This window comes from Vanellus vanellus (assembly GCF_965231255.1).
Source record: "Vanellus vanellus genome assembly, chromosome: 4".
In the NCBI taxonomy this organism is placed as follows: Eukaryota; Metazoa; Chordata; class Aves; order Charadriiformes; family Charadriidae; genus Vanellus; species Vanellus vanellus.
In genome coordinates, this window is record NC_138909.1 from 74485113 (window position 1) to 74773470 (window position 288358).

General features: G+C 40.6%; 6 protein-coding genes across 7 annotated transcripts; 3 read left to right on the plus strand and 3 right to left on the minus strand.

Annotated features, from left to right (window-relative positions):
- Positions 1–26109: 26109 nt before the first annotated feature.
- CRACD (capping protein inhibiting regulator of actin dynamics) lies at positions 26110–101157 on the plus strand (the record flags this gene model as incomplete). Its single annotated transcript, XM_082482829.1, has 10 exons — positions 26110–26132; positions 59893–60061; positions 75388–75523; positions 85200–85364; positions 88633–88701; positions 89985–90167; positions 91859–95051; positions 96359–96549; positions 97594–97762; positions 100997–101157. The coding sequence occupies exons 3-10, from the start codon at positions 75404–75406 to the stop codon at positions 101155–101157; spliced, it is 4251 nt and encodes a 1416-aa protein (XP_082338955.1). The 5' UTR covers positions 26110–26132; positions 59893–60061; positions 75388–75403.
- A 2926-nt stretch (positions 101158–104083) lies between these two features.
- AASDH (aminoadipate-semialdehyde dehydrogenase) lies at positions 104084–125313 on the minus strand. The gene is made up of 15 exons (XM_082482272.1): positions 124912–125313; positions 124188–124441; positions 122055–122175; positions 120328–120668; positions 119319–119511; positions 117163–117404; positions 114289–114395; positions 113665–113837; positions 112925–113117; positions 112296–112414; positions 110149–110986; positions 108880–109043; positions 108148–108273; positions 106669–106800; positions 104084–105577 (listed from the first exon to the last, which is right to left on the minus strand). The coding sequence occupies exons 2-15, from the start codon at positions 124415–124417 to the stop codon at positions 105170–105172; spliced, it is 3387 nt and encodes a 1128-aa protein (XP_082338398.1). The 5' UTR covers positions 124418–124441; positions 124912–125313; the 3' UTR covers positions 104084–105169.
- A 2870-nt stretch (positions 125314–128183) lies between these two features.
- On the minus strand, positions 128184–182049 carry PPAT (phosphoribosyl pyrophosphate amidotransferase; the record flags this gene model as incomplete). 2 transcript variants are annotated; one of them, XM_082482299.1, is made up of 11 exons in its annotated part: positions 128184–128477; positions 129937–130057; positions 132190–132411; positions 132722–132849; positions 134142–134293; positions 136661–136733; positions 138020–138165; positions 138277–138389; positions 144129–144335; positions 147752–147818; positions 181922–182049. In XM_082482299.1, 11 exons carry the CDS (start codon positions 182047–182049, stop codon positions 128302–128304), a joined length of 1533 nt encoding a protein of 510 aa, XP_082338425.1. In that variant the 3' UTR covers positions 128184–128301. The 2 variants fall into 2 exon arrangements, with proteins under 2 accessions (XP_082338425.1, XP_082338424.1); XM_082482298.1 differs by having other exon boundaries at positions 144129–144362.
- On the plus strand, positions 150075–174865 carry LOC309671222 (zinc finger and SCAN domain-containing protein 20-like; the record flags this gene model as incomplete). Its single annotated transcript, XM_082482427.1, has 10 exons — positions 150075–150462; positions 155976–156059; positions 159265–159702; positions 160742–160831; positions 166119–166205; positions 169348–169419; positions 170130–170531; positions 171947–172012; positions 173107–173297; positions 174740–174865. The coding sequence occupies 10 exons, from the start codon at positions 150075–150077 to the stop codon at positions 174863–174865; spliced, it is 1944 nt and encodes a 647-aa protein (XP_082338553.1).
- Positions 182050–182454: 405 nt separating the features above from the next.
- Positions 182455–191176, plus strand: LOC309671123 (multifunctional protein ADE2). Its single transcript, XM_082482300.1, has 9 exons — positions 182455–182545; positions 182827–183024; positions 185624–185802; positions 186514–186693; positions 186784–186897; positions 187787–187870; positions 187972–188152; positions 189099–189257; positions 189944–191176. The coding sequence occupies exons 1-9, from the start codon at positions 182527–182529 to the stop codon at positions 190108–190110; spliced, it is 1281 nt and encodes a 426-aa protein (XP_082338426.1). The 5' UTR covers positions 182455–182526; the 3' UTR covers positions 190111–191176.
- A 7346-nt stretch (positions 191177–198522) lies between these two features.
- Positions 198523–215098, minus strand: LONRF1 (LON peptidase N-terminal domain and ring finger 1; the record flags this gene model as incomplete). The annotated part of the gene is made up of 12 exons (XM_082482583.1): positions 198523–199801; positions 201283–201435; positions 201821–201983; positions 202063–202221; positions 203405–203526; positions 204118–204232; positions 205069–205159; positions 205245–205482; positions 205946–206092; positions 206701–206823; positions 209070–209188; positions 214447–215098. The coding sequence occupies 12 exons, from the start codon at positions 215096–215098 to the stop codon at positions 199643–199645; spliced, it is 2241 nt and encodes a 746-aa protein (XP_082338709.1). The 3' UTR covers positions 198523–199642.
- Between the last annotated feature and the right edge of the window lie 73260 nt (positions 215099–288358).

Genomic DNA, 288358 nt, shown 5'->3' on the forward strand with positions numbered 1-288358 from the left:
TTTGGAGTTAAAGCTTGAACTATTCTAATAAAATGGGAAAAATGGACAAATATAGCGACATAATGAAGTTAAACTGGAAACTATTACCCCCCTTCAGAAAACAATGACAATTCCCAGTGACAGTCAGGTTTTCCTCCCCAGCACCACGTTCCTTGCAGTTGACAGAAAAATCAGGTTAGAAGATTGTTTTACGGGCTAGCTGATTTAGCATTTCCAATCTCCGTTTTCCTTAAAAACAAAAAAGTCCTGGATTGCAAAGCCATGCCAGTTGCTTGACTGCAATGAATTTAGAAAGTAATGTTTACAACACGTAAGGGCTTAAGGTCAGTATCGAGCAATGCTCAGCGCATACCTAAACGCTCTTTAATGCATGTGACAGCTTTTAATTAATTTATCTTTTCAGTGTTTATTTTTAATTTTATTACCCCAGACGAACTAGTATCTAATCTCATAAAATGTACAAGGGTTGTTGATTTGAAGTGTAATCATCTTGTAAAAACGAGACACGTGTCCAATACTTGTTTCAGATTCCTCGCCACGTGCCAGAAATTTAACCTCAAGAAATGACTATGGGGCTGTCATTGAATCTCTTTTCCCCCACAGGAAAAAATTAAATTAATTAATTAAATTAATTAAACTATTCATGAATTAAACTTAATTAAATTTAATGTTAAAAAGTTTTATGTGGTACTGGAGCGCAGTGTTATACAGTTGATTTCCAGGTGCCCAGGGAAAGCACAGCCCCTTCCCACCTCGACAGATGTGCTGCTGAGAGGGCTGGGATGCCAGAAGTCCGTTTCTCTTGAGAGACGTGCTTCAATAAAGTACTTAAAAAGAAGACTGGGCAGTTTCTTCCCAAAACGCCAGAGAGGACTGCAGCAGAAATCTTCCTGTTTAGGTTAGATTTCAGATCTTTGATGCTGTTTTGTTAAAATTAATGTAAAAATGTACTTTCTTTGTGCATCAGCTTAAAACCAGTGTAAAATGTTCCCTGAACTCTGCTCGGTACGTAAAAACCACATAGAAACTGAGCCGGTAGTGATGTACATTCACTTAATTGGGGCATGCTTAATAAGAAAATCTGTTTAATTGGGCTATCTTCCAGAGAAACTATTTAAGCTGAGACTGAATGGAAATGACTGCTGCTTAAACGGAACATTATGAACAACAACAAAAAAAATAATTTAAATAGGGGGGCATTTGGCTAGGGACAGGGTGTAGCAATAATTAACTGGGCATTTAAATAGAGACAAAGTGTAGGGCTCTTTTTCTTAAATATAGAAATAGACAAATAAAGATTATGCCTTCCTGTCACCCTGTCCTTAAAATTCCTGGGCATATATAAAAAGCATCATTAACCAATCGTGGCCAGCAACTAAATGAATCCTAAACATTCTCCATTTCCCCTCTGCTGTCCTGGCCAGTGTTCGTTTGCTCACGAGGCTGCACCCGCAGATGGTTTTAGGCGAGCGACAATCATTGCAGCTCTCTAACCGCGATGCTTCGATCCTGGTTTCTACATCTTAAACTGCCTTAGAGCTGCCACCCAGTTCTGCTCCGGTGGAAGCTCCGCAATTCATTTCAGTAGGAAGAAATGTAAAATAATAAATAGGAGAGTGAACAAGTATCCCTTTAACTCTTGTGTTGGGCTTCTGTTCAGGTCTGATGCTTTTGATCCAAATCTGACACTTTCAATCTGTCTCCTGAGTTGCATTTTATAAATCCATCTATCTTGGTGACAGGTTACCTTCCAGCTTCTCGAGGCAGTTGTTCCAAACTCTGCTGTATTCCCTGTGTTGAACACTCAACCTCTTTAGTATATTATGATTTTCCCCAAAGCACTGATCTCACTGAGCAGCAAAACAGATCTGCATATCTTATGTGGGAACGTTAATCTGTGGGCCTCATCCTCGTATTAGGACGCAGCGTTTTGCCGCCTTCCTTATCCTTAACGTTCCACTTCGTTCTTATCACATGTGCTACCGAATTCCAGGAATTAGAGAAGGGGCTCTCTATATGTCAGCTGGCACAAGAGGTTTCTTTAGGCAGGCAAACAAAGCGTGATCTGTGCCGTAGCAGACTTGGGAAACGCAGCACAGAGGTTCTGTGAAAGAGAAGCTGGGCGGCACACAGCGATGTGTGTGTTGGTATTGCCCAGAACGTTGTCCGGCTCTGCTGCGCTGAAGAGTGCCGTCTGGATCCTGACTGAGAGAGTTGGGGTCAGGCTGAGAGAGTTGGGGCTGTTCAGCCTGGAGAAGAGAAGGCTCCGGGGAGACCTTATTGCGACCTTCCAGTACCTAAAGGGGGCCTACAGGAGAGCTGGGGAGGGACTTTTTACAAGGCCGTGTAGCGATAGGACGAGGGGAAATGGCTTCAAACTGGAAGAGGGGAGATTTAGATTAGATATCAGGAAGAAATTTTTTACTCTGAGGGTGGTGAGGCACTGGCACAGGTTGCCCAGAGAAGCTGTGGCTGCCCCATCCCTGGAGGTGTTCAAGGCCAGGCTGGATGGGGCTTTGAGCAACCTGGGCTAGTGAGAGGTGTCCCTGCCCACGGCAGGGGGAATTGGAACTCGATGATCTTCAAGGTCCCTTCCAACCTAACCCTTTCTATGATTCTATGATCTGTGATGCCCTCTGAGATCTGGCTAAAAGTAGTGAGGAGATTAAAGGCTAGATAGCTCTCCTTGAAGAAAATACTGGTTTGTTGTATGAAATTTTAGCATGATTTTTTAGCTTTAATATTTTCCTTCAAATAAAAAAAAAAACAGACTTCCGTGATTTATAGAACGGAAGTTAGAAAGGTTTGGGTGCTACTATGTGTCCATATAAATCTTACAGCCTGTTTCAGGTGACTATGACAGTGGCCAGGGAGAACCTGCAGCTGTTTGCTGCTGACCCACAGGAAGAAAAGAACATGAGGACCGGGTCCATGCACAACATGGAGAGAAGCAGGCTTGAGGTTTTTACACCCTATTGCTCTTCTGCTGTTCAATAGCCAGATTAGCTGCTTCTTGCAATTCCAGGAGCCTGAGGCTCTTGGAGGGAGTGGGAAGCAAGGAGGACAGGGACTGACACGTGTACCTGCTTCCAGGGCTGTGGCCTTTCCAAGTCCTCTCCTTTGGAGCTGGCTCCACTGGATAGCGCTTTGTGGCAAAGGCAGGATAGAAAAAGCTGTGCAGGATATTGTGTTTTCCTTGGGCTGCATAGAGAAGCCAGATTTTTACTTACAACTCCGTGTGATAAATTTACTTTTAACCCTTTAAATGTTACTGCTTAGACAGGATGTCTTTCTAAGTGTCTTGTAGTTCTAAAGGAAATAGTTGGGCTTGGTAAATTAAGAGCCTGGGAAGATGTTCTGGCCCATCACCCAGAAAAAAGGAAAATTCATTACTGTGAGGGTGGTGAGGCACTGGCACAGGCTGCCCAGAGAAGCTGTGGCTGCCCCATCCCTGGAGGTGTTCAAGGCCAGGCTGGATGGGGCTTTGAGCAACCTGGGCTAGTGGGAGGTGTCCCTGCCCATGGCAGGGGGACTGGAACTAAATGATCTTCAAGGTCCCTTCCAACCCAAACCATTCTATTATTCTATGAATACAATAATATAGAAAGTCTTGTAAGAAATGTAAGCTGCGGGTATAGTAACAACTCTACTCTCTTAAGGGATTTACATACAAAACAAATTTTACCCCCTCCCAAAAAAATAAGAAAAATGAAGACACGACACAATGGTTTAGCTTTGTCATAACAATTGACATCATTGTTTATTTGCTTTTGTCTTACCTGAATTTTCTGTTTCCAAGCCTTCTTTTCTAACCATAGGAAATGTTAAGAGCTGCTTCACTCTGGATGTGACAAACTCTATTGTATTCTTCTCCTGAGCAGTTCCTTCAAATGAACTGGAGAGAGAAAGCCCCCCCAAAAGAGAACAGGCCATATTCTTCTTAACTGACACACAGGGACCTCAATGACATTGAAGGGATGAACTCTACAAAGTGTGGAATCAAAACCTAGTTTGTGCCCATCAAAAATCTTTTATAAAGAAAACTGTTAGGTAAAGATTATTGCCTCCAGTACCAGTCAGCAGCATAAAATTAGGATCTGTTTTCTTTTGGATGATCTAGAATCTCTAAATATATCTGCTGGATTTTTATTTTTTAGGAGAGCATAGCTGTCAAAGAGTTGTATTTTCATTCTCCAAGCGAATGTGGGTGTGTGTGAATATGTAATGCAATTAATTACCCGCAGTGGATGACATTTCTTTTCTTTACGGTGCCGAAATAGAAGTCAATTATCACTCTAAAATAGCTTGACTTTCTAGCCTTCAAACAAATAGAGAAAAATATAGAATTTGCGCATGATGACTATATGCTGTGAAATTCTTTCCCCTGCATGCATTTGCTCTTTCATTTTATCGCAGCAAATAACCGAATGTTATAGGGAATGGTATACCAGTTTGATACAGAGCCCCGGGAGATGGGAAGAGTTTTGGTTTGCCCAAGCAGGTTCTGCAGGAGGAGCTAAGAATCATGTTGCTCAACCTATTTGGTAACAGAACAGAAAAACTGTCTGAATAAGTTACTTTGAGGCTCAAAATAAGTGTCAGAGCAAGATTAAGCCTTAAAAATTCTACAGTGCAGTAAGTAAGTACGTGCAGAATATGAATTATCTTAGTGTTAATGGTAAAAGTATAAAAGTGGAGTGGTCAACTACGGAAGGGTTGCTCTTGCTGCTCAGGCAGGTGTTTGGCTGCCACGTACAGAGAAATTTCAGCCTTTTGCCTTACCAAAGCATTGGCATCGTGAGCCACCACTTTGCCAGTCGCGGAGTATTTGCCAAGAAAACGGCACGTGTTTATTCAATATAGTTGGGATTACTAGCGGTTCCTTTGGGAGGCTACTCGAATTCCAACTTTTAGCGAAAGAATGTCTATACTCGTGTTTTCTATTTGGTTTGTTGGTTTGGGTTTTTTTTCAATTTTCATATGTTTTCAATACACAACTTGGATGGTACTATGTAGGAATAATTTGGGTTTCAATATATGTGGCATTTTGCCTTCTTTAATCTTTGCGTTGTAGTCCACTCCTGTGATGGGCAATTCTGCCATGCACTGCTTTCATGAACTTAAAAAACTGGTCACAAGTATTTTGCTTCCCAATGTTGGTTTTTGTTTTTGTTTTTGTTTTTTTTTTTTTCCCAGATTCTTACAGTTTTGTATGTTGGGGGGATAGGGGGAAGAGAGTTTTGTGGTTTGTTTTTTTTTTTCCCATGGCCAGTGGATACATATTCGTTCTTATTCAAGCTACCTATTATCTTAAATTAACTTTTCTCTTATGGCAATTCATTCTCTGATGTATTTCTAGAGAACCTCCCCGCCCTTCTCTTTTCTGCTTTAGTTTTACCAGACTACAGAATCTGGGGTTTCTGTGCTGTTGTCCCACTGTGTGGTGCAGAACAGACACATACACAAAGATTTTGGCTGACAGGGACTTATGCTGCTCCAGAACCCAAAGCAGCAGTTCTGTGCCTCAGCTGACAAGCCTTGCTGAAAGCATATGGCCATGCTAACGTTACTCCGCTTTTTTATAGGATGTGAGATGGTGTCTCCGTGCAGGAGACACCGAGGCAGCGTGAGGATGTGTGCTCCTGAAAATAATTAGACTGCTAATATGAGGCTTAGGTTTGCTTCCTTTCTTGCTACACCACCTTGTTAAATGCTTAGATACATCGTGGTTAGTAATCCTCCCCTGCAATTTAAGGATTAGTGGTGTGACCAGGTTGGAGTTTCATAACTGACTCTGGACTGCCGCTAACCTGGATGATGCTCTAAGTAGTGCTGAGAGCTGGGAGCACTCAGCGGTTAAAGCTCACGTATAGGCAAGCGGCACCAAAATTTGCAGATCAAATGCTATGTGTTCTCACTACTCACGACAATGTATATAAGCAGAGCATCTTTAGCTACCACAAGATCGCTCTGTTCTCTTCCAAAGCAGAGGCTTGTGCTGCTTGTGTGCTGCCGCCCACTCAGCGAGGAATCTGTTCCTCTGGCACTTGTTTTTTTTTTTTTTTCTTCTTTCTCTTTTAAAATACAGTGTCTGCCACTTGTGAAAGTGCCCCGTCAGTGGCTGTTTCAACACAGACTAACAAATGAATCTCTCAGCTAGGGGGCCCCTCTCAAGAGAGAGATGAAGTTTGATCTGAGGTTTTGCTTCATCCCCAATTTCTGGATCACGGTCTTTCATTCTTCTAATGAGCGAATCCCAGACTCTCAGGCCTCTCCAGCTTGGGGTGTTCAGCCTCTGCCTGTAATAGATGTAGCTGAATAGCTGAAAATTTCCTGGAGTTCATTCATTTGGGCAGTAGAAATACTCAAGATATTCAAACTTCACGCTATTTAGAATCCCAAGGTTAAATGAAAATGCATTATCACCATCAGAGCTATGGCTCAGCGACCACTGTTTGGGAACGCTGTTCTGCCTTCAAAAAGGAGATAGTAATTAGATGAAGATATGTACGTGAGTGCAGACATTTGCTAGGTTTTGGTATAGAACCAGTATAATGTATATAAAAAAAAAAAAAGACATCTAAAATGTATTATTCTTCTTACCCTTGACAGAAGGTGGTGTGCTAGTTTTCAAATGTAATGTGTCAACCAAATCAGTGGTTCGCCAAAAGGCAAAATTCCTGGCAGTCATTCGAAGATGCGGAGAGCTGGGTGTAAAGTTTCTTTTGATGTCTTTTGGGCAAGCGGTTAAGAATTTGTTCAGTGTTCTGAAAAGGCCTTTCCAGTTTGAAATCTTATTTTCCCAATTTTTTCAAATTGCCTGTTTTCTGGTTGCCGGCTACCAGGGTAGTTACAAGTCCTCTTTGAGAGTAACAGATCTTTCGCATTTCTTTTCCTAACATCAAACTATATGTAGGCGGTTGGAAAATATTGGGTGGTGGAATTATTGGGAAATATTTTTTTTCTTCCTTTCCCTTCCAAACTTAATGACAATACTGCAGCGAGGCAAGGCCTTAGCTGTAAGTTTTTACAGCCTAGAGAAGTAGATGTTAATTTTTTTTCTTAGAACTAACAAACTTTGTAGCATAAATGTAATCTAAAACGCAGCACCTAGATGAAAAATATTATTTCCTCTTTCATGCAGTGTAATGGAGACATTAATGGTAGCTGTTCTGGTTTTGTTTGTATGATGCTCTGGTAGAATGGCTGCTTGTTGACTCATAAAAGGAATTTGATTTCACTGGGAGGAAGTCCTCAATCTTTAGTGATAGTTCATATAGCAGAAGAAAATATAGATGCCTCTAGAAACGGTTCGTTGCCGAAATGTCTAGGCTTTCTTGTACAAAATAATTATTAATCTATTTATAGCTCTGAAGGCATCTAAGGTGACATTCTAGTACCCTTTTAATAATTAATGTTAAAGGGTCAAAGGATTGTCGGTCTAATTCTGTCTTGACAACAGATCCTGCAGACACCAGAGGGTGTCTGGAGTATTAAGAGAGGAGCAACGGCAGGCTGAAGTCTATACCCGTATGAAGTCCAGCAACTTCACTAGAAGGTAGCTCAGCACCTAGTGAAGGCCAATATCTAGCTTGTAATTATAACTAGGTTGCAATTAGGTTTGAACAGTTATTGGCAATATTTTTAGATATTATTTAGATATTTTAGATGTTCAGGTAATCTCACCTGAGGCAAATTTCCCCAAGTTTTCTGACCTCAAGGAAGTTTTGTGGAAGTGCCTAAGTTCCCATAATTCTTAGCTGAACATCGGGAAGTAGAAGACTTTTATCCCCGTGCTTTGCTTTTTGCGCTGCTGTGGCTGCTGTCCTGCCTCTGTCACGACACACACCCTGGTCCTCTCAGGTCCTCTATACCCTGCCATTACCCATCAGCATCTCAAACTAGCGGTGTCACACCACAGCCATGAACCTCTGGTCCAGCAGAAGAGCTCAGAGGGGTGTAAGGTTAGTCTCTGTTCTCACAGAGATCTTTCCAGGTGATCTCGTCAGCTTTTAAACAACCTCTTGCAGCAGTTGCCAAGGTCACAGCTTGGGATTTGGGGACAATTCTTGGCCGTGCCAGTGCCTTGTAGTGTCACGAAGTTTCCTTAGCCCTCTGCTAGGCTCCACGGAAGCTGGCAGCAGCTGGATGCTCCCTACATCTGGCCCAGCACACGAGCCGGCTCAGCACAAAGATGTTTCTGTGTCACATTTCCTGCAGTGTTATCTTGAAGGTGGCGGAATAAAAGCCCCATTCTTGTCCGAGCTGTGCAGGATCACTTCAGTAATGAAGACAGGAGGGTGATTTATTTTAGCTGCAGGAAGAACTGACTTTCTCATCAGAAGTAAGCTTTAGAAGAACCTACAAATACTATCCTAACCATTTACCGGGTATCTTTTCCACTTCGGTAATTCCCATTACAGGACACAGTAATTTGACAAGTATTTGACACACAATTTAGAAACGATGGCAAATGCACCAGCCGCTAAGGGCTCTCTTTATCTGATCTAGCGCAATCCAAATCCTTTCGGGGAGTGGCGCAACCCACACTGCGTGGCAGTGAGGAAGACAGACTGGAAGCTGCCGTGAAAGCAGATGGTTCAGTGGGCCGCGTCTGATTTGTAGGCACCCGGCTCATGTGAGCATGAAGTATTTATTGCACTCAGGAGCTATTGCTGTTTAAATACCCTTACGTAGGTATTGTCTTTAAGTGCCACAGTTCCTATTATGTTTCCAGTAATGAAGATGAATGTGTTAGTGCTAAATCCTTACACTGTGAGTACAATTGGGGATTTCTGCCTGGAGAGCCGTTTCCAGGCACCACTATCATGGTATTTAAAATTAATTCAAGACGAGGTGACAGAAGTAGCTTGCTGCTGGCCTAAATAAGGAACATTGATAATATCTCCTGCCTGCCAAGGTGAGCTTGTAACCTCTGGAGCTGAAGGCAGTGGAAACTCTTGGGAAATGTTTGGTATGAAAAATTTAATTACTTTTACATAGAACTGAAAAGAAGTCAAAGTTAAAGCACTTAGGAAAATAGTTGAGTGGTAAGTATTTTAGCAAAAGTAAATGTTTTGGAAAAGATTTGGCTCAGAAAGCAGAGAAGAGTTTATCTAATATGGGCAGATACAGAAATCTTCACCTCTAGTGTCCTCTCCCTTCCCCTTGGCCTTCCCTCCCCACCAGTCTCCAGGGGTTAGGTAAGACGGAATATAGATCTAAGTTCGAGTCTTTTCAAAAATGCATACAAAATAAAAACTTATCCTAACGTCGGCTCTTCTTAATTTCAAAATTCAGAGGGATCACTGCAGAACTTAGTTGATATACCCAAGCTATGTCTGAACATCGGGTGCAAGTCTCAGAGAGGTTTCTTTTCCTCCTGGAAGTCTGAGATATTCTGGTTGTTTCTGTCCTGACAGGTGTGCAGTTAATTTTGCATAAACTGTCATGACAAGAAAGTTTCACACAACTTTGCTTGGCCTGGTTGTCATTTTCCACCCAACCTATTCAGTCCTGAGGATTATTTTGAAATGTTTAAAACGTTTCAGAAGAAATTGACTTTTTACTTTTGGCGAATTAAATCAGAGAGGGGAGAAGGGAGTTTCTCCATTTTAAAAATGCTTTAAATGCTGCATGATTTAAGCTGAAAATTTGGAAAACTTGCGTGCTCTCGAGTCAGGATTTCAAATGTGGTAAGAGGCCTGATGTGGTGCTGTGGCTTTTTCTACTGCCTTCACAAAAAAACGTAGCAAGAGGCTCTCCAAATCTGGAGATCACAGCTTGTGCATGTTCAGTGAGGATTTACTAGATGGTGCTTGTGATATTTGTAAAAGAGAATGTCCACAGTTTTTTTCTCAAACCTCTCATGAGGTGTGAGTGGAGCTGCGCATGGACTACCCCGGAGCAGAGAGGTCTCAGCAGGGTTTTCTCCCAATGTTGCTTTATGCTCTAGCCTTCAAGTGTGCTTCCTACACTTCCTTCCAGACCCTTTTACCCCTTCTCTTTTTTCAGACTGCAGTCAATACGCAAAATATTTGTAATGGTGTTTCATTACCATGACCATAGTTGAAAAGTTATTCTCATGTTAACTGTTCAAGAATAATAATTTTTTTTTTTTTTTTTTTTTTTTTGTGAGAACAACACTGCAGGCAAGCAAATATGCAGAAGGAATGAATCTGGAAAAATGAATAATTCTCACCAGAGTGGAATCTGTGTAGTGAGCGGTACATGAGTGCCACACTGAATAATGAGGAAAAAGTGAACACTTTTGAAAAAAGCACTTTTGATGTTAGAGCCCTACCTTAGTCAGGTCACTAGAGTATTTATGGTGTGATGTAGCTCTGGACGGTGCTGTTCCTCCACAGAGGTTTTGGCTGCCTAGATGTAAGGTTCCTTTCTGTCCTTTTCAAAGATCAAACCCACCTCCTCACCTGCACATCCTTGTGTTCACTAAACTGTGTCCATGGGATGGGTCCTTTCTTTGCTTTACCTGCTAAAGAATAACAACGCTAGTCTCCAATTAACTAAGAGTTGTTTCATTTGCTTTGTAAGCATTATGGTAACTGGTTTTGGGGGGAAAGCAGGAAAGCGTTTTAAAAAATTGAATGTTCTTGCTTTCCTCTCTGGGCTCCATCCTACCCCATGGCTTGTTGCCCTCTCTGTGCTGGAGGTTTTCTACCTGTTTGGTCTTACTCCAGCAGAGGGGAGGCATCAAGTCTGCCAGGGTCAAGTGAGCAGCCGGTGATGGAGAAAAAAACAGACCCAGTGAAGGAAAGAAAAAAAGATTGAACAACTACCATTTGTCAAAATAGGTAATAATTGACCTACATTGTAACAACTTAGGTTTAGGAGTCACAACTATTTGCTCTTGTATCTCTAACCTTATTTCATTGCACTCTAAAAGGCATCTGTAATTTGTATTTTAACAAGATGATAGAATAATCAGAAGTGTCTATCAAGACTAGCCTTAGCAAAGAGAAGTAATTTCTTTGTAGTTTGCTGACATTTGAGACTTGTTCAGAGTTTCATGGATTTACAATTCTAAGTCCTACTTGCCTGTAGGATCCAAATAGCTGCTTCCGAATTAAAATTCTGTGTGAAACTACAGTAATTTGGCAAGAAGGGATCTATCACAGCCTGTTATTGTTGAATAGAGGTGATAACACCTCCTTTGCAGTTTCACACGTTCCCTTTGTTTTTGCGGTGAACTTTCCAAAATTAGGGGGCTAATTCTGACAAGGAGACGAAGCTTTTCTGGCACAAGGAACTCAAGCTAAAATAATCTGGCTGCAGCTAAATTCTTCGGGAAGATGCAGGTTACACTTGGAGAGTACTTGATTGCTTCCTTAACACATTTGATTGGTGTAATCCCTTGGGACAAATCTCCAGGGGCAAGGAAGATTTCTAATGCGCTTCTTCAGAGTCCTGTCTCCATTAGTAACTTCAGGCCACGAGGAAATATTCCATACAACCAGGAGGGCACAATTTTTAAATTAAAGATGCCTAAGGGAGCAACTTTTCATTCAGTTAAAAGGTAGAGCTCTGTACCTTGAGTATGTGAACATTGCGGATGCTTTCTCTTTTCTATCAATTTCAGAAAGCACTTGAGGGGTTTTTTTATTTTAGTTTTTTTAACCAACACAAGGCTAAAACCGAGCACTCATGCTATTAAGGCCTAAACATAGGCTTTCACATATTAGCTCCAAATCAGACTACTGCAATAGACTGGCTCAACCCAGCGCTGTCTGAACTCCGTGAGTACGTTAACACCGGTGTCTGCGCCTTTGCGTTTCTTCCTCTTCTCTTTTGATTCGAGTTATTAGTGAAAAATCTTAATGCCTTGTAACTTGTGTACTGACCCTGTGCATATCAGAGGGGATTGTTGGTTTTTTTTGGTCCCATTATAATTAGCGAACAAGGCTGATGGTCTGGCCATTGGATCCCAGCTCGCAGTGCTGCAGGGCAGATGTTGGGATTTGTCACCTGAGGATGTGGCTGTCCCCAGAATTCATCCCATTTCACCAGTTTTCTTCAAATCAGAAGTCTCAACGTGGTCCAGGTTCAACATATGTTTGTTGGGTTTCACCTTTATATTCTAAGACTAAATCCCCGTTTTCACAGCTATATTTAAGCCATGGGAGGCCGCTCTCTGTGAGGAAAGGAAATGTTTGACCTCTGTAGGAAGAAACTTCTCTCATAAAATTAGCAGTAAATCGTTCTTAGTGGAAGCCTGTGTAATATAATTGAGAAATCTCTTGTTTTCCTGATCAAAATGTAATTCAGTAAAGTATTATCCACATTTCTAGAAAAAAAAAATCTATTAATTCAATAGCATGAAGTAGAGCTCTATAGGAATGTATTAAGCTTCTGTACAAGTTATTCGAAGATCTGTTAAATTTAAGAGTCTGGCACCCTCTCCAATTGCTTATTTTCTAGAGGAGTACGTCTTAAACTGCAAGAACTCTGCAGGGAATATACTGGCACTTACCTGGAAGAGCTACATCCCAATATTTTTGATACAATAATATATCCAGTCAGTGTGATGTGATTTGTTGCTTTTGCTCAGTTCTTGGAAGACCAAATGTTGGCATATCGTTGCTTTACAGCGTGGAGTTAGCACTCCTCGCGAGTGTCCAGAAGGAAGGAAGGTTACAGACGAACTGTAAAATGAAGTGATATGTTAAGTGAAGTCCCAGATTTCTTAAGTACAGGGCGGATCCTGCTGCCACTACCTGTGTCACATCCATTTTGTGACAAAAGGACTTTCAGCTTTCTAGATCTGTCATTTTTATATCCACTAATCACAAATATTGACATCATTGACTGAACAGTAAGTCTCTATTAACATGGGGAAAAAAAATTGCCAGGGAAAAATGGTAAAAAATGAAGATTAGTACTGTCATGTTGGGTAGAGGGAAGTGTGATGATTTTGGTTAGACCAAGCAAGCAAAATCTACCTTTCCTGCTTGCAATTAGCACAAAGTCCATTGGCGCCATTTAAATCAAACCATTGAAGTGTTATTGTAATTTTACACAAGGTAACACAATTCAATGTGATGTAATTTGACTCCAAAGAAAGTTAATGCAGTAGATTAGGCTGGATGCAATTCTTTCTTTAATTTTAGACTGTAGCATTTGCCAATAAGAATATATAGAACTTCTTATGTAAACTAAGAATTTGACTTTTCTTTCCTGCTATGTCAAACAATATGATCTGGTTTAGTGTACAGTAAGCCATGGACAAATTCTTAGGCTTTTACTTCTAAGTGGAAAACAGCCAAACAGCCAAACTGACGGTTGGGGAAGGCCATATTTTTTTCATTTGTCAGAATATTTTTTCTTTACAATGTCTGTGTTGCTATTGAAACTTAGGAGTTCTCAGACTGTTTTTCTTTTTCAAACAAATGAACTTCTCTCTCTCTCTCAAGCTGTCTTTTTGATAACAGTTTGAGTATTTTCCAACATTCATTCTTTTCATTGTAGGGAACAATTTTTTAAGGGCAGGTGGATTTATCAAAGATTTGAGGTTTTATTTGTCTTAGGCTTACATGCTAAACTGGTTATTTAGGCTCATTGAACCTTAAACAAAGATGGAACAACCTGGAAACAATCACTCCATGCTTTGACATAGAATTTTTGGAAATTCTATTCTGAGATCCTGGCAGCAATATTCTGGTACCAACCTTTCTGGTAGTATTTTGGTACTTCTTGGAAACTGAAATAGAGAATATCAAAATCTTGTGAAAGCTTCTTAGACATTTTACTTAAAAACAGATGTTGAAAAGAACGTTCCCAATTTTAGCCAAATGATTCATCTGCTTGCAGTGGGGTGTCAGTGTTGGTACTTTATTTGCTCACCTGCTTTTGTTTCCATAGCAGACCCCCCACGTTTCCTGTTGTTGGTATATAAATGCAGCTTCTGTAGCTGCTGTTCAGATCTCCTTAGTTTTTGCTTCCCTGCTCATTTGTTTGAACAACTCTTTTAACTTTTTATTTCCTATAGAGTTCTCTCAAATCTGACTGCTTACATCAGCTCCATTTCTTAATTCCTTGTAGCATAGTGAGCACTCAGTCATTCCAGCGCCACCGAAAAATTATTTACCCTGGGGCAATATACTGAAATACTGAAGTGAAATAATGCAGGAACTTATTGCAACTTCTTTTTTTTTTTTTTTTTTTAAATTTTTTGATGTGACAACATACCAGTATCACAAATACCAAGCTGTTGAACGCCTGGTAAAAGGCTTCATAATCAGGTCCTTTTTGGTGCCCAGTATCACTTTCCTTTTGCTCTACTTACCTAGAGAAAAGATAGCACTGAATAATCCGTAGGTTGCTCTCAGAAAAAGGGGAAAACAAAAATACAGAAGAATACTAGATCAGTGCGCTGAAAGTCTTAAGAGAGATAGTTGGGATCTCTGGGTTTAAAAAGACATGACTAAAACCGAATCTATGCTTGGAATACTTCCTGGGCAGTGAAGAACCTTTTGCCCATCAATAACAGACTGTAGTGGGTTGATCTTGGCCAGCTTCGCACCCAGCCGCTCTCTGGCTCCCCCTCATCAGCAGGATGGTGGGGGGAAATAAGGTGAAAAGAGAGCTTGTGGGTCAAGATAAAGACAGGGAGATCCCTTACCAATTACTGTCACAGGAAGCACAGTCTCACCTTGGGCAAGATTAATTTAATTTATTGCCAATTAAAAATAGAGTTGGATGGTGAAAAAGAAAGACAAAAACTAAACCCCCTTCCTCCCACCCCCTTTTTCCCAGGCTCATCTAATACACAGACAGACATCCAATAAACATTTCAAAACTCTCAAGATTTTGGTTGGTTGGCGCAAATGTATTTGCTGCTTAATTACACAAGAAGCACCCTCGTGCAACAACTAAATGGGGGCCCAGTTCTTCAAAAAACACCCTGCTTTGTGTTGCACATCACACTGTGCGAGATGTGACCTGGCTGTGTAGGGGTGGAGCCTGTGACTGAGCTGATGTTGGGTTTTACTGAGGTCTCTCAGCTCTACCAGGAGAACCTGTTCCTCCAGAGAAGCTGGGGTCGTAGTTTGCTGTGTCGCTGGAAATGCCAGGTAGGGCTCAAGTGTCCGTGGAAATATCACAACAGTCTTTGTTCCCATCTCTTTTCATCTCCCTTCGGGGCACACTACCTGAATGGGTTTTCTTTCAAATTTCTGCCCGTTTTCCTGCTCTAGGCACTTTCTCACTGAGAGAAAGTGAGTGGATTTGAGTGTGCCTGCTACTTAGATTTGACATATTTACCTTCTATTATCTCATTGGGAGAGATGCCCTTTTAAGGTTGATGTGGAAAAGTATGAGAAATGTAGTGCTGACCAATAGGACTGTCACAACTTCTTGCTGATATAGCAGCAGTTGCAAAAGCACGTCAGATGCTTCTCAAACTCACAAAAAGACTTAATGCTTATCCAGAAGAACAGGCAAACCATATAACTAGAGCAGTCATAGCCTAAGAAATTCAAGAATAACATAGGAAGACTTCCTAATCCCTACTTCTCTTCATGTAGAGAGAGAAAACATGAAGGTTTCAAGGTGAGTGAAAATATCTGCCTGGGGTGAAAACTTATTCAATGTATCAAAATGCAAAAAGGCAAAGACCAACATGTACTGCTGTTGCTATGCTGTACTTTCACAGCTACGTTTCTTTCACTCTACATATATTTTCTGTCTGTCACACTGGAGGTGGTGATGGGTTGCACAACCAGCCATACCTGAAAAGAGGTACCTAAACTGCCTTAAAATGTCACTGATGTGATAGAATGTCTAATGTTCGCAGAAAACTTCATCCAGAGGATTTTTTCTGATAATTTGTGATTAGAAAAAGCATCTGGTAAGAATCTATTAAATGCTAGGATATAGATAATATTAACAAATTCCTATTAAAATAAAAAACAACCCACTTTACAATTACTTACTTGCTAAAAGGACTTTTACATCTATCATGTATTTCTTTTTGTAAGAATAGCTTCTACAAAAGATGCATTTTCTGGTTTGAAAAATAAACATAATAAAGATATTCATCTGTTGCTCCACTGTGTTGGGAGATAGAGCTATTTAAGTGAAGAGAAAACATGACAGTGAATAATAAGCAGCGCACATTCATCTTCACTAGGAACTGGAGTTGTAGCCCGCTACAATTATCAAAAGATGACTTTTTGAATAACTATATAACATTCAGCATACATTTCCTTGAGGTGACAAAAGACAGAAAGCCCTTGTAGTTTGGGAGAAGAAAAAAAAAAAAGCAAACCCTTTAATTTTTTTTTTATTCTGTTGTTTAATTGAACAAAACCACAAATCCAAATTGTCATTTTCCAAGTATGTTCCAAGACATTCCTCTTGCTTAGATGAAAGGGGGAGAAAACAGAATTTCTAACACAGCAGTTTTTTCTTTTAAGTCCTCATCTGATATTTAAATATATATTAATTAGTTTAAGCTATGTAGAGGGTCTTTTGCCCTATTAACAGTTTTACTTAATTCTGCTGGGTAATGCTGAGGACTTTGTATTTATTTTCAGGTTAAATCGCATTGTGAAAGGCAAGTAAATATTCTTTAAATTTTGAAGCTTTCTTTAATGTGTTGTAAAAACCTGAAGATTGTGTGTGTGTGCCTGAGTGGGTATATATATGTATTTTAATGCACATATATAGTTACCTTGGGTATTACTTATCACTGGTGGTAGAAGGCTCAGGAACTTTGCTGCTGATAAGGGGCAGTTCTACCTGTCAAATGAACACATATTAATGCGTTTGCTGGAAAGGTTATATATGGAAGTGTCATGGAATTGAAAGAAAAATTGTTCTGTGGTACTTGGTGTGGGTCGTTTCAAGAGGAGGGTAAACTAGAGAGTTGTGATATGCACAAATAAGAGCTGTAATACAATTAATGCTCTCAAGTCCTTTTGAGTGACTTTTCTTACTTTCTTTGAGCTTTTTGCTTTTATTATAGTTTTACAGAGCTATATTCATAAACACCCATGGGATCTCTGTCTGTCATTACATGTGGTGCTTTGTTAAATGAACTCAACAAATATTGAAAGTCCTGAGCAAGAAACAATATATCCTTGTACTTGATAGAAGACTGTCAAATCTTTGTACAGGAAACAGTTTCGTTCCCTCCTCCCATGCTGTCTCTTGAGGTTTGCACATCTCGTGTCTTATACCCACAGGATAATTAGAAGTAATTAGGGAAACTATTGTCCTTCACCACTCCATTTTCTTCTTTCTCTCTTTTTTTATGTGAGGAAGAAAATTTAGAAGGTTAAAAACTCTTCAGGGATGGAACTATTGATTATCACTAAGCAATATTAATCTTGTCTGGACAACGTAGCTTTTTACATATAGATTTCTTGCAGGGAAAAAATGCCAAGTCTCTGTGCAATCCCACTTCTTAATTTCCAGATAACAGAAGCGCAAGAGAGGGGGAAGGCACAAGCCCTTCTGTGCCATTTGCAACCACCTAAGCAATGATACATCAATATGAGAGAGGCAGATGTGCATCACAATGTGACAGCAAGCAAAAACACCTATCAGGATGAAGATACTGGGCTGCCAGTAACCATCGACCATGGTTTCAGGGTCAAATTGTCGCAGGCTGAAAAACTATCTGGAACAAGCTGGAAAAATGCAATGTTTAAGTTGCTTGCGTAGCGAGTTGGAAAACGAGTTCTTACGTGTACTGCAAAGGCAGCTTAGACCAGTTGTCGGCTAAAATCATTGCATGCAGCTGGCATGATGCTCGGCTGGGTTTCCTCCCCATATACCACTGCTAGCAGGATGAAGGCTGCCAGTGAAGTGCTCCCTCTGTCGCTTCTCTCTACAGAGAAGAATAAAAAAATTAACGTCAATCGCAGAGCTGCTGGCCCGAAAGAATCGTCCAGAGAAGCATTGGCTCATTCAATTCACATTACCAGAGACAACATCTCTTCAGCTCCGCCAGAGGAGCCAGCTAGACAAACCTCTTATTTTTTTTCTTTTTTTTTTTTTTTTGGGGGGGGGGAGGGGGGGGGATTTTTTCACAGAAATATTTGCTTTTGTTCATTTTCCTTCAATGGTGATGTCTGTGCCTTGAACAACCTCACTGGAAGGCCTTGCAAAGGCACCATCCTGTCGTTTAAATGCCCTTTCAAGAACTGCTGTCCTCATCATGCCGTTAAGAAACCTGCAATTATCAGGACAGTTTGGTGTAACACAATTTTTTGTACTAGGCACTGCAAAAGCCTCTGTCAAATGCCACAACCTTAAACTCATGGGACCTGGATATGGGTACATCGGGGCTATGATCGCTCCTTATTTCACGTAGCAGCAGCTTAACCCCTGTGCAAGAGATGTTTTCCTTGTCTTTGTGCTAGCAGCTGTCCTCTCTCCTGCCTTCCCCTGGCAGCCTTTGCCTCCTGCATCCTCCACGCTACCACCACGTGAATGGGCCGAGGAGCGAGTTGGGCTGGAGCAGTGGCAGCCATAGGCCTTGAAAGGTGCGGGAGCAGGGCTGAAAGGCAATGACAGAGCCCCAAAAAGCCGGATGGCTCCCACAGCTTTGCATGTTGGGGGTAGTTCCTGTCACCCTGAGAGGCAAGAGGAGCGGGGTGGTTAATTTAGCAGAGTTTCTTCCCCAGGACGTTGCTGCAAGCCACAGGTTGGGCCATGGCGGCCTGTGCTAACAGCTTTGCACCATTTACCAGCTTAGACACAATGACTATTTTTGTGCTCATAAAGGTAGCAAAATGTATTTCACTCCTGTCAAATGCTTCACTTCAGGCAAGTCTTGGATGAAACGAAGAGATAAGACAGGGATCCCCTTCTTAATTATTGAACTGTGCACTCGTGTGTCCTCGGAAGCTTCTGCTTTTTGCCACCGATGACTTGGGGTGGTTGAGATAAAAACACAAAGCCTGTCAAAAGGAATCTGCTACGGCATCAGGATGAATGCTCTCGTGTTTGCTGCCTGCTGGCGCTGGCACTGCTGACTAGAAGACTTTCTACCTATACAGCGTGTTGGTTTTATGCTTCCCTAGTTACCCAAGGATGAGGTCACTCAGTTCATTAATGATTTATGTTTATACAGTGCCTTTCTTCAAACAGCTTCCAAGGCAGCTGGCAAATTTATTTCTGCACCGGCAAGTACCTGAAACCGATTGTTAGTGATTCCAAGAAACTGCCTTTCCCCTCTATTCTTGGTTATACAGTAGGTTTAGGCATCATTACTCCACGCGGCTTGCACTGCCTGTGCACTTTGTGATATAACATTCCCCAGGAAGGAGTTTCTCAGCCTTTTTTTGTCCCTTTTTTCTTTTTCTTTCAAGTTCTTTTGACTTTTTTTTTCTACTTTTGCTTTTGTAGGGCAGGATCCTACTCCACAAGCAACTTTACAGCCTCATTTAAGTCAGCCCGTAGCACAGAATTCAATGTAGATCAAATAAAGGGAATGGAATCTGGTGACATAGTATTGCAAATAACAATTTTTCTAGCTGTGTTTGGAAATAGTGTGGGTATATACTCAGGAATGACACTTGTAGCCATAGAATAGTGTTAAAACATAGCATTTTAAATGGACAGAAAATAACTGGAGGAATTTTACCATCATAAAAGAATCTTGCAATGGTTGGTTGATGACCTGCCTTATCATTTAAGGTACTGCAAGGAAAGCAATAACATATTTTTTCCTGTACATTAGAGGTTATAATAGGCACAATAAACAGAGAACTAAAACTGTAGATCTTGGCAGAAAAGGTAATAGTTCCCATTTTTCTCTTTCAGAATGTATTAGAAGCATTTCTAATTGAAGATGTTTGTGGTCCTTGAGAAAGGACAAGTTATATTGTTTTAAAAGAAAAAAAAAACCTTACCTCTTCTGAAGGCAGTATTACATATAAACTGCGCGGAAGCGAAGCCTAAGCCCAGGGAGAGGCTGGGTTCTCACTTATTCCTTGCCACTTTACACTTAAATTCTGCCAGTGTAAGTATAACTAAACACTGCAATAAAGTGTACTTTGATTCACACTTGAGCAAGCTCCCCGTGGCTAGGGCAGGTTGAGGTTAGCCAAGTATGAGCAGCGGGGAGCTCTGCTGGGTTGCATGGTCTGTTAGCGAAGTTCTAGCACTCTACAACACAGGGAAAGTTACGGTTTTATTTTGATTTAGTTGCTGTTCGACATCAGTGAAGGTAAAACCACAACATGCTCTGGCTATGCTACAGCACCCTGGTGTGTTCAGGCGTTGCAAAAATACACCCATTTTCCTCCATCAAGCGCCCCTAAACCCAAGTGAGTTTTCCCTTCTCCGCACCCCAGCAGCAGTAATATCGTGCAGCCCAAAGAGTCTCCTTTACCCGTCTGTATGTCCACCGGTGTCTGTAGGTGCAGCTTTGCCGCTCGCCTGTGCAAATATAACTAACCTTCGCCGCCCCTGAGTGTGGCGGAGGGCAGCGAGGGAGCGCAGAGGTGAGCAGGGCACGCAGCTGCAGTCTGTGTGCGAGCAGGGGGACACTTGCCCTGCAACATCTACATTTTTCGTATTAAGACCTGGCAGGGTTTTCTGAGAAGGCCTTTCATTTGGGGAGTTCAAAGCTTCCTTCCCACCCAGTCCTTTGCACGCATCTGAATTTTATCTACACAACTTTGACTGGAGAGATGACTTTTTAATATGGTCAGCCTGACCCAGGAAAATTACAATGTCAACAGCGGTTGTTCTGCAAGTCCGTCAAGGTTAATCTGATGTTATTCTATTTACTCATGTCATTGTTTGGCTCGTGATAAATAGGGTTGTACTTTTTTAAAAAATATATGAAAGTTTTCCTATTTATGTTTCCCTCACATGGAAATTACCTTCCTGGCTTCTTCTCTTCCATTTTCACAGAATCACAGACTGGCTGAGGTTGGAAGGGAGCTGTGGAGGTTATCTGGTCCATCTGCCCTGCGCAAGCTGGGCCACCTCAAGCTGGTTGCCCAGGACTCTGTACAGTTGGGTTTTGAATATCTCCAAGGATGGAGACTCCACAACCTCCCTGGGCAACCTGTGCCAGTGCTCGGTCACCCTCACAGTGAAAATGTATTTCCTGATGTTCAGAGGGAACCTGCTGTGCTTGGTCTGTGCCCACTGCCTCTGGTCCTGTCACTTGGTGCCACTTAGAAGAGCCTGGCTCTCTCTTCTTTACATCCTTTACATCTTTCTAGGTTGTTACGTGCCCTTGCAGGTATTGTTCAGAAGTAGTGACTTGTGGAATACTGCTGATAGTCAGCTTAGATATTTTTCAGGATTTTTGGTCTCCTCACCCCCCCACCCCTTAATTTTCTTACTTGAGTATGCAGTTTGGAAGAGGATGCCTTGCAAGGCATGGCTGAAAATAACTGTGTAAGGAGATTTGGGAGAAGTCTCCACTCCAACATCTACCACTACTGAAAACTGGGAGCTGAATATTTTTACTGCTTGGTTTTGCCTCAGACACCTAGTAGTTGTACGAATTAAATGATATTTTGTGATATCCTAGAGTTCCAGGACACGATACATGTCAATGATAATATATTAAGTTATCAAAGCTTTTTGTATCCCAGATTTCCTGCACTCCTTTTTGAGATATTATTTACTAACCACGATTTTTACATTTTCTGTTATTTGTAGTGCTTTTAATTTCTAGTTCTGAATGTTTAGCTTCTCTCAAAAAAAGCGTATAAAGAATTTCATTTTGTCTGAGGGCTGAGAACACACTTTGCCCACCATGTTCGGGTATTATTTTCTGTATGTAGAGCAAGAACGTGATTTGTTCACCATATTTGGATGGATAGGAGAGGTGCACTTATTAGCATGGTGGTAGCTGCACTAGAAATTCTCTCTGCTACTTTTCTTAAATATTTTGTTAAAAACTACGTGACTTGCATAACCCTAGGAAAGGGCAGGACAGATCATATGTGCTACCATATTACTTTTTTCTTAATGAGTCCTGGTAATTGCAGTGAGGGAATTCATTCCCCTTGAACAGCCCAAACCTCTGACTTTGGGAAGGAAGCAGCGTTAGAGATACTTAACCTGCCATTCCATGGCACTCCGTGTGTGTGTGTGTATACACACATACAAATGTATATACATAGAAATATATACATACGCATGCATGTTTGGGGATTGAAGGACACCCTGCAGGACACCCGGCCCTGAAGGGACTAGGGAGTCAAACTCAAGTTTGGCACCATGATAAAATGCTGATATAACCTAATACTTATTTTCTTAGCTTTGAGCAGTTGTGGACACTATGTGATGCATTGTCAGAGAGGATAATCCAAAGTAATGAGGTTGAATGAAATTGTATAATGTGCAGCACAGAACCATCTCAGTCTCTGGTACAGAGAAATGAATGGATTAGTGGCCACCGAAGAAAAGCCTGAGGGTTCTTTTGGTTTTGTTTTTAATTTAAAACTAAACCTTCATATAAAAATGTATCATGAGTTGTTAGTAAACCAGTTTGTAGTATTGTATTGTATTGTAGTAGTAACTTGTTTCCCAAGCTTAACAATGCCAAAAGTGTTTTTCTGAGTTGTACTGCTTTTCATGGCTAATAATTCATTGCAAGCTTTTGTCAGGTACGTAGTCTGGGGGGAAAAATAAAAAAGTCTTTTTATTGATATTCTGTATATTTTTATATGTGTACCAAATACTTTAAATTATAGGTGTTATGAAATTAAGTTGGAGAATCACATTTTTTAAATGTGCGAGCACTGTTTCTAGTGCAGAATGGTTTACTGTGTTCTAAAGAAACCGTGCAATTCATAGAAGGATCATGTTCATGCTCATGATACGAAACGCTGAGTCACAGCTTTCAGTATTTTAACTGGAAGATATCTCTACACTCTGTTGCTTTTTCCAGGAGTTGTTGATATTGGCTTTCTCTGTCTGATGAGAAACACTTTTTTTTTCTCTTTGAATCAGAAGCTTTCTTTGCATATGAAAAAAAAGAAAGGATTCTGTGAGTAAGGTTGGTTCTATTTACCTGTGGGATACTGAACATATTTTCTTTTTGGAATGTCACTCAGCTATTCTGAGAAGTTGAAACATGCACTTAGAAAAACAGGTACTTAATAGACACAGGAAAAAGAAATAGCAGGGTCCTTTAGTGGACAAATATTTGACGGTTTGCCATGCTTAATTGCCTACTAATCTTGCGTTGCGTGGTGAAATAACAACCATGCAGACTATGTACAAGAGCAACTATTGTCTGAGAAGCTGAAAATAGACCAGTTGATCAATTTACCACTTGTAATTCGAGCATCGGGGTAGGTATTTTCAGGGACCTGATTTTATAATGGCCTTTTTCTGTTCTAAACGTTTGTACTATTATTATGTCTTGAGGTAAAGTGTATATTGTGAAAAGATAAAATGCAGAGTATGGAGCTCTCTGTCCTCCAACAAAATCTTGAGAAACTGAAGCAACTTTTTATTTCCTGATTTCTATTCTGGTCAGATTTTCATGGGCTCTGGGCTTGGCCTCATTGCTTCTGTCTCCTACTTATTACTGTGACATACAGTAATTTTTCTTAAACGTATGCAGAATATGCACCTGCTTAGCTTTCTATGCTGGAAATATATATTTCTAATACTGTGTTGAATTTTACGGCTGCAAGGACGATATAGAATAGCTTCCTGAAATAATCTTTCGAGGTCCAAATCATCCATTCTGGTCTGTCTGCAGGAATTCCCTTTCCATTGAAACGTTTCCCTACCCACCTGTTTCCACTTCTTTCCCTAAGAAAAGGAAAGTTATTACATAGAAAGAAGAACTCTTCTGTTTGCTTATTACTGCCAGGGCATCCCCTTGTATGCTTCTTGAGCCTAGTAGCAACACTGACTGTGCTTTAGGCTTCTTTTTCTTGCACCTTGAACAATGGAAGTCTGCATTACACCCAGGAGTTCAAAGTCCTTTACGTTCTGATTTTCAAGAACAACGGACTAATTCAGAGGTTGGTCCATCGCTCGCATGCTTCAAAACCTTAACCAGCAGGATGAAAATTGACTCGCCATAACGGCAGCCACCGGTAGATTAACTGCTCCCCTTGGGGTGCACGCACGGTGATGGACCTGAAGCCTCTGGGTTCCAGCAGGCTCTTTATTGCAGGTGCATTGAACTCCCGGCGCCCGCTGCACCACAGCCATTAGCATCAGCCAGTGCGGAGCAGGAAGGCCAGGGAAACATGAAATTAGCAGACGTGTCCCACTGAGAGATGTTTTCTGCTCTGCCAGTTAACAACATGAGGACTGCAGGGTAGGGACTGTCACAGAGACTGTGCTTGAAATGGCTTTTGGTTGCACGCGGGATGTACAGATAGGGACTAACAGAGAACTTGGCGCTGATAGTGGGTTACTGGGGGTGCTTTTTTGGTGAAAAAGTGAATACATTCCTGCCTGTTTTGCTAGAACAACATTGACCTGATATCCTGTTGCAGGCCACAAACTTTCGATGTTCGAACCATTGCATGTGCAATTTTCGGTACTCCATCTCGTGCCCATAAGGAGGAGGGCAGGGCTGAGCCTACGTGTGAAAATTAGATTTGAGGCTGATGTGCATGTATGAGATTTTTAACACCTGGAATTCCCAGTTACACACAAGTACCAGTAGTTCGAGACCTTCACAGTTTGTCATAGGCATTAGGAGTACCTTTCCTTTTTTTAAAAAAAAAAAAAAAAATGTGGCTTGACAAGCTCTGCATGTTTTCATATTGCTTTTCCATATTTCATTCACACTTTGAAGACATCCTGAATGTTTACTAGTGGTGCAGTGTCAACTGAGTGCTAATTTGTCGTTTCTCAGCTTAAACGGACTTTGCCTTCTTCCAAATGTGCTTGCTAGGGTCAGCGCTGACCTGGATTATCTGTCCTGGCAGCCTGAGAGCGCCCACCGACACTTAACTTCAGCAGTAGCTGAATATCGGGGCTAATAACCCCACATTTTAATGCCCACGAGCTGTTCTGTTTGATTGCCAATGGTCACACAATGCACGTACCCTTGTCTTGTCAGATGGAGCATGATTTTGCCAATACCCTAATTACATTGTTCTGACAAAATGCTCATTTCTAGCTGCCTGAGGATGTAAGGATTAATGAGTATAGCAAATACTATTTAATAACTGTTAGAGTGTGGGAATAGGTTAGTTGCTACAAAATCCCTGCCTGATATTCACATTTAGTTATATGCAAAACGAAACATAGGAATCCCTAGTAAGAGTAAAAAAATTTTGACGTACCTTTTGCATCATCATGTTTTTGTTCAAAATGGCAACATTAGTTTCAAAATTTTCAATGTAAAACTATAAACTAGTGAAACTAGAAGAAAAATTGGTTAAAAAAACTAATTTAATTGCTCTGTGCAATTTTAGAATTTTTAAATTTTTAAATTTTTCCTACTTTGCAGTCTATTGATATAGTTTGAATTTTCTGTATTAAGCAAGGTTTTTTATTAAAAAAAGGCATTTCATGCTTTTTGCCTGAAAAATAGTTAACTCATTTTTACATACTCTAGTTGAAAGAAAATCAAAGTTATGATAAGCTCTCATTTTAACTTTTTAGAAGTTGTTAGTTTTTCCTTTTGAGAAACTAGAGTCAAATACTGCACTTTTATTTCAGCCCAAACTACAGTAAAAACAGTGATATATTTTTCTTGAGATATAATTGATTTAGAACTGCAGGATGTGGCTCTTTGGAAGGAAAAATAAGAAAGTGTTGCTATTTCACTAGTTAGAAACTGGAAAGAAAGACTATTTTGTATGAAAGTCTCAGAGGGAAATCCGAAGCTAATGAAATTTCTCAGGTTGCAATTTCATTTTTTTTTCTTTCTTTTTTTTTTACAAGAGATGTGGCAGGCAGGAATTGCTTAGCCTGTAAGCACCCCTCAAAAGAGGAAAAACATAAAAGTGCTCTTAGGCTAGACTAGAAAAAGCGAACTAAAATTTTTTCTTTCCCCCTTATGCCTAGGCAGTCTGGGAGAATGCTAACCACTGGTCCCTAGCCGCGTATCTCAATTTCTGACCACTTATATTAAAGAAAAATCCCCATTTCAGAGAGAACAAGACTGTGTCAACGTAGAGAATACCACACAGCATCTTAAAAAAAAAAAAAAGGTAAGGAAATATTTTTCTGCTCATCCTTTAACGCTGTAAATTATGTCTTCATTTAACACTTCATTAAATTGAAGGCAGAAGTGAAAATGTAGATAATAATTGAATACTAAAGTACTTATTTTAACATGCATGTTCTAACTTACAAGCAGAAAAAAGAAGCTTTTTCATATTAAAGGAAGAATGTAATACATATGTTACTGTAGTTAAACTATTTTTTGTGTAGCTTTTGTGTATATTTTGGAAAAAAAAAACAAAACCAACAAGTACTGCACACAACAGCAAATATTTTCTTTCATTTCAACCACTGAAGTTATTCTTAGCATGCAAAGATTTATGTAGTCTCCGGTCTACCAAGCAACTCTCGTTTTGCAAAGACAGATATACAGCGTGTTTGTAGGATGCTGCCACTGGGAATTGGTGCTAAGTAATAGTGCACCATTTAGACTTTTATCAGAACAGATCCACACTGGTTTCTTTTCTGCCAGGTTTTGGATTGATTGTTTATTTGTAAAATATTTACAACTCTACTTCCTTAGATGCTTCAATTCTAAAAAGTACTGGAAGAAGCTGAAAACAGTTAAAACATACTGTACTGTGCATGATTCCTCTGAAAGTGGAATGACAGCAGCAGAGGATTTTTTCCATTCAGATTTTCTTTTTTTTTTTTTTCCCACTTTTTTGGGGGGACCTATGAAAAGCACTGGAGTTGCGAGTGATAGATAATAATGTGGTCCCGGGGCAAATGTGTTTATCAGTGACTTCATCTGTGAATGCCCTACTCTACGCTGCATTTCCATAAAACTGGGTTCAGTGTCCGTCTAATGTAGAAGTACTGTCTGCGCTTTTGCACAAAACAGTATGGTTCTGTTATTCAAAGTTATTTATGTGGTTTAGAGAATCCGTCCTGTCTAACCAATATCACCCTGTAAATCAACAAAGACTTAGTTAGCTAAAAGTCCTGCCTTACTGCTGAGTGTCTTGCCAAAATGTACACTTGACTGGTGTGTTACGTGGCAAGAGCATGGATGATAGGCAGAGATTGACAACTCTTCAGAAATGACCAGCTGGAATACCTTGGCTTGTTGTTAAGAAAAAAAGGTTCTGTTTTCTTGAGATGGTCACAGTCATGAGGACATTTTTTCTGCCATAAAAACCTACTACAGCTCAGCTGAAGGTACACAGATGTTTTTGAAATACCGATTTGTGAGATGTTGGTTGTTAATGTATTATGGGTAGGAATCTTCTTTTTTTTTTTTTTCAAACCAGTAAGATACAAAGTGTGCCACCACCAATGGAAAGTGCTCTGTGAATGCAGGATGCTCCCTATCTGCTCTCCCTAACCTTGTATTTCCATGATGCTGGTGTGTAAGGATTACAGATTCTGAGCTATCTCCTGTTTCCTTTTAATAGACTTCATTTTTTCATGCAGTATGGCAGTTTTCAAATAGCATATTTTTTACTTGGCCAAGTAAAATACAATACCCATTGGCTTAAAATACAAAGATCCATAGAGTTATCTATGAGAGTGGTCAGTTACAATACCATCTCCAGACTGGCTTATATTAATTCCATATATAAAGTATGCAAGACATATTTCTGTGTAGAATTTGTATATAATTTTTCTTCCAAGAGAATTAAAGCTATCTTTTTCCTATGCGTACCCGGTGTTCTTTCATAACCCACCCTCATACCCTGTTGTTAGGATATTCTGCTTTTCTTCTGCAGCAAATAAGACCAAAACTTTAATAGTAAATAATTTGTACTATGAGTAGAGACTTTGCTTTATGATAAGATTCTCCTTGTTGTAAATCATTTGTAAATGTCGTGTTAGTCAATCTTTGAACAAGTTCACTGAAGTGAATAAAATCACTTGTGTCTTTCTATTTTTTCTAATACATACAATTTTTTCCAGCTCATTCTACCATTTCACATTTTCTAGGTTAAAATGCTTACAGCTTCAGACTCATATTTATTGTTGACCCTATCCTGCTTCTCCGGAGGCTTCAGTCTTCCTTTAAGGCACGCTTTCTGTTTTCATTCTTCAAAAAAAAAAAAAAGTGGAAGAATAAGGACTTTGTTCTTTTATGTTCTATTAACGTTTCTGATCTCATTTGTATCATCCAAAAATGTTTTCTCCCTTTATTCCATTGATTTCTTGTTTTCCTTCTTTTGCCTCTCTTGTTCTTTATGTTTAACGAGTTCAGATTTATTTCTGACAATAAGCGATGACTATAGATACATGTGATCATGTTCTTTCAATCAGTTTTATGGAAGTACAAACTGCAAGGATTTTATGAAATGAGTCACTGTGCAATAACCAGCTATGCAAATAATCTATTTCCTTATTTTAATGAAGAAGAGGTCCTGCCAAGAAGACAGAGACCACGGTTTAGTCAACATTATGTTGTGGCATTTGTTCATGATTCATTTTCTAGATTTCTAGACTTTTTTTTTTTTTTAATGTTATACTTGCAATGAGTTTGAGTGATAATTAAAATAAGCCTCAATGTGAAAAGTCCCTTGATTTGTGAACCCCTTACATATTATTAATGAATTCATTGGAATTAATGAATGAATTGGTTGTCTTCTCAAATTTAATATCACCAACCACGAAGTCTTTCACTGTAAAAGGATTCTGATTTCATACTTTTCTGCAGCTCAGCCTTAGCTTGCTTTCTTGCAGAACAATGTCATGCCCTCATTCTAGCCCAGTGCTGAAGTGACCCCACGCACCAGAGAAAGCTGCTCATTTAATCTGCCGTTTGCTCAGCTGGTGCCTCTGGCCATGCAGGGCTGGGACCTGGGACAGTGGCCTCTAGAGCTCTGATGAGTGGTTCTGTGCCCACATCACGTGGGAAAATCAGCTAGAAAACTCATCTGTCCTTACTACAGCCATGTCTGCCCACTGCATGCCCCCCCCCAGTGTGTGTCCTACTTAGGAAGCACCAATTTCTTTGTCTCCTCCATGACTGAGGAAGAACAACCAAGAAAGAGGACCTGAGAGTTACAGCAATCTGAAATTATGTTCACAGTTCCATGGAAAATATGTTCTGCTATGCAATTAACTGATTAGTTCAGAGTTTCACACTGCCTACAGAACTTTGCAGCAGGAGCTGAAAACTCAGGTGGTTAAATCCATCTTGCCAATCATGCACCGTAAAAGTTCTACGGATTTTGATGATCTGAAAACTAAGATGTAAATATCAAATACTTCTTTCACATACCATTTGGGGAATCTACTGGTTGTCCGTATTTGTCTCTGTAGCCAACACATAGGGAATTGGAGGGTACCAACCTGCAAGTCTAGGTACTTAGTCCTCCTCTTTCTAAGACTTGTGAGATTCGTGCCTAATATTTACCAGGTTGGCAACCTGTAAGCTTTTGGGAATTGAGAGGGCTGGATTTCTCTATTATTACTGGCAGGGAAGTGAGAGGGCAGTAGGTAGAACTGTTGTAATGTGGAAGCTACACCCAACAATTTTGGGATCTCCAAGAGAGCCTGGAGAGAGTGAAGCAAATGGCACAAGCTCCTATAGAGACATTTCCTCTGAAAGGTAATACTGTCACGGTGAAGAACAGTGTTTCTTGATCGCCTTGCTTTGAAATAATGGTAAGACAACTCTAAATAAAACAACAAATGAACAAAACAAGTTGCTGAGTCACATTTTTCATGTTCCTTAAGCCTCTCAATATATAACTTCACTAGTTAACTTCCACATCCGCTCTGTTTTCCCAAGAAGGTACCCAGTATGTAAAAATTTGTCTTGATAATTTTGCAAGAATAGGGTTTTTTTTTTCTGCTTTTACTCCCCTCAGATAAGCTGGATGGTATAGCTATGTTGAAATCAGAGCAGTATTTATGTTCAGTCTCCAGATGCCTATATGGTTTTGAGTCTTTGTACTTTAGATACAGAGTAAGATATTTAGAAAAATGAATATACTACCTTCTAAGGCAGAGCTAACTTTTGTGAAATGATTTGATTGCAGCAGTACTGCTTGGTTCTAATTAAATATGTTTCTTATTTTAATTACCAAGTTAAAATTGGAATTGAGGTTTTCGTTCCTAGTTAGATTGAGTAGTTCCAAGCAAGATTTCCACGCTCACCAGAAGTATTTTGGAGCAACTTATATGTCAAAATGGGGCCCAAACTGGGAAGTTTGACTGGTTCTTGCATTTTTTCAATGTATTCAAAATTGATTATGTCAAGTAATTTATTTTTTTTTTTTACAAGGCCAGGAGACATTTGAAAAAATTTGCAAAATTTAGATCAGTTTCTGTTTGGATTTTAATTTTTGTGGTCCTGCTGATGACAGGAACTTATGCAATTAATCCAGGTTTAATTAATCTGTAGGTTACATTCTTTTGATTTCTTCTATACTGAATTCTGAGAGAATATCACTGAAGAGTACTGTGGGCAAAAGGCGATCTATGCTTCCTCTAGTACTTTTAGAATTGGGCCAAAGAAAGGATTCTCTGCAGTTATTTTTTGTATTGCTGCCCCTATGTTAGAGTTTTAAAGTTCAAATTTGGATCTTAAGAGTAGTCAGGGACTCAGGTTTGTAGGTTTGGGACAGGCAAAAACTGTCCCAAATCCTGATTTGACTTTGCTAAAGTGGTGTTAGTGATGCCCTGCCCTAAGCGTCTGGCAGTGGCAAATAATCTTAGAAGTTCTAATTCAGGAAAAGAGAATCACGTGTTCAGTTTTTATATGATTTAGCGCTTCCTTGAGCTGGAAGCTCATTATAGCCCTGGGCTTTAGTGGCTGACTAGGATGGAGAGAGGTAAAGCTCTTCGGGAAATTCTAGAAGGAAAAGACGCCCATGTAGATATCAGAGCTAATTATGGTACGGCATGTTAAATTCAGTACTGGCAATGGACTGACTATCTGCTCTGTATTCAAAGATTTAAAATTCCCCGTGGTCTTCCTCCCCTCCGTCTGAATGAATCTCTCAGCTGAAATGCAGCTCAGAGACTCACACAGCTTTTAAAAAGCTGCCTGTACATACTTCGCTATTTTTACTTTGTGGTTCACCGCACTCCCTGAACTTCTGGGAGATCTGCGATCTCCTGACAGGCAGTAGGCAGAGGTGTCTTCAAGACAAGGTCCTTCCTCAGCTCCATCATCTCTATCATTAAGTAGAAAGGGGAGCTGAACTCTCCTGTCAGGGTTGGGTACTGTTTTCCGCTGCAGGGTCCTGCTGAGGTTGCTAATTTTTGTTGATATACCTCAGGACAGAACAGTGCCTTATAATGCTGTTTCGTATCGTACTCTTTTTCCATATTGCTTATGTTGTTGTCTCAAAGTAAGACTTCTTCCCCAGAAAAGAATGGTTCTGGAGGTGAAGAAAAGTATGAAAAATATTTAACCCATAGGCAAGTTTCACTGAAAAACCTCTTTAAGGCCTTTGAGCTGTTATTTTAATCTGCCTATATGTTTTACAGAAGGACAAATGCTGTAATTTTTAATGGTTATCTTTTCAAATCTGGAAGATATCATATGCCATTATAATACTTTTACTGCCTGTGTGACATAGGAGTATCTTTCACTGAGCCCGTTAATGTAGTTGTTTATTCCTTGGAGAAACTTCAAATATGGAAAACATGCAACTAGAGAATGTAATTTGAAGAAAATTGTTTTCTGTAAAAAGGTTTCATTGTACTTCTGCAGCATTCAGGTAGCCAATACAGTGCTTTGTACTATAATACTGTTTATTTACTGTTTTATACAGCGTTCATGTATGGCACTATTTGTTTATTGTGTTAAATAGAAATACTGCAAATATTATTTAAAATATTCATTATATAAATATATAAGACTATTAGTCGTTTCCATGCCTAATCAGAGGAAGGAATACAGACAGTAAGATGGAAAACACGTTCTGCACAATGTGACTTTCTTATTACAGGGCTCTGTGGTTCCTTGGAGGTGTGACTTACTGGTGCTGCTGCACTTTGTTACGAAGCACAGCTATAATTTTCATATATTAATGATTTCATAATGTAATGACTCTTGTACCCACACAATACTGCTACTGCACAGATCCAAAGAAGCCTAAAATATAAGACATTTTACAGCAAGAACAGTAATTTAAAAACAAGGGAATCTTAAACTTTTGTTTGATTTCAAAATCTCAGTGGTTATATAAACGTGTTGTGCTGTACTTCTTGTTTCAGTAACATTTGAAAAAAAAAACCAAACAAAAAACCACCAACAAAAAAAAATCCCACCAAAAAACATGGCTGCAGCTGAAAGGGATACTAACCAAAATATTCACTCTGAGGTACTGGGTACTGATGATTCAGGTACTGTAAAAATAAGTTCATTTTTTGGTTGTAAATTAAAGAGACAGAACACATTTTCATTATATTTACAGAGGAAGCCTCTTCCTGCCTCAAAAAATTACTGTAAAGAAACTGCTTATGCCTGTGTCTGAAAATTGTAGAGTTAACCATGTTGCTCTTGCAGTTCCTTCCTACTACAGATGGGTCTCCCAGTGTTTTTCTTAGGTGGTCTGAAGTGTACTTGATCACTTGGGCTAGAAAGTTCCAGGTATTTGTATAGGGAGTCTAAGTTAGACATTTGTTACAGCAGGATTTGATTTAGTGGGTTTTCGCTTACTTCACTTTCTTTTTTTCTTTTTCCCGCTATTTCAAGCTGTAGCAATGTTCAGCTTAATTCTGGTATTCTGTGAAGGAAGAGTTTGAGAAACTGGCTCTAAGAAGCCATACTGTATTCGGTTGATTTTGTCTTTCCTCTTTTAAGTATAGGACTGTTCATTTCATTATATTCTTGTCAAGGTGAACATTCTTGCACCTCATATCTGCACCCAGTTGTTTAATACACTTTATTGATAAACTTCCTGATACTGAATCTAAACTTCCTCTGCCAACTTTTGGTCCTAGAAAACACTTATGGCCTCCTAAACAGCCCCTACTCCTTTCATTCTTCTACAGTCTCGCAGCAAAAATCAACAGTTTAGTACTAAGATACAAAAACATCTTTAAGGATGCAAAATATAATCATTTCTGTTCCCAAACTTGTGGGATTTCCTCTGCTAAGCTATAAAAAGAAAGTTGCCATAAGGAAATCTCCAGTGATGGAAAGGAATTATGGAAAACTAGATCATAAAGAGGAGAATTCTTTTAGGTTCCAGTTCAGGAAGTTGCTGGAGGATAAATTACGGGCACAAGTTAGAACACAGGAAGTTCTGTTCAAATACACGGAAACACTTCTTTACGGTTCAGGTGACAGAGCACTGGCACAGGCTGCCCAGGGAGGCGGTGGAGTCCCCTTCTCTGGAGAGTTTCAAGACCCGCCTGGATGCAGTCCTGAGTAATGTGCTCCGGGCAATCCTGCTTTGGCAGGGGAGTTGGGCTAGATGGTCTCTAGAGGTCCCTTCCAACTCTGAAAATTCTGTGATTCTGTGAAATTAAACTGAATTCCTCAGTTGGGGTTTTGGTGTCTCAGTTGCGTACATCATCGGTGAAAACAATACCATCTGTATATTTTACTTTTGCTGAAGTGTTACTAAATAGGCTGAAGACATCTTACTTTTTTTCCCCCTAGTCACGTTCCCAGCTGCCCTCATGGAAACTAGCGCCTTTCTAAGGAACCTGGCCCAGCAATTTTAGAATTAACAGACCAGATAGCACATTTTAAAAGACTGTCACATGAAAATGAAAGGCACTCATCATCACCTATAGCTTAGTAATTTGTAACTCCTATTAAGTACATAAGGGAAATTTATATAGCCTTTGTGATGTCTATATGAAGCTGTAAATGGACAAGCCTACAATTCAATCAGTTGAAGGAGAGTATGAATGAGGAGATATTGAACACTCTTATTGAAATCTTAGTTCTAAAAGGCATAAAACATTTCCTAAGAAGACTGAAATGCCTCTTACTCTGCAAAGAAATCAGACCTATGTTGAGCGTCAGTTACAGAAGCAGAAGACAGCAATGCTTTCTCTGGCTTTAAAGGGTTTGTAATCTATACTATCTAAGTAAAATCGAGGCGGGCAAGATCATCCAAGATCATTCCACCAATGGTGTTGGTCATATTAGTGCAACAGAACAGTCCCAGGCTATTGACCTTTTCTATGAGTGTTTGACTCTGCTGGTGGCAGCAGGGTATATAAATAGTAGAAAGATTTTTTGAGGGAAAGACTTTGTTGTTTGTATTAAAATAGATGTTTGAGCTAATTATGGGTTAGGTGTGGGGATTTTTAGATGTCTTTCCCTTTAGATGCAATTTCTCCTTAAGGTTTTAAGAAGCTTGGAAGGGCTGTGTAATGGCAGCTCTTAGGAGTTAAAATACTGCTGAAAGTTGCCCTGAGAAAAGTCGTCATACAAGCTCATGAACTGCCAATTTTCTGCTAATTTTGTGACCTTGACTTCAGAAATCCCCAAATCCACAAGGCAGTGATTTTAATCTTTATTTAGGATTCACATGTAGCTAATCTTGTTTAAATCCCCTCTGCCTCCTTCTTTTCCTCCTGTCGGCTCTTAATTCTCATCAGTTTGCCTTAAAGGCCCGGGGTGGATGAGTCAGTGATTCCAATCTGTAGCTGCTTAGATACCAATTCCCTTTTAGGGACAGCAATATCATGCTTTAGCTCAGTAGGCAGTCATGCTTTTTGAGCAATTTTGACATCCAGAACTTTCTTTTACTAGACACTGACTGCTGCACTCTTCTCTCCACTTTGGGAAAGCACGTTCTGTGAGGTCTTTCTAAAAACAAATAAAACAACCCCAGCTCTTGACTGCGCAGATATTACCTGTCCAGTGAATGTTCAGCCTGGTTTAACCTTGTGCTGACCCCTCACTTTCCTTTCTTCTCCACTCGTCAGTTGTTCATTCATCTTCGGTCACCTGGCTGTGTACCTCCTCGCCTTCCGCCTCCCACCAGTCCTCTCCTCCTCCACGCTCCCAGGGAGCTCCTAACACCAGCACCGCCAGACCTTGTGGCACTGAATTTTGCTTTTGTGTGACTTGACAGTTTGATGGGAAGCTAATACCGTCTCTCTCCCTTGCTAAATAAAGAGACTGTAGGCATCTGGAATAAGAAAGGCTGAGAAGCCAAAGTGCCTGGTGAGAAGGACATCTTCCGTGCTGCCACCACAGCAGCACCTGAGTGCTCCAGCAGGCACAAGATGCTTTTGAAGCACCATAAATGCCACGTTTGCTCCGTGCTCTGGAGCTGCAACCACACACTCAGATTAGGTGTCTCTCGCTTGGAGGGGATGAGGAGGGAGGGAATATTTTTCTCCCTCCTTCATTCACTCTTCATCTATAAAGCCAGGAGAAAGCTGAAAGGGTAAAACATGATGGTATTGTTCTGTGTTCATATTTTCTAATTGGCCAAATATTGAAAATGCTTCTGTCTCTTTAAAATGGTGTGGTATTTTGTGCTGTGACTACTACTGAATGTGAAGTTATTTGAGTGAGCAGAATAACTTCATGTGTGTTGAGGTGTGAGGTGACCTCATTATTCCTAAATCTGTTCCTGTTTTGTAGCACTTCTTATTCAGCTCTACTCTTTCAGCTGCTCGAGTGTTTTTATTTCTGCTGTGGTTGTGTAACAGAATTTTTTGGAAATGTCAAAATCACCGCAACATAAGTAGGTTGGTTGAGCCAACCTGGTAGAAATTTAGCTGCTCATAGATAAGACAATAATGGAGCAGGATCAAACGGGGTTTGTGGCTTAATAAGATAAGAAGCGACGCTTGCCAGGTTTTACTTTGGTGCAAGGATGGTGATTAATATGAGAGATGCTTCTTTCCAACAGAGATGTCTGGTAAAGACATTCAAAAATGCCCATTTTTGTCTTTGCTTGCATGAAATCAGGGCTTCAGAGAGGTGTTGTGTTGAAAACTCTGGTAAACTGTGTTCCCTCTTTGCCTTCAGAAGAGCAGGTGGTGGGGAGCGCTGGGAGGCACTCTGCAACCGGTGCTCGCTCCGGGGCAGAGGTGCATGTCCCTGGGGGAACTCTGCTCCCTTCGACCCTTTTTGGTTTTGCTGCCACTGAGGACCTTGCTGTCGGGATGGTGTATCTGGAAATGGGGCACCTGTCCGCTAGCAAGGAAACCGAAAAATTATTTCTCAAAGTTCGCTCAGTGGGAACCAGGCAGCCTTGCTGGTCAGTTTAAATAGAGTTGGTTTGAAGAAACAGATTAGAAGGGGATGACTGTATATACCATTGCAAATGCCATATATTGTTAAATTTCTTATGCTAACTGAAGAGTTTTTGTTGGAAAACCAGCATTTAAGGGACGAATGAGAGACGAGTCCAGCTCTGTTACTTGAGAGCTCTCTTTATAGCCTCAGAGTAGTTCCTGTGAGACGTGTTTTGTCTAAATAATATATCCCCTCTTTTGTATCATTAACCACCCTTCAGAAACTCCCTGGCTTCCAGCGAAGTGGGTTTTGCTTGATTCATTGTCTGTCACGCTCTTTTACTTGATTTCTCTTACTAGCTTCAATATTCTCCCCGACCACGTATAGCTTGGAACACTTGAGTGAGGTGGTACTCTGTGGGGTTTCTAACCAGCAGGTAAGTTTTCTGAGCAAGTGTGTTTCCTGAGGTAAAAATCTGGTGCCCGTGCCAAATCTGTGGTTGCATTAACCTCCAATATCTACAATTGCGTATGACAAGGTTTTAGCAATCTCACTGCCTCGAGTTCCCATCGTATCCAAAAGAGGTCAAGATGAAATATGAAGTCAGCTAAGCTGGCAAGAGGGGGCAAACATTTCAGTTTGGCACCAGTGGATGGCATCACTGCCAATGCAGTGATTTGAATTACTTAATTATTCTCCACAGAACAAAATGTAAGAAGAAAACAACCACGTGTGCCTAAATTTTTGTTGTATTTGACATGAATTGGAGTTGTTTGGGGAATAACTGGGACCTTTTAAATGTCTACACCTTTCGACTATTAAAACCTATTTTCATGTGACTCAGTTGAAGGAAACTTTGTTTTTCCCTTTAAACTTTGACTTCACAGAGTTATATTTTGCCACTTACCTTTTAATCCTCTTTCTTTTAATGTTTTGATGTGTAAGAAAAGCTTGTGTTTCAATTTTCATCCCTGCTTGAACAGAGGAGGGCTGTGGCGCTGGTGGCAGGCAGTTTGGGTGTCACTGAGATAACACTGACATTAGGAAGTTATAGGGAAAGTGGTTTCTACCTCTTCATCATAGGATTGTCCACCATTTGGCTTCATGCCTGTTGTCTGAGTGATGCTGCTCCTCAGCTGCCGTTAAAAAAAGTCTTTTGATAACCTTGTGTGATCATTAAACACTGCTAATCATCCCCAGCTAGCAGATTGCTTCATGGTCATTCATGCATCTCCAACCTTGACGCTAGATTAGATAATCTCTCTAAGAAGTACCTCTTGACACCTGTGCTTTTCAATATCGTAATGTTCATCTGTTGGTCTTCAAGTTGGATCTCAGTCATGGGGTTTGAAATGATAAAACTGCAAAGGACTTGAATAGCTGCAGAATGTGCTCAGGGGAGCGACCACAGCTGTGATCCACAAAGCGTTTGCTCAGGTAGCCGTGCAGCCTTTCTGATGGTCCTGAGCCCTATTGTAAGCTCTGAATTAATCCTGGCTTGCTGGCTATCAGGAGGGATCCTAGATCTAGTGCAGGGCGGCCAGAGGAAGGTTTGGGGGGGGGGGGTAAATAAATTTATTTGCTGCAGGGAATCTTGTTCTTGTCAGCTGCTGGAGTGGAGGAAGCAGCCCTTTTAGATGGGTCAAAAAGCCACATATTTTTTCAGAGCAGAGTAGTTTAATCTTTCTATTCTTCTTTTTTTTTTTTTTTAGCTCTTTTTAATTAACAAAGAAATTGGGTGAAAGCCATTCTCTTGGCTCCTGAGAATGTTTCATTAATGAAATAAAATGTATCCCTAAAGAAAGAAGTCGCTAAAGTCATTATTGCACATAAGTCTTGATATATCTGCCAAAAAAAAAAATCAGTGTGAGATATCTCAGAGGAGCGGAAGGCAGGAGCATATTACTCTCAAGTTTTTTATTTTATCTTTTCTCAGTCTCAGTTTGATCCCATTTGCCTGTGTTTTGGGGAAATGATTCTATGTGTGTGTATTTCCAGTGCTTAGCAAAATGTGGCTGCTAAGCAGCTTGGGATTCTTAAATGTTTCTCAAAATAAACTAATAATGTGTATTTAATTGAACTTATAGAGGAAGATTTAAGAAATTGGATATTATTGAATGCAGTACATGAAAAACAGTAATTAAAATTTTCCTCTGTTAAGGGCTTTACGTTACTGACTTTAAAAGTCTCTGTGACTGAGATGTAAGTGCTAAGGACCTCTGTTTAAACCAGAAGATAACCATAAACTTCTCCGGTTTCACATTCAGAAAGTAAAATCTTTCTCTAGATCCGGAATTTTATGAGAAGTGCTTTTTGGTTTAAACATGTTCAGGATATAAAGGCCTAAACGTAGCCACTTGTTGCTGATCTTTGGGTAAAACTTGTAAGACATGATTTTCAACAAATGCCGCGCAAGAACTGAAAAGACAGCATTAAAACATGTATTTCCTGTAGAGGATTTTACTGTAGTGTAAACTCCTCCATTCCCAGGAGTTTTGAAAGCTAGACCACCCATTTGGATGCCAGACTACAGATCTGGGAGCCTAGATTTACAGTATAAGGGTATATTTTCCCTTAAATCCTGGTTGCAAAGATCTATTCGTGGAAGACTGACACCTCTGCGAAAGGAGCTACTGGAGCCATGGGAATTTTTATCCAGAGCACAGAGAAGTACTGTAGTAGGCTTTGGCTCAGCCTGTGTTATCCGAGAACTGCATAATGAAGTCCTTTTTAGGTTTTATATTCAAAAGTTTATGGCTTTCTAAGAGGGATTTACATCATTGTTGCATCTTTTATGACAATAATATAGGCTGCTTAATGCTTGTCTCCGTTTCATGCTGCTATAGGATGCTTCGGAAAACACTAGTTACTGGCACAATTTTCCTTGGGAAACTCAGCCTGTGGGTTTCGTGGTAGTTATTGGCATGAAACTGATCTTGTAAAGTTAAAAACACGGATGATAATATAATGACCAGTTTTTTTTTCTGACTTTTTAAAAACCGCTGCTGTTATTCATAGCACCTGGCAAGAGTTGCCTAGTATTCCAGGTACGCCTTGTTGCCCTTGTGGAAAAGGTAAGCTCTTTTTGGCTTTATAGCTGGGGAAGACTTGAGCAAAAAGCAGTTATATAAACTAATGTACCAAATTAATATCGCATGAAAGATCAGTCGGGGAGGTCTTAGCTATCAAGCTGAAATCACCTTGGCTCTTGCTAGTTAAAACCTCCCTCAGCTTTTTCCACAGGGAGAGTGTTAAATAAAAACAGGGTGCTGAAATACGTGCTCGGCTTGATTTGTAAAGCTGTTCCTACAAGCTTCCTATCGTGTTACCATATGTCCTTCCCTTAAAGACGACAAAAAAAAAAGCCAAACAAACCCTTCTCTTTGGTGATTTCATGGCTTTTGTTTCTTCCTCAGAGAAGATCAAGTCTGGAGTTTCTCTGACTTCGTCTGAAATTGTAGGCATGATCAATTTGTTTAAGAAACCTTGTAAGTACTTGACTGATTCTGTAGATTCTGGAGCACATGATGTCCTGTCATTCGAAAGCTCACTGTTAAGTTTTTGTGGCTTAGTCTGGAGTACTTTCAGCGGGGAGCTGGCTGAGGGGCGAATGTGCTGCGCTTATTGTTTTGAAGCAGGAGCTGCTGCTAATGTGTGTGCTGCTTTTGTCCATTTTTATGGCAGTCGTAATACACAGCGTGTGTGTGAAGCGGAGTCGGTCCAAAGCAAAGAGGTTATTCTGGTTTATGCTCATTGCAGGTAACTCCCTGTGGCCTCACGGGGAGCTACCCACACCACTGTGGGAAACTGGACTCCTCCCAGGGTGTTTTGTGTCAGATGCTGTGCTTTACTGTGCCTTCTGAACTGGTCATTTCAATTGATGAAAGTTTAGAATTTATGGACGAAATTTTTGAAGTAAACGGAAAAGCATGTGCTCGCTTAGCATCATCTGGATTATTTTCCAAAGTTGTCAAAAAGTTTGCTACTTCTAAAGTTTACTACTGTGGTTCTAATTTCAATAGGTTTTCCTGTGTTAGTTGTCAAATATTGTCTTTCAGTTGCACTGATACTAATTTGCATTGTTTCATTTTTATTTCTTGCATTGGATTTGCAGTGATTATTTGACAAATTCAGAATCTATTTGAGTTAAGTGATGCAAATGGACTGAAGCAGTATTAAGTTTGTACCTCTGTGTCACTACCAAGCATGCTATCAAGCAGTGGTGCTGGATTAACGTGGTGTCCTTCTGTTCACCTCTCTGTTGGTGGGGTTTGGCTGTTTTGGGGAGGGGAGGGGGGAGGAGGGTTTGGACGAAGTGTTTATAATGAACAAGATTTGCTTTCAACATGAAACGATGTTTAACATCTTCACATGACAAAAGCTTTAGTTTGTTTTCAGGTTTCCTGATTATTTGTCTATTCCAGTTCAGAAGTAAATAGTATCTCTGTTCCCACTGGGTTGCATGGTGTTCCACATGAGCCTGCGCTGCTGAAAAGGTATTAAGAGGGCAACAGGCTCTCGCTTGATTCACTAAGTGCCCTTCAGAACGAGGCGTGAAGTCGCCCTGTCACTGATGGTCAGGTCAAATGCTCTACCAGGGACCGACAGGAGAGAGGAAGGAATGTGAAAAAAAGCCTTTACTTCTCAACAGGCTACCTAATCGGCTCTAATTATAGATTTAAAGGATGGAAGAAGTAAGGAGACTTACTTTGCATGCACTATTGATGGAATTCATGTAGGAAGAAGAGACACAAGTGTTTGAAATACCTGGCTAGCTTTCTGGTGTCATCTGTTAATAATTCACATGGCCCTTTCATTTGTGTTTTGTTGAGAAAAACAGAGTAGGCTTGAAATATAAAGAAGCTCTTAACTTCCTTTGTGAAGGAGTGGGAGTACAGCGTGTCCATTCAGTACAAAGAAAAGAATTTACTTGTGTGAAGTTTTCAGACTTTCTTAGTTTTCTTTTTGTAAGCAACTTCACCAGTGGCACTGTGGGAAGGAAACTCTGCTTCTCATGTGGCTTTTACACTTCTGTTAGTTATTATTAGTTAAGTCATAACTGAGCTGCAAATGTCAGATGCAGGCTTTCCCAGAATTTGGTGCCTGCTTTTGTAGAAAACCACTTGGTACGCAATCACCACCAAATAAAATGGTGCATCACTGCTTTGTCTTACACGGGGTTTTGTGGTCCATCACTGTACAGTACTACTGTAAAGAACTAAAAATCCCTGGCAGCCAGCTGGGGGGGACGAGTCTGATTCACTGTCATGTGAGTCTTCTCTGAAAGAGGGCGGCTTTCTAGGAAACCCGTGTCCACGGTCGCTGCTTCTTTTAATAGAAAAAGGATTGGCTAAATAGATTGGGTTTCTCAGAGGGTGCCTGTGTTTCACAGGTAGGTTTAAAAGTAGAAAGGTAGAGAATATCTACAGTTTGCCAACCTCCTAGCTGAGGTGAGTGACGATAATTTTTCATGCCTTGGTGGTCTTGGTTGTAGAACATGCTTCTGTGCTAGGGCTTTTTTTTTGCCTTTGTTGCCAGTCCCTTTTCTGTCTTAGTATGTGCGATGGTTTCTGAACTCTCGCCCACAGCACACTTTCTGTCACAAAATGGATAAAGAGAAAATTTTGAAAACATTATGCTATTAAAATCTTGTTGGCAATATCTTACTTGGGATATTTGTTTGTTTATGGTTCTTTAAGACGCGTACAATTTACATGAGAGATAAGTATGACTTACCTTACTTCTGCATAAGTATTAGCAGAACTCTAAAACACGCTAATGTGAACACAGGTGATGTACGCATCCATAAGTACTCTAGATGGGATAGCAATGTTTTTTATACGTGGAACATGAGTTTTTAATAGCTCGTGAGTGGAGACAGCCACTAATTGGCTAACCCAGTCATTTGCAGCAAAGGCATTCATTATCTTTGTTTTCTAAGATTTCTTCCTAGTTCTCTTTCAGAAAAGTTGGAATGCGTGGTCTGACGGCCTGTCCTCATGGGTCAGGACTGAATTTCAAATTACTCCTCTGCTCCTTGAGCAAACTGGCTGCTCTTGGAAATGTGACACTCAGTGAGATGGAATTCTTGTCTGCACCAGCCTTGCCATGCCTGCATTCATTTTTCCTAATTACAAAACAACTTACACTTAATGACTTGCAATTAATCAGTACCTTTTGCTTTGCTACGCATATAAAATAATACTTTCAGTAAAATGTTTCATGAACTAATTAGAGATGTCAACCCAGTGTAGTTGGGAGACTTCTGTCCTCCAGTTTACTGGTATCTTATTAAATAGTGAGATTAAAATCTTGTTTTCTCACTCCAAAGATGTAATCTCTCCACATTCTTCTTCTCCCATGGCAGACTACATTTAATTCTTATTCTGGAATGCTGTTTCCCTGAATGATGTGTCCTCCTTAGCCTGGTCCCATTTCACAATATAGCCTCCAGTGGGGATGACCAGCTGCTCCGTGGCTACCTTTGTCCCAGCTGACTACCCCAGTGCTGGAGGATAATAAGAGGCTGACTCTGCAGAGGATGCTCCTGAAGAACTGGTAGAAACAGACTTTACCAGTCTGGTGGCATGGTCCAGGAGGGCAGGGCAGAGAAGCACAGCTATTCACAGCAAGGTCAGGTCCTCAAAGCTTACGAGCTCTGGCACGGAGCCCTTTCCAGCAGAAGACGGCAGGGTCCTGCCAGGCTGCCTTGGTGGCTATGCCCTTGCCCATCAGAGCCTCGAGGGGCTTACAGCTTTTCCCCACTGTGGATCTTGAAACAAAACCCAACATGTTTTCAGTAAAAAAAAAAAACAACACTAAAAAAAAAAAAAAACCACAAAGCAAAATAAACCCTCTTCCCCCTTCAATTTGGGCTCATCCTGCTGGAGGCCAAGTAATGCTGGTGATGACTCTTCATAAATTACCCAGGACCGATTTCTCTGGAGATGCTCCCAGGGTTCCTGTCGCGCTGTGAGGAAGCACTGTGTTTCCACCACGGCTGCAAAGGGCGACCATGTCTTTGGGAGAATTTGTTTCACTGGCGGTTCTGAGGGCAGTTCTTGTGGCAGATACTATACGTAAACAAACATTTGATGTTTCTTCTTCTTGTCCTTCTCTGAGACGTAAGGTCTTGCATGACTTTTCACAGCCATCCTTTCTGCCCTCTTCCTCGGTTCTGGTTAAGTTTCAGATCCTTTGGTTGAGAGGCTTTCGGCCTCTTTTACAGTGATGTGCAGCACAGGCGGTGTCCATGCAGGAACGTGCTGCCTGAATTGCTGCCAGGCTGGAACGCTCACCAGCCGGCGAGGCTTGCTGCTCGGTATCGGTGGCACGGACGTGCACGTGGCCAAGGCACCTCCAAGAGGAACAGCTACAAGTAGATAACTGGCTTCAGCTTGTCTCCAGTGTCCCTTCCCACTTTGCTCTGAACGTTTTATTTAAATAAAACTGGGGGAAACACTTCCCTGTGGTTTTGGAAGAACTTTTTAAGAATACAACAATATTTTTGCTAGCAGCTCAGATCATTTTTGTTACGAAGTAGTGAAATGTCCTTGATCTCTTATTTTCTACTTTTTGGTTCAGTGGTTACCCAGATACTATCCACATTGCCTTGCCATTCCTGGATCTTTAGGATAAAATGTAGGTGATGCCCTTACAGGAGTCTGTCTACCAAAATCAAACACACTTATTTGAACACCTTTTAGTCACATGTTTGACTGTGGTTTCTGAACTAACGCCTTTGAAGTCAGTAGCAGCTGCCCTCCTATTAATGAATATGCATATAGAATGCCAGGTAGTTGTATGTATTCTTTCCAGGTTTTTTTTTTTTCCAGATTCATCAGTGATCTGCAATATGTAAGTACACGGTAAATATAATGTACAGAAATGTAAGTGTCTGTGCTCATCTTCATTTAGCATTTGTTGGAATACTAATAAACCAGTGAATTCTTAGGCAGCACAGCAGATGATTTGTCACTGGTTAATTTGCAGTTTATAGTTGAAATACTTAAACTCAAACCTGTTTGTGCGAGTCAGTCAGCCAGAGAGCAGATATACACAGTATTAACTGGGACTAAACAAAGCGTCTAGAATTGCATTTGCCCAGAATAGTGTTTTCTGCAAACAAACTGTGAGCAATCCGTATCCTGGCATATATGTCATGCCTCTACCATAGGGTTTTAAAAAGCTGATAAACGAAGCCAGACTGAAAAGCAGAAGATTTGGAAGGAGATTGTACTTCTTTTGAGGCACAATCATATCTCTGTCTCCTATTTTGTTCTGATGCGGTGCGGTTGGATATTTTATGGTTTGGCTCCAAATAATTTACAGCAGAAAAGAAGGAAAAGGAGGAACTGGTGTATCTCCTGCGACTGAGATGTACCATCTGATGAAAAAACCTGGGGAAAACGTTGCTCTGCATTGACATTACAATGTGTTCTTGCCCCACAGCTGGCAACTGTGCGCCAGAGTACACAGCTGCCATCCAGCGTGACCTGGACAGGCTGGAGAGCTGGGCAGAGAAGAACCTAATGAGGTTCAACAAAAGCAAGTGCAAGGTCCTGCACCTGGGGAGGAAGAATGCTAGGCACCAGTATAGGTTAGGGGCGGACCTGCTGGGAAGTAGCTCGGAGGAGAAGGATCTGGGGGTTGTGGTAGACAGTAAATTATCCATGGCCCAACAATGTGCCCTTGTTGCCAAAAAGGCCAATGGAATCCTGGGCTGCATAGGGAAGAGTGTGGCCAGTAGGTCGAGGGAGGTCATTCTCCCCCTCTACTTTGCACTGGTGAGGCCACAACTGGAATACTGTGTCCAGTTTTGGGCTCCCCAGTTCAAGAGGGACAGGGAACTGCTGGAGCGAGTCCAGCGAAGGGCAACTGAGATGATTAAGGGCTTGGAGCATCTGCCTTATGAGGAAAGGCTGAGAGAGCTGGGACTCTTTAGCCTGGAGAAGAGAAGGCTGAGGGGAGACCTTATTATGGCGTACAAGTATCTAAAGGGTGGGTTGAAGGAGGATGGAGCCAGGCTCTTTTCAGTGGTTCCAAGTGACAGGACGAGGGGCAATGGGCACAAGTTAGAACACAGGAAGTTCCGTTCAAATACACAGAAAAACTTCTTTACGGTTCAGGTGCCAGAGCACTGGCACAGGCTGCCCAGGGAGGCTGTGGAGTCCCCTTCTCTGGAGATTTTCAAGACCCGCCTGGATGCAGTCCTGAGTAATGTGCTCTGGGCAATCCTGCTCTGGCAGGGGAGTTGGGCTGGATGGTCTCTAGAGGTCCCTTCCAACTCTGAAAACTCTGTGATTCTGTGACTGGCATTATTCTTTCTTCCATATAATGTGCAAGACTCAGTCTTCAAAAGGGAAGAAGAGGGGATGAAGGGCTGGGAGAAGCCTGAGCTTGTAAATTGTGCAACGTTACTTTCATATAACTGACAGTGCTGTCATTTCGCATACCTAAATTAAATGGTTCTTTCTTCTGCCTGTCCTGGGTGGGTGTTACTGCACATATGGCTTTTGGGCTTTAGCTTTGCTGTTTAAAGAAGTATCACGATTAGCACAGTCATTTAGAGCATCAGGATTTTTCCAAAAATGCAGTAGAAAACTTGGTATGGGGACCTAGGGATCTGACAGAGGGCCAACACAGAGCACTGGAACTTGAGGGTGGCAGAGCACTGGCACAGGCTGCCCAGGGAGGTGATGGAGTCTCCATCTCTGGAGACATTCAAAACCCGCCTGGATGCGTTCCTGTGCAACCTGCTCTAAGGTGGCCCTGCTCTGGCAGGGGGGTTTTGGACTAGATGATCTCCAGAGGTCCCTTCCAACCTTATGATTCTATGATTCTATGACTGTTGTCTTCACATAGGACTTTTGGCTATAAATGCTAATTTTTCCCTTCTGTATGCCATGATTAAAAAGACTGCCCACAATGCAAAGCAACAACTACTGTTGTTTCCATACTCACACTTCACAAATCTTTCAGAAATGATCACATGAGGAAGGCTTCAAGAAGCACAACCTGGATTTGCTTTGAGATGCTTTGCAGTATCTCAGCTTCAAAATGCGTCAAGGAAAGAGAAGCGTGCATCTCTTGAGGCTAGTTGGTCACATAACGGAAACTGATCATTTTTATAAACTCTTCTTCTGGCTTGTTTATTATTTTTGTACTGTTACAATTCTTTCAACCTTGCATGTGCTGCTGTAACACTTGGCTGGTGTTTTACAGAGATGGAAAAATAGTTTCTGCTGCTTAACGCTTGTAGCCTAGAGAAATTAAGAATAGGGAGAAGGAAAGTAAAAAAAGTTAAAGCTAGATGAGTACTCACCTCTTTCTTCTGCCCCCACCCCTTTCCCATGTTTGCTCTCTGGCATTTCTTTTACAGTGATTGCTCTGGAGCCTTGAGTTTTGCAAGCAGACCAGAGGTATCGGGTGAAGGAGTGTTTCATGCAGGGTGGCAGGAGGCCTACGGTGCCAGAGGAACCATTAAGAAAGGGAGCAAAATGCAGTTTGGTCAGCATGGGCTTCCCCTGCATCTCATTATGAACTTCCTTTAACTGGACAGGCAGGGGACCAACTCCTGTACCAAGCTGTTCCCAGGGATCCAAAGTGTGCTTCAGCGCCTGGGAAACAAGTGCTCAGAGCTGCTGAAATGGACTCCCACATCCATCCATGCTTGACAGCTAGATCTTGGCATAGGTAGGATGAGGGGTAATGGCTTCAAACTGAAAGAGGGCAGATTTAGAATAGGTATTAGGAAGAAATTTTTCACTCTGAGGGTGGTGAGGCACTGGCACAGGTTGCCCAGAGAAGCTGTGGCTGCCCCATCCCTGGAGGTGTTCAAGGCCAGGCTGGATGGGGCTTTGGGCAACCTGGTCTGGTGGGACGTGTCCCTGCCCATGCTAACGGGATTGGAACTGGATGATCTTCAAGGTCCCTTCCAACCTAAACCATTCTATGATTAATCAGTACCGGCAGCAGAATTTCTGTTTCTCGCTCTGGTTGCTATACTGAAACAGCTGGAGGGTACCCCATCTGCCAGAGGGCTGCCCGTGCAAGTGACATTTTCTGGAACGATGCTGCATCAGGAGACGTTGCGCTTGACTGGTCCCCTGGGTTTTTATGGCTGCTGTAGCCCCTCAGAGTACAACAGACACAACCTGTGCTCCCACTGTCCTTCCAAGGCTTACAAACTGCATATTTGAATATTTTTCATTCTAAGGTCTGTGTTGACATCATATCCTAGAATCTACAATGCCTCAATGTCCCTTGGTGGTAGTTATCTTTAACCGTCCTCACCAGCACAGGAATTGTCCTGCTTTGCTTGGCCACCTGAGCCCCCCCATTCTGTTTCATTCTGCGACATTGTAAATAGTAAATAAATTCCCGTGCCGGCAGGCAATATTGGGGAGAAAGCGCCATCTCAGTGAAGTTTAATCATGTCCAACTTGTGTGGCTAAATTTGATGTATTTCACCAGTTTAGTGGTGGTAATGCTTTGCAATCCCAGCGCAGCGAGACTGTGCGTGATTAGTGTGATCAGTCACGTCCTGGCCTGGCAAATCCTCGCCTGGAACCCAACCAACATGAAAATAGGAAATAGTTTTTTCTCTTTTTCTCTTTTACAGATATGTTTTAAAAGGAAATGTCTGGTTGTCCTAGTTCAAGGATAGAGAGAGTTGTATGTTTGTGCAAAGGTCTTTTTATATTTGAATTACTTTAGATATTTTTAAAATGTTTAGGTTTGTAAATGCTTGAGTATCATCTTTTTATGGCTGCTTCTCTTCCGCTCTTTAAATTAATTTTCTTCTATCATCATAAAATAGATTGGATAGGGGAACATTTCACTTAGCATCACAGTAGTAGCTTAGATTTTTTTCCATTTTGATGGTACAGATCTTACAAAGAACCTTTTCTTGATATTTCTATTTGTAGCATTCATACAGATATCTTACTTGCCTGACATTTAAAATAACACTGCTTCTACTTATTAGTGTTTTATGTTAATAAATATACTCAGTGTCAGCCAAATAAATTCGATGACAAAATACACCTATTTCAGTATTGAAGTGAATAGTTAGTTTTGCAAAGATCAGAAGAAAAATATTCAGGAGGTTTTTCTTTCTTGGTTATTTACAGGGAAGTCTAAGCTGGACAATTCCATCAGATTTCTCTGAGGTTACCAGTCAATAAGTGTTTCTAGTGATGTCCTGTTTCTCTGTTTTAATTCTGGAAAACAAAAGCAAACCATGATCTTTTCATTTGCCTCCAAACAACAAGTGCTACATTGAAAATACACAAAGTGAATTGGGTTTGGTGTATGTTCTGACTTTTTCTTTCTTTCTTAATAAATAGCGACAGGGAAATATCTTCTTATTCTGTGTATTTTATTACGCTGATGACAAGATGAGGAATTGAGTCAATTTTAAGCTCCTTTTCCAAAGCAGATTTAGTGTTTAAGAAAGTTGCCAGAACTTCAACCTTAACACTTACAGTCTTCCTCCTGTAACAAAAATGTCTTACGCACATCTTGTGTCAATGTTTGGTGGTGAAGGCAACCCAGGCTGAGGGCTCCTGTGCAGATGTGGAAAAGCCACCGCGAATTCCCTGTCCTGTCCTTGACTCTGCTCTGTGAAAAAGTTGTTCGAAATTTGCCTCTGTGGCTCAGCCTGCTTACCACATCGGGACAGGTGATGAATAAGGAGCGACTAGTTATGGTCTGGAAAATGCTTTGAAGTTTGAAATACAATACTGGTATAATTCATGATTAATACTAATCATCAATTTTGTGGTTTTGTCTCCATGGTCTGTTTAACTGCTCAAAATCTCGCTACTGAAATTGCATTGGTTAAGTGCTAGCCCAGCTTGAGCTTTTCTCTTCATAGCATTCAGGTCAATACTGAGATACCAATTTCATCCTGAAGCCGATAGTAGTCTATGTTACAAAAACCAGCAATTTCAGAAAGAGGTGGAGATGGCCACCTATCCTTGGCACATCAGAAGATGCACTGCAGACTGGAAAATCAGTGCGTCAGCAGGGGACGTAAAAGTGGCGTATAGTACCTGCGGAGCACAGAGCTGAGGCTGTGATGCTGGAGATGTGGAGGAGCAGGAGGAGCTGTAATCTGTGCGTGAGTAGGGGGAAAACCTCATTGACTTGCAGTAAAGACCTACCCAGGTCTGGCTTATTTTATTATTATGAGGATCCTCGGCTGAGTCTCTTGCTTGTGCGCCCAGGAGGGGAATCTTGTCCCTGAACAAAAGAATAGAGAATGTCTCAGTGCAGAGTCTGCTGTTCCTGAGGAGGGGGATAATCTGGGCTTGTATTCAACGTACATAGTGAAAGCTGCTCAGAGGGCAGAGAAAACAGATGTTGGATTAATAAGCAAACTCTCAGACTCAGGTCAGCTGTCCCAAGTCTTAATCTGTCCATAATTAATGTCAATTTGTGCAAAGAGCATTTGTTTATCAGAAGGAGTAAGTGAGCCTGGAGGAGTGGTTGGCGGAGGGGAGCCATGAGGAGGTGAAGGTGTCCTCCTGCCCTGGCTCTGCAGAACTCCAGCAGAAGACATCGCTCCTTGCAGGAGAACGATGTTTCCAGGCTTTGGAGGAGAACACAGAGTGAGTTCTTCACCCCCTGTGCTGCTGACTGATGTTATTTCCCGTGATGTTTTGGTGATATGCCAGTCTGGGGAATGAGTGCCGTGATTCCTTCTGAGCACCTTGCCCAACAGAATAAGGTGGCTGAGGTTTGGCTTTCTTCAGGAAAAAAAAAAAACTTGAACAAAACAACCCCCTTCTCAACTCCCTGCTTCTTTTCATTGTGGTTTTCACCACGCGAGCATTCACTTCATTCATTGCTTTTTTACCAAAATTGGCCTGAGGATTTCCTAATGCCATGGTTCACAGAATCATAGAATAGTTTAGGTTGGAAGGGACCTTGAAGATCATGTAGTTCCAACCTCCCTGACATAGGCAGGGACACATGCAGCTCTTTTCATCAGGAATAGTTGATTTTCTTTACTTTGCTACCCAGATGTAAAGCATGACAACAAGATTTTAATTCTGTGAAATCAGAGTGTTTTCGTTCTTTTAGACACATTGATCTCCAGTTTAGATTTATTTGGCTTCCAGGTCACTCAAATACGTGGGTTTTTAACTCACTGAAAAATTTAGAGATGGTTCTGAGATTCCAATTCCCTGAATTTGGGGAGGGGAGATGGATTTACTGCCTCCTGTTCATCTTCGCCTTTATAAAATTTAATGAAGAAATTCTTAAAATAATGTTTCCACTGCAGAGGTTGGTAATTTGCTTGGAATAAGATCCCTTGGTCTTGGCTTTTCTGTATCACTTTATAACTCTCTGAACTTTGAAAGAGAACACACAGGCATAAAGTAATCACTTTTTTTCTTTCTTTTTTTTTTTTCCCCCTGGCTAGAGTTGCACATAGAACTATGCCTGAACTTTTTAAAATGTATTTTTGCTTCACAGAATACACATGATAACTTTCCTTGTGATCCATGGAGCTGCTCTAACTCAAATGGAATATTGGTTGTTTCAAAAAAAAAAAACCCAACCCAAACCAATAATCAGATATTCCTTATGACTGGGGACAAAATAAGTTCATAAAATGAAAATGTGACTCTCTTAATTTCATCTGACCTACTTAAAATATTTTTTCAGTTCATCTGAATTGCAAGGGTAAAATTCATATATATGTTTGTCACTGTAAAAGTATAATAAACTGAAACAGTGCAAAAATGAAAAAAATCACTCAAAGCCATTCTTTTACACTTCCCAGTCACAATGAATAAAAATAAAAATTTCTGCCATTTTTCTTCATTTATTGGTTATTGTTCTGAGTAGTGACACTGCTTTGAAAGTGGACCATAAATCGCTAGTTTCAGTGCTTGCAGCTGCTGTATGTCACAGTACATCTCTACTGGTTTCAGTTTGTGTTAGGCAGAAAAAACAGAAATACTGTATTTTGCAGCAAGACAAGAAATTTTTATCCAATAAGATTGCTCTTATGTGATATTCAGGAAAGAATTTGTTCTGCATCAAAATGCCTCAGCTATGTATTAGTTTGTTCTTTCCCTTATAAGAGAAGGAAAATGTTCCAATTCCCAATCCAAAATATCTTGGATGTATCTTCTTGCATTCAGCCTTGATTTATTAGTGCCTGGTGATTTATTAGCCCGTTGGCTCTCCCCTCCCCCTTGCTCAGGTAGTAACCCCGATCAGTTCCAGGAGCCCTTTCCATAGGATGATGTTTACCTTTTTTTTGTTGTTGCACCACCACGCTGGCTTATAATTATCCTGTGACCAGCTGGTGTGGCCACGTCTTTCTTCTCGCCCGTTTTTAGCTGATTAGGGCCAAGATATTAGAAGAACGTCTCAGCAATATGTCCTATAGGAATGAGTTTGTACATAATACTTCAACATCGCCTTGCATTTCTGTTATCCCAGTCCTCCAGCCATCCAGTCCTCCTGGCACGGCACTCGGACTCTCCTCTGAGTTCAGGATCCCTCTCAACTTTGTCTTATCGATAGATGTCAACAGCATGCTGTTAGCGCTTGTGCCTTATCAATGAAGAGCTCTGGTCTACGAGTTTCGCGCTCCCTTTTTGAAAATGAACATTTTCTACGCTATGCCAGTAGTTTCTGTGAGGATGAAAAGCTCCTTTTCTCACTGGTGGAAAAAGAATGGGAAGTGATATGATCCAAAATTCGACCGGTGCGATACAGGGCTTGTTCTAGGGGCGGGAGGGGCAGAAAAAGCAGTTTAGGTAACGCAATCCCCTGCAAGAATGATCTTAGTAACAGTGACTTGAGTGTAGGATCCTCGCTGTCAGCAGCTTGTGCCAGTCCTGAGGAGGTACAAATGACCACCAGCAGCTGGGGAGGGGCAGCGGGGAGGTGTTTGGCCGATTAGGGTTGTATTCCTTGGACTTTGGACCGCTCTGCAGCGGGGCGTAAGACAAGTCGCTTCGCCCTTGGGAGGTTTATCCTTCCATCTGCAGCTTGGCCAGTAGTTCAGGTTTTGAATGCTTTCAAGCAGGATTCGTCTCATATAAGAAACAAATCTGCTGAGGGAATCCCATGTTTTTCAGATTTTTTTCACAGAGAAGGAAATAAAGAGCCGGCACCTCTTTACTGCATTGACCTCGAATGTTTAATGCAGATCTGGAAACCTCAGATAAAACCCAGCATACCAAAAGGATCTTCCATGAATAACGTTAGTTAATAAGTCTTGCCCTGGTAAAATAAAACTTTCTCCCTTCTGTTACATAACGGATGAATGTTTTGTTGGTGAATCAGAAGCTATTGCCGTCTCTTCTTTTCTAAAAGTCTCACATGCATCACTGAGCCCAGAGCTATTATAAGCAGGTTTTATCTTATCCCATATGTTCTGCAATGCAGCCCGGCACCTCAATAACATCTATCGCATTTACTTAAACCTTTCGCAAGTGTCCTTCTGTGTATGAGCTCCGCTAGCTGCTGTCACGGTGCTCAGCACGTGTATCCCAAGTTATTTTAAACCCTCTGACTACTGACTGGGTAACCTGTGCCTGGGGCTTCCCTCTTGGAAGCTGGGAAAGAAGAAGGAGACTCCCTGGCCCCAGTAAGGTTTGCTGTTGAAGTTTGTACCGATGTCCTTGCACTGTTATCCCTGCTGGGAGTCCCCGCTATCCCCAGCCTATCCCACCCAGTCCCCAAGTGACCTGCCTGCTCTAGGGTTGGCTGTGTTTTTCAGAGAGCAGCATCTTCTCCATCCCAAAGGTGCTCCCCCAGGCTGGCAGTGGGATGGATTAGGGAGTCAGTGTGGAAACGAAGAGTTGGGTGAGGAGCATGAGTCTTTCTGACCTGTAGGACTGCCCATAGTGATACTTTATAAAAATAATGGGCACACAAATACAAAGACTGGCTGGGAAGGTGTTAATTTATAGATGGGGAAAACAGGAGCTCAAAAATGAAGGGAGGTGAGACTCTTGCCAGAGTAAATTAGAGTGAAGAAGTAGAAAGGAGCAGTATTTACCTGGCTTTAGTTATAGAATCATAGAATGGCTTAGGTTGGAAGGGACCTTGAAGATCATCAAGTTCCAATCCCCCCTGCTGTGGGCAGGGACACCTCCCACCAGCCCAGGTTGCTCACAGCCCCATCCAGCCTGGCCTTGAACACCTCCAGGCATGGGGCAGCCACAGCTTCTCTGGGCAACCTGTGCCAGTGCCTCACCACCCTCAGACTGAAAAATTTCTTCCTCATATCTAATCTAAATCTACCTTCTTCCAGTTTGAAGCCATTCCCCCTCATCCTGTCGCTACACGCCCTTGTAAAAAGTCCTTCCCCAGCTCTCCTGTAGGCCCTTTAGGTACTGGAAGGCCGCAATAAGATCTTCCCGGAGCCTTCTCTTCTCCAGGCTGAACAGCCCCAACTCTCTCAGCCTGACCCCAACTCTCTCAGCCTGCAGTTCTTCTGTTTAATGTAATCTAAACACTTTAAAACTGCTCTTTACTCCTCTTTTCCACTAATATCTCTTCCTTGCCGCTAAAGACCACTGTGCCAATCCTCATGCGGCAGAGGTTAAGTCCTTTTGCCTTTGAAGTGAGTAAAATAAGGTTTTACTTTCCCTGTTACTTCCTCGTTATGTCAAAAGAAGTGTTGAAATAGCTCTTTCCTTGCTCTGGATGATAAAGTATATTATATGGTGTTTGAACATTAATAGGCTGTATTATGCTGATTCATAGGCATTTCCAAACAGCTGACTCTCAGCTACATACGGTTCCATACATACGGGCTGTTGTTTATGGAAATGCTTTTACTTCTGCAGGTGGCGAGGGAAAATAGATATTTCTGGAAAGTCAGATTGGTTCTTGCTGTGTTATGGATACTTTAGGTAGTATTACTAGTTTATATCAGGTAATCCAAGAATACCTCATCACACCTCATCTTCTCTGTGGGACAAGGCTTGCAAGAAATAGTATCTCTTACGAGATCACTTGATACTCTTGGAGAAACGGGCAAGCATTGGCATGCTATTCTTCCTTCGCTTTGCCCAGCCGTTTCAGGAGGCTATTGTGGCTGCCCCAATTTGTCACCTTTGATCCCTCTCAGTCTTGTTTTCATTTAATGTTTCTCAGGTATTGATTTAGTCTCTGGTCATATTATCTTTTCTCTGTCAGCACAGGACTGTTGCACACTGTCCCCTTTACGAGTGTTATGTGCTATCGCTAAGTGTCTCACGCGGTTGAACTCATTGCTGGGAAGTTGCGTTATCAAATCTGAGGATCCATCTTTTTTTTGTCGATCTTTATTCCCCTTTTGTGTTATCTTAAATATTTCCTCAGTCTCTTTGGTGTTTGTATCTGCTTTGTATATCTGGACTGTGTCCGTCTATCAACCCCAGCTTTCTTTTAGCTTTCTATGGAACAGAAGGCGATGGATTGAGGGCAGGTCCTGGAGGCAGAAGGTGTCCAGAAACCAGATTTCCCTGTGAAATCTGATGAACTGCAATAGGTACGGGAGCTCATACTTCTTTTAAAACGTGGGAACATAGTTAAGCAGAGCAGAGCCTACCCTCCTCCTCCTCGCTCCCAAACAATTTGTTTCCCTTCCCTGGAGGAGTGGAGACACCTCTCTGGGGAGCGCTGCTCCCGGCTCTGAACGCAAATGTATCGGCAATAACGAGCAGCTCTGGGAACTCACAGAAATGGATGTACCAAGATGTGGAGTGGGTGGGAAAGCTGGAGGCAAGTGCCGATCCTGGTTTGCACAGGGAAACTCTGTGCCCTATGAGAACAGACCAGGCCGGGGGGGAGACAGGGTGTTTTTTTTGGTGGGAACCTGAAAAGCAAAGAAGTTTGTGCAGACGCACGGCCAACGCAGGGCTCAACAGGGCAGTGCTTATGGTAGTGGATACCCTGAGTTATTTTTAAAAAAGCGTGAATAAGCATACTGTTAGCTTAAAATCAAGGTGGGTTGGTTGTTTTTTTTTTAATACTGATACTGGCAATGTACATTGTAGCAGCCTTTTTCTGCTGTAGAGATGTGATTTGAGATGTCAGGCAACTTACCCTCTTAACAGTATTTTTCAGTTCCCTTTTTCGGCTCAGCTGCTGTATTGTGCCCACAGCCCAGTAACCCACCCGCTCTCTGCCTGCCAGGCCATTCTTCATGCTGAATGCATGTGGATTTCCATTCTCTAAATTCTTCATAGAAATTCCTATTCCGTTTAATAATTCATATCCTCATTAATCTAGCCTATCGCACCGTATTTTATAGCCATTAAATTCACTGCCTAGGAACACGTTACTTTGGAGACAGCTCCTGTACGTTATCTCGTACCACAGATAGGTATTACAGACAGGTGCTTCATTCCACGTAATGAACAAGTGTCTGTGAAATCTCCGCAAACCCCATTGCAAAACTGAGGTTTGAAACATCTTGACCATAATTACTTCAACTTCAAAAAGTCGCTATAAATCCTGCTTTTATTTGTTCTTCCCCTCAACGATCATCTTTCTGCCTACCAGCTGATGCACGTGCTTGGCCAGCTCTGCTCGGAAAGGTCTCTCCCCGCAGGTTTTCTCACCCATGCTATTGTGAGTGCCCCCAGCACCGCAACAAGGAAGAAAAGCTGCAAGGAACCAACACCGTGTTACGCATCTAGGTCTCCCTTCCATGATTGAGACTTTCTGCTTCTCATGTGAAGCTTGCTTTGCTTGAAAATTATTCTTCAGATGTTTCCAGTGACGTTGACATCTCCTCTGTCTCCTCTGCCTCACCCCTGCATTGTGCCTGTTGTGATACGTTGCTCACACTCTTTCCAATCGTTTAAACCTCTTCCCTCTGTAAGAGTGGTAGTTAAATCGTTATTTGACCGGTGCTTGCCTTGACGGCTCTGTGCAGTTTTTGAAAGGCATCACAGCCTAGGGATCCCGGTGGATTTGGGTGACATTTGAGCAGTTTAACTACAAGCTATCTTATAGGGATTTGTCAGCTGGTGCGTTGCTAAGGCTTTGCCAGCTGGAGTCCAAAGGCTGTGCCTGATTTACCAGCAATAAAACCCATCGCACCAGCCTTCATCTTTCTTGGAGAGCGCCTGAGAGTGAAAGAGAGAGCGCGAGAGGAGTAGCTGCACCTATCGCTCTCCCCTCTGTCATTAGGGGTGGAGGGACCACGTGCTGCCTTCATGATGCCGACGCTCACCGCTTTAACTGGCTCTGCATTCGGCAGGGCGTGTCTTTATGCAGCTGACAAATTATATGACAGGTTAAAGATTATTCTAATCTGCTCTACTACTCTTCTGGAATAAGCAGAGAAGGGAGCATTTACCATATGTGCCGTGCTATTCTAGCTAGCGTATCAAACCTTGTTTATCTGTCGCCTTCACACCTCATGTTTTTCTGTGATTCAAAACTGATTTACTGTTAACTGTTTACAGTGATTTGAACAAGAGAGGCATGTAAAACAGACAGGAAAAAGGTTTAATTGCTGATTTCCCCTGTTCTCCTGGGGTAGTGTGTCTAGGATTCCCATTTGAGTGATTAAGGAGAGACTCAAATGGCCCATGTGAGCAGACTTTTTTCCTGACTACCTCAGCAATTGCCCTTGACAAGAATCAACACCATTGGACGTCCCAACCTTCAGACTTTCCTATCCCATTTTTTTCTTTCTGCAGTATAGACTGGAGGGATGACTCATGTTTGAGCTCCGGCATTAGAGACTCAAAAGGGTTTTGAGCAGGGCATAGTCTGTTGCAGTGCCGGTGTTTGGATTCCTTTTAGTACTTGTTTTAGGAAGTCTGTTATAGGAAGCATTTAGGTGATATCATCCCACATCTTCCTCCGTAAGGTCTTGTGAAAAGTTTACATAAATAGGCTTTGCCTTAGCGGTCCGGCATTGCCTCCTTAGGAACCTGGAAGGGCTGACTGCTCCTTATCTCTGCGCGGGCAGGACGGGGAATAGCGTGTGCAGCCTGCGCAGGGAAGGGTGCTCATTGGCTTTGCAATGAGTCACGAAGACTGGTTTAAAGAATTCGCGCTTAGTAATGCGACAGCTGTGTGATGATGGGGTATGGAGCAGGGAAACAGCTAAGGGGCACGTTAAATCACATGGAGGAAAGCAGATCTTGGCTGGAGATAACCGTGTTGGCTTTCACCCATTTTTGATGCAATGAAAGCTGTGTTGACCTGTCTTACTGGTTCAACACCTAGATTCATAGTTGGTGATTCAGTACAGTAGATTTGGAGTTGATGAGGTAATTCACAGTTACATCTGAAGACCTCTGAAGGAGGAGGGGACAAAGGCAATGTGGATAAATGACACAGTGAGAACCTGTTCTAAAAACACTGTGGTTGAATTGTTTTGTGCAGAAATAGCATCACACAGCCTTCCCTTTCAAAGAAGGATAAGAAGGTGGGAACTTTGGAAAAACAGCTCTTTCACCCAGTCATTTGTCTGGTACTGATGCTTTCTCTCCTGCACGCTCTGCCATTTGATTTATGAGTTTGTGCAGGCAGTCTCTGAAGTGCGTGAAGGGTTGGGGCAGCTGTGGCCTAGAGCAATAATTTCTCTCTTTCTCTGCATGACTGCCTGCCTGTCTGTTAGGGGGTTCGTATAAGAACATATTTCTCTAAAGGCAGAATTGAGCAGCAAGTAATTGGTCTGGTTGGAGACGTGAGTTGGTCAGCTTGTGGAAAGCAGAGCTAGGGGACAGGGAGAGTAAAATTCTGTACCCCTTTTTCTTCTACGCTGGTAAAATTGGTGCTTCAGTGGTTGTTGTTTTCCTCATCTGCTCACTGTGGGTCGGTGATTCTGCATCGAAAAATTTTAACGTTGGGCCTGAATTTGAGGTTCGTAATTCAGCTTGTTGTCTTTACGTTCCCACTGGGACGCCTTGTCGTCTTAATGATGTCGCAGAAATGCTGTGTATCTTCATTGCCCAATGAGAAGACGGACACCTCTGTAAACTTCTTGGGGATCTGCAAAGGAAATGCAGAATTACTATTATCTATTGCGTCTTTGACTTTATAATTTCAATCTAGATTTCCTGCTTCATCCATAATCAGGTACAGATATAACCAGATTCACAAGGAGCAGCTTTCTTACTCTTTGTGTAAGTTTGATCCCATCCCTGGGTTCAGCGCATGCTCACTGGCACCATGCTGATTTGGAAACCACTCCTCACTGGAAGTAGCCAGGTTGCACTGTGTTTGGGCACATTTTCTCTCTCTAAATACCCTCTAGTTGTGCCTCCAGCAACTACAAAGGCGCTTTGCCATACACAGGTATAGCGGAGTGGAGCGTAACCCCTGATGCGGCATTGAAAAGTACTATTTCACTACAGAAGATTTTTCATGTTTTGTGGTCAAATCCTCCTACAGGGATCTTCTGTGTACTTTGCAACTAAACCGCTGCTTTCTGCAGAGCAGCAGCTCGTAGGGAAGAGTAGAGCGAGCTGAGGCAGTGTGTGTGCAGGCAGCCTGGGAGAAAAGCGCATATAGGAGTTTAAATAGCTTATGAAAATATTTGTCACCAGTGCAACATGATGCTTCTCAAACTGGATTATGATAGGAGGCTAAAAGTTTGCTGGTTTTCTCTTTGGTTTTTTTTGTGTTTTGTTTTTTTTTTTTTTTTTTTAAACTAGCTTTTTTTAAGTAGACTCAATGCAAAATTAAGTAAAGACAGAAAAGAAATTAAGCTCTTTGCTGGTTATGATGTTTTAGAAATTCTTTGGTGCATCCCAGCCCAGAGAAATTACCCTCTTGTTGGCAATGATTAACAAGAAACTCTTGGTACTTCTTTTTAATAGATGTGGGGAAAGCAGTTTGAAGATGCATTTATTTTCTTCAGTCTTTGGTGGAAAAAAAAAGTTATTTTTTATTTCTGGTTAACTTTTTCATTTCTTGTTCCTGCCTTCATGTCTGTTTTGTCTTTTTGCTGTGCTTTTTTTGGTGCAGCTTTTAAAATTTAAGTGTCCCAAGGAAGAAATGCTTGGTCAAATTCTGTACTGAGTTACTTAGAGAAAAAAAAAAAAAGACAGAAAAGTATATTGACTTTGTTGATATAAAGCTGGATGTTTATTGAAGTAACCCACCAGCAAAACAACAGAACTTTATCCTGTTCTCTTTGTTCATTTGCAAATTGACTTGTCTAGTTACAAGGCTATGTAAGTAAAAGAGAGCAGGTTATTTTTCAATTGCTTTTAATTCAAGGCAGAGGATCCAACACCTGCCAGAGTGGGGAGATCAAAGCAGTGCTTGTCTTTTGGTGAAAAGGTCAAATCAAAAGTGTGGCGTAAAGCCTAAAAACGAGCCTCAGATAACAAATAATAAATAAATTCTGGCTTTACAAAATTATCCCTTTTCTTCATCCGAATGTTCGGCTGCGCTGACACCTCCAAGCAGATCCTTAAGCCCAAGAGCAGATGTTTTAATGCTCTTACGTTTGCTTTCTCAACGTGACGCGTCAACAGCGAGTTGCAGCCCTGCATTTACATTGCAAGCGCCGGGCTGCTTCGGGCTGGTGACTTGCTCTTTGACCTCATTCTTCCTTTGAACCTGGTGCCGCGGTGCCTGCTCGCCAGCCCTGCCGAGGCACCGCGTCCCTCAGCCCCTCCGCCTCTTTCTCTTGTGACCTGCAGACAAGAAAAAAGCAGGCAAATTCCAGCCTTTCAAGAAGCTCTTCGGCAAGAGGAAGAAAAGAGAGCCTGCCTCAGACGGCGAGGAAGCCAAACTGAAGCCCAGCCACTCCTTCGGCAACGTCTGCAACGGCACCTTCTCCTCCGATGAAGAGCCCAACGGTGGTCTGAGGTAAGCTCGCTCGAAGGAGCCCCTTCCAGCGCGAGGCTTGTTCTCCCTGCTTTTAGTGGAATTAAATTTAAATTCTGCCTCTGCTGAGTGGAAGCAAGTCACGCGCTGCTTTTTAGGGAGCGGGGGCATCTCTGTCCCTCCTCTGAACATGACACCCGCTGCTGTAGACCCCAAGGTCTCGCTTCTTGCACGTGTCGCTTACTGGGTCTGTGCGCCGGTGTGCAAAAAAGAAATCCCAGGGTGAGTGGGAAATGGATTTGAATCTGGCTCTGTGATTTAACAGAACTCCATGGTGAACACCTGAGCAGAGGGACTAATGGCATCCCTGTTCTTAAAACTGGGGAAAGGGAAACCTGAACGGGCTGCTACAGATCCTTTGTTGCATACTTTTCCCTGCAAGGTGGTATCTCTGGGTCAGGACAGACACATCCTCTTTCAGTCTATCCCGTACAGGTTTTGCATTGTAATTTGGGTCAACAAACAGACTGCCTTTATTCTGATCTGATTTAAAGTAGAGTAGAAGAAGCGCGAGAGGGGAGAGGGGGACCTGGATATCAGATCGTATTCCAGTGACAAGGGAGGATGACAGAAGGACAGGGTGAGAATTTGCTGTAGAAATGATGGGAGAAAGAGGCTGCACAGAATTAACTAGTGAGCAATCCCTAAGTAACAGAAAAAAACCCAAACCAAAACAACAAAACCTCACCCCAACAACAACAAAAAACCAAGACAAGATGCACAAACTAATTAGGTCAGTAATACTTATTTCACTTTCCAACTGAAAGTCTCAGGTTAGTTGACTCCTTGTCAGAGCCTGCTTCTTGGGAGAAAAAGGAACTGTTTGCGCTGGGGAGTGTGAGTAGCTGAAAGTAACAAAAAAATCTGAGAGGACCAAAAAACCCACGCCAAATTCCTCTGCCTGTGGAAGAAATGTGTATCAGAAACATCACCCTGCACCATTTTTTCAATGGTGCAAAATCACAGCTGTGAAAATGTGAATTTTTTTTTTTTAATTCTTTTTTAAGCTTCTGCATTTTTTGTTCCTTTCTGTGAAATTCTGTAAGATCTAGGTTTCCCCTTTGCTTTCTGCAACACAGTCTTGTGCACCTCTTTGGCCTGCCCCAACTTTTCAGAAAATCAAGACTGAGCATAGCCACGCTGTAGGTGGAGACGTGACTGCCTGCTGTTGCATTGCATCGCCTGTGTACATGACGCCGAGCGACTGTAGGGAATTGCAGTACCTTTTGCCTCAAGAGCAAACTAATGAACTAAGCAAACTAGGCAAAACAAAGGGCATCATCTCGCTATCAGGGATTTCCCATTCAGCGTAACTGAAAAGTCAGTGCTGCGCCCAGAAACAAACAGTGATTTGGGAACATGTCCAGTTCCCCAACGGTGAAGTGAAGGTGTGGCAGACCCTTGTGAGACTGTTAAATGCTTGCATTTTTAATGTATTAATTTTTCTAATTAATTAAGGCATTAAATGTAAGTCTCTAGTGGAATAAATCAGGCTGCACAATTTAAATCACAGGGGATTAGCAAAGGTGAAGGTTCCCACGACTCATTTTAAGTGGAACGTTTCTTTCTGCGCTTGTGATTAGTGAGAGGTGCGTCCGGTTTAGCCTGCTGGAAATACTCGGTCAGAGCTCTGTTTTCCCTGTCAGGCTTCGTGGTGCAAACGTGGGTGGGATTTGATAATAATTTCCAGTTTGCAGGTAGCCTTTGCCACGTTAGTCACCCTACAACACGCATAAGGCGTTCAGTGTGGGGCATTAGATTGCTTTGGCGAGCTTAGTTTTGCCCCCCCCCCCTTTCTGCGTTCAGCAGTGTGGCTCCCGTCCGTTATATTTTTTTGCCTTTAGTATGACTTCAAGTGTTTATGAATTGAATGCAGAGATAGGCTAAGTAAAATAATTTGAACAGTTGTTTACAAGCCGTCTAACAGTAAATACATTACCATACCTTCCATTATTCCTATAGAAAGGGACCAGAGCAAATATAAATAACTGGTAGTATATTTATATAACCAAAATCCTGAGTTGTTTTATAAAACCATCTGCTTCAAACTCTTTAAGAATGTACAACGACTGTATACATACCAAAGCTTAATAAAAGTTCCAATTGTGCAACAAAAGTCCGGGGACGCTCCCATTCCCTTAACAGAGCTATATTTCTTCATCAACCTTTAAAGTACATTTATTTGCTGTCTGCAGATGTTTCATGTGGACTTTTTGTGTTGTTTTGAGGAGGGAGAACTTATTGCTTTGAAGATATTAAGGAAGAAAGCTGCTGCAGGGAGGTAGAGACAAGAAAATAAATGAGTGTAGGCTACACAAGGGATCTGTATGGCTTCCGAGACCTAAGCTAGTATTTCACCACGTGCTGTATTGGCTTACAAGGCTGCTCAGAGCTAGCTCCTGAATCTCTAATGGAGTCTGCGCCGACTGGGTGATGCAGATGTACCAGGTGCAATTTAGGCAATCTGCATACGGTGTAGATTGACTATCCGAGTTGGGAGCAGCCCGAGAGATCTGCCTGTCCATCCTTTCTTTACAGCTACTTTCTGGATTCACCAGATGCAAATACCTCGCTTGCTGTCCTGATGTATGCACACTTCAACCTATTTATTCATCCACGTTGTTTTGCAATTCCCAGCTGGGAGGTTTGCTTCTGCAATTTGTCTTGCCCTGCCTTGTGAAAGGCTGGAACTCCTTTCCCCACTTTTATATTGCCCTTCTTGAGTTTATAAAGTTAAAACTGTATTCATTAACTTTCTGTCTTAACTGTATGAGCTGGGAGATAGAAGTGCTTGTTACAAGACAAGTTAAATTGCATTTGTGGAGCCTCACTAAATTCTCCAGAAGCTTCTGTTCTGAGGCTACGGTTTGGCACTTTATAAGATTTTGGATTTGTCTTATTTGTCACAGTTGACGCTAAGCAAGCGTTGTGAGCACGTACCTGAAAGGGCACCTGTGCAGAGCCCTACAAAATTTTGTCATTCTGGGTTGATGTGCAGAGGCAGTGGGGAATAACATTTTTCTTATGAAGGGTACAGTAGGTGCCTTTACTGGGGTTGAATGCAATATTTCAAAGGACCTGGAATTAGACCTGTCAGGTCTTCGAGACTACTCAAGTGTGACAACACTCATCTTCTTCCAGTGAAAAGTCTCAGCAAAGTTTAGTCTCTTGAATGTGCCTGTCCATGAAATGAGACCCCTTTATTTGCAAATCCCCATCAAGTTCCGCATAATCCCTGTAAAACTGTTCTCAGGTCACCTACGTAAAGTCATCCTCATTACGAAGAAATCACCTAAAGATCTTAGTTCTCTCTGTATACTGAGGAAGACTGCTTGCGAAGAAGAAAACTGAGAGGTTTCCTGTCTCATCAACAACTTTGCCCAGTGTTTGCTGAACCTTCATCAACATGAATTGCCGTTGGATTCGACCATGAAGTCACCCAGCTCTTTGCCTAGTAGAGCCGTGCTAAACTGTACAGATAATGAATTCAGCTTCTTTTTCTGCATGTGGACACCACGTGCAGAAGCAGTGTGATTTCTCCAAATATCTTAGTTCTTTGAAAATGCCTCATTTTGGCAAGCAAAATTGGTATTTGCTATTCAAGCTCTACCCACGTTGCACTTGATCAGATAATTCAGAGAGATCATATAATTGCACTGTGTCACTTCCATGATTGTAGAAGGCAAAAGCATTCCCTCGCAAATATGAAGTTTGATTTCTGGCAAGTGTACCAGCGAAACTCCCAAATTACTTTCCTTGACAAGTGTCCTGACATTTGTCCAGGAAACTTCAATTCTAGAAATGTAAACTGGGAATATACAGAGCTGAAGGAAAATCTTTCATTCGTTTTTGTAGTATTTGCCCAGTGCCTGCACTCAGACAGGTTTTGCGCGGATTTAAGGCAAGCATTTTGCACAGTTCTCATCACTAGGCTATATAGATAAGCAAAATAGGCAATAAACTCTTTATGGACCAAAGCCGGGGCGAGGAGCATGATGTGTTCCCAAGGTGCGTCAGGAGTTTTATTGCTTGTGACGGGAAGTTCCCAGGGGGGAGGCCCCAGGGTGGCAAACCAGGACACAGTGCCAAAGATGCAGCGCAAGTCAGGACACGCATCTGGATGAAGCTGCAAGTTGTATGAGCGGCAGTCTCCTGGTGAGAACAGAAGTCTGCTGAATTTCTCCAGGCAGAGTCCACCTGCCAACGCCAAGAGTGAATCTTTCCGTTGGAAAAGAACCGAAGAAGGACTGAGGAGAGGGGAAAAAATGCATTTCATTGTCATCTTAAGAGGCCTTCATTTAGTAATTTGTCAAAGGTAATTTTTATCAGAGGCTGGGTGGGTTGGGCTGTTTCACTGGTGGTTTGCACCTGAGTCCAAATGCCACAGACAGTCTGAAGGTGGAAAGGAGACTGTGGTTTCATACCAGCCGTCAGCTTTTATAGTGCAAATTTGGATTCTCCCTGCCACAGAGAGGCCAAGAGCAATGGTGGAAAGAATGTCAGTGATGAATGGACAGGCCTTCCATGGGATGGGGCACCTGCACAGCATGTGTTTTGGTAGATACTTGGCCGCTAGTGGCCTTTCTCAATGTGTTTTTTAGAGCACAAATAATATGATCAAAATTTGATCAGTCAGTTGAGTTGTGGTATCAGCCATAAATTCCAGACAGCTGTTGTTGTTTATCTAAGAGGTCCCTGACCTGTAAGGTATACGTTTTAATTTTACATTCATTTTGAATTCTGTGCCTGAACGGCCACAAAGGGCACAAGCACACGTTTTCGGGCAGAAAAAGGATAGGAAGCATAGCTATCAACATGGCTGAATCACAATCTCTTTAACGAATTGAAATTTGAGAAAGAAGCCTATAGAAAGTGGAAACAAATAATGAATTGCAGAGGGATGTAAAGGATAAGGAGGAGGCATTTTATGAATTCTTTACTGATAGGAGGAAGACTAAGCAAAGAGTTAGTCCTCTGTAAGCCAGGAGGGAATGATGGCAACAAGTAATGCCAAGAAAGCCACAGTGTTTCAGTCCTTTTTTAACTTTCATCTTCATACAAAAAGGGGGGAAAAGAAGAGGAAAAAAAAAAAAAAAAGCAGCACTAGGTGTGTTTCCGACATTAAGTCTATTTTTAGCCTGTGTGAACTTTGTTACTGTGAATGCAATTTATATTGGGTTTATGCATACACAGATAACAGGAGCATCACAGCTTTGAGAACATGTACAACAAATAAAATGCAGCTGCTTCTGGAGGGCGCAGATTGGGACCTGTAGTTAGAGACAGGAGAGTTTTGTTCAGTGCTCAGCCACCCTTTCTGTGGTTGTTCCCAGCTAAGTATTTACCTCAGAAAACAAAATTATTCATCTGATTTTCTAAGCAGTGCACTCAGCTTGGGAATTTCTGCAGGTATTTGTGGTCTTCTACTCCTCCATCAACAGCATATTATTGAAGTCAGATCTAGGAGGTGATATGGTTTATTCACTATTACTCATTTCTTGTATCTCCATTTTAGTTTCTGAATATTTCATTTTAATTTTGCATTTCGTGTGAATGAGAACAACTCATCTGCGTCAAATATGGCCTTGGTTATGAACTGCTGATCAATGGCATTCTCTCTCGTCGTCATAGAGACTGGCCTGAAAAATGAATGTAATTATATTTTCCTCATCTCTCAAGTGACTCTTTTATTATTGCTCAGGTAATTACCTGACATGCACCTTGAAAGAATATGTGGTGATTGATTAAGTGAGGCAAAAAAAAATATATATATATCAGGAGAAACTGCTTGGTCTCTTTCTTTCTGGACTTCTCGTTGCCTCTTCAGCAACCCCATCCCCTGCTCTGATGGCATGTTCACCTCACAGCTCAGACTTCCACTTCATCTCAATGGACAATGCGCTTCTCCTGAAAAGTGTCTCCCATGTTACTTTGATGGGGGACAGTGAAAAGAGTAGGACAGATGTTATGCTCGTCTTTTCTTCATGTTCTTGTACTACCTGTAACATCAAATTTGGTGCATGTGACAGCAACAGGACATGAAGATTCACATTCCTGCTCCAGGCCACCTCAGATATTTCACTAAAGGCTTGATCCCAAGATGCGGTCTGTTCTCGGCATCTCATTTAGACAGACTCTTACAAAGCAGACACATCAAAGTAGTTGCTGGCACACAATCTGCCCCAAAATTTCCAAAAGCAGCTCATGATATTTTCAAATCTTCATGAAGTGAAGGCTTGCTTTTACCTCCAACTCAAACTTGCAGGCCTAATGTATAAGCTTTTAATGTCTGTGTATTGTTTTTTCTGCATGACTATTAAAGCTCATCTCATGAAAATGATTCACCACCGGTTCAGCTGTTCATTTTCTAAATTTGAGAGCAGGGAGGAGGGAAACCCAGCAACCTATAAATGATAACTTGCAAGAATCTGCTCTGTTAAAATAGGAAGAATAGGAAAACTTTATTTGTTGTATTGGTTTATTAGCCGCTAGTATACCTATACATTCGTAAATCTCTATAAATTGAGGTGTTTGCTAAACATGAAAACAAACAGACCTAGAATCACAGGCTTTTGGTTTTGGGTCCAAGGGAATGTCCTGATTCCTTCTTGGCCTTCTTGGACAATTTCAGCCACTAGTACAAGATAACTTCCCTATGTCACATCCAATTTTCATACACTGGGCAAATTTATTTTTTTGGTTTTTTGCTTATCAGCCTGATTTGTGCAATTGGCTTTTGCCAGTCTCCTAATTCCCCTTGTAATTGCCTCATTTTGAGTGCCTTCCTGACTCCAGGGGGAGTGCCTTGGTGCAGAGGTATGCACCTTCTCCTGGAGCCTTTGTCTTAGCATCACTCTAATTTCAGTAAGTATGTCTTCAAGCTCAAGCAGAACAAAGCAACATATGGACATTATAAGGCTTTTAGAAACAAAGTGTGCTTGTATTTTCCTTACTTGTGTCAGCCAACGTGAGTCCAAGTTTCTTATTTCTGGGTTACGAGGTGTATTGTGGGAACAAAGGGGTGTTCCAGGACAGAGAAGGCTGTGGCAAAGAGCAGCTTTTCTCTCTCCAGTTCTTCATTTGCATGGATCTTTTTGTAGGATTCATTGCAGGTGTTGGTGAAATTAGAGTTGTAATTAGAGTTGTTTCACCTTTTTTTTTTTTTTTTTCTGTTTCTAGCGCAGCTAAGCAGCACACGGTAGGAGCCACAACCATTGTATGAGTGGTTATTTCTGACATGTCCTGCATGGCATGTGGTCAGGGCGAAGGAGTGGGGAAAGACTTCCTGAAATGGTCCTGGGTGTCTTGACAGAACATAAGACTAACATCATGCTCAGCATTTTTGTTGATTTAACTCTTTCTTGACAACTCAACTCTTGCATTCCTCCCTCCTATCACCAACTTGTTTAAGTCTTTGTGCTCCAGAAGCTTTAGGTTATAGCTTTAGGGTATATGAGCTAGGGCTTTTCACCACCTGTTGCCGTTTTACCACTTACTAGAAATTTGCACTAAATGCCTTCAACTTGCCTTTTTTTTTTTTTTTCATCTGCTACTTGAGTGCAAAGATGCCTCATTATGTACGCTGTAGTGTGTACATGATCCTGAGAACTCTTCAGTAGGCTTTCTCTCTGCAACAGCCGTCAACATTTTATACCAGGTCCCACTCTGTCTGTCTCCTTTTTTCCTTGTCTTTTATCCTCAACCCTGACCATGACTAGCTTCATTTTCACCTTAGTAATCCCAGAACTTTTTTTTTTTTTTTCTTTAACTCTGATATTCACTTCTTCCATCATCAACACTGTCTTGCTTTAGTCTCCCTGAAAGATTAGGCTGCCCTGCTGTCCAGTGACCCTCCTCTCCCTTGCCTTCCTTTCAGATGTTTTCATTGCATTCCTCCTCCTAACCATCAAATACTTTATTTCCTTGCAGATTCTGCATGGCCACTGCCTTTTCTGCAGCCGGTAAGGTCTAGGGCTGGACTTCTGAATCAAGCAGAATTGTGACCTGTAGTATAATGCGCTGTCTTATTTCCTCTTCCCTTCCCTCCTTATGAGCTAAATGCAATCACTATTCCTGCCAAGGCTAACTTAGACTTTTCACTTCCTTTTCACTACATTTTGCCATATTTTAGAGCAAATTTTGCATAAACATATGCTGCTGTTTGATAGAATAGTGTCGCACGCAGAGGATTGCCAGGTCACGTGTGAAAGTTGGACCATTTAGAGCCCTGTTCCTTCCACTAGTCTGCATATTTCTATGACAACTGGTGACTTGTCCACAATCCTCAAGCAGTGTTAGGCATTCACTTGCAGAATTACTGGAAGCCAGCGATGCTTTTCTGTGCTCTGCATACTGAGACTTTCTGAGGTCAGAGGAGTTAGTGAATAATTATATATAATTCACGTGTCAAGAATTATCTAGTCCCACTCCATTAGCTTCTAGTCCAAAAGCAGCACAGGCAGGGCTGCTCCCTCAGGGAAGGTGAGTGGGACAGCAAGGGGGATCCCACAGCAGGGTAGGGGTCTCGTCACCTGGGGCTTGGTCCCACAGTATCTAAGTGAGGCAAGCAGGACAGATTCTGGGATGGTGGCCAGGTCCAACCAGGAGTACAGATAAGGTTATATCTGGATTATAAGGCAGGTCTGAAGCTGCGTGAGGAAGCTAGACAGTAGGTCAGGGTCAGATCCATAGATGACCCCACAGGTCCACAGTGAAAAGACAAGGCCAAGGACAAGATGGGAAATCGGTCTGCAGACTGAAGTCTGATCGTAGAGCTTCACGGCCAGGCACAGTTGTGGCTGAGCTGGAGATAAGCACTCTTCCAGCATAGCTCAAGCAGGGACCAAAGCCTCAACCGTGATCTCAAATGAAGCTTCTGGTCCCATGTGTGTGCATGGAGGTCCCAGGGGAGGCTGGTCAGGGATGTTAAAGCTTATTAGTGCACTCACGGCCCTGACACTTACTTTTTATGCTCTTAATGATCATTATTTTAGTTAGATTATTAGCTTTGTGTAAGATCTAGTTGAAGATGTCCCTGCTTATTGCAGGGGGGTTGGACTAGCTGACCTTTAAAGGTCCCTTCCAACTCAAACTATGCTATGATTCCATGACATCTTTTGAAATGAGCAGGACTAGCAACACAAGGGGCTGCAGGACAGGTCATTGGCATCAGTGGGACTCTGGTGGCTCATAGCAATGGGACTGTGCAGCTTTCCCAGAGCTAGTGCCCTGAGGCTCAGCAGTTCCTGAAGGTCTTATAGATACATCTTTAGACTAAGCACAGAAATTATCCTTAAATTTGCTTTATGAAAAAGAATCCTTCAACTACCCTGCTAAAAAAAAATCTCCCTTTTGCCTTTTCAGCTTGTAAGGACCACGTTTACGGGTTTGTTAATGCAGTGAAGCAACGTGCTGTCTGAGCACAGTTGTAACTCAGAGTTATGTTGCTGCATGAACAATATTCCCCATCCAGGCACGAGTTAGAACCAAAATTCACATTCCAGCATGACAGATGAAAGAGAAGACACTAAAAATACAGCTCAGAATTACAATCCATTTTCGTCCATTACAGTATTAATGCATCTCTGGAATGACTAGAAAATGCAATTTATGTTTTTCATCTCAAGCTGCCCTGGGGACATTCATGAGAAATGCAAAAGGTTAGAATCAGATTTCTCTTTTAAAACAAAACATTAAGTAAAGGCATCCTATCACTGCACTTGTCATTTCCCTGGGGCACTGTTCTGGGAGGTGACTCTCAGATGTCTTTGAAGGGATTATACTAATGGTCAATACCTAGGTAGAACAAATTCATTCTGGCTTTGCATGCTTTGTGAATTTTTTAGTGTTAAAAATGGCTGTATGTTTAAAAGTTGGCTCTGTTCTCTAATGATTACAGAAGTGTTTTTCACTGGAAATCTAGAAGAGTGAAAGTCATGAGATTGGGGTTTTTTTGGAGTCGATCTCTACAAACATGAAAGAATGGAACAACTCATTCTTTCCCTTTATTTTCCAGTTTCTATTTCTAACTCTTTAATATCAGAGTGGGAGGAACATTTATGACACACCGAAGAGGCAATTGGTGGTGTGAACTTTCTGTACTACAGTAACATGCTGATAGGGGATTATGCAAGGGCTGAGAGCTCAATGTTCCCTGCTGGAAAAATTTCCCCTTTTCAAGGACCCCACATTCATCTTTGAGAGGAAAAGTAGCTCTGGAGGAAAATGGGGTCTAAAACATAATAGCCACCAGGTAAACTTAGCCTCGTTTGCTGGGCTTCATGGGAGAGGAGTGAGACTTTTCTTGTAGGCTCAGGGTGATCCCATTCTGCTGTGAGGGATTTGTTTCACATTCCTAGTCTCTTAGCACACACAGACACCTCAGCAAGTGAGTAATGGAAAGAGGGTTTACTGCACAGAAGTTTTTTCAAGCCAAATTCACGCATAGAAACATTAGATCTATGATACTTCCAATATCTACGTAATCTATTTTACCTGTGTTTTTCTGGGACTTCTTTCAGAAGTCTGAAAAAAAACAGAAGTTGCTCTCCCTTTCCAGGGGAATTAATTTATCGGCCCTTAGTTAAACAAAGAGTCCGAGAAACATTCATTCTGTGCAGAAGAAAGCTAGTCAGGGATGAGATGTGTCTGATGCAACTCTTTTTTTACAGCTAAATACAGTTAAACTTGGGCTAGGACTCCACGGTCAAGGTACGGTGTACTTCACACCTTGCTCTATTCCCCACGCATTTGACACTACCGGCTTCGTTATTTGTAAAAATCCTGTGGGATGATTGGGTCTGCTGTACTTTTACACTCTTGGGGTACCCTCAAAACAAAGACATATCCTGCTGCGCTCCTTTTGTGCCAAAGCCCATGTGTTTCAAAGAACCCCTAATACATCTTCAAAAATGCAGTGGTTCTTGAGAATTTCATCCTAACAACAAAAAGTGAAAAGTATGTTCCTAGTTTTGATGAGAAACTAAGTATTCCTACTTGGTTCCTCAGGAATTCCTTTGGGAATCTGACGAGGGGCACAAGCGTGGCAAAAAAACCTCTGAGAACGGATGGAGTTTAACTTTGCTTCAACTATGAGAAAATTCATTTTGAAAACTTATGTATTGGAACTGGAACAGGATACTTGGGTTGCAGCGCATCTTCAGAGAGAACATCTTTAAGGATTTGTTAAAAGTGCTTTGTATTTTGGTATAGCACATCCATAATTCATTTAATTCAGTCAGGTTTCTGGAAGTGAGTCAGATGATGATTCCATTATTTTCAGCACAAACAGCCTCTGAAGTGTCATCATCGGTATTATCAACAGAAGTGCTCATAAACTGATGCCACTGTTTTCCCACATCTCTTGGAAGTGATATGGCATTTTGAAACCATAATACCTTCAGCCATGGCTACAGCTATAGCCCAGGTCTCTGACACACCACGAATTTACCAAAAGCCATTCCTGGTGTCGACATGCCTTTTAATTGAGGGGAAGCCTTTCCGAAGCACAGTCTACTGCAGATGTGGATTGTGAGGATGTTATTGTGTAAAGGCTGCTGAGAAAATCTTCAGAGATAGGAATGGGGGTAGCAGTGAAGGAAACTCAATTATTCATACTGTGTTATGACTTAAAAGGATTCCAATCTTTCTGAAAGTAGAACACGGATGAGAGTGAAAAAAGGGGTGGAAAAGGATATCTGTGATATGGTCTGTCAAAGTCACAGCTGGGAGGATTTGAAAGGACTGTAGGCTCCAAATGAGTAAAATAAGAGACCTTTCAGAAAGTTCAAATAGCCTAGAAATCACCTCAAATTCTATTTAAAGTCGCCTGTAAAAGAAACTAGGTTACTATAATGTGTGAATATGTTTTTTCCAATGTACTTTAGCCTACATATACATTTAAGCAAAATTCTTAAAATATTTTTGCTAGTTATTGGACATGTGGCTACCAAGTTCTGAAATATCCAGCGTATCTGCAAAACATTTTGAGGGGACACAGTAGAGAGAAGCCTTGGGTTAATTCACCGAGGGGTTTCTTGTGAATGTTTCATGTGTTCTGACAGTTTGGAATATGCTTGTTTTGGTAGCAAGCTAATAAGAAAACAAAAATGGACAAAAGCTTTCAAATGTGTTTGGCTTCAGCTCTATGAAACAAAAATGTGTGATGCCATGTAATGAGGAGGTGCCTAAACTGAAAGCCGTTGGCGTATGGGAAAACATCAGTGAGAGATGTTTATGTGGTCCTAACCTGCCTTCGGTACCATTGTGGGCACTTGTCAAAGATAGGGTTGGACTTCCAGTGGTGATATGCTTATGATTGCAGGTCACATGAAGCTCCCAAGCTGTTTCACATGACCTTTAAATGACCTGAAGCTTTAAACGAAATTTTAACAAGTCTGGTCACCCTAGCCATAAACCCAAACCTGCACGTAGCCACAAGCTGGTGTGCAGTGTATCTCAGGCAGGAGATTCATTGGATTAGTCTGCAGGCAGGAGGTGAGACTAGATCACTAAAGGCAGGCTCAGCTCCGTAGCAGGATGGGGAAGCCCTTCACCATCAGGCCAGAGCTTCTCTGCTGCTGGTGAGCTGAAGTTTTGGGGTCTGAACTACTAGCAAAGCCTGTTCAGTTCAAAAGCTGTGGGTTGGATGTTCCTGGCTTAAATATTAACAGACTCATTAGTAAGGTCAAGAACGACTTGCAAACAAGTCACTGAACTCTTTGGTGCCTACTAATTAGTTGTAACAAACAATGGGGATAAACACGAGCTGTCTAATTTTAAGTATGAGGAAGCCAACCTACCGAAGTAGAAGGGGCGAATGGTGTCATATGCGCGGTGAATAGCTGTGAGACAAAGCCACAAGTCTCTGAGCCACAGTATTGCCAGAAGAATGTTTGAGAGATGATCCTCTCTGGAGCACAATATGACCTGGATTACACATCCTCAACACATCTCCCAGCTCAAAGGTAAATAGTAAACTACGAATTCCCACTGGCCTTCTGCACCTGCAGCAGTTTCTTCAGATATGGAAGGAGGGGTTGGCATGTGCCAGGCTGTCAAATTTTGCGTGTTCCCCTCAGTTTTGGTTGTGTTGTGAACACAGCCTTTTTTTTTTCCCTATTGCTGAATGCAATGCTGGAGCTTTCAATCCAAACAGACCTACGTGGTTGTACGGAAAAGCCAGCTTGCACTCGGCTGCGTGTCAAACCCCTCATTTTGCAAGCCAGCCCCGTTAGCAATTCGTCTCCGTTTAAGGGACATTTCTCAAACTGTGGTTCATGGGCTGATTCCTGGACGGCCGAGGAAGGCAGATATATTCCAGTGCCACACAATTTTACCACAGCTCTGTGTACAGGCTGAGTCGTGACGATTCGGTATAGCAACTTTCTTAGAAAAGAGTTTAAAAATATGCTTTTATGGTTCCTCTAATAAAAGGTTTCTAAAAGAAGGTGTGTTACCTCTAGCAGCCAAAGGCAATCAAGATGTGGTTTTTATTTAAAAAAAAATCTAAAATAGAATATAGCATCAGTTAAACGTTCCCCCTCTTTGATAGCTAGAAGTGCTATGAAATATTGACTGGCTTTTTGATTGATTATGTGTTGGTTTGTTTCAAATGAAGCATGTTGTTCAAATATTAATTTGGGGTAAAAAATAGTTTTTCAGTTAGTCTGTGCTTGCATGGAGGATGCAATGATATAGGGAGCTGTGTGTTTTCTCTCCAAAAGCTTGGATGATTTATTTAGTGAATGCAAATGTATTTTAAATATAAACTGGAGGTTTATATTTAAACTGGAGGTTGTGGGTGGGCTTTTTTTCTAGTATTTTCAGGTTACATGTAAGAAATTTTGTTATAAAAGTCAAGAATAGCCTATCATTTAATCAGCTATAAATGTTAACATAACCCTATATAGCTTGCTTTCTTGGTAAGAAAAGATTATCATTTTTACTTAAATAGATTATTTCCATACCCCAGGAAAAAAAAAAAAAAAAAGAGATAAAAATGTAACAAATACATTCCAAACATTGTATTTCAAGGAATGGATATAAATTTTTATCACTTTATAAACAATTAGCACATTTTAGAAGGGAGAACTAGATTATATTCTGATTTTCTTTAATATGTGAGGCTTTAACCTTTCTCAGTGTTTTTCTTATCCCTCTGTCTGGAAGTATCATCTTCATTGATGTAGCTGAAGTATTTGTTTGTAATTTTTTTATCACACTAGAAGGTTGTGTTGGTTAGATTGGTATAAAAAGTATTTTTTTTTTTTCTCCAGATCGTTTGTTTACTGAAGCTGTAAATGGGTTCCATAGAATTGCCAATCGGCTATTAAAAGGAGACCTCTCAGTTCAATTTTCTTCTGCTGCAGTTTTTGTCGTGTTTGTATTTTACTGGCTTTCCACTCACCTTAAAATATTCTGGGCGAGACAAAACGTAACTTTCAAACTCAAATATTTTCACCCCAAATGACCCCAAACCCCAAAGTAACAACCCACAAACCGTTGTTGGTGAGTTTTTTTTTAATTCTCAGTTTTCTTGATGAGCCTTTAATATCTCCAGTAAATTAAACCACTTTTTGTTTAATCCTTTTGCCTGTGGATTTAGAGCAGCCAAATAACTGGGTCGTTCGTGACGCGCTCTCCTCCTCGGCATCGGTAGCTGGTTTAACAGTAACACGCGGGCATCTCTCGCTGTTTGCTGCTAATCAAACCCTCATGGGATGGTGTAATAAGCTTCATATCACTTTGGGGGTTTGAAGACAACGTTTTATTGTCGGTGTGATCGCACTCGTGGTGATAGGAACAGCTAAGCGGTCAGCTGAAGGAGGTAGCTCCTCACAAGTAGGTTACTAGAGTGTATCGCCTCTTTTTGTGCTATAGCGGTGCCTTTGCTTGGGACCTGCTGTCTTTCTTCTGTGCCTTGGCCTGACTGAGCACGACCGCAGGCTTTCTGAAACATGCAGTCTGCTAATGGATGCTGCATCATCATCATCATCATCTACCCTGTACCCTAACCGTAACATTTAGGTTTGAGGCTTCTGAGGAAAATCGACTGAGCTTCTCAACATGCCTCTTAAAAACACCCTACTCTATGTTCTTCTCAGGAAGGAAACTGTATGTGGAGAAATAATGTGTTGATAACAGAAAACATTTGGATACCTCTCTTCTGAGAATGTTCAGAGCTTTTATGCAGAAGGCAATGGGGAGGGAAAATCTATACTGCAGAGCAGCTACCATATGAAAGGTCACTCTCATAAATTAATTCTTGTGCTTATTTACTTTTTAACTTTTTTTTTTTTTTTTTTCAGGTCTTCCCATTATTCTATGGGCAGTCGAGCTTTTTCCCATGACAGTATTTTTATACCTGATGGGAGAACCGAGAGCGAACAGGCCATCCAAGCAATGTCACAGGAGAACGTTTTAGGAAAAGTCAAAACTCTTCAGGTAAGAAATTGTAAGTGGGAAAAAATATTGAAAATGTGGTAGAAAATGATCTCCAGAATGTGTTAGGTGTGGATAAAGGTGGGTTGCTTTTGCAATATCCTTGAGGCCGTTTCTCAGCCATGTAAGTTGTCTGACCAAAACCCATGTAAATAATTCAGATAATCTAGAGAAGGTCTAGGTTTTGGTCTTGAAAGGTACAGCAGTGATGCTGCAAGCAACTCTGCAGAAGTGTCTGCTTCTTGCTGAACTCATTTGAATTGAACTTATGGTTTTGGCATGTCCTGCTCTGTATGCCAGACACCTACAGCTGTGGTACTGAGTGAAAAAATGAGGGTGGTGTTGGTGACAGTGAATGGCATGCAGAGGGAGACTTCTTTACAAAGCTGATTTAATTATCCTTTTGTATGTATTGCATTTCTTTTTCTCCTTTTTCTCCCTGTCCTTTCAATGATTCTCCTGAAAGGTGGATAAGTTTATCTCTCTGAAGCAAATGCACATAAGTAACTACTTAAAAATCACATTTGGGCATTTACTTCTAAAGAGCTTTACATGACCTGCTTTTCCTTCCAGAACTCTGTCCCATTAGTGCTCTAACTAATTCTTTTGCTTTATTTCTTGTACATCTGTAGATTCCCAGCTCTGTGCCTACATAGACCTTGAAAGAGCTGTCCTTCAGAAGCACGTTTCAGTTTATTGCTCGGGATGCTGACATGTCCTGTCAAAATGCTGATAAATTTTTAATGCTGTGTATGCACCGTTACCCTGTAGCTGACTAGTAAAATACCATTGATTTCTTTTACCTCCAAAGTCTACCCTCAGTCCCTCTATTCTGGTGAGTGAGACATCGTGCGTGGTAGACAGATCTGACCTTCAGGATGAAATTGTTCCTTTGTCCTGCCCAGTGCCGTCAGCAGACAGAGCACCTGAACGGTGTTGGCTCTGCTGACTGTGGATGAGCTTTGAAGTTGAAACCACACTAGGACAGCTCCAATTTCTCTGTGCTGTTTTTTCAGCTTAAATTTCCCTGGGTCAGGTAGATTCAATGCATGCTACTTTCCAGGCTACAAACCATTGTATTTTAAATGACTGCTGACTCTGGGCAAAGACATGAGATAGGTGGACCCGTCTTGCAGAAAGCTTGGCTATTGTCTTGACTTTAGTACATTAGTTTTTCTCTGAACACCTTTTCACTTTGTCAGAGCGGTCTCTCCCATTTCCAAACTCACCTTAAGATTCCCAATGGAAATTATTGCCTTCACTAAACTCGGAGACATGATAAAAAGTACAATTACTGCAGTTGCTAACAACCATCTTCACTAAGCAAATGGCAACTCAAGAAAATTAAAGCAAGAATAGTCACTCTTGAAAGTCACAAAATAATTAGCCAGTGACACGCTCTTGCTCGTGTGAACTTTTCATAAGCCTTCTTTTGGGGTGGTAACTTGCATGTATTTTAAGGGGGAGTGTTGTTTCAACTGCTTGATGTCAGAAGTGTGCTTACCTTTTTATTTAAAATTGAAGGACAGTAGTTCATTTTTATCGCTTTGATATAGCTGCAGCCCAGCCTGTCACAACATCCCCGATTCAGCTGTTCCCACTCTACTGATGATGGCGATATCCAGAGCAACCCATTCAATCAGAAAGAAAATGCATAATAGATTGTAAATGACACTCTTAAGTACTTATGTATTTACACAGAAGTTATATATTCATCTAAATGTCCATGGGTGCTTTCGGTAACCCCATGGAAAGGCTCCTTATAACATCCCCAGGGATCACCTCTTGTGTCTGTGAAACCTGCTGCCCAGCACAAAACTGTCCCCATTTCCCTAGCCATGATTTCTGCAACTGTTCCCTGATTCTTAGGACAAGATCATGCCAAAATCCCATTGCACGTTTTTAGGTTGACCTCAGAGTTGAGTCCCAGGTCTGACCAGTTATTTGGACTATCACTCCCATCTGAAGGTTTTACACACTCCATACCCCATCCTTTTTTTTTCCTGCTGTACTATTCTAAAAGGAGAATGTGTTTGCTGCATGATTTTGCAGTCAGAGAAAACACTGACAGTGGGTCTCCGTTATCAGAAGCTTGCAGCTACTTTGAAGTCCCTTTCTTCAAGCTCGCTCCCACTGGGCACATCTGTATTTCTTCAAGTTGTGGAACAAGAGGAGACAGTCATCTCTTCTGAAGGGCGTTCCACTCCTTAAAACCAATTCTGCAGCCAGGTCCCAGTGAAGTCATTGCTACGTCACCAACGTTAATTACTGTGGTTTTGCCCAGGCTTGTATGTCACGGTGGAAGCGCAGCATTTCCAGTTTCTATTTGTCTGGCAAGATGCTCCTGAGTAAAGAAGTGTTGCCAGGATTCAGTGCCCTGTGCTGACTCTGAACTCACTGCATTCCAAATAGAGATCAAAAGGTCTACAGATTTTAACCTTTTTCAGGATTTTTTGGGGGTACGGCGAACATTTCTAGAAAACTTAAATCTTTTTTGGAAGAGGCACCGTTCTTACAAGCCCAACTGATAGCACAGTGAAAAGGGGTTTGAAATCAGACTAGAAATGCAAGCCATTTAATATCAATGGTGCTGGATCTCGTTCTGCTGACCACCAAAGTGTTTCCCCCTTCTCACCTTGCTGACTTTGGAGCGTTGATGAACCCACAAAAATGTTGTGCTATGGTGCAACGCTCCGTAGCAGTCTGGGCAGCGTACGCACTGGTTCAGCTTCCTACCGTAGGAATTCTCTTGTTCCGATTATGTGCGCAAGGTAAATTAGTTCTTTATGGAATAGCTCTCATTTCTTTTTATTGATTTTCAGATTGGCAGCATTCATCTTATCAGGCTTTCTATAAACGGCTTTGGTCATGTTCAAAGGTTTTAGCGTGTGCTACAAGTCAGGCTGAGAAAAGCCTCTCTTCTTGTTAACCTCCAATAGCCTTTGTGTACCCTGAAGTTATTTTGTGTTGGCTGAAGCCATCTGCTGTTGTAAAAGCAGTCTTTTCCTTGTCCTTTGGATCTGCTGAGATTGATCATTACCTAGTTTTTAAGATCCAGTGTAGGAAACCAGCCTGAACGTGCTCCCACAAAGAGATGGTACCCAGGCACTGGTGCTCTTAATGCTGAACTCGTTTAGTTACTTGGGATCTGGTGCTTTATTTTTCGTACAGGACTGTGAATGAGACACAAGGAATGTTTAAAATCTAGATCTAGCAGCGTGTCAAAACAAACCTAAAAGAAAGGAGGGAGCTTGAAAGGGATCCTTCCCTTTCATGAGTTTGTGGGATATTTTTTTTCTTGCATCAAAGTGCGTCAGATCCACTTGCTCGCATTCTGCAGCTGTGACTCTTCTTCCTACCACTGACACTTGCCAGAAATGGTCAGCAAATGAACAGAAGACAGTTTTTGTTTCAGACCCACAAAACCAGTAGCAAGTAAAAGGGAAACTTGTTTTGAGCGTTAGTATCTTGATGCGTCTAAGCTGTCATCTCCCTTTTGCTGTGACAAAACTGTGGTGGGGCACTGCTGCCGCCTCTGGAGGCAGGAGGACAGCTTGTTCTCCACCCGTTGCCTTCACTGAAAGTATCTCAGATCATCTGTCATCCACGAGGCTGTGGCAGTCCGCTGCAAGAAGTATTAAAGGTTGACTATGGCACACGGCTTATTGCATTTAGGAACTACTGGGCTACGTGTTTTCTTTTTCATGTGGCCACGTGGTTTAAAACAAACAAACCCTCTGCTCTGTAAATTTGTGAAACACTCATTTATTACACAGATATTAATTATGATAGAACATGATTTGTGAATCCAGACTTCTTGGTCAAATTCTAGAAATCCATTTTTTAAATTCACGTCTCCCCGGCTTTGTGATGATGAATGTCCCCCATCATTTTCTTCCTGTCAGACCTAATGACTGTTCAGTTTTGGATCCCATTTCTTTTAGTCATTAACATATCTTAGCTAATGATCTGGCCGGTGTTTCCCCTACTGTGCATTGCACATCTGTATGCGACCAGCCATTCCCATTGCTGTTTCTGTCTGATATTGCCCAGATCTCAACAAGGCTACAAAGTTGTTTGCTACACCTCAAAGCTATTATCTTTTCACTTGATGTTCTGCATTTTATAGAATTGGGAGTGAATTTTCACTGTATTATTGCCCAGCTTTGTATTTCTTACAATTCATTTCTTTGTTGCCAATATTCTCTAGTACCACTACAGCCTAATTGTTTTATTCACATTTGACAATTATTTTCACTGAATCTATCATTTTTTCTTAATCATTCTAGCAGTTCTGGGGCAGACCCCTTTTTCCCATGATCATATTAAATAAGTATCTTCAGACTTTTCCAGAAAGTCTTGCTCTTAACACATGAGCATCTGTAAGTGGTCCAATGCCACCGTATACCGAAATCTTCATTTGCTGCAAACACGTCTCTGGAGATCCATGTATTCTTCTCCACCATTATTCTGTTTTGGACCTTATCAAAATCTTCCTTGAAATGCAATGCCCCAAACCACATGCTGCTGCTCAGAGTGGAATAGTTCCCTCCCTGCATCTTGTATCCGAAACCCCTGTGGTAATACTTCTTCTTTTCCTCCTTTTCAGTAGGTTTACATGTTAATTTTACAGCTAGTTTGCTTTCGAAAGCCTCCAGCTATACCAATATAACTTCTCACACAATGCTTTCCAGTTTATTCTCTCTCTTTGATTAAAAAAAAAAAAAAATTGCTTGTGTGGGGTGTTTTGCTTGTTTAGATATGCTGCAGATTTTCTCATTAGGTAAACTGTCTTTTCAGCCTAGCAAAGCAATGGTCAGAGAGAGAATATGATAGAGATGCATGAAAATGTGAGTGGAATCGAGAAAATGAATAGAGGACAATTCTTCAGTCTCTCACAGCATGAGAACCCATGAGCATCAGTTGAAACTAGTAACACTTTCAAAATAAAACAAGCATTTCTTTATGCGTAGTTGGACTGTAGAGCTCATTGTCATACAGCACGGTTATTAATGAAATATTTGTAAAAGTTCAAAGAGCAATGAAATAAATTCATAAAAGTTCCCAACTGGCTATTGACTCCAAAAGACTTCAGATGCCACAAATCATTGGAGCATTTACAAGGAAAATCTCAGTACGGGCTTGTCCTGTTCTTAGATATTCCCTTAGTTTGTTGTGTCACTGTGAGAGACTGTACAGGACAAAGTGGAATTTCAACAATATGGCTCTTCTTAGGACAAGTATTGTTGATTAAGTCATTATTTCACAATTATATATAACTAGAAAACATGATTTAATGTATTTATGTATCTGGGCATTGCAAACAGATGTGAAAAATAGGTATTTGAGTTGAAGGCAAAATATGACCAGCATTTCTTGTAAGACTTGTTTGAGTGGAATCAGCTGAAATAGTACACTCTGTTTTAATGATTTTTAACTGAACAGAGTAAGCACCTCAGCGGATCTGGTTTTGGATTCACGCCAGGCACGGAGCCGTAAGAATGATATGGTTCCAGAGGGCTGAGTCCAACACGCATGCACACAGGCATGTACACGGAAGAGGAGCCAAATTGGAGTGAAAGAGGAGATGTACAGCCCGATCTGGGCTCTCTGCCGGTTAATATGGAAAGTTTGTTCTGTGGCATTCCCTATGCAAACACAAAGAGTGCTTTGAAAGTCTAAGCTTTTCAATTTGCCGCAGGTGCCAACCAATACAGAGCAATTTAACTTAGGGGGTTTATTGCTGAAGTTATTAAGGGTAAGCTGGTGTAAAGATGTCAGTTAAACAGTATAACATTTTAGCAAATTACTTTGCATGAAACAAAAGTGGGCCTGTGGCCTGGTCCAGTTACGGAGGAAGACTTTAAAAATTGGATGAGTGCAAACTTTTAATTTATTTTTTTTCTAAATTCCCACTATTTCTTTGCCTTTATTAGATATGCAGCCCTGCCCCTCACCTCACGCTGAATGGCACCAACAGCCACCCGGGTTGGGTGGGAATCAGCAAACTCTCACGCACCTCTTGAATCTCATAGAAGAAAATTCAGGGATGAGGCAAACCTGGTCTGGAGCACAGCTTGAGGATCCCGTTCTGAACCTCCCCTGTGCGTGTGTGGTCCCTCCAGCTGCTGTTTCATGGTCTAATTGTCATACGTAATAGCCGTGCTGGTGGTTCTCTGCCCAGAGAAGTTGTTCAGGCCCTGACCCTGGAGGTGATCAAGGCCAGGCTGGACGTGGCCTTGGGCAACCTGGTCTAGTGGGAGGTGTCCCTGCCTGTGGCAGGGGGGTTGGAACTCAATGATCTTCGAGGTCCTTTCCAACTTAAACCATTCTATGATTCTATGGTTTGGTGCTGAGAAGGGTTTGTAAGTCCTGTGGGAACACCTGTCCACTGGCTGCAGACGGAGGGACTGGGAAAGGCCATTGGATTTGATAAGGCTGGAAGTGGAAGGTGCAGGCAGGAAACTTTCATCTCTTTCCTTCTGCTTCTAGCTGGCAGCTAGATTTTGGATTTCTGGCTGTAAAATTGCAAGCCTTCTTGCACAAAACCAAAAGACACCGGGTTCCTTTAACCCAATATGCATCTATGGAGATTTACAGAAGGATATTGAAACACACTGTGCATGACTGTGCAGAGGTAGAAGAACTTCTAATGACCAAAGTTACAAATTATCCTCCTCAGGGAACCATCATCCATGTGCTGTCAGCACAGGGAATTCTCAATTACAGAGGATTTATAGTTTTGTGTTCAGAAATACATGTCTAACTGAAACTTCTGAGAAATTTAAAGCAGATGCTCCTTTTCAGGGAATTTGGCCTCTTCTCAATGGCCTTGCAGCTTAAATTGATGTATCTCTCCATCTCTAAGTTGGACTGTGTGTGTTCTTCCAAGTAAAAATTGTGGGGTTTTTCTTTTCTTTCAGGGATGGTGCATTTTTAGAGTTTTTTATGATTGATCAGGTAGAGAATGTATCTCTATAAATTTTTTTGAGAGAGGATAATTGCATTGTAGTTACAGTATAAGCACATTTTAAAAAATAACAAGGAGCAGGTTTTTACATTTCTCTTTGAAAACAGTAATAAATTTGCTTAGTGGTAAAAATAAGCTATTTGAGGTTTTGATATTTGACATTCAGCATCAGCTTTGGAAATTAGAATGCACTGAAAGAAATTGGCCAATGGAAAACTACTAGTAGCGTTTGTTTAAGCTTTTTTTTTTTTAATTCAATAAATAAATAAGGAATGTAAGAGCTACTAGAGTTTCTTCTTCAATATTCAAGCTAATTTATGCAAGTCTGAGCAAATAAACTTTTAAAACTTTTAAGTCATTTAAAAAAAATGCCTGTGTACAGTCTATAAATAATGAGGATACTGTATATCCTGGAAATATAAGGAAAATAACATTTTAAACTTTTATATATACAAATATGCATTTTTACAGCAGAGCCCTCAAGCATCCTTGATGACAATTAAAAAGGCCGTTCTTTTTAAAGCACAGGCCATTCTCCACAATAGCGCCATCACCACACCACCCTCACCATGCGTTGCACACAGTAGATCAAGAACTTGATCAGAAGATCAAGAGAGTAACACACCATCCCTTCCTTCACAATCCATTGCAAGCTGTACGGACATGTGGGCATTTTCTTGTCATGGAACAGATGCCCAAATCCTTAGTTTCTTGGGTAGTTGCTTGGGTAATGCTGACAGTTCCATTTTTCTGCCTGGGAGAACTATTTCTGTAGGAATATGGCTTTTGTAAGAAGAAAGGAGCAGTCTCAACTAAGAAAACACGTAATCAAATTAAGAAGCCGTTCTGAAGTAATTTTCTATTAGCATCAAGGGCCCTGCAGGAATGGAGCAGAATTACCTCCGTGACGCTATCTAATAAAGACCTGTTTGCTCTCTCCAGCTCCCATTTACGCAGTGGAAACATATAAGATTTCAAGTGAGAGTGGCACTGCTAACACGAAGGCTTGGGAGAACTTGGTGAAGCCCTTGCCTTTAGACTATGGGTGCATTGCCAACAATCTAGGCGGGAATAAAACTCTGCCGTTCAAAGCTGCCCACTATGCCAAAATGATGTACCACATGAATATCATTACTTTCTGCCAAAATCCAAATGGGCATAAATAATGCATAACTCAGTGAAGAGACTGAAAAAAACTTCTAATTTAATAACCTGAATATGAGGTGTCTCTGCATGTACTTTTTGTCTTAATAGTTCAATACAGAAATCTGGCAATGTTTTGGGGTAATATGGATTAACTTTATGTAAGGGTCTAGTCCAGTGGGCAACGACGGCAAGCAAGACTGATCTGACCTCAATCTTTTCAGAGGTCCACCCCCTGCTACTAAAGCATATCTTCCCTTGCCAACTGCTCACCTAAGCCATGCTATTGATTCTGTGCTATAGGAAAGAAAAAAAAAATCTTTCTTTACATGTTAAGTACTCCAATTTTCTGCAGTTCCCAGGGGAAAATTTGTGTCAGGGTTCCATCTGTGTATCACTGAACAGAAGATGAACAGCTGAATTGCGTATTGCTGAGCTGTAGAAGTTCATAGTAATAAAAGACAGAAATGGGAGGTCTCCTTTGGAGAATTTTATGAGCTTGAAAGAGAGTAAAGCAGGAAAATAGCTCCATGGTTCCTTCCTTCCTAACTGAGAATGATTCCCTGAAATATTTCAGGAAGAAAATCTCTCAATAAATGTTCCTTACTCTGTTTACTCCTTCTAGAGAATTTCTTCTCGCTCTTTTGCAAAAAGTTCACTTTCAAAGGCTGTGTGGTATGTGTTCTGCAGTACCCAGGACTGTAATTTCTCCAATTCACCCTACCAGAGGACAGATATTATCTACTTATTTTACTCATCTTACGCTTGATATAATTCCAGATTACTTTTTCTTAACCCTTGAGAGAAGATTACTTCAACAAGAGAAATAAATGCTGGGAAAGCTCTTTTATCCATTCATCTACTGCACGTCCCCTGCATAAACTTCTTTGCGCAAAAGCGGTGATGTGGCAGTGCACGTGGGCATGAGCAGACATGAGTTTGTGCGCTGTTCCTACGAGATCAAGCATCTAAAAGAAGCTGGGTTTCCCCTCCTGTGAGAATCTGCCTCCTCTGAGGCAGGGTTATACCAAACCCTTAACATTTAGAACTCACGCCTAAACCTTATAATAAGGGTATCTTTAAGAACTACAAATGCATGAGATGCCAGGTTTGAGGGCTGAAGAAGAAAAAGGTTGCCTTTTGGGGCTGTTTAACTTCTCAGTGTACACTTGGCTCGTGACCTTATTTCTTTGCAGCAGTAAGGCTTCATAATTACCTTGTATAAACAAAGGCTTAACCTAGGCTATAGATTAAAAAAGGAGAAGGAGAGTTTCAGAGTTCACAAGAACTTTTCAAAAGTTGGCAATGCTGGTGAGAACTCAAGTTGATCATAAAAAATCAGAAGCCATGCAGGAAAGTCCTGACCTCGGTCACTTTGCAGGGGGAAAGAAGATGGGGTGGCCACTGTGTTGCAGCAATGTGAGCCTCAAGTTGATCTTTTTGTTCAGAGTCAGAGGTTGCCCTGATTGTTTCTGTGGAGCTTTCACGCGGAGAAGGGGTGTGTGCTAGACTTGGCTTGTTTTGCTCATAAAATAAATACCGTTTTTTTCTTTTTTTGTTTTTCAGCAACAGTTGGCCAAGAATATAAAATTTGGGCAGCCTCCACAAATGACAGTCTCTGTGAGGACAATGGGGGACGCAAATGCTAGTATAGAAGAGGACGTGTTGCTCAGTAGCCCCATGGAGATTGAGACTCAGCAGGACACAGCGATCTCAGACAGTGGTAATAAAGTAAGTGCTTTAAATCGACGTATTCATGGCATTATAGCAGTGTTAAGACAGTAAAGTTCACTGAGGCTTAGCAGATGTCTCCAGTGAGGCATAGCTGAGCTCAGCGGGCTGTTTCATGTGGGTGGGATCTCTCAGTTCGTGCTTCTTGGACCGGCGAGAAGCGTGTGCTCTTGGCATCCTGAGCCGGGTCCCACAGAATTACCGGTTTGAATGTCTGCTCTGAACTTCCAGCAAAGCAGACGTCACTCGCAGTGTAGCTAGAAGACAGGAAATTTTTCTGAGACAAAATTTTTCTGAGACAGAAAATGTTTTGAAATATGGACTTCCCAGCATGGAAAGTTGTGCACAGGATCAAATGGCAAAAAGGAAAATAATTCCAAAATGAGAGGGGTCTGGAGCCTAAATCCGTAAAATCCCAGGTCTTTGGGTAAATATTCATATTTCTCATGGACAGAAACTGAAGGCAAAGAAGGGAGAGAAACATTTTCAGAATGCTCCATAGATCCAAATGTCCAGTCTGATTGAAATAATTATTCAAATCACCCATGAAGATTTTGATGCTGGGAACTGTAGACATTCAGGTGTCCTGAAAGGGCTTGTTCGCGCACTGAAGAAACATGGAGAGTTGATGGCAGCTCCCTGGAAATCCTCTAAGGCGAGACCAGTTCCGTGTGTTTCTGTAATGGCTGAAGGGAGCGTGGAGAACAGAGGGACATCCTTCCCTGCCTGGAAGAGGCTGACTTTGTGCCTGGGAACCCTTGGGGAAGGCACACAGCAACCCACCATGTGCATAGAATTGTAGAATACAATCATGGAATTGTCTAGGTCAGAAGGGAATTTTAAGATCATCGAGTCCAACCAACCTAATATTGCCAAAACCACCGCTCAACCATGTCCCTCAGCACTACGTCTACCTGGTTTTTAAATACCTCCAGGGATGGCAACTCCACCACTTCCCTGGGCAGCCTGTGCCAATACTTCACAACCTTTTCAGGGAAGAACTTTTTCCTAATATCCATCCTAAACCTCCCCCAGTGTAACTTGAGGCCGTTTCCTCTTGTCCTATCGCTTATTACTAGCAAGAAGAGGCCAACCCCCCACCTCGCTACACCCTCCTTTCAGGTAGTTGTAGAGAGTGATAAGGTCTCCCCTCAACCTCCTTTTCTCCAGACTAAACAACCCCAGTTCCCTCAGCCACTCCTCATAAGACTTGTCCTCCAGAACCCTCACCAGATTTGTTGCCCTTCTCTGGACACGCTCCAACACCTCAATGCCCTTCTTGTAGTGAGGGGCCCAAAACTGACCACAGTACTCAAGGTGGGGCCTCACCAGTGCCCAGTACAGTGGGACAATCACTGCCCTAGTCCTGCTTACCACACTATTCCTGATACAGGCCAGGATGATGTTGGCCTTCTTGGCCATCTGGGCACACTGCTGGCTCATATTCAGCCAGTTGTTAACCAACACCCCCAGGTCCTTCTCCACCAGGCAGCTTTCCAGCCACCTCATGCAGCCCTCAAGATCCTGGATGGACATAAGTGCCCGGGGCTCAGCTGGTGTTTGCCAGCTCTAGTGCTAGCTGTGTGAAAGGCAAAGGAAGTCATTGTCCTCCTCAGCTTTTGCCTATATTCAGCCAAACACACAGAAGGGAGATTTATGGCTGAGGTGACCCAAATTCTTCATCAGTCTTTAAGGGGCAATACAGGTCCGTTGTGACCACATTCTTCATGGCTGTGGTTGGATCTGTCAGGGAGCCGGGCATTTGGGTGGGACCTGTGCACTCACGCCTCTCCCTCTGCAGTCTGGAAGGATAAAAATGCGGTCAAAGTATGGTACATTTCTTCTGCTTCACAAATACTCCCTTCTGAAGCAATCAGTTAAGATGGATCAAGAGGATCCTGTGCACACAAAAAGCGCAGTGGGATTGCAGACAGGGTTTGGCTATGCACCCTGATAAGAGGTGAGACTGTGTTTGATACCAACACACATTCTCCACAGACAGCTTTCTTGCTGGGCCCTGCAGGAGACCCAAGTGTCACCTAGTGACCTCCAGCTTTGAGGAGAAAATAATTCAAGCGCTAAAAAAACACCAGAGTATTTTTGTGTAATAAGGCGGGAGAGAGTCAGTCCTCACCACCTCTAAACTTTTAAATATTATGTTTTGAAAATAAAATTAATGCCCCTTTGCATAGTTCTTTTTCCAAAGCATCCCTACTCAGAGGAGATTGCAGACACCAGCAAACCAACGCCACCAGCGTGGGGTCAGCCAGTGCACTCGGCACTTTCGTCCTCTCTTACTGTGCGCAACTCACCACTGCTTTATCAGAGATTTCTGGCGCACGGCAGCTTGCCTGGTTTCTGCTCCTGTCTCTGCTGTTGGCCTTGTAACTCCTCTGCGTGTTTATCTGCGTAGGTCCTGAGGGGGAGACAGGGTGGCTTCGGTCAGGAGTTGGTGGCCAGGACCACCTGGCCACTTTAGCTGCTGCTTTACTTCAAACAAGTTTCCTGTGACTTTTGGTTTTCCCGACCAAGTAACTTGGATCAATGGAAGAGTTCTGGGTTTCTTTTAGCGTCTATTTGTAAAGCTGATTTTTTAGGCTTTGTACGTTAGTCATGGGCACCCTGGTGTAGTGGGATCCCAACATTCATTAGGTTATGAAGTAGTACTGTGATATAATTATTAAAACCAACGTTTCTGGGTGTGATGAAGGCTGCTTCAAGCTTCGTGCCTTAAAAATCCCTTCCTGTGAGATGGTTTGGAGAGGGACGGTGGCTAAGGAGTCCGAGTGACCGACGGGCTCCGATTGCTCTGGGGGAGCCGGTTTGCTTCGTAGGAAGGGGGGTCTCCAAGAACCTGGCGTTGAAACTCTTTGCAGCAGAGCTGATGCCTGATCAGGGTCCTGTATTTTGTCCTTAGGTGTAGGTCGGGAGAAAATAAAGTTATTAAGAGCTGATTGAAAACCTTCAAAGCTGTGCTTTTCCTATTGATTTGGAACCTGATTGTCTTGTTAAGGACGCCTGAGTGTTTTGCCTTTTGTAATGTCTTGTAGCAGCAACTGTTTTTGTATAGACAGCAGTGATTCAAGGAGCAGCAAAGAGAAAATCATAGCATTTAGGATCAGGAGTTGTTTATCCATCAATCCTGCAGTGACAGGAAACGGTGTAAAAATCCTACTCCAACTTGCACGATTTCACAAGTCCTCTGAACTGTATTTATTAGATCCTTTACGTTTTAATATCTAGCTGTGGTGATCTTCTTGTTTTCTAGTCCACTGACACTCCAGGTTTGTTGAGAACGATGAATTTGCCTGGAACAGGACATGAAGTGGAAGAAAAGGTAACAAAACTTTTGCACTTGGTTTGCATCGAGTTAATTTCTAATTTCACTTATTAGAAGCCTGACAGTCAGTTTCCACTTTAATACACATTGCATTGTTTCATGATCATCCAAGATTTTCTGAAGGTTGTGCCGTTTGGGGGGTGGTAAATAAGCAATAACTAAGACTGAGAAGTCTGTAAGAGCTGATTGGAGGTAACAACAGAAGTCGGTCTCTGCCAGTCTTGCAGCATTCCTGCATTTGATGTATTAATCATAGAACCATAATTTTCATAAGTACTTCTTCCACTTTGTTATGCCTACATGTAATTCAATAAGCGTATGCAAAATGTTCCATCAGCTTTTAAGTAATTGGTTCCCTAATTAGCATATGTTTAACCTCGGAAGATTACAGAGCTGTCTCGAAAACAATATGTATGGGATTTTCTTGCCTTACAGAAGATGTTTTCTCCCTTGGTTTTTTTTCTGTCTTCTTTTTCCACTTGGATTGTGCCAAACACCAGTCTGAGGATGATGGCTCAGTGACTTACGGGAGAGACTGATTACAGGCTCACTCTTACGTGTCTAGACATACAGTGCCGCTGTATTTATTCATGAGAGGAGTCTTGCTAAATCACTTTGTATTTGCACTTTATGAACCCAAATATTTGAAAAGCGAGAGAAAAAAGCACCAAACAAAGCCAGTATTGTCTTATTTTATTTTTTTGCTGTTCTTTGGTGCGAGCTTGGACAACCCCACATGAGTGCGGAGAGAGGGTTCTCCTCGGGCACTGTGCCAGTCTGAGATCCAATACCATAGTCATCTCCCATGCAGATAGTACAGCTCTGTAGCTGTTCTGGTATAATGCTGAGATAAGTCAATCTGATTTGCTCTTGCCTAAAGTGTATAATCTAAATTATTTAAAGATGTAGATATTTTTTCCACAGTAAGCAAACTTTAAAATGTCCCGGTGTTTGATGTTGCTTAAAACTCTGCCTCTGCCCTTCCCATTCCCAACAACTTCTGAGGGGAGCTAAACTGCGAAAAACCTTCAGTTAGAACAGTCTAAGTAATTTTTAAGTGAAAAGTATAAAACCACTGGAAATAGGAAAATATCACAGCTGTAACTTTCATGTCCAAAGTTCTTGATTTGTATAATGGAAGAACAAGGTTTGAAATCTTTTCTCCTAATAACTCCTTTGAATTCAAAACTGCAAAGGCTTTTTGTGTGCGTGTGTGTGTACTATTTATTTATTTAAATGGAACAAATAATAATAGCTTCTTGCGTTTGTGATACAAACAGGTCACTCCAGTCAAATCATCTCGGCCAAAAAGACAATTTTCCTGTTCTGGCACAATTGAAACAATCAATTTGGACGCAGTTCCCCAGGCAGTTGCTCGTCTAGACAACAGTGCAGCTAAACACAAGTTGTCAGTGAAGCCAAAAAAGCAGAGGATGTCAAGAAAGCACAAGCGATTAACAAAGGTATTGAATCACTGGTCAAATAGTGAGAGGAGGGGGATTGCTTTTGAAGCTGGGTGCAAAATAACCGTAACTGAGTGCACCAGGAGTAGCTATAGACAGCGGACTGTCTTAAGATGTGATTAACACTGTTAGACATAGCTATTGAAAGCTGCTTCGACAAATCTTGTGCCTTCAGGGCCAAACAAAATGCACGCTGCTTTCATTTTGTCTTGAAATCAAGATAGAGACCTAAAGATGAAACCCTAGCTGGAGAGAAGATGCCAAGAAGTTTTAATATGGCCAGTTCAGACAAATGCTACTTACACCTGAGGTGCTTCCACTAGGATTTTACATTGGGAGAGCTTTCTGATTCTCGTTTTTCTAGTAAAAACTGTAGGCCATAAAGGTCTGCAGGATATCTGCCACTGTTAATGTTGCCTTGGTATAGACAATCAGACAGTGCAAAATTTGGTTGGGAAAAAAAAAATACATTCTCTAAAACTGGCATGGGCTCTGACAGCAATAATATCATTGTCTTATAAAAAAGAATAAAATTTAAGCAACACAGCTCTTGCTTCAGCTGGAGTGAATTATCAGATCCTCGCTTTGTACACTTATTGCACGGCTATTCTGCTTTTCACCAGTGCTTGTAAACAGGACAGGACTATTCAGCTAATACAGGGTTCGGGAGAGGCCACTGTCCTTTCTTCCACACCATCGTTCCTGCATTTATCGCTCTTGCACTGAAGAAATTCAATTTAAACCTCTTGTTTATGCAGAATGTTTCACTGGAGCCAAACGATGGCTCAACAAATGATAGCTTAGACAGGGCATTAGCTGAGCTGTTTTCCTCACGGAAAGTGCTGGGAAGCACTCTTCGGGCGCAGCTCACCTTCAGACCACCCGGCTACAGAGACAAAGGAGTGAGCTGTGAAGAAAATCTGCGTTCGGTTTATTGCAGGCGTTGCACCCAGGCGGCAGGGCTGTGGGGTAAGCGCGGAGAACCCGTCAGCAGTTGGCACGTGCCTCGGGACAGCCCAGTATTGCTGGGGAGCGCCAGGTTCTCTGGCCACGCGTGGTCCCACGGTTCCTGCAATAGAACTGGAGCCTCAGCACAGCTAATGAGGAAGATACCCTGGCTCAGGATTTGTGAAAAGCAACCAAATTGTGTTTCTCTGAGCAATGTTCTTTCCCGGGTAGCGTTGCAGAGCTCTTTTCTGCAGGCAACAGCTTCTGTCTCTGCAAGTAACAGCCAGATTTGCCATGAAAGAACTGGCAAAACAATGCCCTTAAGCAGGTGCTAATTATTTCAGGCTTAAAGGATGGCGTTCTGAGTAGTAGAACGGGCATATGAAACTTGTGCTCTATTCCTTGAGCTTCTGTAAATTTGAAATGGCAGGTCTCCATCTGGATTATCTCATATACGCCAAATGGTGATTCAATATTTAGCATTATTCTGTTACCACTGTTGGGGTGTTTGCTCTCTTTTAAAGGCTATCATCCAAGTAGGTGAGAGGCACGGGATCTATGATGATGTGATCCATAAATTGGGGTGGGTGTATTGGCTCTGGATCTAAATCGTTGTTTAAAAAAAAAAAAAAAAAAGAAAAAAAAAAGTTGTTTTGCATTTGCAACTGATTGTTTGTTCGCTGTAAAGAATAACAAGCCAATAGGCAATATTCAGTAACTCCAAACTTGTCTCCCAATTTTAGGGATCACAAAGCTTAACAATAACAGAATTTGAGCCAGAGGACCTAGAAACTCAGCTGTATGGAGAGAGCTACCCAGGTTATAATGGCCACTTCATAGCAGACAAGCTAATCCAGAACAGAGATGAGCAGAAGCAGCTTCAACTGGCAGAGGAGAAAAGAATTGAAGATCACTGGGGGATCTTTGAAGCCGAAAGGATAAGGCAGATTGTAGAAATGGAAGAACAAAGAGAAATGGAAGAACAAAGGTGCCAAGAATCTGAGCAGATGCAGAAAGAGCAGGAGAGAAGGCATGAAGAAGAGAGGAGGCAGTATCCCCTTGAAAGACAGGCATCTTTGGAAATAGAAGAGGAACCATGCCATGAAGAGGAGAGAATACTGCTGGAGGATGAAAAGAGGAAAGAGCTGGAGGACCAGAGGTGCCAGGAACTGGAGAAGCAGAAGCAGAAGGAGCTGGAGGAGCAACAGGAGCTGCAGGAGCAGAAGCGCCAGGAACAAGAGGAGCGACAGAGACAAGAGCTGGAGGAGCAGAAGCGCCGGGAACAAGAGGAGCAAGAAAGACGAGAACTGGAGGAGCAGAAGCGCCAAGAACAAGAGGAGCAACAGAGACAAGAGCTGGAGAAGCAGAAGCACCAGGAACAGGAGGAGCAACAGAGACGAGAACTGGAGGAGCAGAAGCGCCGGGAACAAGAGGAGCAACAGAGACGAGAGCTGGAGGAGCAGAAGTACCGTGAACAGGAAGAGCAGAGACTTCAGGAGCTGGAGGAGCAGAAGAGGCAGGAGCTGGAGGAACAGAAGCGCCAGGAATGGGAAGAGCAGAGGTGCAAGGAGCTGGAGGAGAAACAGAGACGAGAGCTGGAGGAGCAGAAGAGGCTAGAGCTGGAAGAATTAAGGCAACATGAGATTGAAAAACAGTGTCAAGAGGAAGAAGAAAGAAATCGTCAGGAGGAACAAAAAGAACTCAAGGAACAAAATAAGGAAGAAAAACAGAGACAAAAGCTAGAAGAGAAAGAACTTCAAGAAACTGAAATAAAACTGGAGCAGGAGAAAGAAGCTGAGATCCTCAAACAACAGGAGAAAGAAGCTGAGCGCCTCAAACAACAGGAGGAACAAAGGCAGCATTTGAAGGAGAAAGGAGAAAAGACAGAGAAGGCACAAACTCAGCAAGTAATGGATAAGAAAAAGAGACGGGAAGAGCAGAGAAAACACAAGCTCACAAAACAAATGCACATGCAAAGTGCAGAGGGTGTGCAACAAGATGAACTGAAGCAGCAAAAGGAACAAAATGAACAAGAATGGAACAAGCTGGAAGAGCAGGAGGTAGACAGAGGACAAAATCTTCAGCAAAGCCAACAAGAAAAATCCTTGGAACTGCAACAGGACAAGGCTCAGTTGTGCTCTGGAGGGGCTGATAGGCATCCAACAGAGGAGAAGCTCCAAGAAGGATCAAGATCCCCAAAACTCAAACAGCCAGAAAAGGGGAATAAAACAGCAGAAGAAGTCCTAGCCGAGAAACTGAAGAGAGAAGTTGAAGCTCAGGAGCAAAAGCGAATAGGGGAAGAACTTAGGTGGCAAGAGGTCGATGAAAGACAGACCGCTTCCCGACCCTTCACATTTCAGGTGTCTTCTGGAGATAAGCAGATCATATTTCAGAAAGTAAATCTGAGTCCAGTCATGCCTGCCAAAGGAGCAGGACTCTCTTCTCCATCCGTCAAAGACTACAGGATGCACGCTTCCAGCCAGGGCTCGCATACACTCCCGTCATCTGTCTGTGTCCCCCACACAGCTATTTTGGTTACCGGAGCACAGCTGTGTGGCACAGCGGTGAACTTGAACCAGATAAAGGACACGGCTTGTAAATCGTTACTGGGCTTAACGGAGGAGAGAAAAAATGTGGATATTCCTTCACCGGAGAAGGCCCAGAAGAAACCCCAGGATCCCAAACCCAGCAGCAGTAAAATGAAATACGCACAAGAGGCGTTGAACAACCAGGCCGTACTTGCTGAGTGGGCTTCTATCCGCTCCAGGATCCTAAAGAACGCGGAAAACAGCAAATATAACGAGAGAGACCGAGTAAGCGCCTGCAGACACAGCGATGACTGGACACCCCGAGGACGGGGTGCTCCCCACGGCAACTTGAGGAAAACCCTCTCTGCAAATGCGAAGTTCTCGATAACACCAGCGTGGCAGAAATTTTCAGAAGCTTCAAGAACCAATTCAGATGCGGAGAATGTAAGTGCGGCAAAAGGCAATGAAACAGTGGCTGTGGGAAGAATCATTGGCACATCCACTGATCCGAAGGAAGATGTGGCTTCCGCTTTTAAGGATAACTTAGCTGAAAAGGCTAAGGAGAAAATGGAAACCCACAGTGAAATGACAGACAACACAGAAGGCTGTAAATTTGCAAAAGATCTTCCATCTTTCCTTGTTCCAAGTTTTCCTCATTCTCCGGGTAAAGAATTACCCCAGGCAGAACTTTCTGGTGCTCTGGAAAACCAGCAGAATAACGGCACAAAAAAAGCAGACAAACCAGCACCAAACGGAGAAGAAAATGTTTCTCCTTTTGGGATAAAGTTACGAAGGACGAACTACTCTCTACGTTTCCATTATGATCAACAGGCAGAGCAAAGGAAAAAGAAAAGGTACAGCGCAGGAGATAGTTTTGATGGTGTGCCTGACCCACTAGTTACAACAGAAGGTGAGAAAGAATCTGCTGTTTTTGCTCCACAAGAGAGTACATCCCCCGGCACGGGGAGAGCGAACGTCTCTGGTATTTTAAAAGACTCCAAAGACTCTTCAGTTACTGTGGTGGAGATCTCACAACCAGCGGGCACACCGGTGGTCCTACCAGCCACCGGCCAGAGTGCTTTACCCCCTCATGAGAAACCAGCCGGCAAGTCGCTGGTCCCACAGAAACCTGCCCTAGCTCCAAAGCCCGCCAGCCAGACGCCACCATCGTCTCCTCTCTCTAAAATGAACCGATCGAACCTAACTGATACGTTGGGGCAAAGGTTGGTTAAAGCTGAATCGGACGGTGGATGGAGAAAAGAAGACAGAGCCAATGCCGCGCACCCCACACCATCCAACCAGTACAAAAATGAAGAGGAAGAAATCAGAGAAAAGAAGTCGTTTTTCCCATCTCTAAGTATTCCATGGAGAGAAAAAAATGACAAAAAACCTGAGCCATTGAAGAAAGGTATGTTTTTTTCAAAGGTCATTTAGCTATTGTCTGCATTTTCTCAAATGGAGGTCCAGAGGAAGACATTTGGTCTTAAGCTATAATTTTTACCCGGCATGTTATTTGTGGAGTACCACTACTCTGCTCAGGGTTGCCTGAATGAATGGGACTTCCCATCCCCACAATTTAATTCAGAAACACACAAACTCAGTGTGACCTCCTTAAGAAAGTTAATTTCAAGGAGGTAACTGAAGTGTGTGCGTGTGTTTTCTTTGGTAGAGCTGTTACCTAGTTAGGTCAGAGGATGGACTCTGTACGTAGTAGATGTAGATGTAACGGAGCAGAAGGAGTAAATTTTATAATTTACATTATGTTGTTTCTATCTTTTAGGGGAATATTATCTAGCTTAAAAAACATTAAGATCTAGGTCCCCTTATAGTGCCTATCCTGGGCGAATTCTCTACCTAACCCAATACAGCTGGGCACAGGGCTCTGCATTTCAGAGGCACTCTTCAGTATCAGAAACAAGAACAGGTGCCATAGAGGCTCTTCAGAGGAGGGTTGAAGGCCCCTGTGTCCTGAAATAGCGTTCTGTACAAGAGGAGAAATTACCCTTTCAGTCTAAAGACACTCAAAAGAACAAGGCAGGAATTCAGCATTTAAGTGGGAAATCCCAATTTATTATTTTTTTTTTCCATTCTTGAATTTTGCAAGCATCAAGACACTTCCAAAACCATATCTCAGTGGAACTGCCACTTATGTTTTTTAAGTTTTTTAAATTTTTTTCCTTTCGCTTCCATTTTTAAATGAGGGTTTCTGGGAGCCGGTTGGAGGCACAGCTGCTGGCGTGGGAGCACAGGGCCCCGGGCTGGTTGGGGGTTTCTGTGCTCACCGAGCTCTGCGGGAGCATCTTTGCACCCCAGTGCTGCTCCCTGCCACTCACAGCTCTATACTGGGTGCTAACCCCAATTTCATGCAGGATACAGAAAGTCAAATCTTCAAGTGTTGATTTAAAAAAAAAAAAACAAAAACCAAAAACCAAAAACCACAGATTTTTTTTTTTTTTTTAAGAGGAGCTGCATTTACAGGAGTACCTAATTTCAGCCACCTTTATTTGGCTGAGGTTTGGACGCTATTCTTCCCTTAAATATGGCTGGAAAACCAGGGAACTGCAATACCTAGTGGTGTTTCATCCCTTTCATCAGGGGTATAAACAAGCGGTGCTTACCCCCAGGGTCTTCACAAAGTGGAGAAGTTGTACAGGTTTGCTTGAGACAAGAGATGGGCATTACTTAATCAATTCATGTTTTCATGTCTTCTTTCAGAAAAGCCCGTCCTCCAGAGCAGGCACTCTTTAGATGGCTCTAAACTGATGGAAAAAGTTGAAACTTCCCAACCACTTTGGATTACGTTAGCGCTGCAAAAGCAAAAGGGATTCCGTGAGCAGCAAGCTACGAGGGAAGAGAGGAGACAAGCCCGAGAGGCGAAGCAAGCGGAGAAGCTGGCTAAGGAAAATGTAAGCAACCTTCAGAAACCTGCCCGTTAGAAATACCGAGACCATAATTATAACTGTTAGCTAGTTTTATGATGTGAAAGGCATTTTAGGGTTTTTTTTTTTATGTTTGGTTTGTAAGATTTCATAAAAGCTAAAATGAAAGTGAGTAAAAAGTAGTCTGAAAGTCTGGAGTTCCCTTTTGCAAAAATACTGCGCAACAGGGTGACAATTGCAGTGTAAACTCCGATGCCTTAACACCGGGGGGTGGGTAATGGCAACCATAAGCACAACCACTGTGCAGGTGATGGGACGGAAAAATTGTATGCAACGTGGTTCTTTCAAAGCTTGAGTAAATAAGATGTTAATGCTTGGCGAACAACAGCTGAAATACTCATTTATAGGTGAATATAGGTGAGTATTAGTAAGTTTGAATTCGTTTTTATTGTAACACGAGTTGTTTGGATAAAATGTAGATGAATGAAAGAAATGAATTGTCACGTGAAACATCCAAACGCCTGAAGCAGGCACTGAATTCGACTACCACTTCTTTCCTGTTCCCCAAATAGCTATTTACTACCCATGGTTTTCTATTAGTAAGAAAACCCCTTCTACTTAGAGCACAGAAGCGATGCTACACAAGCAGTGGTGCTGTATGTAGATGCCACAGATGGTAAAAAGGGAGATTATGTGGATAACAAAGTATATTCTGGTGTTTGCCGTGAGACCCAAATTTCGGATGGACCCGTGCATAATTACAGACACTGGTAACCGGCAGCAAACAGCAGCGGGTGTGGAGGTGCCCACAGAGGCACACTGTGTCTCAGTGCTGCATTTAACAGGCAGGGCTGGCTCAAACCGGTCAATATCTTGACTAAAACGGCAACGTGGCAGATTTAATCTTGAGGTTTGGGGGTTTTTTTACAGTCCTTAATAACCGTTAGTTCTTTGCCGAAAAGGAAGGTTAAGGACAGGTGATGAACGAAAGCATCAAGCGCGACATCCCTTACTCGTAGCCGCTACATGACGGACTGCTGCTCACTTAGCAGTTTTCCTTCTCTGTTCCAGGCTGCTGTGAGCAATCAGCCCGACAACAAAAGCAGCAGCGGCAGCAAAACAAGCACGCTGCAGAAAGCTACAACGCAAGAAGGGGAGAAGAAGATCGAGACTGCCGTGTCAAGACTAGAAAGAAGGGAGCAGCTGAAAAAGTCGAACACCCTCCCAACCTCTGTGACAGGTACAGTGCGCGATCCAGATTTACTCTGGGAACAATGCACTTCAGGAATGGTGTTGCATGATTTTTGAGAAAATGAACAAATGATTTTTTTCCTCGTATATTACCCCTAGAATTACAAATGCGTTCTGCATTCTTGCAGCACCGAACAACACAACTTGTCCCCGTCTCATGTGCCGGCCATTATGCTGGAAGTGCATAATTTAAACGGGTTTTTACCAGGTTCCCCGGGTTATTAAGGGTGTAACGCTGCATTTCCTTAGAATTGCCTCAGTTCAAGTTAAAAAAAGTAGTCTGTCTCCCCGAGCCCTATCCAACAGCATTTTTAGAACATGACAAATGTACATTAGAGGGATTTGATTTACTGTAAATTGCAATTGCAGTACTGTTTTGCCTTTAGGTTGGGGGTTAGCACAGAGAGGGGAATGATACTTAACTTCTACAAAGTGTATTTGCGTAGGAAGTTAAGCGTGTTGTGTTCCCACACCTCCCAGTTTGCCAAGGAGATATACTCACCCCAGGATAGTGGGAAAGAGTGGTCTCATTTCATTCAAAAATGCAAAAAATAGTCATCTTGGTTGAGGGTAGCCTGTCACTTTGAATTTAGGACTTCTCCCTCCCAGTCAAGTATTTGGTATCAAAGGCTGGAACCAGAACCTACTACTTTGTCTGTCACTTCAGTTAAGCTGAAACAATTACATATTCAAAAAAGGCAGGCACATTACAATAAATACTTCCCCCCCGCCCCGCCCCGGGGCATAATATTTGGGGTGGTGTAGGGTGATTGTTGAAATAGAGACTTGCCAAATATTTCTCTAGCCAACTTTAGTCCTAGGCAAAAGGTTTTGTAGCAGAGTACAGACAGGTGTCAAAGAAACCCTTTTACAAGTTGGACAGTAAACAGCGTGGGTGTCTTTGAAAGTAAATCCACGTACCATCCATTCAGTACCACTCCAAGCCAAGAATGGTGGAATGCAACTATTTGAAAGCAACAAGGTGGTTCGTTTATCTGATCTGTAGCAGCAAAGGCTAAACCAGCGCTACTCCTGCATCACAGACTGTTCCAAGCTGAACAACCCCCATATATTCAGTTGGTTGAGCAGCTGCACGCCAGTGAAGATATCCATGAGAACTTTATTTGCAACATCTTGGGTTGGACTAGATGATCTTCAGAGGTCCTTACCCACACAAACCATTCTAAGATCTCACACAGATTGCCCAAAACTTGCCTGCTCCCTGTTAGGCTGCTCCCAGCGTCCAAACTGGCTTTGGAGGTGGGCAGCTGGAGAAGATTTACAGCATTCCTGTCAACCTCTAACAGGGCTCTATTACAGCCCTACCCCAAAATGTTCAGTAGTCACGCTGTACATGGTCAGTTCTAGCAGAAATCAAACTGTAGCACAACAGATGATACCAAATTAGATCAAAGGGCTAAACTCCAATTATCCTTGCTCTGTCTGTCTGCACGAGAATGAGTTTCAGGAGGAAATTCAGGAGGAACTGCCAATTTTGAGTTATCCTAAGCGACAGCATAGCACTGTGTTGGCCCTCAAGGAAATAGTGACTGGATTTCCATGCGATTCCATGGCTATGTTGGGAGCCCGGTAGCCATTATCAACTACACAAATATACAAATATTTGTTTCTTATGGATGATGACACTGATTTGGGTTTCCCACAATTAGGAGAGCATTTAAGGCAGCAGACCAGGCTAGAACATGCTTAAAATAAAAGTTTGCTGAGTCCTCCTCTAATGACATTAAAAAAACACCCCAAACTTGAGAATGTTGGTATATTTCAGACTTGGACTTGAGTCTTGTACAAAAGGAACTGATAAGAGGGTGCAACCTTTAAAATAGCATAAATTACCATAACCTTTAAAATAATTAGCTTTTCAAAGTATCTGTCTATGGCAATAGCTGCTACTACTGTTCATTTACTTATAGCTAAAAATACATGATTAATGATGTACTAAAAAGAAAAATAAACAATTTTTGCCATCCATGCAATTGTAAAGCTTTTGAAAACATTCAAAACCTGAAGATTAAAAGCAACTAAAAGTAATTTGGACTGAGTATGAACATTTAACAAAAAAAACTTTTTCCCCCATAAAAAAAATATAACATGTACGGGGGGATTAGTAAGGAGTTATTTCGTAATTAAGATTTTTAGAGTTACTCCATAGGTTTTAGATAGGACTCATTTCTATCCAGGCTGCCTTCAAGGGGACTCACTGTTTCAGAATTAAACAATATCTTCCCACCTGACTTCTACAATATACTTCTACGGTTCTGCTCTGTAAAGTTGCTTGTTAGGAATCCGTTGCTTATTCAACGCATTTTCCTGCTGAGACAGCTGTTTGTCTTGAATATACTATTTTAACGAAAATGTGACAAACAGCTATCGGACAAAGCTGGCTCATTTCTTCTTCACGATAGTCCCATGGGAGTGGTTAACTGAGGCAGAAAATCGTAGGACGGCTTTCTTCTCTGTGTTTATTTAAAACTCTAATCTGAAGATGTAATCTAAACCCTACTGAATATAGTTGGAGTACATGTGTTCAGCAGCTGCATTACCAAAGAGAAAAAAGAATCCAGCTTTATTTCCCATTGTTTGCTATATAGCAGATGTAATTAAAATAGTTTATGTAAAGAAGACAACTGGCAAATTGGACGTGTTTTCTCTGGATCTCGCAGACATTGAAAATTTTGTCCCTATTTTTGTGAGTAACATCACTTGGAGTCACCTCTGAAAAAAGAAACTCAGCTGCTCCTAACTTGATTATTTTGCAAATATAATAAAAAGTAAGATTTAACTAAAAGGATTAGAAATAAATATGAAGTGTTACATCAGAACATTCTCATAGAATTATAGAATGGTTTAGGTTGGAAAGGACCTTGAAGACTATCGAGTTCCAACCCCCCTGCCATGGGCAGGGACACCTCCCACTAGACCAGGTTGCCCAAGGCCACCTCCAGCCTGGCCTTGAACACCTCCAGGGATGGGGCCTCAACAACCTCTCTGGGCAACCTGGGCCAGTGCCTCACCACCCTCAAAGTAAACGATTTCTTCCTAATGTTTAATCTAAACCTGCCCTCTTTCAGTTTAAAGCCATTGCCCCTCGTCCTATCACTACATCACAGAAAAGAAGCAAAATCTCTAGAATCCTGCAACAAAGTACAGCGTTCAACTAATGTTTGGTTTTTTTCTTTTTCCCTCCCCACCCCATCAAAACCAGTGGAAATTTCAGATTCTGTTCCATCAACCCCACTGGCAAAGGAGGTGGCCAAGAGATTCTCTACGCCTGATGCTAACCCTGTGTCTACGGAACCAGCCTGGCTTGCGTTAGCCAAGAGGAAAGCAAAAGCCTGGAGTGACTGTCCACAGATCATAAAGTAAACTGTAAAATTGCACCTCTATTGCTGACTATTAATTGCTTTCTTTTTATTTATTCAACTTTTTACACATGACAAAACTGAAAATGCATGTATTGAAGGACTGAAAACTGAACTGATTACCATGTTGCTCTAGCTCACTGTAAAGTCTACTCAAGTCATATGTTCCATTGCTTTGACAAATAGCTAAATGAGGTCACAGCAAAAATTCAGAGCCAGACACTCTCAAAAATATAAGTATGCTCAGATACTGGATGTAAATTTTTGCGAGTATCATAAAAAGGGCCAGAACCTCAGTTCAGATGCTCCTTAAAATCTGTGGGTATTCGGTTATGGAATTTTAGATCTCTACACTTAAGTGGAGATCTCAGAAATTCTTTTTTCAACACTCTGGTGTTGAAAATTAAGGCAAGATGCATGTTCCCTTCTCTTATTCTTAATTTTTTTTTAAGTGTTAAACTGTATGAACTGTCAGTTCTACCTGCTATTTGAAAGCTTCTTCTGTAATGAAGAACTTTGGGAGACATCTTTCCACCTGCAAATGATAAGTAGAAAGATGGTACCATCCAAATGCTGAGGTAATTTCTTTCATCATAGGATTAATATGCTATGGCTATATTCCCTCATTCCTAGGAAGAAAACAATCCATCCTACTTCACAGAAAACACATTATTTAAACAAAAGTCAGAAAGTTCTCAGACAGAAGCCAGGGAGTCAGTGTTTCTTCTAGTCATTTAAGTGCATCACTGTCTGTGCTTGGCCATATTTAAGATGCATAGTGACAGTGATTGCAAATTACAGCGTTAAATCAGTCAATTGGAACTAAGATAAGTGAAACTATTCCTGTGCTCATGTAGCTGTAGAATTTGTCTCAGTAAGTTCCCACAGGAGTAAGACTTGCAGAACTGAAGTTAACGGGGAACTAAAAGCTAAGTCAGTGAGATGCTCAGGAGTTTTAACTCTGCGTTCTTCCTGATTTTACTCCATGTGCAACTTCAGGGAGTTCAGATGACTTCCTGTACTTTGACCAATACAGCCAGAACGCTTCAGAAAGAAGTTTACTTACCCCATCTCAGGTATCTGCTGTGGCAATTGAACGCTCCTTGTACGTAAAATAGAAATGTTCACCCCCTCCCTCTTCCAAAAAAAAAAAGTCCATAATGTAATAAAAACTTTACTATCCTCAACATCCCACAGAAATAGCTAGGTCTACATTTTAAAAAGTCACCTTAGTAAATAAATCTGTAACACACCCAAGTTTGTTTTACAAGGAAGTCTTCAACAAACTTGAACATCTCCTTCTTATAACCATAAGGCTCAAAGGAACCTTTAAGCCTACAACATCATAAAGGGAGACATTTTCATGAGAAGAAATTGCATCGTTATAGAATGATACCACATATGTTTCATGGAAGTATTTTAGCCAAACTGCTGTACGCAGCATGAGGAGTAGCACTTTAAATTATGCAGAAAGCAGAACGAAACCTGCTGTATCCTCCTGTCCCAAGAATCAAAAACGGCTCGTCAGCAAAAGTCACTATTGAACACACTATTTCCCACCAAGCAGAAAACAACGCTACAGTATCATGGTTACAATAGCACAAACACAATGAACATGGTAGATCGAGTAGATGTGCAGCAGCAAGAGGGGGTTTTTTGGGTCTCAAGCCATCGGTTTTGCTCAGTTTCATATTTAAAAACAGAATCGCTAAAGTAACTTTCTACCCTTAATATAAGTATTTAAAATATTTTATACAGAGATGGGGCAATGCTGCTCTCAAATGCTTGGGAAAAAAACCCCACTTAACGCCTTCAAAGTCAAACTTCTGCAAGCTTATTTGAAGAAAGAATTGGGCCCATAAATATTTTTGCTCTGTAGCACCATGAATTGGTGCTTCTTAAGTTAAATTTATGCTTTTTCTGAGTTTATAAGCTTGCAGTAGGTATTTGTAATTACAAGAACTAAACTGCCTGAAATCCATCTTTATGATTATTTCTTGGGAGAAGGAGCCAGGCAGAAACACAGAGAAGGTGAAGTAAATCAGGATTAAGGAATTAAAGATACCGGTATTCTGAAAAGCATAGCAAAATTAGGTGCTATTGTGCATGACAGAAGGATGCAATTTTCCAATACAATACATTTATAGCACATCGAATAGAGCTTTCATTAAGGATGGTCTTAATCTAAAGCTTCAAAGCAGAGATTTTTTTCAACCATAAAGGTATCTAGTGTAATAATGGAAACTGTATTATGTACAGTACTTGGTGGAAACATTTCTAAAGTGTACATGTTCAACAGTGACATTTCATGTTAAATTAACAAAAATTTGCACTAAAGACCAATGAAGTGAAGTGTTACTTTGCTTTAGCTTTGTTGCAACCATTTCTGATAAAGTGTTGGAAATCTGTAAAAATAAAACCAAAACATTACTACCGAGTTTAAAACAGCAAAAACGTTTTAAGAACCGAACAAACCACTATGTAGTATATTGTCTCAATTTTTTGTAACTTATACACACAAAATACCATTTCTTCTGACAAGGTTATATACGATTAACCTCTATGTTCATATAGTAATGTATAAAAACTATAAGATGTATAATTGTGGGGTATTTGTTGTGTACTTTTTTAATTTTTCAAATGTTTTAAAGTGCAATTGTTTATTATACTAATGTCATTTTAATTCTTATTAAACTATAACCCAGTCAAAATTATCTAATCAATAGTGTATGTACTGTGTGTCTCCTTTCCCTAACCGTGTACTCCAGGTTTGCTTTACAAATAGAACTTTCTACAGTGCTCAGGTGTCTTGCCTATGCATTTCTGCTAAAGATAAAACAGAGGAACCAGATGTGATGAAACAACGTAGCCAGTGCAACTTATACTCTACTTTTTATTCAAGGTGTTTGAATTCAAAGTAGATGGCTCATCAGAGAGATTGAGATAATAGTTTCCACTATAGTTCTTTTAGAAGACTCATGATCAGGAAGATGCTCTCAGTTAAGTGTACTTTTGTCACTGTAAATGCTTGATTCACATTACTAAGACCACTGGTAATTCCTTTCAAGGTGTTAAAGACGACCAAAACCAATTTACACAACCCTTTATTAATAGCTCTCTGTAAAGACACTGGATAGAGCATTCATTCAAATCTCTTAAAAACTGATTTGACAATAGTTGATTTGAGCAGTGCATACTTCATCTTGGAACTCATAATGTACCCGTCATTGACATTTAAGACATATACACATGTAAGTACATTCTCCACTTGAGAATACAAGAAGTAACTCCCACTGACTTCAACAGAGTTGAAGTATATGCTTGGCTGAACTGAAGCCACAGGGGGACCCAGGCTCGTGAAAGACGAACTATTCAGTTTATACAAACTACAGTAAACAGGTCACTACTACCAGGTATGTGCAATGCGGGCTACGTCCTCAGAAATTACATTAAAAGTTAGATTCAAAAAAGGACTTGGGTTACCTTGCCAGGGCACAGAAACCTCGTCAGACTAGACAAACACCAGTCTGATGCAGGGAAGAGCAAGGCACAGGCTAGGAAGGAACCTCAGGGCACAGGCTGGGCTGGACTCAGAGAGAGGAACACATTCCTCCCTCAGGGAGACAAGCGTGTTATTCCAAGCTGCAGAGTATGGCACTTTACCACAGTTTCTCCCAATCCTGCAAGTGTTTAAAGCCAAACTGCTGACTTTCATTTTCTTACTACGCAGGTCACACAGCACAACGTTCAAATCCAAACCATCTGACACATGAACCGGAGCTGGGAAATGAGGGAGGGACAGCGAAACTTCTGGCTGGGTGCTGAGCAGCCATCCTCCTTCAGTCGGTACAGCAAGTCAACAAACATCACTTTACCTACTCTGGGCACTGCCTGGTGCAAAATGCTACCCGAAAAGTCTACAAAGAGCACCTCTTGCCCACAGTAAAATAGGCAGAGAGTTAGAGAGCACCTCTGAGTTCTTAGTTTACAAATGTAAACAATAAAAAGGAAGCAGCCTAACATCTTAACTGTTCTTTTTTTCCTGTTATATACAAATCTAGGCAATAAACATAATCATTTCTACAGCCAACAACAAGCTTTGTTCCCCATACTACAGGGGAAGAGAAAACCTCTCCTGGAAGCTTATCTACTCCTTCTGCTGTTCCAGTCTTGGCATTCAGGATCCACACTTTGCCATCTGTAGATACTGCTGCCAAAAGAATTTTGTTCTTTAAGTCATCGCTTTGGAAAACGAATGGTGTTCCATATACACTTGAAGTGGCTTCAAATTTCCACAGTAAATTACCCTCCATATTACAACAGTAGATAAAGCAATCATGGGAGCCAAAAAATATTTCTTGCTTAGTTAAACTTGAGATGCATGGAGATGAAAACACCGGTCCGTTAGTAGAAAACTGCCAAACCTACAGAAAGAACATAACCACCCATTACCAAAGGTTGTTCACATTATCAGTCTGACAGTAACTGTAATTTTTGAATAGACTAGTTGATGACGGGAGAGCATTTTATTTCAAGAGCATACTAGGTTTCAGTGAGGGCTGGTACATACTTGTCAAATTACGAGTTGAGTTTTACACACAGAGTAAACGATAAAAGACATAAAATAGATGTGCAAGAGTTACTACCTTCTGTGAGGCCTATGTAAAGATGGCCAACTTGGGAAAAGAATACTCTTGGGCTGTTGTACCACAATTAGTAATGAACTTCGACAATTCTGTTAACATGCCATTCTTTGCCAAAAAGGCAAATATTCCTTTTGTAATACAGATTTCCTCTGCTCATGCTAATGACGTGCAGAACCCTCCTCAAGAGACTATCAGTTCTGTGACACTGCTGCAAGCAGACAGAGAGCAGGGCATGGGCTAACACATATTTTATAACCAGAAAAGGCTTAGCAATTGCCATGTATACTGCCTCTCAGGCAAATAAACAAAATCAGTGTCAGTTAACACCAGATACATACCACATTAATCTCTGAGGAATTTAAATTATTCTCATTTAATTCAATGTGAATGTGGACACCTATTTTGTCAGAATTATGATTTGGCATATCTCTGCTGCGATGTCAATATTTTTTGATAAATGCATAAACATTCGAAGAAACCTTTAATTCTAAACAGCCACCATCTTACAGAAGAGATGGCTTTAAACATGCTTAAAAAACTCCAGAAACAAAACCGTATCATTTCATTTGCTGGTACTACTCTTGATCATTTACTTTAGCTGTAAGCTCTGAACTAGAAATTCATTCAGCAACTTCATTAAGCAATTTGAGAGTTTTCAGTTTATTTGTGGTTTTGCCACGAACTACATGGACTACCCTAGGCAAACACTTTTTTTTACTTTTTCCTCTCTATGACAATGAATAGACACGTCTATTTGGTTCACAAAAAGGTGTATGTTAATCACTAAACCTCAGAAAACGGTATTAATAAAGCATCTTGTTCAGGGGTTTGTGACGAACATACAAAAACCCCACCAACACCACTTTTACCTTTTCTCCAGAGTGAGAGTAACAATATAAGTTTCCATCCACACATCCAACACAAACGTACTTCTCATTGCAGTGAGGAGAGGAGAAGAGTGGCTTTCCCAGGAAGCTTTTCCAAATCTTATTCCCCGTTACCTGTAAATGACAGTGTGGATATTTGATGGTTAACACATCTGTAAAAAGCTGCACAAAACAACCCTTCCTTCACAGCTTGACCAGCCCTTGAGAATTGGCGGGAAAAAAAAAGCAACACAAAACCCAGAAAACAAACCCCAACAAAACCCAAAAGCAAAGCAAAGCAGGCTTCTCCATTCCAGAATGCACATCAGAAGCAAAACTACTCTTCAAGTCTTATTCCAACAAAATGTTTAGTGTTTTCCCTGGATACTCAATACCACCCTTCTCATCCTCCTCCAAGGCAAAATAATAATAGTGTAGTAGTAGTTTTAATAAATGACAGATTCATTTTTTATTTCATTCCCAGCTCGTCAGTATGTGATGAAGACCAACGAAGGAGAGGTGAGGATATCTTGAAAGCAGTCATATTGATTATGTCAAATACTATAAATACTGTAGGAAATGCTGCAACCCACAATCTATGATTGTCACAATAAGCCCCTAACATAGCCTGCATATTCCTATTTTTATAAATAATTGCTTGGAGTTACAGCTGGGTTTCTCAACTACCTCTTACTCAGGAAAAAAAAAAAAACAATCTGTTTTTGCTTAACCACAGCCCACTAGAGCTGCAAAACCATACACTGGTCTTCTAACAGGAGGTTGGGTATTACTGAGGAACCTTGTGGTGGGTGGGAGGTAAAGATTGTTAGGACTGATGCTCTGGGTTGTGTGAGTAGAAAAACAGGAACAGCTGCTCTAAGTGACTGTTCCTTTTATCAGGCAAGACCAGCTGTAAGCCAACAATGCTTCAGAAAACTATGAAATTGCTCCACAACTATCAAGCATGCCATTTCCCCTGTGCAGAGAACAGAACAGCAGTCCAAGATTAAGGGGGACAGTTCTTTCAGTGACTACAAGGAGGAAGACAGTAAGAGGAATGAAAGGGCTTCTTTCTCTATTCTGTTCTGATTTCAGTAACTTCTGTGCATTTTTTTTTTTTTTTCGAATCCTGCTGTCAAGGGGGGGGGGGGGGGGGGGAATCTACAGACATGCACTCACTTACTAGTTTAACTGATAAGGTAGTATATGGGAATGGGAAGACACTGATTCCAACTTTGGCCTACAGTCAGCATGTAAATTCAAGCAAGTCACTTCAGTTCTCTATCACCAGATAGCTCTCTGAAATGCAGGAATTATTATGGTAACCTTGTGTATAATAAGGCCCTCAAGTGAAAAATATCTTATGGTAACATATGATCACCTAGTTCCTTTCATCAGGAGAGCAATCAACTTCAGAAACGCATTTTTGGTTTCATTTAAATTTGAGATTGGGATCAAAGACAAGTAAGCAAAGGTACGTACTGGGTTTACAGCCAATAATAGTCCTCCTAGAGTAGCAACATAAAGATGATGTGGAAAAGAACTTAGACAAGGAGATGAAAACACAGCTCCACCTTCACAATGCAACTTCCATATACATGCCTTTTTCTGTAAGTACAAGAAAAAAAAGAGGAATACAAAATTTTACAATTGGAGTTGAAGTATATCATGTTTACAAAGACCTTTGAATATCAAAGCTTATCAAACAGTGCATTTACTCAGCAAATACTCGTTAAGAAGTAAAGATATAATCTACATGCTATTATATCAACACATATGCTGTTGGCTACTTTCTTTTTAAGTAAATAAAAGAAATTCAGCTAATTATCAGGCAGTATCAGCCCCTCTTATTCTACGTGTCCCTTCAACTACTCTTTTAGAATGTAAGATTCTCTCTCCACCATTAATCCATAGTTTTATTTCTAGCTAGGCACCCTGTTCTGAAACACCTACAGAGAATTTAATAACCAAGAAACTTAAGATTTGGTTTCAAACAGGACTAGCAGCACAAGAACCACAGCTGAGAACACCACTGAAACTACTTACTACCACATAATCCTAACCCCACTTCAAGCAGGCTTAATTATTTCAAAAGTGTAATTGTGGACTCCTGAGAATAGTAACATCAGTGGGTCTTCATGTGGCGTGCTACAAATAGATGTGCACAGTTAGGTATTTATTCTTCTATACATAAAAGTTAGTCAGTGTTCTTACATAAATATCCAAAGCATACACATGTTGGTCATGCGATCCTATGTAGACTAGTCCACTGGAAGGATCTACAACTGCAGAGCTTTTCACGGTATCTTCTGTGATAAAAGTCCAGTGTACTTCTCCATCGCTGCTTTGAAGCACATACACTAAGCCATCGTAACAACCTGTGTGAAATAAAACATAACAGGGGAAAAAAGGATAATGAATATTTGTATTTACAGTGTGATTTATGCTGCTACCTGCATCACTGCTGGAAAGAAATAAGATGACTCACGAGGTACAGTTTCAAAACATTTTCCAAAGCCCCTCCTCTTCCTTTAGCTCAAAGTCTTTGCTGATAGTTCATACATTCAAAGTTGATTGCTCTGTGTTCTTTCCAGGTTACATTTAGAATATACTTATTTCACCGTCTTTCTATCAAATTTTACAGTAAGAATATCAGAACACATGGAGAGTTGCCGAAAAGGGAGAATAATGGTTTTTTAGTTAACTGTTTCCCTAATCTTCCTTTCTGAAAACAAAGATGCTGAAAGAAGAAAGTCTGTATATTTTCTAATGAAAACTGAACTGTAGTTCTAGAAACTCCTTCAGTTTTAATGAAACATTCCATTTTGTTATCAGAGTAAATAGCAATCAAAATACTAGCAAAAAGATGGTAACATTAGCTTTGCATAAAAAAAACCTCACCACCTGGACATCAGTGCTAACCAGTGATATACATGTATTAGCTAAAAAGATAACACTAAGATGAATAATGGCAACTCCGTTGACAACGGATATGACAAAATCAAAAAACAATCCAAACATGTCCTTTACATTTCCAAAAAGAAGAGTCAAAGGAGATATTTAAACGCTGTGAAAAATAGTCTGAGGCACCAAGTAATAACTTCTACCTCTATCAAATTTTAAGGACATTTTAGGGCTGTATTACCTTTCCATACTTTTAAAATAGTTTAAAGATCACACCTTAATCAACCACTAAAAAGAAACCATACCCATTGACTATTCCTTAATAAGGCGTTATTAATAAATTGGCATATAATGAACAACAAGTGTGTATGTTACATAAGCTCCATCACTGGTTATCATGAAACTTAATTCTTCCTTCTGTTTCTGTATTACAGTAAATTAGTTCTGAAGCAGATATGGAAGTTTCCAGGTAAGCGTAGATGGAGAGCATTCAGAGGTAAGAAATAAGATTCTCTGTCATTCCCCTTGTATTTAGCCGAAAAAAAGAATTTAAAATGAAAGCTGAAACAAAAGACATACCAACAACAATGAAATTTCCACACTTAGATATGCAGGCAGAAGATTCAATACGATCTCCAAGGTTCTTCTCCCATTTTATTCCTCCTGAATCTAGATCAATCGCCTGCATTGCATGAGAGTGAGAGCCAACATATACAGATGCAGATACTTCTTCTTCAGATGGTATTATAACCAGTGGTGATGCATCAACACATTTTCTTGTATTTGACTTCCATCTTATGCACAATGCCAACTCTGCCGTTGTTACATCACGACATTCTGCATGGATTTGCTGTACAGAGCAACAGTCGGTTTTATTTGCCTTGTTCGTAATTGTTAAAATTCTGTTCTCCATTCCATACCCTTGTGCGTGGCTTTTCATTATACTTGGAGTCACTAAATGCAGAAAGGATGGTTGCTGTAGCTGTTCCACTCCTACCTGTACAGTATTACTGGGCTGCATAAAAGACTCGGTGAAATTCATAGGAAAAACATGATTTCCTCTGCTTAGCACAATAAATGAAATTAACCCTGAAGCAACCTTGAGACCTCTTTCAGATTTCAGTTTAATATATTTTCCATGGAGTTCTTCTCCACCGTTCCCACTTAATTTTCTTTTCACAACATTATCATAATTCATTAATGGGTCTTCATCTGGAAACAGAATTTTAAGAATATGTCTATAAACCTCTTCAATTGAGCGGCTGAGAATAACTTCGAGTAGTCCAGGCACAGCTTTGCCTACTAGCATCTCAATTTCATCATAAAATCGTACAGCCTTTAAGGAATCTCCACCACTGTACAGAAATACTGCATCTTTAGAAATTCCAGTGGAATCACCTGGGAGACCCAGAACAGACTAGAGAAAAGAAGAAGGAAAGAGGTAACAGTCAATGGGTGTTAACACCATGTCACACACACGAAAACTCAAGTTGGGTAAAATCTACCTGAATACCCAGAAATCCCACTAAAAATCAACAACTGAGGAAACCCACTAATCAGCAAAAAATCACATGAAACATTTTAGTGCCAACAGAGGAAGTGATGGAACAAGAGTTGGGGAGGAACAGGGAAACAGGGAGATACTAGTTCTGTACTACAAAATGTTTTGCTCAATTCAAATTCTGCAGTCTAAGGAATTAAAGCAAATCTGTATTTTTATTGGCCATTTTCAATCTCAATACCATTTATCAATGACAACTTTGTAGATAAAACATTGATGCCTTTTGATAAAATTTGTTTTATTAATAAAACTTATATAAACTGGTATCTTTTACGTCTGAATTATTTAAGTAACCTACTTATCTACCTACTTTTGAAGCTATAAACCCTTCAATTCATGACCGATTTTGGATTTGGCATTGTTACTACAACAAACAGCAATTACTATGTCTCCTCTCACTGTACTCCCTGCTTGTTAAGTCTGGGTGTGAAGTCCAAATCTTGTTTTGGAAGCCACCTTCCACTGTCCATAATCTAGAGCACATCCCATCCCTTTGGGTTATCATTTCTAGAGCCACCAATAGTAGCACAGGCAAATTATGTTACTAATTTTACTACATTTCCTTGTTCAAGTCCTAGCCACAGCAAATCCTACTTTCAGGTGAAACCTGGAAGTCTGTCTTTGGGGAAAAAAAAAAAAGTAATCCTGTTCAGCATCACATTTCAGTACCTTGAAAAACAAGTCTTTAGCACAGAAATTTAGAAACAATACAGACAGTCCAAGAGACAATTATGCAACTCTGCCATCTATTTGAAAAAAGACTCTTCAATTCATAATTATCTTGAGAAATAAGAAACTCTACTAACACAGTAGCTATTTTGTACAAAGTTTCCACGTCCCAGTTCCTTGTTTCCCTTAGGGATACCTTCTTTGGCATGTGAAGCAGTATTCAAAAAGCTACTGTCAGGTTACGTCCTTCCTACGCTACCCGCTTACGCCTCATAGTCTGCAGTTTTATCTGATAGAGAAATATAAATGACTCCCTCTTGGCCACTGCAGAGCAACTATATTTAAGTATTAAGTGAACAGAAAGAGCTGTACCACTTAAATCTATAGGCAGCTAGAATGTTCTGGTTGCATTAGTCATACTTCTTAAAACTGTTTAATTCCTGACACATGTATAATGATCCACTTGCAAAGATAAAAAGGCAGCTCAAAATACTACCTTCCATAAATACTGCAATCTTTCCCACAATTCCTCTGCGTCACTCAGCTTACTGTCACGCCTTCTGGAGTTTAGATGGTTCTGGTAAATCTTGTTCAGTTCAGATATATCAACTTTGCCTTTGTAGAAAATAAAGTATGATTTTTTTTTCATTGCTTTTTTAGCATTTACGCTTCCAAAACTTGCTCTGCCCAAACAGTAACTCTATTCTTGTACACACTTCCTCATTCAAACTCAACTGCACCTGTATTTTTTTTAGCCAGTCAATCAACAACACTTAGCAGAACCCAATAAGGTTTTTGAAAATTTACCCTAGCCTCCCCACATAACTCCCACCTGATCTTTCCACAGCTGGAGTCATGGTTCTGTTGCAGACTGCAACAGCAATGACTGAGGAAATAAATGTGCAGTGTTAACACTAAATTGATTTTACTAAATTGATCTGACTCTTGAATGAAACACTATCAAGAAAACATAATACACGGTCATCATTTCCTACTAGGAGTTAGTTTAATCTATGTATTTAAAAAGCATGAATCAAGTACTGGGTTTTGGTAAATTCAAGAAAAAAAAAAAAGGAATAGAGACCATTAAAATAAGTGGCAAGGGTAGTTAACAGTTTCATTTACCATGTGATGTTAAAGGCAAAGCTTTAATCAGTACAAGCTCATCAGGGACTGCATGAGCTGGTAGACGTTTCTGGAGTTCTTTAAGCGTTTCTCTCTTTTCTAAATCATCTTTGGGTACAACAAACAGGATAAGTTTTTCCTGCTGATACCAGGTTACTGCACAAGCTTCTACCTGACAAAGATCTTCAGCAGCCTGTAATTAAAAAATATTAGTCTTGCTTTGAAATGCAGTTCATCAATAGAGTAAAAGGAGTAAAAATCACAATTTAAAAGTACGCATTTAAAATTTGCATTTGATTCACATTCCTACAAAACATCCTATGAAATACATTCTCTTGTAGCTAGTTTGTACTTCTTCACATAAAAACGAACTCAGAGATATATGCATTATTTGCCTAAATGCCATGAATGCATATAATCCATGAGTCCGACATTCAGTCTTGCAGAACAATCCCTATACAAGCATTGCAGTGCAACATTCAGTACTTTCCAGGTGTCTATACAGTTCTCAATTCTGCTGGAAGAAAACATAAAATAAAACAAAACAGATTTCCAAGAACTCCGAACCAAACCCCTCCCTAAATTATGTGACTTCGTTTTTGACAATACACCCTCCCAATTTCTTTAAGACTCCTAAAAGTCATCTGAAGATGAGTAAATATCCATTTCTGCTGATAAAGATGTGTTCCTTACCCTGCTCTTTTATACTGACACACTCTAATCACTAGATGTTATATTACCTGCTGCAAACATTCCATGTTAAAACGTTTGCCGTGACGCTTAATCTGATTGTCTTTCCGACCCAAGAAGAACAACTTTGCATTCTGCACTCTTACAAAATCCCCTGTTTCTCTCATTGTGCCCAGGGGTACAGTCACTTCATCATCAAGAAAGCAGACTCGTTCTTCACCTCCTACACAAGAAAAGATTGTCGTCACATATATTACATGGCTAATTGTCAATTAAAATTTTAAGGAGTATTTTATCAAATTCTCCTAAACTCTAACAAGCATTATAAGAAGTACTAAAAGATTATCAATGTTTAAACTTCTGCAATGTACAAACTGGGGTATGCAGTTAATTCTGTTATTACACAGAAAGTACTTCAACTGAGAATGTCAAAATGCAAGCAGAAAAAAAAGTCAATATAACAAAAGCACAGTCTGCGGATAAAATTATGGTAATTTCCTGTTCATCATTCCAACAACCTAAAATACCATCAGAAGGTTCCCAGCCCAATGGGAACTTAAAATGCTGTATTAATTTGTATATCAGAGGCAGATGCCAAGTAAAATCATCAATGTATTATTAAAACTCAAGCAATTAAGAAAAGCATCTTAGAAGAATAAGAAATATAAAATAACCTATAAATATTTGTCCCTCGCCTTCTAGAACTGCAGAACCGTTGGTATCTCTGACCTCAACTTTTGTTCCAAGGAGCGGTGATCCCAAAGGTATAGGGAAATCAGTTCTAAATGTAATAAAGAGAGAAACAGTAAAAATCTTTCCCTTCTGAACACAAAGCAACTGTTCCAGAAATGAGTTAGCATACAGTCTTTTAAAGGATTGGTATTAGAACAAAAGTAGATGCTTGGGGCTTCTTTCTACAAATGTTTCCTCTTTAAAAACATCTCAATTTGTTCAAAATTAGAAACCTCATCAGTGTGCATGGGTTTCACTATCATATAGCAAAAAGCACAGAATTATAGAAAATAAGGCTTGAGCGGACCCTGAAATATCCTGAGAGTTTCAGCCAGTTTTTAAGTCCCCCACATTGAAACTTCCATCAAGTCAACCAATTTAAACACACATAACTGCTTTCTAATTCATTCTTTCCCTGTCCTACCTAATTTGAGCTTTTATTCTATTTTACTACTGATGTTGTGGCAACAAGTACAGTAGACTCAGAAAGACTGAAATAAAAGAAACTGTAATTTCAATGTCATGTATCTATTACAGACGACTTCTGTTGAGCTGCAGACCAACTCCTTCCTCTCCCTTCATTCTCTAGCCTCTCGATGGGAGTAGAGCATAATGTATTTTCTTCAGTAAAGCAAAATTTAAAAAGCAAAGTAACTTTAAATAACTTTGGTAATTTCTGAAGTTAGGCATGGGTTCCAGTTCAATTTCTATCGTAAAATATCATATTTTAACCTAACAGTTCTTGTTCAACTCCTGTTGATTAGACTGTTGAAACTTCTCCGTTTATCTGATCAGCCAATGAATTCTTTATCTCAAGTTGACCACAAAGCAGACAAATTTCTGCCAATTAAGAATCTTCTCCTCCTTTTCCTTCCTCTGGTCAGCTTCAAAATATAATTACTTGACAAATAGCTATGAGAAAGCACCCCAGATATTCCACGTGTCTGTCCTATACCACGGGAAAATCCTAACAAAAAGACAAAACCAAAAAAGAGTAGAATTTAACATCACCAAAAAAAAAAACAACCCAAGATTTCTGCATATACCACAGAACAGCAAAAATAAAAGACAAACAATACCTCATTTGGCCATTATTATTACGAAGTTTGGGATTAGACATTTAATTTTGCCAAACTACCTAAATAACAGAGGGGTGCAGACCACTAAGGCACTAACTTTGTGCTGATTTTTTTCATTTTCTAATGTTCTCTAGAAACTCTGCCAGTTTTTATCATTCAGCTATCAAAAATAAAAGCCCACTATACTCCAAGTGTCCTACCAATACTAAGAAATTAAAAAGACATAAAATGGTCTGACCTGGTTTTGTTGTATCTGGGGCTGCTTTCTGCAAAGGAACCCTAATTCCCTTTGCAATGAGGCTTACAGGGAACAGGATCTGAGGTGAAGGGTGGGAGACAACAGTCAGGCACTATTAAGAGTTCCATCATTCTAACTGCACATCAGTTAGGACTGAAGAATAACACATTATCTCTGGAGCACAGAAACTTTTGAAAAAAAAAAACCAACAGTTTCTCTAGGACAAGGTAATGTTTGAACTCAGAGAAACGAGAATGAAAATGAGTTTTGCATGAGAATTTAGTAACACTTTCTGGCCATCCACCATGTTCAGTCTTCAAGGGTTTAAGTACCAGGTTAATATATTGCATCATTTGTCCAAAACATCGCATTTCACAGGACACGTCTAACTCAAGTCACATGTATAATTACCATGCCAGGGAATAATCACACATTTCAGAGAGCAAATGAAACACGGAACTAACTGGAAGTACTTTTCATGACCTTGACACTCCTGCAACTCTCTTTATAAACTACAATGAACAAAAAACCAGCCAGTAATTGAGTGAAAGTGGCAGAGTTCTAAATGATGAAAAGAAAGGACATCTGGAACTCCAAGTAAAATTACTGTGAGACCTTGGGTGAGCCACTTTGGACAAATTTCTGTCATCCACACCAGTCAAGTAATATCAGTGGGACCATTTGCTGAATAGTATATTATGCAATAGCAGAAAAAAAACCACTACTTAGACTCCACTTAATCGATTATTTGTGGGATTTTAAAAACTGTAGGGAAAAGCATGGTAGCAGTAAGAAACATACGTACACCTACTTTACATTTGAAAGTAATCTTTGAGCATTTTTAGTTAAAATAAGTAAATCTCAGAATTAACATTCTAAACTAGAGAGAGCTAAGCTACGAGTATATCTTTGTTCCGAGGCTATGATTGAGAGTTACAGAGCCCCATTTCTTTACTCTCACTGGCAGCTGTGTTAGCTTTCTGCCCTGTGAACATGCGAGATCTCACTGGAAAAGCCTCATGACGAGCAAGAGTCTGGCTAACTGAATTTACTAGCAAACTGGGTAGGAGCCATTTGCCTGCAGGAGTGCAACACTGATTCAATAGCGCCACATAGTCAGACAGCACACCCTGGACCAGGCTAGTCCAGGTTCAGCATGTGGAATCACAGGCTGGAATGAGGAAGAGGTCTAGATACAGGCATGACAAAAACAGCGACAGTCACAACACATTATGTGAAACAACGGGTCTACAAGTACACAGAATTTCAGACTGCAGTTCTGTCGTTCAAGAATCTCTCATCAACAGCCTTTACTTGAGGGGGGCTGTATTAAAGCAAGAGATAATCGATTAGTCTCTTTTTACATAAAAATCAAATGTAACTTGTGCCAGCATAAACACTTATGAGGACTCAGTAGCCCTGGAAACAAGAGACCGAGGTTCTATTTCTAGCGATTTTCATCATTCATGCCATGCCATGCAAACAGCGCATTTTCTTACCTAAAATGAGCGCTAAAAACCTCTCCAGGAATCTTGTAGCAAGTGGCCCAGCTTGAAACTTCAGTAATACCATACAGATTAAAAATACTTGTTTTGTTCTCCTTGTGCTTCCAACTTTTCAAGAGATTCAGTACGGGAAATGCTTCACCACCAAGGGCTAAGACACGAAGTGAAGTGTTTGCAGACAACACTGTTGATTTAATAATGTGAGATCCAAACCTTCTGAGAAGTGTTGGTGTTGCCTGTATGATATATATTAAAAAAAAAAAAACCAACCAAAAACAAAACAGTAAGAGAAAGACCTGTTATATTTTTTTCAGTATATGCATAAACCTCTTCCTGCTTTATCATATCCACTGCATACCTATATTGTGGATGTACTTAACAATCTATGTATAGTAGATGGCATCAACCATCAGATACAAGTATAGATCATGCTGGTATTTTGTGAGATTTTGTTTCTTATGTGAAGCCTTAATGAGTGTTATTAGCACCTAACTATGTTTTTCTGCTAAGTTTCTTCTTTACTTAGATGTGTTATGGGTTCCCTGTTGTGTCTCAGCTATTACCTAAAGTGTGTGCACATTAATTCTTATGTTAATTACTTTGAAACAGAAAGCAGCAAGGACAGTATTCTCTTGATGTTACTGTTGGAGCCTTTTTTCCCTTCATTCCAGCATATTACAGCTAAAATATACATCTGATTAACCTGCATATGGAACATTTAAAGACCTTTACGTAACACTAAAAACTCCTAGGATGCCAGACTCTGGGTTGTTCCTGATTTGTGCAAATATAACAGTTTACAAAGATTAGTTTTCTGAAAGTTTTCACATCCCACTCTAAAATGAACTGACAAGAAAAGAAAAAAAAAAAAACAAAAAACAAAAAGAAACAAGACAATGATTAAAAAAATCACAAAAATAAACTTTTCTTAGAAACACATCCCAAATACCTTCATTCACGAAATTTCGCCTTTGTCTACTAACACGCTTAAAACGTATCTTAAAAAGTCTTTAAAAACATCCTTTAAAAATCTTGCTAATAGAGATTAATATCAGATTTTTTTTTTCCTAAAAGTGAGCTAAACTGATCAAGAAACTTGAATATGATAGGAAAATCTACACCATTGAGATTTATAGCAATCATAATAAATAAGAGCAGAGAATAAAGTTACAAAATATTTGTAACTAGTGGACTTTTTCTGCTGTGGAATCTTCAGCTAACTACTCACAAATCTTCAATTTACACCCTACAATCTCAACCACCACCATTTATCCAAAGGAAAAGGAAATCTCAGCAAAAACTTCAGAATTATAACACTAATGACAAAGCAAGGCTTAGGGGTTGATTTATCACAATTAATAGACATAATCAAAGACATATGCATTTTGTTCAAAGTCAGTTACAAGTGAGATCCACTTCCAGCAACTCTTCCCCCTACACCCTGATTTAAGTTTCTATACTCAATTAATAGTTCTATGAAATACCTTGTTACAGTACAAGGCAAAGGGCTAGGCTTATTAAGCTATGCTGGACGCTCATAACTTCAAGTAAATTTTCAAAAAATGAACTTTAAAGCTATTAAAATTGAGATCATATAGGACATGATGTATCCCAAGACATAAGGAGCACACAAAGCCTCATATAAGCAGGTGGCCTGAAAACCTAAGTGTTGCTGTGGAATCAATTATTCTCTTGTTCTCGTTATTGTAAAAACAACATTTCAACACCCTATAAATGGTACTGGTTTAGTAGTTGTATTTTTAGCATAAAGATTAACATTAAAACATTAACATTAAAAAAAGCATTTATGAGGAAAGGCTCTAAGATCAAGCCCATCAAAAAGTGCTAAAAAGGTCTATAACAGGTTACTCCATTACCAGATTCTTCAGAACCAACTGCCTAATTAACAGAATAATTTAATTAATTCTTAAGAATTAATGGTTTCTTAAGATGAATGTCAGTTTTATCTTCAGTTCATTGTTTTCTGCCACAAAATGTTTGAGGCTTCAATCAAATTAGCATGAGTTATGCTTTCAAGGAAGAATGCTCCTACTCCGTTATCGTTAGCATCTAGACTGATGGAAAAGTAGTGCACATTAGCAAAGGTGAGAAGCAAGACACTGAAGATGCTTATCTTAGGTGTTGCCTACCTGCAGCACTGTCACACGGTGATGGTGAAATAGAGCAGCAGACAGCTCCACGGGCATCATTTTAATAGTGTTTGGTACTACAAGGATAGAGGCTCCACTTGTCAGAGCAATGAACAATTCAACCACAGATGGGTCAAATGTTAGAGGAGAAGCCAGGAATAGCACATCATCCTGTGTGATCTCAAATATGGACCTAAAATAAGAAAGCTAGGAATTACAAATCTGATGCTTGTTGATCAAACAAACAAACAAAAAAAAACCTGGAAGAGCAGCATGCAAGAAATGTGTTTCAGCAAAGCTAAGGACTTAAGGGCTGCTCTGAATATACAGGCCAGACAATTTGAGCAAGAGCTTCTCCATCAAGGCTGCAACTATTCATTAAACTAATGAGGTCCTTTACAAAAATATCCACCATGTTACATTGCAGTACAGTACACTGAAGGGCATATTTCAACTAATAGGGGAAAAGAAAGAGGAAAAAAGAAAAAAAAAAGAAAAAAGAGCTAAGAGAAGAGAGTAGAAGAAAAAAGAGAAGAAGATAGTAGAGAAGAAGAGGTGGTATTTTTCATAATAGGGTTTTTAAAAAGTATTAAATGAAACAGAAAGAAGCCCAGTTAGCCAAAAAGGAATTAGGACTTAAAAACTACAGAAAAAACTAAATATAACCTTGAATGAATAATGAACTGTTATCTGTTTCTTCTAAGCCACAAGCCAGAGTACAATATGTAACAGCAACAGCAAATTATTTGAAGTTCACGCCTCAAAAATTCAGATAAAGCATGATTTAAACTTTAAAAATAACATTTAGAGAAACAAAATTTTACATTACACTATTTAGAAACAACAGAAACTAACACAACAAAATCTGAAAAGGCAGGAAAGGAGGAAGAAGTGAACCAGTGTTAGCAAAAACCCAATCTACACTCCTCTTGAGTATTAAAAGAAAAAAAAGTCCCTAAATGACAAATTTGTAAAAGCATTTAAAAAGAAAACTGGAAACCACACTTACTTAAGATGCTGAATATTTGGCACTATACATTTATGAGGCACTCTGACTATTTTGGGGATCCCTGTAGTTCCTGATGTATGCAAGACGTATGCTAAAGAGTATTTCTGGCCAACGTCCATGTATCTTCCTTCTGATGTTTTTACTTTGGTTTGATCTGGGCAAACAGTATATCCCGGCTGTGAGTTACCCATAGCTTTGAAAGGTTCGTATTTACTTTTCACATCATCTACTTGTGAATTTAAATCAGCATTGCTCGAGCTCATTTGGAAGAGAGTTAAACCAATATGTTCTATTGTGGAAGAACTGTGGTAAAACCAACCAACATGAGACATCTGGAATTTCTGTAAGAGAAAATAAACAATTTAAACAGCAGAAATCTAGACGCACTGCTATTGTTCTACTGTACGCAACGAAATATGAAACAGCCTTTCATACAAATAAGCTGCGATTTTTCATCCCTCTACTTTTGGAGGACAGTTTTAAGCTCATGTATTTTTATATATTAAATATGAGTGAACACAGACTTTATAAATGAGATATAAACAATTCTCTGAGCAAATAATGAAAAGGAAGGGAAAATACACAAAAGAATTCTGCAGAAGACAAAGAACTCTGAATTATAACTGGATGGTCCAATCTTGTCTATTCCCTTTGCAATGACTGAGGGCACAAGATTTGGAAGGAGTTGGACAAAGGTAAATCAAAGATTTAAATGCAGGAGTTATTTTCAACGATTGCAAAGATTTCCAACTCTCAACCTTGACAAATGGAGAAACAAGTCTTCCAATGCCAGTGCCCTACGAGCTTGCCTGGGCAGCACTGTCATAGGAAAGTCAGCTTTTTATTTTTTTTTTAAACAGGGGGAGAAGCACTTTGTACTTCTAATTTTGAAGATAGAATCATAGAATTTCTGGGGTTGGAGGGGACCTTTAAGATCATCAAGTCCAACCATTAACCTAACCTGACAAAACCACTTCTAAACCATGTCCCCAAGTACCACATCTCCCCTTTTTTTAAACACCTCCAGGGATGGCAAATCGACCACCTCCCCGGGCAGCCTATTCCAATATTTAATAACCCTTTCAGTGAAAAAATGTTTTCTAATATCCAATCTAACCCTCGTCTGACATAACTTGAACCCATTTCCTCTCGTCCTATCACTTGTCACCATGGAGAAGAGGTCAGCCCCCACTACGCTACACCCTCCTTTCAGGTAGTTGTAGAGGGTGATAAGGTCTCCCCTCAGCCTCCTTTTCTCCAGATTAAACAACCCCAGTCCTTCATAAGACGTGTCCTCCAAATCCCTCACCAGCTTTGTTGCCCTTCTCTGGACACGCTCCAACACCTCAATGTCCTTCTTGTAGTGAGGGGCCCAAAACTGAACGCACTACTCGAGGTGGGGCCTCACCAGTGCCGAGAACAGGGGGTGATCACTTCCTTAGTCCTGCTCACCACACTGATGCAGGCCAGGATGTCATTGGCCTTTTTGGCCACCTGGGCACACTGCTGGCTCACATTCAGCCGGCTGTCCACCAACACCCCCAGGCCCTTTTCTGCCGGGCAGCTTTCAAGCCACTCCGCCCCAAGCCTGCAGCACTGAAAGACAACCTTTTGACATGAAGGAACAAAATAACCCCACCCAAGCTTATTAAAACAGAATACAACTTGAATAGTTACACATTTCTAAATTGTATTTTAATGCTTCCTGTAGAAGCCTGAACACTTACATTTATTTTATCATTCTCAACAAGAATATATTGAAGATTGCTTTTCTTCATGAAGTAAGCAGATAACATTGGTGGTGCATCTGGATCAATAGGACAATAGGCAGCTGGAACTTGAAGGACTCTAGCAAGACAAAAATGTTTTAAATGTATTGAAAAACAATTAAGAAAACCCTCCTGAATTTCACTAACCTTTCTTCTATACTACAATTAGTTCCCAGAGCCAGAAAATGTAGTCATAACATGACTTTTAAAGATTTTGTTAGAAATAAAATAGGAGGCAAATTATATTCAGTGTTGCCTTTTGGTATTTTACAGCAAGGAGAAAGATTAAAGCTAGATGAAAACACTCAAAATTCTTCCTGGCCAAGCAGGTTGGTGATGACAAAGGTACCGCTGACATCAACAGCACCATGTTTTAAAAGCTTCTGCTGTTGACTAGGAACATAAATATACGCTTTTCATTTATACATATACAACACGTATAAACATATTTTAACAAAACACTGAAAGTCTGCATACTGAAAACACTGTCTGTTCTCGTTGGTCTGAAGAACCCAGCATAAGAAAATCTGAGCACGTACTGGAATTTCTTCCCTAATAAACAAACAGAGGAACAAGAAGTATCATTCTGCTCTCATTCACTGCACTTTTACATTGTAGTGCATCCTCAACAGTTGTTCACTGCAATCCCCCCCTCTAGTGGCTCCATTTGCTAAAGACAAGCACTTAAATTTAACGCCACAAAAAGCCAAGATGAATTAAGTGGCGACCAAAATATGAACGGTTCCCGTAGATCTTCACATTTCTAAGGCTGGGTTCTCACATACAATTAGTTATATTTCCTCTTTGTGCAAATGATTTATCACTGCAGTATGACAAGATCCAGAACAAAGACTTGCAAACCACAGCATTCTGCATACTTCAACGGCCGCTGGAATCGGTAAGCACCTAAGCCTGCACTGCATCATATATAGTAGTTAATTACTCAGCAACGATAGCTGTAAGATTCAAAATGCCTCAGTAGTTTCCAGTGACACAGCAAAATAAAACGGTGTTGCTGCGCAGGTTGGAAGGGACCTCAGGATGCCTAGGCTAACCTCCTGCTCAAGCAGGCACAGCTGTGAGACCAGACCGGGTTGTTTGGGACTTTATCCAGTTAGGTCTTGGAAACCTGCAGGGATGGTGCCTGCACAACACCTCTGGGCAACCTGCTCCACTGTTGGACTGCGGAAAAAGTGCTTCTTAATCAGTGAGAAAGTTCCTTAGCACTTCTGGGTTTATGATTACAGCACTTGCTCACCTCACTGAAATCTTCATAGTCAACTGTGATATATCTTACACTGTTGTGTATTTTAGGTGCAGGGTGACAACAGGAAAACACCAAGACAGGTGATTCCCCTAAGAAGCACCACTGCTGCTGTATACATCAGCTGGAAAAAATATGCTTGCGTTGCTGCGATTCTATACTACGTTATAAATGCAATGGATATAAAAGATACATTTATAAAGAATACAAACATTAGAATTCATCAGCAGATGTAGGATTTTTAAAAATACTGAATTAACATGAGTGTTGAGATCAGAAATATTTCAATTCCCTATCCATTAAATAATCAATGTCACTTCAGTGCTGCATTGCTCATTACTTTTTTCTACAGTATTTGTAATGGAACTGTAACTGTATACTCAATTGGCTTAAAGCATGATATTTGTTTCCAGTGCTTTTTTTTCCCTAGCAAGACAAGAATACATTAAAAAACCTGCATACTCCTCTTTTTTGTATATATACATTTATTCCGCTAGATCACCTCCATTTTTAAACAAGCACAACACAGATACTAGTAATTAATTTTTTTAATTTCTATAAATATTTTTAATCATACACTTTTAAAAAAATAGACAGTTCCATACAGTTTAGATCAATGAATTTAAGAATCAAAAGAACTTTAGCAATGGCTTTTCAAAACATTGTAATACTGCCATGTTTTTTCTTAAAGAATGCAAGACTCCAATGCCTCTTGACCATATTACTATGGTATTACTGCATTTTTGTTGATATTAAAACTGAAAATTTACTTTTATAGAGATGACCCTTAAAAAAACAACACAGATTGCAAGTATTCAAACCGTTACCCCAAGATCCAAGACGGTAAGTTTATTCCTGGATAGCAGTAAAGGCCTATTTCACATTTCCCTTGCCGATCACAGTGCTTTTGAAGGAAAGCTGTTAGTTCTGTAGCAAGCTTAACCACCGCCGCATATGTGTAGAAAGTTGGAGGTTTGTCATTGCATTCATCATACCAAACTGCTTTTCTATCAGAGTACAGGCTAGCTGCCTGATTCACCAGTTCCTGAAGAGTCATCTCAGCTGCGTATCTTCAGTTCCCCTGAAAGATTAACACACCAGACTGCATTGTCATCTCCTCACTTTTAATACTTCAGTCAAATTATCAAAGTACACAAAATACTACCAAGTAGGAAAAAAGACACTTGGCAGAAAAGGCATAATACTCTATCGTTTACCATGGGTCTCATCCTAGGGCCCAGGATACAGCAATTCACTAAGACTTCATTACGCAGAAGTAGTTTGATCTTCACTATTACACCTTTATTTTTAAAGCTGGTCACAACTGAGTTAATAACTTCATTACCACAACTTAATTAATAATGGTGAAATGCAAATCTTTCCTTTGCAAGCAGAAAGCCCAACACATCGATTGCCAAGGCTTGCAGGGTATTGCCCGTGCTGGCATACGTCTCTGCCCTGCGGGGCCCTCCTATCACAGAACGGTCGCGGCTGGAAGGGACCTTTGGAGACCACCCAGTCCACCCCCCCTGCCAGAGCAGTTACACCTACAGCAGGCTGGACAGGAACGAATCCAGGCGGGTTTTGAATATCTCCAGAGAAGGAGACTCCACCATCTCTCTGGGCAGCCTGTTCCAGTGCTCTGCCACCCTCAAATTAAAGAAATTCTTCCTCATGTTGAGACGGAATTTCCTGTGTTCCAGTTTGTGCCCGTACCGGCTGACCGGGTTCCAGTCACGCCCGCACCGGCTGACCGAGCCGCAGACCGGAGGCCTCCGGACTAAGGCCAGGGTCAGGCCTCCGCCGCGGTGGCAGTCCCGAGGGAGGGCAGGCGGCTCCTCCGCACCTCCGACACGGTCAAGGTCCACCCACCCCCCCCCAAGCCTGGCCGCTCCCGGACCCCACGGTGGGGGCTCGGGACAACGGCGGCGCCGCGCACGTCCCCACCTGAGACAGCACCTCCCGGCCCCCTCCTTCGCTCCGCCTCCACCTAGCAACGGAAAGTCAGCGCTCCTGATTGGTGGGACGGTGTTCGCCCTGCCCGACTCGGCAGTAAAATGACCTCTCACTGGTCGGCGGTCGGTCGCGCTCTTTAGACATCATACGAGCTGCGCCGGGGTCGGCCGGTGGCCTGCGTGAGCCGGCGCCATTTTCTCCTGAGGATGAGGGGAACAGTGGGCGCGCTGGAGCCCTCCCAGCCCTCCTCAGCTCCCCCGCAGCGCTTCTTCAGGAAGAAGGCGGCTAAAAAACCCGCAGGTGGCCGGGGTGAAGGGGAAGGTTCCCTCCCCGCCGCACTCAGAGGTCCCTTGTCTCTGTCGCCATCCTCTCTCCCCCCGGGAGGTGGTACCGTCCTGCCGGCGCCGTGGCCGAGGGTGAGGGGAACGGGCGGGGGCGGGTGGTTTAAGGTAAGACACGGGGTGATTTGCCTCAGCCTCGAGGCGCTGTCAAGGTGACTTTATTAAAGAAAGGTTGGATGGGTAGTGCCGGCGATTGCAGCGAAGGGAGAGAGAACGAGAAGACCGGTTCATATCCATTTTTAATACTGCGCATGGGAGAAGTTAGACATTAGATTTCTACTGTTTCGTCACATTTTGTAAATGATAACTTGGCACAGTGGCAAATCGGTAATACAGCAGAAACAGTTTCACAGTAAAACGTTAAAACAATACAAGTAGCGACACCTAAAACCGGAGTTCTTCCCCTCAACATACTCGTTCCGTGTGTGTGCCTCGTGTACGTCTTAAAAACAGGCCTGGTAACCTGAAGCATAAATCCAGCTGTCAGAGAATAAAGTGACACTTGAAAAATATCTCCCCTTTAACTTCAGGTTTTGAAAAATATGTACTAAAGATGAGGCGTGTAGTGTATCTAAAAATTACAGGGCTTACAGTAGCGGACCTTGTAATTTCACGTGCGTAACACTTGAGGGGAAAAAAAAAAGCATCAGGACTTACTCTATTGAAATCAGAATTATGCCACCTAATGCTCAAATCACATTTAGGCAATTACTACCAGACTTCAAAAATAGCAGTTTTGTTCAAAACAGGCTAAAAGAGTATTTGCACAGGTTTAATTTATAGTCTGTTCTATAGAGAATTTTAGATAAATCGTTAAGGCTTCTTGCAGCCTTGTTAAACCGTGCACCTAAGCTCAACTTGTCCCTTCCTTTAAAAATGGTTTTTTGAGGTCAAGAAAGAAGAAAGGTGGAAAATGTTAATGACAGTTTTTCTTTTTTCTCACACTCCTCCCTGGTTAATCTCTTTTTTTGCTCAATTTACTGTCCAGATGAACTGTTGTGGTTCTGTTAAAAACCAAACAAACTTGCTAATTGGACAAAAGAGATCCGCATCCATCTCCCAATATGCAGATCCGGGCTTTGGTGAAGAACATACAGTAAGAGCCCAATGCTTTTGAAAATCTAGATTCTCCCATAGGCTTGACTGTAAATAGGTTTTGATTCCACTGCACAAGGCACAGTCTCAACTTCATTAAATATATTTATGTGCTTTCTTGAATTGGGACTTCTGTTTTGTGATTGTCTATCAGGCACAATTGCTACAAATCCCATGTAAGAAAGCTCCCTTTTGAATTTAATCACTAGTGCTGTAATTCTCAACTATGTGGAAGATGATGGGGAAGGAAGAAGCTCTTAAGCTTTGCTTTTTTTTTTTTTTTTCATCAGTGTGACAAACAATTGTAAGGCCAAAATACACAATATTAAATAGAAAATCTAAAATTAAGTTGCTGGTATTCAGTGAAAAAACTGAGGTATACAAAATATTTTTACAATTGTGCGTAAATTTGCAATAGTTCTCAAAAGGTGCTTTTCCATTTTCAGCTAGTGGTTCATTGTCCAAATGATCGTCATGTATAAAAGCAACTGTGTAATTGTGACCAATTAAAAAATGCCATGCATTCAATAGCTAATGGTTCCTCAGAACTCTTTTTTTTAAAACATTACATTTATTGTAACAGCAGTAATGTAGCAAGATAAGACTATACCGAAAACAACTCATAAGTTTATATATTGGTTTTGCCATTAAAAATGAAAAGTTACTTTATTTTTCAGTTTACTTTGGATGTTGGCATATGAAAAGCACACTGAGCATTAGCTCAGGCTTCAGAAATTGTCAGAACTTACCCTGGAGAAAACAAGGCACAAACCAGAAAAAAAATGGCAGCGCCAAGTATTTTTTTCTCCTTCCACATCCTATTGGCAACTGATAAAAGCACACGAAGATAATGTAACTACACTGGACTTCAAAAAAAAGAATTTTAAAGTTATAAAACTAGAGAGCTTTTGGCAGAGCATTTCCCTGAGTCTTCATTTTTTAAAATCATATGCTAGACATTATGTTCATAGAATCTACAAAGGATTACATTACAAAGGGATTGATTAATAAAGGCTGTGTGTAGCTATATATGCAAAAGTTAGGTACTCCTATTCTTAAAAAGCCTAAGCAAGATCTGCTGAGGAAGCAATTTGTTTCTTCGGAATCTGGTATTTTTCCTAAGGAGGAAAGCAAACTTCACATACTTTTGCATTAAGACTTCGATAATTTGAAATTACACCACAGGATTCACCATTTGTGAACCAATCTAACAGGGCTATCTTTTGGGGCAAGACTGAAACAAAAAACTCTGGGACGGCTACATAATTTAAAAAGCTTTGGTTTTTATAATATTTTGTGAGAAGATAGAAGGCACAATTGTGCATTAAAACTATATGAGATTTTGTATTTTAATCTGCTTACATTGTTTTCATCAGCACATCGGACTTTCTGCAAGCCTTTAGTGTAAAGTTGTATTTTAGTTAACAGTAATTAGTTGTCTGTAATAAGCTTTCCATATTACCTACATGTAAGAAGGCTATTGGCAAGGAGGCATCTTTGAAAAAGGTACATTCAACAACAGATGAACTGATGTCCATCCACTAAAATTTCACCACTCTAGCTCTACAGGATACTCTCCAGTGAGACATGCTGTGCAATGGCCAATCTTTCCAACGCGCGATTTCTGGGTTTTAAGGCTGTTCTCATTCTCTTGTCTTGCTTTGATGCTTTCTTGCACGGACGATACCAGCCCTTCCACAGAAAGATAGACAACACTGTCTGCTCCTAGAGGAAATAAAGAATTCATCAGTTAAAGCTGCAATATAGTACCAAATGCAATGCTCTTTGGAAATGAAGTTGCATTATTCTATGAATTATGATGCCAGGTGGATCACCTTACCTAAAGAGAATGGATATGAAAGTTATCGGACCATAATAAGCCTTGCCTTTCTCAAGTTCTTTGTGCAGGGAGCAGACTCACTGATATCTAGACAGAAGGTTCTGAGTTGGGAACTAATATGTCACCCATACTGCAAAAATAGAAAGAAAACCCAGAGTGTGCATTAAGACTCCCTAAACTCCCTGCAGTTTCCCAGAGTGACCCTGTAGCTCGGGTCTGGAAGCAGACGTGTGCGTGGCTGGTACTTCCCAAACTGCATACCTAGGACTACAAACCGTTACTGGGACTTAGAGAGGGCAATGACCATCATGTTAAAAAAAAATCAGTACATAGTTTGTGCAAATGTTCTAGCAATAGGAAAGTTTGAAAGCTTTTTCACATAGTTTTCTATCGCTTGCACTCATTACTTTGTGAATAATACTCAAAAATGAGATCCTACAAACTTGAAATATTTCAACATGCCTTCATAATAATTTTGGGGAAAATAATTCATTGCAATATTAGTGAGAATAAGTATTTAAAAGAGGAAATCCCAAGTTTCAGTTTTCTATCTGTAACCACAGCTCTGTTCTTAAACTATTTCTTAAAGTATTTTGTAGCACGATAAGCCATATATAGTGTATTTCTTCAATCTCAAGCCTTCACATGGCTTCTGCTGCTCATATCCTGATGAAGAGCATGTTATTTACCACATCACAAGCAACATAAGCTGTTGGTTTTTCTTTTGTTCTGCTGCAAATATGACTCATTCTAGAGATTTGAGAATGTATTTAACATTCTTTGATTGGTTTCAGATGTCATTTGTTTTAAAGTGAAATGTATACTGCAGTTAAAATTATTTACATAAATTTAAATTTGCAGAAAAATCAGTAGGTGTTTACAAATTCCAAACATATTTTTATGAATATCTCATGAAAGTGAAACTACATTAGATTTCCATTATAGGACAGATTTTTCAGCACATATTTTCTTCCTGGTATTTTGCCTCCAGCAGCTCCTTGTAAAGAATTTCCCAGAAGGAGCTCTAAGTATTGGAAAGCTGTGTTGTCACACCTTATTTGTAACTTACGATTATGCAATTATTCTAATGCCTTATATTGTTTGCAGAAATACAATTTACTAACTGTGTTAAAAAAAAGTGTGTAACTAAATTGGTTTGATCCATAGGGTACTCACAATGCAGAAAGTTAGTGTGTCGATCTTTGGATTTTTTAGTCAGTTTTGCCACTATTGCCTTGATGTGTTGTCCTTTGTTTTGATGTAGACAATAAAATACCTACAGGTAAAATCTCTCTCTCATAAAAAAAAAAAAAAAAGAAAAGAAAAAGAAAAAGTAGCATTTACCTATATAGTTTGCAAGATCATGAAATTCAGGTCTGTTGGCAATGAGTTCTTCTTTAGTTGGAATGTTTATTCCCATGTAACAAGGAAATCTTATGGGAGGTGAAGCCACGCGGATGTGCACCTAAATAAAAATACAGTTTCAAAACAGACCACTATAAGGTGAAGGTCAGAAGATCATAACATAACAAAATCACAGTTCTGCAAAATAATAATGAAGAACAGAACAGAGCACTACACAGAAGTCATTATGGTTATAATTAAGAATTTTTTTTTCAGATTTTTAGAATTTATTTTTACAATATTTCTTAATGTTATTCACAGAATCATTGAATAGTTTGGGTTGAAAGGGACCTTTAAAGGCTATCTAGCCCAACCCCCCTGCTGTGAGCAGGGACATCTTCCACTAGATCAGGTTGCTCAGAGCCCCGTCCAACCTGACCTGGAAAGTTTCCAGGGATGGTGCATCCACCACCTCTCTGGGCAACCTGGGCCAGTGTTTCACCACCCTCACAGTAAAGAATTTCTTCCTTTTATCTAGTCTAAATCTACCCTCTTTTAGTTTAAAGCCATTACCCTCTGTCCTATTGCAACAGGCCCTGCTAAAAAGTTTGTCCTCATCTTTCTTACAAGCTCCCTTTAAGTACTGAAAAGCCGCAATAATGCCCAGAGCCTTCTTTTCTCCAGGCTGAACAACTCCAGTTCTCTCAGCCTCTCCTCATAGCAGAGGTGCTCCAACCATCTGATCGTCTTCATGGCCCTCCTCTGGACTCACTCCAACAGGTCCATGTCTTTCTTATGTTGGGGGCTCCAGAGCTGGATGCAGTACCCCAGGTGGGGTCTCACCAGAGTGGAGCAGAGGGGAAGAAAAAAGTGGCCAGTAGGTCGAAGGAGGTCATTCTCCCCCTCTACTCGGCACTGGTGAGGCCACAACTGGAATACTGTGTCCAGTTTTGGGCTCCCCAGTTCAAGAGGGACAGGGAACTGCTGGAGCGAGTCCAGCGAAGGGCAACTAAGATGATTAAGGGCTTGGAGCATCTGCCTTATGAGGAAAGGCTGAGAGAGCTGGGACTCTTTAGCCTGGAGAAGAGAAGGCTGAGGGGAGACCTTATTATGGCGTACAAGTATCTAAAGGGTGGGTTGAAGGAGGATGGAGCCAGGCTCTTTTCAATGGTTCCCAGTGACAGGACGAGGGGTAATGGGCACAAGTTAGAACACAGGAAGTTCCATTCAAATACACGGAAAAACTTCTTTATGGTTCAGGTGCCAGAGCACTGGCACAGGCTGCCCAGGGAGGCTGTGGAGTCCCCTTCTCTGGAGGTTTTCAAGACCCACCTGGATGCAGTCCTGAGTAATGTGCTCTGGGCAATCCTGCTTTAGCAGGGGAGTTGGACTAGATGATCTCTAGAGGTCCCTTCCAACTCTGAAAACTCCGTGATTCCGTGAATCACCATCCCCTCCCTCGCCCTGCTGGCCACGTGGCTTTTGATGCAGCTCTGGATATGGTTGGCCACCTGGGCTGCGAGTGCACATTGCCAGCTCATGCCCAGCTTCTCATCCACCAGTACCCCCAAGTCCTTCTTGGCAGGACTGCTCCCAACCCTTCATCCCCCATCCTGTTTTGGTACGGGGCATTGCCCTGACCCAGGTGTAGGACTCTGCACTTGGCCTTGTTGAACCTCCTGAGGTTCACACAGGCTTGCTTCTCAAGCCTGTCCATTCTGATTTTGCTCTTCTATGGTGTTCAATCCTTGATGCACACATTTCAGTTTACAAAGTCAAACACTACACAAAACATTTTTTTCTCCAGTGACAGACTTGCGCACTGTGTTTCAATTAAAAAATCTTAATCAATTAAAAAATTCATGCTCTGGTGACTGAAGGCACATGCCTATTTAGTGCACTATGTGTTTGTACTTAATACAGTACTACAAGTCACGCATATATCAGGAATACCACACCAATACTTGATTTTCTGACCTTAATTAATCTGTTTTCCATTCTCTCTTTATTTGCCAGATAGTGCATTATAGATGGAGATCTGCTCCTCTCCCCTTCATCACCCAAAAGTCACAGTCATACAAAAGAAACTTCTCATCCTGTCTTCCCAATAAACATGCACTAGCCCTTGCGGTTTTTGCGCACTTGCCCTTTTAAATAAGCGAACAATGGATAGTACAAATGAAGACAAAGCCCTGTGCTTTACCCTTCTATTAAGACTTCTATTTACATCTGTATGACGGAAAATTAACTTACCTCTTTGGCTCCTGATTCTCTCAGTAGTTTTATTATGGGTGAAATGGTATTGCCCCTCACAATCGAATCATCAATGATAACAACTCGCTTGCCTTTAAAATTGTCGGACAGAACGCCAAACTTCTTTGCAACACCAAGTTGCCGTAACCTCATATTTGGCTGGATAAACGTTCTTCCTACATATCGATTTTTACAGAGTACTTCAACATATGGTAGTCCACACTGCAAAAAGGAGACAGTTAAACAGAATTAATACCTAAAGAACTGATTATTTGCAGTTACTAATTTTTTAAAGCAACGTTAGGACTTAGTATGACTTCACATTAACCAAAAAAACTTTGAAATACCATAATATAGTGGAATAATAACAGAAAAAACAAGTGCAGATGACTCAATTGGAGCACCCGGCATACTCAAGCTATAAAGCTGCATCAATACAAAACTCTAATGGCCCACACCATTCTACTCCATTACAAAAAGAGATATGTGTAAATGCGCTTGGGAAAAAAAACCCAGGCAAGTTACCGTATACCTTTTGAGCATAACCGAGAGCTGCTGGGGTTGCAGACTCTGGAACGGTGCTGACCAGGTCTGCTTCCACGGGTGCTTCAATAGCAAGCTGCTGCCCGCATCTTCTCCTGACTGAATACACCATCTGACCTAAGAACAGCAAGAAGTGTTTTTTTCCTGGTGTGCATAGTTCAGATTTCACTCCCAAGTTTGCTATAGAGATTTCTGTGGCAAGTTGCAGGCATGCAAGTCAGTGAGAAAAACTCCAGAACTAATAAGCAGTCATTCACATAAGGTCTTTTTTTATTTCCTTCCATAATGTCATATTTTATCAATCACATTCATATCTACAAAGGGAATTAAAATCCAGTTTGCTCTAATCTGGTAACTAAAGGTCCTGTGGATGTTACAAAATCTATTTACAGGAGGAAAGAAGAAGTAGAAATTATGCCTGCGTGTTCATAATGTGCATATTCTATTTTTAGACGGGTTTCTCCAAGCAAAGTTTGTGCAATCCTGCTGTCTGCCTCTGCCCACTTATTAACTTTGAATCAGTTCGCAAAATTCACCCCAAATTTAGTAAGGGGATAAGAGGCCTCAGAAGCTTTTAAGGTCCTAAAAAATTTGCAACATGGGAGGGGACTGGAGGTATTGTGGTAGGATGAGGCGTGGCAAAGGGTACAGTGGCAGTACTGAGGAATGTAAGAAGTGAGGGCATTGAAGGGTAAAAGGATCATGAAAAAAAAGGGATGTGGCATGAGGATTGTGAAAAAAAGGGATGTGGGATGAAACTGGCTTTGCAAGAGCAGGGAACTGTATTGGATCAACAGATGGCATGTCCATAGAAAGTAAAGAAGAGCTTGTTTGTTAAGTATGAGAGTCCTGGCTAATATCTTGTCATTAAGACAATTTTTGAGGGCTTCTACTGAAATAATAATAAAAACATTAGAGTGACACCCCCAAGTACTTAGATAATGCATAGAGTTGCATGTTATATTAAAAGCATCTTCCTGAAATAACCCTTTCTTGCAAAGAAAACGCCAAGATAAAGCTGTTTTGCAGATCCTGTTTCATAAGTCTAATTTTTAAGAAGTTTTCCATGAACCAATAATAAAAGTAGCTTTCTTAAGTGTCTCACTTTTAAGGGATATTTCCTCTACCTTAATCATGTTCGTGGATCTTTTCATCCCTTCCAGAGCACTACGCAGGCAGGCCTGATGGAGGCCATGCACACAGGCAGGAACAGGACGGTGATGTTACATGTTCCTCCTGATGAGTTTTATCTCCTCAAGAACTGTGCCAACCCTTTCTGTCCCAGCGCTGCTCTGCAAACTCACATTCCATGGTACCCTACTGTGACCCCAGATCCTTTCCGGGGTCATTGTTCTCCAGGATAACATCTCCTGGGATGGGGAGTGGCTTTGTATGTTGTATCTTCTTACCTTCAAAAATACTGTCTGGTCTTGCAAAATAAACATATTCAAAGATGCAGAATGCTGAGGGATCTCCTTCAGGTCTTGGTACAACATCCAGGGTCTGAACATCATATCTGGATATTTTCACAATCTCTCCAGGAAGGACTTCACGATAGTACCTTGAAAGAGAAATACATGGCATTTAGAAATGTCCTGAACCTGGATGATAGTTTCAAAATATAAACAAGATTCAACTGCCAGAAAAAAATGCTTTTGAACAGCCTAACATAATAGTTTGCTTCTAGCTTAGGATTTGACCTGGAGTGTTTTAAGACCAACACGCTAAGACAAGTGATCCTTACTCAAACATTCTAAATTAATAACCGAAAGCGGCAAATTAGTACTTAGTACCAGAGAATTATGGCATTCTTCCTATATGTGAGATGTACAGTACTCAGTCTAGTACAGGCTTAATTGAGATTAAATACATTTTAATCATTTAGTCCTAGATCAGTACTAGAGAACTAGTAAAGCTAATAAACATAATAATGTAATATAGAATCACAGAATGGTTTAGGTTGGAAGGGACCTTGAAGATCAACGAGTTCCAACCCCCCTGCCATAGGCAGGGACACCTCCCACTAGACCAGGTTGCCCAAGGCCACGTCCAACCTGGCCCTGAACACCTCCAGGGATGGGGCCTCAACAACCTCTCTGGGCAACCTGGGCCAGTGCCTTACCAACGTTAAAGTGAAAAACTTCTTCCTAATGTTCAATCTGAACCTGCCCTCTTCCAGTTTAAAGCCATTCCCCCTCGTCCTATCGCTACATGCCCTTGTAAAAAGTCCTTCCCCAGCTCTCCTGTAGGCCCTCTTTAGGTACTGGAAGGCCGCAATAAGGTCTCCCCAGAGCCTTCTCTTCTCCAGGCTGAACAGCCCCAACTCTCTCAGCCTCTCCTCATAGGAGAGGTGCTCCAGCCCTCGGATCATCCTCATGGCTCTCCTCTGGACACGCTCCAGCAGGTCCATGTCCTTCTTATGTTGGAGACTCCAGAGCTGGATGCAGTACTCATATAAAAAACATAATCAACAATAAAGATGGTAGCCAAAAGAACCCAGCCCCACAAGCCAATATCTAGAGAAATATCTGTCTAGTGGTGACAGGCAGCTACCTCTGAATAAAGTAAAACTGACTGGAAATGTACATTCCAATTCTCGTATCTGAAGAAATATGGACGACTATTAGGTTTATTACATTACAGTGACCTTATTAACCATTTTTCTAGATCCTTTAGTGAGTCCTCAGGTGGCTGTTCTAACACTTTCAATCTGAGTCTATCATGCAGTATTGAAATGTTCTGGAGATAAAAATCAGAGGTGAGTCCATTCGTGCATATTTGCTGGTGATATACTAGTATTAGCAGGCAGTAGCACTGGCTACAGCAGAACTTTAGACAAAATTGCTTTTTAAAAAACCCCGTACGCGCCAGCTGATGATTCTACATAGTAAGCTTCTCTTAACTGAGATTTTGAAGAAGTTTCAGAAAACAGTGATTCTTATCCATACATAGAAGAAATTGTCTCAAGAAAGCCTCTGTTACCAACAGCCAACACAGATCCTACACAGATAGGTAGACGTTACAGCAAAAGAACACAGAACACCACACCTACAATAAACCACTGCAGAATGCAATAAAAGACTAAGTACAGTCACATTGCTTCCTGGGTTTGCTCTACTTATCTTTTTATTCAGTGGTTGTGTTCTTAATGCAGTTTTGCACTGTTTTTTATTTGAAGAGGATCCAACTTTACATATTAGTCTAGTCCCCAAATGCACATTTTTATAATGTCTCATTAGGAAATTAAATATACTTCCTCATAATCTTTCTTATTCTAATTATGTTCTAGTTCACAATTGGCTTCCTCTCCAAACTTCTAAAGATCAATTTGGGGTCTCCTGTAGAGCCTCTTCACTTCTTTTTTGGTCCAGAGAAAGCATCACACTTTTATTTTCAGAGTATCTTAGTTAGAGAGGTAATGTGAAAGTCATCTCATGTTTTGGCTCTGATGGGTGTTTGCATGCATGGAAGTAGTTTCAGGTCCCCATTATTTTTTTCAAACCAGGAGACTGGCTCGTCAGACTGCATATGCTACACCTTGGGTTAGTCCAGCCTGCGAGTTACCAATGTGACCTTTCTGTAGTTGAGGAATTATTTTGTAATACAATGAATCTGCTGCAAATGAGCCTAAAAATAAAAAGTTATATGGATAACCAGGTTTAATGCAACAAGTAAGAGGCATTTACTTTACAGCAGTAAAGTGATCTTTACTGTTACTTTCTGAACACATAATTCTTCTTTTACGTTAATCTGTTCAAGAAAATAAACTGGCAAAAAACAGGACTGGCAACCCCTCACCCCCCTCCAAACAGTCAGACAAACTAATCCTCGATGTCTTTCACGTTGTTATAGACTATGATATTTGGCAATTTGAGGTTTAATGTTTAATCGCTGCCCTTTCAGATAAAGTGAGAATCAGGGCACTTACTCTGCACCGATAGACAAAAAGCTACAGGATTCAGAGGAGACTACCCATCCTTCTGTTTCACTGTTATCTTTTCCTGAAATGAAAGATTTCAGTTAGAGTCCACAAGTCTTGTTACCGTTGCCCCCCTCCCCCCCCCCCCCAATTGCATTTCTACTGCAGTAGCTGGCTTGCTACGGTTTAGTTTGCCAAGTGCACAATTAAAGACTGTTGTAATTTCTAACTGAAAGGTATAGCATTCCAAAGTTTCTGTAATATTATTTAAAAAAAAAAAAAAAACAAACAACCAAACAATGTAAACATCATAAACCTGTTCTAGGCAGAAGTGGAAGTAATAGCGTCATATTCACAGTTCATGAAGAGACAATTCAGACAACTACCTTTGCTATCTCTGCACTATTTCAAACTTTTCCAATTCTCGTTCAGTGACTTTAGATAAAATTACTTTTGTTCACACAAGAAACTCTGTAATTTTCCTATGCTAAATGCATTGATAGATAGATCCTTTTGATTACAATGGATGCTGGATTGAACTCCAATAAGGAGAGTTTTCAGACAGGCACAGGAAAGATCGAATTGTGCAACTGTAATACAGTAGGAATGTTCATAGGTTTTAAAAAAATGTTGATCATTTTTCTTGTGGTTAAAATTACCAAGTTTTGTGAAGATATGGAAGCATTTACTACTTTGCCTTTGAATTATTTTATTTTTACACAACTGAACAGATTTTAATCTCACTTCATGGAAAATGTCAATTTGCAGGCTAAACAGGAACACAAAGAATTTTTCCCATAAACTGATTGTATTGCATTCCATTACCATACTACGTGTGACTGGGACTGCTTAGAATTTAGAAAAACACTGCCAGTAATCCAGCACTTTTCTGCCACCTTACTACAAGAGAAAAGAAGAAACCAGACTTGTCTCTGGACTGGACATAGTCCTGGGAAACTGGCTGGATGTGGACCTGCTTGACCAGGGGATTTGGACAAGACGACCTCCAGAGCTTCCTTCCAACCTCAACCCTTCTGTTCATCCCTGCTTTCCTGTTTAGGTGATGAGATGTTAAATTTTCACTTATATTCTATTACAGCTGGGCTGCTTAATTCTGACACCGTCATCAGGCCACTAGGATTCCCTTCTGCTGGGAACAGATAAGATGCTTGCAGAATTCCTACGGATTATTTTTTCCTTATCAACATTTTTTTTGTTCTGAATTTTCAAAACTGACTTTTGCATCACATATTACCACTTACACCTCAGTAAGTGTAGCTTTAATTACTTATACCAGTTATTTCAGGCACAAAATATATATACATATATAGGTATGTGTGTGTATTTGAATATATATGTATGGTTTACCTTTTCCATTCATGTCCCCTACTGGAATAAGGCGACCAATGCAGAGCGGGCGATTCCCATATGGATCACGTACTGCATAGATTATGTCTTTATGCATAATTAGCAATGAATATGAAGTTGGAGTTTCATTCATTAAATTTTTTATTCTGAAATGAGACATAAGTCAACATAATCGTGTGCCACACAAACAGCTGTGTGCATTTACAGCTGCATATCATAAGGTTGCTGGTTTTGATCCTGAAACCCGTCCTCCTCACCTTGCTACCCAGTCGGCTGTGTCGTCATTTTCTAGAGGAGGTGTGAAAGCCAGGAGCTGGGTGATCAGTTCACTGTCAGAACTGGTCGACAGTCCTACACCATGCCGCATAAGCTTTTAAGGCACAAAACAAAAGTGATACCAACATTAAAAAAAAATCCCACATAACACTGCTCAGATTGTGATCTAACAACACCTTTGTGCAATGAACAAAAGTTTTAAAACATATCAGTGCTTCAGGTGGTCACAGCATAATAACGTCAATTTTTTTCCAACAAAGCAAGTATGTAAGAAGAGCTGGTGCAATCAACTATGCCTGGTACTACATTTCTCCCTTTGCATCTCCTTCCTTTGCTCCACACGCAACCAAAATTAATGTCACCAATATTCAGGGCATAAATTAATGTTTGGGCCATTTAATCAGCTTTGTACTTCTGTTTGCTCTGGGAAGAGAGGTAAAATATACAAAGGAAAATATGAAATTACCTATAGCAGATACATGCGGGGACTGAGGCAAAAGAAGGGTTAAGCGTGGTAGAACTAATAAGGAGGAATAAGCAGCTGCAGCACTGTTTTGGCAGACCATGAAGTTGTGTGAAGCTACTCCCTAAATAAGGAGGTGCTGCTCACAGGGAAGAGAGATTCCCTTTTCGGTGGGAACGTGATCTTTTAGAGCACGCGATGGTGCAAACAAGTAGAAAATTACTGGCCTTGGTAGAAAAGTATATAAAGAGCACGCTTGCTTAATAAAGCTGATTTCGATCCTGCGTATCGGAGTCCGTGTCTTTCAATCCACCACAAATGGTGCCTGAACAGGGACTTGAAGTTTCACTTCACCCAAGGCTATAATAGCAGCATCCCGCTGACCGGTAGCGGAGCCCGGCTGAACTTGAATCGCTGAAAGGAAGCGGCTGAACTCAAATCGCTGAAAGGAAGCGGCTGAACTTGAATAGCTGAAAGGAAGCGGCTGAACTTGAATTTGAATCGACGAAAGGAAGTGGCTGAACTTGAATCACTGAAAGGAAGCAGCTGAACTTGGATTGCTGAAAAGAAGCGGCATCGTGCACGACTAATTACCTACCGCTGGACAGAGGTAAGCAGCCGGGGACTATGGGGAACGATATTTCCCAGGAGCAGAGAACCGTAATGAATACAATGCAGAAAATATTGAAGCAACACGGGAAAACCATACCCCTCCAAGATCGCAAAATGCTGTTAATGTGGGCTCGGTCAAACTGCCCGGGGATAAATTCCAGTTCTATCTACGATCCCAAAACCTGGGACCAGATAGGGGTCAAACTCTGGGACTCGGCAACCTGGTCTGCCAGAACAGCAGCGGGGTTGCTCTTTGCGTGGAGGACAATGTTTTGAGACCTTGAAACAGCATACTCAAAAGCCTGGAGAACAGTCTAAGACACCCCCCAGCCCCCGTGTTGTATTTGGCGTCAGCCGACACGGTGGTGGGTGCCGTGGGAGATCAGGAGTCGCCTGAAGACAGCCCTTTTGATCCTGGGCCAGTCGATCCTGAGCAGCAGCCAGATTTGTTTCCCCCCAATCCCCATGATAGATGGGACTCGGTCCACGATGTAAAATGGGGAGGCACTTCGCCGACCAGTGTCGCTCCAGGTTTGACATGGATGGCAGACCACTTCAGCCATCGGGTCAGAGGGGGCACGTGACGACACAAGCCATCCCCCCCCCCTGCCTCTGGCAGTCCCAACCTGCATGCCCAAACCAGTGGAAGCGCTGGAATGGACCTGGCCTCCGCAGTCACAGTAATGCTTTTTGATACAACCGTTACCCTGTTAAGGGGGTTAAGGGACCGTTGGGCAAAGGGCTGAGCGCCCTCCTTCTCGGCTGGTCCTCAGCGACACACCAGGGACTGTTTGTATTGCCTAGTGTTATCGATGCGGACTTTATGGGGGAGATTCAAATTATGGTATGGACTCCTACTCCTCTGTGTCAGATTCCTGAAGGCTCACGTATTGCACAGTTGGTGCGTTTTCAGAGCCAGGTGCCGTGATGCCTGGTGGATGCTCGTGGAGACAGTTGTTTCAGTTCCACAGGACCCATGCAGATCATGTGGGCCCAGAAGGTCTCCACGCAATGCCCCTCCTACCATTGTAGCCTACGGCACTCCACCCGTCAAAATGAGATAACTCTGGAAGGAATTATTGATACGGGTGCAGATGTTACCATCATCTCTACAACAGCTTGGCCTCCCTCGTGGCCAACCGCCAGGGCGGCTGCCTCCCTTTCTGGTATCAGGGGGGCAGCTCTTCTGTTGCAGAGTCAGTACAGCATTCCAATTGTGGGCCCAGAGAGGTGAGTGGCAACTGTAACGCCATTCATGCTCACTAGCCCAGTCACTCTACGGGGCAGAGATTGCTTGTCACAATGGGGCCTTCACCTCCGGTCGGATTTTACATCGTTTGGCGATTGGACGCTGAGGTTCCCTGGCAGCCGGATGTCCAAGTGGTCCACGGCTCCCCTCAAATTGTCAAATTGGCGGCAGTAGTCCGTGCCTTTCACCGATGGCTAACAGATCTCAACATTGTCACTGACTCAGCCTATGTTGCTGGCCTGGTCAGCAGAATGGAATCTGCCTTTTTAAAGGAGGCCGCCAATCCTCAATTGTTTACTCTTATGAGGGAATTGTTGTTTTTATTGAATTGGCAGCTGGGCAAATATTTTATCATGCATGTGGGGTCCCATACTAACCTTCCAGGCCCCATTGCCGAAGGCAATGCACAGGCGGATCTGGTGGTGGGCCCGATTGTGGTCCCAAACACGTTTGAACAAGCTTGTTTGTCATATGAATTTTTTCATCAAAATGCTAAAGCATTAGCTCGTCAGTTTTCTATATCCGAGGAACAGGCATAAGCCATTGTTGCCTCCTGTCCAGGCTGCCAGCAAGTGATGCTGGCTGTCCCTGTTGGCATTAATCCCCAAGGTCTGTCAGCTCTAGAACTTTGGCAGACAGACGTTACCCATGTTCCAGATTTCGGCGGGCTGAAATACGTGCATGTGTTGGTGGACATATTTTTGGCATGTATTTTTGCCTCCTGTCATACAGGCGAGCGAGCTAGAGATGTAGTTCGTCATCTAACGGCTGCCTTTGCAGTGTTGGGTGTCCTGTGACGTGTTAAGACCGATAACAGTCCTGGCTATACGGCCCGTCAGGCGGCACGCTTTTTCCAGGTGTGGGGGCTTTCCCACGTTACAGGTATCCCCCATTCTCCTACTGGCCAAGCCATCATGGAACGGGCACATGGGACGCTCAAAGCCATGTTGCAAAAACAAAAAGGGGGAATGGCCCTAGGCACACCGCCAGAACGTTTAGCAAAAGAATTATATGTGTTGAAATTTTTACATCGATGGACAGGTGGAGAGCCGGCCATGATAAAACACTTTACCTCTCTCTCGGAGGGACTGCAAGCAGTCTCTCCACGGGAGAAAGCACAGGTGATGATCAAAAATATGATGAATAACCAATGGGAAGGTCCATACCCGATAACTTGGGGCTGAGGATATGCTTGTGTCTCCATAGATACTGGACCAAGATGGGTCCTGGTGAGATGGGTCCGACCATCGCTGCAGTCATCTTCATTGTCATGATGACAGCAGAACCAGGAGATGGCATATGGATCCCACCGGCACCCAAGGAAAACATCTGGGTAACTTTGGCAAACAAGACCGGCCAGGACACCCTGTGCCTTTCGCTGGCTACCCCAGGAAACCCCTTTTTCAACATGTCTAGTTGGTGTCCCAGCGGACAACTGGCCAAGCCATGAACAAGCAAGGCAGTTTGGAAACTCATCGGCTTTGGCTGATAACTGGGATGGGTGGGCTCCTTACTTGACACCCCTGCCCCACGAGCCTCAGGAGATTGAACTCCTAGGCTCAGTCAAAATGGATAGCTGTCTAATTTTTAAGTATACTGGCCGGAACCAATCTATAGTGCAGAACGTTAATTCTTCTCTGTCGATATATAGAAATAACGTGGCCTGGTGCAACTATACCAGTAGTAAGGTCTCCCTCTCCAGCAATGTGCCTTTACAGCTCCCGCAGGGGCTCTTCTTTATCTGTAGTGATCGAGCTTGAGGAGGTATACACTCACATATAAGGGGAGGGCCCTGTAGTCTGGGAAAACTTACGCTGTTGACCCCAAATACATCAATGATTCTGAATTTTACAAAACATCATCGACACCCCAAACGATCAGCCCACGCCTTTCAGAGCGAATGCAACGATAATGGGGAGTGTTGCAGTAAAGGGGAGATAATTACGGCCTCTATACTTGCACCAGGAGTTGCCGCTTCACAAGCTTTAGCGACGTTGAATAAATTAGGGTGCTGGCTTGCCAAACAGAGCAATGCCACGTCGCTGGCTCTATCTAGCTTGTTAATGGATGTAGATTCGGTTAGACATGCTACTTTGCAGAACCGTGCTTTATACCACCATGCCTTTTACAATGTACGCAGAGAATGGTGGAAAAATCAATAAACACAGTGCTAATTGTTCAACAAAACAAAAAAGGGGGAGATGTGGGGACTGAGGCAAAAGAAGGGTTAAGTGTGGTAGAACTAATAAGGAGGAATAAGCAGCTGCAGCACTGTTTTGGCAGACCATGAAGTTGTGTGAGGCTACTCCCTAAATAAGGAGGTGCTGCTCACAGGGAAGAGAGATTCCCTTTTCGGTGGGAACGTGATCTTTTAGAGCACGCGATGGTGTAAACAAGTAAAGTAGAAAATTACTGGCCTTGGTAGAAAAGTATATAAAGAGCACGCTTGCTTAATAAAGCTGATTTCGATCCTGCATATCGGAGTCCGTGTCTTTCAATCCACCACAGATATAGAAAGAGATTATCAAGGCAGAATGGTGGTTTGGGCACAAAGCAACAAAAACAAAAAAAGAGGTGTGAAGGGAAGAAGAGCGGGATTAAAAATCTGAAATCCCGCAATTTAAAGTTTGTTGGACCTGGTCAGTCAAATTGTTCTGTCTTGGCATACTTATGCTTCTAAGGGAGAAGAGAATCTGCAGTGTATCTAGCCAACTATTACAACTCATTCAATGCTATATACATTACAGTTCCTAATTTTTATCTTTAGAAATCATTTTACATCTCATGTAACTCTGATTCTCCACTCTGCATGTACACTTCCTCGCCACTGTTTTTTCCTCCCATCCATTCATACAGTTGTGGCTCCGAATAAAGACAGTCTAGGTTCCTTTGGGCGTGCCATACATTTGCCTCACTTCAATGCACGAGTATGTCCTCTCGCTTTTGGATTGAACATATCATAGAAGAGGTTTCACAATGAAGCATCTGCTAAATTTTAATTTGGTTCTTTAACACATTCCCTTCTAGCCAAACACACTATGAAATTTGGCATTTGTTGGTTTATGTCCTAACAGTGCTCATGATTAATTTTGCAAGCCAGAACTACAAGACAATATTCCAAACCAGACATTTCATATTACTTTTACCTCACTTAATTATGCCTCTCCTAACTCTAAACCTATGATTTGCTCCTTCTATCAGGAGCAAAGGTGGCACAAAGGAGCAGAGCTTCAAGCCCACCTACCTTTTGTTATGGCTGAGTTAGTTTTCTCACTTCATCAATAGGAATGTTACCATCAGTCTAGAGGACTGGTGAATTACCCCCTGTAACAGTTACAAATGTCTCCCCTCCCCAGGACTTTTTCCCCCCAAACCATCTACTTTGATTATGGTGCTCTTTCACTTCCCCAAGTAGTTTGATATTAAGGAAAAGTCATAGCAAACTTATTGCTCATTGCTGCCTCACGCTCAGAAAGAAATGATGCCAGAGCACCCCAGGAGATACTAACCTTCCTCCTGAGTCGGACAGCGTTTGTTAGCTCCCCGTTGTGTGCCACAGCGATCTTCCCATGAAGAGTCTCTACGACAAAAGGCTGGCAGTTCTGCAGCTCAGAAATTCCTGAGGTGGAGTACCTCGTGTGCCCAATACCAAGGTTTGAAACGTACAGCTTCTTCAGGCTGTCTGCATTGAAGACGTGATTTATCAGACCCATTCCCTTCAGGAGAAAAGGAAAAAAAAAGTTCTGTTTGGTTTTGTTTTCCTGGCAACTTCCTCATTTCTCCTCTTGTTTGTTTTTGGTACAGCATTAATACAAGCAACTTTAAGAGAAAGGCAAATAACCTGAAAGACATGGGAAAGAAAGAAGCTCAGCAGGTATCACAGGGATATATCAGATCCCATTACTCCTGGTTTTAAATAAAGCAACATACATTTTTGTGCTGAGGATGTTCATGGAATAATCTATTTCCTGACTAAAAATACATCTTCTGAAAAACACTACCAAACTGTTGTGTGTTTAAAAACACCAGAAAAAAGACTGCCAGAAGACAGGCAAAGAAGAAAAAAGTTGCAAGAAGGAAATTCCATGTAGAGAATACCTTTTACAAGTTAGCAGTATATTGGATTTACTTTTATACTGGGTCAATGATAATGTTTATTAGATTTCACTGTCATTCTTGTCAATGTCAGAAGCAAAGCTTTTTTTCAAGAGGTTTTATTGTTTACTTAAAACAAACTTTTCATATAGACAGATTGCCTTCCAGCTAAAGCAGAAATGCACCAAGACTTCTTAGTCAGACATCAGGAGTTTCTTTTGGCAACAAGCACTATGTGGAGACAATTTAGCAGCAAGAATAGTCTGAAAAAACTGCACAGAGAGTAGAAATTAAGACTGGATTCCAGGCCCTCCTACAAACTCCTGCTTCTGCCGCTGCCTGTGGAAAATATTTACATCCTTCTACTCTCGGTGTCCCTATCATGCGTGGTAATTGTGATATACATGATAGCACGCATGGTAACACTCCTCTAGGACCTTTGAAGATACACGGGAGAGGTTTGAAGCTGTGACTGGTTCATAACCTGTGCTGTAGGTACAACAAGAGAGGGGGGTGGGACAGGAAAGATGGGAATTGGTTGAACTGTTTCCAGAGCTCAACCAAGAGGGCTTAAAGAAAGCTCAGCTTTAGGGTATTTTCTGCTGTTACTGAGTCAGAATACCAAGAGGCTGCGGTTGCATGTGTGGTTTTAGGATACTTACTATCATGGTAAAAAGTTACTGCCTCAAACTGTCAAACTGGTATAAATTTGCTTTAATGTCTCACAGGTGACATAAAGGTGGTCTAGAGTCTATGTCATGTGCTCATAAATGTACAGAAATGCAACCAAGCACTCTTATTTTACTTAGGCCAACTTTATCCTAACAGGAGATCTGGCAGTTTGCAGGTCCACTATTAACGGATGTGGCTGCGTTAAGCTTTGCGATAGCTTAAAGCAATGTTGTTTTAAACCAGATTTGGTTATACAAGTACATAATCTTTTAATTGCAGTTTGAAATATTCCTGTTGTTGAGACTGCACTGGTGTGGGATGGTGAATGTGAATTCCACCAGTATAAAAAGTTCCCAATGAAGACAATCTTATGTCTGTATTACACAGGGCCATATACATGCCAGAATATGATAATGGTCTGATGAATAGCTACTTTAATATATTTTTCTGCATATCAAAGTGTGAAACAATCAGACAAAGTCTTTCTCCTACTGGCATCTCTATATACAAGAGGTTTAAGTTTTTCCCCATCCTGACCTAATAGAGTTACAGATAGTAATGTTTTGTTATACAAATCTAGCTGAAAGGCTCTGACAGAAAAATCGGGGTGAGTCTTTCTGGGAGAGTTTAAAGACTTTGTCAAGAGCTATTAATCCGTGGCCAAAGGCTGGCAACCACCCGAAGGGACCACATACCCATGCCTTAGGTGTTTCAGTTCGTACTCTAATACCTGTATTGCCTTAAATTGTTGACAAAGGTGAGTTTGCATGGAAGCACTGGGTAGTAAATCAATGCAGTGAGAAGCAGGCACCTTTTCCATCCTGTTGTTGCTGCTGTGAAGAAGAGTCAACTGGAGTTTGTAGGGACAAATGAATACAGTAGCATTTTAGCTGCTGACATTTTTATGGGCTAGTTTACAAGTCAGAGTCCTATATATATTTTCACCAGTGTAACAGACCCAGATGTTTGTTACATTAGCAACAATTCCAGGATTAAAGAAGTCATATAAATTGTACTCCACAGGCTCTTTATTACACTGTGGTTATTACAGATTTTAAAAGTGCTGTATCTGAGTAACGTATTTCAAGGATAAAAGAAACCATTGCATGCTCTGCAGCTCTTAAAATATCAAAGCTGATATGATGAGATAGTCAATTAAATTCTTAGCATGACAGCTGAGTATTGCAGCTCAGTAACATGGAAACAATACAACTTATGATATCACCCACTGGAAGTTCATTCTGAGAAGTTCTTTTTACTACAGGATATATACAGCAGCCCCTTTTAAAGGAGGCTGGAATTCTGGTAAACCTTAAGGAAAGCTGAAACCCAAGCAGGAGCAGGAATGAAGAACAGATAACAGAGTGCTGAAGTTGAGAAAAGCTGCATTTAAAAGTGAGTGCATGTATCAGGCTGTAAGTAACAGATAGGAGGGGGGAAATGCCTGAAGAGGTGACAAATGATGCTTGATGAGACAAGATTTTGCATGAGGCATTGAGCAGCCATGCCTAGATATAAATGCTGCTGCAGCAGCAAAGCAGTTCATACTCTTGGACTTGTTTGAACAGCTTAATTAATCTTCCTCAGAGACCTCTGAACACGAAGACAAACTGCTTTCTGATTGCGGTCAGAGAACACACATCAAGAATTGCTCTATGGTTATTTTGCTGATGTAGGTTTATTTCCTGATTTTCATTATTTCCTTCCTTCCTGCTCTTCCAGGATGGAATAGGCTGATGATTTTTTTTTTCCTTATCACTATTCCATACATAATGTGCAGAAATATCCCCAGAACACGCAGGTATTCTCTTGGCACAATACTTTTGAGGCTATGGCTATTTTATGTCTTTTAACATCCCCTGGGAATCTCTCAGCTCCAGAAAGACTTCATGACCTTTGCAGGCCTCTATTAAGTCTTTTATTCTGTTCATTTTTACCTATGGGTAAAGTAGCTGGCACTTCCTCCAGTCTCACAAAGGCAAGAGTTAGTCATCCATTTGCTTGTGCGTAGCCTGTAGTATTTCTTTTCTCTTGATCTCAAGTTGCATAGGTGCTCCGAGTTAACACTTTAGGTGCAGGGTGACTTTGGTAAGTAGTTTTTGTGACATCAGTAGCCTGAGCTGGATACTTCAGTGTGTCTGCCACTATGCATAGACACACCTAGCAGGATAAGGTTGGCATATTTGTTTTAAACATGCACTTAAGACAGAAATTGCACAAGCAACAGAATTAGATACAATCGTTGACAAAACCAAAACAGTCCATCAACACACATTGCTTTCCCTATAATTCTTCCATTTCCTAGCTGAAACAAACTTCCATATATCTCAGTTAGGCATCTACAAAGCATTCATTTACACTTTACCTTGTGCACTTTGAATGCCTGGGACGACTCTCCATCACTAGTCACAATTCCAGCACTCTCCTGGCCCCTATGGACAAAATATAATCACCATCAAGCACTGAAATGCTTAGAATGAAATGCTTTAACATACAATGGAATGGTGTTTTCTCATCTGTTTTTTGCAATGTTAAATTTTAACGTGAGCTTATTTGTTGTTTTATTTTACAGGCTTGTAATCAAAACTGGTTTCTTGCCCATGTTATGGTTTATTTCAAAACAGTCACATAAGGTTTGTGCCTAAGCCCACTGAATTCAGCGGGAATCTTTCCACTAATAAGCACTGGCTCAGGCTCTTACTGCAGTACTATTTCAGTGTGGGCATAAAATAACAGCAGATGCTTAATCTGAAAAGCCACTTTGCAGTGATAGTCCGGGCACCAGTAGTAGGCTCTATAGCAATACTCTATTTCTGCTTTGATGGTTTTGCCTAAGTGAATGCATTGTCTCTTCCAGGGATCACCTATGCAGAAGCTTTTGCATTCTTGCACCCGAGCAGTCAAGCTAGCATTTACACCTCTAAAAGGTAATATGGACCCTCTGATAAAGCGTTTGAGGACATAAAACTAGTATCGGGCATCGCAGCTTCTGAACTCAAGCAAAACAAGCCTGGTGTACAGCATCACTGCAAATGGCAATACTTCTCTTACAGCAGATCAGCCTCAGGCTGGCGGTTGTGCTTTGTTGAGCAGTAGAGCTGGATCAGCTGAGAGAGGTTTCCCTCGCCTGTTCCCTGTTCCCCCCAGCACACGGGCAGGGTCCCCAGTGCTGCCCGGCCAGAGGGGAAAAGTATGTTTTATAGACTGGGTTTTTTGTGAGTAACAGTGCAGGCTGCTTGATCTTCCTTTAAAAAGCTTCCAGGAACAAGGCAGAGTGTTACCTCTAACAAAACTGGTGCCATACACCCACCATGCCTGCAACACTCACAGGGACTTTGGGGAGCTGGTAAGCGCCCGTCCACTCTCATAGATAATAATGACTGAAAAGCAAAGATGCTTTTCTTTAAAAAGGAAACACTTAAGGATATTTTTAGAATATTAGGTGAAGATGCTAAGATGATTAGACTGGTTTAGCTCAACTGAAGTCACTGGAATTATTTTGTATAAGCAACAATAAAATTGGGCACAAAAATTCTACAGAATGGATTCTAATCTACAACTGGCCATGCTCATTACAAATTTTCTCCAGCTCCTAAAATCCCTTTATTGGTCACTAGCCCCAGCTGCAAGTAAAGCAAAATTTTGAAGAACATTTCGCTACAGAAAATCAACCAAAACAAACTTCACGTATATCTGAACAAATTTACCCTGTTATTGACACAGATCTTCAAGAGAAAAAGCAGAGATGAGGACATTCTTAAACATTTATTTTAACTCAGGGAGATGTTCCATCTATAAACACAAAGACAGGTAGTAAAATTTAAGGGTTGATACACTACATTCAGCAACTTGAAGTTCAAGTGTTAATATTACAGACAATTTCCATTTAAACACTGACACTGTCCCTTTAAACGTCGACAAAATCAATAGAGAGAAAGAGGGAAGCAAACATCCTGAAGGAAAGGCCTTTGCAAGTCGTTAGATTACATCTGTCATCTATCACTAACAAAAGGAAGCTCAATTTCATTGCCACAAAGCTTATACAATTTTACCAATTTAGTGAGTATGCGAGCTTTATTAAAGCAATCACTAATAACCAACGACTATTAGAGCTAAAAATGTGTATACATGACCATCAATTCAAAACCAAACGCGACGCAGAGAAGCAGATGTAAAGCAGGGCGATCCCATCCACCTTCCCATCGTTATCAGCTACTGCAACTTGTCGGGGGGGGGCTCAGCCCCAACCGTGCCCCCGCGATAGGGAGCCGCCAAGAGCCGCCACAACACCCACCCCGCAGCGGGCAGGCAAGAGGGGTTTTATGGCAGGGAGGGGTGTTTCGTGGTTTTGTTTGTTTGTTTGTTTGTTTGTTTGTTTTTTTAAAGTAACAAGATGGTGTGGCTCTCTCTTTTCCCTCTCTCCTCCCTACCCCCCCCCCTCCCCCCCGTGCTCGTACTGGAGCCCCTATTTTCCCCAGCAGGGTGAAAGCCCCCCCTCCCCATGCAGCTCCCAGTTTGTTCCCAGCCTGCTTATTTGGCAGTTTCTCAAGTTACTCCCCTCAGGCAGCTTGAGCCAGTAAAACTAGATCCTTTTATCTCGGCGGAGCTTACTGACAACCAGCCGTCTGGTTTCCTAGGAAACAAAATCTTGGCTGGAAATAGTGAATCATTTCCAGGTCACTTTCAACATGGAGAGTGGAGCAGGGAAGCATTGGACTGAGGAGGAGGTTAAAGCCTTTTTAAGCGTCTGGTCGGAAAAAAATATCAGAAAGCAACTCGACGGCACGCTGCGGAATAAAGGGATCTTTATCTACATTGCTAAAAGGTTGCAGGAGTTGGGAGTTTGCAGGGATTGGAAACAGTGCCGTGCAAAGTATAAAAATCTGAAGTATGAATACAGAACGGTTAAATATGCCCACAACTCTGGGGATGTCACTAAAACCATGAAGTTTTTCCGTGATCTGGATGCCATATTGCGATATGAACCTGTCACACAATTAGCAGCTGAAGAAAACGGCAGGTGTTCTGCGACTGAGACGCAGCCGAACACAAGCCCCACAGCAGAGAACGCGCAAGGTAAAAAAAAAAAAAAAAAAAAAAAAAAACAAACCCAACCCAAACCCAAATGTTTTTCCTTCTATTTTTCTCTCTTTGCTTAAAACCCAGAGGGGACAAAACCCCAAGCCCGAGTTTGCTGGAGCCGGAGCGGAGGTTGCGCAGCCCCGGCAACGCCGTTAGAACTGACTTGATGCGCTCCTCGCGCAGGGGAATCAAATGTTAGCACCCACCAGTGTCGAAGTCTGTAAATACAGCGTAATTCTAGCAAAATTATGCTAACTGCTTGTATCGCAGCCTCGGGGAGTGCTCGCTGGTGCCAAGGCTCCAGCACTGGCTTGAAACGTTAGAGGAGGAAAAGCTGTTTTCTTTGACATTTGTTTGCAGTACTTTGGAAGCGGGTTTTGTAGAGCTCCAATTCAGATATAAACTTAAAGAAATATAAAAGTAAAGGTTGAAACTGCCTTTTTATTTTTTTTTTTAATAAATCATTATTCTGATACAAGTGAAATTTAGGATTTTTATTCTTAATTCTCTGTAACTGAAAATTTAGGTATGATGACTAAAGGTAAATGAAATTATTTTGTAAGCAATTCAACTTAAATATTTGAGAAAAAGAGGTATGTTTAATAACTTCTCATCAAAAATTGTAATGTAGTGAGGAAAGCAAAAATGTTTATCAGACTATTCTGAGGCAAACCAAATTAATAGAACTGCTTTTATTCTGAAGGGTGTTTTACCAAATTATTTGCATCTCTTGTTTTATTCAGCCCTCTCTGCATAGGCATTTAAGCAGTGCTTAACATTTCATTAGGGTCAAGTACCAAAAGTACCAAAATAAGATGGCTAAAAAGAGAAATGCAAAGCTTAGCCTTTTGTTCCCACAGTATGGGGCAATTTACATTAATTAAGACTGTGAATCTTTTTTAAGAAAACAAAAAACTCAACCTTAGGATCAGGAGAGATTGCCAAAGGCACAGAAAGGAGCTGAACATCCAGCTTGCCCTAGTACCCTTCCACGTCTCCCTCTACAATGCTATTTTACAGGTCTGAGGAAAAGAAATTACCATTTTTCTTGTCACTGTTTACCTTAACGAAAAGCTTGACCTTAATTTGTCATCACTAGCAGAAAGCCTCTAATCTCTCAAAGTCACTTTAAATTAAAAAGAAAATTTTATAATATTGTAATGTGCTCTCTGCACTGTGTATTGGAATCCATTTTTATTTTTAAACTTGCAGAACCGAGGCTAATTCAAGCTGTTACACTTCTGAGGACTACATGAAACTAAAATAGTGTCCTTCATCAGAGGATCTGCCCTTAGATTACCCTCTGTGCTTTGATGTAGTTTGCACCAATTGTCAATCCTAATTCTCAGATGCCTTAGACCTCTAGCAAGTTTAAATCGGAAAAGGTTAATTTCAGTTGTGAATCCCAAACTGGAATATATTTTAAAAAATTACCCCTGGGTGAGACACACCTCATTTTGAAACATTAGGACAGTCTGTTTTTTAAGGTGAAATAATTAAGTATATCTCTCAAATGCACAAGCATTTCTGTGCTTCCCTTAGAGAAAAAAAAAAAAGTTTTATGGATAAAGAAAAATTAAATGCAACCAATTGTAATAATGCAGCACTAATGGTAAGAATTTAAATGCAAAGATTCCCGCAGAACCGTAACTCAGCCACAAAGAAAACACACTAAGATAGAAATGTGTCCTGCAGCTACGCAGAATGCAGACGTCCGTAACAAGGGACGGAGAACAGCAGTGAGAACATTAACTTTCTTCATTCAAGAATGCAAGTTGAGCAAGTCATGCTGTACTGGAGGCCCAGTTCTTTTCCAACTGCAGTCAGAGTCTGCAGTGTCTGCTCAGCTCAGTAATTCCAAGGGCACTTGTAAGGCTAAAATGGCATCTGTGGCTCTGCAGCTGATGCTCACAGGTCCTGTTGTGGGGGCAGATCTGGCGGTGTGGCTCCCACTGAAGGAAACAAGAGCTGGAGGAACCAAGGATGTCTGGCCTTGTGACTTGGGTAGGAAGTCAAAACGCTATCAGCAAACTTAAACCTGTGCCAAATAATCCTGTCCACCGTGCATGCCTTACTTTATTTTAAGAACCTAGAAGCTGTACTATTTTTTTTGTTGTTGTTGTTTAAAAAGCATGACAGGGCACGCTCCCAAAGAAATTACTGTATTTTTACCATTCTGCTTAGCCTCGGTCTAAATATTCATATCCATCCTTAATGTAAAGCTACAAAGCATGTCTCCATTTGATTTGCTTGATTATTTAAACTACTGGGAGATTGCTGGGGAGGGGGAGGAAGGGGAAGGAAGGAAAAAAAGAGACTACTTTTATGAGACTGAATGGTATTTCTATAGTGTTTCCCTGAGTTGTTTCTTTTGAAAGTGTAATTGAAGAAATTAATACTGAAAATCACAATCAAATCTGAGAGAGAGGTGTCTTGGGACAAACTTGGTAGGAACACACACACCAATTTGCAGCTTATTCATGGAAAGACACTTTTTGCACAAGCACATATAGCAATGCAAGCCAGAGATGTTCATGTTGTCCTCTGAAAATATGTTTTCAGAGGCAAACACAGAGTTGTAGCTTAAATAATCATTAAAAAAGATACAACTCAACATGTTCACTTCTAAAATTAAGTTTGCATATTATCCCAGTAACCAACAACCAAGAGAATCCATGTGGAGTGATAGTGCACTATGAAAAATGGTATCACATTAGAGTTCAAACGAATGACCTTCCCATTTTGTTAACCAGTTTTGATTGTTTCAAGTTAAATCAAGTATTAAGAAGTTGAGTACATGATTTACAAAAGTAAAGAGCCCCTAATAATTCATGTTAAGTTACACTCTTTTGTATTTCTCTCTTTAGGTTTAAATATTAATGCACTAGCCACTTTTCTTGCCTTTCACTTTACCAGAGCAAATGCAGAAAAAATATCAAGTCTGAGCAGAAGTGACAATAGAAGTGACAAGCAGAAGCAATGACAATATTATCATAGGTACAAAACTGAGACAGCTAGTAGAAATGCAAAAAGATCCTTCAGAAATGCCAACTTGAAAATGCCACTCATACACAGTTTTTCATGTCTGGACTTTAACATTAAACATGTTAAAGTATTTTATATACAAATTTTTTTTAATAAGTGTGCAGTAGTCTTATTGAGTAATTTTTTGCGCAACAGATGCTTTTTTCCCCCATCAAATATTCTAACATCTTTTTGTGTTAACTGCTCTTATTTACTTATAAATAATATTTTTTTCTTTCTAATATCACAATGTAACTCAACTTGCTCATCCTAGTACCCAAGGCACACTCAGTAGCCTTCCGAGAGATGTTCTTTCCCCTCTCCATAGTTTGCTTTGCAGCTGGAATGCCTGTCCTGGGGCAGGAGGTGGAAGCAGGAGCACTCCGTCCATCCTTCCCTCCCTCGCGTCCATCCTTCCCTCCCTCGCGCAGCCTGGCCACAGCAGGCAGCAGCCACTCAGGGCAGGGAAGCAAGGAGGACAGCTGGGAGCAGTCGGAGATCAGGCCACCGCATCTATGAGTCATTCTGAGGCTTGCTGAAAGTCAGGAGGATTTAGGATAATGTTTTACAGTTTTCAGTTTCACCTACGTCAGAGATACCAGGTTACATCCTAACCGCACCTCATTACTGTTCCTTGTGACGAACTCCTCCTTGTGACGAACTCCTGCAGTACCTGTGAACAGGTAGCTTTGATCTGTGTGACCTGCCTGGCTGGAGCTGGCAGTAGCTCAAGTCCCTGCACGGTGAATCAACATTTCAAACCTCCTGTCAACATGGTACATGGAATACAGCATATTAGAATCTTAGAATCACAGAATAGTTTGGGTTGAAAGGGACCTTTAAAGGCTATCTAGCCCAAACCCCTGCTGTGAGCAGGGACATCTTCCACTAGATCAGGTTGCTCAGAGCCCCGGCCAACCTGACCTGGAAAGTTTCCAGGGATGGTGCATCCACCACCTCTCTGGGCAACCTGGGCCAGTGTTTCACCACCCTCACAGTAAAGAATTTCTTCCTTTTATCTAGTCTAAATCTACCCTCTTTTAGTTTAAAGCCATTACCCTCTGTCCTATTGCAACAGGCCCTGCTAAAAAGTTTGTCCTCATCTTTCTTACAAGCCCCCTTTAAGTACTGAAAAGCCGCATAATCCCCAGAGCCGCCTTTTCTCCAGGCTGAACAACCCCAACTCTCTCAGCCTGTCCTCACAGGAGAGGTGCTCCAGCCCTCTGATCATCTTTGTAGCCCTCCTCTGGACCTATTCCAACAGGTCCACGTCCTTCTTATATTGGGGGCTCCAGAGCTGGATGCAGTACTCCAGGTGGGGTCTCACCAAAGTGGAGTAGAGGGTCAGAAGCTGGCCACACTGCTTCTGATGCAGCTCAGGATATGGCTGGCCTTCTGGGCTGTGAGCACACATTGTCGGATCACATCCAGCTTTTCATCCGCCAGTACCCCCAAGTCCTTCTCGGCAGGGCTGCTCCCAACCCCTTCATCCCCCAGCCTGTACTGGTATGGGGGGGTTGCCCTGACCTAGCTGCAGGCCCCTGCACTTGGCCTTGTTGAACCTCCTGAGGTTCACATGGGCCTACTTCTTGAGCTTGTCCAGGTCCCTCTGGATGGCATCCCATCCCTCAGGTGTGTTAACCACACCACTCAGCTTCGTATTGTCTGCAAACTTGCTGAGGGTGCACTTGATCCCACTGTCTATGTCATTGATGAAGCTATTGGACAGTACTGGTACCAGTACGGACCCCTGTTGTATCACCACAGAACAACTTAAAAGTCTGTCTTCTGTGAATATTAAGCTGATTCCAAACCTGACTTATATATGCTGCCTTCTAAACTTACATAGCAATTGCTATAATATTGCTTTTTAAACAAATGTAGGAACACGATACTGTGGAAAGCTAGATTGAATCCTATCAGCTACAAATACATCTGTTCTCTAGTCACAATACTTTCCTGCTTTCCCTATATCATTAATGAATTCTGTAGATTTCCAGAACTCTTCGCAGAACATTCTTGTTTTCTTCATACTCTTCTCTAAAGATTCTTCTTGGTTTTTTTTTCTTTTTGTTACATAAATGGATTTGTGGTTACCTGATTCCATGTGCAAAGTCAACTTTTATTTGTATGTCTCTCACTTTTCATTATCTATTTTCAAACCATCCACCACAAATACTGAGTCAGAAACGCATACAAGTCACTAGAAGTAAGTTGGCTTACTTCATTAGAAGTAAGAATTTTAAAGTACATTTCAAACAGGCTTCATGTGCAAGATACAAAATAATTTAATTTATGTCCTACAACTCATGTCCCCTTATGAGGACAGGCCAAATTAATTTTAAATTTAATTTAAGTACAAATTAAGTGTGGAGATTACAAAGTTAATAATCTTCTCATTGTGTATGGACATTTTCACTTAAACTAATTTAAGCTAATTTAGTCCATACCTATTTTTCATCTAAAAAATCTTTCCTTCCCAGGTAAAATAGCAGTTTCTTTAGAAGATGATGAGAATGCTCCAGGAGATCCACTTTTGATGTCCCATGTCAGACCAGTTCAACTAGGTATAGTATGGTGGCGCAGAGAGATCAAAAACTACAAAGCAGCATGGCTGTCAGAGCACTTTCTGATACCTTGAATACGCTGTCATTCTCTTTCTGATCAACATATCTTTAAAACAGACAAACTTTTGCACCATCTCCTTCCCAGTTTTGGCACTCGGCAGCCTCATGCATCACCAGATACTGACCACTGTATCTGATGTAACATCTGCATGACCACTGTTCACATTCAAAACACATCCCATGCTATAGCTTAATCATATTAACCACATTAAATTTGTTAAATGCTAGTGGGAAGTATGCCAAATGGTAGTGTGGACTTTCCTAACTCATGTAATTTCTGCTGAAATGCTGCGTGAGTGATGGTCTGAGCCAGGAGAGATATGCAGAGGTGAGACCTGTCCCACTGAGCAATCCAGATTTGCAGTGGTCTTCAAAGCAACCGTATCCTCTCTCCAAACAAGAGGTGGTCAGCAATGCTTTAGTCTAACCAACCATACAACATTTGGAAATTGCCCTACTATAGTAGTTTTGCTCAGAAAAGTCATTACAGAGCAGAGGCACAAATCTGGAAAGCCAGAAAGAGGAAGAAGATCCTGGGTGGGAGCCCCTTCAAGGAGTTGCTAAAGGGAGTGGAGAGACCTGAACACCTTTTTGGCAGAATTAGGCAACCGATGAGCTGATTCCTTGCATGGATGAACAGCACCACTATCCTGAATTTCCTGCGTGCTCTTTCCATTTTTTACATACCCTCTATGCCCTAGCACACATTCCAGTCCAGTTACAACAACTTTCATCTCCAAGGTGCCATATTCAGGGAGAAAACAAGGCCCCAGCTAAACCTACGGCTTTTACATTATGCACTACACCCCTCTCGCCTGTCATAATAAGAAATTAAAGAGACAAGAATCTCACATGGAATTATATGGACATATATATAAACAAAACTTTTCTTGCATGACGTATCTGCATCAAATTTTGCAAGAATATGTCACAGTTACTCAGCGTTCTTGCAACACACTGCCATGCAGATTTATTTGGGCTGCTAAAAAAAATTCTTCAATTTTGAGAAAGCTGCTTTCTATAAAGCCAGCAAAATAACTTCAATTGCATGGGCTTTCAGGTATGCACTGATACTAAAATGTGTTCCCCTAGTGCCTCTCTTAGTTTTTAGATTTCAGACACTATTTCAGAAACCAATGAAAGAAACATGTTGATCCCTTTGTATCTATATTGCTTAAGATTTTGGTTTCACTTCAGCAGATTTCTCATTTTGAGGAAGCTTAGAAAAAAATCAAGTACAGCATAAACACATCTTTCATATCAAAAAATAATGTATATCCTGCCTTAACATTTTTTTAAACAAAATGTAAAATACATTTGAGACATAAGGAAAATTTTCACAGTGACCGTAACAACTTTGTTTCAAAGCGGTGCTTGTGGGTAAGAGATTTTGAATCACAGTTTTTTAAAGGGAATGAGGAACAAACAGAGCTACCGTTTTCCACTCTGCATGCAGCAGAATGAATGAGCAGCGCACTGAATCACTAGAACTCGTTCGAACTAATATCCACAATTGAAAGTGAGCTCAGTTGCAAATGAACTTATTATTGAGAAATATTGGTCTGCACAAGAACTAAAGAATCCTTATTCCCCCCCAACTGCTGCTTACTCTGTGGTTTTGACTGGGAAGTGCAGGGAGCACCTTCCGCATCCTTCTTCCTCTTTTCTTGCCCTGGGCGTTTTCTCTCTGGTCTCTCTGTGGCACTCTCTGGTAGTGAAGAACAAACCACTCTGGAAATACACATAGTTGAAGTACTCCCGGTCACACTGAGCAGAGACTACATCAAACCTATCTGATGTTGGCACTTGTCAACTGTGGCAATTCCTACAGTTGCGTTCACCTGTAAACCACCATTTTCTTTCACTCACTCGGGGAGAAATGAAGAAAGCATAATAGATATGTCACCTGAAAATTACCTTCCTCAACAGAGTATCAGTGAGCTGGCTGCTGCAGAGTCCCAATTAACATGGGACTAACAGGGCAAAAACTGGTATCTGTTAGTACATCTTTTCCACAACTAGCATGAATTACAGAGACTAGCAAAAATGCCTCTATCTAGGACAAGATTGTCCCCAGACAGGTTATACACAAGTATGCTCGACTGAAGCTGTATGTACAAGCAAAAGCCAGATATTTTTGCCATCACACAAAGCTCAGTGACTATAAAGTATCCAACCCCCATAACCTGGCTTGCCCTTTTAGAATAAGACACTGGCAAAAACATTTATCACTTCAGTATGATTGCAAAAAACTGTGTCAGTTACTGTGCACTTTCATGTTTGCTCTCTTTGATGAAGCACTGGAATTGTGTTGTTGTTTTTTTTTTTTTAAATAGCTATTTTTGCAAAGATTTAGCAAATGCATGAGAAATCACTTTCCAAACTAATTTGATCATCAAAATGAAATCTTAAAGCGAATTCATAATTAGAAAAAAGGAAACATTAAAAAACTGCAAGAGATCATATATCAGTGTTTTAAGTAAATGCATAGCATCCTCTACCTCCTGATATTAAAAAATAAAGTTGAAGACTGGACAAAATAAAAAATATATTAGTTCTGCAGAGTAAGACAACTCAAACTTTAATTTTCAGTTAAAAAAAACAAATATTTTGATTGACCTCCACTGAGAAAGGGCAAGGTTCTGTACTATGAGAACTGGGTTCGTTATCACACAAATATTCTTGTGTGACTTAAGGCAAAAGTCTCCATTCCTCAGCTCCCCACAAAAGGGAGCTTTACTAAGAGTTAAGGACTGGATTTTTCAGATCCCTACCCAGTTTAAATCTCTCCATGCTGAACGACAAAACAGCTCATCAGTTATTCTCAAAGGTGTTACAAGTAAAAGTTCAGTGTATTAGGGCACAGAAGACAGATATGTTCCTCTTAGGTCAACTAAATGTACATGCGCTATCTTAATATCGGTTTTCAAGAGAAGGCAAAAATGATGTCAGAATTAACAAAAATGCTGAGAAATTAATAACCGACAGCTTGATTTTAATGCCACCTCTGCTCCATCTTTCTCTGGAGAGACAAGTCATTAGGAAATAGCATACTTCATTCTCATTCCCTCTGTCCTTTCCCCACCCCAACCATACAATGCAAGTAACATGTGTCTGTGTCTCTCCCCTACCCCACATGATGCAGGTAATCCAACAGCACCAATAGAGGCTTCCAAAACGACGGCTTTTATTCCAACAGTAGCAAATGAAGGAGGAAAACACTGGACTGTTAATGAAGTCAGAGCTTTGATACGCATATGGTCAGACAAAAATATCCAGCAACAACTGGAGGGGACAGTGAGAAATAAAAGAATATTTGAACAGGTTGCTGCTAGACTTCAAAAGTTTGGAATTGACAGGGACTGGAAGCAGTGCAGGACAAAATATAAAAACCTGAAACATGAATACAAGAGTGTAAAAAGTGCCCAAGACTCAGGGAGTACAAGTAAAAGTATGAAATTTTTTAACGAACTGGATGCTATTCTGGGGCACAGCACCATGGAACAAGCAAGTAAATCAGATAATGATGAAAGTGAGAGGCCTCCAGAATGGACAGAAGCAAAATCAGAAAAGGACTCCATAGGTAAGTACTTCATACCCATACGTAATTTAAAATTTTTAGTCTTCCAGCGCTAGAGAGACCTTAAGAGAACAAAAAAAAAAGCAACCAGCTAGATTAACCAATTTGCTGGGGCGAGGAAACACTGAATGGAAATTTACTGTTTTGTCCAGTTGTTCACTTTACATTATAAGGTAATCTTTGATTGATTCTTTTTTTTTAATAGAATTGAGAAACAAAAAGAAGAAAAAAAGAATGAAGATGTAGGATAAGATGAAGTGATACAGAGAGATCATTCCAGTCAAAATCATGGCACAAGCGACTGTTTCCAGCTTAGCTAAAAAAATAGATGAGAGGGATGGCCAGACTGTGTTACTGGAAAAATAAAGAGACATTGAGCAAAAGAAGTCTGCAGTTATAGACATTAGTTAAAAAATTAACATTTAAACTGTCTTTCTCTTATGGCCCTGGTAGGCTTATTTTACTGGCCTTTGGAGCAAGACTCTCAGAATAGTGAGACAACTGTTGTGCAAATAGCAAAAGGAATAGCATCATGAATGCTAGCAGAGCTTGCCTTTATTTTTGTGTGGTTATTGATGAATAATAGATGGATGGTAATAGATGGATTAATGCAGAATTAGAGTAGACTGATGAACCTATACTACCCAGGAGCAAAAACATTTTTTATTGCTATGTACAACCAGAAACAGGCCTGTTGTTTAAGAACAGAGTTAAACATAAAACTCTTTATTACACAGTAAGAGTCATACACAGGGGATGATATTACAGTGGCCAAATATAAGACTAGAAGTTAGTAAAGTAACGGAAGAAGTCAAGAAAAATATAACACAAAGACTGTCTCTGTCTGAAAACTACGAGAGCATTTTGGGGGATTATTCACTCTTCAGTTGCCCTATCTAGGCTCTTTGCTAATGCATCTACTGCTGCCTGCTGGCATAAGGAGCATCCTAGGTTGGATGGATCTTTTGATTTGACACAGCACAGCTGTTCTTATGTAGTAAACAAATGTGGTGCCCTAATTAACGTAGCATTATTTACGCAGAAATGCCTGGAGACACAGGTGAAGAGGACTCTGTTAGTAATATGTCAGAAGACCTACAGGTTGCTGATATAAAGAAAGTCTCTGACTCAGGTAAACTGAAAAGTCTTCTATTTTACATACTACACTAAATTTAGTTAGTTAAGATGGATTTCTAAAATAAGCCTGCATTGTAGTGATGTTTAGAAAATGCACATTCCTAAAAACTTTTAAGCAGGAGATAACATCATAGTGATAACCACACTTTCAATAAATACAGGCATACGTGCATGTTTACAATGCTCTGCTAAATTTGATTAAAACAGCCTAGTAAGTAATCTTTTCAAAGATTCATGACCCAGGATGTAAAGAAGAAACTACTGGTCTAAGCAAGTTGCGCGCATTGTATTACTGCATGTACTTTAACTGTATCTTCCCAAGGATTAGAATTGTTTAGTCTCCTGTGCATAAACTAATACGGCATTCTCTTTTTCACAATATAATGTGATCAGTATTTGATATAACTGTGTAAACTCTCATGTCAGGGGATGAAAACTTCATTTAAGAGCATCACTACTAGCACTGAATATGAAGGTCACACCTTCTTTACAAAAAAAAATGGTTTACACCTGAAAGCATAACTTTCATGGGAAGTGTCTCAGCTGGAGACATATGAAAGTGAAAGCTAATGGGCTTGACTGTCCACAGCAGAAGACCTCATGATCTCTTTCGGTAGCATAAGGCAGAATACGGTCAAAATTAGGCGTTAAGGAGTAGTCTTACAGAATTTAAAATGGTCTGACATGATCTTGGAAGATTTTAATGTCAAATTAAAAATCTTCTAACTGATGATGTTACTGTAAATACTCCTCCAGAGAATCTGGCATCTCTGCCGGATAGCGAAAGAAACAGCTATGACAAGTAAGTAAAGCCATGGATCTTCATGAGAGGTAATTTGAGATATACTGGACAGTAGTATTCTTGTTTTACCATTCAAGAGCAATTACATTTATTAATTTAAATTTAATAACACAGAAATATATAACTGCCCTTTTACCAGATTACCATAGGCACTTGAGGCATTCATTAGGGAGAAACATATTGCCATGAGAAGTGCATTGCCTATAGGGACCTCATTCTGAGAAAGTCAAAATATGTAAGAAATCACAAATAGTACTTTGTGGGATCCAATTAAAAGCATTTGTAAATGCATCAAATTCCATTGCTCCCCATCAACAAATAAAATTACTACATATACACAGACACTATAATAATACATAGATTCAGCACTAAACTGTCAACTAACATAGTTTGCAACTGTCTGCAGCTATGTAATATTGTAACTTTTTGGACTACAATCATCTGAATGATTTATTTAAGATAAAGTAAACTGGATACTTTTAGTAAAGTTCTGTGTACTCATTTTTGACACTTTAGCATTCCTTTAGGATAAGTGTTAGGTGCTAGACACCTGTAGCTTACCTTGGTTACCATTTCCCTTGTCAAATATATGTATTTTAACTGCCTATTTTGTTTGTTTCTGGTAATTGTAATTGCAATCTGATATTGTAGGGAAAGATTAAAATAGCAGGAGTTTCACAAGCATCTCTGGCTCAGCCTATTCACTCTAAAGGCAACTATTCAAACTTCTGGGGGGGGAAAACAGGCAAAACCACAGCACTCCATCGTGAAGAGATGCAGTTTCAGTTTCCAGAATTCTTTCCCTCATTCCCAAATGAACAATACAGACTGAAAACATTTTATCACAGGTGGTAAAAAACACCTAGACTTTAATTTTATTAATGGTAACATAATTAGGTATTGTATAAAGCAGAGAAAAGATGCACACTTTTTACATTACTATATCATGGAGACCATTTATTCTCTAATTATGGTACATGCCTTTCCTAGACAGTTCAAATAAATTCAAAGTGTGAGACTGGTAAGTAAAGGGATTGTATGTACCTCTATTCATAAATTTACTTGCTGATACATAGCAAAAAAGGCAGTCAGGCAGGGATACCATATGACATTGGTTCTTTGATATCAGTAGATGTCTGACAATTGATAGCCTTTAGGATGTGACTTCTTAAGGACTACTCCATATTCAATAGAACTGTTGTGGAAAACTGTCTCAATAAGCATGGCTCGTGCCTTAAAAAATTGTAAAAAAAAAATTTGACATAGATAAGAATTTAGAAATTCTGTTCACCTGTGTCAAGGCATCTTTTTAATTAGTACATGGAGTTAATGTACTTTGCAGTCAGAGTTATATATACACTTGTCTAGATATATACTAGCTAGCCTGGGCAAACATCTGCTTTCTGGCAATTGCAGCTGCATGAACGTGCAGAGGTGCAGAAGCTCCCTTAGAAGTGCATGTGCTTCTCACGATCTTACACGTGGATCTGAGTTATTAACCACAGTACCATGGTCACCACTGCCAATCTTTATAAATGGTCCAATCAGGTTTGCCATACTCTAGTAAGGAAAAAAATAAGGTGGTATTAGTCAAAAGACAAATGTACCAGTTTCAGGAAAATACTTAGTTATTTGATGTTTCATGGTATTGTTTTTCTCCTCTGCCCACATGTATTTGCTCCTCAAAGAGCAGCAAATTCCTACCCAAAAAGGAAAAGACAGAGGTAAATAAATCCTTACACGTTCTTCTACAGACTGTAACAGTTTACTGCAATTTCTCTGGCAGCGCTGCCCTGGAAGAGCTTTGTCAGCAGAATGGCCTGCAGAGGGTGCAAGAGCATCACAGCAATCACAAACCCAGGTAGTTTTTAACAAAAGCAGCCTGGGAAAGGCTAGGGTCTCTGTAAAATTTTGTCTTTTCTGGTAAAAGATACCCATATTAAATCAATCTGGAAATAAAACCTTAATTTAGCCATTTTGACTGATGTTTTCTATTTGACAGGATCACTTTTAAGGACACTTAATTCCAGAAATCTGTTAAGAAGAGCCAATTACTTTAGTTATCACAGGTGGTAATCAGTCAATTCAAACTCCATGTACATGTACATTCCCCACATGTCAGACTTTGCAACGACCACAAACTTTTTTTTTATAGGTGTTTGATTAAACCTGAAGTGCCAGGGAACAACAGTGGAGATGAAAACAAGATTCTAAGGAATGCCAGTAGCCTGATGTTCTTAAAAAATATCTATAGCAAGTATTTTGTTTTAAACAAATTACTTTTCTTGACATTATTTTTTAGGATTTTGGGTGCCCCACATACTTCACTATATGTCCCTCTCAGAACAAATCTGGAATAAGTCATGACACTGCCAAGATACATGCCTAAACAAGGGCTTTTTAAAAATTTGTTGTTTGAAGTTAAGATCTTAAGTCAGTACATACTCAGGCACTTAGGTTGGCTTGAACACTTACTGCTGTGTGCTTGGAATTTTAAAATGTACAGATATAAAGTCAAAAGGTAAGGTTTTAACACATCACCCCAGACTGGTGTGAAGTAGCGTTTCAGAGAAGTGCAAAGGAAAAGTTCTTGATTATTCACTGGCTTAGCCCAAGGCATACTCGAGCTGCGGACATGAACTCCTAACTGTGCATCCAAAGCTGTCTGCATCCAGTCTCATAGATCTGCATGAGAGAGGGCAGCAACTCTGCAAGCTGTTGCGAGAGTAAACGCAGGCCACACACTGAAAAATTCTCCCTAGCTTTGACATTCCCCACTCCTCTTTTATACTATACAAGACACACATGAGAGTAGGGATTAGGAGACAAATTACTAATCTTGCCTCAGGAGCCAGGAAACAGCATAAATAGTGATAGTGACAGAGTGCCAAAAGAGAACAGAGCTTGTATCAGTTTGAGCGGGTAAAAGGAAAGACTGCGACAGCATTGCTCTGGTAGCCTTGTGAGCAACACTTCAAACACAAAGTAGAGATTAAACATATTTGCTGGCAAACGTCTATAGCTTCACTAAACAATGTGGACAGAGCCACTGTGTTTTATCCGTGCCAGAAACTGTCGATGGTTTGTTCTGTTTGGCTCAGTCTTGTTCTCCTTGTGCCCTCCCTCCAAAAACTGTGAACAGTGGCATAGAAAAAAAGCCAGGCTCCCTACCCACATTCTTGGTTCGCCAAGAAAAGAAAAAAAAAAAAAGGCACATGATGATGGTCACATCATAAAGAATGTCTCATGCAAACAAGGCCGTATTGATTTGGGGGGTAATTTTTAATAAAATGGCTCTAGATTATGCTTTATTGCTCAATGTTTAGGGGCAATATTCCTGAATGGACTGAGAATAGGCTGGGAGCCAGAAACTGCTGTCATCGATCTGCAGTGTGGCCTTCACCATTTAATCTCTGTACAGCAGTGTCCTCACCTGGAAATGAGGACTGGAAAGACCACTTGCATCATCCACCTGTCCATCTGTCCGTCCATCCCAGGGTGGAGGGGTGGATTTCTCCCTTAAACACCAGCAGGCCAATGGCAGAGGAGCAGAGCTCTCCTCCCCATGGAGGGGAGCCCAGGGACACCTCTGTCACCCTGCCTCTTCTGTCCACCCGCCAAGCCACAGCAGGGGGGATGCTCTGAGGACAGGCATTTAGTACTTTGTCTTTATCACGCAGGCAGGCAGCCTTGCAGATCAGTCATCCAGGCACAGCACCCTGATGCAATGTCAGGACCCTTGCCCCTTCGGGGGCTAATTCAGTGACTCTTGGCATCAGTGGCTTGGTTCTCTGTCAATAATTTCAGTACGTATTGAAGCACCCCTTATGAAAGTCACCATCTTGCCTGTTCTGCTGCACAGAGGTTCACCAGTTACTACAAAGCTTACAACCACGATCAGCAAACCATTCTACAAATTCTGACAAAGATTTAAATAACTTAAGCATTTGCACATTTAATCCATAAATTTATATTATGCAGCCATTCCATGGTATTCTGGATTTATTTTAATATATAAGTGCGCACACTCTGCTCTTAAGCCCACTACTACAGAGAAAACAGAATCATAGAATAGTTTGGGTTGGAAGGGACCTTTAAAGGCCATCTAGCCCAACCCCCCAGCAATGAGCAGGGACATCTTCAACTAGATCAGGTTGCTCAGAGCCCCGTCCAACCTGACCTCGAATGTTTCCAGGGATGGGGCATCTGCCACCTCTCTGGACAACCCGTGCCAGTGTTTCACCACCCCTATTATAAAAAAATTTCTCCCTTATATCTAGTCTAAATCTTAGCATTTTTAGTTTAAAACCATTACCTCTTGTCCTATTTCTTTGGACAGCTTTGATGGCAGCTCTGATGTATTAAGAGATGAAATCTTTAACAATAGTTATCACTAATGGCTTTCTGAAGTTATCCTCAAGACATAAATCAAGACCTGTTTAGTTAATAAGAACTCTGTAAATTTTTATTTTTTTTTTAGAAATCCTTGAAGATGAGGGGGACTTTGCCAACTCCACGCCGGCAGCTCTGGAAGCTACACAAATAAAGAAGGAGACAATTGACATAGGTAGGTCAAGTCTGTGTCTTGATGGCTATAACAGCACATTCTACTTTACTGGGAACTACAGGTTTCTAAGGTTCATATGTTATTCCTGCACATTATACTTGTTCTACTTCTAGGTTATGATAAAATCTGATTTTTGTTTGATTTCATAGTGCAAAAATGCATAAACACTTGTTTTTCCTTCCCTCAATTAATAACAAGATCTTATTGTCCCAGACAACATACTCCTTATTATGCTAGATGTGGTAAGTCTGCATTTGGTTGTGACACAAACACTGTTCTTTTTCATACACAATTGCTAGAGAGGATAAACTGGAGATCTAAATAGCTGTCTCAGAAACACCAAACATTTTATGCCTTGTCTGTTTTTTCAAACTACTTCATGACAGTGCATTTAATTTCAGTCTATTCACTATCAAACAATTGCCATAGATATTCTGAATTATTTTACAAGTTAAACTGAAATCAGAGCTTCAGCAATATGTAGGAGTCATACGTTCAATGACAAGTATTCAGGAGAAGATTTGTTTTATTAAAAACATTGAAATTTAACATTAGAATACAGTAGGGATATTAATCTTCTGGAATAAATGAGCATAGAAACCATGGAATGTCATAAAAAAAGGCATCAGAGGAAATAACGATGACATTGAAATCTACTGACCTGACATCCTGGATCAAAATATACTTTACAGTAGTGCTGTTTACACACATAAGTTAATGGAAAGAATAAAAAATTCTATTATAACAATTCTGTGAACAACAATTCTTTGCCCTTTTACACTGAACGTTCCTACCATAAGAATATTTCTAATGTATGCATCAGTATTTCTGTGATCCAGGCAAGAGCCTCCGTCTCAGCCATTATGCTATCTGGAGTTTGGGTGTTGAGACAGCCTATCCAACACAGCTTTTACAACTGTTTGCATAGGCTGATCTTGATTATGAAAGACAACTGTAAGGAATATGGCACTGAGGACAATATCAGAGCAATGCCATCACAGCAATGACACACAGAAACAGAAGTTACATTAAGGATAAAGTAAAGCCGTGTCCCTGGAAGTTCAGAGAGATAGCGAGGTCACACTAATGCAAAGAGAAGAGTTCATACACAATGACACAGGATAAAATGTCATGCAAATCAACTGACTGCCTTATACACACAAATTCCCTGTTCCTGTCATGTAATACCCAATTGAGGATAGTAATCATGCAAGTCAGCAGTACACAAGTGCCGTTGCCCAAGGCAGAAAGAAATTAGAGAGCCAGCATGGTTGAGACAATGAGCACATAAATGAAAGCTATGGGAGTTTTTTGGTAATAGTATAAAAAAAAAAAAAATCACTCAAGAGCCCAGGAGTAGACCTACTGCTCCATTTTGGCCCAAGGTTGTATTTCCAATAGGAAGATGCAAGAATTTTTTTAAGAGTTATGGGGTAGCCTATTTATGAAAAACCACTTCTTTCCTAGTATCCCAAGTAAATCACACACATATGCTTGAGACTATAATTTCTGATTCTAAGTTTTCCATAGGTATAAATTTTTTTCTTGCATATGGCTTATGAAACCAAGTATTTGCCAAATCACTTAAGAGAAAGCAAGTTATAAAGTACTACTCTGTGTACGTTAGCAAGTACCATTACAGAAAGCACATCAAATGAACCACTTATTTACCAACAATCTCTTATTTCTAACAGTCTAAACTATGCACTCAGTTTTTCAAAATTTATCAGGAATAATTACTTCTATTTACTGAAAACTGTATTATTTATTTAATTGGCCTGTGACATCCCCTACCAAAATGATGAGAACTAGTCTTTGTCTCCTTCCCAACCCAAAAAGTAATTCCACACAAGAAGTGAACTTTCAGCCTCAGAAGTCCAAGCATGAGGAAATGAGCCCAGAGTCAGCAGAGCTGGGTTTGTATGTCCATAGATGATTTCAAGAATTCTGAGGGCTCCTGAATTTTACTTCTGAAAGAAATAGATTTTTATGCTGTGAAAGAGTGCGAAGTTATTGTAGCCTCAGCTCTGCAGAAACAAAAAAACAACCCTGGCGTGTAGACATGCAGAAAAATAACATAATGATGGTTCTATCCTGTTAGGGATGGAATTTTGAGAGAATATTGTTCTTCTGTCTTCCCTGTTTTGTCATTTAAGCCACATAGAATAGTTTCGGATACAGCCATCCCTACATACAGAAAGTGCAATTTAAGCGGAGGCTAAAGATCTCGGTATCTGAGATTAGCCTTTCACCCAAAAGCAAATAAACATAGCTGTCTGCTACAGGAAGGCAAAAGCATGCAACCTTCCCCCCAAAGCCTAGCACCCCTTCCTGCCCTCTCTCCCGGGAGCAGGGAAAGGCATGTCTCAGAGCTCAGCTTTGAAACCCACCATGGTAGCTTATGAGAACGGACTTGAAACCACTTTTTTTTTTTTTTTTTTTTTTTTGTGGTAAAAAGGAGTCCTGAATAGAGGAGAACAGGTAGGAATAAGGAGCAAAGGTCTCTTTGCAGTTTCTTTCGAAGTCACACTGCAATGCAGGTCTGCCGCAGTTGCCTGTGCTTCTCACTCCTCATCACATCCGAACCACCTGCACAGGTTCTAAACTTGAGAGGGGGACAGTGGTCTTTTAGGGCCCAAGTCCCTGCTCATTTCATGACAGCTTGTGTGGGCCCACGAAGGGAAGGGCTGCAGTCCAAGCCCTGTTTGGCAGGAGTGAATCCACAGACTCATTCCCTTACAAATGGCACTGAAGCCTCCCCAAGCCTGCCCTACCCACATCTGGAAGGCACACCTGTGCTAATCGAGGTGTACAAACATGTTATGCAAATGAGCTTACGTGAGATACAAACCACCCATTTACACCTAGGTGTTTAATCAAGTATCTTAAATTTGTGTTGCGTCCACAGCTACGTTTGGGGGAATGCATGGGCAGAAAGAAAGAGAGGGCTCATGAGAAATGCCAATAAATAATTTGATTTAGGTAGGCACGTGGCAGAAGACTTGTTATAACTAATGGTTTAGACTAAGGGGTTATGACATTTTTAATTGAAGATAGGTGTTACCTGCAGACTATGACAATAATATTAGCAATTTACTTGCCAAAGTCCAAGTCTATTTCATTTAAAACTGTGTTTCTATAGATGATGATTCTATAAGCACTACCTCAGAAGACAGATCTTGTACACCAATAGCAAAACGGATAGTTGGGACAGGTGAGTATTAATTTCCATGCGTTTATTCTGAAACAAAATCGCATTGTAATTTCAGTTATAAAGCTGGAGCAACCAGGTCACTACTGTAAACACAACTCTACTTTTCTACTTCTGACTCCAGTGTAGCTTTATGACTAAACTTAACAATTTGTTTCATTCCCTGACATGAGCAAAACTTGCATTAATACTGTAGTTCAACTTTGCATTCTATACTTATCTGATGAGCAGCATCTGCTTACTTCTGAGTATGTAGGTAAGATTTTTTTTCTTCTATTGAATCCCCAGTAGCATTTTCATTTGTATGATATTTTGCTTTGACATTCTAATTTGAAACCATACTGGAAAGCCATTTTCTTATCACTGCTGATATATTGTTGCTTTTAAAGCTTAACACCTGTTGCTCTCCTGCATATAGCCCTCATATACGTCTGTATTTAATTTGACAACAACAGCAACAAAATCAGACTAAAAAAATGTGGAATTTTAGATGCCTTGGGGAAACAACAGATTTAACTTGCTACATATTTTACATACTTAATCGAAATATTATCACGTATGGATATTAACATTGCAAATTTAAAAGATTTTCATAACAAGAGATTATAAACATTAATTAATCCTTCAGCTTGTTACCAACTTGTTAGCTACAATTACACTTTAATGTATGTATATCCAGCAATACTCAGTTGTTGTTTCATTTATATTTTCAGACAATCATATTCCCTTAGAAGAAACACAAAATCACTTTAAAGTTATTACAGTTAATGATACTGGAGCAGGAAAACACTGGAGTGATAATGAAGTCAGAGCTCTGATAAACATATGGTCAGATGAAAAGATACAACAAATGCTTGAAGGGGCCACAAGAAATAAAGAAATATTTGAGGAAATTGCCAGAAGGTTAATGAAACGTGGTATAGACAGAGACTGGAAACAATGTCGCACAAAGTACAAGAACCTAAAATATGAATACCGCGCACTGCAGAAGGAAAATGACCATCTTGGTAATCCCAGGAGAAAAATGAGATTTTATGATGAAGTTGACTGTATCTTAAGAAGACAGCCTCTGGGTCCCTCGAGCTGGAGATGTGAAAGTTCAAGTCTCCTATCAGGTACTAAAAACTTCAGTGATGAGATAAAGTGCTTAAAATAAAACTTAAAGTTGCCTGTTGACCCATGCTGTAGGGGTGAAATATACAGCCAGAATGGGGAGGGAAAATAATTGAAGAACCTGTATCTGCATGGTCAAGCAGGCAATGCTCAGTGAACAGAAATGGTTTTTGGAGGAGTTTGGAAGTGAGAACGTTAACAAAATGTGAAAACACCTGAAGTGTTAAATGTTATTAGAGAATCTTTGTGCTTTTGAAAGCTTAAGTGAGATACAGTGAAATGGTGCTAGAAAGCATCACAGGTTTTAGAGGTGATCAATCAGGCATGTAAAGTATTATGGATAGATAGCTGCAAGACCATATCAGTTAGAACTGCAGAAATCTGTAACAATCAAGCCAAGTGCAAGGACTCCAAAAAAGCAAACTTCATTAATTCAATTCACACCACAGTCAAGAGAGAGAAAAATCCAGGGCAGTGATATTTATTTGAGCACTTGTAATTATTAAATTATTTTGCTAAAGCAGAATCAGTTTCCTAAATACAGTTTGCTTCTATTTTAGTATCAAAAGACCTCTCATCTAGGAACACATCTAACCTTGTGTCTGTTCTCGTGACTGGCCAACTGCTCCAGCTCTCAGAGGCACCTGCCCCCACTCCAGGCAGATCAGTTGCTCTTGTAGAAGCAACTTAACCACTGCAGCTTAATGCTCAGTGAGTTGTGGTAAACCAGAACTAATTCTGATTTTTCTCAATATGTTAGATAATAATTTGCAACGTCACAAATGTTAGTTGTGGACTTGAACCATTTCTGCAGCAGAGGCCAGGTGGACAGCTTGAGCAGAAACTGCTAGAGCCATCCTTAAGCCAGCTGTCCTCACTCATGAGTCAGAGCCCTAATGCGGTGTCCACAGTAGTGCCATTAGTTGAGGCTGGAATAACATCCACACAGTCATGGGATGACACCACTGTTTCTCACATGCCTCATTCTTGTGCTCAATCACATTCTTAAGACAGACATTTCAAATCCAGAAACTGAAGATATTGCTGCTCATTTCCGCTCTCCATGAATGGAATTTGTCAACACCACGGATATTTGAGCCAACCTGGCTGTTTTACGTTTTAGCATGCTGGAAAATGACTGTATAATCTGTGCTGTGAATGCTGATGCAGGAGACAGTAAAACAATAACCTTTCAGAAAAGCTTTAGTTAATAAGCTGCCCGAGGCATCTGCCAAATAAATGTGTCTCCACCTTGATTTTGTGTGCCAACCCAGCACCTAACTTTTCTAGAAGGTTCTCATTGCTCCGGGTCATTTGTCCCAATGCATTTGCTTTTGTAGGATAGAGCTTTTTGGTATGTGACTGACTGTGCTTTGAGAATCTCTACAAAATAGTCACTTTGCTTTTCTCTTCTAAGTTTCAGTGGGAGATGTTACAGCAAACACAGGATCCTTGGGTATCAAGAGAAAACCATGGAATGATGGTAAGAACCCCTGACTTTTTAAAGCATCTATACACTGCTGGTAAATGGGATGCCAGATTCTAGTTTCCAGTACTCAAACAGTTTGTTGCTTTTTTTTTTTAAATAAATCCTAAAACTTAACACCAAGCTGCAAACCTTCTCTCTCACCCTCAACAATCTGCAAAACAAGAGTCCTGATAAAAATGTGGGCATAAGAAAAACTGCAATTTCTTTATTTCAATCCTCATCCCTGGTATAAATGAGGTAAACATCAGGAAATACTTTGATTTATAAGAATCAAGTGCAAGGAAAAGATAAAAAGATTTTAAAAATAAGATGTCTTAATTACCTGTGTTGCTCAGAGGAAAGTAGGGACAATATCACACAGTAATGGTTGTGGTTTCCTCACATTATAATGTGTCAGTAAATGAGATGTTTAGAAACATGTTTAGAAATATAATGTCTAACATGTAATGTCTAACATGTTGTAAAAGAGAAAATAGGTTAAGAAAGCTATTCCTAAAAGAAGACATGGTATAGAATCACTGAGAGAGAAAAATTTAGGGATGGATGGAAATATGCAGCATGCAATCTGATACAGGGAAGGTCAGGAGTTTTATTTTTCTTCCTGGCTGAATTGCCAGGCCCTAAATAATCAAATAGTCCAACAATAAGGGATGACAAACTTAGTTTTTAGGAGGCTCCCCCCTATTTTTAATACTAAAACGATGTCTTATCTACAGACAGATGAACACAAAGAGATACAAATACCACATTTCTGAATTCAACCTGCACAGTACACCATCACAAACTGTACTAACAGGACCGACTCTATGTGATTAAATATACTTTCATTTATTGCTTATGAGATAAGTACATCTTGCAGAATGCAGTAGTTAGGCAAAGCTGAAAGTTTCAAATATGAGTGATTTTTACAAGGACTGCTTCATTCCTACCTGCCGTTATACAATGACCCCTTACACAACACCAGGCAATGCCTGCCAAAAGAGTGTAACAGAAGGACAGCATTAGGAAAATCTAGTATGTGCTGAACTTCAGTGGCAGCAGTTCATTGACCTGTGCACTCTAACTACATACTTTGCTTTCATCCACAGAGGTGTCACCTGTTCCACTTAAGAAAAGTGCTTCTGAAAACACCATACTCCACTTCCAAAAACTATTAACAGAGAGAGTGCACACAGTAACAGAAGGCAAAAAGTTACTGTTAGAAAGGCTTTGTAAGCAGGAAGAAATGCAAGACCTCAACACAACACAGCCGTATGCTGATCCATCAGCCATACAACAGGTGGGTTTAATGAACTTTCTATGAAATTAGCATGCAGAGATTCTCTCAGATTGTAAGAAATTAAATAGACTTATTTATGAGCGTAGGTCACACACATGAATATGTGGTTGCTGCCCTTTAATTTGCTCACCTTCAGTCATTTAAACTAGGTATGAGTTCCCATCATAATCCTTAACTATGAGCTTTTAGCAGTGACATCAGTTAGTCTAATAAAAGATATAACCTACAGAGGCTACATGTTTTGGCTCACCTACATGCCACAATTAACAGGCCTAATTGAAAGGAAATAACTTTGACTGATCAAAGGAAACATGTGAAGTTAAAATTTCATCCTGCCATTTCCAATTACCATCTCTATAACCTTCCTAGCAAGTTAGTCCTCTGCAATTAACCACAGTAGAAGCCATTCTTTTTGGTTAGGCAAGGCTGGTGGGAAAAACTCAACACTTCATTCCTTCATCAGCATTTACCCTCCTCCTGGCCTCGCCACCTGCCTATGCTGGGGTGGTGGAGGTGCAGATGGTGCTGTGCAGCAATGAACTGGAGAATTCAGTGAGCCAGAAAGAAAGTACACAAAGTTGATGCCCACCTAGAAGGGGCAGACATGGGTTTTGGTCCCTGTTCTGTACCGAGCAAGGGGTCTGCCTTGTCCAGTAACGAAATGAAGTACAGAAAACATAGAAACAGTGCAGGGAACAATGACCTGGTAAGTGACAAATGCCATGCCATAACTAGCCATTACTCTGCAAAATCCTCCTAGCCACTACTTAATTTTGAGATTGTGAGGCATGTTGTTTCCAGGGTTTTCCTTTCAGTGTATTCAAGCAGAACAGCTCATTTCTGGATCTCAGTCATGTCTGGGCATAGACCTGCACAGCCCTGCCAAAGCTAGGTCAGTTCTGGGCACACACAAGGGCACAACTGAAATCAAGTAGTCAAGTCCTTACTGCAGCAGCAAGAGACACCAGTTTTTTTTTTTACACACGGAGGCCTAAATTCCACCCAAGTCCCTCTTCACAAAATCTTACACAAAAAAATTACTGGATATAGTGCTTTGCTTCCTGCTCTATGTTAATTATTTTCTTTTATGAGAGACATTATGAAGGTAAAGAATTTCCACCAAATTAGATCTTATCTGCCATTTGACTAGCATTTTTTAAATAATTCTGAGACATCAGAGGAAGATCCCTAGAAAATCATAGGTTTTTTTATCATATTCATTTATACAGGGACACAGACATACAGTTGTTCCAGTGTATGCTTATATACCACTTTTCACATTTTGCATTGGCTTCTCAGTATAAACCTTCTTTGGCTTGTAATACTATTATCATCATTGGTTTAAAATCATTCTTCTCTCTTTGCAATGAGTCGGTTCAAAGATACATCCTTGAACTTGCATGTGTTGCATTAGTTGCATACAGAACTGCTGGCTTTGGTAGGAGAACAAGGGATCTGTCTCTGCCATCGCAGCACAGTCAGGTATCCTTCTAGAACACGCTGACCCAGCTGAAGACCTCGCCATTCCTAGCGGCACTAAAACCACAGGTTACTCCTTCCACATGTGAACCGGAAGAATGTGTGATCCAACCCTAATCCGCTATAGTACATTTAAACAGTTTAGTTTCATTTAGATTTAAATTAAGTTTCAAAAATAACTGTACTGAAAATAACATGGATCACTTGTATGTTCTGCTCTACCTGCTTTCTTACATGAGTGCAAGGCTGAAGTTGCACAAAGCAGCTGAAGCTGATTTGATGACTCACTGCAACAAGAAGATCCCTTTTTCTCCATGCTACTCTGAGCAATCTGATGCTTGCTGGTTCCCCTATAAACCAGTTCAGCTCACTAACCTGACACAAGACTAGCCCAAGGTGGGGAAAAAAAAAAATCAAATGGTTTTCTGTGTGTGTTGAAGCAGCCCAGGAAGTTCTCAGCTGTGCTAGCCCTGACTTGGAGCAGCTCAAAGGTTGTTTTTGTTGCAGTGTGACTGCCCTCCCAGAAGAAAGGCTAACCTGAGGGAGGCAGTTAGCACTGCAAAGAAGACAAACTGAACTTAAAATTCTGAGTGATGCACAAGGATCCCAATCTTTCCAAAACTTTCAGGTCATTCAGTACAACGTCCAAAAAACACCCTTTTTCTTCTTCCAGAAAATAAAAAAATAAAGACTTATTCATTAAAATAAGCAGATATTTCAAGAAATATGTATCTGGTTTTAAATGCTGTTGTTCAGGAGAGAAGTGCACAAAAGCAGAGGCAAAAGACTGCCGAAATTCTTAGTAGGTCAGAGCAGAGAACTGCAGAGCACACTTGTAATCTCTACTTGGAAACTGTTCATATCAGCACTAGAGGGTAGACATGAAGCAAGAACTGACATTAAAAAAAAAACCACAAGTGGCTTTCCAAGTAAAAGGTTTGTTGTTTTTTTTTTCTCAGAAAACTTTCCACAGAGTGGAATTTACCTGACAAACAAATGTCCAAAGCAGGTGGACTTCCATTTGTGGGGGATTCCACTTCTGTTGTGCTTTGTGACTAGCAAAGCATAGCTTGCTTTTTTGTAATTATTTTGTCAGAAAGTTCTCTCCTCCTTTCCTGCTCTTCACATTTATTTTTGGTTAAAGATGGTAAGAGACGTCAGGTGCATGGGGCATTTGGCATCATCTAATATTTATGTGCTACTCCGACAACAACAGATAACAATTTACTTGAATATGTAGAATGCTGAGATAGATAAATCAAACTGGCATCAAGACAATCTTTCTTCATTGCAGTTGTAGTTAAAATTCCACATCACTTTTTGCTTAGAGACAAAATAACATAAATGTTGCACATTTAGAATTCACATTGTCTAAAGCTATGGTCTGTCTCCTTTTGACAGCATCTCCTGGGCTAAATCGAATGTTGCTAGGGGGAAGGACTTCTCAAAAAAAGTTCCTTCAAAAATAGCATTAGTTAATCACTCATCCTTACAGTGTATTTTTATATCCACTTGAGCTTGTGCTGTGGCTCTGCTCTGATCACAGGTTTACATTTATTACAGTCACACAACATTTAGTTTAGGCACATTTATTGGCAAGTTAAATGGAACTTGGGACACTGTCTGACACATGCTAAATGGTTATATGTGAGAACACTACTATAAGATGGAAAGAGTTTGGGCAGAGAGGCCCACTTAGACGGAGACCCACAACATGGTTCCTTTTTAGCAGAAAGGCCAGACCCAAGTTGTTTCCATGTAACTGCTCAGGAATCTTAATATAAATTATATCATGAAAATGATCTAGCTTAAAAATCAAAACCAACACCAAGCAATGATGGCAAGAGTATCAGTCCCATAATAAACAGAATTCTTTGCTTTTCTCCCTCCTCAAATCTGTACCAGGGGGCCATTCAGATTACTGTGAGGGAAAATCTGTTTCCTCCCCAGTTTGCAAATGCCTATACTGAATTTTTTGAGATGTGGCAGATAAATGGAGCAATCACCGCTCTGACCTGTATTAAAAAGTTCCATTCTTCTCTGAAGCACACTCACTCACTGAGATGAATGGGTCACTTTACACGTCTTTGATAGGGCTGTTACCCTGGAAAGTCCTCTGAATGCACCATTTAGATTATTTCCTGGTAGACCAAACTATATTTGGGAAAACACAAGAATGAGCTTCAGGGAGCAGATGCTTGCATTGTTGGTGGATCCACAAGCACTATCAGCATCACTGTCAGTTTAAAAGATGCTCCCTCCAGACTCTCACCCTTTGTTCTTTCTCCTGCAGCAAGGTCTCCTTTGTATTGGCACAATCACTCATGTGGCCAAGTGATTAACCAACTGGCAGAATTGATTTAAATTAAAACTAACCTAATAAAAAGCCCCTCCAAACAACCCTGCTTTTTTTTAAGTTCAAGGAAAGTAGTGAAAGAAACGGCAGAAATAGCAGCCAGGAGAGTTTATTTGAACTCAACCACCCAGCATGAACCTCCCGTGCTGTGTACAACCCTCCCTCAATGCATTAGGCACAAATGTATGGTATGGGCAGACAGGCCAACAGAGCAATCCTGTGAAAATTACTGGAGGGCTATATCATGTCTACCTGGATGACTTAATTACAGTCAATGGGAAGAAAAATGAACAATCTCACCCCAACTCTATGGCTAGGTTGATGTAATGGAAAGTCTGTTGGCCACAACAAACATACTGGCTGTCTCTGAACCGTCCTCTTGTATATACATTTTGGCACCATTTCCCTCCTGTTTTTTCCACTCCTTCTTATGTTATCTCATTCCAGTTGCTTACTCCACATCCAGAGATAAGAGCTGAAACTGAACTGCATTCGATGACTTGTACATCTAAGAGATTTGAACTTTGTTAGAATGGAAATCTGGCTTATCTTCACTTTCCCAGCGTGCAGGAACCTGCGTCCCGCAGGAAGTTATGTGAAACAACTGAGCGATGTAACAGCTCACCGCAGAAAAAAAAGTTTCGCTCCTCTCTTCCTGCAGGAGTAAGCTATGTGGCATGTAATTAAACTGGGCTGTCAGCAGCTAGCAGCACAGAATAGCCTACAAACATAATCCAAGAACTAAAAGATCAGGTGTTACCACATCCATGTTCATAAGTGTCTCTGAAAGTACTCAGGAATGTTTTACCAGCACATACCAGCTGCATGCTGGTAAACCAGCATACAGACGCAATCACTATCTAGACAAACATCTTAGCATTTACACTATTAAAATGTTTAAGACTGCAGTTCTTGCATCTGGGGATGGGGGGATCTGCTGAACCCATAATTGGTTCCTGAGATGAAATGAATGAGGTAAATATGTTATGTACCAAATTAGCAGGATCATTACCTGTAGCATATCCATGTTCCTCAGAAAATTCCCATCCAAATACTATAGCAATTTCAAGCTTTTTGCTTGAAAGATTTACAGTGTACAAGATACCGACAGCTTGCTAAACAGCCTTTTGAAAAAATCTATCTTGTCAACGAGAGGTTGTATACAAAACTTTCATTATGGTATATTGAGTGTAGATATTTGGAAGGATGGTTAATGGGAAGCAACCAGTAATTTTACTAGATTGAAAGAGAAGTAAAAATTCTTAACTTACATTGGTGATTAGTTGGGTTCTGTTGTGTGGGGTTTAATAGTGGACAGTAACAGGGAAGCTATCAAAAAAGCATGCTGGCCAAGCCCCCACTCTCCATTTACTTTGATTCTCATAATAAATGTCATACGTAGACCCAGCCGAGTCGGGACAAGGAGGATTCCCTGACTTAACAGGACTTCCACCTGCACAGAAGAGGCCTTTTAAAGACCTCTTCTAAAAATCAGTACAAAGCTGGATACACGCAGGTTTCAGTACACAGTATTACTGCCAGAAATATTTTCCAGGGAATTTTGCAAAAAGTTAACACAAATCACACTTGTTCCAACATTAACTTTGCAAATTTGTCCTGGTCAAGGACTCAAATGACGTTTAATAGATTTGTAACTCAAAGTACTCCTCCTCCCTCCCTCACCACCCCCAAGAAAGTCCTCTCCTTACCAATATCCTCTGACTTTATTTTGGCATGCTGTCAGTGGATTTTACAGTGACTTTGTTCCCTGGATTACAAATTGTAAAGATGATTTAGAACATCCACTTTTAAGCCTTGTTAATGTTGAAGCCAGAGTAACAGCATTAGCTTTAGCAGCTTCAAAGTTCCAAGCATAATGAGAATCCACTGCTAACATAGCTGTAAAATGTGTTACAAACAGATGAAAATCACTTAAAAATCATCTCAGGTGAAATTGGTACAATGTTCTTAGTGTGTGGAAGGCCTTGATTAGCCTGTCAGTAGGAATATACTGGTTTTCATTTAAATTCACAGTTCACCATTAAAAAGTAAAAGCCAATAAAAAGCCGTGTTCTAACTTCTGTTGCAAAGGAGTACAAATTTAAGCCTTAACAATCTTGCAGCTGCTTTTTAATTAAAAAAAAAAAAAAACAAAAACAAACAAACAAAAAAACCCAAACAAACAAAGAAACAAAACAAAACAAAACAAAACTAACAAGAAAGAAGCTTTTAAAGTTCTTGCTTATGTCAAGATAGTGAAATTGCAAGTCTATCTTTTATCTTTCATGATGTGCCTACTTGTGGGTCTGCTCCAGGAACCTTGCTTACAAATACACACCAGTTTTTCACGCAGAATAGTTTCAGTGTAACAACGAGCACCACTCAAACACAGGCCATTCAGTATGTACCTAAATATTTTGGTGGCTCGATCCAGCCTACAGAGTTTCAAGTTTTCAGTTACAAACATCCTCACCAAAGTAAATCTGTCCAGTGCCTTAGTATCTTTTTAACACTGTAATACAAACTATCAACTTATTTTAGGCCATTTATCAGAAACAGCAAAGTCCTTCACATTGCTGCAACCAGCTATATCAGAACATAGAGCACATAGAATTCATGCCCCATGGATTTTGTGGCATGTAACAAATACTCTGGATCTTTATGTATACAGATAAGATTTTAAAGATTAGAAATTATAACATGTTCACACCAGCTGCCTCTTCTTTGTGGATCAGTCTTCTCAAAAAATGCATTTGATACAACGCCATGCTTGAATATTCTGATTTTTAAAATCTAAAATTAATTAAGGGCCAAATTCTGTATTTGATTTATTGCACAGGACTAATTTGCATATAAAAGAACATGCCTATGCGTATCTAAAGCCAGTAGTCATTACCTAAACATCCTTACTAAGTTGAAGGTGAGGTCTAAGGACTGTATTTTCTAGTGGCCCGTCAAATTTCTGTGAGTCACTTAGGCCCGATTAGGACTGTCCATTAATATTTACCATACCTCTCTTTCATATTTACTTATTTTTTAAGGGAATACAGTTAAGAACCACTTCTTAGTTTTTAAGTTTAGAAGAACGGACTTAATGAAATTTACCAATACAGTTAATGCTAAATCTTAATTCTGTTTTTCAAGAGACATTGCAAAAAGAAGGAAGAAAAACAGCTGTTATCCTATTACTTCCTGATAGGGTTGCCACCTCTTCTACACTTCACAGTAGGAAAAATGGAAAGAGGTTAGAGAGAAACATTAAAGATGGTAATGGGAACACTAACATCTCAGCTATTCAACAGAATTTTTTAAGTGCTTGCAGAGGTATACCTAATTGAACAGACTATTACACTTTACAGATGCAATAATGTTTATGCCTCTAAGAAAGCATCCCTTAAAACTTTTGACAATTATTGAATTAGAAGATCAGAATCAGAGGTAGTGCATGTGTGCCTTTAGGTGTATGTCTCCCTGTAGAACTTGTCAATTACTTAGTTTCAATCACAATATTAGTATTACTGTCTACAGTTGTGCCCTCCACAGGGGATGTTTGATATTAAAAAGCTCATGGAAATCAAATATACTTGTCAAGTGACCATCAGAAAAAAAAAAAAAAGTGTATTGAAAAATGATGAACTAAGTTTGCAATTAAAGTTGAGATAGTAAGCTGCAAAGTGATGAAAATGTATCAATCATTTTATTTCCAACTAAGAAACTCCGGGTCCACCAGGTTAACTGTGTAAGCACTAATGAGGTAAGATTTCTTTTCTGGCCTCTTGACAGAAAAACGGCGCAACCTAAAATGAGACTATTGATTACATGTCTTTGTTCCTTGGATTCTGCAGCTCTATCACTCCCAATAAAAACATTTTTGATGGACACTGGCAAATATATGTAGTTTATGAATGATACACCTGCAACCCAAAGAAAATTATTAGTATATGAGAGTCATGTAGGGATGCAGCATTTTAACAGTAAAAGTATATGAAATTCATCTGTAATAAACAGAAAATGTCAATGTCAACAATTTTCTATTGTTGGTCCAAAACAATTTCAGAGCAACCTTTACATGTACGTGCCCTCCAAAATAGAAAGAACGTATAATTTTACCTATTCAGAGCATGTGTTCTTAGAGAAGCCCACCTCTCCCGACTCTCGGGAATGTGATTATTTAGCCCACTTTTTGCCAATGGAAAGTTAAGCATAGTATGTAGGTGTGTTTGTACTCCAGAAGCCTAGCATGTGCTACACACGAGCATGTGTGTGTTTGGCTGCGCGTGTGTTCCCACAAGGGGGATATACCTTTCTGGTACCGCTGAAGAAACAGATTAGTATGTATCAGTGCATAACATTATAACTTTGAAATACCAAACGGAAGCAGAACCCAAACTTCATTTTGCAGCTCTGGATGCACACAGTGAATCTAGTGTATTTTACATCGCCATAGACATGTCAGGTAGACAAGAAGTTTCATTCCATCGCGGTGATGGCGGCCGGCAGCAGGGGCGGATGCGACTCAAGCGAGATGCAGCCGAGGTCCAAAGCGGGTCCGAGAGCTGCTCCTCCGGCCGGGCCGGGCCGGGGCGGGGGGCGGCGGGGCGTTCCTTGCGTTTCGCCGCCGGCTTCGCTCCCCTCCCAGCCCGCTCCTTCCCCACTCAACCACCCCCGGGGCCGCCGCCGCGGCCCGGCCCGCCAGCGAGACGCCGGTTTCGGACGTTTCATCGCAATTCCCCATCCCGACCCCCCTCCACCCCTCACCCCCACCCTCAACCCCATCCCCATCCCTTACCTGTGCTGCAGCCCCACCAACCCCAGGGTGATGACATGGGGCACGTCCAGCTCGGTGGGCCACACGCCGGAGGCGATGCAGCCGAACACGCCGCACTCCTCCCGGATGCCCAACTCCTCCAGCTCCATGGCGCCGGCGGCACGTGGCGGCGGCTGCGGCGGGCGGCCCCGTTCCCGCTCCCGGCCCCTCTGTGGCGGCTCCCGCGCGCTCCTGCCGCCGCCGCGCGCAGCCGCCGGTAGCCTGCCGGTGGGGAGGGGGGGGGGGGGGGGGGCGGACTCCCTCATTTACATAACGGGGGGGGCGCCCCCCCCGTCCCCACGCCGTCCCCTCCCCGCTGGGAGGGGGTGTGTGTGTGTCTTTGCCCGTGGGACCGTGTTTGCATGGGGATGGCTGAAGGGCCGGGCCGGGGGGGAGTTGTTCGCCCCCGAGGGGGGCTCGGCGGGGCGGAGAGGGGGGCGTTGGGCGGCGATTGGCGGGGCGGTGCCGGTACTCCGCCTTGCCCGCCCCTTCCGCCGGCCCCTTCTTACCCCGGCAGCGGGGCCCGGCGGCGTGTGGTGAGGCTCTCTTCTCTGCCTTAGGTGCTTGCTCCCGCTCCTGCCGCAACCATGGCCCCCGCAGCATCAGGTAACCGCCATCCCTCATCTCCTCGCCGGCGGGGCAAGGCAAGGCAAGGCGCGCGGGGAGGGCGGCCCGCGCGACGCGGCCGTTGGGCGCTGAGGGGGGCCGGTAACGGTCGTTGGGGGGCTTAGCGCGCGCTTCGTAGTCACTGACTGGAGGGGGGGGGTGGGCAGTTTCCTGCCGGGTCTCGCTTTGCGCGCAACTGGGCGTAAAGTGTGCGAACTGAGGTGCAGAAGTGGAAAAAAACTTTCAGTGAGAAACTGACTTTTATTTATTTATTTCCCTAGACCTGAAACTTGGTAAAAAAGTTAACGAAGGTAAAACGAAGGAGGTGTATGAGCTGCCGGACATGCCGGGGTGTGTGCTCATGCAGTCGAAAGACCAAATAACGGCGGGGAACGCGGCCAGGAAGGACCGCATGGAGGGGAAGGCTGCCATTTCCAACACCACGACCAGCTGCGTCTTCCAGCTCCTCCAGGAGGCCGGTGAGTATTTCAAAGGTGTACTACAAGATCTCGCCTGTGTATTGCAGATCTTGTTGCAAAGCGGTGTTGCTTCTATACATTGGTTTATCGTGCCTTGAGGCTCCGATGTGTCTCTTCCATTAGTCTTTAGTTACGCTTTTCCTTCTGAAACAGGGCTACAGAGCTGGGTGTTATTACTAGAGCTGGGTGGGCGACTTGTTTGTTTGGAGCATGCGGCTGTCTGAAGTAATCTTCTAGGACGAGGGCTAACTGCTTCAAACTGGAGGAGGGTAGATTTAAAATAGATACGAGGAAGAAACTTTTCACTCTGAGGGTGGTGAGACACTAGCACAGGTTGCCCAGAGAAGCTGTGGCTGCCCCATCCCTGGAGGTGTTCAGGGCCAGGCTGGATGGGGCTTTGGGCAACCTGGGCTGGTGGGAGGTGTCCCTGCCCATGGCAGGGGGGTTGGAACTAGATGATCTTCCAGGTCCTTCCCAACCTAAACCATTCTGTGATTCTAATAGCAGATAACGCTGCAATTGCTTCTTCTGGCTGTTTGGACAGACCCATGATCCTCCACTCTGGTCCAGTCTTCCCTACCCTGCACCCCCTTCCCTGTAACACTGGACTGCATGCGTTTTGCCTTTGTTACTATATCTGCCTCCATAGAAGTCACTGCTAGCTAGTGGCTCTACTAGACTATGGCTAAGCTGTGTGACATTTGTGTTTGAAAGTTAAAAGATAAAATTAGATTGGCCTTTTATTGTTTTCTTTTCATCCCCTCTGTTTTGTGTGCCAAACCAATGTAAAGCTTTTGCACTCTTTGTACTTAAACACGAGGACTATATCACAAATGCATATTTGGTATGTGTTGGATCTATTGGAACTTAATGTTTACTTTAAAAGACTCAATATTTCTGATGGAGAAGCGAGCTTTCATGCTAACTTGGGCCACTCAAGTAAGTTTTGCACCACACTTACAAAAATGGAGCCAGTATCTTTTGCTTTGAGAAAGCATTTTGAAGTGTCTTTGAGAAGTTTGCAAGTTGCAAAGAGGAATTTGCAGTGGTGGGTTTCTAACTTGTCTGCAAACAGTACTATAATAAAGGCGCTGGCATACAGTACAAAGAAGCCTCTGAGGCCTTTCTGATTATATTTGCAGTAGATTAAAACTACCAGTTGTCATTTAGGAACAATTAATGAGATATTTTGCCTAATTCTTAAATGGTAATAGTTAAGATAACAATCTATTTAATATCCAACAGATATGAACTTTAAATGTGAGGAAGCCATGCTGTAGACCTCTCAGATCCTTAAATGGCTTGTACTCAGTAATTTCAGGTGCTGTAGAAAAATATGCAGAGTACGCTGCAGCTCCATTTTAAAGCAACAGAAGAACTTTCAGGGTTCTCCAGTTTGCTTATTTGACTGGCATGAACTGGAGATAATGTGAACACCTTATCATAGATGTAGTTTGTTTGCTTTGCGCAACTTTTCTTAGCCTACTCTTTGAAAGGTGATGATTTACAAAGTTCTGTTAAAGTTTCTCTCTTTTATAATAGAGCTAATGTCAGTCCTTCCAAAGCATGCATCTGCACAGATTGAAAAATGTAGTAGTAAACCATGTGGGGGCCTTAATGCCTGTATTTAGAAGTGACTTAATGGGAAGTTGATTGTTTAATCATTCTGCCATGGATGGCAATGCAACAAAATCTGAAGAGTCGATGTTAATACTATGTTTTAAGACTTCTTTCTTCAGGGCTCTGGGAGTGGAATGGGTACAGCTACTTCTTGGCTTGACTGGATGCAGCTCCATTGTCTTCTGTTTCTGGCAGATGCCAATTGGGCTTGGCAGTTGTCTTGCCCAGGGGGCAAGAGTGAAATTGAAAAAAGAGCCATTTTGCACTTACTGTGCCTATCTGCACTTGTTGGCTGTCCCTGTTTAATATGGGGCCAACTTAGAATTATGTCAGAAAGTTGATGTAAACTTAAACCATTCTATGATGCCATGATTCTATGACTTGCTGCAGCAGGTTTGTATGTGCACGCCCTTCTGAGTCTTACGGTCTTTTGCCTAACAAATCACTAAGACATAGTGCCCTAAATAAATGTTAGTTTGTAATGAAAGGGAGGACTAAGTCATAATCTTCCCTTTATTAAACAAAGTAGTAAAAAGTACCACACTCCTTAACTCCTTTGAAAGCCTCCAATTACTGTTCCATATATAATGGATCTTCCACCAGAGAGCATGGTTTGGTACTTGGTTGCTCCTAACTTTTGATTAAAACAAACCATGGTGAGGGATAGATTTTTTTTCCTTAAGGTCTACGAACAAAGTTATTTGAAAGAATAAGATTTATGACCAGAGCATAAGGTTCTGAGCTACAAGTGAGTGTTGTGTGATAAAATTGGCAAAACTAATGGCTTGTGGAAGATAACTGTGTTGATTGCCTTCTGCAAGGCCAGAGTGGGCTTAAAATACCCTGAAGAGATTCAGTGTGTCCTCTAAGTCCAGAGAAGAACAAGATTCAGTTGTACTTAAAATCAAAGATGTTTGACTCTTGTTTCAACTGTGGAGTGTTCCTAGTGATGTAACTAAGCTGCCATCTTTATATTTAGGAATCAAAACAGCTTTTGTCAGGAAACAGAGTGACACAGCATTCATAGCAGCTCACTGTGAAATGATCCCAATTGAATGGGTGTGCAGAAGAATTGCTACTGGCTCCTTCCTCAAAAGAAACCCTGGCGTCAAAGAAGGATATAAGTTTTACCCACCCAAAATTGAGATGTTTTACAAGGTAAGTTTCCTTTCCTGTGATGTTAATCAAACTTGCAGAGTTCTAGTTTTGCATCTCCTTTAAAATGCTGACAAATAAAAAAAAAGCAAGTAGTAGTAAGTAGCGGCTGACCAAACCTCTTAGTAATGGTAGTTTTTCCATCCTAATGTTTTCTTGCATTCTTGTCTAACAGGCGTTTTTTCTAAAGTGCATATAATGTAGTACTGGCTTACAGGGCTGTCAAGGAATAACAAGCCAAACCGTACATAAAATAGGGAAATGTTTTATTTATAACATATAGGGATGACTTTGGCATAAACCTAACTCATCACTTGAAACAGATGTGTTGATACATTTGAAGAAATTAAAATAAATGATACTTACATGGTGAGGGTAAGTAGCTAGCTAGCCACTTAGGATTCTGACCTTTGGGAATGCACACTGAAAGAAGTGTTGTGTGAACTATGACCTAAAGTGGTGTTTGTGGTGTACCTAGTCACTCTTGGGGCACTTTCCAACTTGAAGTGCTTTTAAAGATGTTCAGGTGTTACAGCAAGTGTTTTCAATGTTGCTGCCACTATTTTTTTTTTTTTTAGTGCTAATCATAAAATACTAGTTTGAAGCCTGTATTTTTCAAAAACCAAACAAAACCTAGTATGATCTTCTAACGGTTATTCTCCTCTTATAGCAAGCTTCAATTACATGGTGTATGTGTTTTGGATTTCTTAACAGGATGATGCTAATAACGATCCACAGTGGTCTGAGGAGCAGCTAATTGAAGCAAAATTCTGTTTTGGTGGACTTACTATTGGCCAGACTGAAGTGGATATTATGGCTCGTTCTACCCAAGCTATTTTTGAGATCCTGGAAAAATCATGGCAGCCCCAAAACTGCACTCTGGTAGACCTGAAGGTATAAGAATCTGATTTCTAATGATCCTGGTTCTGACAGGAAACTTACCGCTGTATGGTCCTTAAAAGAGGATTCTGATTGTCTTTTTAGATTGAATTTGGTGTTAATATTCTGACAAAAGAAATTGTTCTTGCTGATGTTATTGATAATGATTCATGGAGGCTGTGGCCATCAGGAGACAGAAGCCAGCAAAAGGACAAACAGGTACTGTTTTAATCTTTACCTTCTAAATCAGTTGGGAAGGAGAATGATAAAAGTAAAACCCCGTAGTCAGACCTCTGCTTTCAGAGTGGCTTTTTCTAGGTAGCCTTATCTTGTTACAGAGTAGCTCATAGGGTACCTAATATCCAATCCTGTTCTTATTAGATAGTTGATTATCTAGTTTATGGTAGAACAAAATCTCTGCTTGTATATCTTCAGTAGGAATGCCCAACAGCACTGTTGACTAGAGCTATCGTAATAAAACGGGAAGCTTCCAGGGGTAAAAATTATCTGTCTTGTGCAGATAATAAAATAGTTGGACAACAAGTTGGTAGAAATAATAGAAGCTTTGGTTACCAGGTCTGCCTCCAAGTTCCTCTGTTTATTCAGAGTGGTATCCTCTACTAGTAGAGGTTTGGTGACATGCAAGAGGCATCTGCATGGAGAATGCTTTTCTTCATTATTTATGTTGGTTAAGCTTGAATTCTCAATAATCGGGTGTCTCCAAGTGTTACTAACAGATTGTGTCCACATATGAGTGCTGAAAACTTAAGTTTGAAATAAAACTTAAACTTGTAGCAATTACACTTGTCAAATAGCTCTGAATTACCAGATAAGTAGTTCTGAAAGAACTGGTTTGGGAATGCTGCTGCTATAGAGCTTCTCTGACAGTCATTGAGACTAGTAAGAGACCCTGTGAGAGAAAGTGGCTGTAAGCCACAGGGGAAGATTTCAAAGTGTGATGTCTGTTCTCCTTCCTGTGGAATTGCTAGAAACTGCATGAATATTTCAGTTGGGGTATTCCTATCAATCATGGTAGCAAAATGAGTGCTTTGTGCACCCAAAACATGTTAATGTCAGTTTTGTTTGTGTTTTTTTCCCTTCTCTGTAGTCATACCGGGATCTGAAAGAAGTGACTCCTGAAGCACTGCAAATGGTTAAGAGAAACTTTGAATGGGTTGCAGAAAGAGTGGAGGTATGTTTTTATAAATGATATATCTAGACTTTGATAACTGCACATCTTCAATCCTGTTGACTGCTTTTCTTTCCCTTGCCCCCCCTTCACTTTTTTTCTAGTTGCTTCTGAAAACAAAGAGCCAAGGTAGAGTTGTGGTGTTGATGGGATCCCCTTCTGACCTCAGTCACTGTGAAAAAATAAAAAAGGCATGTGCAACCTTTGGAATTCCTTGTGAGTTAAGAGTGACCTCTGCTCACAAAGGGCCAGATGAAACCCTGAGGATCAAAGCAGAATATGAAGGTAAATGCCAAAGAACTACTGATTTGGATTGGAACAGTGTCGCATTCAAGAATGACGTGGCAACTTAAGGATTTATGTGGGGTTTTTCTATTTCCAGCAAGCTGTTACAATGCTGTTCTACAGCTGCTAATTGCATAATGACAGGTTATAGACTGCACTAGACAATTATGGAGTAATATATTGTCTTACTGCCCAGCTACAAATTCATTGCTCGGAGTCTAACCTCTGCTTTTATCCCTGTACCAGAACTACTTTTCCCAAGCCTTGACCATGTTAATGGTAGCATCTTGCTGGTGACACCGGCCCTTCTGAGCTGAGGAGGAGCGATAGTTTCTCTAGCTGGCTCTGAATATTCTTATGTGTTGTTTACAAGGCAGATGTTGCTCCCATCATGTTTTCCTGCCTGTTTCATGAAAATATTCTTCCTCCTTTTTTTAGATGACACGAGAAAAAAGACTTGATTTAAATTCTTATCTTTATCAAGAAAACTTGACATCTCTTCAAAAGTGTTTATCTCCTCTGCTAGGCTATAAGAACTGTTTATTTTTGTGGGAGTATACTTTCTACTCGATGAAACTATGGATGTGGTAACCGTAGTTAAGAAACACTTATTTTGAAGTGAACTGTGTCATATTTAAGGAGATGCCAGAGGTTTAATGGTTATGTTCTCTACAAAGCTAAGCAGCGCCGATTCCTCTGGTACTGAGACTTTCCCTCAGAGGCAGAGTAAGACATGGTAACTCTTGTGGTAAACAGTACCTGGGATTTGGAGCTGCAAGATGTAGAAGACATTTCTGTAAAGGGGGAGGTTAGACACACAATCGTAGTGCAATGTAATGGACAAAATACCAGAGTCCACAATTTTGTTTGCAGTTAAGTTTCCCACAAAAGCAAATGGTAGAGAAGGTGGATTGCTTATTTTTGAATGTCTTCCTTCCTCCCCCAGGAGATGGAATCCCAACAGTGTTTGTTGCCGTAGCTGGCAGAAGCAACGGTTTGGGGCCAGTAATGTCTGGTAACACTGCTTACCCAGTTGTCAACTGTCCTCCACTCTCGGCTGACTGGGGTACTCAGGATGTGTGGTCCTCTCTCAGACTACCCAGTGGTAAGATGATCTTCAGCTTATGCTCCTCTTCTGACTTAACTCTATTTTTGTTGTTCTATGTACATAACGTATGCAAACACACACATAGCAAAACACTGGAAAAGTAGCTGGATCAGTACTGAACAAAGTCTTTAGAAATGCCTTGCATACCATCTTTGACTTTTTGATGGCAAAAAAGCACAATAAACAGAGCAAAGATTACATAGGGATAATCTTTAGGAAAGATATAAACCTTGGCTTATCCTTGCTAAACATTACAGCTGGAAGTTGGAATTAGTATTAATGGGGATTTAAATAATTGAATTTTGTTCAGTTATAGAGCTGCATTTTTCTTATGATCAAAGATGAAAAAAAAAATCTTTCTCCACAATCTGTGTAGGTAAGAGCTTAACTCTAACTACTACTTCAGTGCCTTGCTACCTGTATGATTTTTAACTTCTGTTACTGATGTAAATGCATGCTTGGCAAGTAGGAGGCCCAACAGTCTGTCACTTCTGTATAAGGAGAGTCATTTGGTATGCTTGCTTTTGGTTGCCATGAAGCAGCTGTGTTAGCAGTAGTGGAATGTGTGACACTTCGGTAGCTTTAAACTGAGATCATGTGGTTCCGGGAGGCTGAAACAAATGTCTTAAATTGATCTTCAGAAGCAGTTTGGTAAGTGGTAAGTGGCATTCTCTTCTCTGCAGGTCTTGGCTGTCCTACTACTCTGTCGCCTGAAGGAGCTGCCCAGTTTGCTGCCCAGATATTTGGGTTAAACAATCATTTGGTGTGGGCCAAACTGCGATCAAACATGTTAAACACCTGGATCTCCTTGAAGCAGGCTGACAAAAAACTTCGGGAGTGCACCTTGTAAGTCATACTAACAAGTAACTTTTATTAGTTACGCAAAGATAATGGCGTGCATATTCTTCATATTAGGATTTACATTTGGGTGAGCTCAAAAGTCCTGCATCCTTTCTTATGGAAGAAAGCATTGTTAGAGCAGCAGATAAAGTCTGTTGTATCCTCATCCTTCCCTTGTGTATTTTTTTAATATAACAACTTAGTAAAAGAAGGGGAAGTAGTATTTTAGGTATCTTTCTGTTGCTCCAAAATGGTGCTGTTCTGCTTTTTAGTGTATACTGTTAACTACAGACTATGTCAAGAGAATGATTTGGTGCATCTAAATAGAATTCAACTAGTCTTATGTATTTCTGTAACAGTAATATTCTTCCATAGTAATAATGTATGTCTTGAACCTTATTAACTCAACTGGACTGCTAACTAAAGCTAGTGCCAATACTGTTCTGCTTGCAATGATGGTATGCTTTCTTCAGCAATAAAACGGCAAAATATGCTATATTAATAGGAAAAGGGCCTGGGAAAATGTTTTAAAAGCCTGAAATAAATACCTGCCTTATTTAAAAAATGTATATACATACATGTGTGGTTTTTTTTTTTAAATATGTGTGTGTATACATAACCCATTGCTATCTTCTGGAATGATGTGATGAAGTTGATGCCAATTCTCGTTTATAACAAGCTATAGATACGAATGGTTTGAGTGAACTGTAGCTAGGCTTGTTACCTTTTTTGCTGTAACTCTTGCCTAGTCCAATCTTTTCCCTTTTAAATGCTAGGCAGATCCCTACCATCGGTATTTCTAAAGGGCCTATGTGATGTTGTCAAACTGTCTTCATACACTTCAATAACTCTGGCTATTATATATCTGTATTTCCTCACTCTGTTTCTATGGAAATGTTACTGAACTGAAGGGGGGGAATAAAGACTAAAGCAACAAACTACTGGGGGGAAATCTAAGCATGACTGTCTTGTCTCTGCACACACCAATCTTCTGAGTAGATATGATTCTAACAAATATGCAATTACTCTATGTATCATTCATGCTTTTACAATTATAAATAAACTATGGAATTCAAAGCTTCTTTATGGAGATTTATTCAATAAAGTACACAAACTAGCCAACAGCATGGTATGTAACTTCACAACCTTAAGTTAGGTAATAATCTTGTAAAAAGCATATGCACTAAAACCTGCATGGCATGGTATGATGTGACAGTCTTCTGGAAGATACTCTTCTACTTGATAAGTCTCTCACTGTTACAGGACACTGTGGTGGTGCTTTGTTCCTAATGTACAGCTTTATGGTGGTGTGGTAAGTCAGGCTTACCCTGCAGTGTGAGTAACTGGATTAAATGCTACTGCTGCTGGCCTTCCCCTTCACAGGAGGGGACCACATCTTGTGTGTAGCTCTATTGAAGAGCTCTCGGCAGTGCTCTCTTCTGGAGTTAAATGCAGGGGCTTTTAAATTGGTCAAAGCTTATACTAAAGCAAAATAACTAACTCTCTTAGTCTTGAGAGCAGTTGGCTTTCTGATGAATTTCTAAATGAAATACCAATAATACTGAGGACTTGTGATGACAAAAGAGGTTGAAATTCCTTGGTGGCATACCATCTCTGTGACTTAAGTGAAGATCATCAAGACAGTGTGTTTTAGCAAGCTATTTACCAAGGTCATTCTCACCTGCATACTTAGGCTAGGACAGCTGAAAGCATGCTGTCAGCTAGGTCTTCTAACAAGATAGTGGTGTGCTCTTTGTTTGCTTGGGTGTGTGAATTGGATCATCTTATCTTTGTAATCAGACAAGAACCAGAGCCAGCACCTGTAGAGGTGAGTGCAGGGCTCCTTTCTACTTGTGGCAGCAGTCTGCTACCTTGGCTGCAGAACAATATATGACCTGAGGGGGAGGTTGCACAAGAGTTGAAGGTGGTGTTTCCTATTCTTCCCCTCCCTCCTCCATGCTACACTGGGTGTTAGCTCTGATGGGTAATCAACCTGACAAGCTTATTAGTCACCTGGCCACCCTAGCACCATGGCCAGACAGACTGCTGCAGCCAGCCATTTGTTCTCTTTCCACCCACATTGCTGTTGTATTGCTGTCTCTGTACCATCTTTCCCTCCCTGCAATAAAAAATAGTAGCAAACAATAGGTTAAGTGTTACACCTGGAATATTCTGTACTGTATTGAGTTACTTTACTCAAATTACTTGCACCCTGATTGTACTAACTTCATTTGCAAAGTTGTGCCAATTTGTGTTGGGCATGAGCCTGCTAAGTGCTTTAGTTGCCATAGAGATGGCTATTCTTCAGCTTTTGGATGGGGTGGGTTGTTTGGGGTTGTTTTTATTGTGCAGTCTGTACTGAACTTTCAGCAGCAAACCCTTGCTTGAGCAGTTGCCTTGCAAAGAAGTACTAAGACACAGCAGCTAGTGTTAAGTGTGTTGCTGTGATCAGCAGAAGAAACCTGTGACATCTGTCATATCTGCAAGGACTTTCTATAGTTGCCCTAAGGGCTGAAGTGGTGCCCATCAGCTCTTTAGTTGTTTAGCTGAAAGTTCTTTGCAGGGTTTTTGCTACGAAATGAAAATACTTGCCTTAGTTCAGCATTCCAGCTCTTACACTGATGCAGGAACCTGAGTGTTTCTTCAGCCAGAAATTTAAGTTTTTTAAATTGGACAAAAAAAGCATTCCAACACATTCTTAAATAAAAAGTGCTTTCATCTTCACAAAAACCTACTACATAGTGGTTACTGAAACTTATTTGCATTTTTTTTAAATTGAGGTGGAATACCTGTAATGAAAACCTAATTTTTAAGCACATGCTGTGGAACAAGGACCCTGATTAGATTATGTCCTAATTACCAGAGTTACCTGCTTAACAGTGTAAGTTCTTCAAAGATCTCAACAAGGAGCTGTTTAGACTTAGCTGAGGGCAGGACTTGTTTTACATCCTACACTGCTTCAGGTACAGATGAGAGGCAGCTAGTGTTCAGCCTTTGTAACGTCATTTCATTTCCAAAGAAAGCTGACCCCAAATCCAAAAAAGCCATTCTGTAAAAGGGAGGGGAAACCCAGTCATGCATGGCTCCCACTGGTTTGTCTTCCATCCACAGTTCAAAGGTTAAAGCACCAATGCAGGACACTAAAACCACACCTCCAATGTCCTCTGGGGAGTTGTAAGAAGTGACCTGAAGGCCTAGGAGAGGCTGTGACCTAGACTTCTTGGGGATGGCATTAAGGCGGTCCCTGTTTGTGAAGCCTTTCTTTTTGAAAGCTATTATTCATACACAAAGGAAAATCTTGACTGTTCCTTCACCACAGTGGGCATTGGAACCTTTTCTCACAGTGCCAGTGATTTCTTTAGCAATGCAACTTAATTGTGAAATAGCGTCAGAAGCAAATCTTGAGCCATTTTTAAAATAAAATCAGAGGTGCCTGTTGCACTCTATTTGTCATTCGCATTTTCAGAGCACACTTCTCCGTTCAAAATTCCAAACTTACACATGAGAATGCTCAATTTCTGGGCTCAGACAAAAATAAGGTATAAAGTGCATTTGAACAATCAAGACTTGTTTCAAGCTATGTACAAGAGGGAGAACTTTAAAGTTTCATAGAGGGTTGATTTAAATAAATAATAAAAAAAACCAAAAACACAAACCACAAACCCTGAATTTCCTGCAGAGCTTAAGTACCTCAAGAATTGGGTTGCAGTGCCAGTTCCCAAATCCCTATTCCATTTCAGACCTAAGTGTGTGCATTTAAAACTCCTCAGAGTTGCTGTGCAACGGCTACTTGAGTAAAGGGGACCTAAACGCACCGTTTTTGTAGGTAAGTCCCCCTTCCACTTAAGCATCTGCTGTCAGGCTTTTGCAGAAGCAGCTGAGATCTCAACAGGCCAGAACAGCCTCTTACTCCTCAAAGCCTCATCAGAATACACAAAGTCAGGGTTCCAGCTGGGATCCCAAAGCGTACCTATTCACTCAAAACAGGATATGCACCCTACAGGTTACCCAAGCTATAAACAATCCCCTCTCTACTAGGGGAAAGGGATAAAACCTTTTCCCTGACTTCTTAAAAGAATTCTTTAACCACTACAAGCATGCAGAGATCTGTAGGAAGATAAGATCTTTATTTCCCCATTTTTCCCCCCGCTGTTTCAGTTTGTTTCTTTAAATAACTCCAACAGGGGTTGGACCACGGCAACACTGCAGCTGCCTCTAGAGCTTTGGGTTTCTGCCTGAGGAGTCCTGTAGCAGGCAGTAGCCGCACAGCCCCTTGTCTTTCTGCAGCAGGGAAATGATGATGACTGTGAAACATCAGTACAACTCGACTGCGAGCTTTCTGAAGGACTGACTGCCTGAAGAGTATGTCCTGCCTGTAAGGATCCTAGACTCAGAGAAGGCAGATTTGTTTTTCCCCATGGAAGGTAAAATTCAAAACTTGAAGAAGGAATTAACGTGTATTTCCTTGGAACTTAGCAAAAGAATTAACTATAACATCTTTTCTCTCTCCCCTCCTGATGACAGATGTCATCACCAGTAGGAGGATATCTTGACAGAAAAATATTACAGCAAACAAGTTGCCAAAAGCTCAACAGATGCTTGATAATATCAAGCATCAAGTTCAAGCCTTTTCAAGGACAGAGCTTTTCATGGGAAAGAACAGGTTATCTTTCACAGGAACATGGAGCTTCCATGCTACCGGGGTTTCATCCTTCAGGGACAGCAGGCTGAAACCACTGATGAACAGATCTGATAAACCAGCCCAGGAAAGAGGATGGGCTGTGGCAGCCCCAGCAAGTAGCCCTCAGTCACAGCTCAGTAAGGTCTGATGCAATAGGAAGGGGGGGGGGGGGGGGGAGGGGGAAGGAAAAAAAGAAAACCCGCAAACAACTCCCCCACCACCACCTTACAGCTCTCGAACGCAAGGAACCAACACGCACGCAAAGAGATGATATAGTTGTTTAAGATGCGGAGCTCCAGAGACTTTCTATTTAGATTGGAAAGTGATGGTGTTTGTCTTAATATAGCACAGCTCCCTGTCCCGTTTCCCATTGCATCATTTCCCTTTCCTAACACACAAACGTAGTAAGCGGCCAGCTTCCAAGCTACAACAGGTTCATGTTCAGACTGCTTTATAAGTTATTTCGTATATAGGACATATTTCCGTCTCACTTACCAAACAATACCCTCAACCAGAAGCATAAAGACTTCTTTACCAACTTTTTTTGTCTCTTAACATTCACAACTTTTTGTCCTAGAGAGCCTGCCACATCCTCGTGGGCACTCCTGGCTGCATTTAAGCAACAGCACTTGGACCATCACTAGTACAATTACAATCCGTGGCGAAATCCTGCTATTGGCCTAGTAAAAGCAGTTGTAGTCATTAGTGTCCAGGAAAGAGTAACTTCACCAAAACCAAGGCCCAAATCTCATGGAACTCTTTATTTTGCATTGTTTTGGTAAAGGCTTTAGAATAACTTACATACTGGCATTAAAAGTTCTACAGCTTTATTTATTTTCATTTTGTTTAGCTATATAAAAAGCACATAAATGAGAAGGTGATGGACAGATTTCAGCAAGTTATGAAGTGACATAGTTACCTGTTTAAGGGTTATTGTATCTTCATGTCTACTCACTAGTTGGAACCACCCTCTTCCTATTAGAAAAATCCAGCAGTAGATAGTACCATCTCTGACTGTAAAGACCTGGCTGAAAGAACACCATCTCAGAGTCGGTGTGGTGCAGGCCAGGCAGCTATAGTTTGTCTGCTGCTCCTGAAGACCTGCTCAAAGCCAAAGCTTCAACCATTCTCTCTGGGAACTGTCCCTGCCCCAGCTGATAACGTCAAGTGAGCGGTATCTTGGACTGGACGCCTCCCTCAAGCTGCTCAGAAGACTCAGTTGTGCAAGTTGACTCTACCCTGCCTCGCTTGTAATCACTACAAAGACTGTAGTAAAATTCCAGTATCTAGGAGATATTTCCCCCACACACACATGGGGGCAGAGCTCAAAGGCATGCATTAGGTGACTTACAAAACCCAAAGGATGGGCACACTGCCCTTGCAAGTCTGGTAGAGCCCCTAGCAATGTCTGAACCTGGCCGAGTCCTTCACAGGGTGCAGAGCACACATTTCTCCCTACCGCTGTTCCAACATGACTTCAAGTTCCATAGCCACCCCTGCACACACAGCTTACAGCCATCTTTGCATATTGTCCTTGCAGAAACACAGGACCAGTAAAAGGCCCACAGATAGAAAATTTGCTAGAAAGACTGTGATGAAGTTTTTACATTTCCCTACCAAAGCCTTTCCAAACAAAAAGTCACGTTTGATGGAGAAACACGAAGTCACAATTTCACACCGAGAAAGTGGAGGTTTATGAACTTGAAGGTCATAGTTTCTCACCCAGAGCATCAAGTTGTCACAAGATATGCTCTTTGGTAAGAGTAATTAAGGTAAAGAGACAAGAGGTGAATGCTAATTGTGAATTAAGAATTTCAGCAAGACTTCTAGCTACAATTTGGCAAAACTGGGAATAAGTCCTTGCCAGAAAGGTTTGAAAAATACCCATCGCTTCTGGGCAGATACTTCTCAGTACAGTGACTCCAATCCCTCAGGCTGAAGTTCATGACACTTCTCGCATTAGCATACACGTATATCCAATGTACTGTATAGCTATTTACGGATCACCAGTCTCTCAAGACACATCTAGTTTTGTTCTCATGCTGACACAAAGGACACGTCTACATCAACCTGTCAGTTGTACAACGGAGCAGGAAAGGCGCAAACCCATAAACAAGGTGCCCTGGCACTCACTTGGGGTAGCTCTCTTTGGCTGGTCCAGGGGTGCTGCCTGGCAAAGAAGACGTCCTTAGTCGTGACAGAGCACATGAGAGGTTGACAACTTCCCTGACTGTTGCTCATCAGCAGGTAAGACTAATCATTAACAGTGTTGTACCTTGCCTACACTGCAAGTGAGCTGGCCCCTTTCCCCTTCCGCTCATGCCTAGATTACTCATTCTACTCAGGCTTAATTACATCGATTGTTAACTTACATTATTATAATAAAATTGATCAAAGTTGGTCCTTAGTCCGTTGGTGTTTTATTGTCTGAAATGTAAAGAACCCTTGTTCTGTGACATGGGGGAAACAATTATTAAAAAAAAAAAAAATAATCAAAAGAATAAGGAAGTACTCCCCAAGTTCAAAACACTATGTACGAAGCATAGCATGGTATCTCTCTTCAGGATATTTTACTGAAAGGTCTGTGCCAACATTCAGGCGAGCTTGTTGTTCTGCCCCATTCTGCACAAAGTGACAAAGTCTGGCCACAAAACAACCACTTGGAAAAAACACCAACTTAAAAATCTTCTTAAAAAAAATTAAAAATATTTCCTCCCCATTCTCACTTTCCCATCGTTCCCAACAGCACCTACAACCATCATGTGTGTGGAACACTTACTGAAGAGTAGTACTTATCATCAGTCTTAATGCAGCATGTGTTCATCACAGTAACTTTGCCTTTTTTTGTTGTTGCTGCTGTTTCTTTTAAATAACGTTTTCTCTTACATGGTTTACAATTCCACAATTACATATGCGCAGCAGGATAGCACAAGTCAACTGACGCTTTCTCAGCTGAGTTTTATTAAAAACTCATGGAAACATAAAACACCTAGAAGCCACATATTCCTCTTGAAGGAATACTCAGTTTTAAAATCAAAGCTCTTGGCAAGAAAAAAAAAAAAAAACCAAACCAAAATTACCACTAGATTGTTTGGGTATTTCAAGCCTGTTTACAGGGACTTTTTGCTGTCAAGAAAAATTAAAATAAAATCCTGTCATCTGTATTCTTAAGAAGATCGTGGTGATACAAAGATTAAGTTTCTAAGGTTATAACATACTGAAGAAATAGAGGATCCCCCTTCTTTTATTACGCAAATAAAGCTTTCCCAATGCTAATCCAGGACTTTATTTATTTAAAGGGGAAATTTACCCTAAGTAGAAGCCCACATTAAAAATGATCCAGCAGATTTTGGGTTGCCTGTAATACCTCAAGGTGTAAACTCCAGAAGAGAACAAGGCCAGAACATCTGATGAGTAAGTCTGTGAAATACCTAAGAGTTCCGCAAGAACAGTTTCCCATGACTTTTAAGTTTTGTGAAATGCAAACTTCATACCTGAAACCACCTTAATTTAAACAAAGTAGATGCAAAAGTAGGACACCATCAGAGAACTTGTCTGACCAATAATCAGTCTGAGACAGGTACTATATCAGAAGCAGATTATGTACATAACATCAGTTACATCACAAAGCGCCCACAACCTTGATGCAGGTTAAACAGCTGCTTCTGGATTTACTTACAATCGCCAAAGAGAAACATATGGAAAATGAAAATGATTTTTAGATTCTGATAAAGTTAAAAATATTACAAACTTCCAGCTTTTATTGAAAATTAAATATATTAGCAAAAGCAAGATTTAAGAAATATTTTACAAATGATTTACATACAAGAAAGCCAGTATCAGACATATTCACAAATATGCAAACCTTTAATTACAAAAAGTACCTATTGGCAGCATGACGCTAACCTTGCCACTGCAGTGTGCTCTACTGTTGATATGAATAAGGCATAGAACTCACATTTGCACCAACTCAAAAAGTTCAAATAAAACTTTAAGCTTTTAAATCCTGGATGCACAATCCCCAATATGCACACGCACACACACTCTAAGATTTCTTCTCCTAAGCTCTACAAACTAAGTGTGTGCTCTGGAAGAACAGCTAGCCTGAAAAGCCCAGTAGAAATGTAACTGGTACGAGCATTTAGTTTTCAGTTTCCTCTTTAACATGTACAGGCCTAGGTATGTAAACCATATTCACAGTTTAAGTATTTTTAGACAGAAGTACCTTTTCTTTTTTTTTTTTTTTCTTTTTTTTTTTTTTTTTTTGCATTTGTTCCTTAAAATTGGCTCTCGGTTCAGCATACAGTTCATCATAATGTCACCTGTTTTGTGATGCATACATTTACAAGATAACTTAAAAATCTGTGCCATATTCATGGTCAAGGTAATTCAACAAGAGTAGTAATATCCAACAGTGACATTCAATACTATATTTCAAATATTTGTGCAAACAGCAAAAGAACAGTTGTATGAGGCAAACATTTGCAAAACCTTTAACACCTCCTCAATGTTGTAAACTTGGACTGTCAGCCTTAAGTCCTGCACTTCCCACAGCTTTAAAAAGTCAGTGGCTAAAATTATCAAGTCTTAAAAATGTTCTCTTCTACATAGTGCAAATTGTAATGTAGATAACGTGAAAAACATATCTAGCCGGATTGACTTTGTGCAATCGTCAGTGGTCTTCTCTCACAGTTGAAGAAAGTGTGCATTCAGAGAACCCCGTGGTTCAGGAGGTTGGGAGAGAGAAAAAGCAGTTCCATTACACTTCTCAAACCAGCGCTAGATGTGCAAAGGCAGCAAAAATTCCAGCTGCTACTACAACCAGAACAGAGTAACTTTTCAGGAAGACCCAGGCGGTTAGTCACTTGGACTGGTCTCTAGAAAAATATGTGAGTATATGTTGGATTTTTATCAGACGGTCTTTTAAAGACATCATGGAGAGAACTGACAGTTGGTATCTGGGGTCTACTGGGAGAACAGCTAGAAGCCACCAACACCAAGCAGGACCATTGGGCATTGCCTAAAAATAAAGGATAAGTTGGTTACTCACAACCAGTTCAGTACGGTTGACTAACATGAAGACACTGAAAGACAAAGTCGCTAGCAACAAAGGCTAGTTTGAAGTTTGATACTAGAGAATTCCAGATCCATGAGATCAGAAGGAATCCCTTCAGAACCCTTCTGATCCCTCCCCAACTGAGAATCCAAGCAAAGTACACTTAAAAATAATTGTTTTATCAAGCTTAGTTTAAGACAACAAAGCAAGCTCACAGCTTCTTCGGGAAAAGATGGCTATAGGACAGTCACCTAATAACAAACCTCCCTGACAAAAACTAAATCCATTACCTGTCATGCTATTCTTGAGGCTTGAATATTCTTGAAGCCTAATGTTTTCATTACAGTTGTCTTTGTTCTCACTACCTCCTGGATAGAGCAGGACTACTTAAACAGTTTCTTTTAAGTTGATAAAACATACTATGTAACTTTTCCTGTAGTTTATTCAATTCTCTGTACCAAGCCTCAGATGTCATGCCCAGAACTGGATATAATACTTGTCAGTAGAGGTCTTATCACTGCAGAGAAAATTAACTTCCTCAAATGATTCGCAAAAACGTTACTGGTAGTGGTACACTGCAGGATGACTTTTCCTCCCTTGCAGCTGTATCACACGGTTGACATCTTTGTGGTCCATTATAAATCTCAGGTACACACTCAACAGTATTGCTGCCCTGCAACATATTCTGGTTTTGCACAATTATTCCTCTTCCCTAGTATGTTGCTTTAAATTTGCTTTTTTATTATGTTGTTCTAAAATCACTTCTGAATTCATGCACTGGCCTCCACAGCATCTACAGTCCTCCCAGATCAGTTAATACAGTCTCATAAAAGTACACAGCAGATGGGTGAGGGACAAGCTCTCATAAGATCCCACTTTGTGCATAATTCCACTTTGAAAGCCAAATTCTATGTACTATTAAATGTTACTTTTCTCCAGCCTCCCACCAACCTTCATTAATTGTTTATAATAACTATGAAAATAGATTGCTGCAGCTAGCTTCTTAAGAAACATTTGTCAAATCCTAGCAGCTCCAGCAGTTCACAGCACTAGCTTAGAAAGGAGGAGAGTGTTAGTTGCGATTACCTCTTTGCCAAAGATTACTGCCTATACATGTCACAGGGAAGAAAATACAGGTGGTTTTTTTTTTTTTTCCATTTGAATTGTAAAGCTTTACACAAACCAACAGTTTAACCTGGAACTTAGTGTTCTTGGTTTACTAGTTTTATCTCCACAGCAGTATATCATCCTGCAAAAACCGCTGAACAGTGACAGAATTGCCTCTTGTGGCTCATCGTAAGAGAAACAAGATGCAAGCCTTACTGCCTTCAAAGTTGGGAAAAAGTCTTTTTTTTTTTTTTTTTCTGTTAATGTTTAGCAGTTGTTAACAGGGTTTTTATTTTTAGAAATAAGCACCTATTAATTGGTATTAAGTGATATCTCACCTGTATATTTTCCTCCCTGTCAGGCATTGGCCCAAAGTGCTGAAGAATCTGAGTGCGAAATTTGTTTCTTAAGTTTTGGAACCAACTGCAGGCCTGATTGTAAACAAAGTTGTGAAGCTCTCTCAGTTTCTTTAGTTCTTCTTCATCAGCAACCTATAAGAGGAATGTTATGAAAATAACATTAGAGATAAAGAAACAATTAAGGTGTTTAAGCTAAACTAAAAACCCATTCAATTTCAATGATATTTAGATACATTTCTTGCATTCTCCTAAACCTTGATTGCTAATGACTGAATAGTAAATAAGTCCCGTGATATTTCAGAAAGTTACAGCTTCAAACTAGTGTTCAAACAAAAAACACAAGTGTTTCTTTGTTGCTTTATAATAATAAAAAATTAAGCTAGCTTCCATTTCTTCCACCTGCTGGCACTAAATCTTCCAGTGGTCTAGGGACCTAAAAATTTGAAAGAAAGCTCTCAAGAACAACTCAAGCAAAAATCTTGTGATATTAACACTAGTAAGTATTTAGACTGGATACCTTAACATCTTCCAAATATTCAATGTCTGCAGTGCAATAACCATCTTTCATCCCTCTCCGTAAAACTCTAAATCTCTTTCCACCAACTGTATCAACAACAGACCTTCCATCAGGTAGAAAATGAACGTTCCTAATTTGCAGCATGCATCCATAATCTGCAAAACTAGAACAGAGACCTTGTCAGTAACGCGATCACACACGACATAAGAGATGAGAAGCTCAGAATTAGGATGCAAACCTACCCATTTTGAGAATCACTTATACACATCCCAAACTGTTTAGTCCCAGTTTCCATACTTCTGCGAATCATTAGTCGGTATCTTGGCTCAAACACATGTAGAGGGCAAGGCACAGTAGGATATGCCATAGTGCAAACAAACATTGGAACATTCTTGGTCAAGCTTCAAGAGAACATCAAAAGAAATATGCGACTTTAAAAATCTACTCACTGAACTATGCCAAGACAATATATTTTTTTCAGTATGTTTGCTATATTTGAGGTCATAAAGCAAAGTTTTTCAAAGTTTAGTAATAAGCACATTGTAATAACTTGACTAAACAATAAAAACACATACTAACAACAGTGACTGAATGTGCTGATTTGAATACGCACTGGACAGTAAACCTCACACTTATCTAGTTATTGAGTATCTAGTCAGTGAATGAAGGGCTTTATTTTGGGGTCAGTTAGTTGCTTTTTTCCTTTTCATCTTAGTTTGAGCCATACAAGCCATCACGCCCTCAGAATCACAGTTTTCCTAAAAAGATGGAGCAGTAACTACATAGTAGCTAGGTCACCATTTACATTATTTTCAATGCTGGACTCCAGATCACAAGATGCACCCGAGGGTATAATTTTTACCTTGTGATATGCCTCAGCAAGCATAACTAAAAAAGCAAAATATTTTTTTCATGCTATTTTATCAAGTATCTATAGTTCATACAAACAAGTTAACATTAAAACATTAACCGGGTATTTAATTTTAATACCTTTCAGACTATAAAGCATAATTCTAATGTATGGATTCTGTAACGTAAGTTGGATGAGCTATAGTTTTAAATAGTTTTCCAACATTCATATCTACAATACGTGATGCTTTATACAGCTGAAAACCTCTAATAGAGATAAACATCAAGATTACAAAAAAACCCCAACAATTTCTTTTCATCAAATCTTTATACAATTAATGTCTATCATGAACTGCTTTGAAAGAAATTCAAGTATCTGACACTCTGCAGCCAACTCAAGAGGAAATTCCATTAACAGCAGCAAAGCTAAAACCAAAGCTCCATGACAGTGCACAAAGAAGGGAAACTAAGGCCAAACATATTTTGTAGAAGATTTAACAGCCTCACATTGCTACTATCAAAATGTGCTTTTTTATTTCCACAGTAGTTAAACTGTTGATTTTCTGAAATACCCATTTAAGACACCAAGTAAACATGTCTTTATACTCCTTCTTGCATCCATAATATGATGATCAAATTAATGATCAATTAATGATAAAAAAATGATAAGACATTTCTAAAAAGGATTTCCATGCTAATCTCTCAAGTTTTCTAGATAAAAGACAGCAAGCTTACTTTGAGTGTTCAGCGGTTTCTTCAGCGTGAATTCTTTTTCTCTCATACAATTCATCAGACAAATATTTCATTATCAATTCCTCCAGCAGTTCCGTGATGCTGTATTTTCTACTTGCAAGGTACTGTACGCAATTTTAAAAAATATATTAATATTTCTTTTCATATATATATGAACAAAAGACTTGAGAAAATACAGCTTTTATTTAAAAGCATGATACAGTAAATGTGTCATAAATTAGATTTAAACCCATGAAAGCTTACAGCTCTGAAGTTCTTATGTTCCATTACTTAACACCTAATGTTACTCTAATATTTGAAAATCAGATTCTCTATTTTTAGTTCTTAGTGTCTGACAACTCGAGTGTCTAACTCTGTATTGCTATGCTGACCAGAGACAGAGTTGATTTCCTAGGTTATACAGCCATACAAATAAGGAAAGTGTACAGAAACCACATAGAGATTTTGCTGAATAGTTACCAAAGTTTAAACACACACAGGATTTAATTACACCAATAGAGTAGATGGTCACAGAAACAGAAAACCTGCAAGACCCTGAGGCAAACCTAAGCAACTTATATTGACAAAGTTTGTCTCAAGTTTTTCCTTTCTAGCAGCAATCCATAACCCAAGCGAATCCAATTGTTGGGTTTAACTCAAACAGCCTTTAAAATGATACGATATTTGTATTTGTGAGCTCTACTGAGAAACAGTACCTCTTTCAGACTCTCCTTACAGAGTGGACACTGAGGAGCATGGTCTAAACACCGTTCCAAGCAACCTTTGCAAAAAGTATGTCCACAAGGGGTTGTCACTGGCTCAAAGAATAGCCTGAAACAAAGTTATTAGAAGTTAGATACCATGGCAAGCGTGTGCTTTGCTAAAAAGAAGTCAGTGATCAAAGTCTTTAATTTTTAAAGACCAGTTAGACCATAAAAAAGCAGAGACAATTAATCCCACATCTCCTTATTCTACTTTTTCCCCTATACTGTTGTTCATTTCCATTTACCATTGTAACATTAATTTTTCGTTTTCCAATGAATCTGGACGCATTTCAACACTCTAAATATCTAATCATTTATCCCAATGTACAAAGCTTTTGCTCTCACTACATAGAGATTCAGAATAAGCAAAACTAAGTGATTCTTTGAGGAGCTAGGTTGTTTTAATAGTAGTATTACATACTAGTAAGATAACAGTTTAGTATATACCATACATTTTAAGGCATTTATTCTGAAAACCAAGACAACTCAATAAGAGCTTTCAAATACAGCAACTACATTTAGGTAGACTAACATTTTGAAGTATCTAAATCTGCTAGACAAATATGAGGGTCACAGGCAATACTTATTTTAGGAAGGCTAATGCTTATAAGTTAAATAGTTTTATTGACTGAAAAAAACCCTAACATTTAATCCCAAAAGTTCCTGTCCTTTTTAGGTTACCAGTTAACAATGCCAAGTTTAATTTAAATGGCAGCTTGATTAAAATAACACTGTGTTCTATAGCACTAGCAAGTAACACATTTAAATGAGCATTTGAAGGCTGAAAATTATTGACTGATAACAGAACTCATCACAACATATAAGTACCCTCAGTTTGTATGTGTAACAGATATGTGGCCAAGCATCTATAACAGAAATATTGAATCAAGGAGGAAATCTTACCTCATACATAGAGAGCACTCAAAATCTGATACATCAATCAAATCCCCTGGAATTGTTCCAAAAGGCAGTGTCGTGTCCCTTTTTGTACTTTCTAAGGAAAAGCAAGACAAAATACTCCTTTAAAGAAAGGCACAAGACAGTAAATACTCAGAATTTCAAAGTAAGTGACTGTTTACCTCCTTGCTTTTTATGTTTGTTTCTTCCATCTTCACATACAACTGTATCCTGTTCTGAAAATGAAAGCTTTCTTTTCAACAAAGCACCTTTTTCTTGGCCAGAGAGAAGGGGTTCGGAAGACACTCTCTTTAAGCCATCTTCCTTGGCAAGGTCTTTTGTGGAGTTAAGAGCATGGGCCGACCGTGCACGATTTAAGCTTCCACTGACAGGTTCTAGTACCTCTGATCCTCCTAAACTCTGTAATAGTAAGATGAACTGAGCTGTACTTAAAAGTAACACAAGCCTAAGTATGTAAAATGCAAACATTCAAAGATATATATAAGCCAAAACTGATACCCACAGTTAGTTGATTAGTTAACTAGAGGAATTTGATAAGTCAAGATAGTACTCAAATTTGCTTAACATTAACAATTTAAAAATTTTCACCTGCTTCAAAGAAAAGGAAAAACTCTATTTCTCTTTATTTTGAAGTCACGCATATCAAATCTCAGTACCTTCTAGTAAGTAGTTCACTGGAATGAGGAGTCTAACACTCCAAATGAAAATACGTTACTCCCAAATCACAATTCTTTTCTTCCAATTTAACCAATTACAGAAAATCAGCATTTAGGCTGGAAAGTAAGTATGACAAATAAAGATATCAGAATGTCCGATGTTTGCGTATCGGCCAAAAAGAAAAGCTATCCTATAGTTTTGTTACCTGCTCAGGACAAAGCTGTAAGTTGCAGTACGACTCAGTCACCTCAGAACCAAGTATAAAAGGTTTATTTCGAATATGTGGTGAATTCCAAGCAGATTCCTTCAGACTTTCTCCTAACTTCTCTGGTGACAGCACATCACACAATGTCTAGAAAACAAACAGCTAAATGTTCATAATAATGAAAAAGGATCTAGACACAGCTTTAATATAAAACTACACACCAAAAATATGAATTTAAACTATATGACGTTATCCTCATAAACAGAGCTTTATTTAGGCAGTAACTGAGAAAGAACTGTTACGAACAAGCAGAAACCTGCGTAACTGTATTACTAAAAAGAAACCTGTCCCGGAATCTTTTCTACAAGTGAGCTCTTCGCACAAAGTTAGACATTATCAATTCAATATCATGCTTTTTTTTCAATGTAAACTTTTACTATCAAAGAAAAACTGTTGTGCTCTGGGCACAACAAAAGAGTTCAACTTAGAATATTTAACTTGCTGCCTGCTTTCCAGTGTTCTAGATTTCCATTTAGTAACTTCAAAAGCACACGTACTTTGAAATGTGTACTTAAAACTTGTACATTAGGCCTATCTCTTCAACGTAGTATGATGTATCTTGAACGGAACCAGTATGACACATGAACCTTCTCTGTACGTATCAAAGATTTTTAGATGCTCAAAGTCTACCATAATGGGAGCTTTACAAAGGAATCAAGTCAGAGATAGTAATACAGTTTCATAAATAAAATTACCCTTTCTACTTCTAGCTTGGCTGGAAGGAAGTCCTCATCAAGGGCTAAGCACTGTAGAAACAGTTGTAAGGCATCACCTACAAAGCCAGAGTCTTGCAGCACTTTTCCTTTCTGGAAGTAGACCTGAAAAACAGATACCATAAAGACATTTCTAGAGAGTATGTAGCACTGCAGTGTTCATCTTACAGGCATTACAACAGAATTAGAGTTAGAACCCTCCATGACAAAAAGAATGTAGCTCTTCAAAAACTTCAGCTGTGCCCAGGGTGGATGATCTGTATGCCTTGTCTAACATACATCCCCTACAGCGTTTGAAAAAGTCATGGGATAGGCTGGTGGTTTCCTTCCAGTTATTTGGTTGGCTTACGCAAAAGGTTAAAAACCTGACTAGCATTTAATTCACAAAAGGCCTTAATTTCCACCTTCTGTGAGCCTTTGGAGGGGAAGAAGAGGGACACACAATGCAAATTAATACATAATGTCATACAACAGCTTACAGGATACCCTTTTTGCCCTTTGTTTCATTAAAAGCCTGCAGGAGAAGGTTAACTACAAACAAAACCATCCACACAACCATGCATCCCTTACGTACATCTTAATCTGTATTCTTAACACAAAACAATGCACTTTTGGAATTGCTTTCTCCAACTATATTTTAATCTTGAATACTAGGCAGCAGCTAGGAAAAAAAAAAATAATCTGTTAACTATTTTCCCTGAGAGAAAAAAAAAAAGAGAAAAGACTACTGCATTTTGCTGAACCTACCTATATGACATTGCAACTAAGAAATCCCTTATCCAACTTATCTCAACTTTTAAAAGTTGAATTTGCAGTAATATAAATACAAGTTAGAGAAGAACAACTGTTATCTAACAAACGTTAGATAAAACAACATCTAGTTGTAGGTAAGATTTTGGATAATGGTCCAGGAAGGAAAGTAAAGTATGCTAATCCTCCTCTTACAGACAGTTTCTTTTCCTACAGAGATAAGAACTGTTAGAGAACTCCATCAAACCAATCTCATTGAAGTAATGAGAGATTTCTTTCCAAACATATAGAAAAAAAGTAGACAGAGCTACCAAAGCTGAGGCAGAAAAAAGTAGGATGCTCTCTGAATTTGCAGTAGACATGGAACTGCTAAACACGGGAGAGACCAAGACAGCAGTAGTTATCTCCCCTTGTGTGGCAAGATCTTCCTGCTCCTGCTGTGCTCAGAGTTTAGACAGTGCTGCACTACACTGCAATATGCAGTTCTGTAGGCCAGTGACTCCCCAGCTGCCTACTGAGTTTCTCTAGGCTTTTTAAAGAAAAACTTTCCAAGCTAAAACAGCAAAGTGTCCTTCTCTTAATAAAAACTAACACATAAACAAAACAAACCCCAAACCCCAGCTGTTACAGGTTACATCACCATAAACTATCCCAACTCCAAGTACTGGAGCCACTAAAAAAGGTCCCAAACACATGCTTACATTTTTTAGCCAATACTATTGCAAAAGAATTTATTGCTTGTGCTAAATATTTTTTGACTCTGGTAGCATTTGGAAAAGAAAACTGTGCTGTCCTATTTATATAGCAAGCTATTTTACCAATAAAATTCAAAAAATATGAAAGAAATGTTGACCTAACATAGACCCAAGAATTCTAGTCCTGACTGGCAACAGTGATTGCTCACCTCATGTGATATTCTCAAGGAACAGATAATGCTTAAAACGCTCTGACTTTGCGAAACACAATACAAGTATAAACACTACAGGGAAGTGCAGAGCTTTAAAAGGACTAACTTGTACACAGCATCAAAAAATTTAAAACTCAGTTACATCAACCTACCAAACCTACAGGCCTCAGAAGTTCTGCTTTCAAGCAATTAAAGCTGGCTGCACAATTTCAGCGAACAATCCAGCCAAAAAACCATTAAGCTGAATTTAAGTTTGTAAATATTTAATAACTTTTAAGAAAACACATAAAATTGTTCTTATAAAGAAATAAAATAATCAATAACAAGTAACTACAGACAGCGCAGAAATACTTCATAATACTGCCCAAGAAGCCAGTTCTGCTGCCCTTAACCCTTCATCCAAAGACACCATCTCATGTTATCATACGAAATAAAAATGCCTTCATCAAAAACTTCAGGTTAAATTAACAGTTCCAAGTAGATTTGTCAATCAGCTCTAACCTGCCATACTCATCAGTAGCCTGTCTCATATAAGTAACTACTTTAAGATACATGTTAGCATTCTGCACGTCTTGCAAGATAATGCTTAAGGTACCTGACCTTGGTTCTTAACTTGACGCAAGTATAATCTAGAATTCATTGATTTTATAGATAAACACAGATTTTGAAAAATGAAGACTTCATATCAACTTACCTCTGGCCAATTTGGCATTTTAGAAATAACAAAATTTAGATCTTCTATGGCTGTTTTGTACTCTTGGAGGCCAACATATGACTCAGCTCTGTAAATTCTTAGCATCAAGTCACTGGGATCTGAAGACAAAAATCAAGTAACATTTTTAATAATTCAGACTTTTGTAATTTTTAATTAAATATGCTTTCATAGCGATATGTCATAACCACACTTTTTTGTACCATACTTTCGAAGTTATTGGAGTACATTCTCCCCTACCCCCCAGTGTCTGGGTAGTAAAAGTGGCAGTAATTCCAGGCTCACGTCTTTCAAGCTAAAGATCAAATTTTGGACACTCTAATGTATCTTGCAGCAACAAGAAAATATATTTTAAAAGATCTAACATTGAGGCTGACAGAATAAAGCATTACTCAGTACTGCTGTGACAACAAAAGAGGACTAAGCAGACTTTAGCTTTACAGAACGCTCATCCAAAATCATAGAAATATGGGAATTCTCTGCACTTGTATTAAAAAGCCTAAGTATTACAAAGTTTGCTTTCAAATGGCCCAGGTTTTCTTTTGACCGCCATTTGTTTTTATGACGCCTGACCCCTTCCAACTATGGCTGGAGATACAGATACCACTTTCACAACAGTATCCATCTGTTAAGTACCAGCAATAAATTTCATCACCATGTGGTCTGAAAAGAGATAGCAAATACCAAAATGCCTTTAACACCCGCTGGCAGCCCCGTTGTAAGGAGTTGTACTAGTGGAACTTGTGCAACGGGAAAACATTAGTATGTGTTCAGTAAAGATGAGCTCTCATGTCCGACATACAGTATTTTAGTAAAGCAACCTATAAATGGGAAGCACACCCACCTTCATGACACTAAAGCTATGGGTTTTATTGCACAACTAATTGTAGCTGTTGCTTGGAAAAAATGCCAGCACACTGCTTTGTTCTTGATTTATTTTTTTTTAAATACACCTGTGTTTTTTGTTGAGTAAGTCAAACATCGGTCTACTGTAATCAATAATATAATTAAATAGTTCTTTGTTTCAACAAGACTTTCTTGGGAGGAGATCATTTCAATTGGATATTCTATCTTAGTCTATTCTAAATGTCTAGATTAAATTTTCCCAATTTCCAACATTAGCTTGTTTTATATTTAAAAGCCAGGCTGGTCAATGTTGCCACGTATTTCAACATACTGCTTTGTATTTAGAAACACAGTGCTACAAGTAAAAAGACATTAATGGAAAAGAAAGGGTTAAGAAAAATAAAAACTGACAAAAGATTTCACAGCTGAAACTAAAGTCTGATTTGTCTTTCTTTTGAGTTGACAGTTTTCCTTCAAATACAAATATTCCCAAACCTGGTTTGTTTGTTTGTTTTTATTTAATTTTAGACATAATAAAGTGTTTGTATTAGCAGAAGTCTGGGAAATGGTCTCACTTAAACAGGTAATTCGGCAAGCAGAGCTCTGAAGCCTGCTTTCCTGTGGCTTTGCGTTTTGTGACTGTTACAGCCTAATAAGGCAGGAGCTTACATCAAACTCTTCGCACCATTTTTTCTGTTGTATCCGACTCTTCAGTGTCCAGCAAACTTAGTATCAAACCAAATTCTCTTCTTCAGAAGCAGCAGTAAGTGTGGGTCTTTGATAAGCTACCTATTTGCACATAATCAGAAGGAGCTCATCTTTTTCAGACTTTCAAGTGTAGAAGATGACCTGAAGAACTCAGAGCCTTCCTTTCTGGGGGTGACGGGTAGTTTGAAGACAAAAAATGCGAGTTCAAAGCTACAGCAGGTGGTTGTTTCATTCACGTTTCTTTTTCAAAAAGAAAAGCGTGGTTCCAGTTGAAGTGGTATAAAAAACAGGGCTACACTAAGGAACTGGGACCCTAACTCCACTGCTGAACACACACAAACATTGCCAATGAATGATCAATCCATGAAACCAATTAGGTCTAAACATTTGCAAGACTGAAAGATTTAAATGTATATGTCAAATTTTGCAACACTAATTTAATTTCTAGGCTTTGTAATTGTGAAAACATTGTTTTGCAATGTTCAGAATATATTTTAATGTTTGCCACCTAAAGGGAAGATGCAAAACTATTTCAAATCCTTAGATCAAAGACTAAACAGAGCAGAAACACACTTTGTGCTTGACCACTCAATTTCAGTAACCTAATCTATTGTAAATACAGAAATCACTCACTTCTGGCATACCCAAAGACAAAGGATTTTAATAAAAAAGACACCAAGTACTTTCAGTGCAGAACTGTGCGTACCTACCAGCTGTTATTACATTAATAGGAAAGCATACAAAGGCGCACACACACAAAAAGAACACTCAATACAGTGGGGTTTTTTTATACTACTTCCAAAGCATCTGCTCCTAGCTACTGTCAGCATAAACATACCAATAAACGGACCATCTCTGGTCTAATCCTGCATGCTTTTTATATGTTCTTAAAAATATACCAAATTCTTCAAAATAAGAGACATGCACATCACAACCTCTATGTGGGAAAACTTCAGTATACAGTATTTATTAATACGGTACTACAGGGTCACCGCAATGCTCAGGGGTTGGAACACACAACCCATGAGAAGAGGCTGAGAGAACCGGGCTTGTTTAGCAGAAAACAATTCCCGAAGGCCTTGGGAGAACCCAACAGCCTTCCAGAATCCAAGAGGAGGCTACCTAGAAGACTCTTTACTGAAGCACATGGGGGAAAAACAATAGACAATGGTTATAAACTGAAACAAGGGCAGTTCTGAGTTGAAATCGGGAAAAATTTTTTCACGATGAGGATAAATAACCTTTGAGTAGGCTGCCCAGAGAGGCTGTGAAATCTTCAAAACCTTAAGCAAACCGCTCTGAACTCAGTGTTTATTCTGCTTTGAACAGGAGATTGATCAGTCAATACACCTACTGAGGCCCACTCCAGCAGGAAGGGCTCTGTGATTCAGACCAAACTCAAGCCTATTAGCTATGTGTTTCAGGATACTTAATTAAAGACAAGCTGCACTTGGATTTTAATCCAATAGACTGCCTTTAAACAAACTACTTCATTTCAATCCCTACAAGGAATATATTAACCATATGAATGTTAACATTCCGCATGTTTTCCCAAAAGTCACTTTTGTACTATATTTCTCTTTCAGATGTTTCAAGAAATGTAAGAAAGTTATGGAAAGATGCCAATGAGTAAAGGTTTAGTGCCAATGCCTTATTTAGGACATCAGATTTATGTTCACCCTGATTTTTTAACTCTGTCTTCACTAAAAAGAAGCAGAGATGAACTAGCAATGAGGAAACACTGAAACGGAACACAAATGATTTTAAACATGAATAAGTTTCTTATGCTACGTCTTTTTCACCTGTAAGTGTTTTCAAGAACTCATGTTCTGGAGGAAGATAGAAAGTGTACCAGCAGCTATTAATCAGCTCTCTATTGGCCTGAAATCACCTTCAATTTGCAGTTGTAAGCCCAGAGCTCTAAACTGACATTTAATGTACGTCTGCATTCCGATTCATGAAGTTCTTTAGTAGCTTCACCAGAATGTTTGGAATATACTTGGAATATTGAGAGTTCTCAGGACTGAAGACACAGGAAACAGTTGTACAAAGGCTCTTGAACTGAGCTTCTAGCACCTAATTCTAGCACGTGTGCTAAATTTGAGTAATAAAACTGTGGAGAAGCATCACACCTGATAAATTTTGGCTTCAAAATTTGAGAATAGTTAAGATGTAGCTTCACAATAGAAAGAATCAAAATTCTTCCCCCATAGATATCTAAATGGTATTGCTAAATCCATAAAAGAAAGATTAACAAGTCTGTAGAGTTTTCTCTTTTATTCTTTCAAAACAATCTTGAACCATGAATCAGGACCCCTGTAAACATTTGTGATCAATAATGGAGTCATCACCTTGTACCCTGAAGGCCACTGAGTGTTGACTCCAGCTCTGTGACTTGTACAAGTCAATGCTGTCGTTCAGAACACACAAAGAAAAAAAAAAAAAAAAACAACTAAAACAAAACAACTCAGTCTGCTTCTTACACTTCCAAGATTGAAGCTAGATCAGCCACTTTCTCAGGTCATATCTAACGCATATCCAGCATTTTGGAAACACGCTGGCAAATACCACAGAACTGAAGGCCACAACTGAACCCCTTTAAGTTAGGTTGCCAAAAGGCCTTCAAAATATAGTAGGAGATGTAATCCCACCTACATCCAAAACAGTTTATTCTGGAACTAGATCTAATGTATCTCCCCAGAACAGATTGGAAGGATTAGGCTTATGCAAGCTTTTGGGTTGTGTTGTTTTGGTTTTTTTTTCCCCCCGCTGCAGACAACTGTACAAACTTAATCTGCAGAAAATATTAATTCCTGACTTTCTGAACTGATTAAAACCAAAACAAAACAGTACGGCGGAAATGAAAACAGAACCCCGCGGGTCACCAGGTGTTAAAAATCCAGAGTGGAACGAAACCAACACAGGGACCTGTCGCTGGACCCGTCTAAGGCGCATCCACCGCACCCCTCTGGCGCTCTCTCTCCCCACGACGAACTAAAACACCGTAAAACCCCACCATAACCCTCAAAGCGTCGCCGGCGGTAGCGGCCACAGGGCGGGCGAGGGCTACGGGACGGGGTACGGGACAGCCCCCGGGCCCGATCCCGGTCCCTGCCCCCGCGCCCTCGCACCAGTGCATTATAAAACGCCGACCACACCCACCCCGTGACGTCACCTCCATTACACAACCTGTCCCCCTCCGTGCCTCTCCCGCTTATGCAACGCGGGCCCGGCCTGCTGGGAACTGTCTGGGTGACACTTCAAACGGGGGGGAGGAATAAAATAGGTCTCCCTGCAGGAAACGGGGTTGACCGTGGCGACGCAGCTCCTGTCGGCCGCCCATCACCGAACGCGAACCAAAACCCCAAACCTCCCCCCGCCACGAACTCTCCCTCTAAACAAGTCCCGCGAAAGCACACGGGCATGGGGGGAAGCAAATTAAAAAAGCCCGTATCGGCTGCTCCCAACCGCCTTCCCCCCGCCGCTACCCCGCCTTGACGCCCAACTTGAGGTGCCGGCAGCACCCCCGCCGCCGGTCCCTCCGCTCTACCGCACGGCGGGGAGGTTCCTCGGACCTTCTCGGCAAACTCCTGAAAACTTCGGGCGCTCTCCACCCCTCACGCTTCCACCACGGACGGCCTCGGCGGGGCCGAAGGGCGGGAAGGAGACGCACACACTCACACCCCCTCAGCCCCCCAGGCCTGCCCTGCCTGGCTGCCAGCCGGGAGGAGGGCGGGAAGCCGAGGCGGCATCTCAGGCCCGGCGGGACCGGGCGGAGGCAGAGCCCGCTGCCCACAAGCCTTACCTGCTCGCAGCGCCTGGCTGGCGGCGCTCACAGCCTCTCGGAAGCGGCCCTGGGCCAGCAGCTCCTCCAGCCGGTTCCCGGTCCTCGCCCTCTCGCACTCGCCCGGGAACCACTTCTCCGCCAGTTGGTTGAGGACGACGCTGGTCCGCAGCGGGGCAGCGGCCGGGCTGGTGCCCCCCGCCGGCAACAGCCAGTCCCGGCAGCGGCGGCAGCGGGCCCGTAGCTCCCTCCGGAGACAGCGGCGGCAGTAGGTGTGCCCGCACGGGACGGTGACCGGCTCCCTCAGGAACCTGCCGCAGCCACAGCAGCGCAACGGCCCCTCGGTCTCGGCCGCGCCCCCGCCCTCCGCCGCGGCCCCACCGTCCCGGCTCCAGCCCAGCCCCTGCCGCAGGCGGTAGTTCAGCACTAGGCAATCCACCAGGGTCCCGAGGCGCTGGGGTCCGGCGAGGGGGCCGAAGCACAGCGACGCCAAGGAGGCGCCCACCACTTCCTTCAGGCGGTTCCCGGGCACCAACCCCTCGCCCGGCCGCGGCGGCAGCGGCGGCGGCGGCAGCAGCACCTCCCGCTCTCCATCCGCCTCTTCGCCGGGGCTCCCGCTGCTGCCCGGCTCCGCCGACACCTCCGAGCTCACAGCCAGGGGAGAGAACGCCATCGGCTGCCGGGCTCCGGCTACGAGGAGGAGGAAGGCGGCGGGAGGGGGAATGGTGGGGTGGGTGTGGCGGCGGCTCCCCGCTCCGGCCCGCCGAGCTCGGCTGCGCGCAGGGACGCTGAGGCACTGGCGGGGCAGGAGGAGGAGGAGGAAGGAGGAGGAGGAGGAGGGAGCAAAGATGGAAGGAGGTTACAAAACACCGCTCCACGCGCGCGCCGTCACGGGGCGGGAGGAGGCGGGGCCGGCGCTGGGGAGTGAGTCAGTCAGGCCGGGGCGGGATGGGGGGGGGGGGGGGATGAAGAGAGGGGCGGTTGTCGTTCCCTCAGCGCCCCCTCACAGCCCGTCCGGGGCTGAGGGAGCGTGCGGGGCGGCGGGGAGGGCGTTCGCCCTCCCCGCCGCCCCGCACGCTCCCTCAGCCCCAGGGAAGAGAGGGAGAGGCCCGCGGGTTCCGCGTTAGCGGCGGGGCTCTGAGGGAGCGGCTTGCTGTGGTGAGGGCGGCGGCGGCGGTGGTGAGGGTCGGGGGGGTTAGCGACACTGGTGGGGGGCTGTGTGGTGGGGGAAGCCAGCCCAACGCCAAGGGATGGAGCCGCCGGGGCGGGGAGGGGGGGTCTCCAGCCGGTCTCCGAGCCCCTCCGGGGGGTGCTGACACACTGACGGGACGGGGGTCGGTAGCTGCCCACGGCCTCGAAGGCTTCACCTGGCGGGTGCCCTCCCTCACGCTCGTCTCCGGCAGCTTGGGTTGTCCACTGTTCCTTCTCTGTTAGTTCGGGGGGGGGGGGGGTCGGGGGGGTGTTTATGTTTTTTTTTTTTTTTCTTTTTACGCGAAGAAAGTGACAAGATTAAGTAAAACGTCCTTGTCCCTAGGGTTTATGTATTTCTCCTTTTCTTGAATGTTTTCAGCCCTGCGCATAGCATGCCCAGAGGATGGAGTCCGGTGCTTTCCTTCTTTTAGAGCTGCTGTGCGCCTGCTGTGCTGTAACAGCCAGTTGGTGCAGTAAACTTTATGTCTTCCACCAGTGTAAAATAATAAGTCGAGCGATTTTGGGGATGTACCCGATCTACTTTACCTAAACTAAGGAGTAGTCACAGTGCATTTTTGGGGGATAATGTTTAGGGTTTCCAGGTGTATGTCAGCCTCTAATGGAAGCTTAAAGTCTATTGACGATGAAGGATGATCAAAGGACTGGAAAGGCTGAGAGAATTGGGTTTATTCAGCCTTGAGAAAAGAAGGCTTAGGGCAGACCTTATCACCACATTCCAGTATTTAAAGGGTGGCTACAAAGATGGAGAGTCCCTTTTTACAAGGAGTCGCATGGAAAAGACAAAGGGTAATGGGTACAAGTTACTCCAGGGGAGATTCACATTGGACACAAGACAAAAATTTTTCATAATGAGAACAATCAGCCATTGGAATAATGTCCCTGGGGAGATTCCCCAATATTGGACACTTTTAAGATTCAGCTGGACAGGGTGCTGGGCCATCTTGTCTAGACTGTGCTTTTGCCAAGAAAGGTTGGACCAGATGATCCTTGAGGTCCCTTCCAACCTGGTATTTTATGATTTGTCTTATTATTTCACATATGACAGGCTGGAGGATGATACTGAAGGTTGTTAAGAGGGCTATGGGCAAAGATGCTATGACTGGAAATAACTAGACACACCTGGATTTACATTCAGATGTTTTGTCTGAACTCATCCACTCTAAAATGCATCCTTTGCCTTTACAGTGTCTTTCAAGTTCCTAAAGTCAAAGAAAAAAAGATGTTATGGTAATTGAAATATGGGGGAGAACATGGGTATATTTTAAACATGAAGAGATAGAAAAGATAGTCTCTTAGGGTAATTGAGTAAAAAATGGCGTGAGTTAGGAAGTGACAGTCTAAAGAAAGATCAAAGTCAAAGATGCCTGTAGCTTGAACTTGAGTGGTGGCAGGATGATGTAAAATGCTTTGAATTATGAATTGTTTGAATGGGTTATGGATTCTGTTTTAGACGTGTCAAGTGTGAGCTGACCCTTCACAAAATATCGGGGAGCTAAGCAGAGAATTTGAACAGAAGTAAAACTCTGAAAGAAGTACTGTGGGCCATCATTAAAGAGAACGGTAGTTTATTTTGTATTTCAGATTTGATTACCTGTGGAAATGAAGAAGAAAACTAAAACAGGACAAAGTTCAGGGGTTTGTGGAACTTCCTTAAAAAGCTGGAGTTAGGATAGTAAGGTTGTCCTCTGCAGGAACAATTAAAAACTAGAAATGAAAACCTGTTTCTCTCCACTGTTGCTATTCCCAATGATTCTTTTAATACGTTAGCATTCATACTGATGATTCAAGCAGTATTTTCAGCTACAATCAGCTACTTTTCATAATTCTCAACGTATAGGAATGAAATACTTGTGGGGTCTTGGAGCAGAAGAGTTGAGGGTTTTCCCATCATCTGTCATTTCAGAACAATTAAGAATAGTGAAAGAAGGGAGTTGGGGTAGGATGGATGCATCAGTGCATTAGCCTGCCATTTTACACTGCTTCCACCAATTTTAGAAATCTGTCTTTAGTTAGTACTTTTCTTCAGAGCTTGCTCCTTCTGCTAGCAGTACTTACTGTCATTGTAACCCCGTATTGTCCTAATGTTTGTGATACATGCTGTTCTCTACATACACAGTTGCCCTTCTTTTCTTAGGTTTCTCTTGGGAACTCAGGACTTCCATGCATCAAGGAAAATAAATGTCTAGGTTTGGATAATCAAAAGGTTGATTTTTGCTTAAGTTTGTTCTGTGTGTTTGTAGAAAGAAGTTGAAGCAGTTCATTAGATTAAAGGTACACACTTCAAATTTGGTCTTAAATACATGACAGCAGTATGCTGCAAGAATATAGGGAATCCTCTGGATATCAAGTGATTTTGGAGCTTGTCGTACTGTGGCTAGGTTCAAGAAGAGTTTAGAGAAGTTCATAGAAAAAAGTCCTTTACATAAAAATAATCATTTTTTTGTATCAGGAAATCCATGACACGCAGATCTGTAGAATCTGTGAGATTATTTGGGGAGAAAGCTGACTGTATGCTCATCCTTATTCTCTAGACGTTCTTTTTTGATCACTGTTAGAAATGGGATACTGGGCCTAGTGGGACCTTAGTATTACCCAATATGTTCATTCTTACATCTTTAAACTACAGTTGATTTTTCAAGTTTTGGGTTTGGTGCATTATTTCACCTTTGGCATCTATATCTAAACATGAAAAACCTCCAATTTTCTAATCTTTCCTTGTGTTACCATCAGGATATGATAGTTATGTAAGAGAGGGGGAAAAAAAAAAGACATGCAACTTTTTACTAGATTAGATAACAGACAGTGCTCCTCCACCACTCCATTAAAAATAGCTCACACACAAAGATCTGTTGTTTTTTTTTCCTCTTGTAGGGTCAGATAAATGGTACTTCAAAAAAACAAAACAAAACAAAACAAACCCATGCCATTGCACAGTTCACATAGGCCATTCTAAGAAAGACTCCAGGGATTGTCTTTTCCCTTCTGACTGTAGAGCAGTATTTTACAACTGCTTATGTAAGTCTTGGTTGTCCTCATTCGAAAAGGTGCCTACAAAGTATTATGTCTTCAGTACAGTGAGGTAAAAGTACATTCCTTTCTTATGCTTTTTAGGCCATTGATAGGATGTTTTGGTAAGCAATTCCTTGTACAAATAGCCTGTGCAACCCAGTTAAACATGAGCTAATAATAAAATAGTGTTTTAAATTGCATTTGACCCTGCTTTAGGCAAATTATACACAATTATTCTGATTTAAGATCTTCAGAAATGAACAGCAGTATAAACAAAGTGAAGCAAGACCGACCCAGGCTAAGGGAACAGGCAGTGGCAGGCAGTGGACCTAAAAATTAATACCTGCATACTGGAAATCTGGAGCCAAGCCCCATTTTTACAATCTGTTTTGGCATGTATCACAAGAAGAAGTAGTTAACCCAAAGAAGGTAGTTGTATTCTGAGAGAAATGTGGTAATGTCTCTCTGGCTGTTTTCCTTCTATTTCTTTAAAGGTAGCTAGCTAGCTGTCCAGCTGGTGAAGCTTTTTGCCAAGATATGTGTAGCGAAGGCAAAATAAAATTAATTGGAGAAAGATTAGATTAGGCAAGTAAGAGTCATATTCTTTAAAAACAAAAAAAAAAGGCATAATGTTCCTGAGAACTAATTGTTCTACCAGGAAACTATTATCCCCTTTTCTTCTAGAAAAAACAAATGCACATAAAAACCAGAATCTCAAACCATATTTTAAAAAAAAAAAAGCAATTCTTGAATGGCGTAGTTTTGAAGACCTTAGCCAGTGATGTTTGAGTCACCTCAGCCGTGGCTAAGGAATAATGAATCCTCAGAACCAACTTGGTTTTGTTTTGTTTAAGTTTGTTCTTTGTTGCTTAGTAGACTTTTGGGGCTTTAGTGAGATAGTTCCGGCAGGCAGACTTCTAAATGGAAAAATGCTCAGCATCACTGCAGTAAAACAAATGCTAACCTTTGTGCAACACAATGTTGGGCAGAAGTTGGCTTTGAGTGATTTTTTTTTTTAGGTACGAGAGTCCACAAAACTGCATTTGCAGCTTTGGCTCAGAAGTTAAAAGTGAGCAGAACAGGGCTAGGCTACTACTACCATCTCTGGCATTTCTGTACAGTATGGGTTTTCCAAGGGATCTTAATTCATTTTGAGAAAATTGGAGCTGTGGGTTCTCAGTACTTCTGAAGTAAGGCCCTTAGTAAATTTAATTATACTTAGTAATTATGTATGCAATACTGAGTATAAAAAAAAATCTACACATAGGATAAACAGTTAACTACATGTTAGAAAGATAAGGATCTCATTAAAAATAAAAAAGGGAGGCAAAACATAATAGGATCTAAAATACTTAACAGGTAGAGTAAAGACAGAGAGAGAGAGTTTATCGGCCAGATCCAATAAAGGACTTAAGTACCTAAAGCAGGATTTAGGGAGAATTCAGGTGCCTAAGTCCAAAAATGCAGTCTGAGAAATCTCACACAGCTGCTGCCTAACCCAGGCGATGCCTGAAATCAGAAGGCTTTTCCTTGATTTTAAGGCTTTTCCTGTTTCACAGCCATTCACAATCCTCAGTTTAAGTGTCGTCGGGCTCTATTTTGTCAGTATTCTCAGGCCACACCAAGCACACATTCATATTCAGAGCTTAGGTTGGTGTAGCTGCTTGCTTTTAACGTGAAGGACGGGGAGATTGAATAACCTTTTATTTAACAATCTATTTGGTAGATTACTGTTGTAAGGGTTGGAAGATTCAGTTTGGTTCTGTCTGAGAATGTTCAAACCCATCTCTTCCCTCCAAGTAATCTATCTTAAAGAGTGACTGGATGAACTTAAATTGTCTTGGGAGCATGAATTAGAGATGAGGATGTGTCACTCCCTGCTAAACGCCCTGGGCCGTGGGATAAAACTCACACATCCTTTCTGTTCCTACCTACAGACTACAGAGTTCTTTGCTTCACAATGGCATTTTAATAGGAATGGAGCAGAGTCATCTATGTTTTCAATAGCCCTGTCTCTTGCTGGGTAGGATCACTTTTCTGCCATATGTTGACTTGCATCTTTTTTATTTAATGGGGATACACAGCAACAATAGGTTGTCATATGGGAGGCGTTTGTTTTCTTACTTCCTTCTGTTATCCTGGCTGTGATTTAACAGAATACAGTAAGCCCTGCTCCATTTTTTTAACAGAACGGTAATTGGATCCTTCAGTTAAGAGAGGATTCTAGGCTGTGAATTGCAAGCACGCTGAGGTGCCTGTGTCTTGGCCTGAGCTAAATTTCTAAGGAGTTGCAGTAACACTGCTGCGTTTCTTACAGGCTAGCATTAGACCACTGTCATGCCTCAGGACCGTACCAAACTTCATCGTACATACTGTAGAGTACACGTGGCATTTCATGTGGAGTTCTAGATTCATTGCTGGGAAAAGAAAAATGGGAAACTGAAAAGCAATTTGCCATCATGTAATTTTAAGTGTCTGGTTAACTCGTTCCTTTACTTGTACCAGGACTGAATGTAATAAAATACTACATAGTTGTCACACTTAATGTTGGCATGTTTGGATATATGTGTATATGTTTGTATGGACATTAATATCAACTGCCATTAATGAGTGGAGTTCAGTAAATCTGACAATTTTACTTTGAAACTGTGGAAATACATTGACTGTCGTAGAAACACCAATGAGTGGAGTCACTCATTTCCCAGTTTTCATGTTCATTCTATTTTTTCTTTTCCCATATATGATGATATGTCATTGTGCATTCCAAAAGATAGCTGAATGTTTCTACGTGTGCAGGACAACAAACTTAGAAATGTGATCAAGACAGTATTATTTTAAGTTTCTCCAGTTTAAAAATGTAATTCAGCTCCAGATATGACATGAGTCATATTTGTCTTTTCTTTAGGAAGAGAATCCTTGGACTGATTGGACTCCTTCCTTCTGCCATTGTTGCCCGGTAGGAGAGTCACGTATAATCAAACGGATTTTCAAAATAGATAAACATTCAGTGGAATATTTGCTCCTATTAATATATGTTGTAATTATTCAAATGGTAATGTACTTACAGTGTGAAATACTAAACTTTAGAGATACAGAACTCTGAATAATCAGTTATTTATTCTTGAAGTTCAAGCTCTTAGTGCAGGACTGTAGCTGAATAATGAAGAAAATCAGAATACTAGCTAAGGAAGTACTAAAAAGGCTTTTAATAAAGAAGATTATTTTTTTAAAATAAAAATTGCTCACTAAGAAATTATGCAAAAAGCAAATAAGTCGGCATTTTTCCAGTTTATCAGGATGTTTTCCTTGAGCTGAAAGTTGCCGGCTAACAGTTGTGTTGCATATAGTAAAATATTTTTTCTGGGTGTTAATGAGTTCACATTAAAGAAAAAGTGCAAGCTGGTTATTTTTAAAAGAATGTGTAGCAAGAGTAAAAGATAATGTTTGGGTTATGTGTTCTGTGTTGTAATTAGATATTTAAAGAACAATTTGTTTTGATATCTTTTTATATATTCACTACTATTTTCTAATATTGTCACTTGATATATATATTCTCTAATATTCACTTGCTATCGAGGTCAATGTTCTGCATCTACTTATGATCATCCTCTGAGATAAATTATATTGGGCTATGTTTGGTTTTGAATATATTTTGTCAAAACAGAGAGTTCTTTTTTAATTTCTAATAGTTATTGCTGTTCATTCTTACACAATTAAAAATAAGGGGGAAGAATTGTAGTCATTACATCATATTTGCATTAAAACTATGCCTGTATTGTAAAACTAATTCTTAAGCCACAGGAAAAGGAAGGAAAAAAGCTTATTATGCATGATATCTCATCTCTTAGAAAAGAAAATGTTTTCTGGGTCATCAGTAGTAAATATCAAAAATTACTCTCCGAGGTGCTTGTTTTGATACCTGGATTACCTTGATAAAAATGGTGAGTGGAATACTCTGATGTTTACAGTACTACCGCCTGGAGGCTATCAGACTCACTGAATTCTTGAGCTCTGCAACATTATTAACAAAATTAATAGTCAGGCCAGTAATTGATTCCAGGCTTAAATGCAGGTTATACTGATTGTAGGGCTGATTCATATCTTAGGCTGAGTAGCTGAGTTAAGTAAACTGTTATGGTTAAGTAAACAATAACACATCAGCATGAAAGGTTTCCGAGTAAGATGTATGGTGATAGATTATGGCATATCAGAGTCTGCATGTCAAGAAAGGTGAAATGTGAGCAAAGAAGGTGGCAGCCTGTATTCCAATTTATCCAAATGGCCTTCTCATTGAAAAAGGCTTACATTGTAACAGAAATATTGGGTATTTGAAGAGAGAAATTTAGGTAGAAAAAAAAATCATTGGGAAGGAGGTGGAAGGAAAAGGGAAGGTAGTTCATTTATGTTTTTGAAAGACATACTGCAAATCTCTTTGATTATGTTTACGCTAGTGGGTCTGAGCTGTCTCTCTTCTCACTGAAATCACCTCTTTCCAGAGGGGGGGGGAAAGCTGGTGAGTCATGGATGTGGCTACTTTCCTACTTTCTTGTGTCACCTAAAGCAAAATACAGGTTGTGTTCGGGTTGTACCATAGCTCAGATTCCCCTGCATCCACAGTGTTTTGAGAGCACAATGATATCTGGAAAGAACCTCTGATCCTCCCTTTCCTGCCCCAAACAGAAGAATATGAATGATAACAGGAGCCAGTAAATCTGAAACAATTCTTCAGTCTTGATGCTGCTTCACTTTAAGGCGATTACAACCTTGCTATAGATCTCAATAGAAAGCCGTAATGCTTTTATCAATTCTTACTGCAAATAACAATTTCTTCCCAGAATGATAGTTTTAAGAAATCGTTAAAATCATCATTTTTAAGGTGATTTACCTAAGAAATAACAATGTCTGCAGAATGATCGATCATTGTTTTTAAATATGCACTTTTACGATGTCATCATCTTAGGTGCTCTAGTCAGTTAAATTTTAGGAAATTTTTGGTTTTCAGAATACTGGGTTTTATCTTAGATTCTCTTATTGTTCCCACTGCATACTTCATTCCTACAATTCTCATGTCATTATCCTGACTATTAAAATCAAAATACGTGCTAGCATATATAAATATATGTATCTGTGAACAAAGTGTTTACAACCTTTTTAAAAACAGTTTGTGTTAGCTTCTGTAGGGCTTGGTGTTTTCTGAAACAAAAATTAAGTAGAGTTTTAAATGAAGAGAGTAACAAGTGCAATTAAATGTTTAAAAAAGAAAATGTTTGTACTTCTGCCTGTAAAAGTGATACAGTGTGCTTTTCTGCATTCCAAAAATTTCGGTAGTTTATCTTCTCTGCCATCAGTGTGCAGTGTGCTGTGCGAGTCCTGTCTTAGAAAGGTTTATCCCCTTTTGGTCATTTGCGCTATTATAGGCTTTTTTTACATGTAAACAGCTCGATTCATCATTTCTACTGTCAAACAGACAGGATGTTCACATGAGAGCTCCTTGCTGCCCTTTTTGATAAAGGGGAGAACATGCGGGTGGTGGAATCACTGGTACCAAGTGGGAGCTGACGGTTGCGATGAGCTGGCGAGGTTTATCCTGCGGCCAAGGGATATATGCCACACAACACAGGCCTGAAGGCCAAAGTGGGTGTGCAACACCGTCCTGGTGGTTAACTACTGTCTGGGTCACTAGCTCCTGGATGTACAATGGACTTCTGGTCAGGATCACTACTGTGTTACAGGTTAAAGGAAAGAGAAGGATCTTTTGAACTGTTTGTAACATGCAGGAGCTTCCCTCCAAAGAAATCAGCGTTTGTTTCATCAGTATGCCTTAGCTGTGCGTGCCTGTATTCCTGCTTTAGCCCGTGTTACAAACTGACAGCACCACCCTATCAAAATGTACATATCCCTTTGAGAAGCCACTGCTATTTCTCCAGCAGCAGAGACACTTTCCTGCAGTTCCACTGCTCAGCTCTTGGAGTTAGGAGCAGGCCCTACAAAAAAAGTCTCTGAAGTTGCTCAAGAGCAGTTAGAACCATAGAATGGTTTAGGTTGGAAGGGACCTTAAAGATCATCGAGTTCCAACCCCCCTGCCATGGGCAGGGACACCTCCCACTAGACCGGGTTGTTCAAAGCCCCATGGGATGCTCCAGGGATAGGGCATCCAAAGCTTCTCTGGGCAACCTGTGCCAGTGCCTCACCACCCTCACAGTGAAGAATTTCTTCCTAATATCTATTCTAAGTCTCCCCTCTTTCAGTTTGAAGCCATTCCCCCTTATCCTATCACTACATGCTGTTGTAAAAAGTCCTTCCCCAGCTCTCCTGTAGGCCTCCCTTTAGATACTGGCCACTATAAGGTCAAATTAAAATTAATTATTAATTAAAAATTAATTGTCAAGCAAATTCATGATAATTATAAAAAATTTCATTGTTATTCATGGAAGGTGTTAGGTAATACTGAATGAAATCAGGAAGTTTTTTTTTTCTAAAGCAGTGTCCAATTTTTTTTTCTTTCATTCCAGCTACAACAAAAGTTAATTTTTTTAATTTTTGCCCACTCAGTAGTGATACAGACAGATGGATGCACAAACACACATCCCTAAAACTGGCTTTCCTTTTATTTGTCTTTTTAACAGCTGGCCTAACTTGCTTTATTTCATGTAAATTCAACTTTCCCCATCTTCCATTTTTGGTCAGTACAGCACAGCAATTTTAGAGGGGTTTGATGTGCCTGTTCTGCTGTACAAGATAGATTCTATGGCCAGAATGTATTTCTCATGATGCAGAAGAAAATTCTCAGATCTGTAGGCGGATGTTATTTTCCTGCAGGTTTGGCCCATCGAAGGAATAGAAGTTTGAATTCCTGCTTAACTTGGTAAATGTGCTGCGTTGGAGATATAGTCAGTGTTTAATAGATTAGTTGGAAACAATGTTTCAGATGAGATGGAGAAAACAAAATATCATAGTTTGAAATTTTGTTTAGTTTTCCCACTAGAAAATTGGCAGTTAACAACTGCATTATTTGTCAAGAAATCTTTCAAGCAAGAAACTGGAGTCAGCTCTGTTTGCATGAAACCGATGCTCTAAGATTTTAAGCAATTTTCTAATTACTTCCTGTCATACATAATGCATCCCAGAAACAAAGCATGTTTGGATGTAAAAGAACTGCACTTTTAGGAAAGTGAAGATAAAGACAAAAATAGAGATTGTTGCCAACCTTTCAAATAATTATTTTGTGTGATAAGTTCAGTAGTGAAGTTTTAAAAATTACATTTTTCTATTGAGGAGATTGTTTTCAGCAGAATAGTGCAGTTATTGAAAACAACCAAAAGAATAAACTATTTTTTAGTAACAGGGAACAACAGATTCATTTTTTAACTGTTTTCATTCCATTATGCATAACTGTTTCAATTAGGCAGGAATTTTAATAAATTCCTGCAGCTCTATGTTTCATTCCTTTGGGGTTGTCGTCAGAGTTTGAAATTCATGAGTACCACAGGACAGTTTCTGTACTTGATCTGCATAATCCCCATGGAAGGCAGCTGAGTTTTGGGTCACCAAAGCTTTTTTCCTATTACAGGTTGTAGGTGTTTCAGGCATTAGGCAAGAACATGGAATCCCTTATGTTCACACAGAAGAGTATTCTTGTGGTTGTACTTGCTTTTAAGTGACTGACTTTTGTCCTTACATATTCCATCCTTTGGTGGCCTCTGGTTGTGTTGTGCCACAGCAGAATGGGATGAGGTAGCAATAGGAGTCCCTGTGCACTGTTTTGTTCCTTTTGCTCTCACCTCAACCATTGTATCTGTACAACTGTAAGAACAATGAAACACCTGGTGTAGCTGCAAACTACCAGTTGGTTTTGTGCTAGAGGAATTTCCACTGAAGGCTGTCTTTGGGCATCGGCAAAGGAAGCAGATGCCAAGGGTATGAGGCTGCTGGGAGCAGCCGCTCTCTGTTCCGTCTGTGCCAGATCTGCAGCACCGTGTACAGCCTGTAATCCCTTCCTTTTGCTGCTTTGCTGACGTTAAGGGAGGAAAGCGTTGGAATGCGCAGAATGATAGTTGCTGCGGAGTCATCAGTAGCTCTTCCCAGCCATTAATTTCACGCTCTCCTCCTTTCCTCCTACTTTATGGATTATGTTGCTACAGAACTAAAAGTTGTTTTCTAAGAGTTTGCTCTGACTTCCAAGGCACAGCTCATCTTCTCACCCACCCTCCGCCCCTTTTGTATGAAAAGCCCTTTATGGTTTCTGGAACCTCAAACAGTATAAAAGTGTTATATGATAGATCTGTATTTTTAGGGGAAAACTGCTTGCAGGAGTAATAGTAGGAAGTGCTTATGTAGGAGTATGGTGGGAATTTAAATTTGTTTTGACACACTAGTGATTGACAGTGAATGATGTTTTGAGTGATCTTTTGTACAGCTGAGGTGGAGTTACGCTGGTGGTTTTGCAACAGTGGAGATTTCCAAATATTTCCCCAATATACATACAACGACAAGGTGACACCACTGCAAAGAAGCGACAGGACAAGAGGCGGTGGGCACAAACTGAAATACTTCAAATAAGAAAAATATTTTTTACTGTGAGGGTGGTCCAACTCTGGAACAGGTTGCCCAGAGAGCTTGTGGAGTCTCCATCCTTGAAAGTATTAAAAATCTGAGGGGCCGTGGCCTGAACAACCTGCTGTAGTTCACTCTTCTTTGAGCGGAGGGTGGACAAAAGTCCTCCAGTGGTCCCTTCCAATCTGAACCAATCTGTTACTCTGTTGTTGTAAACAAAACATGCAATAATCCTTTTCAAAATGAAGTGGTAATTCCCTATTGTTTTAGCTTTCAACAATTTGCGGTTCAGAGACTTCTTAATACATTCTGTTGTCACTGTAGCGACCTTTAATTATTACAAAGGATCTAAGTGGAAATTACACATGCAAAAAGCCAGACACCAAAGTCATTGTTAATGAATAGCTCCAATTGTGTAGTCATTAATTGGAAACATTTTGAGTAATAATGAGACAGATTTTGGTTTCTTTGAAGTCTGTAGCTAAAACTTTCGTTGACTTCATGGGGCTAGGGTCAAACCATTACGTTTTATATCCGTCATAAAATATGAACTAAAGCAAAGTGAATAGGTGAGTTATATATTTAAACATTCTATAAACTCAAAACATATAATAATGGGAAGTTCAAGTTACTTCTGCCTCCTGACCGTTAAGCAGCTATCTCTGGTCTGCTCTTTGCACAGTCCCGCAATTGCTGTGCACCAGCTCTGTGCATTGCTTGCTGGCACGATGATTTATTTGGCAGGAAGGAAGAGCTGGGAGGCTTCATTATTCTGTAGAAAGGCTTTTAGATATGTAGAAGCAGGCTGGGAGCTCACAGTTGAGGAATGGGCCCTTTTATGTGACAAGCCACACGCTCTACATTGCTGTACAAAGAAGTCTCTTGATTTCTGATGTTTGACAGTGGAAAATATTATTCTTCTGTTTGATAAATGAAATTATTTGTCTCCAAAGCAAGCATATAAGTAATAGAATAAACATATTTGCTCACTAAAGGGATAGTTTCAGTAAAAGAGGATTAAAATTCTTGGAAAAACAGCGAGGCAGCTACAAGTGTCAGGTGATTATATGGCCTTATGTAAGTGCAGTGTTTGTTGTCTAGCCAAGTATTTCTAAAACTTATAGGGCAACTTCTGTTCACATTTAGGCCAGCATAAATCTGAAAGTGCTTCAAAAAAATCAGAGGACAGTGTTTGCTCTTATGTTAGAGCTTTTTTTGAAGAGAAAAAAAACCCCTATATCAAAAGCAATTTCTTTACTACTGGGAATTCCTAAAGGGAATGATGTGGTTAAAACAGGGGCTTGCAAGAATTGAATTTTATTCCTGCCTTTCTTGTAGATGCCCTGTACTGTATGGGGCAAGCTATCTTTGTGGCTCAATTTCTGTCTTTACCATAGCAAATGTGTTGTGTTTGTGTATATCTGATATTCAGATGGGGAGGGAGGGCTGGTAGGTACCTTATCTATTTGTTGTATGACAGCGTATTAAAATTATTTTGTTTATTACTGGTTTTGTTTCATGGAGAAAAAACTCTGTTTGGAACTAACAGGAAAAAAATATTTTTAATTTCTTTTTTTATTTTTAAATTTTACTCCCATTTAGGTAGGTGGTGCAGTTGCAGGTAGTAATAAACTGCTTCTGAAGTGAACCCATCTTAAGTAAATAATTTATTTGTATTGTTTGGTAGATTTTTTTGAATGTGTAATAATCTTTCAATGGCTGTTTTTCCCAAGATAGATTCCAGAATGCAAATTGTGTTCCCTAATGTTGTTTTTCTTGCATGTCTACTGTTTTTTACAGTTTGAATCACATTACTTTTTCACTTCAGATTTAAAATATCTTTAAAATTAATGAGACATAATACCATTGAATACATCTCTTTGACTCATGCAAATCGTCAGGTATTTAGAATTAGAAAAGCAAGATCTTACATTGGTAGAACATTGCTTGAAGTGCTAAAGATGACTGGCTAAATCTGGTGAGTACTAATTAGGTAGAATTTGCCAGTCTGTCAATCAGTCAGTCTTACAGATTTTCCTGATCACATAGTGAGCATACACAAAGCAAGAGAGCAGATACAGTGAGTTCAAGAATTGTCTTCGGAATGATCCTTCTTTCAAAAGAGATTTATGAACTGATGTTCAAACAGAAGCATAAAATGTTTCCAGATGACAACAGAATGAAGGATGTCACAGAGATCTCAGGATAGGAAGTCAGAATAGGCAAGGATGTGTTTGGAAATGTGTTAGCTTTTACTGAAAGTGCAAATTTGGACATCAGAGAAGTACTGGAATGCCTGCCAGGCTGTATTCTCTGTCCCCACTAGGCTTTTAGCACTGTAGTTGCCCACCAGGCAGCATCAGCTGAATCATCATGAAAACCAAACAAGACAACTTTACTTGAGAGAGAGAATACAGAATATGGACCCTTGCTGAGAGAATCCAACTGCCATCTGTATGTTTTTCTGATGAATGGCATTATCATATCTTTTGTGCCAAATGAGTAAGCTATTTTCACCACACTACTGTCTACTCCAGCACATACTACATGCAGAGACTACCAAGCACAAACTTCAGGGTGATCTGTGCAATGTGAATTCGCTCTGCCAGTTGGAAACCTATCCAATGAGTTCTGGTTAGAAAACTAATGCCAAAAGAAGTATAGGCCTGTGATGAATGATTGGGTCATCAAAACCCCACAGCTTTCTGGAAGCTTATAAAATGCGACTGTGTCCATCACTGCCAAATTAGTGAGTAAGTACATATTAGCAACCAGTTGACTCAGTTGCAGAGAGAGGTACAAGCGGAAAATGTATAACAAAGAAAGGAATGATGGCAAATAGGAAGATGGTACGCAAGAGAGTTTCAGTGAAGAACTGCAAGACAATAAAGAGAAGAATTAAGATGTAGAGGTATTCTCTAGTGCTTTACAGGAACCTTACAGTACATCTAACCTGGTTTCAGTAAGGAAAATAACATTATTGGTTTACAGTCAATTTAAGTAATATGAATATGTATTCTATACTTGTAGTAAGAACTCATTCTAATCAATGCCTAATCTTTATAAAACAAACACATGTTTTCATAATAGTTATCATAGCTAAACTATCCCTCAAAGAAGGTTTTCATATTAGCAAAGCCTAGAGATCTGTATTTTCAAAAAGCATGCACTAGCTTGGATGTAGCAACTATTAAGATGTTAAATTTTGGCTCATTGAGTGGTGTTTCTTTGTGCAGTCTGTCTTCCCATATACTAAAGCCTGCTCACAGATTTCCCAAAGCCTCTGTGCAAATCCACAATTTCTGGCAGCTCATGTTTGTGCCATGATAATGTGGTTTCAGTGGAATAATGTCAGTAATGGACCCATGTCTGCCTGAGCGAAGCTCTGTGGAAACAGTCATAGAAAAACTTCAACTTCTCATATTAATTGGAAGAAACTGACTTACAGCAACAGAATATAAATACAGTCAGAGTTCACATTATACCATGAGTATTTAAGGGAAACAATGTGACGTGTTTGACAGGTGTCCTTCCTGGTCTTGGTGGTGTTTGGTGTTTCTTGTTCTGTCTTATACAGCACTGTTTAGTACTAAATGCTTTCAAAGCCAGAGGATATCAAATGGCATTAGCATATTCCCTCTTCATAACACTGGTAAGTGCAGCATTGAAAAAAACTGCTGTTACAGAGCAATAAAAATAAGATTTACCATGAAGAATACCTCCATTATACAGCTTTCAGCAGTAGTGCAAAAAGGACTTTCCGGAATTGTGTTGGTATGACCTCAGTCTTTGAAGACACAGCTAGGATTTTGGTTATGCTTGTAACAGTACATGCTGCAAACTGTTAACAAAAACTTACACTTTCTATTATTCCCTTGTTTAAGATATATGTTTATCTTGCATTCCGTATGTACCTTTCATCTCAAGATACATTTAGTAAATCATTTATGAAGCATTAGAGGTTTTTTGCCCCCACTTTTTGAGTGGAACAAGCTGCTGTATGTCAGCAATATGACTTGTTGGGACAAGAAGTAAAGCACAATGTCTAGTTGATATTGCAGCGCAAAGATTTGAGAGACCAAAAATACACATTTACATGAGATTCACCTCTTGACATTGGAATGGACATCTCTACTCTCCCAAAAACTCATTAAAACTTACAAAAATTATTAGGACAAGAATCTTAGTCTCATCTGAAGAACGCTGGTTTCCGAAATGCTATTTTAATAGAAATATCACACTGACGCTGATTGAGTAGAGGATCGGAGGTTACCTAATGAATTACTTATGTCACTTCTTGCCACACCTTAGATCTACATGCCAGCTCCTTAAGTTGGGTATGCGATTGACTGTTTAACTCTGAGAAAAATAAATAAGAAAACAACAAGATTACAAGATGTAAATTTTAAATGTACAAAAAGTTTGAACAACTTGAAATTTAATCAACTTTGGAATATTTCAACTTTATAAAAATGCTAACAAAGAATTCTTTAATATCTCAGACTCATAATGCAGCGATTTGTGTCTTGGGGGGGAGAGATATTTTTTAAGCATTTCCTGATATTATCTGCTAAACTCTGTTAAATGATTTACTGAGTGGTTTCAGGGCTCAGTTATTGTACAGTTCTTCAGTGTTAATATATCAACTCTTTCAACTGTAATGGTATTACCAAGAAAATTATTTCTCTTGATATTTTCTTGGAAGCAGTAATTGTTTTTTGTGTCTCATGATACTGGAATTCATGACGGTTATTTAAATGTGTTTAATTTTTTGAAGATCTTTAATCATTTCCACATCATTTCTTTGTTTGTCTTTCATAAGAACCTCTGGTATTATCAGTAGCTGTACTGTTTCTCTGTGTTATTCTTTGCCTATTAATTACTTGGCTCTCCCTTGCCATGGGGGAATCACATTTTTCTTTCAAATTGCCCAATTTTTAAAAATAAGTAAAATAAACTGGGATTAATTTGTTCAAACTTTTATTTATCCTTTCAAACCCAAACAAATAATTGCATGCCCTAAACTTGTCTTTTTTTCTAACTCTATCAGGTGGTCTTGTAGAAGATAATGCGTGTCCCACAAACCTTACCTTATTTTCCTGTCAAGTGATCTGTGTTCACCAAGGCTATGGTATGGCTGAAATATGGCTGAAGGAGGAAAGTGTCTAAAAGAACTAGTGATTGTGTGACAGTGGATTCTGGTTCTTCGTTAAACCTGGGAGGTGAGTAGGAGCTCACATCCAGTAACTCTCTGCTATACAGTCATGGAAGACAGAATGGGTCTTCTTTGGGCCCCGCGGTCCCTCTCTCTGCCACGCAGAGGCTACATTGAGTTGGAGTTCACCTTTTGAGCTTTAAATGTCCCAGAATAAGAGTTGCAATGTTTCCTTGAGAAACCGTCCCTTAGTAGAAGTCCAGACATGTGAGAAACTTTTTCCTGTTTTTCAGACTGACCTTATTTATATTTAATTCTTCTAGTTATTTTCCTGCCTACAATTCTAAATGTTATCTCTGCAAGCATGTATGACCCTGCTAGTCATTGCTTAGCCTGCTGCCTTCTGACAGCATATTTGATGTCCAAAAAAGTCAAAGGAAAAAGCATATTGCATTAGTTACTCTGGTTTTGCAAGTCATTTTCTGAAATAATTTTTGGTGAAAAATTTTTCAAAAGAGAAACTTTTTGTCAGGCATAAAAGACAGCAATAAGAATTCATATTTTTAGTTTGTTGTAACTTCTCCAAAATGTCTACCGCGTTGTTGACTCAGAGTAGCTTTCAGAGTAGGAGAACTGGATCTCAGCCATCATACTTACATAAGAAATTTTTTTAAAAAATAAGCGATTTGTTGGTCTTTGGTCTTCTGACTGCCTAGATTATCCTCACGATAACCTTTGTAACCTTTGATTAAAAAGTGCTACTCAGAAGAAAGTCTACCTGTTAACAAAGCTTAGTTTACTTGTGCTAGAAATTAAAAATGTGGCTGACTGCTTTTCAAACCAGCATAGTGAATTGTGTTACAGCACTAAGAAGGTTGCTACACAAATGTAAACCAAAGCAGAACAAATACGGAATAAATAAGAAATCTTGAAACTCAGATTAATTAAGTTATGATACATGGTAGCTTTGTTAATTCATCAGAAAAGAATGTTATTCTTTTTTAACTTAATGAGCACATGAGTCTGTTTATCACATGCCTCTATAAATAAGTGTCTTTGCAGATGTTTTGTCTTTGTTGAAAATACTTTTTCTCCCCTCAGGGCATGCCACACTCTTAAATTATACTATGAATTTCCTTGTATATTACAGAAGACACTTAGAACACTGTGGCAGGCATAGCACTGGCATAACTTTTTAATATCAATTTTAAGAACTATTTACAGATTATTTCAGTAGTATAGCATGGATATATTTTATCTGGCAAAACTTTTAAATATAAACTTTAAGAACCATTTACACATTATTTCAGTAGTTTCAGGTGCTGTGTCTGGTTAAACAAAAATGATCAGCTAATTTCATTGATAGCGATATCTCTTTTAATACAATAAGTACCATGAATTTCACTGACAGTTAAATGGTCTGGGTCACTTAGGATAATTTCCTTATCCTAACTAATTAATAATTACTTGCCTACCAAATCCATACTTCCTATATCTGCAACCCCCATTCCTTTCATGCTGTGGTTCTGATTTACAATTATTGTCCAGTTTCAAATGTCATATTGTCAGTGTTACCTCAACAAACCCATCTGTTAATGACTGGACAGTTTCTTCAACAAACAGAATAAACACAATTGCAAAACTATTTCTGAAGAGGCTTTATAAAACTCCAAAGAGGGCAAGACAAATGAAAAATCAGGAGTTACCATGTAGTTAAGGAAAAAAAAAAAAAGAATTCTAAATTACTGTATACTTGGATATACTCCCATTTATTTTATATTTCAGCCTGAGAGAATTCATTATTCCTGTCTATTACAGTGAAATACTGAGATAACTTGGAAACTTAACAGTTAGTAACTAGTAAGAATAGCTTTCATTTACATGCCCTGTTTAAATGTGGTACCTGATGACTTCCCAGCAGTGAAATTTTACTTTATTTTTTCAAGTTAAAATGTTCAAATCTGGGTCTGCTGACTAAGCTCATACCAGGAAAATTAAATACTACAAACCTAAAAAGTCTGCTTTCCAGTCAAGGTTGGCCTGTACTGATGCTTGCAAAGTTAAGCACTTGTCACATTCTTTAAATACAGCTATCTTGGCCGGGCATAAGATACGAAATTACAGTTTGCATACACTGTAAATTACTTTGGGCTCTTTCTTAAGAAGAGTTCCTTGGCATAGTTTCTAAGACACACGTTTCCCTCATTAGAAGAACAGTGTAGGGAAATCAGGTACAAAACCGCAAGGGGTGATAAAGAACTGTAAAATTAGCTTTGCATTTTGTGCTAATGCCTGTGAAATCCTTTTTCAGGTGATACAGAGTGGACATGATGTAAGAATACATTTTAAAAGAAGCCGAGGCTGTACAGAACTGTAACAGGAGTCCTGACAGGGCAGCATTCTAGCACTCCATTGTATGGTGGGCAAGGATATAGATGCCTTTTGCAAAGAAATAACCCAAGGTAGTGCTATGTCATCATGTAACATTCAGTTCCAGTAGATGGCCTTAGTTTGAATCAGTCACCAACAGAAGAAAAGGAAGGAATGTTGGGTATGTGTTTAGTTGTGATAAGTTATTAGTGTTCATGCAACACTAGCATCCATCAGATGCTTTGAAGGAAAGGAATGCAGTGGTTCTGCTGTGAAGATATGTTTATGTTGGATTAGCCTGTGCTTACACTGAGTGTGTTTTTCACCATTTTAATCATGCCACTATAGTACCTCCTGTAGGTGAGCCACATTACAACCTTACTGCTGTGGGCTGTGACTTGAGCACTTTTCACATGTGGAAATGGTTTGCTTTCTGTATTTATAGTAACTAACTGCTGACATTTACACTAAGTGCTGTGCATAGGCTGATGTATGACTGTTATTATTATCTTCTTTATAACTTATGCCAGAAGGCAATGCAGTATGTAGTACCTAAATTAGTTTGAAATAAAACAGTTCATGATCTGAAGTCCTCCAGCTGTGGCAGCGAAGATGCTTATGAAGTTTAATTGACCCTGCCAGAAATAACCTCTAGTATGTATAGAGAGATCTTTGGGCACTATAGTTTAACTTTCTTGATCTGAGTACAGATAAACTACAGTGACTGAGCGGGTTGGAATGCCCCCAGCTCCCATCATTTCCTTGCATGGTAGACGTGCCTTTTAGTTGGTGATACAGTAATAGGCAGGTGAATTTGTGTTTTCTTCAAAATGTTGCTTCTAATTAAATGTCTCATCTTCTCACTGGTGTCTAGCTCTGCTGAACTGTTTCTATTCAACCCATAAACATTCCTTTGTACTAAGTGTAGTGGCGGTTACATATGGTGAAAGATTACTCAATGACGGCATCTTACCTTACCTTTGTATGGAAGGCCAGAGGTTTTATAATTGTGAAGTTCCATGTTGAATAGAGTTTCTTAATGATGAACATAAAGAAATTAGTTTGAAAGCAAAGCTAAGGGTAAAGAAATCATCAGAAAGCGAAATCATGACAATTTCCAAATAAGCTATTTTAAAACTTGTGAGCTGCCGTTGTCTGGCTTGTGCTGCTATGTCCCTTCCCTAGCACCCAGCCATGTGGATTTAGGGACTGTCGATTTCCTCCTTGTGTTTTTTATACTACAGTCTCCTTTGGGTTGAGGTGTTAAAACACGAATGGACTTGGGAGTAAAAACCATGGGGGACTTAGTGATACTGAAATCAATATTACTTTGTTGATATCTCTGCACCTTTTCAAGTGAAAGTAATTATGAAGAAAACCTGTCTCTCACTCCATGTTTCTTGTCACCTTCTCTCATCACCATTTCATGGTGACATGTATTTTTCCATTATAGTGTGTTTCTTAGTAGGTAATGTGAGCATGGAGTAGCATGTTGTAGAGTACTTGGTGCATATAGTATGTTCCATACTGTTTCTTCTAGCATGTGTTGTGTATGTAGAGAACTGTCATGACCTAAACTATTTTGTTGCCTTAAAAGCAGACAACATAAGAAGACTGCTTGTATCTTGTGAATCTGAAGTCAAAATGGAATTCATGTTACATCACTTTGTAAATACTATGGTTTTACAACCGTGGTTGACAGCTTGTTCTGATATTGGCATTCCGTAATAAAGTTAAATGAGTGTTTGAGAACAGGGCAGTATGTTCTCTGCCATGCTGAAAGTGAAAAATGCAGCTTCAGATACTGGAAGTTCCTGCCAGACTACAAAGTTTGTATTAAATTCTCCAGCCCTTATATTGACACTCTACTGCAATGGTCCTTTGCTCTGCTCTGCCTTTTGTAGAGATGGTTAAGAAAGATTTGTCCTTGCAAGAGAAGGTCATTAGGCTAAACACAGTCATACTTATTTATTGCTGTAACATCAAGGCCCTGTAAAATCTGCAAACAAAGCAGATGGGAGAGGAATCTACAGCTTTCCTGATACACTTATATAATCTTCAGCTTTTCAGCTCCATTTTTATGTAGGAAGAGAGCACCTCATCACTTGAACATACAGTCTCTTACCTATCCCATGCACGTCATTTTAGAACTTTTGGAGTGTCAGGATCCCTTCACATCTCTAAATATATTAATTATGAAATCCCTTTTGACTAGTTGAAATTAACCTCCTCCTAAACATCCACAAGTAATGATGGTTGTTGGCTAATTTTTTCATCACTGTTGACAAAACAGCAGATGATGAATGATCAGACAAGTATTGCAATATTCTGGCAGAAACTGTTTACTTAAATTATGAGTGATAATCTAGGGTATGGGCTTATCATACATTAGCTGCTGTGCTGTAAAGCCCGCCTGTATGGGTAAGTCTCAGTTTATATCTCCTTACTGGGGGCAAAATTCCTTAAATTCTATTAAATATGGGGTAAGAGTTGCATAACATATAACAGCTGGTCTTTTATCAATTCATACTCTAGATGACACAGAGATAATGTTTTGGAGTTAAATAACACGCATTTGTCTGTTTTTTCAGTCTTGCCAAAACCCACAGTATCAAGTTCTCAAAGGCTTGGAAAAGAAATCGGGTATGATTTTAAACCCTGCTGCCTTGCTGACAAGGCATAAGCAGAAAGCAAAGAGGCAAGGTAATACCAATCAGCAAATTAGCAGCTTCTGGCTCCTCCCAAGTTTCAGCTGTGTGCCTACCAGACCTGTGAAGCAAGATAGAAGAATTATCTTCCTCTAGGCACAAGGCAGCAGTTTCCAAGTCAGCTTGTTCCACAATGCCTGCAGAAACTTGGTGGAAACAGCAGATTTTACCTTGCCAGGGGATTGTAGTCTGCTGCCTAAAAAGATGGTGGTGACAGTCTGTTCCCTATTAAAAATGCAGTAGTACAGTATACAACTTACATAATCATCCACTATGAGGACTGTAATAGAACTCTCCAAAGTATGTCCTTACCAATCTCCTTTTCATATAAGCAGGGACAATAGCCCTGGGGTTTATCTGAATACATCTGAAGAACAAATTCTGCTTTTCAGATACCTTTGGCTCATCAACTTTGCTTATTCATTCACATCTGTATGTCAAACGTGGAGTTGAAAACTCTCTTGTGGCAGCTGATCCCCTTGTACTACAGACTGCGTTGCCTGCGACTTGCAAAAAACTGTTTCTAGTCATATCGGATATCAAGAGAAGTCTTATTGGTTATCAAGAGAATCACTGTCCTGGTTCCGGCGAGGATGGGGTTAATTCCCCCCGGGAGCCGGCGGGGGAGGCAGGGAGTCCATCCCACGTGACCCATGCCCGGCTATAAGAGGCGCGAGCCGGGGCGGGGGGGGGCAGTCGCCACTCGGGGGCGGGCTGCGGCGGGACGGGGCCGGTCGGTACTGTATTCGCGTCTTTATACTCCTTTAGCGGTGTTATCGTTTTTCTTTCTTCTTCCCTTTGTCTATTCTGTTAACTTACAGTATTTCAACCCCCGAGTTTTGCCCTTTTCTGCCGATTTTTCCCACGGCTGTGGGAGTCAAGCGAGCGGCTGCCTGGTTCTTTGTTGCTGGCTGAGGCCAAACCACGACAATCACAGAACCATTTAGTTTGGAAGGGAACTTTTGAGATCATCTAGACCAGCCCCCATGCTCAAGCAGGGTCAGCTAGAACTGGTTGCCCAGGACCATCGCCATCAGATTTTGAGTATCTTCACAGATGGAGACTCCACAGACTCTTTGGGAAACCTGTGCCAGTGTTTTACCACCCACACAGTAAAAAGGTGTCATCTTGTGTTCAAGTGGACTCTCCTGTGTTTTAATTTGTGCCCATTGCCTCTTGACCTGTTGCTGGGCTCTACTGGACAGTCTGGCTCCCTCATCCCTGTTCCCTCCCATCAGGTGTTTCTAAACGTTGATGAGATCCCCTCTCAGCCTTCTCTTCTCCAGGCTGCAGAGTCACAGCTCTCTCAGCTTCTCCACATATGAAAGATACTCCAGTCCCTTAACCATCTTTGTGCTGGACTCATTCCATTAAGTCCATGTCTCTCTTGTCCTAGGGAGTCTAGCCCTGGTCATGCAGTGCTCCAGGTGTGGCCTCACCAGTGCTGAGTACAGGGAAAGGATCATCTCCTTTTACCTGTGGGCAATGCTCTTCATAATACAGCCCAGGATGGTGTTGACTTTCTTTGCTGTGAAGGTGCGTTGCTGGTTCATAGTCAGCTTATTGTCCACCGGATCCCAAGGGCCTTCTCTGCAGAGCTGATTTGCAGCAGGTGGGCCCCCAGTGTATATGGTACCTGAGTTTATTGCTCTCCAAAGCCCTCTTCGGGACTTTTCATTTCCCCTTATTAAACTTCATGAAGTTGCTCTTGACCCAATTCTCCAGCTTCTCAAGGTCCCACTGAATGGAAGCACAACCATGTCATTTTTCAGCCATTCCTCCCAGTTTTGTAACATCTGTGAACTTGCCGAGGTGCACTCTGTCACATCATCCAGGTCATTAATGAAGCTGTTAAACAGTATTAACCCCAGTAATGACCCCTGGGTTACACCACTAGTGATTTGCCTCCAATTGGACTTTGTGCTGCTGATCACCACCCTCCAAGCCATTCAGTCAATTTTCAATCTCTCTCACTGTGTAATTATCTAGCCTTTAATTTGTCAGCTTGTTTACGAGCATGTTATAGGGTCAGCCTTACTAAAGCTGAGGTAAAGAGCATCAGCTGCTCTCCCCTCATCCAACAGGCTAGTCATCTCTTTGTAGAAGGTTATCAGATTGCTAAAGCATGATTTCCCCTTTACAAACCCAGGCTGACTGCTCCCAATCACCTTCTTTCCCTTCACGTGTTTGGAAATGGTTTGCAGGGTGATTTTCTCCATCAGCTTCCCATGGGTGTAAATTGTTGCTACATTGTTTGGCTGTGGTTGCAGAACCCAGATAGTAGATTTGATAAGAAAGCTCTTCCATTCAATTTATTTTAGAGATACCTAAACTCTGAAATGTTTAGGTCCCATTGTTTTTGCAGACAGTGAGACTTGGAGAGACTGAGGGAAGCGTTTATTTGGGATGTGTGGACAAAACATTGTGTTTGCAATGAATGCAAGACTGCCTGTCTTTTCTGGTTTTGTAGTCCTCTCCTATTAGACCAATGCTACATTGCGATTGACTTGATTTTTTAAAAAAATGTTGTCAAATATTCACAGTTAATGCCTCTATGAGTTTTTTTTTGATGCAAGCATAATGAAACCCTGAAGAGCGACACAAAACGAGTGGCCTTACAAAGGTTTGGGTAGGTTGCATAAAACTTCGTCCTTCAAAATTATTTACTTCTATTTTGGGTTTTCAAGATTGTGGATAGACCAACAGGAATGTGTATCTAACTGAATTCCCTTCAGTTAGATATCACCTCACCAGGAGTGGATCTGGAGGACATACTGGTGGTTTTATGTGGGCAGGTGAGATGTTGCCTACCAAGCTAATCATGACAGAGAGAGAGAGAAATTGGAAATCTGTCTGGAGATGCCTCAAAGCAATGCATATTCTGATAGCTAATTTTCATTTGCTTGCTAACCAAGGAGAACAAGGTCATTCCTGCTAGTCAGACATTTGTTTTTTTCTTCAGTCTTTCCCTCAAATGTCAATCTTCCTTCTCTTTTTAGATGTGGGGAAATCAGACAAAAACCTAGACGGAAAGGCAAGTGGGCAAAATGAAAATATGAGGCTTTATAAAGAATCCTGGTTTGTTGTATTGTTTTTATCTACTGAATATACTCAGAAGTTGTGTGATTGGATGTGGCATATGTAAAATCAAAGGTCTAAGAGGAAAACTGAAGCCTATCAAAGGCTTTTTGCTCTTGGGATTGAAGACTAGAAAAAAATGAGTTTCATTATCAGCACCTCATTATCAACTGCGTTGAACAGCTTGATTACTGCAGCAATTAAAAAAATTAATTATTATGAAAATTAGCTGTGCTAGCCAGATAGATAGAAAATAAATTTATTACTTTTTACCGTGGCCTGAGAGAATGCTAGTAAGAATTCAGTACACTGACTCATGAGAACAAAAACATCAAACTTCCTAATTATTTTACTTTTTTTAGTATTTAGGTCCCTCCTTGCACTTTAGAATTTGGTCAGTGAACTGGCCCATGTATTTTCAGAACTGGTTCTGAAATTGCTAGGCTTTCTTTATCCTAATCCTTTGTGCTGCTTTTTTTGCAGTACTTTATGACTTGGCTCAGTATTCCATCTGCTCTTGCTTTTATTATTTTTTTTTAAGCATTTGTCTCTACTGTGAAAATAATATAAGTAATGAATTTATCGTGTCTTCCATGAACAACTCTTTTCTATTCCACCTCTTGCAAAGTGTCTGCAGTCACAGAGGTGCACAGTTTATCAACCATGATGAGGTTCTTTTGAGACAAATAAACAACTGAGAGCTGAAAGCTCATCTGTTATGAAAATGGTTTATCTCATGTTATGAGTCACTGAGGATTTTGAATATGGAAGAGTGACTGGTAGTTCAAGGTCAATGCCTATATGAAATTCAGTGCCTACCAGAAAATGCCTGAAACATGCAAGTCTGGTTTAACTGCTTTTTCTATTTGTGCTCAGTGTTGCTCTGTTTTGAAGAGTGTTGTCAAGGCATATGCTACTAGATACTCTCCAAATAGAAAGTATACAGTTTGTAGTGTGAGGAATCAGCTGAAATTGCACTGGAGGATTTTTAGTTTTTTTAATAAGTTCGGAACTGGCATAATGTGCCGTCATTGCTTGATGTTTCTGAAAACCTGGCTGTCCTTAATGCAATACCTTATAATTTGCTGCGGTGACTACTACAGTGCTTGCATATCCCAAATTTAATTTACCTTTTAAGAAATTTAGTATGTCTGTTTCATGTGGATTGTTTCCTTTTCCGTTCTAGCAGCAGAAGAAAGAAAAGATAGAGTCATTGTTTTGTGATAACAGAACAAAAGGTGTTGCTTTAATTCTTTCTCTATTGTCCGCAGACCTAAGAGTAATTTTGGAAATCTCCTGGTTTAAGAGTTACACCACTGATTCTCTTCTTGTAATAGTGCTTAGCATTTTGATTGTTTAACATCCAGGTAAAGGACAGTATATATAGATCTCTTGGGATATAATGTTCTCTCCTAACTGTAGAACATCAGATTTGCAACTTCAAACTTAATGGATACAGTCGTCAGTTTCATTATCTGCTTTGGCTTGGAAGAATTGGTGCTTTTATTTTCCCATGGAGAGATTCTGATCTCACGGTTCTACAGTCAGTTTTGTTTTGGCATCTAGTTTGTATTTTCCGAAGAGACAAAGTTAGTTCTTGCTGATCACGCCTCATGGCTGAAGGAAAATTGAGGGTTGCTCCTGAAAACCAGCTTCTGTGGAGTGCTTACGTAAGCAGACTGCAGTGTACCCTTTTTTTAAAAGGTATTTCTGGTATGGCATGTCATTTGATGGATAAAACCATTAGTTGTCACTGTTTGTAATACCCTTGGGATAATTTTGTTCTTTTATTTCTTTTCTTCATTACCTGTTTCAGTCTCCTTTCTGGATCCCTTTGCGTTTGCATTGGTTTAGGGAGTGTCGTGGTTTCAGCTGGGATGGGGTTGGCTTTCTTGCTAGCAGCTGGTGTAGTGCTATGCTTTGAATTTGGGATGAGAATTGTGTTGGTAGTGCACTGATGGTTTTGGTTATTGCTAAGCTCTCAAGGCCTTTTCCGCTCCTCACACCACCCTGCCAGCAAGTAGGCTGGGAGGGCACAAGAAGCTGGGAGGAGACACAGACCCCAGCTGACCAAAGGAATATTCCATACCATATGACGTCATGCTTGGTATATAAAGGTGGGAGAAGAAGAAGGAAGGGGGGGATGTTCAGGGTTATGGTGTTTGTCTTCCCCAGTATCCATTACGGGTGATGGAGCCCTGCTTTCCTGGAGATGGCTGAACACCTGCCTACCAATGGGAAGGAATGAATGAATTCCTTGTTTTGCTTTGCTTGTATGCACAGCTTTTGCTTTACTTATTAAACTATCTTAATCTCAACCCATGAGTTTTCGTACTTTTACTCTTCTGATTCTCTTCCCCATCCTGACATGGGGGGAGCAAGTGAGTGGCTGCATGGTCCTAGTTGCTGACGGGGGTTAAACAACAACAGTCCTTTTTGAAGATAAAAACATTTTAATAGGATAATAATGGAAAAGGAAAATAACAACAATAATAATAATAATGGTAAAAGAATATACAAGACACAAGTCACTCTCGCCATCTGGTGAATGGGTTGCCCAGCCAGACCTGAGCAGGGGTTGCCCAGCCAGACCTGAGCAGAGGTCGCCGATCCCCGCCCTGGCCAGCTCCCATTTATATACCAAGAGTGACATCTATGGTACAGAATATTCCGTTGACCATTCCATTGTTCTGTCTATGCTCCTTCTCAGCTTCTATGGGAAGCTGAAAAAAATCCTTGACTAATATAAACATCACTTAGCAGCAACTAAAACAATATGCATCATTGACAATCCTGTCATACCAAATCTGAAAACACAGCAACCACTGGAAAGAAAATTAACTCTGTCTCAGCTGAAACCGGGACAGGGAGATACTGTTTCTAGACATTCTGGAATATTTTTCCTCTTGTATCTGGGCATCCTCAGAAGATGGTGTTTCTTTATATAGTAACTTTGGAGAACCACATTCCTAGCTATCGCTAGCGTACTAGATCGTTTGGAAAATTTTCTCATAATTGGTTATCTCTCAGCCCCATATGCTGTCTTGTTTCTGTTAATACTTTTTCTCATCTTCCCATAATTACGGTGCAGGCTTAGCCTGTACAGGGCTGTTCTGAAAGTATTTGCTGATTCACCTTTATTTTGTTTTGTGAGGGAGATTGTGCCTTCTCAAAAATCACGCTGTGGTGTGGCATGAAACTTTTTCATTGAATAGTTTTATGTAAGCAGCTGTAAGCCTTCTGGAATGGATTATGTCCTCTCATGCACACCCCATTAGATACACCAGGGTATTTCTTTGTCTCTTGTTGTTAATCTAAACCAGATGTAATCCGTAGGATCTGCTTATCCAGCATGATCATCACTCAAGAGAAAGGTTAGCTAATATGTGGCCATTTCTGTTGTTGCTGCCTTTGGCCAAATTGTTGTCACTCTTTAAGGAATTGGACTGATGCTTACTGCTGAGTCTGGCCTTAATAACATGCCTATGCTCGCTGCTTGTTGCGTCCTTGACTCACTATAAGTGCTTTTTCTTTGAGCTTTCTGTGTTTTCAGGCTTGTTGTGCTTCTATTACTGTGTAAGTTCTAGGGCTATTGCAGCTAAGTTGGAGCTCTGGCTTGCCTGTTTTTTCCTCCCGTTTCCTTTTGCTAGAAAGTCTTGTGGATCTTAGATTCTTATCTGATCTGAAGAAGATTAGAGACTCAATTTACTGGAGTTAGAATGAATACAAGAGCATTTTTTCCTCATTAATGCTCTCTAACGTTCACCCTGGCCAGTGTGCTCTTCACAATTAATGTATTTAATTTTTCTTTGGAAGCCTGATTGGTAAACATCTTGAATTAAAAACACATATGACATAAAAGAAGAAGGACAAATGTAGAGCCCAATTGCCATTCCTTCTCCCATCCTGGATTTTTTGTCTCTCTTAAAGCATAAGCATACAATTTATTCAGTAGAGTTCTGAAGGAACCTAAGACTTTACAAAGCCAACATGCAGATGGTGGAAAATGCATCTATTTCATTGATATCACACCTGTGTTTGGAGGCTGCTTCCTCTCCTCTCTCCTTTTAATCTGCCTTTGAATCTGCCATGGCTACTGCTATTGTTTTTTGTCAAGGGAGCCTTGCCTTTGACAGTGATAGAGTTATGGTTTTATCCCATAGATTTCAGAAAAACATGTTCAGCAAGTGCAGTTTGCCTTACTGTCTGATTATTTCTTTGAAAACTTTTCAATTTAAATGGAAAAACAGATGCATAATTTGTCCAGCTGCTCAACCTTGTCATCAGGGACACGCTCCATGGATAAGCAGGATTTAGCAGAGGTTAAGGGGGAACATTTGTACAAGAGCTACTTGTTAATATATTAGTGACGTATCACAGGGAGATTCACTTCGGGCAGCAGTTATGTGTGGGCTTGGTACATCAGCTGATCTCTGACAATAAGCTCCAATCTAAACTAGATCTCTCAGTCTTTCAAGGTTCATCACTTTCTAGAACAGTATTTACTGCTTTTGAAATGTTTGAGTAAATACTTGCACTGATACAGATTTAATGGAATTCCAGTATTCATAGTCTTTCTTTGACCTCAGGCAAAGGGTAGTTGAACTCTGTTAGCTTTCAGTACATTGACAGCTTCTTCAGAAATATGCTTTCTTCGGCATGAGCACTTAACACATAACCTGTGTCAGTTACGTCTTGCGTATTAACTGCTAACACAGGATGTGATATAATGAAACCCAGAGCATACCTGAATTAAATTTGGCATTGCTGCAGGAAAGAGCCAGTTAATGTCCTTGCGTAATGCTTATGTAATAGATTAGATTCTCTGCCTGACTATTCTAGTTGTCTCTGGTGGTATATAAAAAGCTTGCCACCTTGCTAGTACTCAATTAGCTCATTCACCACGAGTAAACTAGTTTTCTAGCTTATAGGAGGAAAGCACTTCCAATCCTCTAATTGGTTTATGCATATAATCTTTTCCACACACCAACAAGTGCAAAAGTTGACTAGCTAATAGAATCGGAGAATAAAGTGAGCAGAGGAAACGAGATAAGGATCTAAACTCAGGCTATATAGACAACTTGTACAGTAATAGCACCATTTGTTATCCCTTCAGTTCTTTTTGGTTACTTGAGACAACAGGTAAATCTTAATATGGACGAAAATAGATCATAGTCACCTAATAGCTAAAAATGTTTGCTTTTTTTTTTCAGATATACAGTAGTTTTCAAACCAACTTTATGGTATATATATTATATTAATTTTCTACATATTTTCTTTATACTGTGTTTAAAGGATGCAAATAGGCTTTACATATTACTTGTTATAATTTTTTTATAGGAAGGTGTACATTTTATAAAACTTACAAATCTGGTAAAAGAGGAAATTCTGTCTTCAGAAAGCACATTTGGAGATACCATAACAATGTTCAGTTCAGGGTCATTGAGAAATTACGCCTCTTTTATGTTATAGAAGATGACTTTTTAGGGTCTTGCTCTGAAAAAGATAATAATCTCAAGATGATATTTTTAGTGCTCCTACAGTGCAGGGGCTCTTGAAACAGACTTTCTTCAATCCTTTAACTGTGGTCATTGTCAGGACAGAACCAAGACAGTGCTGGGCCTTTTGTAGTTGTCTTGTTCCTCACAGGGCAAGAGCTGTGAATGTCAGAGGCAGAAGTACTGTGTCTGACAAGAAATGTTATCCTGAGACTGGACATTGGATTCCAGACCTCAGCTGCTTCTCCCGCCTTTCTTACTAGTCTTTATGACAGCAAAAAATGCAGCAATGCCTCTTCTGTATTTAACCAGGACTATCATGATGCTTCACTTTAAATTTTGTTATGCAGTCACTCACCTGACTTCCCACCCATTAAAAGTCCTACCATGAATAAAACTTTGGAAATTCTTGCTTTAAAGTATTAACGCTTCAATACTAAGGAAAACAGCAGCCACACTGCCCATGATGCAGAATGCAAAGACAAGGATTGGGAAAATGGAGAACCACCCACTGTAGGTGAAGATCAAGTGCGAGACCACCTGAGGAACCTGAAGGCGCACAAGTCCATGGGACCTGATGAGATACATCTGTGGGTCCTGAGGGAACTGGCAGATGAAGTTGCTAAGCCACTAGCCATCATATTTGAGAAGTCGTGGCTGTCTGGCGAGGTTCCTGCCGGCTGGAAAAGGGGAAGCATAACCCCTATTTTCAAAAAGGGAAATAAGGAAGACCCAGGGAACTATAGGCCAGTCAGTCTCACCTCTGTGCCTGGCAAGATCATGGAGCAGATCCTCCTGGAAACTCTGCTGAGGCACATAGAAAACAAGGAGGTGATTGGTGACAGCCAGCATGGCTTCACCAAGGGTGAGTCATGCCTGAAAAATTTGGTGGGCTTCTACAAAGGGGTTACAGCGGCAGTGGATAAGGGAAGGTCAACTGATGTCATCTACCTGGACTTGTGCAAAGCGTTTGACACTGTCCTACACGATATCCTGGTCTCTAAATTGAAGAGACGTGGATTCGACAAATGGAACACTCAGTGGATAAAGAACTGGCTGGACGGTCTCACTCAAAGAGTTGTGGTCAATGGCTCGATGTCCAAGTGGAGAGCAGTGACGAGTGGCGTTCCTCAGGGGTCGGTACTGGGACCTGTACTGTTCAACATCTTTTGCCACATCCAGAAGAGCAAATAATTTCCCTGAAGAGTTTTGATGGTCTTTCTTCTTTAACAAGGTGCAATTGAAAATTGAAAATTTACTAAGGTGCAGTTGAAAAGCTCTATGTAGAAAATCAGTGGCATGGTTTCACTTGACCTGCAATTTTAGCTCCTATTAAACTTCAAGAGAATAGCTCAGAAAATAGGTTGAAAAATTAAAGAAATGGCCTTATGAATGAAAAGGTGTAGTTTCACAGTATCACAGTATCACAGTATGCTAGGGATTGGAAGGGACCTCAAAAGATCATCTAGTCCAATCCCCCTGTCGGAGCAGGAACACCTAGACGAGGTTGCACAGGAAGGTGTCCAGGCGAGTTTTGAATGTCTCCAGAGAAGGAGACTCCACAACCTCCCTGGGCAGCCTGTTCCAGTGCTCTGTCACCCTCACTGAGAAGAAGTTTTTTCTCAAATTTAAGTGGAACCTCTTGTGTTCCAGCTTGAATCCATTACCCCTTGTCCTATCACTGGTCGCCACTGAGAAGAGCCTGGCTCCATCCTCATGACATTCCCCCTTTATATATTTATAAACGCTAATAAGATCCTGTTGTGACATGACTGGGTACACTTGCATTCTGCCAAAAGCTTTGCCCTGTGCCAGTGAAACTCCTCTGTTCATTGAACAATGTCTTTTCCACATGGGCAATTTATAGAACTGCTTCCCAAGACAGCCAGTGCAACTCTGTGAAAGAACAGCACCTTCTGGGTATTCTCAGGCTGGAAACCTGTTTCTGACTGTTACTTGGTAAGAATGAAATGTCTTATTGTTTGCCTCTTCCTCTGAATCTCTTTGGTCCCTTATAACCCCAGAAGCATTTATCAAAGAAGCTGGATGTGTTGCTTCTCCCCAGGCAAACTGAGCCTCTGAGACAGAAAAGAATGGTGACTTGTAGGATCTTCTTCTGGTATGGACTCAGTAAGAACAAATAAATCTCTGTGAGCTGCCATTCTCTCTCAGAGTGCAGCTGCAGATACTTTCTTTTCCACAGAATGAGATGGTGACTGAACACAGTGATGACCTTAATAGCACTCCTCTGACTATGCTTTATTGCTGAGGCTTTTTCCCTGTCCCATGACTCAGGGTGGAGGTATTCCTCAGACGGGAGGAAAAAGGCTGGTGTGGGTAAGCATAGGGAAGGGGAGTGGGGCTAACCTGCTATATGCCAAAGAGTTGAGAAATTTGCAGTCTTCAAAAAACCCCAAGCAACCCTTAAATAGCTGGGCCAAAGTGGGTTTTCTAGGTATGGAAAGGATTTGAAAGTTGATTGGAAAAAGTGTTTTGGATTCACAGTGGACTGCTCTTGTAATTTTTCTTCAGCACAGTGTTACAGCTTTGGAAGATCACTAATCTGTGGAGTTGGAAATGCATTTCAAGTCACAAAATGTTATATCACTGGTTTTGTACAAATATCTTACATCACCTGTACTTATTTGCAGTTCAAATATCAGAAAAGTTGCCCTTTGGGTTTCACTTCAGTCAAGAAACCACACATCCTATTTTCAGATTTTGTTTTGCTGTATAAGAGTAACTTGGACATTTTATGTATTATCCGCCCAACTATAAACTCAGGCCACATAGCTGGACCTAGATCTTTCTAGAAAGCTGCCATCCTGCGTGACTTTGTGATTAGTTTGTCATAGGGTCTCAATTAACAGAAGTGTCAGAGAGCAGCCAGGGCCAGCTGTTCTGCAATGGAAGGCAAGCCAGGAGCCGAGCACGGTTCGAAAGCCAGCAGAGGGAAGTGCCTCATCCTACCCAGGGCGCAGGGCTGCGGTGCCCAGGCAAGGCGAGCAGGTCAGGTCCGGTCAGGGCACCCAGGGTAAGGCACAGCCCAGCAATCACCAGGCAAGTCCATGTGGACGAGGCAGGTCTGAGGCCAGGCTGGAAAGTCAGCTTGCATGTCAGGGTCTGGGCGTGAGTCAACGGGGCTGACGGCCAGGCGCAGGCACGGCTGCAGTGCAGTGGGATTCATAGCTCGTGTGGGAGACAAGCGGTAGCGGCTCAGCAGTTTGCGTGGGAAAGCAGGGCCAGCCCTGGTGGAGGCCTCCCCAAAAGGCTGTCTAGAGGGCTCTGTCCAAGATCGGCAGCAGAAGAGGGACCTCCCTCAACTGCACTATCTCTAACCTTGGCCCCAAGCCCAGGCAGCCAAACCTCTGGGAAGGGATATGCTCTCAGGACCCGTCCAGAGGGATATATAAATGTGTCTCTAGTAGAACATTTCCAGTGATGGATGTGCCTTTCTGTGCAGTGTCCCAAACCTCGTCTCTGTTTAGCAGTTTCCAGCACTGATTCCATGCTCAGTTCATAAGTCTGCCAACAGTTCAGGTAGCTCTCTGGATGTGACAGAGTATGTCTGTCACTGTGGCAGAATGCTTAGGAGAGAAATAAACTCTTGGGTGATTTGGAGTTCATTTCTGCTGATAGATATGGAAGAATCTATTTGATAGGTTCATTTTTCTGCAAACTGTTAGTCCAAAGCTGTCTGCAGAATTTGAAGCTTTATGTATTAGCAACTGAAGAGATGGCTAGAAATGATCCACCATTACGCAGTCATTTATGTCCAATAGTATGGAAAGGTTAAATATTCTCCTACAGTGCAAAAGTGAATCATGAGGCTTGCTTTAAGGTCATGCGTTGCTTTATCTGATACTACTGCGCAATATATTGGAAACAGGATTGATCCTAAAACACATTCATCTTTCGTAGTGCTTGTCATAAGGAAGAAGTCAGATGGATTTCATGAGCCTGTATTCTGCCAAGCATTGTGAAGATCCCTCAAAACTGACAGACACTTTATTGGACTGCCAAATCTTTTTGGAAGGTTCCATATCCTCTCATATTGTTATAGTTAATCTCTGTTTATCGTAGTTTAGCAGATATACTTTCAAGAATGCATGGTAAAGTATTTGACAAGAAAAATTCTTAAAATACATTAAATTATATTTAAATATTCCATTTAAATCATTACTAGCAAAAAATCAAAATAAGTTTGCAAGTTTATGATGCAGACTTCTGTGATGCTCTCATAAGGTACAGGAAAGGATGACAAAAGCTTTGTTTTTTTGATCCTACATTATTGTACCACTGTCATTTACAGACCTATGTTTGGGTGGAAGTAAAAAATAAAAAGAGTGGTCTCTCCTTTGTTTAGTGTCTGTGTCCTGAAGAAAGGGATTGGCATCCATGAAATTCTTCAGAGACTCCTTAGAAGAAAAGACTTTTATGAAGAGAAGATACAAATACAAAATGTGGGCATAAGAGTATTGTTTGCGACAGAGATTTGCTTGAGATTCTTTAATCCTGATTAAGAACTTCAGGTAAAATCCTACATACCACAAAGACAAATCAAAAGAAATTTAAAGCATGTTCGTAATTATGAAAAGGTGGTCTTCCTCTTAAAAAGTACATACTTTAAAATTAAAATGCTTACTAACTGTTAACCAGTTAAAAATGTTTTCTTTAAATTAAGGTTTCCCAGCAGCTATAACAAGCTGCCATCAATCTTGGCAAAGAAACCCATGAAATCTTTTCTTGAGGGGTCCTTTAAGTTTCCCCATGATAAAAAGGAGGTTTACCAATTAAGTATTTCCCTCTGCTCTTGCACTTCCTCCGTATCCTCGTGTCCCTCTCTTACCATGTGGAAATAATAGAAAATGTGGCTCAAACCCACTGGATGTGTATGTGAATTGAGCAGTAGCCCATGGAGTAGCTCATGGAGGTTTCAAAATCTAGTCCCAAATTGCTATAGGGCTAACCATCACTAGGTACATGGCAAATGAGATAGGAAGGGCCAAGGTGAGGATTTCCTATGTATCCTTAAATATCAGATAACTATACAGCTGTGTCCTTTTTTCCCACATAGTTGCTAATTCCCGCTTGAGAAAATAATGCATCTGCCAGTACAAGCATAGAATCATAGAATGGTTTAAGTTGGAAGGGACCTTAAAGATCATCGAGTTCCACCCCCCCTGCCATGGGCAGGGACATCTTCCACTAGACCAGGTTGCTCAAAGCCCCATCCAGCCTGGCCTCAAATACCTCCAGGGATGGAGCTTCCACAGCTTCTCTGGGCAACCTGGGCCAGTGCCTCACCACCCTCGGAGTGAAAAATTTCTTCCTGATATCTAATCTAAATCTCTCCTCTTCCAGTTTGAAGCCATTACCCCTCATTCTATCACTAAATGCCCTTGTAAAATAAAAGTCCCTTTCCAGCCTTCTTGTAGGCATCCTTCAGATACTGGAAAGCTGCTATAAGGTCTCCCTGGAACTTTCTCTTCTCCAGGCTGAACAACCTGAACAACCCCAACTCTCTCCTGTACATCCCTCCATTTGTATAGGGATTTCTGGATTAACAATTTTGTAGTCATGTTTTTATCCTTAGAAGCCAGATCTGTAAGAATTAGAAACTAGTATTCAAAAATAGTTTTTACCATAATAGGTTTTAGTTAATAGTTTTTTAGTTAATAGTTTTTAGTCTGTTTTGTTCACAAACAAGGCTGCAGTTCACCCAAACTGGAGTTCACCCAAACTGGAGTAATTTTTACTCCTTTTGATTAAAAAGAGTTTGAACTTCAGTGATATATTTTGCGTAGATTGTCACATCTCTCAGGCATTTGTGGAAGAACAGTAAAAAATGGTCACCAACATCTCTGGTTTGCTCAAGAGCAGAATATTTGGACCAGCATTGTTCACTCCATTGCATATGCATTGTCATTTCTTTGTGTCATAAACTTGAGGGTAAAAGATGCGATCAACTTCCAGCCAAATCCTTTTCATCACGCCTACGTTTAAGGGGAACTCATGACTATCAGTCATGAATTTCTGGTTCTTTTTCCCTCCTCTTTCAGTTGTTGGTGTTTAGTTAGTTTACTGTCTGTTTAATTAGGTATTTGTAGACCTGTACGGCCCTGTGCAGACTTGGTGTACTGTAGCTAAAGGATCAAGTCAAGTGGATTACTTTTCTAATGCAAATAGTTTAATTGATTTTCAGTTTAACAGGTATTTATGGTTTATCTTAGTTAACAGAAAATCTGTAGGGTTACCAGCAGATTATAACTATGGCAACAAGTACAGAGAAGATGGAACAATTTCTTTTTAGGGTGTAATAGGCAAATGAGTCTCAGTTTTTTTTTCCACTACCAATATTCTGTTTACAAGTCAGAACTGTTAACGTGTGATATCTGGAACATTTGGCAGTTTCATTGCTATGAAATGAATACAATGGGGAATCAGAAAATGGTTAACAGTGGATGTTAAACAAGTTTGTGATTTGGAGAAATAGTCTACAAAAGATTTGGTGAAATTTGTATAATCACAGAGGACGGTTCCTTGTTATGTATGTGGTTGAAAAACAATGAAAACAAATAATTAAATCGGTGCCAGATTAAGCTTTTACAGCATGGAAGTAATTATATTTTTCATAGCAATTAGCAATGAAATATTCACAAATTCCAAGTTATTTTAATGGTAATTATAACAATATGTATACACTTTCCATTGTATCCAAAAGAAAGGTCCATCTTGAAAAAGAAAATCAGTTTCTCATTGAATTGCTCTAGTGAGGCTGATGAAGCTTCAAGCCCTTTATTTCTTCTCAAAATTAAAAGTTGTGTCAATGACTCTTGTCGTTATTTATCATGGTTCTGGTCTCCTCTTTTAGAGACATTTTTCCTCCATTGAAATGTATGTTCTGTACCACCTGGGTCTCTCTCCTTCCATGCTTTCTGCCACATGCGTAGGTGGTCTGGATGAGTTCTCCACCAGCAGAACCTGGTTGCAAGGGTCTGTTGGCAGTCCAGTGATGCCAGGTTCAGTGAATTAGCATGGAGGAGAAAGAACCAACAGTTCTGTCTGCTGGTAATAAACATTGGAACTCCTTTGGTGCTTCAAGACAGTTTTACTCTTACTGTCAAACAAAATGCTTCTTCCATTCACTTTCCTGTGACAGTTATTTCTTTTTCTTTCCTTTTTTTAAACACTGAGAAGACAAAAGCCTCACTCGAGTGCCTGACAGCTCTTCTGTAGCCACTGCCCTTGGCAGTCTGTGTTTCCCAGCTTGTCGTGACTTCTTAGAAGAGTCATAAGGATCAGGCCAGAGTCCAGATCAGTGGATTGAATACATCCTCCCAGTGGAGGAGAGAAAGCCCTATGCCTCCTCAAGTGGAGAGATTCCACTCTCTCATAACTGCTTCCTCCGAGCATTTGCTGTGCAATCAGCCCTTGCCAGCTCTGAGCATGAGCATGAGCCTGAGGTTACCCAAGGCTCAGGGAAAAGTAGGACCACTGAAGGTTTTCCATTCAAAGCTGGTGCTGTGATGGAATGGCTCCTCCTCCCCAGGAACTTCTGCCAGCCAGCTAGCATTGCCACCAGGGCTGAGGGAGACAACTTTACTGCAGGAAGCAGAGAAGGGCTGACCACCTCTACAAGCAGTAAGCATTTGAATTATCTGCTGAGCATTATCAAGGGTCAACAATATTTTTATGATGAGTCATCCTCACTCAGCTGAGGAGGATAATGGAAATCCTGTGGGAAACTAACCCTTCTGAAGTGAACAAATCAGCTGTGTTTAGCAGTGGGGCTTCTGTTCAGACTGTTGGTGGTGTTGGAGGCTAAGCCAGTCATCGCTGAGCACCCAGCAGTGGCGCAGAAGGATATTACCATCTCAGCAGTTTGATGGAGTAGAGGTAGAGGAGGCAAGGGGAGACCTGCAGAAAGGTTCAGAGGTAGAAGGTAATTTAATGTCTCCTACAGAACTGGTAGTTGAGAAAAAGGTGGGGGGTGCAGGTCTCCCACCGGAGATCCCACAGTCACAAGCAGTGGCTTTTCTTTTTGCCACAAGTGTCAGCCTGTTTGCAGCCTCTAATGTTAGGACTCCTGGGACAAAAGTGTGCAATCCCAACGTGGTATCCTGGGGAACTGAACCCATCTACTTCAGGACATACACAGCAGTCAGGTGGAGGGGTGAGTATTTCTGCATTTATCTCCAAACACAATGTGGCCAAAGGATAGGCAAAGCAGGTGGCCCCCCCTTTCTTCTCAGACTGTTCCTACAAATAGTGCTGTAATGCCCAGAAATGTGCTGGGCTCAACTTTTCTATCCTCCTCATTTGAGTTGTGTCTCACTGCATTCATCTAGGTCTGCTCTCAAATTCCTGCCTCGTCTGCTAACCCTGCCATGTCTAGTCAAGTCTTTGTGTTCTTCCTGATAGTCCCACTGTGTTTTGCTACTGGAATTTAGGAATTTATCTGTGTTTAAAGTCAAAAACCTGCACCTAAGTAATAGTTTTGCCTGTTCGTTAGCCCTGTGGCCAGGGTAAGCCTGTAAAGGACTGTGGCTTTTATACTTTTTGGTGAGGCCCATTTCTGCTTTGAAGACTTTAAGATCTGTTTTCTGGAGTACCTGTTGCCTCTTTTGACTGGGAAGGCTTAGTTAAGAATTAGGGGAATGAGGCAACACAGTGTTTGAGAAGAGGATTGATATCTAAGACAGAGGGGGGGATAGGGGGATAGATGTGCCACGTGTAACTGAGGGAGCTTTGCCTTTTGGCTTTTTTTTGTTTTGTGGAACTGTGGGAGTCTTGGCTGTGAGTTCAACATATATTCAAATAAGTAACTCATAAGTCAAGTTTTTGATATAATTGCTCAATTTTTAGTCTGCTGCAATGAATTTGTAGTGCATATATAAGAAAATAGCTTTAATCACACATGGAAAATAAATCAGTTTTAGATTCAGCAATTCAGATATTTATAGAAGGGCCAGGACAGGTTTGCAGTGCAAGAGAAAAGTTCTTCTTAAGGTGATTTAGCTTGATAGTGATTAAAGGATTACAAATGCATAGAAATGTGTTCAAATGACATGTGTTTCTTGTCTGTTTCAAAATGATTCTAAATTAAAAATGTATACATATATATGTATATAGGGACTTCCTGGAATTTGAACAATTAACAATGAACAATGTTGTGCTTTTTATGTGTCTATACTGAAACAAAACACACTATGTTGTTTAACTAATACCATTAAATTTAAAATAATGGCTACTGAGTCTGCTGAACCTCCTGAGAAATCTGGGTGTTGCTCCAGCTTCCCTGGAGCCCGCCCTCTCGGCAAATCTCGCTCCGTTCCTTGGGGAGAAGTCCCGACTTGTAGGTTTTGTTTGCAGAGCGAGCAGCGACGCGATAGCTTTCGTGCCATGAGAAGACATTTTTTTGAGGTGTGTCTTTTTGCACCGAAGATGTTGACTTGTAATGAAAAATGTGACTTTGGTAGCGGTACCCAGCGTGCTGGTACAGTACGGTTGTGCCTCAACGTTTCAAGGTTAGCTTGCTTAGTCGAGGGAAAAATTATTAAAGCTTTCAATTAACCAGTCTTCACACTCAGGCGTATTATGCATCTCCCGTTGGACCCGCAAAAAAGAGGATATAATCAAAGGGAAGGAGGGAGGTTTATAATGAACCTTAAGAGGTATTAACGGCAATTACTCAAGAGGCGGGAGGCGCGCTGCCGGCGTTCCGGCAAGGACGGTGCTGCCACCCGCTGGCGCTGGGACGGGACTGCCCGCCCGTCCCCGCATGTCCCCGCGGCGGTCCCCGGCCTCACCGGGGCCATACCGGCACCAGCGAATCCCGACAGGATGGAGTCCGGTTTCCAATTCTGCTTTTGATTAATATGAGAAAGGGTAATACGTGTTCTCCGGACTTTGAGGCAAAGCGAAACGACTGAGATGCAAGGGATGTTTTCTGGAGTTGTGCAAGGAAATAGGTGTAATTTGTCTGAAGGACTGTCTAACATCGGTGGTCTTGTCTGACAGCTGCCAGCCTTGTCTGACAGCTCTAAGAAGTGTTTAGATTGATATTTTCTCTTTAGTTTTTAGTTTATTTTATCTTTTTTTTTCTGTTTTGTTTTGTTCCTTTTGTCATTGTAATGACTGAATTTTTAGTGGTATATATTAGAGCGAGTGCTATTTCATTTGCAAAAGGCTTCTTATTGGAATGTGTCCATTTTAGTTATGTATTCATATAAAACACCACTTGTCTGTGTAAAAACACTATCGGTTAATACCTGTTTAGACAGTAGCAAGAAGTCTACCCCAGAGATAAAAGAATACCAGTCAGACCTGAGAAGGTTATTTCAGCTGTTACAGAGACCTCCTACTCCCCTCCAATTTGCCCAGGTGCCTCAATCCCTCTAAACTCCAGAGCAAACAGATGAGCTTGAAAACATGTTCTGAAGGTCAACATGTTTTGAACCTCTCCAGTGAAAGTATTGCAAAATCAAGGCATGTTAGTATTGAGCATTCTGCCAGGATCCCCTGTTATTTGTAAACTAAGATTTGACTGGGCACTGGCCTCAATGCAGCACGGTGTCACTTAAAAACATTTTAGGCCTTACTTGCTCTTTAGAATGTTTTATTAGGATGTCTATAGTTTAATACAAAGATGCACATTTATTTAACTTCAGTATGTATGTGAGCTGTGTGGCTCTTTACTGCTTGTTACTCATTTTAAGATACTGCTTTTTTTAAAAAAACAAAGGTTTACTAAGCTAGGGTACAGACTACACAAATACGAAGTGTTAGATATTGTAATTATTAACAGCCAGGTTTTGATTAGCAACCCTAAGGTATCTTCTACTTTATTGCATCAAATGTTTCAGCTATCTCAAATTTCTCAGTCTCAATGTCTGTCTCAAATTTCAGTCATATCCTCTACCCTAGACGTGGGCTTAGGTTACAAGTGTCCCGGACTCTCTCGCTCATTATATGAGTTGTTGTGGGAGGAGACAGGTATGAAGATGAACAGTAGATTTTTCTGGAAACTAGGAAGAAATATTTCCATACAAGTAGAGATTGGGAAATCTAATTACTTGCAGAGTGACTCTATTTTCTATGAAGCTTTGATCTAGTGAAGAGTAAAACGACAATAGAATCCAGCATAGATATCTCTGTGAGTGAATCCTTTTTTCTTTAAGGAGCTCACTGTAAGACTGAGGTTACTCTCCGTTACCTTCGTTTCTGGAAGCTAACTAAAGCAGAGGTGAAGGGTAGTGGGCAAATTATTGAATTTTTCATTTAATGGAAATAACATTTTCTGTTTCTTCTGAAATGATCTTTTTGTCATCATTTCAATTCATCACAGACAGGGAGAGTTTAAAATTTTCTCAGCATACGAGTAGGAGAGTTCAGGATGGAACTGGGGTGGGAGCTGACTTACTGTTCTCCAAAATAATAGAACAGGTTCTGGGTGTGGTAACCTGTTACATCTCAGTATAAAAGATTTGATCTTTTGTACCCACACAGAGCGCTACTGACACCAGCAGGACTTCTTACACTGTTTTACAATGTGTTCTGGGCTGACTGGTGTAGAGAAGCAATAGGAAGGGGTACAGGAGGGCTCTGCAGCCTCCCAGTCCTCACATTATCACACATGTGATGTCAAAAGAATATGGTTAAAAAGTTACATAAACACTTCATATAAAATTGTAATAGAACTTTGATTGAACTTTAGCTGAACTCCTGAAATTAAAACTTAACTGGGCCTTTTGCAGATGGACCAGATGTAGAAACAACCAAAGCTTAGATCAAAGAAATTGAATTGTTGAAGGATTACCATATTGAGAGTTTACTGAAGGCCAGCAAGGCCCATGGAGGGAGTAGTCTTCTGGTCTCTGATCTAAGTATAGGATGACAAGTTGTATAGTCTTTGGAATGGAGTCTAGATAAGAGTGTGTCCTTGAGGAGCCTTGGCAGATTATAATACTAAAATGCACACCCTCTTGTGAATAATAAGCATGCTAATTAAGGGGATCTCCCCAAATGTTTAAAGTATTAACTTGAATGCATATGTATGATGAGGGATGGTAAAGGAACCGTAGCTCACCAATCAGCTGTAGCTTCTCACTGTCAATATTGGACTGTCTGAAATGCGCGGTGTGCTGGCAGTTGTTAAATGCAGAATTGAAATCTTGACTCCGTGTGTTGATTGGAGTTTGCAAACCGGGTGGAGAACCCTGATTTAGGGACAACACGTGGGAGTGCATGTCAGACCAGGCTGTGCCAATGGAGGGGAAAAAGGCAACCCAAGGTGCCCCCCCCCCCCCCCCGCCCCGTGTTTGGGTATGTTTCTGGGAATGGTGGGTCTTGCCAATCACATGGTGCAGATAACAGATGCTGTGGTTGGAAGGCAGAGATTGGCAAGGAGGGTGTTTTGAATCAATATATTTTGAATCAATCTAGTCTTTTTTTTTTTTTTTTTTAAAAGGTGGAAGAAGTGACTCGCGAGGAAATAAGTAGAAAAGAGACATAAACGAGTGAAAGAAATACAAGCTAATAGTTGCATGCTTTAGTTTGCCGGTGGAAAGATGCAATATTGCATTTGTGCCACGGTGTGGTGCTGAGGGAAGCTGCAGATCAGCAGAGGCCCGGGGGATAGCTGCAGCATCCTTCCTGGCCCTGCCGAGTTTCTGAGCCTGGCGCAGGCTTACAAGAGCATCATGTCCCTCGGACAAGAGAGCAGGTCGATGCCTGTTGCTGTGATATACTAGGAGAGGGAGGGAAGAGGCTTTGCAGCTTCTTTCTTTCTTTCTTTTTTTTTGGCCTATTCATAGGCTGTATTATCAGGCGCTGAGGAAATTATTTGCTATAAATAGGATGAGTGGATTAACTCTTCAATCATTCTTTCACTTGAGCTTTCTTTCTCTGTAATAGATTATTCCATTACATTACACATACTTGGGAAAAGGACACTGGCGGCAACTAGGAGAGGATGCTGGTGTGTTGTTCTTCCCTTGTTAATAATATACTTCAGTATAAGCAGTAAATCAGTAAATCTAGACTCACAAGAGTGACTTGTAAAAGTTGTGGGATACTGGTTTGAGTCTTTCTGACAATTTTGTCACTTTGTGACCTTGGTTTTCTGTTTTTGTTTTCTCTTCTTCCTTTCAATGACTGGTCTTTGTTGTCTGTTTGCTTGTTTGGTTTCTGTCACTCCAAGACTGTGGCTTTGCGAATGATTTTGCTAGTGGCTGATCCAGATATCAACCCTGGTCCCCTCCCAACTGTGCACTGTCACCTCCTTGCTGGCAATTAACACCCCAACTGTTTATTCTGCTACGATAGCAGTTTACTTGATTGATCTACCTGCTAAAGTTTTGTAATAAAATCCATTTTGTGATAGGGATTTTACCCTATGTATCTTATGCTACTCTTCTGTTTTCAAATTTAGGATCATTTTACAGGTCTGTTTGAGAGTGGTGAAACAAATATTAGTATTGAGCAGAACTGAGTTAAATGTAACTTCAGCAGCAGGCTGAAAGGCTAATTATGTGATAATTGATAGTAGGAGACAAATGGATATTTCTATTCCCTATATATGACCCTATATATTCCCTACATGTGAAAGTTTTTTTGATGAATAACAATATTATGTTCTAGTTCAAGGCCAAATTTTGGCAAAGGAACCATACAGCTCTCTCCAGGAATTTGCTCACTGTCAGAAGTGACATTTGTTCACTGTCAGCAGCTGCCATCCACACGGGACACTCTGTGGTGTTGTCCCCATCTTTTAAACCTCATGGGCTAGGAGTTTGAATCACTTCTGTGTCTGCAGACAGGAGACAGCTTCTCTAAGCACATGGCACTTACACTAGTATTGTTTTTCAAGAACAATGAGATATCATTAAAATTTTCACTGATTGAAACTCTGTGTTAGAGATCACTATGAAATCAAATTTATGACAAATATATACATGTAGTGTCAGCATTAAGTACTTATTGTGAGCAGTGAATAACAAGGTATTCCTCTGCAGTTTTGATCTAAATAACATTGACTATGGTTAGGATAAAGTATGGTTGAACCAAGACTTCAAATTATGCCTTTTCTAGATATCTAAATTGCCACTTTTTATTCTGGATAGACACCTGAGACACTTCCAGATAAGAGCTGTTGAGATGTTGATAATTAATTTGTCATAAAAGTAGGGATTTTCTTCAGCTCCAAATTAAGAAGACCATGCAATGATTCCTAAGCACACATACGAATGGAGCTTATGTGTATTTTCTCTGAATTGCTCACTATAGAAATCACTTATATTATTTATTTTGTGTAGGCTCTCAGCAAACAATAAAGGCATTTCTGAAACATGAAATGTGATGGATTTTTCTTTCTTTCAGTCCCAGTGTACCTGAAATGGATTTGCTGCTTTCCTAGGTCACTTTTTTAACATGAGCGAGCTCCATTCCAGATAGTGGAAAACACAAAGAGTCATTTCTATCTAATATCTTCCCAATGCTTTCCTTTCTTCTTAAAGTGCATACGCTTTGAAGTTCATTTAATTAAATCTTAGGGTTTTTTTTTATTGTTTGGTGGTATACTAGAATTGTTTTATTGACAGAACTGAGCAAGGTGGAAGTTGTCCTGGTATTTTAAAAATAAAGAAAATAATTTTATTCTAAATGTAAAGAATTAGTAAGAATGTGTGTGAATTTATATTGGTTAATTAAGATGCCATACAAAAGTGTTGAAGCTAACATATCTTTATGTTAAAAGTTGGGAAATCAGTTAAAAATGGTTGAAATCAGGGAATAAGCAGTTCCCTCATTGTGAAATGCATCTATTTGCTGTTTTACATTCTTCCTGTTATTTGGATAACACTGACAGGGACTACTATTTGCAGCTTTGTAAGGAATAATATTTCTTCCTTCTATGCATGCAACAAATAGAATTCGAAATTGGAGTGCTGGTGTTTCATAATCAAACTTCTCTATGTGAGTTGGTGAAAATAAGCTTACCAGAAGACATGGAAAAATAGAATACACCAAAAGTAGTTATGTGGGGTAGTACAATATTCTTTCCCTTCTCTGTGCTGTCCTTGTCTCTAATATCCTTTATCCAACTTCATAAATTTTCTTGGAAATAGTAGTAGCAGTAGTAGTCCATGTAACAATTTATAACTTCTTTGTAGTCCTTCCTACCTACTTTCCAGATCTTGACTGATAGATAACTGAAATGTTTGCCTCAGTTTACATTACGTTCTCAGGGCATTACATCGATATTCTAAACAGACTCTAGAAACGCATGTACATACCTGGATTAGTTTTTTCATTTGAGAGCATGCTTATTGTAGACTTGGAATATTGCTTCTGGAAATCCAAGAGTATTACTGAGAAAATTAAAATTAATTTAGAGGTCAATCCGAGTATGATTACTGGATCCTGTAAAATGGAAGTGCCTTTCTGGTAAAACTTCAGTTGATTTATGAGATAAATCTCATTGATTATCTTTCAGCCAGTAGGCATGTAGACCTTTCAGTTTTAATGGTAGCATTACAACATGTCTAACAGCATTGCAAACTTCAAGTGTCGTTCATCCACAGTTATTTGTCTAAAATTATTTAGGACTTTTGCCTAAGCCAGAAATATTGCCAGGTTACCTATTTTACAAGGATTTTCTTTTTTTTTTTTTTTTTTATCATCTGACATTTTCTGCTTGATTTATGCTGTTTCTTTTAGCTATGAAAACATGCAGGCCTTTTAGATCACATGAAAATACTGACTCTGCTCTATCCTATCACTGACAAATGTATTACTGCCTAAAATAGCATGTGCTTGTAGCTGCATCTGGTATTCAGCGTAAACTTCAAAAGAACTCAACTATCAGAATACCGCATAACAATAGTTGCCAAATTTTATTGCTTTCTACTGTTTTTCTTAAATCTCCTTTAAATGTTTGATTTGTGGTCTCTGTTGTTCCAGAGCTTAGTAAAGTTGCTGTAAGAGGAACGGGTTAGCTCCTGATCTGGTTGCCTTTACGACATTTGGAAGTGGCTTGACCACTACAGCAATTTCAGAATTTTCAGGCTTCTTTGATGGTCACAGAGAACAATATTTTGCTTCATGCTTTGCCGTTCTCCAGCTTTTTCATATTAGATCCAAAAAGGATCTAACCTGCTGTGGGCTTTTGTAATTTATTGTTTGCTTTTTGGTTTTGTTTTGTTTTTTTTTTTTTAAGTAAATGCATATTTTAGTAAATTAGATTTTCAGCCAATTAGGTCACATAGTGCATTGAATCTATACTTCTAGCTGTTGCATTAACAGGGGAGGCAAAGTTACTGTTGATCAAAAGGTAGAAATTCTGTAAATGCTTTATGAGTTTAATAATAATCTGAAAGTCATTCCACTTGGTCTTTTGGCACTTGAGTTGCTTTGGAATCCAGCCAGTATTTCAGAGCTTCAATGACTGCGAGCAATTCAGTGCTGCAGGCCATTTTTAGGATTTAAAAATTACTGTGGGTGGCTCATCTTTGTGTGCATATTCAAGGGATATACCACATCCCAAACATTTTCCTTCAGAATCATAAAGACTAGAAACATCAACAGCAACTTTTAAACATTGATTAACATTCAAGTGAATGATCAGAGCAAAAGGTTTTCTCTGCTATATTAGAACCACTACCAAAACATTTTTGGGGTAGTCTTCTTTCTGCAAATGTATTTCCAATTAAAGATGATATTTCATCAGTAATTTTTTTACCCGCTACTTGTATTGTCCCCAAAATAATTTGGCACTAGGTAGCTCTCCATCTTGAAGGCTATTTGGAAGTACTCATTGGATCCGGGCATGGTGAGTTTAAGCCAATCAACTAATCAAATATATCCAATGGGAAATAGTATGTGATAAAGCAAACACATTTGTTTATTGTAGATTGTATTGGTCTTCCACTGAAATACAAAACCACTTGTAATAGGAACACTGATGCTATTGGTAATCATTATTTTCTGTTTCAATTAAAAACAATTTCTGATGTTGACAGGAACAATCCCTTTTTTAGTCGAACACCTTTCTTGATATACCTTACTATTAATTTCTATTCAGCTCTTTCTAGGGTATTTATACAAAGGTCTATTAATACTGGCATTGCTAGGAATAAAATTACTGTTATATTTACCCAGTCCTTTCAGGAATCTGTGTAAAGGGGCCCTAAAAGAAGGAGGAACCTTTTGGATTTCATTTGCCTTCTCCTGGTTAGGCACTTGGCTGCTCGCAGCCAAGTGAATATTCATTCACAGCGAATAAATAAGCTGTGGCTGTGAATAATGGCTGTGTTGCACTTAGAACAGAGTTATATCATTTTTCCAGTTCTATAATTGCAAATAGAGCTTCAGTTCAGATGTCTGCTCTATGCTTCTATTTTTGGTATGGTTACATAGAAGTGAACCAGCTTAGGAGCATATATATATATATATATAAAATATGTACATACCTAGAAAAAACAGAACTGCTGCTCTTATTATCTTTGAAGTTATCCATAAAAGAAGTTTTTGTATTTGTTTTTATGTATTTATGTATTTATTTTTATGTATTGAATGTATTTTTTTAATGCACTTTACTGATTATGCTCTGCATGAAGTTATTTTACAGAATATACTGAAAATTATAATCAACAAAGCTATTAATTAAAGATGATGCAGAACTGCTTTTGCACTAATGAAACACTGAAGATCATCTCTTATAGCTAAAGTGCGTTTAGGTATAGGTTAGGTTCTAATTCATAAAACACACTATGTTGTGACGCGAATAAAGTTCCTTTATGTATTATATGCAGGTGTGCAAAAGCAAGAAAATAAAAAGTTTATGCCTCAAACAGTATCAACTGTTACCTTATTTTGAAGCAAAATTCAGGTCCATGCAGGTTGCTTCTGTCAGGAAAAGCATGAAATCATGTGTCTTTAGGGCAATTCCCTCATTTATTGACAAAGAATTAAAAATACCCCAAACCCCAAAACACAACTATTTCCTTACTCACAAGAAGATAAATTCATTTTTTAGGATTTCAAGGATTCCAGTCAATCCTTAAACTGAAAAAAAAAAAAATCGTTTCTTATGGTAATCCTATGAGATCACAGTTTTACAGATCATTGGTGGGAAAGCCCTTTCAAAGGTTCTTGCCCTTCTCTACAATTGCCCACCCTCTCAAGTTGTGCTTTTGAAGCCATGCTGTGTACATAACAAAGATGCAGACAGGAATGAGCAGCTGGGGGCAGCAGAAACAAGGCAGGAATGCTTTTAGCATGGAATTACAGCCTGAATGCTTTTATACTTGCATTTTGATGTTACCTTTCCTTTACACTTCTAGAGTTTTGTTCTTTTTCTACCTCCGTCTCATTAAAACAGTATCCAGAAAAGCCCCCCTTATTTTAATGATATTTAACATAATCTAACTGTACTCTTTTATACAAGACCCACTCCTCTCGGTTAATGTTAGAATTACCATTGCCTTTCACATGCACTATTTCCCAGTAGGGACGACTGTCTTCCAGCAACTACTGTTCAAACTCTGATCTGCCAGAACAAAGTGTCTCTCATTTCCAACTGTACCTGCAAAATCATAGGATCACAGAATGTTTTAAGTTGGAAGGGACCTTAAAAATCATTGAGTTCCAACCCCCCTGCCATGGGCAGGGACACCTCCCACCAGCCCGGGTTGCTCAAAGCCCCATCCAACCTGGCCTTGAACACCTCCAGGGATGGGGATCCACAGCTTCTCTGGGCAACCTGTGCCAGTGTCTCACCCACCACCCTCGGAGTGAAAAATTTCTTCCTGATATCTAATCTAAATCTCCCCTCTTCCATTTTGAAGCCATTACCCCTCATTCTGTCACTAAATGCCCTTGTAAAAAGTCCCTCTCCAGTCTTCTTGTAGGCCCCCTTCAGATACCGGAAAGCTGCTACAAGGTCTCCCCGGAGCCTTCTCCAGGCTGAACAACCCCAACTCTCTCAGCCTGTCCTCATAGGAGAGGTGCTCCAGCCCTCTGATCATCTTCGTGGCCCTCCTCTGGACCCACTCTAACAGGTCCATGTCTTGTTCTGAGGACTGCAGAGCTGGATGCAGTACTGCAGGTGGGGTCTCACAACAGCAGAGTAGAAGGGCAGAATCCCCTCCCTCGCCCTGCTGGCCATACTTCTTTTGATGCAGCCCAGAATAGAGTTGGCCTTCTGGGCTGCAAGCGCACGTTGTCAGCTCATGCCCAGCTTTTCATCCACCAGTACCCCCAAGTCCTCCTCGTCAGGGCTGCTCTCAATCCATTCTCCACCCAGCCTGTATTTGTGCATGGGATTGTCGTGACCCAGGTGCAGGACCTTGCATTTGGCCTGGTTGAATCTCATGAGGTTTGCACAAGCCCACCTCTCCAGCCTGTCCAGGTCCCTCTGGATGGCATCCCTCCCCTCCAACGTGTTAACCACACCACACAGCTTGGTGTTGTTGGCAAACTTGCTGAGGGTGCACTCAATCCCACTGTCCATGCTGCCGACAAAGATGTTAAACAGCACCAGTCCCAGTACTGACCCCTGAGGAATGCCACTTGTCACTGGTTTCCACTTGGACATCAAGCCATTGACCGCGACCCTTTGAGTGTGGCCATCGAGCCAGTTCCTTATCCACCAAGTGGTCCATCCATCAAATCCATGTCTCCAGTTTAAAGACCAGGATGTCATACGGGACAGCGTCAAACGCTTTGCATAAGTCCAGGTAGATGACGTCTGTTGCGTTCCCGTTATCCACCAATGCTGTAACCCCATCGTAGAAGGCCACCAAAATCAAATCAGGGGAGGAAAATTCAGGTTTTGAGTAGATAACATGATGAGTAAAGGTTAACATCTCTGGAAGAAACACCATGTCCTCCAAGCCAAAACCAGTGAAGTATATTGTGAGTAGTTGTTTCCATTAGACAGGACTATCTACATCCACGTAGAAGAATATTCACCCTGGGTCCCACTGGCTGCATCCGGTGTCCCTCTGGGGACATACATTTTTAGCTTGTGCTTTTTCTGCTAAAAATGTCTGCAGTCACATAAGAGTTGTGTCAGGGCTGCTAGAGTGACATTTTTATAAGATTATACCAGGGCTACATACTGCACGCATGGAGCACGATACGTGAGGGTAGTAGACACACGTTTGAGAGTACTGGTCTATTGAAATAGTGTTGGGGGACTACGTAAGTAGGAAAGAGCCAGCTCCGTGTCATCTTGTCTATACAACATTTAGGTCGAAGTCCTCGGAAAAAATTACCTCTGGACCGCACCTAAGCTTTGCCTTAGAGGAACTAGGCAGTTTGCTCCAAATGAGAGCCTCAGCAGAATTCAGATGCATGTGGAATGTGTAATCGAGGGACCAAAATCTTGGAAATAGCTGAGAGCTTGCATCATTTGATGATATAAATTAATTCTGTGTACACCTCTGATTATCCCTTATGCATCTATTTCAGCCGTGAGAAATATCTCTAGTCTTTTCTTCATCTGTGGGTGCAAGGACTGATTAATAAAGAACATCTGACAAAGTAACAGATAAGGCTTGGGTATTCAAAGAAAAATGTGTCTAGGGAACATTCAGAAAGATCAAAAGCTTGTTTTCTTCATAATGCCATTAGGCGCTGGAAGGAAAACAATAAATTTTGCATCAAAGGACCGCACTGTCTCATTGCAGCATGAATAAAACCCAGTCTGACTTACAGCAAGGTTACTGAACTGCTGGCCTGTGAACTGCCTGGCCTGAAGGATGAATTTGTCTCAGGTCTGTATAATTTTGATACAGTTATGCTGAGCATCTTGTTCTGCAAACTCCTGCTGAGCCTATCCATCTCCAGGAAATGATAAATTTGATTTTTAGGAGTCACAAAACTCCTACCAAGTCACAGTTCTTAAAATGCTAGGCAGCCTTGGTTTAGACAATAAGCTATTTCATTATAAGCAGTGTAGCAACTGCTTTTTCTTTTAAATGAAATTAATTTAAGAATAATATAAAACCAGAATACTGGACTATTTGGTATGTCATGATGTAATACGACAACTTGACATAATATCAATCATATTATGCACTGACGATATACAATAAAAAATATAGTATGTACCTGTAATAGAATAAGATAAAAACAATAAACATAAGTATGAAAAAAGATCAGTTTTAACACTGCATTTTAATTGTATTTGATAGGAAATATTGACAGTACTCAGATTTGTTTGGAACTGGAATGAGGTCAGATTTTGAAATGCTGTTGTTTCCTGTGAAGTGGAAATCTGAAGTGCTGATCAGCTTTATTTTGGGGGAACTTTGTAGCTGATTAGACCTCAGACTAATTAGTAGATCTTGTTTTCAAAAGTACAGAAAAAGAAGCTGTCACTCTGAGCTCCTGAAATTAGTTTCTGTATGTGTGATACAGTTTGTACGTCTTTGTAGTCAATCTGCTCTTCAGTCAGTCCTCTGTATGCATACGTACGTTAGACTTTGTTGACTTTCTTTTTTCCCCAATCATCAATAATAGATATACCAACCACTGCTTTCTTCATTGCTTTTCCACCTGCCATCTGTCAGGAGAAATCATGCTAAAACTGAAGTTCTTAGGGAAGTCAGAATCCCGAACTATTAGGCTGTAGTTACTTTGGATGTCTGTGTAATGTACAAGAGTATACATGATGATTAACTGCAAGTTATTCCACTAAAACCTTCTGTTCTGACTGATTTACCTGATTAGCCTCCACACGATTTTCAAGGTTTGACCTTTCAGCTTCAGCTTAGATAATTACGTTGACAAAGATTGTTAGAGCTGCAACTGTGCAGTTTCCTTATTATAGGCAGTCAGAACGAGTTGAGAGATTCGTGTTTACATGCTTTTAAATTCTGATTAAATGAAATGTAGATCTCAAAACTTCTGACTAGAATTTCAAGTTATAATTTATCTTTGCCTATAGCATGAGAAGATAACAGCACCTCAGCCTAGTAAAGTACAGGCACGTCTTGTGAGCATTTTTGCATTAGTGCATCAGCACACCTCCGCTGCTCTTTTTATTGCTATTACACTGAAGAAGCAACAACAGCCCCCAAAGAGACTCTGAGTGAAATACAGCTAATGGAATTGGAACTTGGATATACTTGCACAGTATTTTATAAAAAATGCCGGTGTGCTGAGGATTCATTAACTGTCACATGTTGCCAACAGCGGAATCACACCTTTTTCTCTCCTCCAAGCCACATAGGCCAACCCTATGTCTTCATCTAAAAAAAACAGCGATGCGTTCAGGCTCTAAAATAGTCCGTGGTAATGTGTTTTACTTAACAAAGACAGCCTAGTGAAAAATTCTGCTCATTTTTTCATTGCAAGATCCACGCTGTATCTTTGTCCTTTGAATTCTTTTAGAGAAACATAAAGAACATGTCAGTTATTTAACAATTTGGAAGTGCATCAAGTACATCCATTTTTCATACAGAGTAAACTCTTGCCAGGAAAATTTAATAAAGTAATTTGCTGAAGCAGAAAAATGTTGATAATGTTGGATGCACCCAGCATATCTAGCCAGCATACTCCAATACTGGCAGCTGGTTCTTTTTCTAGATAAACAGAGGATCTCAGACCTAAATATTTAAGTGATTTTTATGTGCTTACATTTGAAAAACCCAACATGTAGGAGATCATCACCTGGCGATTAAAAAGAAATCGATCCCCATGGTATCTTACAAGGCATCTTAGAAGATTTTGTGTTTGCATTCGCATCATTCCAGATTTTAATCTGCAGTAGCAAAACTGTGTAATAGAAGATTCCTATCAAATAGAATTCTGCGGAAAATGCTTTATCATCGGATAATATTCATTCATAAGAACCACAGGCTTTTCCTGAAGAGGATGGTTCTGCTGGGTTGTTTTCTCGACTTGTTTAGTTTTCAGTTTCTTTACAATATTGCTGCTTTGAAAAGTGGTTTTGTTTGAATTATAATGAAAAATGATCGAGACTCAGAAGACCTGATGAAACTATGACAGTGTCAGTTTAAAATTTTGATTGAAGTAATCCAATTGCCTGCTTTGGAGACTTGGAAGAAGAGGAAAGAGGAAGGGGTTTTTAATTTGATTTTTGTTCTTTACTTTTAGATTTTTCATCCCATTATAATTTGAGGGTTCGTTTTGGCATCAAAAGTACCACCAGGACTTGCTTGAGGTTTCCAGATGATCTGACAGACCTCGCTATGTAGCTTGCTGGCCACCGAAACTGGCAATGAAACAGTTGCCATTTTTCTGTTGTGGCCATTGTTCTTGTGTGTTTATAGCAGTGAGCTGCTTGAGGAATGGCATATGTGAATGTTTGGCATGAAACCTTGTTGTGCTGGGTCGGGTAGAATCATGGCAGCTTGAGACATGTAAGGGCCATGAACAATGAAGAGGCCTAAGTTTCGACCTACAGACTTTCACAGCTGATGTCAGGGGCAGATCTTCAGATGACATTAATGAGGAGCTGTGTTGACTTACTTGGAACTATATTGGCACTATATGAAGATCTCAGAGGATAATGGTATTTTAAAACTCTATCACGGTTGCGACAAATAACTGATAAACAGCTTTTTGTGATTAAAATCTAGTAAGGAAGCTGCATCAAAACTGAGATCAGGTTTTCAAATAATATCGGAATATGTCAGTACACTTAAGGGTAGAATGGAAAATCAGAATTGAAAAATTATATGGCTATACATGTATTGTGATTACGAAATAGGAATGTGCAACAGTAGAAGAATTGTGAGGGTTTTCAAGTATTTGGTTTTCTACGATAAGTATATGGTAGAAACCTATACCAAAAAAAGCCCCAAAGGTGATTTTATATTTTCCCTCTTGTGCAGGCATCTGTAAAGCCCAGATTAGTAGTCAATTACTTTAAATTAGACTTAGCTGATGTAATAAAGGGCAAATGAATGCGCTGTATCCAGAATCTACTAACATGTAATAATAATCTGTGTATTCTTAATGAGTATTTTCATATAGCTATTTGTTTTAGAAAGCTGTGGCAATCAAACTATATTCTTACCAACTTAACCCATGGTCTTTCACGTAATTTGATGCATTTTTATAGCCCTCTTTTTTTTTTCTTGTAGGTGGTTTTCTTTCAAATGAGTTTTGATGTTATTACTGGAAGTTCTAATCCATTCAAGTACATTTAATTTTTATCGTGCAATTTATCTATGTAATCATGAGATGTTTTAGATTGTAATCCTTTACATGCTGGGACAGCAGGCCAACAAGTATAAATCTTTTCTAAGGCAGAAAGATGAGAAAGATACCCAATCAAGCAAAATGAAGAGAAACAGCCTTAGAGAAAACTCCAAAAGAAGCTGTTAAGCCTCTGCTTTGTTAGACTTTGTTCTCTCCTGTTTTGTCGGAATGTACATACAGTAGACTTATATGTATATGCATAATTAAATTGTGTCAGACTAATTATCATAGAAGCCTTATCTTAGCATTTTACGGCTGTAATCTTCACCTGTTTTTGGTTGGATGATAACTTGGTGAAACGCCTAGTAATTTGGCAGGTTAGTGGTTTTAAGTGCTAACTTGGTAATATTCAGACTATTAAAACATTTTCTTTCCAATAACCAAATAACCTCGATAGATCTAAGTAACCTTTAAATAGCTTGTCAAGCTGGCAACTTTAATTGCTCAGCAAGTAGTTGGATAGATACGGAGGCACACTGTGCAAGTTTTCAGAGAAGGCTGATTTCATTGACATAATTTCTCGCTCCTTGGGTTGCTGGGGTACGGCGAGCACAGTGAGGTGAGCACTTGTTTGAGCAGCTGCTGCCAATAATGTGCTTGTCTGAACGCTGTGCGAGCTGCTGGAAGTTCTGTAATCGTATTACCACAGTACGCACTTTTCTTTGGAGGTGAGGAAGCTGTAAAGCCTTCGACCTTGGCTCAACTCGTATGCTATTTGCTGTTGCAAACAGGCTTCGGCCAGGCTAAATTCGTTGTAGGAGTTGTTTAGAAAGCAAAACGAGGCATGATACTTTCAGCGCATCCTTTCAGATCTGAAATAGGTTCAGAAATGTGTCTCAGTTGCGCAGGCATTGTCCATACGAGAGAGATTCAGAGTTGCCTGTTCACATCACTCAAACTGCGAGTGACTCTAATCCACTAGAAGGTGGATTAAATCCGGCTGTTGCCTGCTTCACTGTTCTGGAGCTATAAAACATTTTCTGGCCCAGACCTTTTGCCTAACACTCTTCTTTGGGAGACAAACTGTAATCGACTCCGTGTGCAAGGTCCTCTGGAGCAGGGTTTGAGTCCTTTCCAGCCTCAGGAGCCCCAGCCTCATTCGTGCTCTTTCAGAGTTCTTGTTCAATCCTCAGAAAGGCGGTGTAGTAGTAAATAAAATAACTTCTCAGCTACAGCTGCTTTCCTCTCTCTAAGGACTGGAAAATCTCAAAAGAAAAAGAATTTCCAGTCTGATAATAGTCCTTTTGGATCTGTCTGCAGCTTTTTCATAGGTGGGATCATTTCCTAATGGCAATTACATAAAGCTTAATTGGCTTGTTCAGTGGAAAAAACACACCATAGATATGTATTCTCCCTCTTCTTACAGAACTAGTGATAGTTCGTGTGACGGCAGTTAGTCCAGGTACAACCCTATGCTGCATCTAAGGTAGCTGGGTGTCCCTGCTCCAGTCTGCTGTGAACACGTATCCCGGAATGAACGTGGGAAAGCAAAGGCCTGTGAGATTGATTGCAAACTATGATACACTTAGAGTAAGAAAAAAAATTGCTGTTTCAGATTTCGTACTTTCATGGTCCGGTTATTTCATAGGCTTGAAAGGGGAGAGGAAATGGCTGAACTGCTTGCATTTGATAACAATTATTTTGTGGTTGTGCCAGTAGGCTCTAGCTGAAACAAGAGCTGTACTGTCCTCTCTACTCACCTCTATCTCCAAGTGGTCTTAACATCCAGATAAGAAAATCGAACAGGGTTAGAAAGAAGCAGATTTAGAGAGGTGAAGTTACTTTTCTTAACTTGTAGATCCGGATTCTCCCACTGAATGAAACTCTTCTTTCAAGAGGGTAGCTGTGTCACTTCTTTTTTTCCAGACGTGTTCTTTCGGTAATTAAGACTAACTGAAGTTTGCAGATGAAGTTTTTAGGTATCTGTGGGAAAGATTGTTATAGAGACCTGATTAAGCAAAACAGAACAGAAGGTTTTCCACTTCGCAAATGCCAATGAGCTTTTTCAGTAGCTCGGGGTAGGACTTCAGCATTATTTCCATATTTTGAAAATAAGAATTGCTGAGAGACTAGAACCAACATGGATTACAAAACCCCAGGTATCATGTTCTAGAAATTATTGTCTTCCCTTCACAGTTTTGAGTTAACAGAGCATATCAGAAATGTTGTTATATGAGTGTTTCATTAAAGAAAATAGAATTGCAGATACAGCCTTCTTTTTTTCGATTGGAAAACTTGCTCGTTTTTCAGTTTTGTTTTGATTTAAATATTTTTCTTCAGAAGCACGTCAGATGGAAATAAATGAGTCACCAGCGCTATACTTTTCACTTAATTTCATGTCCACTACATCTCAAGTTAAACCCACTTGGCATTTTTTACTATTAATTTTCAAAACCTGCTACATTCATAATTTATGTTTCCCAAAGTGTAGCCAGTGAAAGGAAGTTTTACAGCGTGAAATGCTTCTGCGCTGGTGTGAAAACACGAAATGAACTCAGAATTTCTGGCATAGATTGAATTTAAATATAACTCAGCATGATTGAAAATCTTCTCAGTGTCCTAGATTTGCACTTTAGGTTTCAATTTATACTAGGCGTGAGTAAGTGTTGTTAGCTGCATGAATAATGCATCATTTTCTTCAGCTCAGCTCATTCCCTTCACATGTATATTCATTTATGCCGTTTAAATGAACAGAAATGCTCGTATCAGTATTCGCTGGTGTTCTGACAAGCTGCATGATAGATCGGTTTCCTCAGGCTTAAAAAAAGCACAGAACTACTTACCCAGAGACCATCTTTTCAAAAGATCACTTATATTTGGATGTCATCTTCATTCAATGACAGAAGCCCCCTTTCATACTTTTATAACATTATCTTGAATAAAATGCTTGTAAATTGATATATATTTTTGTAATATATTTCTGGTGTCAGGAATACTAATTGAAGAAAAGATAAGTAGCTTTACAACAGAACCCAAATACGCTCAGGGTTTGAGACCTGAGGGTGTGTTTTTCCCTTAGAAACATAATACCACAATCAATCCACACCTTTTCAGATCTCAGGGAGTCCGTAAACAAGGATTGGATCAACAGGAGGAGGAAATAGGGCTGAATTTGTCACGTTTCATTGTTAGATGAGCTGCGCTGGTCTGTTCGTATTAGTTCACAAAAATTAATTTGGGCCAAAAAGCAACTCTGTAGAGACTAATATTATCTAATTTTAGATTAATAGAGACTAATTTTATCACTTCGTTGGTGTTTTATGTTTTCTCATTCTATAGTTTAAATGAAACAAACTTAGTTTGTATATAATGTCATTCAGTCTAACTTGCATAGGATACATAGTTTATTACTTTCTGTTTGCAGATAATTAGTATGTTTGTTTTATATAAGGTTTAGTACTATTTGTTATTGTGCTCAAAGCAGAAATTTAATCTGCAAAAGGAGCTTTTTGAAGACATTAGTGATAGGTGTGTGCCACACAGCCATTAGCTTCTGTACGGCTTTTCCCTCAATTTCTTACAGTCATTAATATATTAATTAATGTTGTTTGTTATACATTAGGTACTAAGAAAGGCAAATAACTTGCACACAGTTACGCAAGAAAATCTATGATAGAAAGAGAACTTAATTTGTGCCACTTGAATCCAGGTTATTGCCTGGATTCTATCGCCTGGATACTACAGTATCACCCATCATTTTTATATCATAGTCTTTGAAAATAATCTCTAAATAAAGACTTACTAGCTATTGGAGTTATTCAAATGAAACAGATGAGAGGAGTCTGCTTCTTGTTTAATCTAACCCTCACTTCCCACTTTCTGTAACTGATATCCCACAAAGATTGCTGTTTCTTTAAAAAAAAAAAAAAAAGAGAACAAGAATTCAGCAAAGTTGATTTTATGTTTATTTGTGGTGCTGGGTAGAATTTAGATTTTCTGTATTATGGCAAATGTGGCAACTTTGCAAAATTTTACCATAGTGAAGTAAGACAAATATAAAAAGTTTTAAAATTTAACCCAGAATGAAAATGTGAATAATTATTTCAGTTTCTGAAACAGAATTTCTTTGAAATGACACAACTAACTTTTGATAATATGGGACAATTTTTCCAATTAAAAATTCCTGATTAGCTTTATATATTGTCTCTCCATCTTCCTGAGACCCATGTAACATTCTTTTATCAGTTAGAGGAACAAGCAGCTATTCCATATTTATGAAATAGTAAGGCTACATGAAATAGTATGGCAATGAGAGTCTTGAGCAGTGAGCTATTGGGAACTGTTACTGTCTGTCAGTTTAATAAGACTTTCTCAGAAATTAACAGATTTTCTACCAGTGCAGAATATAGATTTTTCCATCAGCCCAGTACAAATAGATATACCAGGAATTTTCAGAGTAAAATGTGTTTGACATGCCAAATGAAATAATACAGTGGTCATTAAGACTCATGTGCAATTCAGTGAAATGACCTTAAAGGATGGTAGATCCAAGAGCTGGAATCCCGTAAAAACTTTCCCCTGTTTCTCATGTCTTAGCTTTCTTGTGTCAGTCAACTTAGACTTTAGAACACATTTCTGATGTTTTTCCTAGTTCTCCTCGAGATGATCAAAAAGGGGCCAGCTGAACTGGTGTGGCAGCATTCTGCATGAATGGGAGCCCTGCACTTTGGAAATAACTCACCTGAACCCAGTGCCTTGCCATAGCTGGATTACAGAAGTGCCATTGGGTGATGTTAACTTCTAGTTGCTCTTAGCCAGAGTTGGATCCAAAGCAAATGTTTTTAGAAGAGTCTGCTTCACTAAGCTGCCTGCGTAAACTGCACTATTTGTTAGTCTCATTAGCAGTCTCAGATGTTGGAAGTATTCCTTTGCTCCTTCCTCCACACGTGCTGCCTTTTTATCAGCATTGGCACACGCTGCATAGAGTGTGGAGAAAAGCAGCTGTCTGAGATAACTGGCAGTACAATAAATGGGAATTAACTGACACTAAAATAGGAATGCTGGACAAGCAAATCATAAAATCATAGAATATCTCAGTTGGAAGGGACTCATAAGGATCATCGAGTCCAACTCTGGCCCTCATGAAATAGTAACAATCTGAAAATGCACCTTCTTTTTAGCAAAATGATTATTTGCTCTCATGGAAACTTACGGGAATGGAATTTATTTCTGGTAAACGAGGTGTGCAACTACCCTGTTCTGTAGGGATATAGCCCTGTCAGGGCTTTTAAGGCCAAGTTCCCCCGCTCTCCAGATCTATTAGTCACGTGAACATCTTTATTTCTTTCATAACAGCACCCACCTGATATTCCTTCAAGTGTTTCTAGTCCTTACTGTGCCTTCTGGGGCCTGTATACGTGCGGTACTGATGATCTGCATTCATAAATGCCTCCACCTAGAATGCCTTTTAGCACCTATCTCTGTGGTCCACACAGTGTAGCTGAAGACATCATTACCTGCACCAGTGCCCGTATTCTTTTGGCCACTGGTTGCTTCTTTGTGATTGGGAAGAACAGCAACACGCAGCAGTGATATCCAGCAAGGAGAGAGACTGTGACTATGGGCTATATATATGATGATTTTTGACAGCTTACGTAGACTGTAATGTTTAAGAACTCAAGCATGGCAGTAGCAGATGCAGTTAGGTCTTAGCAGTATTTAACTATGTGCTACTTAATGGAGAACAAATGAGATAACTGTGAGATGGCTATGGTCGTGACATTGGATAACTGTAACCATTTATGAGATAACTATGAAAATGGCAGTGGATAGCTGTAACAAACATGAGCAGCGTTAGTCTTTGAGCCACGAGCAGCACAGTGTTACGGTTGTGGAAGCAAATCCCTGAGTTGTTGCAATCCACTAAGGTCCTCGATACCCCTCTCTTGGCCCTCAGAGGCCACCCTCCTGACACAAGAGTCCCCGGGATGTCCCGCCTACATTTATTAATGTATTGGTATAATACAATTAAGATCCTGATTCAGCAGAACACTTAAAACACACGTTTTACTTTTCACTAATGTCACAAAGTAGTCACTTTGGGTTCATTGCATTTTTACCTACATAAATATCTTCACAGTGTGCTCTTTGTGTTTTGATGAAAATGTCTTAAATAAACTTATTTTTCTGCTGTCAGGCTTTACACAGAATAGCATTGTGCCAAAGCAAAAATGTGATTAAACTGTTTATCTTTTTTGATCAAATTGAAGAAAAATGAACTAATATTACATAGGACAAAGAACAAATTCAGTTTTCAAATATTTCTCTTTTAACAAATGATGACAGCTCAAGGAGCAGATGTAGATATTTTGCAATCTTTTAATGTACCAGTAATAATTTGTAAACATTGGGCTATACCTTTCTTTTGTCAACACTCTTCAAGCATCTCTCATATTTTAGCTTATACATAGAATCACAGAATCTTCTAGGTTGGAAGGGACCTTTAAGGTCATCAAGTCCAACCATCAACCTGACACTGCCAAACCCACCACTAAGCCACGTCCCTCAACACCACCTCTGCCCTTCTGTTAAATCCCTCCAGGGATAGAGACTCCACCACTGCCCTGGGCAGCCTGTGCCAGGGCTTGACAACCCTTTCAGTGAAGAAATTTTCCCTAATCTCCATCCATTCTTCAGAACAGGATGTGTTTGCTCTGTGCCTAGCACAAAAGGGCACTTGATCTTAATTGGGCCTTTTGGCTTCTATGGTAATCGAATCTATTAGGGAACAATAGCCTACAAGACAGTTAGGAGTATCAGCAAGGACATTTAAAAATGTCATTAATGTCAGTTAATGTTCATGTATCATATGAAAGGCCATTATTACTGTGAAGTTAAAACCAGGAGAAGAAAGATGTTATTAAGCTTATAAAATTTACTTTGCTTTTGTGGGCTATGATTTTAGTAACAGCAAGTTGCTAGTTTACAGTCTGGATTCTTCTGATAATATATTGGATAGTGAGTTGGTAGAAGTGTGTGGGTGTCTAATGTCACTTCTATTTATCCTTTCCAACACCAGTGACCTGCAAACTCCAAACATATAATCCTTTAGGGGATTCACATTTCAGAATGAAATAATTCTTGCTACATGGAATCACAACGATGCTTTCTTAGACACTTCAGCGTTCTTTTGCTCTCATAGCGGTAACATTTCTGATGGGGTTGAGAATGATGATACTCTGCCTGGTTCTTATTATAAAGAACAGAAAGTCAGCAAAATTTGGTTTCATTAATAATAACCAAATAAGAATTATTTTTTCTTACTACTTCCTCTTCCAGTTTAGAGATTTAATGTGGCTTTATATAAAAATCAATCTCAATATAAACAAAAAGGGTGGAATCACAGTTCTTCTAGGAATAATCATAAGCTGAGAATGGCCAGGGTGATACATGTATCAGGAAACTGAACAATGAAATTGCTTGTGTGTTTTTAGCATCTTTTAGCATCTTTTGCACTACATAATCTCCTTTTTTATGTCCAGAGGAGGGTGGAAGGAAATATTTTATTTGTGCAATTGTCAGATTGCTTACCAAGTTCGACCTACATAGATTCCGTAAGGTTTGCATGAGGTCCCTGCTTGCATACGATAGGCATTGTCCAGCGTTCAGTGGGCAGCTAAGGATGGAGTCAACCAACCTGAGGAGTCTTGAGAGCAGGAAGAGTTGGAGCTGTCACTCACCTTCTGCTCTTTAAGGCTGTATCAAATGTTTTAGGAACTGCCATTCAGAGAAAAGCAAGATGTTCTCCTTCCGCTGAAGTGAGCAGCCAAATGCAGTGCTGTTAGGATCTTATCCTGTGTACTCTGTTTCTTCTTCTTTATTTACAGGAAATCTCTAAGATCACAGGCACTGTGATGGAAAATTCAATTTGAGATGGGCAGCACAGCATACATAAAGATCAGAAAAAGGAAGCAAATCTCTATTAATTAAAAGCTAATGATAATAAATAAGCAACAATGGTAAAAAGTCTATAAATAAGTTAATCAAATATTGTTGTATATGCATATGCCATGCTGTGTCCTTACTGTCACAAGCTGTTGATTATACAACTGCATCCCTTTTTTAAGGTCTTGTCTACATTAAAATACTCTCAGTATTGTTTAAAAGACTCCAGCTGGGCTATACAAAGCAGTTTGTTAGCTCAGGCTGATACATACTCACCTTACCTAAAAATCTGTACATCTTCCAACAACCTTCTTATTGTTTTTCCAGGTGGGTAAATAAGTTCTCATGTTGCTGACTTAACTGAACAGGTAAGACACTTGAGCACTGCAGTGCAAAAGACCATGGGATACCCCCGTAGCGCAGAAACAGTGAGGTTACAATTATTTGTGCAGGGACTTAAAATGGGGAATCTGTTACCAGGCTGGGCAGATCCCGGGGCTCAGGTGAAGGCATGCTCTGCGGTGTAGACATAATCCCTGCTCTAATCAGGGTAATCACGTAGAGCTGAATTTCCTCATAGTTGGTGGGCTTTTTCCATCGCCTGTTTTAGTGATCTTGGTTTTGTATCTCCTGGTATGCTGTCTTTAATACTTGGAAGAGTTTTCCTCCAGCTTCCTCTTCACCCTCAACCCCCCCTTGAAGCACCCCTTGTCCAGGGACCATGTCTTCTTGTGAGAACTCACTTTGAGCTCTGTTTTCACTAGCCAATTCTCTGTTTCTTTTTTAAAGCATTCCCTTTTTTTTTCCCCAAACTTTGACTATTCTCTTTTGTAAGGAGAAAATGTCGTTAGTTGGAGGACACAATGTAAATATGTGGCACTGTAGACAGCCCTGGACTTACGAGAACAACCAGCTACTTGTCTGCACTGCTAGGTGATGTGACACCCCGTGATTGTGCAGTCCTCATTTCCTCCCCCCTACTCCCTATTTTACTTTCAATAGTATGTGACTGTGCCCAGTGTCAGCATAACTGCTTTTCTGTGATGGTTGTAGCTTGTGAAGTTAGTTTACCTATTCAAGAGGAAGAAACTTCCAGACTTAGACCTGTGACAGCAAGCTAATACAATGAAGACCAAATTTATGGCTAAGCACCTGTTTTCCAGTTTTAAAGGGGCACTGTCTTGTGCAGTGTAGCTCATCTCAGTACTTGATTTATTTCAACTACCTTAATGAGGCATGTCCCGCGAAAAATAATACCATACTTCTTGTCCTTGTTTTGTTAAATGCATCACCTGGAGGCATATTCAGAAGTCATGCAAATTTGATGATAAGGAACTGGCTGTTTTTTTCTCCTCAGCGCTCCAGATAAAACAGCTGTGGGCATAGGGATAGATTCATTTCTAGCACATGAAATGAAGAATTTTGTCTTTATGATAAGCTAGCATAAAAGGAATAAAATATTATTTAACTAGAGATTTAGGCAGAACTCATGACTCCAGTATCTGAATATCTGTTTAACAATGAAGGCTGTCTTGAAAATGGAAAACCCTCTTATGATGAGCTGTTTCTTGTTCAAATCAGACATTATAAGCCTGCACATAGCTCGGCACAGCAGGCTAGCTGGAATGTTGCAGTGCTTATATCCACAGGTTGTGTTTCTGTTGGAATATTAACCCTGAGAGTAAATAACTGAAAGTGTTAACTCTGAGAATAAATTACTAAACATGCCATTGCATGAGGTAGCTTACTCTGTTTAGTGTACTCCAAGGTAATCTACGTGGGAGGGTTACAACAGAATGGTGAACCAGGATATGAAATTCATCGTCCCAAGCAGAGTGACCTTTAGGACACCCAACACATTCCCCATCCTTTCTACCGCAGCCTGAGATTAACGCAGTGACTTTTCTGATCTAATCAGCTTCCTCAAGATTGGTTCTTTAACATGAAATTTGAAGAAATGGATCATTAGTTACCTCACTTCTAGAAATAGCTCCAACCATTAGAAGTATTGATGTCATAGTCTCAGATTTAAGTCGTAAGAGTCTGGCATGATTTTCAGAAAGTTGTCGGTATGTCACTAAGATTTACTCAACATTGTTTACAAACAAGGGGTTTATATCCTGAGAGACAAGCGTCATCCTATCAAGCTGTTGTTTCAGACATCACAGTAATATGATTAATGATGAAAAAGATTAATTAATTTTATGCATATTAGGGACATTGTAACTGTTGCCTTCTTTTACATAAATTCATGTCAGCGTGATGCAGCCTGAGTAGCAGGAAAGAGAAACGAGCTCTGTCCAATCTATTAGAGCTCATCTGAGCAATTAGATTTTTTTAAAAAAAGTATTCTTGCTGGTCCAGCTTTTGTTTTCATTCATAAAGAGAGGGAAAACAGAAGAAGGATATCTTAAGGATACAAGTGACAGCCCAGCTTTTGCTAGGATTATCTAGGGGGACTACATGAGATGTTCCCAAGCATCCAGTGGAAAGTCTTAAACTAGGGACCTGCCATTAGTCATAGACTGTTTGACTCTGAAACAGAGAGCCAGCAACTGCCAGGTGAATGCAGTATTTCAGTTTACACGGGATGGTCCAAGTGTGGAATGACATCGACACTACATGCCAGAATCTCCTGAACACATACTTTTCTCAGCTGGGTGTTGAAAGGAGCAATTACTGCCTGATACTTGCCTAGAAGAAGGAAAAATTCTGTATATGCCAAGTTTGATGTTCCCCACGATTGGAATTTTCTTGTCAGAAATACTTCTTTAGCACCTTTTGTTTTGGCTTACAGAAGTTAATGTATTTGTCCTGCCTGTATTCTTAGAAAAAAATGACGGTGTTCCTTTACTTTGGGACTGATGTTGGATGATAGTGTGTATAGATCAAGTCTAGTGAGTTCTTCTGAGGCAGTGTAACAACAAGCAAGGTCACAGAGATGCTGGATTGCATCATTGATTAGCACTGACAATTTTTAAGGCACAAAATGACAGTGCTGTTCAAGACTAATAGAGGATCCTTACAGGAGAGAAATAAAATAAAGAGAAGAAAAATAGTGTATTTTCAGATGCCTATAACAAATGCACTGAAGTCCCTAGAGACTGCTTTTTTTGTCAGCAGAGTTCACACCAACTGTCAATATGTCTGATGAATGATTGTCTATTACATACACCAAAGTCTGTGAACCAGACGTGTCCTTTTAATATTTATACAGAAATGAGTTCATTGTTTCCAAGGCAATTTCCTTTAAATCTCTGTTCAGTCTTCAGGGCTATGCCCTGCAGGATACTTGGAAAATCCTAAGAGCAAGTCTAATTTCTTAAATTTCTTAGTGCAAGAAATGCTTTATTGGGGAAAATCTGTCCTGCTTTAGGAAAAGATATAATGCCCTCTTTTAGGGGGATACAAGGTAAAAAAAAAAAAAAAAAAAAAAAGAAAAAAGAGAGACAGATGTTTTGGGAATACAAAAGTAGTTCATTGAAATTTCTCAAGATAGAGAGAAGCAATGTATTTTCACAGAATTAAATTAGAGAGGTGATGTATTTCTCCTGGAAGAGAAATGAAGCATTCTGGATGAGGAAACTGAGAGGTGAATTGGCAATGGTTATATGCCTGCTGAAGGATAAATAAATAAATAAATGAATAATGTATAAACATGCAATTAAAAAAATCCCTCCTGATTTGGGGCTAGTACTATATTGGTTTTGAAAAGCTAATAGAATAACTGTCCTGGGAAGAGCACCAAGAAAGAAAGGACTGGCAAGTAGCCAGCTGACTAACACATGTAGTGTTTGTAGTGTTTATAGTGAAAGACAAACTATCTTTTGGGCATAAATCCTAGAGCAGCTGTTACCTTGACAACTGCAGGTAATGGATGGTTGTAGTGTTCATCTCTCCAGATTCACTTTTAACTACCGATAAAAAATTAGAACAGCTTGTCTTTTAAATGGCTTCATGTGGCTTTGCAAAGAGTTGGCGCTCAAGTGATTAATCTGTTTCTGTGAGTGGCAATTTTGCAAATAAAAGCGAATTTGGGGAACCTAACACATAGCAAAGACAAACAGTTATATGTGAGGTCGTCTAACTTTGTGGCTGCCTTAGTGGGAAAATAAAGCACATTCGGTTTCTATACTGTATTTTATATGCAGGTCCTCAGCCTCTGAGCCCGGGGTCACCTTGTGTCACATTATCCGACCACAGGCAGACTGCTGGTGAGCTCACCAGCATGGGTGGGCTCAGGTGTTTCTCTCTATGGTATGGATGTGCTCTGGCCATGCCTGCCTGCTCAGGTATTTCATTGCATCCCCCACACTGCACAGTGGTAACGTTACATGGCCATGCTGGCTGCGGTCCCAGGCAGAAGAAGGCAACCTCAGGTAGTAGTGCAGCAGAAGATGTATCTTGCAGCATAGTCATGTGAACAACGCACCAAGAAGTATGTCATATGTCATATATTAGGCAAGCTTAGGAAGTGTGGGTTGGATGAATGGACAGTGGGGTGGATTGAAAACTGGCCAGCAGATAGAGCTCAGAGGGTTGAGGTTATTGATGCAGAGCCTGGTTGGAGGTCAGTAACAAGTGGTGTCCCTCAGGGCTCAGTACTGGGTCCAGTCCTGTTCAATATGTTCATCAATGCCCTGGATGAAGGCATAGAGTGTACCATCAGCAAGTTTGCTGATGATACAAAATGGGGAGCAGCGGCTGACATGCTGGAAGGCTGTGCTGCCTTTCAGCATGACCTGGACAGGCTGGAGAGCTGGGCAGAGAGGAACCTTAAGAAATGCCACAAGGGCAAGTGTAGGGTACTGCACCTGGGGAGGAATAACCCCATGCAACAGTACAGGTTGGGGGCTGACCTGCTGGAGAGCAGCTCTGTGGAAAGGGACCTGGGAGTCCTGGTGGACAACAGGATGACCATGAGCCGGCAATGTGCCCTGCTGGCCAAGAAGGCCAATGGCATCCTGGGGTGCATCAAGAAGAGTGTGGCCAGCAGGTGGAGGGAGGTCATCCTCCCCCTCTACTCTGCCCTGGTGAGGCCACATCCGGAGTACTGTGTCCAGTTCTGGGCTCCCCAGTTCAAGAAAGACAGGGATCTGCTGGAGAGGGTCCAGCAAAGGGCTACAAAGATGATTAGGGGACTGGAGCATCTTTCTTATGAGGAAAGGCTGAGGGACTTGGGGCTTTTTAGTCTGGAGAAGAGAAGACTGAGGGGGGATCTTATTAATGCTTACAAATACTTACAGGGAGGGTGCCAGGGGGACACGAACAGTCTTTTTTCAGTGGTGTCCAGTGATAGGACAAGAGGTAACGGGCGCAAACTTGAACATAGGAAGTTCTGTCTAAACATGAGGAGGAACTTCTTTCCTTTGAGGGTGGCAGAGCACTGGCACAGGCTGCCCAGAGAGGTGGGGGAGTCTCCCACTCTGGAGACATTCCAAACCCGCCTGGACGCAGTCCTGTGCAACTGCTGTAGGTGACCCTGCTCGGGCGGGGGGGTTGGACTGGATGATCTCCAGAGGTCCCTTCCAGCCTGGACCATTTTGTGATATTTTACATTGTACTCAGCAGTGGCACTCTTAATAACCTGCTTTTCCTGGCTGTTCTAGATCAGCATAATCTGGCTGGTGAACTGCTGCCTTTCCCTCAGAGGAGATAGGGAATGGCCATTTTGGTGTTTCATGCTACCCTAAAAACTGACCGCTTCCCCCTGTTCCTGCCCGTAGCCCAGCAGTTAGCATACAAGCCGGTGCGTGTTTCTGACCCTGCTTGTGTGGATGCGCAGCCTCACCCACACCTGGATAACGCCTTTGTGCGCTGTGAAGGGAATCTCTAAACTGGAATTTGGGCCATCCACATATGACGTACTAATCAAATAACAATGGCTCTGTCTTATAAATGTTCTTGATCGGGCTTAATGATGACACCGTTAAAGTAAATATAATATATTAAGGCTTCAAATTTTCTGTGTGCAAACTGGTCCTTGAAGCTGTCCTCAGTGCTCCAAATTAGATTCCCAGGGAATTCATTAGGGTTAGCAAGACTACAATTGCCTACTCGCATTTCAAGCCAATATTTTTAGATATGCTGAAGTTTATAGTCAGTATATAGGCCCCTGAAAAGAATTGGGCTTTCAAAGATCTTCAGGATTTGCATGCGTGTTGCCAGTTCATTTGTTTATTGTGAAAGCAAAGGAAGCTCAGCAATAGAGATTGGATTTTGATAATGAACTCATGTCGGCAAGTTATTTGAAGATCCTTCTGGGTCTTTTAGTAGATTTTCCTTTATGGAAAATATTTGTTAAATCATATACTTAGTTCTGTCACACTGATAATGTATTTTGATGTTTATCTTCTCTAGCACAGAGGCGTTATGTTTTCAGCTGATGTACATCCAGTTACTTAGCAATAGAATTTAATGTCTTGTATATTAATAGCGTTGTTGGAAAGTGCGAACAGTCCTTTGACAGAGCTATTAAGTCAGCCCTGGGAGCTACTGCTATTTTTATACATGAGAGATAAACAGCAAAAAGTTTAATATTGATACTGAGAGTTTTATTCAGATCCGTAGCACCTTATCTCTGGCTGCTGTGATGTATGGCGTAGCCTCAGGGTATGAGCTCTACAGAGCTCTTCTCAGAAAATTGTGTAACTGCTTGCTCAGTTCCGGTAATTCTGGCTTTTGTCCAGGATGTATTAGCTTCTTAGGTTTTTGTGCATTTTATGCCTGCGTGTATGTGTATGTGTGCACATGTTTTGAATTTTTGTTGGAGAAAAACTTTTGCAATTCCCCTCGTTTTAGCAACACAAGAAAAATCTTCAGGGTGCAGCCCTGTGAGATTATTAAAAAGCCACAAGTCTTATTCCTGGCAATGAAACAAAATTACGTAACTAAACACTACTGATATATTCATCAGTCTGATTTGTTCTCTAAAACTTTGTACAGCAGCAGAAAGGCTTCAATATCCTTTGCCTATTTTGCACTGCAGCTGTTACTGGTTAGGAGAACACAACACGTTAACCAAAATGACCAACCGAAAATCCAGCAATGTTTCAAAAGCATCCTCAAACAAATCAGCAGGGAATTTGCTTCTCTCTTTCTGCCCTCCATCTGCCTGCCGTCATCATCAGCTTGATCTGGCCATCCAGGTCTACTGGAGATCTGATGTGCTTACGTAGCAACAGGCTGGAGATTCCGACCAGTTGGGTGGTATCAACTTCTATGGGTAGTGAATACAGAAAACCTGGACATGTGTTGAATGTCAGTTTGAAGGCAAGTGGGACAGCAAACAACAAGGCTTATCCTGTGCTGCAGCAAGTGTTGATAAGCTTAATACAGTTAGAAATATAACAGAGATATGACATCACATACTTTGATACAGTGCGAGAGGAGGCAGAGATCTTCCTCTGTGTTACAATACAGAAGAAACTGTGTAATGCTTTCAGCGATTTCTTCTGCAAGAACAAAAAATATTGGGGAAGTAGTTGCAGTATTTCCCCTGGCCTTAATTCAAGATGGAAATAAAGAGAATTAGGATCACCTACTCTGTCAGGTCACTGCAGAAGGCTCTTTGGCACTCTAGCGAGAGCAGTTTGGTTGCCAGGAGACGATAAGTTAATTTTGGAAGGTAATGCCCTCTGAGCAAGTAATGCCATCGTTCTAGATCAGAGTAAAATCTAATGCTCTATAGTGACAAGCTTGCCTTTTAAAAGGATTTGCTTCTCTACCTTACTGAAAATAAACAAAGTGTGTTGCTGCATTGTCTGTTGCTGGCAGAATAAAATCCTGAACAGTAAAATCTTAGGGTGCTGTTAAATACTCAGCGTAAAAATAATGCTCCAGCAGGCCCATGTAGGTTAGGCCATCTGCTAACTGTGCTGGTACATATGTCAAATGACAGATTGCCAAAACTGTTTTTCATGACCTTAAAATAAGAGGGAGACCAATGAAAAATTATAAGGACAAATTCAAGACAAGTCTTCAGCTGTGTGGCGTTAATTTCATAATATGAGAAATGGTAACTAAAGGCTTTTGGAACACTAAACATTTACTGATGCTCTTAAAGTCTATAAACAAAAGTGTACTGACACCTCAGAGTGCAAATGGCAGCAGAGCAATGTAAAAGTAGGAAACAAGAAGCTGTGGCTCTGACACCAGTGCTGACGAGTGCAGTGCCGAAAGCATTTCTCTTCAGATGAGCTGCAAATCTGAATCCTTCTATATTCAAATTCAAAGCTGTCAGAGTTGGGGAGAACACACAGAAGATGAGGGTTTGAAACAGGAGGCACTCATGAAAGTGTTTGAGCTTTTCCCGGTGGAGATGGGATACATAATCCTAGGGGTTGTCCTGAACTGAAAATCTGTCAAATTCAGGAAAATGGATAAACAGGCACATGGACTGCAGAGGTCAGCACATGGTCCGCTCTGATGTTGCCTGATTTTGGCATATTCTGCTTTAAAAAACTGCATAGAAAATATATTGTAGAATGTATGTACTTCTTAATCTCTTTCTATAGCATTTCTATACCTTCTTATCTGTTTCTAAGGATGAGTGGGAAAATGATAGGATTTTGTGGTAGCCCTGAAAATGAACAAAATTGTTTGCTTGGGTGTGCACATGTTTCTTTTCTTTAATCTACTCTTCTTTCATTCTGGACTGGTATGCAAGTTAGTACTAGACGAAGGGAGATCTAGAGAAGATATAAACCACTACTTTGTTTATAAATATGTTGGGTTTAATCTGAAAGTTCGCCAAAGAGAGGAATTACTCTCATATAGATTTTACAGATGGGGAAACTGAGGCACAGACCAGTTACTATGTGTTGCCAAGTTACCCAGCACACAATTGGCCTAATAATGCAGCTCCCAATTGGCCTGGTAAGGTAGCTTCTCTTCCAGACTATCAATCCAGTGTTCCTATTGATATTTTCCCCAGTTGTAGAAGGATTTCTCAAGAAAAAATGTCCCCAGCCGTAAGAAAACCTCAGAGTGTAGCACACAGGCAAGGAATCCAAACCAGTTTACACTAATGCAGCAGAGAATCATACAGCTTCCATTCAGCATTTGGGATAACCTTGAAGAACTTTTTGCTCTGCTAAACCCCAACTCCAAGCAAACAAAGACAACTCCAAGAGTACCAGTGCTTCAGAAAACGACTTTTGAAGAGACTGTCAGGTAAGGCGAAAGAAGGATGCTATCGCACACATGGATGATGGGTATCAGTGATTGGTCTTTACCATATTTCCAGTTTTCTTGCCATGTATTTCACACCACTTCCTGGAGCCAAGCCTTGCCGCCATCATGAGATGTATGGGAGGGGAAGGTCCCTGCTGGCTTTGCTATATTTAGCTATGTAGTGTAGGAGAAGGAGATGGAAGAAGGAAAAAATGTGAGGGTAATGGGAGAAGAAGATGGTGGCAGGAAAAAAAAAAGCAAAAGAGCACTAAACAGAAACTGGAGAAGGGCTTAAAAGGTAGAGAATAAGAGAAGGAAGGTAGAGAGTAGTGGAACAGGGAAAAAGTATCTTTTGAAGTGGAAGTATAAGTCCCAAAACATTACTTTCCTTAGTTACCTATGAGCTTTGCAGGAGAACAGAGACTAACGTCTCCTCCTGCATATCTGCACTCTGTATTTTCCGTTTTGTATATTAATACTCTTAGCAAAAAACATAGCTTGTAATTCAGCCTTACCTCATTTTCTCAAGGTTTGCTAAAAGCCTGGGGCAACAAAATCTAAAGGTAGTCTGCCTTTCATGCCATTCCTGCTTTTATGCAATGTGACAAAGCTGTATATTTTAAAAAATACCTCTCAGAATATGTCTATTCAAAGCTATTTTGCCCAATCTTATTAGTCTCTCCTGATACATTTTTTTTGTTCAAAAGAAAAGCTTTTTGGAATTCATTGGCAGAATATAATTTCATACTGTCTTTTCAGCCTGATATGTGGGGCAGAAATGGGTCCATTGTGACTTGTGAATCAAAACATTATCAGCTGTGACAAGTTCATAAGTCCATAAGTCAGTAGAATAGACAAAAATAAAATTTCATTCATCTGAAAAACATTTTTTTTTTTTTTTTTAATTCCAGCCATTGCTATATTCTTCTGATTTTGTAGAGCTTCTGGCAAAAACCAAAAAAGAGGAGGACCAATTTGATAGAAAAACAGGGACCTTGGAAGTCATTGCACTAAAAGGGAGTAAACTGGAAAAGCATCTTCATGTCATCAAACTC

Coding starts and splice junctions, on each gene's coding strand:
- AASDH (XM_082482272.1), bottom strand. CDS start 124,417: ATGACTCTTCAGGAACTGGTGAATCAGGCAGCTAGCCTGTACTCTGAT. Junction 113,838..114,288: donor CGAGGGACAAATATTTATAG/GTTATTTTATAT, acceptor TTTCTTGTGTAG/GAGGTGAAGAACGAGTCTGC. Junction 112,415..112,924: donor TTTGCCTTTAACATCACATG/GTAAATGAAACT, acceptor TTTTCTACAAAG/GCAAAGTTGATATATCTGAA.
- LOC309671123 (XM_082482300.1), top strand. Junction 185,803..186,513: donor AAATTGAGATGTTTTACAAG/GTAAGTTTCCTT, acceptor ATTTCTTAACAG/GATGATGCTAATAACGATCC. Junction 189,258..189,943: donor CTCTCTCAGACTACCCAGTG/GTAAGATGATCT, acceptor TCTTCTCTGCAG/GTCTTGGCTGTCCTACTACT.